Source organism: Stegodyphus dumicola, chromosome 3 (genome assembly GCF_044657685.1).
Source record: "Stegodyphus dumicola isolate Sdum_Otavi_A_Nest chromosome 3, ASM4465768v1".
Taxonomy (NCBI): Eukaryota; Metazoa; Arthropoda; class Arachnida; order Araneae; family Eresidae; genus Stegodyphus; species Stegodyphus dumicola.
Genome location: NC_140770.1, coordinates 42368497 through 42577912, shown reverse-complemented (window position 1 = coordinate 42577912; position 209416 = coordinate 42368497). Strand labels below are relative to the sequence as shown.

Below are 209416 nucleotides of genomic sequence, written 5' to 3'. Positions count from 1 at the left end.
TCTCTCAGACGAAATTTCGGAATGCCTTTACATTAGTTTAACGCCTGTCCTCGTAAAGCGGTCGCTATCATAATCTTCTGGACTTCGGGAACGGGATAAAGAAAAAAAATGGTTACCCAAATTTTCTAGGAAGCTAGTGACCGACGTTCTTCCGTCGAATGTCACTGAAGGTTTCATGGAGGCTTGCATTGTTTCAACAAGATAACCAAAGCCTTCCATAATATTACCAGGAGCCGGTGGATTTTGCGATGTCGATAGAGCTAGCTCAATTGCAGCTTCGCTGTCACCCATTAGTTCGAAAAAATTCGGGCGCCACTTGTAGGGTCGTTCTCTATTTTTTCACATAAACTAAATTAGATCCTGCAATGAACCTAACGAATTTTCACACAGGCATTAATAATTACCATCACAGAAGAAGGATGAAAATAACCCTTTATTAGTTCAAAATAGTTAACAGAAAGGCACGAACTTCGTGCGTTACAAAGGCACCGTCAAACTTGTAATGAAACTAAAACGTAGAATATAATTCAAGTCAAAAGTCTAAAATAAGTACTGCTGGATAGCACGTAAGTTACGCCTAACAGGTGGACTCACAAAAGCCTAACAGGCATGATGATAAATCCGAAATTGGCCATGAGGCTTACTAGCGTAATAACGAAACAACAACGAAACGTGTGCTGGCTAGCGAAAACACGCTCTGAATAAACTCAGAGATTTACCTGTTTAAATATGCACTTCACTTAACTTTAAATTTACATCCCGGCGAGAGAATGTGAGGGGAAGTTGAGAAGTTCAGGTAAAGTTATCAACTTAAAATAAAGTTGTTATGCAAAATAAGGAAAACCCTACATTTTTCCTCACCAGGATTTAACTATCGTATAGCAAGGCTTTAATATCCGGGATAACATATTAAAACTCTAAATTTACATGTGAGTTCACATTCACAATCTTAACCTACAACTTAACTAAGTTTAAGGTTTTACAGATGGTCAAAGTGGTACATAATTATAATATCTTCTTTAGTATTTCTTGTCATGTGTCCTTCCAAGTATCTGGAAGGAAAATAGTTTAGTATGTGCTTGAACATAGATTACACTGCCTCACTTTCAACATTTTTTTAAAACAGAACAAACTTTCCTACATATGGGAGTACATTTACTCATCTCAGTCTTTCTATCCACATTAAGACTCCCCCTTGCTCTCCAGCATTCATTGTGTACTGTAAAATGCGAGGGTGCTTTATGGAAAATGATTACAACATTTACCGACTACCCCACACCTATTTGTTAGAATTAAACCAACTACACAGACACCCTACAATTAAATCTCAGCCTGAGGTGCTAACGCCAGTGAAAATTAACTCAGTGTTGGCTGGAGGGCCTAACATTTTACTTCACATTCATTCTAAATTAATCTTTACTTTAATTTAGCACAATTCACAAGTAACTTAGACTACTCTTTCATTCGAAGCACTGAAACTAGCTCGTGTACATGTTACGCATGAGGAGTTCACTCGTTTTACCTTAGATCGGAACGACTAGAGTTCAGCAGCAATCTTATGGTTATGGGTTAGGTAAGGTTAGGTTATTTAATTACGGCAAAGCCTCGAAGGCTATCTGCCTAAGGGGAGGGATGCCTTCGTGGAGGACTTTATAAGGGAAACTGGCTCGTATACACGTTACACATGAGGAAAACCACGAAAACACCCATGCAGCTAGCCCGTTCGCGGGATTCGAACCTCGGACCGAACTACCAGTGTTCAGCGACTTTGCCGCTCGGCCGCTGGTGGGCTTATGGCTATGGGAAGAACTACCTTGGGAATATTAGATCATAATAAACTCCCACGAGGAGTGTTTGGCAAATCTAGATGTTTTTTTGTTTTAAAAACAATATTTTTCGGATGGAATAGCAAAAATTTTTGCAGTATGTCTCTGATGAAGCTCCAGATTACACTTTATGTAGGAAAAATTTTGAAGGATGTCTGCGATAAAGATACCATTCCTATTTTCTTTTTAACTTTCTAAGTGAAACTCGCTCGTATACATTTTACACATGAGGAGACACTCGTTTCATTTTGATTGAAACGACTGGTGTTTTACCGCTCAGGTCACTAGTGAAAAAACATCTCATGTAGTCTAGCTTGTTGATGGACCTACGGAAATCTGCGTACGAGGTGGTGCTTTCTCACTGTATAAGTACAAACACGCTTTCTTTTTATTTAATTATAATGATATTTTAAGATAGCATAATTCCATACAACTTCAATAAGATAATGCTATAGTGAGACTTCAAAAAAGGGATACTTCAAAAGTTAAAAGAAACCAAAAGAGAGGGTTCTCTTTTAATTTCTCAGTTTTTAATTTTCTCGGAGGTCCGAGAGACTCATATTCAACTTTTCCAACTTCAGGTCATGCTCAGTTTTCCCAAGAACTTCTATGTGGTTTTCAGAAAATAGCTGAAGACGTTACAGCACTTTTAAATCAGTAAGGAAATCTGAGAATTTCTCAGAACCACTCAGCGCTTCTCATTTGACTGAGAATCTTACACTGAATGACTTGCAGTTTTTATCTATGGAACGTCACTGTTATCTGCCAAGTAGGTCGTTACAGGGCTTGTGATAATTAAATTCCGTTTTAATAAGTTTCCGTTAATAATAAGTTTCCGTTGGTAATAAGTTTCCATTTTAATAATAAGTTTCCGTTTAAATTTAACCGATGGTTTTGATTTTCTATTTTCAGAGCAGAAAATACTTATGCATGCTGAATTTGTCTTCTTAACAATTTCATCAACACCTGACTTGAAAATACGTGATTTCTTTATAACAAATCAGTCATTTTGGACAAATCCGGTGTGTATAACCAATACTTGTTTACAAGTCCTAGAATGACCACTTTCGTATGTAACATCGCATACGCTGTCAATGGGACATAGATAGGATATTTTTAGGATACAACGGGATGTGTTTAGGAGGTTAGTGGAATATCCCTGGATGTCCTGAGGATGTAGTAAGTAGGAGTTCATATCCTAATAACATCCCGCACGCTGTCGATGGGACTTAGTTAGGATGTCCTGAGGATATCCCAGGATGTGACATTAAGCACTCGGGAGGAGATGTTTAGGAGGTTCACGGGATGTCCTGAGGATGTGCACATATCCCGCGAGCAACATCCTCGGGATATCCCAAGGATATTTTTGTGCTATGTGGGAACTGCATTGTTCGAAAGACACTGAAAAGTCTAAAGGTAGATAATTTTGAATAGGAATATTAAGCCTTTAAGTTACAGTGAGAGCATGCTTTTCTTTATCATATCATTTACCGCAAAGGTACACCTTATTTACGGCAATATAATTCTAGGATAATGAAGGTAAAGAACTAAAACTTCCATAGTTTTAAATATTACGTTGTTAAATAAAAATACTTTCCTATGCACACCAGGTATTTAAATAATGTAAGAAGATTTTTTTAACATTTTTCTTATTAGATAGGATATTTTTAGGATATAACGGGATGTGTTTAGGAGGTTAGTGGGATATTCCGGGATGTCCTGAGGATGTAGTAAGTAGGATTTCATATCCTAATAACATCCCGCACGCTGTCGATGGGACTTAGTTAGGATGTCCTGAGGATATCCCAGGATGTGACATTAAGCACTCGGGAGGAGATGTTTAGGAGGTTCGCGGGATGTCCTGAGGATGTGCGCATATCCCGCGAGCAACATCCTCGGGATATCCCAAGGATATTTTTGTGCTATGTGGGAACTGTATTGTTCGAAAGACACTGAAAAGTCTAAAGGTAGATAATTTTGAATAGGAATATTAAGCCTTTAAGTTACAGTGAGAGTATGCTTTTCTTTATCATATCATTTACTACAAAGGTACACCTTATTTACGGCAATATAATTCTAGGATAATAAAGGTAAAGAACTAAAACTTCCATAGTTTTAAATATTACATTGTTAAATAAAAAATACTTTCCTACACCAGGCATTTAAATAATGTAAGAAGATTTTTTAAACATTTTTCTTATTTTGTAGCGAGTTTTACAGTTTCGTTTTTCCTGAATATACAAATGTTTCATATAACTGATACTTTTTTATGGTTCTTGTTTTAAACTGTGGTGAAGAATTTGTTTTATAACGTTTGAAAATTTCAAATCTTTAAAAGACATACATTTTTGGATGTTAGAAAATTAAAATCTTATAAAGAATATAATTTTATGTACCACAATAAAACAAGACAAATCGTCTTTTAAAATGAACTGGAGAGAAAAATGTATATGAATTTAGAACGAAATAGGGAAAAAAATTATAAATGATGCAACAGATTTTAAACAGATTTTATTTCAAATACACTCTATAGGGAAAAAAAAAAAAAAAAAAAAAAAAAAAAGACGATCCAAGAAGGAGTTGGCCGATGGAGACAAAAATTGGTGGATAGGAAGATTATGTATAGAATAAAAAATAATTAAAAATTCAGAACAATTGAATGATTTTATTTCGGAGTTACAAAGTAACGAGCTCAATAAGGTGTTGACCCACCTCTATTCTGGATGCAAGCTGCCACACGGCGTGGCATAGACTGTTAAAACTCCCGGATGGCTTCCTGCGGTATTTGTTGCCAAATTTGCTCCAATTGTCGGGTAGGTCATCAGCATTCCCTGATAGATGCAATCGCCTTCCCATCATATCTCAGACATGCTCGATGGGAGAGATATCTGGCGGGACAAGGAATGTTTGACAAGCTGTAAGATAGCTCATAGCAATACGTGGCGTATGTGATCTGGCAATATCTTGCTGAAAAATAAGGCCAGGGTACTGCAAAAGGAATGGTAGTAGTACCGCTGTGTTGTACGTATGCCTCTAATGACGGCCAAAGGGGCTCGGCTATCAATTTAAGTTATATTTTTGATTTATATAGTTTTATTTCTCTCTCTCTCTCTCACACACACATATATATAGAGAGACAGACAGAAAGAGGAAGAGGATTTGTTTCAGAATCCTTGAAAGTTTCTAAACATTGTAGTCGAAAAAGTTTTAATAACGGACGTCAAAAGGTCGAAAAAAACTGAACGGTTTTCGTAAATTCGCCAAAAAACCCGAAGTTATGTTTAGTCTATGTCATACAAATTTCATTTGAAAGACTCACGCTATTTGATAGTACAAACGATAAAATTCTAAGATTTTTAGTTATTTGTTAAACGAAAATCTGATCGGGGGGGGGACCTGAAGGATTTCCGATTTTAATCGTCGCTCATAAGGATTCGTCAAGGTTTCTTATGCTATTCCCTGCCTCACAGTCTACCAATCAGCTCTTGCCCTCTCTCTTGTTAACACACGCTGTTGTTTTTTAGCTTTACGTTAGATTAGCATCGTTTTCTTCGCACTTACGTCGCGTGGTCGCGTTCAGTTCAAAAGCAAAACTATAAAATTTTTAAAAGCAAGCATATGTTTAGCATTCACGATGAAATGTTAAGTGTTAGCATGTACGTATTTTTCTATTTTTTCCAGTCTTTTCTCAAATCATCATATCAACGCTCAGTTTTCTTATTGAGATGACGTTCAAAACATTTTTTGCCTTTGTATTATTAACTTTTTGTGCCTTAACTTTATTTATTAAATATCATGTTCTTCGCACTTACACCATATAAAACTGAACTCGTAGCAAATTCGCAAAATATTTAAAAACAGCACAACTTTAGAATCCCCTAAAGAATTTAGAGGTTGGCATACATATTTTAAAGTTTGCTGTATTATTTCTTTAAACTCTAGCCCCGTCATAAAAAAAAAGTGTATAAAGATTTCAAACACATTAAAAATTAGGGGGAAATGTATTAAAATTGTGTTAATTGCTTTTAAATCGCTTAATTACTCAAAGAGATACATTCCGTAAGAGAGTCGCTCAGCCGGTATAGTGGTTAGTGACCCTGATTGTCGTAGCGATGGGCCCAGGTTCGAATCGCCAAGAAGGCATGGTTGTAACTGTCCTTCCAAGGAGGTTAGAATAGACCTCCTTGGAACTTTCTAACCTCCTTGGTTCCTTCATAGGGAGCTAAGGCAAAGAATATGCATTGTTATAGACGTTCTTTGGCTAAGGCTCCTATACAGCAGGAGACCCACCAGCGGCCGAACGGTAAAGTCGCTGAACACTGGTAGTTCGGTCCGAGGTTCGAATCCCGCGAATGGGCTGGCTGCATGGGTGTTTTCGTGGTTTTCCCCATGTGTAACGTGTATACGAGCCAGTTTCCCTTAGAAAGTCCTCCACGAAAGGCATCCCTCCTCTTAGGCACATAGCCCTAGTTTGCCATAATTAAATACACCACACCACCTATACAGCAGGCTGAACCAAGGCCATCTGATGGGATGATCCCATCAAGAAGGCATTGGCTGAACCACCAACTTTTCCATCTTGGCGAGAAAGAGAAAGCGCTGCCAATTTTGGCACGTTTATCGCAGACACTCGCTGAATGTCTGCTGTTTATTAAAGATTGATTTTGAAGACGCGCGGGATTCCGCGCATATAAATTTTTCGGATAAGTTATTAGTTCTCGAATAGTATATAGACGTTTTCACTTAAATATAAATTTCACGTGTATTTTGTAAAACATATTCAAAATAACTTATGCTTTAGATGTTTTAGTTTAGTTAGCAGAGTAAAATAAATAAGATATGAATAAAAACGTTCAATAGTGTCAAATAGGGAAGTAGTTAAAGTGTAGAGTGTGCAAATAAGTTTATCTTAATGATGTTTTAACAAAAATTTCAATAAAAACATTGTAAATTCATACTCAAAAAATAACTTTAGAACATGTTGTTAATTTAGTATGAAGTAAAACAAGCGTACAATCACTTTCGTTTATGGAAATAATTGCACAAGACTCTGAAGAAACACTTTCTTTTAAATGTATGAAAATATTATTTATCATGTATAAAAATCTGTTTTGCAACACAGATCAGTAATAACTGTTTATCAGTGTAACGAGGATTTAATTTGATGAGATTAAATTCTTTCGAAGTATTGAATTCATGAAATGATTTTGACTTGGCCTTTGAAATTCGTCATTACAGGCAGATTTATTTGATTGTTCTGCATGCCTTAAAAACGCCGCAATTATTTTACGAAAAATACACATACATAGTTTTTACAAATTTAATGTGCTTATCTGAATGTTCTACATTCATTTGTAAATTTTTACTCTGTTGCCAAATTGAATAATACTGTGATTACAAATATAGAGTATTTGCAGAATCCTTGCAATTATTGAAAGCCAATTATATATATTTTACACCCCAGTTATCAATTTATTCGATTGACTTCAGACCTCATTGTCAAAATTCTGGAAATTATTTAAACCAGGATACGGTAATGAACAACTTATCTAACTTTTCAACAATAGTTTGACTATAAAATAAGCACAAAAATTAGAAGTAATGTCAACGATACTGAAACTCATTATGTTACATATATCTTTGGCAAATACTCAAGATTTTAAATTGCGTTTCTAAATTATTATTCTCAAATTATTATTTATTTTTTAATAAATTTCAATATACTAATGATTTCATATTACATTACTATAATCTCCACAATTAGCACAGGAAAACAAAATCTACATTGTAGAGTTCACTTGATTAACTCCTGTGTGAGAACTGAAATAGTAACTGCACAGAAGAAGGGTTAAAAGTACCCCTTCAAATTACTCTCTTTAAAATTTACAGTGAGTCAACTCGACGCTAACACGCTACGCCTCCTCTTGAGCGGTATTTGAAATTACAGAACTATACTAAAAATTCGAAGATATGCACAAGTCTTAGAACTAAACTACAGGGCTCAGCTAATTCCCGCTTCTTAAACCCGCATCGTAACTAGTGGCAGCAAGTAAATGCAGTTATGCTTCGAAAACCCGCAATAACTCCGGGCGCAGGACATTACGCAACAGAGGTGACGGCAATAGCCTAACTCTCTCTCCGTTTATAGTGAACCAACGCAAAATCCCATTTCGAGATTAATAGCCCCTTTTCGGCTAAAAATAGTAGTTTCATCATTAAATAAAATTTAAAAAAAAAAAAAAAAAACTAAAACTAAATAGAAATTTGGGGGGGGGGAACGCTTCATCATATTACATTGTCACGCACAAGCAAAAGCAAAATGTGTGCAAAATTTAAACTTCATTACTTATCCGGTAATAGTTTAAAAACTGATGAGAAACGTTTAATGCTAACAACAAACATCATGAATGACTAAATAAAAGCTTATAAATCCTCTTTCAGTTGATGATCAAAGGCCTATAAAATTTTTAAATATGAATTTAGAAAAAATATTTTAAATATACAAAATTTCCTTTCTCTGACTAATTTTTAGCTATTTTTCAATGACAATATTTACATATTTTAGGATATTTAGGAAAAAAGGTGTAACTAAAGTCAAACGCCGACTTAACAACAGAAAAGATTATTGAAAAACACCCTTATAATTGGGTTTATAATTAAATCAAAAAAGCATTTTTATTTAATTTATAGACACCATTACTATTATGATTATGGAACATGATTAAACATGATTATTGTAAAACTCTAAAACTTCTATTATACTTGCGAATTATTCAGCTTTTGTGCACATACGCAGCAAAAAGGTTACTAAAAATCTGATGTGCACACTTACATGACTTTCTTTTATGGCCGATTAAATTATACATACTTTTTGCTGCAACAATGAACTCATTAAATGGAATTAGATATTTACAACAATAAACATATTAAATATTGTTAGATATATAATGTTGGACAAACTATAGACATGAAGTGTTATTATAATTTTGCTATTTGCCGAAAATTGATTATTTTTTTTAATTTGACATTGCGGCACTATGAATTATTTCGTCATTTAAAATACTTCTGAACTGGATAGATAATTGGATAGAATAATTCAGTTCACCATTTGTTAAAACCGTAAACAACAAAATGTCGCATAGTTGTATTTCAAACATCTTCAATATTTTCAAAGATTTTTAAGCTTATTAAGGTATATACACAAATAAGAACATCCACGAATCAACTGTAGTGGACTCTTTCTCGATATCTCAAAGGCTTTAGAACGTCTTTGGCTAGAGGAAATCGCCTACAAACTTATCTACCTGGGTTTCCCAGCCTATATCATACACATGATTAAGTCCTATCTTACAGACAGGCATTTTGTCGTTCGCCTAAATCATGCATATTCCATAAGCCGGCTAATTAATGCTGGTATACCACAAGGATCATTAATTGGCTCAATAATTTCTTACTTTACCCCGCTTTACCAAAACTACACTCGCCATATACGCGAACGACACAGCGATTCTCACACGAAATGCATCTCTGTTTTCAGTTACACATACAGTACACAGCTACATACATACTGTTATGCTTTTCTTTTTTTCTGACACCAGTTGCTACGTTTTCTTCCTTCACGTTCGTACGGGGTTCGTAGATTTGGAATGAATAACGACGACACTTGATGAAGTATCGAAACACACTTTATTTAGCCAATATTAATCAGGACAGCTCCAAAGTCATGTTTTACAGTCGTCGAAGATCTATTATACACACGCTGACACGATCAGCGACACACCCTCTAGGTTATCATCTATCACGGTGGAGACAGCTTCACTGCAAAGCACCAGAGTACAGCTAAAGACTCTGTTTGGTTGTTCTGGGAACTCCACGTACTCTCGAGCCTCTCCACGCTACAACTTGCGATGCACTCGACGACACACAGAGCACAGTTCCCGACTCTTCGGTTCAGTCGTTCCCGGAGCTCAACACGCTCTCTCGATGATGCATCAACCGCGATACACTACGAGACTCTTTCGGTGCACTCGACGACCCACTCGATCGACTCCGCAGGGATTGACTCGCTAGACAAGACACCAACTCGATACTAACTATCTCGTACTCGACGAGGCACACTGTCGATACTAACTGACTGTGGACCAGCATGGTTTATACAGCTTTCGGCTTGTGTTCGAGAACATTCTGGCTACACCGGTAAGAATTCGTTCCAGAAGTTTTTCCATCAATCCATGGCATATCGCCAATCTTGTCGCCAAATGGGCGATTTCTCGCCAAATGTTGCAACCCTGTCTTTCCTTGTCATTTTATGGCAACCATAAAACTGCTTTGCGGGGAAGCCATCTTACCGCGCTTGGGCATTTCGTAACAATACGTAAGATTCATGGCTTAAAAATAGAAGATCAAAATTAATGTGAATAAAACTGTAGCATTGATATTCACATATCGACAGACCATCATTGTCAACATCAGTGTGTATAATACTGTTATCCCTTGGGGTATGGAAGTAACCTATCTTGGGCTCATTTTAGACTAACGATTAACATGGAAGTCCTGCATTACACACAATCTCCAAGTTTCTGAAGTGCAAAGCTACTCACTACCCCCTAATTCGCCGGAACTCCTGTTCTTTCTTCCGATAACAAATTACTTATCTATAAGACAATGTTCGCCCCATTGTTACTTCCTCCTGTCCCATCTGAAAATTTTTTTGTAAAATTACTTTAAACAAGCTTCAAGTTAATCAAAAACGCGTCTCTGAGACAGATTTCTCGAGCTCACTGGTTCTACAGAAATACTAAAATTAACGAGGAACTCTGTGTTAAACCAATTGCTCAATTCATTGCAAAAATTGCCAAAACATTTTTCAACAATATCGTACTTGTTTAGAATATTTCTATACCTGTATTGAATTATGACTCACTTAATGTGGATAATCGAAGATGGCCAGGAGCCGTACTTATGAATGTTTATTGCTGGCCTGCTTGTATTTTATTCCTCTTATTACTTGTATATATCTGCTCATTTTTATTATTTTTACTGCTGTTTTGACCACCCCTTTTTATTACTTATTTTACTAATAAAGCCAGTGAGTTTTTCTTTTGTTTGGTGCTAACCTCTTTTTCAGTCAATCACCAGTTTTCCAACTCTGACTCTCAAGTGAGCCACTACTGAGTATTTTGTTCCTCGATTCCACTTTTTCTCCCGATGGACATTATTCGCCTTACCACTCCCACGACTTTGGATTTAATTTATTATCTGAACTACTATTTACACCTACAGATATGATACCTATACATTAGGCTATTCATATTTATTAATCTGGGATAAGGCTTCGGTCCAGGAACCCATGGCTGGACATCCAACACAGTAAGAGTTTTAAGTGTAAACAAATGGCGACTTCATTAGGCTTAATACCACTTAAACAACTTTAAATTGTTGATGATTTTACATTAGAATAAAAATCTGAGCTTTTCTTGATAATGCACATCATCACACATTGTGGGTGCGTTATGCACCCCCCAATTTTGTATAGCTTACATTTTTTTAGCAATGGACGAATTTAGAAATGCAAACTCTGCGTAGCTAGAGGAAAAGTGACACAAGTGTCTACAAGCAGAAGGTAAGGGAAGTGCGAAGCAATTAATTTTTTATACCGAATTCCATTTCAAATCACATGACAGATTAATGTCCAGATGTTGGATTCATATTTCATCGATAAGTGCGTATAGAAAAATTACTGCTCTGTTATTTTTAGAATGGAGGCAGAAGTTAAATGGTTTATTAATGTATTATTTGAAAGATAGATATTTTATATTTTATATTTATATGTTTGGTGTGGCCGTTGCGATGAAAAAGAGAGATGCACAACTACGTGTTATATAGCACTCCCATATACAAAATTTCAACGTTCTACGGCTAATTGAGTTATGCGAGACACATACACACGTACGTACAAATGTCATGAAAAAACTAAATTCTGAATTCATTTTACAATCCGTTTCGGAAAAAAGAGTCCTTTATTCTGTCCGTACGTGAAGCTGTCATGCAAAAACATCTTCAAAATGGATTCGAGAGCGGGTAAAATGGATATTTTCGTTGAACTATGATACGCGAAATATTTGGCGATTACAGTATTTCCTTTACTTCGCACAAGGAAGTAAAAACGAGGTGCACAATTAGATGTTATATAGTTCTATATAAAAATTTCAACTGTCTACAGCTAATCATTTTTTTGAGGTGCAAACAGTCGTCACGAAAAAAATCCGTCTTGAATCCATTTTTTACAATCCGTCTTGGGGGGGAGAGTCCTTTATTCTATTCGTAAGTACAAAATTCACACAAAAAATCGTCCAAATGAATTCGGGAGTGGTCAAAATAGATATTTCAGTTGAACTATGACACCCGAAATTTTTCGCGATTACGATACTTCCTTTACTTCGTACAAGGGAATAAACATTGCAGCATAATTTTCTATTGATCATACACATTTCAGGCTGAGTGAATGAAAATAATCAATATCTTGAGAAATGAAATATTAGAAACGATAAATTAAGCTGGACAGCATTAAAAATCAGGAAAATTAATTTTCCATGAGGAATACATTTTACGCTGTTTCTCTCAGTCGGGTTACATTTAAAATGGATGCTTAGCAGTTAACATCAATGGTCTACACTTTAACTGTCAATTATGTTTATGCAATTATGTCAATTATGTTATTATGCCCATTCACTGCAATTTTTTTTTACTTTTTTTTTACATATGACGCTACCAGTTAAAATATTTGCCAGCGATATTTTATAAAGAGTTTTAAGGGATTAAAAAAAAAAAAAAAAAAAAAGCTTAATATTTATTTGTTTACTTTATTAAACATTTCTTTCAATGTAAGTCGTTTAAGTTGCTTCGTTTTATGTGATAATACTTTCTCTTTAATTCTATAAACAGACATAATTTCTTGTTCACTTACAAAGTTCCCCTGTTCAAGTCCCGTTAATTGCTGTGCCGAGAATACCGACTAACTTGTCAATCGAAATTTTTTCGTTTTCACTAACCTCTCTGTCACATTCTTCATGTCTTTATCCATTTTTTGCAGCAATTCCACTTTTTGTTTGTTGGACATCGAACCATACTTTCGTTTTCTAGATCCTTTGGAAGTTCCAGCATCGGAAATTCTATTTGACATAATCGAAAGTTTACTTTTATAAAATTGCTCTTACAGTCTGCAAAAAATAATAAGCGGGATCCAATTCGAAGATTAAGGAACAATGCAGTCATTAACATTAACTGAAATAGATAATTAGATAATTTTAGCATACACCGTCCGTTATACATTAAACGCGCAGGCGAAAACGTATTCTGCACTTGCGCACACGCGTATGCACAGTAGTCAAGGTATTACGCGCACGCGTAAAACGCCTGTGCGCACGTGCCAACGCGGCGCATGCGCAGAAAGTTTTTAGCTTTGAGGTCCGGATTATAGATCATTCCGGATTATGGGTGTCCGAATTAACGACTTTTGACTGTAGTTACTATGAAAGTTAAGCGGAAAAGGAAATACATATACATAATTGAAACACTGAAGCAAATGTTATAATTTATGAAAATATTTGTTCTACATATTTATTATTTCTACATATTTTGTTGTTCATCGGTTTTTGCGTTATTGAATATTTATTTATTTATTAATATGCTTTTAAGACAATTTTTTGTTTCCTTATCATGCACTTTATGTAATTTTTATTACTGGTCATTTAATGCATTCGTATGATTTTAACTGTTCACTGTTTTGTGGTACTAATAATTCTGAATCAATATTTTTCTTTGGTTATAAAGCTAAAATTGCGTGTAGTGTGACAATCCAAAAAGAGTGGAAAGGCGAAGACGCGTGTAGCATCTAAATTGTAAACGGATTGTTGAATTACAATGACGCCACTACTCTTCACGTCCTAATAGTAATTACGAAATTCCCTTCATAATCCTAGTGAAAAATTAATTCTCAAAAGAAATTTAAAACAAATCTTATTTTCTATCACACGTTTAATAAAATAACCCAATGTTCAGTTTTCGAGTAATTATTAATTTATATATAAGATGAACATTAAAGTTAGAATTAAAACAATTTAAGGGAATGAATCGAACAGCACAAAAACGAAAAATATGATTTAAAAATTTATGATATGTAAAATGTCACACTATTGAAATAAAATTTTCAAATGATTATGGTTAAAGTATGAAATTTCAAATCACATGAGCTACTTGATTAAGTAACAGTTTCAGTAACTGCAACTTTTTCTCGAGTAAAATTGTCTAAATTCTTCACCTAGACGTTCTAATTCTTCATCATTTTTAAAAACGCCTTTGGGAAGGTAACCTAGTAATTCCTTGGCATGGTCTTTAAGAAATCTTGCCCTTTCTTCTTCTACCATTTTTCTTCTTTCAAATTCTATTTCTTTGTGATATTCCAGATCAGCCATTTCTCTTGCCCGTTCCATGGCTTTTCTTTTATTCTTTTCTTCAATCATTTTCTGAAAGATAAGAATAAAAAACAAAGAATATTTTAAGAAAAAAGCAAAAAAGTTTTAGATATTTTAATGCTCAATTTATTAAAAATATAAGAATAAATTTATAATTCATATTACACAAATTAAAATAATTGCTTCATAAACACTAGCTAAATGACACAAATAGACAGTAACAAACCAAAGCATTAAAAGCCTCTTAATAAATATCACCTGTTTTTCGTTTCGAAGCTCTTTCAATTAAAACCAAAGATGCTCAATTAGATTCATATTACGTGACTGTGTTCATATGACAACATGCAAAGAAGTTCAATACCATGTTTCGGAAATCATTCCTTAACATGTAAGGATTTATTTTTTTTTTAATCAGTTATTTTATGTTAAATAAGGTTACTTTCATTCTCCTTTTCCGTTTTCCTGACAAAATGCAAATTTTAGTTTGCGCATATTCAAACAAGGTAGAAAGAGATAGCACTTAAGGTTTTAGATTATTGAATCAGAGCGTGTTCCGCCTGCTGAAGACCACGTTACTAGTTGAATCTCTTCGATTGCAGTCTGTCTGCGGCGTTGCTTTATTCTTGCCATCTGAGGTTGAGCCAACTTGCGCATTATTCATTCTGTGTAGCCTTTGCAGTTACGACTTAGCTTTAACTTGAATTTATTACTCTTGAGTTACACCATAAATGCTGGCTAGTTTTGTAAGCCTTCTGTTAAATTACGGAGTTATAATAAAATGATCTTTTACACCCTTCTAATGTTCTCTGTCAGATTACTGTTAACGTGCTCAATTAAAACCGCTCTCAGACTTGCTAGCTATCCTGAACTGCGCGTTGAAAGAAAAATTTCCTGGAACCTTCGCTTTGAGCAAATCTGATTAGTCGGCCTACTTTAAGAGCTCCCAGAAGTATATATTCTCTCCTTCCTGTCCCAAGCAAAACAGAGCTGTAGGCGATACTTTTTCTTCAGCCTCGTAAAATGTCCCGAATAAGTATGCGCAACAGTTTGAGGAGCGAACTGTGGCGCCTTGAAACTTTTCGTACAAAATTAGTATCGGAAATTTTGAAGAAAAGCTACTTAAAGCTCCTCTATACGTGATAATTCCAAAAGTACGTAATGATGGCTTACAGGTTGGAGAGTTTACAAATGTCATATGCAGTAAAATTTATGTTTCGAATGGAAGAGGCATTTGAGATGGTGCGGTATATGTGGAATATATAAATTTAAAATTATGATACTCGCTTCTTTGGCTCATTTTTTAAATGGCCATAGTACATTGCGAGTTCCCTGTTAACTGCCTTCTGGAATTAGATACAAGTATTGGGGAGGGGGAATTTGTGCAACTTTGTGTTCCGTCATACTACGAGTCTAGGAAGCCGTGACAATTTACTTCAATTCGTTACAAGGGTAAACAGCTTCACACAAAGCGTTGTCAATGTACCTTAGAACCGTGTCTTGTCTGTTGGGTATTCCCTAGTTAATAATATGTATATTAACGCAGGAGGACTGCAAGTTATTTGGCTAAATAGTACAATATATTTATACTTCACTACTTGCTAGCAGTTGGACATTGCAGTACCACATTATTCAAACAATATAGTCATTATCGTATGACGGACATACATGTCAGGAATGCGCTTTATTGCACCATGATCTCGTACCTACATTAATTCTCGTAAATAACCAAATACTACATTATGTTTGTCAGCCCGCAGCTGCAAATCGGGCCCACATGCCACTTTATTACGTCCGATTCTGTTTGTTGCAGGCGATTTTGAAATGGCATGAACTTATTGCGTTGTTCATATGCTTAATCTTCCCTTAAATTTTGCGGCGATTGTTGTCTGGTTAGCTTCGTTTATAGCTCTCACCTTTATTTTACAGGATTGACAGGCGATATCGCTCTTTAGGAAAATATTGATAGGTTCAGCATCTGTTCAAGACTCTACGTTTATACATAAGAATTTAACGATTCGCATTCAGATAATTCACTACATTCTTTCTTAAAAATCACTAACCCGTTTTGTCGAAATACTACTCTACCACTAATTTAAGTCTTTTTATCATTTAGACATGTTTCAGGTAATAAATGAAAAGACAACAGCGTCAAGTCGGCCTTTTAACATTCAAAAACTGGTACCGAATACTATAATTTATTTGCCAACAATTTTGCTACACTGTTTAACCACAAACCGTTGTCCCTTTTGTAAGCTTTATATCTAGCGAGCTAATCTACTGAATGGCTTGCAAATCATTTGCTTAATTTGTATGTGTACACTCCCACAGAAGTTTGCAGGGCAATGCATTTATATTTCATGATGTGACATTTTATCTGTCAGGCAGTGTATGTAGTTTTTACAAAAGGGACATGGGACATGCGACGGGGGACGTAGGCACCACCCCTTTACCGTCGGTTAATTGGTGTAGCGCCACGTCCACCAATATCTAGAGTTGAACCTTGAGTCTTTCAAAAGAGCAATTACATGGCCATACAAGGGCTGTTAATATTTAGTATTACATTCTTGTTTGCTGGTTAACATATTCTATGGATAACGTGATTTACAGAGTTACATACTGACTTTGTCTCTCATTTTGTATGCCGGAAATGAGAGACAAAGTCAGTATGTAACTCTGTAAATCACGTTATCCATAGAATATGTTAACCAGCAAACAAGAATGTAATACTAAATATTAACAGCCCTTGTATGGCCATGTAATTGCTCTTTTGAAAGACTCAAGGTTCAACTCTAGATATTGGTGGACGTGGCGCTACACCAATTAACCGACGGTAAAGGGGTGGTGCCCACGTCCCCCGTCGCATGTCCCTTTTGTAAAAACTACATACACTGCCTGACAGAGAAAATGTCACATCATGAAATATAAATGCATTGCCCTGCAAACTTCTGTGGGAGTGTACACATACAAATTAAGCAAATGATTTGCAAGCCATTCGGTAGATTAGCTCGCTAGATATAAGCTTCCAAACATTGCGCGAAATCATCAGTTTTGGTGGCGTTGCAAAGACTAAACACACATTTACCAGCCTTTTCCGAATGCGGTGAACAAGATGATGACGCAGTTTAAGACGTTGCTGCCATACTCAGTGTCAGCGAACGGACAGTCAGCCTAGCCATAAACATAAAGACACTAAAACACTTTTAGTTCAGCTAATAATATCAATTCAAAATTTGTGAATATTTTTTTAGCATTTTGTTTTATGGGATTATTTAAAATTCAATAATTTTATAAGACAGCTGTTTTAATATATTCTTTACAGAAACCTCTTCGCTCCAATTGAATTATTATCAGTCAAAGAGTAATCGCACTTCAAAATATCAAAATTTATAAGTCTTATACAAACCTGTGCCAAACGTCTATGCTCAAGTTGCTTCTGCCGTCTTTTCTGTTGGGACATAAACTCTAATTTTTCCTCTTCATACAGCCTTGCCATCAAATTCTCTCTGAATAATTCATCTTCCTTTTTCTGTTGTTCTATAAAAAAGCATACTTGTGAGCATTTAATACTAAAAATGGAATATTCAAATCCTTGAACCTCGTGAATTTTGAAAAAGATTCGAGATTCAAAACCTCGAATCTTTGAACTTTTCCATGACCCGAACCTTTCAAATCCGAACTCCCTCTCCTCTAAAAAATTAAGCGCATTAACTCAGAATGTTGGAAAAGTTAGTTTTGTTGACATCCAACAGAAGCTTTTGCAGTTTCAATGATTTTGGACCACCAGTATTACATGGCGGCTCTCAGTGCCACATTTTTAATTTTCATGAAGGAATTTATTGCTCCATGTTTAGTGTTTATTTGCGTTTACCCCAGTGGTTACTGGAAAATAAGAAAACTTCGATGTTTAAAAGGAGTCAAGAATTTACCTTTAACTTAGCATAAAAACAAGAATTAATAAATGAGAAGCTGTACTTTTACTGGCTTCTTTTTGAACTGAGACAGAGAATTGAAAAACGAAAAAATAGTTCTACTGTTGCTTCATAACCTCCTGATATCATGCTGGGGGATCAGCATCAGATTAACATTAGATTAGTATTTTTCACTGCATATACGACTTCTGTCATTCAGTCTTTAGACTGAGGTACAAAAACTTTCAAATGTCATTACAGAAAAGGGGTCATTCAAAAAAAGATAAAAAAAAATTGAAAAAAAAATTGAATTAAATGTGAAAGGTGCAAGCACTTCAAAAGAAATAACTAATTCGATATCTTTGCTAGAGGCATATTATAGTCCACATATGGCAAGCAGTCTCCCAAAACGCAGTTGAAAATTGCTTTAAAAATGTGCTTTTTATTTAGAGAAGCCATCAAGGAACTACAAGCTATTTCTAATATTTCGGATATCAGTGACGGGACTTTTTGTTTCAGCATATGATATAAAAAACTTCGGAATAATTGTAGTACAATTATGGTATAAAGTATCGATCTAGAAAAATACATCTTGTAAGTAAATATAATGCTTTTGAAACCAATAACTTTAATTTAACCGGCATTCTTTGAAATACAGTGTTGCGTGCGTAGGGGTTCGTAATAAATTGAACACACAATACCCGATGATAGCTTGATAAAATTTATTTTACCAAAAGAAACACTTAACAGTTCTGGCACTTTCCATAAAAATCGTACAGCTATTCAGAGTAATACAGAGTGTAATCAGTGGTTACACTTTAAACAACTAAGAACGTTAAACTCAAAACAATGCAAAGCGCATCTAAAGAGCGAAGCTAACACGGATATCTCAACACTCCGAATTCAGCTTTGAACTAGCAACAAATTAGAGCAGATTACTCTATCCGGTCTTATATAGTTTTCACCCGACTGCCGAGAAATCTCTAGTAAATTCCATTTCTCGAAATTACTGGAAGGCAGATACGGCTAAAGTTAAAACTAGGATGCCGAATACAGTTACACTTGCATATTATGATTAATAACATTTATTCAGTTATAATACCCATTATAGTTACACTGGGACCGGACCAAAAGATGGGCAAATGGTCGCCAAGGTTGGCGACTTTGCGCCAACCTTTGTCATCAAATTTGACTAGAAAGTCAAATTTGATGACAAAGATTAGTCGCCAATTGGCAATAAATATCTCCTCAATTTAGCAAGATAGCCATTTACTCAATGTTAAATAGACCTGCCCCTGTATTCTTACTTTTCGACACAGCTTCGCTTCTTGAGAATTTTTATGCTACATTACACAAATTAAACACTAAAATTTCATACATCATTTTATTAAAATTATTTACATACGTACAACATTCGTAAGAACAGAATAAAAATTTTTAGTATACCTATTGATGAGTTTAAGTGCTTTTTAATGAGTTACGTACTCATTAAAAAGCAAAAAATTCGTCGGGTACTTAAACAATTATTTTCACAAATGTTATTATATTACTGTGATAAGAAAAAAAAGTATGAGTTATTCCATGAGATACATTCAACAGAGCCGTGCCAAGATATTTTTTCATCTGAAGTAAAAAGATAAATGCGCGCCGCTTTACACACACACACACTCATATATATATAATTTAGAAGTAATAGGCATGTTTAAAAGCTTATGCTAAAAAATACATTTGATTCTATAGTTCCTTTGCAAAAATGTAAAATCATGCAACAACTAGAAATAACAATAAACTAGTAAAGCTATTTCATAAAAGCTAAATGTTAAGATTACAAATCGAGATGACTTCATAATCAAAATCAAAACGGGTGAGAAAAAAATTAATAAATTTTAACGCACAATTTTAAAAAAGACTCTTGTAAAAATTAAATATATTTCCAAAACACAGTAAATATGTACAAAAAATTGCAACAAATGGTAAAAAGCTCAACTCGAGGTTTGAGCCGGATTTGTCAAAGGGAAAGCAGTTCAAAACTCGAATCAAGTTAATACTTATAACGCGTTTCGTCAAACGACAATAATTGAGACTATAAACTTAATTTCACTAATAAAATATTCCAACTTAATTATCTAAAAATTTTTTGAATAAATTTTTGAATAAAATTTTTTTTAAAGAAATCACTATAAAAAATATTTTTAAAGTCTCAATTATATCGCTCTTTTCCCTACGCGCCATAACTTAAATTGAAAACGTAAACTTACTATTAAACAATAAAAACTTTACAAGAAAGTCAAGTTATGCAAAGGTACAATTAAAAATAAAATAGCTAAAAGGCTATTCACGAGTTGTAATTTAAATTGTAAATGTAATACAACTACACAAGAAAGCCTAGTTAGGCAAATGTACAATTAAAATAAATAGCTATTAGTCTAACCAAAATAGCTATATTTATATTAAACAAAAGTAACTGTATTAAATCAAAACATCATAATTCTTATTGCATAATTATACCATAATTCTTAAAGTATTTTTAATCGTAGCTTTATAAATTCAGCAAAATAAGTCAATTATTTACAACTTTCAAATGAAAATGTTAAAAACTCTTTTTGTGATAAATAAGAAATAACATCGAAATAGACATTGCATTTAGTTCCAGGTTTTCTTGCAATTCTTCCTATTGGTTTATTAATTTAAATCGGCCGAAGCTTATTACCCCTAATACTAACTGATAAATTTAAAAACTGGATTAAAGTAATTTTCAAATTCGTATAGCTTTTTTGGCAACAACTCTACTAGTGATTCACCTGAGGCAAGAGCCTCACTTGCCTCACCCTTGTCCCGACTCTGTTGGTGAATATTTATTATATCCTCTTTTAAAGTAATACCCTTTAATTGCAATGCACCTATGCCAACGGTTCTTCTAACCCTCGAAATCTGTTATAAATTCCTTTTCATAAAAACTGTCATGAATCCTAGCGAGTTTCTTTACTCCATTAATAGACTTAAAGCAAGAAGTGACAGTCTTTAAAAACTGTGGAAATGAGAAAAAAACTATATGGTCTCATATCAGATGAATCTAGAATTTGTGAAGCATATTTGTTGAGTTTTTAGCGAAAATTCATGAATGTGATCAATTTTAGCACTTCCATTATTCAGATTGTTTTCTATGAACCGCTTCACACAAACGCTGCAAAATACTAAAATAATTTTTTTTTTTTTTTTTTTAAAGTTTAAGCAGCTGGTAGAAGTTCATGATGCATACAATATAGCAGTCGAAGAAAATAGTATTACCTTTTGTTTTTAACCGATCTGATATTATTTTTTTCGTTTTGTTTTGCTTCACCTTTCAAGCGCTATTTTTGATTGTTATACTATTTTTATATCAAAAGCATAGACTCATGTGCCATAATCGTACTAATGTATTTAAGAATTCAGGCTTGAAAAAACTTTTCTCGGGCCATTTGAATGTATTGTTGTTTTTGAAACACCTCAAAAAGCGAAGCACCAGGAGCCCAATGATCTTCAAAATCGTATCCAGATAATTTAGCAACTTGTCCAATATTATCCATAACTATTAAATGACGTTTGTCTGACTTGATCGGCATGTTCCCCATTACAATCTATTATTTTAAAATCAGTGCTTCAAGGTCTTACTGATCTTCCCGTCATGTGCATTACTAATATGTGTCGTTATTAACACACTAAGGGGATTAGGGGATTTTAGCAAACTGGAGAATTCCACAATCTTTTGCAGCTGCCGTTACGCCGGTTATGAGGCAAGTCAGGGGAGAGAAAATGCCCTTGAAATATCTACTCTGAAATAGCAGACTATAGTTGAAACAGATTGCCTACCTCAACGCGATTCATCTGAGCCGCATTTTCTAACTTCCCTAAATATCCTATAATATTTAAAAAAAAAAAAAAAAAAAAAAAAAAAATGTGATACTGTCCTCAAAGGTGTTTCAATGTTCATTACTCAACTATATTGGCCAGTTTGAGAAATCACTATAACAAAAATATTTTTTTCATTAAAAACGAATTCATTTGCAAACGATAAAAGGAATCGAAATACGGACTGTTACAAGATGCCGATGAAAAATTGTAATAACTTCTGAAAAACTTTTCAAACGATTTCTTACGCACACGTATTCTGAATGAATCGTTTTCGATACTTTTATCATAGTAGCACACAACTTCACATTCTCCTTTTGATTTTCTGAAGGTAAAATTTGTTGAATATCGCAGAGGGGAGGGTGCATGAAGGTAATTTGTTATTCATTTACAATAATTATTACAGATGAATAACAAAATTATTGTAAGGGAGGAAATAGTAAAAATAAACACAACTAGGTAACCGAAATTGCTGTTCATTTCCTTACTCCCCATGCTCCAACAAGCATGGGCTAAGGACATACTAAGGACATGAAACATACTAAGGACATGAAAAATTATCGGGAATACCACAGAGGTCTGTTACTTTAGAATAGGCATTATTCTCCTTTTCGCCCTGTTTCCTCGTAATTATGGTACTGACAGCTATGGAAGACGGTCGAATCCTCTACTGGTTTTATTTATTTTTACGCTTCATCAAAAGATGAACTACAGTCTCATATTAAGGTAAGAAAATAAGCGTTGTGCGCTGATGACGATGTGTTACGTCTGCAAATGGGGAGGGTCGAAAAGACCTTGAAGTGCCCATTATAAAGTGAACAAAATTTTTAGAAGGTTAACTGTGTGGAATGGCATACCTTCCTTTTGTTTCTTTATATACAGCTGTATTTTATGTAATTGAGCAAACTGTTCTCTCAAATCAGCTTTCGCTCTTTCTGAATCTTCAGCTTTCTCTCTCTCATAAGCTTCTTTCTCTTCGATAGCAAGCTCGGTCCGAAGAAGTTCTTGGCGAGATTTCTCAGCATACATTTCCTCAAGATGTGAGAGTAGCTCTTCTTGCAACTGTAACCGCTGGTTGGTAGTTAACTGTTTCTTCTCTTCTATTTCTTTGGCTCTCAATTCTTGAGCTTTACGATATTCATCAATCTTCATATCTTCAGTGCCTTCTTTCAACTTTTCTAATCGTTGCATTTCTTTGCGGACATTTTGTAACTCCAACGCTTGCCGATGTAATTCCTTCTGTGCCTTAATTTAAAAAAAACTGAATGAAGCAATAGAATATGGTTAAATAATATATTTACATGTAACAAGAACTTCTCAGACATGACAGGCCTTAATGTTTCGAAAAGAGGACACAATAAATAACATAAACTATCCATTATCAGGCAACGTAAGTATTAATTTACATTTCAGTACCATAAATGCAACTATATACTTGATAACTAAAGCTTTTAATAATTAGTGGATACTTCTGTGTGGATTTTATACTATTATGTCTATGCTTTATAATTATGGATAACTATGCTTCATAATTATGAATTTCAAATTGGCGTTTCCTGAATTAAAAAAAGTGAAGTTTTAGCTGCAATATGATTATCTTAAATCATGTTAACTTGAAGAATGAATGAAAATCCTTATGTTTTAATCAAATCTCAATTTTTTCCCCAGTTAAATCAATGAGGGATTTAATCATGTGGAACTATTCTTCTTAGCCTCTTGTAAAGACTACGTTAATGCAAAGTGCATTGATTTAAGTTCAGAGAAAGAAAAACGAATAACATAAAATGATATTTGATTAGTTACAGTTATTCTTATTAAGGCATTTTAATTAAAAATGAGGAGGAAAAAGAAATGTGTGTGTACATATACAGAAAAATACTGACAAAGCCATTAAGCCTCTAACAGATGCATCAAATCATCTCAGATGCAAACCTACAGTAGGGATCTTTCATTCCCGACGATAACCTAAGTTTTTCAGGATTTTAACTTCTGCATGTATAGTTTTTGGATCAAAACTCCAAGTGTTTGGACTAACTAGAAACACTGCCTATCAGAATAATTGAAAAATCAGATCATAGGATTGCCTTTTTTCTATAAGACAAATGCATATTTATTACGAACCAAGAGAGGAATTTTATTTTTTTCGTTCATCATATTTTAATCGGAAGAGATTTAAATTAGAAGTATTTTTACTGCCGTAATTTTTAAATAATGTAAATATCGTACATAGCTTAATTTTCCCTTAGTTTGAACTTTCTTGTATTTTGCTTTAGCAATTCAAGAAGTATGCAAGACCCTATCAGATGACTTCTCCTCATCACGTGACAGTGCACATCGATCCGTAAAACAAAGAACAGTAAGCTCTTTTTTTTCGCGACAAAATTAAATTGTGAAATTTTCTTCTTTATTTACAAATGCTCACATCCCATTCTGGCTCAATGAATCAATGAACTTAATTTTTATTGACGTAGGCCCTAAAATTAACACAGTATCCTCTCTTTATTTTTATTGAACTCGAATTTAATAAAGAATTATTTTTTATTCCAGTATACAGAACATAAAAATACATTTTCCATTCATAAAAAATAATGTTTATATCAATGTAAAATAATAAAATTTGCTACAAAACGCATATTCAGATTTTCCTTTAATAGTTCAGTTAGCTATAAAAATTATAAATAATTATAAAAATAAAAATTAATCTATCAATATTGATAGATTAATTTTAAATTATTAATCCACAGATATATTAAATATTAATCCACAGATATATAAGTGATAATCACTGTTAATTTACCATCTAAAAATTACACAGATATTCTAAATTACTGTTGTTAAGATAGGAAATAATTTTTTAATGCCCTACCCAAAAGCTATATGCTTGTGAGAAGACATATACAAAGACTTTCTTGTCAAATATTTAAAACAACTTACGAAGTAATCTTTTGAAATATTTGCAACAATTATACACTTATACACACTCATATATGATAATTTTATTTTTTAGAATAGTCAGCTTTTCTTTTCGGTTTTGCTAGAAAATATATTTTTTTGAGTTATAGAGACATTCTCCCTTCATTAAAAAAAAAAAAAAAATAAATAAAAATCTGAAATTTTTCAGATTTTAAATTACGTCCAAAGGGGCGTTTTTCAACGTTTTGTGTGTTACCTTTACTTATTAAATGTCATGTTCTTTGCACTTAAACTATAAAATTCAGTTCAATAGCAATGTAACAAAATAATCTTAAAATGAGCATATCTTTAGAATTTCCGATACACAGTTCCGCGCGCTGGAGATAAAAAGTTTTTTCTCTCCCGTGGAGTGTTGCCGTTGCTCGCTTTTAAATCGTTGAGTTTGTTACTCAAATATTCGTTAAAGTTTTACAAAATATGAAATCGATAATAAAACAAATTCCAAATTTCAAATTTGGGCTTTCAGATGCCCATATTCGTAGAAGGATTACGTCAAAGTTCAAAGTTTGATAGCTCTAGGTACCGTTGCTTTATGACAATGCAAGAAATATACATACAATTAATGCAGTGTTTTTCATTATTTAATTTCTTCAAATATAATGCAGGACTCTAACATTTGGTGGCAACAGTTTGAAAAGTGATTTGCCGTTTATAGTGATTCAACGCAAAATTGCAAAACGAAAACAATAGTCCTTCAGGGACTAAGCCCCTTTGAACTAAAAATTAAAAAAAAAAAAAAAAAAAAAAAAAAAAAATCTGAAATTTTTCAGATTTTAAATTACGTCCAAAGGGGCGTTTTTTTTAACGTTTTGAGTGTTACCTTTATTTATTAAATATCATGTTCTTTGCACTTAAACCATAAAATTCAGTTCAAGAGCAATATCGCAAAATAATGTTAAATTAAGCATATCTTTAGAATTTCCGATATACACAGTCTCGCGAGCTGGAGATAAAAGTATTTTTTTTTTATATATAACGTTGCCATTTCTCGCTTTTAAAGCATTGAGTTTGTAAATCAAAAATTCGTTAAAGTTTTACAAAATATAAAATCTATAATAAAACAAATTCCAAATTTGGGATTTCAGATGCCCATATTCGCAGTAGGATTTCGTCATTCAAAATTCGATGGTTCTATGTACCATTGTTTTATCACAATGCGAGAAATAGACAATCATTTATGCAGATTTTTCATTATTTAATTTCTTCAAATATAATGCAGGACTCTAACATTTTGTGGCAACAGTTTGAAAAGTGAACCGACGTTTATAGGAGTCCGACGCAAAATCGCAAAACGAAAACAATAGTCCTTCAGGGACAAAGCCCCTTTGGACTAATAAATAAATAAAAATAAAAATTACCTCAATTTTCTTTTTAGCATTTATAAAATCCTCTTCCTCGATTTTCTTTTTTATTTCATCAATAGCAGATCTTTCTCTCCTTTGTTGTTCTTCGCCTACTGTCTCTTTTGCAGCTTTATAATTCTGCTGTTCTGCCAATTCTCTATGGTACTTCTGTCGAGCCCGAAATTCTAGTGCTTGCTGCTCCTTTAGTTCTTCTTCCATTTTCTTTTTCTCACGAGAAATAGCTTCAGCTTCCGCTTGTATTTCTTTCTGTTTCAATTCCAGTAAAGCTTGTTTTTCTGCTATCTGCATGGCCTGGTCTTTAGCTACATCAGCCATTAGAAACTTTAGACGAAGATCTCTGAGCTCAGGTGACGTCTCCCACAGTAATTGGCGCATTTTCTCCTGCCTTTCAGCGTTTTTCTTACTCTCACCTGAAAACAAATAAAATCACTTACATCTATAACTCTGAAACTGATATAATTTTTTTCTTTCTTTTTCGCGTCTTAAGCATTACTTTTAAGGACTATGAAATGAAACTTTGTCAAGTCATAATCAAGACATTTTAGGCAGAAAAGTGAATTTTCATTCCACGATCATGACAGGATGTTTTTCAAACACTGATAACTGGATTTCCGATAGTAAAATTGACAAATTAACATTCTTAACAGAACCTTTGTCGCTCCCTTCCGGGAGATTCCACATGCTTAATTGGCTTTTTATTCCCGGAAATTAAAATATTCCTTGGACGTATTAATATTAAAATGTTTGAAAATCACTTTTTACCACAAGGAAATGACGTAAATACTGGAAAAAGAGTATTAAATGATTGTTATCTATGTCAAAAGAAGTCATGAAATAATGCGTTTCACTTAATCAGCACATAATTGTCCTGATAAAAATTCTTAATTACAAATTAAGAAAGAAGGCAATTTTAAACACACAAAGCTTCATTTCTGATTTATCTGTGACGCAGAAAATTTATTTTCTAACATACAAGGTTAAATTTATCGAAAAGTAAGACTAAAATCTAATTTGAAAAATAAGTGTACTTTCTGGTCAGAGTTCTTGGCTGTTGTCTTGTCCGCATTACATGGAACAATGGTTGCCACAGCCTACTCCGAAGAGAGGTTGAACTTCTAATTTCTACCCCCAATTTTGAGGAAGAGCACTCCGGGGGGGGTAGGTCCGAGAGTTTTCCCACCCCTCTCTTCTCCCACCAATCCACAAGAGAGAACTTTCGGCTCAACGCATATTTAGAGTACCGCCATGCCGCACCGACAGACACCCATGTCTTCTCCGGAATTCGAAACCGGGCCCTTCAATACCGTAGTAGGCTCCCCTAACCACTATACCGTCTGGGCGACTCTGGACAGAGTGAATGCTTAAAATGATATTTAAAACAAATGCTCACGAGTGATTTCGTATTTCGCACCAAAAGTGTCCAAAGGGATTTCTGCGCATACAGCTTGAAACTCATCCCAAAGTGTGTTTAGCTTGCATGGTTTACGACGGTATCTGGACACCCAACTTTTACCCTGCCCTACAAGAAAAAAATCGAGCAGTGTAGTTTCACGGGCGTACTCGAAAATCGATTGGTCCCCTTCGTCCTATCCACTGGCCTGGTACACTTTAATCCAGGTATACTCGCACATCTCTCTGATAGTGCGCGCTACACAAATGGCAGGGAAAATAGAATCAGCAAGTATTGTAATTACTGTATTTCTTCAAACGGAACCTTCGAAACGGAAAGGTCCAGTGAATCCTCTAGGACAGCATTTCTGAACCTGTGGTACGTGTGCCTACAGAGGGTACGTGAAATAGTCTCAGTGAGTACGTGGAAAACCCTGATAACTGTATTTCCGATAGTAAAATTGACAAATTAACGTTCTTAATAGAAACTTAACCTTGATAAATAGACTGAATATAACAGAAAAGAAAAAAAAGCTGTTGTAAAAACTGGCATTTCAAACCAAAATTATATTTCATTATGAAAATAATTAAACTGAAATTTTAATTCACAAAGATATGAATGTTTTAAATTCAGTTTAGGTACATATTTTACAGGCAGGATCAGTATCTGTCGAGAGGTATAAGACTACTAGCTGACACTTGACAATAACAGATATATTAAATATTTTGCTTATACAAAGCAGGACAGCAGTTCGACATTGTGTTCTGCAATTACATTTATTTCTGCGAAGATCCCAGAGTTAGCCGTCGGTTAGTTGTAATTTGTCCATTTCTTTGTCTCAGTGTTGCCAACCATATTATAAATATACTATTTGTACGATATTTAAAACTTCATGTTCGATCAAATTTCGGAATGGATATAGCACATGCATTGCACTATAATTCTATATTATCAATATGCAAACTCAGAATATTTACAAATTATAATAACATATAGCCTACTCTAAAATATTTTCACAAAATTATAATTTGAGAAACTACTTGCACCACCATCTAGTACTCTATGGTCGAACTGATGTACAGTACATCTTAATAAGGTTGGCAACAATGCTTTGTCTGTCTCTCAAATTTTATCATCACAATATTAGTTTTAATCCATTCGTAGCATGCTTTCAAAATGAATAATACAATACTTTAGTAATTATTGCGAGTTGTATTTTTTCCAGCACGGATCAATGGTTAAAAATTTGGCGACATTAAGAAAAGAAAAATTACTGAATTAGTAATGATCCCATTCCATCATTGAGTACCAGTTCTTGCGAGGAGCAACCTAAGGAGAAGTCGCATATTAATGAAATGAAACTTTCAGTTCCAGTTTTGCAGTCGGGAAAAGTGATAAAATATTGTGAAGAATATATATGGATTTTTCACTCATAATGAAGAATCCTTGTCATATGGAATTTCATTCATAATCCTAGACCTGAATGTGTTGTTTGAAGAGAAGTACTTTCAAACAGCGGTATGAAGCTGTCAATACTTACTCGTCATCTGTAAACTAAACACTCAGATTTCAGAGACAAAAGTTTGACTTTTAATTAAATGTTTGCTCAAAAATAAAAGTAAAAACAATATCTTTAACGTACCAATCTTCTGCTTGTAGTAATGAAAATGTTGTTGACGCCTCTTATCGCATCAGATACTAGTATATCGCCATGGTAGAAATTTCGGAAAAGCTGATTTTGCCCAGCATTAATGATGAAGTTTTTTCTATGTGTCCCGTAATATGTTTACAAAATTATTGCTGTCCCCCTCTCCAATGATATAGTCTCTCGTAGAATCAAGGGAATTCTGATGATATAGAGGAGACGATGATAAAAGAAATCACTAACACCATTAAATATTTTCCATTCAAGTTATTGACAGTACTAATGTAGCACAATTTCTTGTTTTGATAGTTATTGTAAGGCATTAGAAAAAAAATTAATTTATAGAATAACTTTTGCTTTGTCAGCTTCGTTCTGAACTTACGACAGGTACTGATATATTTTATGACACTGATTCCTACTTTACTAAAAAGGTAATAAAGTGATCGGAATGCTGTGGATTAAGTACTGACGACAGGTTGTTACTTTGGTTTCCACGAATGTATCAAAGCAATAGCTCTCCTGGTAAAGCGGACACCTTGTTGCATCCATCGTCAAGCCGCATCGAAGTCCCTTCCTACTGCTCTGAAAGAGGTTTTGGATGATTCTATAAAAGTTGTCAATTTTATCAGATACCACCACACGAATTCAAGGCTATTCTCATCATGGTGACAAGAAAGGGGACATTTTCAAAACCCTATTCTTTCATACTGAGGTTTGATAGCTGTCTTGGGGTAAAGTTCTTACCAGTTTGAGCTTACACATGAAGTGTTTTTTGAGAATCACCCTTTTCGACTTACATTTAAATTAGATTGTCATGAATGCTTCAAAGCGTTGCATATATGTCCGATATCTTTCAAAAATTAAACCAGTTCTACGTGCTCCTTCAGAACTGCGCAGTAACTACTTTCCAAGTTACTGACAAAATAGAATTTTGGAAAAAAAAAAAAAAAAAAAAAAAAAAGAATAAAAAAATAGAATTTTGGAAGCTATGTATTGAGAACAATTAACCCAAAGGTTTTGAAACATTACACAATTTTCTCTCTGAAACGGATCTTCACGTATCTCAAGAAATTAAGAAGAAAATCATACAATACCTAAATGGACTGAAGGTAGCTTTCGAAAAATATATTTCCAAACATAAAAAAGATTACCATTGGATTGCGTTCCTTTTCAGTGAAAATTATTTCCAATGTACATCTTTATCACTCTAGGAAAAAGTTGGTTGAACTGAAAACGGATTTATCACTTAACGTGCAATTTGAAAAGAAACCCCTCATCTCATTCTGGACTGACTGGAAGAAAGAATATCCTGAACTATTCAACAAGAATATTACAATTCTGCTACCGTTCACAAGCATTGTTTGTGAAGAAGAGTTTCTCGTACAGCATTAGTGAAGAAGGTCGTCTACAAAAAAAATAAGTACAGGAACAGATGTAACATAAGTTCAGACTTGAGGCAGTATTTGTCCTTTTCTGATCGGGATTTTAAATTACTGAGTGCTGCCAAACAGCCTCAAGGTTCCCATTAATGCGCTCATATTTCAAAATTTAATAATGTGCACCCTTTCGCATTACTAGTAAAAATAAAAATGTCTATGAATTATAGCATTATTACTGTACGTATGCCTGTAGATGTTAGCAATTATACATAATGGGGTTGGCTTCGGTATATGGAGCAGGGATGATAGGTCAAGCGGTATGCAAGTAAAAAAAAAAAAAAAAAAGGTTGAGAAACGCTGCCCTGGGAGACAAATTCACAGTATTTTCAACAATAGTGTGGGATTATGTTCAAGTTGTGCTTACTGACAGTTCTTCCAAGTTTTAATTATGCTTCATCCACACACAATACAATCTACAAATCCTGGTTCTCGTGTACCGATCTCCTGAACCCTTTCACAAAGTTGTACCCTGCGATCTGAGTCGTCTTCATTTAGCTGTTGCACCACTCTTGAAAGTACACACGTAACCTGTCTTTCTTCAGAATGCGTAGCATGCTACTAGCACTTACATATCTCTCACATAACCCTGGCATTGAAGACTTTTGTGACGCACGCTGAAACAGTTCTGGCATAGTAACTGAGAATTCATCACTTGTATCCGTACAAGACGGCCCTGATTAGCCTTTCTGCACACAAGCAATGTTTCTTGAACCTCAAATTGTCTCGTAGACTCGTAAATGTAACCTCGAAGGTAGATCAGTCCCATACTCACATCTATAGTCTCTGAACCGCATCAATATTCTTAAACGTCCGTTACTACTTGATAACCTGCTTTCGCTTTTCAAAGCTAACGTGCGTCCGCCATGTTGATGTTACTCCCTTACCATTCACTGAGTTGCCCAGTCAGATCTCGACAATTCTGTTGCCATTTGTTGAAGAAACATAATATTACTTCTCCCCAGAAGTTTAACTTAATAGGTAGGAAAATAAATTTTCTCTGACAGTTAAATGTGTGTATACATTTTTGACGACCTGCTAATGAACTAATTTCCTTCTCGATAAGAGCTGACGAAAGTTGACTAATGACAATGCCAGTAAGTGATTTTCTTAGCTATCTCATTAAGTTCATCATACAGGAAGGGTTTTTCTCTAAACCGCGGATTATCCTCCGTATCTATCCAACGTGTATTTTACAGACTACATGTATTTATCCAGGGGCTTGTTGAACACTGCCCAAAAAGTGCTTACTAACCTCTGGATCTTTACTTTTCTTCCGTGGGCGTGTCTTGCATTCTTCTCATCTCATGGTGCACAGTCTCAGCATTAAACTAATCTGTTCCGGTATTAACTTAAAAAAATTACAAACCCAGTATCACATATGTCAGCGAATTATTGGTAACATAAAAATACGCGATACTTTTCATTCTTAACCTGCCCACTCACCGCCGCACTGACTATGTACTAACAATACTGAGTAGTATATTTTTTGCTCCAACAACTCTAAACAATGTATACCTCCTACAACATTTCCAAAAATGTTTTCTTGTAAGAAGTTGTAAGTTGTCCTGTAATTTTTCTTGTACTTCGGACCCATGTCTCCCACAATGCTATTGACTATGCTACATTAAAAACTACCTGCGATGGGCAAGTAGTTTTGATTCTTTCAACAACATTGGGTTCAGCTGTAAATGAGAGACTTTCTGCTTATCCCGGGATGAACGATCTTTCAGACAACAGTCTGAGTCACAGCTTCCTACTTAGCCTTTCTGATGGTTATCAACGAGCTCACCTTGCACCTCAGAACTCGCATTGTAAATTTTTAATTGGCAGATATCGCAGGTATTTGGGATGAAGGAATCCCTTAATCTCGCAACACCAAAATGTTAAACGACTTATCTTATTGTTTTCAACATCTACATTTTTCGTTCTGTTATTCTCACCTCTACTTGACGATTGTCACTTTGTTTCCTCGACAAGTTATATTGCTGATATCAATTTCTAGTTTTTTTTTTTTTTTCTTTTTCTTTTTTTGCTGAGTCCTCCGACACTTTTCCGCCCAAATCAATTATTGCAGCTACCAATGACCATATTCTCGAATATAGCTATTTTCGGCCTTCCTACTGCTTTCGTTCACAGCGAATCGGGATTCCTCTCTTCAACGAAATCCTTCACACTTGATAGCAACCAAGGCACTTTCATCTATATGACTTCAAAATCCAACTTCCGTACATATAATAACTTTACGATTACAACTTTCTGCAATATAACCTCAGTCACTTCTTTCCGTACTGCCTAATAATTTCCGAATAGCTCCGACTTCAAAAAAGCCCTAATTCTTCACCAAATACTACCTTGAAAACATGAAATTTATATATCTTGCTGCCAGGTGCACGTAACCCTTCGGCAGTTCCGAGATTAAGCAATTCTCTCTTCCCAGATAAGATTCCCAAATCTGTATACGAGCTGCATTCGTTTGCGCGTACTGCGGTGCGTAACTGAAATGGGAGCTAAGCTCCTTGATGACCATCAAAAGGTTAATAATCTTTTCCTAATGCATTTGAACCTTACCAGCAGGCGAGTATTTAAGACCGCTGAATGCTGGCAGTTCGATTTTGGCATTTTGCAACAGATCAAAAGAGCTAATTTTTTAGTATAATTTAACATAATTGTTTAATATGCTTAGTACAAATTACATCATCTCTTATTAAACGATTATAATTAAAAGAATACTTGTTCAAATCATTATGCACAATTTCCCTGTTTAAATCAAATAATGAGACATTACAGTCAAATTTTCTGCACTGAGTCTATATTTTAGAAATTTTAGCATGGGGGAGGGGAATTAAATCCATCTGACTACATCATTAAAAGATGGAATGAAAAATACGCTGTCATGCTACCACGAATAAATGTAACTATTAACTTTGTTAATATTTGAGTATTCTTGTAAATATTCATGAAATGCAGCAAATACCATGGTATGTAGAAAATTAAAATTACCAGACCTTTTCTAATACATACACTCATGTCCATAAATTAAGGATAATGCAAAATCAGGCAAAGGAAGGGTTAGAAGCAAAACAAATTTGACTTATTTGTTAAGCTTATTTATTAAATAAAAGGTAAAGAGCAAAAAAAGATGCTATATGTTTGATATTATTAAAAAAAATAGCAATTTTTTCTCCCTGGAGCAAATTAAAAAAAAAAAAAAAAAAAAAAAAAAAAACCTATTTACAAAAAACCAATATTACATGGTTGGTATGATTGTTAATATATTGTATGTCTCCCAGACGATGCAATGCAGTCCGTACAACGCCTAGGCATGCTGAGTATCAAATTATCGATCTGATCTTGGGGGATATTACACCACTCAAAAAGCAATGCTCTCCGAAGTTCCGGTAGACATGTAGGAGGAGGTTGACGGGCTGCAACTCGTCAGCCAAGCATGTCCCACACGTGCTCTACTGGATTCATGTCCAGTGAGAATGCTGGCCAGTCCATACGGGTGATATCCTCCGATTGAAGGCATTCGCTTAGGATGTTTGCACGGTGAGGACGGGCGTTGTCATCCATAAACACAAATAGTGCACCCATGGCGCCCCGAAACAAAAGTACATGTTGTTCTAGAATGACGTCTCAATAGATTTGGCTTGTCATGGTTCCAATTTGAATATGCAGGTCAGTTCTGGAACCCAGAATAATTCCACCCCAAACGAGCACTTCTGCACCACCGTAACGGTGTCGTTCAATGATGTTTTCTTGGTGGTAACGGGTACCTGGATTTCTCCATATGAAAGTCCGGCGAGAATCAAACTGCAAGCTAAACCTGGACTCGTCGGAAAACATCACGTAAGCCCACTGTTTCGGTGTCCACAATGCATACTCTCTACTCTAGGCTAACCGTGTGAGTTGCAGTTTTATTTATTTATTTTAGAGTTCGATTTCCGCGTGACTCCGAATTATCCTTAATTTATGGACATGAGTGTATTTCAAAGGATTTATGCTATTAATTCTCTGTCAGTTGCAGCATTTTCAACAAATTCACTTATTATGTATGTGCAATAGTAGCTTAAAAACAGATTTCAATAGCAGAGTTTTATTTTCTTTCTTTCTAAAGTTCAGCAACAGTATTTTAGCCATTTCCATAAAAAAATAATAATTGTTTAATAACCGAAATATGATACTATTATAAAAGTATTATTATTGGTTACAGATGGTAATAAACCACCTGTAACAACCTGCCTCTTTTTTTTTTTTTTTTTTTTTTTTTTTAATGCAAATTCCATGGTAAAACCGGAAATGGAAAAATTTTTGGTGCCTCCTTTTTTCTTGAATATATATGGACTAGATGTCCTATTAATCTAGCCTAGCAATAATACATTGCTTAATGGTTAATCCAGCCCTGAGTCCACATATTATTTCCCCAAGCACATTATTATAATGATGTATATAATAAATAATATGCATCATTATATTGTGTTAAAATGTTTATTTTGTGACCACATGGGATTAAAGTTTTAAAAAATGTATGGAATAAACATTATTAAAATTTAGTTTAAACAAAATAAATGTGAAGATTTTTGGTAAAATAGCTATTTGTGATCAAGAGCAAAAAGTAAAGATTTCAATACAAGAAAACAAATACAATCTTATTGAAACAATCAAATGGAAAAAAAAAAAAAAAAAAAAAATTGTTTTTATACTAAATACATTATTTTTTGTATGATATTGTATTTAATGATAAAAGATAAATAATTGAATAATCTGATTATGATAGCAACAGTATTCAATAATTTTTAACAAACAATTATAATCAAAAACATAAAAATACTTGACATATGTGAAAAAAATTATATCAGTAATAAAAATAGCTTTGGCATATCACCTGAAATAAAAATGCTACAACATTTAATATACGTTCCAAGAAATCAAGCATATTTATGGAGTAGCATTTAAAATACATGATTGAAGCTGATAAAAACAGATAGAGATAATATTCTATTTTTCTCGCATACTTCACATAATGTTATATTTATCTTTTCTGCTCATTTACTGCATATTGCCACAATATAAGAATTCAGTAACAAAGGTGTTTTCTTTACAATTGCATATTTAAGGTGGTATAACAAAAGTAATCAATATTTGTGGTAGCCTACTGCCCTAATTCAAGTATCAAATGGTAAAGCTCCCTATAATATAGGAGTAAATATAGGAGAAAAGAAAAAAGTGAAATGATTTGTGTTGAATCTTTGGACAAATTTACTTTAGTTCTCTTGTCCTTGGTAAAGAACAAAAGTAAAGAAAAGAACTAAAAGTTCTTTTCTTTACTTTTGTTTGTTTGCGAATAATGTACTTCATTAATTTAGGTTCATTATTTCATTTTTCAATTCACAACAGCATTAAGCACAGAACATTAATCATTGTAGAGTCATTAGGTTATACTGAAGCAGGAGACATGAAAAATGTGCAATGCTCTGACAGGGACTCGAACCTGGACATCTAGAATATGCACCAAGTGTGCTATCATTACACTGTGAAGGCATGCAAAAAGGAGTGAGAAAATACCTTATATACTTTCCCTTTAAAGGGCACCTATCGCCAAGCCCTGGTGGTGAAGAATCATCATCCACCAAGTTTTTTTTTTTTTTTTTTTTTTAACTTTGGATGCCACTGTAAAGACATTAGGATGTTTTTTTTATTGCGGAAGATGTGACAAATGAGCAGTACTGGGACTCTAAGCCTAGACCTCTTGAATATGTGCTGAGTGTGCTACCATTACACCATGAAGGCAGGCCAGAAAGGAGAAAGAAAATACCCTATATACTTCCTCTTTTAAAGGGCAATTGAGGATTAAGGGACCCAATCATCAAATCCTGGTGGTGATGAATTATCGTCCACCACCTTTTAGCTTGGGTGCCACTGCAGAGTCATTAAGTTTTTTTTGAAGTTAAGAGTACATGAAAAACGAGCAATGCCCTCTCCGGGACTCAAACATGGAACTTCTTGAATACGAGCCAAATATGCTACCGTTACATCACAGAGGCATGCAGAAAGGAACAAAAAAATACCTTATAACATGAAAAATCTATTTTCCTCCTTCTACGGTAATTTTAACTAAGTTATTTTATTTTTTTCAATGCATATTAGCAACACTGATATTAATGATTCAAATATATATTTTCATTGAATAAATCAGTGACAAGAAACATAATAATCTTTTGATAAGAATTGTTTTCCTGTTGTAAGTTCCCTTTTGTTTTCAATAAAGGAATGAAATCTACTGAATCCTTCTTCAAGAATACTGAGAACGGTGTTTTTATAATTTTTTAGGAGCTTAATGATAATATCGTAATACATAATTTAACAAATGAAGGGCTTCTGTACAAGTTATTTGCATATTATCTTAAATTACTATCATCTAGTTCCATATAACATAATAGTAACACACTATTTTATGCCATCTTAATGTATGATCTTGAACTCTGTTAGCAAAAAATTTTATATCAGAAACAGGAAATGCAATTCAATCAAAAATAACATTGAAATTAATAAATAATTTTCATATACTTTCTCATATGCTTTGTGACAGCAATGTAATCAAAATGTGCATTTAGGGCTAAAGCTAGACTTTTTGTTGCTCAGTGCATATTCTGTACTTTCTAAATTCTAATCAATTTTCTCCTTAAATTCCGCTGCCTCATTTAAGTACATCAGAAGTCTCAGCCCTGTGTGCATTTCAAATGTTCAATATTAAAATTTGGTACTGAATATAAAATGTACTTTGAGTTTTAGAACTGCTATAAACTTAATATTTTAGTGCAGTTTATAACCTGAATGTGCAAAATGCAGTATTAAGCAATCTAATAAGGATGCAATGATCAAAATTATATAGTAAACGATGGATGTATAAGTGGCAAAATGTATTAAAATAGCAAAGTGTGATCTGAATAATCCATCACAAATACCTAACTCTTTTCCAAGCGATTCTTCACACAACTGTAGATTTTCTTTGCATTTTTTACCATGAAAAGCTCGAATGGAATTTTTTAAATCATCTTTTATAGAATCATGTTGATAAGGAATGTCAACAGATGCATCTTTTCTTGCCTGCAACTGAAGTTGATTTCGCAAAGCAAAATCTTGTTTCCTTTGCTTAGCCTCTTCGTGAAGTTTCATACGATGTTCTTGATCTTGAAATAATTTAATCATTTTACCTAACACATAAAAGAAATAAGTATATATATATTCTTTTTTTCAAATAGTCGAAAAGAATTAACAGCGATACAGATTAGTTAAATTTAAAAAAAAATTCAAATTAAAGTATTAATAATTTCTCTCACTTAGCGAAAGAAGATTAGTTCAAGAGCATAAGTGATGATTTCCTGGATTTTATATTTTAAATGCTATTTTTACGCTCCAATTTACGTCAACAACAATTTAAAATTTGTGCTTAACATAAACATAAATTTGTTTACTCTATGGTTGCGGTTAATAGACCTTGAAGAAGGCTTGTCATCAAACAAAATTTTCATGAAAATATAACAGGTCATTATTGAAAGAATTCCTATCTTTCTAAGTTTATTTAAATAAAATGGCTTTCTGGATACATATTTTACAGATTATGCGAAAATTTTACTCTGTGCGCCATTATTGTGTTAAATTAGTTCTAAGTCTGAAAATCTGTGCGTAGATTGCAGACTGATTTTCCCGATAACTTAAAATCATTCTCATTCACGCTAATGACAACATGTGATCAATATTGGCGGTAAACGTGGTTATAAGCATTTAATACTTTTTTTATTTAGAATGTGAGCAAAGGGTTTTTAACTTGTAAATAACTTTATTTTGAGTTGGAGCATAAGGTTGCCAAAGGGAAGCCAAGCTTCAAGAAGAAGAAGCAAAGGATTTTGTAGAAAGTAGTGAAATGAACACTATTTCCAGCTTTTAATTTCAGGAACTATTTTGCGAGTACTTTTATTCTGTTCGAAAATATTTGTGTGTATGAGTAAATTGCAAATAATATTTGTTTTATAAAGCATGGCGAAAAGCAATTATGAATATGTTAAAAACTTTGAAAGTACCGATCAAATATTGCCAAATACGTGGATTGTTGTGCGCATTGATGGAAAAAATTTCCATAAGTTTGCTGATAGCCATCAATTTGAGAAACCAAATGATCAAAGATGTTTAGATTTAATGAATAAATCTGCTTGTCATGTGATGAAAGAAATCGATGATATAAAATTTGCTTACGGTCAGAGTGACGAATACAGTTTTATTTTCGAGCGAACTACAAAACTTTATAAAAGAAGATCAAGTAAAATATTAACAAATGTGTGTAGTCTATTCACAGCATCATTTGTATTTTATTGGAAGGATGTATTTAGTGATAAAAACTTGGTATACCCGCCGTCGTTCGATGGACGAGTTGTAATATATCCCACAAATAAGAATTTGCGTGATTATTTAAGCTGGCGGCAAGCTGATTGTCACATAAATAATTTATATAACACTACTTTTTGGGCATTGGTGCAGCAGGGAGGTTTGTCCCGTAAAGAAGCCGAAGAAAAAATAAGGTTTACAGTTTCCGCAGAAAAGAATGAAATTTTGTTCACGCAGTTCGGTGTAAATTATAATAAGGAAAAAGAACAGTTCAGAAAAGGGTCATTTATTATTAGAGAGAAACTGCATAAAAAACCGATTGTATTCGAGAATCATAATAATGAAGTGTTACATGGTCTGATTATTTCACATACAGATATCATCGGAAATGTACTGTGGAAAGATAATCCTCATATATTAGGAGATGAGTAACTACCTTAAAATTAGAGAATTATTAATGTTAATATTTATTGACCAAATTGTAGAAATTTTATTGTATATGCCTTGATTATAAATTAAATATTTTTTATGTATAAATGGTATGGAATATAAATATATTTAATGGCTTAGTTAATAAAACATAAGAAATATATATATATAAAATCATATGAACGAAAGTGAAGTTCTTTCTATTTTATTTCTGATAATGAAATTTCTGGGGGTAAAGAAATTAACTTGCCTGTCTTAGTAAATATGTGAAATGTTTTCTATATAACCTTATGTTTGTGTCAATTAGAAAATAAAATGCAAGAATAATTGTAATAATAATCACAATTCCAATTTAGTATAAATAATATACATTTGTTATCACTAAATAGGTCATATTCAGTATGACCGTTAATATCATAAATTTCTTCATAAAGTATTACTAGGTTTGCTGTGCATATCTTTTAACTTTCTTAAACCCACAGTACAAGTGTTGTACCAGAACAATTATTTCTTTTAAAGCTGGCTGTGGTACAACTGTTGTACCAGCATTTTCCTTTCCCTTGCTCGAGAAACTTCCATCTTTCAATGCTTTTTAAAGCTGACAAAGAAATCTGCAGGTGGTCCGCAGTTTACAATAAGTGCTGGCTAGGCATTGTTCTCTCATCTTAATAGTTTGGCTCTCTTTTGGTGAGGACTATTTTATCTTGTGCCAGTATAATGAAAAAATCAAATATATTGCATTACTGAAACATTAGAACTCTATAGTGTTTTCACATGACTTTTTTTTTGTTACTTCTCTTATTTTTACTACTTTAAAAAATCTCAGGATAAAATGCGCTTGCGATGCAAACAATACAGCAAATGTAAACACAATACTAATTTAAATTTCTTTTCTTCACACTTTTAAAAATCTTATTTATTTAAAATTAGATCACATTTTAAATATGAAGTTTCATAATTAACTAATTAATGTTAAACTTTCGATAGACTATTCCGAACGGTTGGTTTCATTGTATATTTCACGTTGCATATGTAAATTACATTGGTTCATTCATATTTTGGTGGTTTTCTACTATGGTAAATTGCATTCAAATCAGTTTTTCCTAAAGCGCTTTTGTTAAAGGTACACCTTCTTTCGGCCGACAGTCCAACATAGTTCATTAGACTTGAATAACCATATGCAAGCATTTCTTATGATTTTTATGTCACATAATAAATCGCAAAATGAAATAAAAATCAGAATTAAATTTTTGCAGTTCTTCTTCTATTTCAACTTGTGATAATTAAATTATCGTATTTGACGGCATATAAGACGTACCCTTATTTAGGCGGCCACACACAAGGAAAAAAGTTTCAATAGCGTGGTTTCTTTTAGTTCTCACGTTTCGTAAAAGCCAAATAAACAATTATTAAATGCAATTACCAACACGTATAAGACGCAGGTAACTTTTTTTTAGACCAAATTTAGGAAAAAAGTGCATCTTATATGCCGACAAATACAGTACCGATGAAAATAATTATCACTTGATGTATTCCAGTAATATGCAGAGCTGCTAATTAAGCTTTATATTTTGTAAAGCACTGCTCTCATTTCCCAATTTTTAATAATGCCATTATGAGCATGAAAATAAAAATGCATGTGTATTGGTAATTGATTATAACGATTTGTCTTGAAATTGTCTTTCAAACAAATACTGTGCTACAAAATTAAATAGCTTATCATATTTTAAGTCAGGCCTTCTTCAAACTTGAAAAACACTACTGCCATTGACTTCATGTGAAATTTTCTAATTATGGCAAGCTGTTCCTCCTCTTCTCTTTGTTGTTGTTCAAGATGCATCGGATCTTCGTTAGTCAATTCTTCTCTGGGTTAGTCTAGCAGTTCTTCGAAATCCTCCTCCTGCAGGTTTAAATTAAGTAACCTACTAATATTAATGAGATATGAACTCATTATCATGGAAGAACTTCTGCTGAGAATCCGGTAAATGTAAACATCACCAACTTTGGCGATAATAGTTCAAACCTGGTAACTCAGCAGATTTATCCTATTCGCTTGTTCGAAGTTTGCAACCATTCCTCTTGCGTTCATTTTGTTGAATTATCACTGTTGTTGTTCGCATTTGCAGATTTATACTATTCTTCTCTTATTTGTTATTATTTTTAACAACGAATAGATAGAAATATTTTCGTAGATAGATGCCGGTTCCATGTTCGGGATGAAAGGAAGAAAATACGGCGGGAGGGGTGAATGCTAATTTGTAACATGGCTGTTAACATTGTGTTCTTAATTATTAACAGCTCTAAGATCCATGAGGTTTTTAACCTCTAAAATAATTTATTTCTGTAGGCCGCAAAAATGTGCATGTGCATTTTAAATAATTAAGTAATGCTTTTATTTTTATTATTGGTTATTGTCATCTAAAATTATAAGAATAAATCAATTTTTATGGCGTAAAATTTTAACAAGATAATATATTGTTAATGCTTTTCTAACAATAACCTTTCAGAGGATGGCAGGTGTGACATAAATAAATGATTAAATTGATAAGTTGAAATAATATTATTGATTATCTAAGATGACAGAATATTTTGATGCATTCCCATGGTCATCAAAATTATCAAACCACTGCTGGTGTAAGGAATGTATTGTTTTCTGTGCTAATTGGAATTTAAGACAATTTTTTTTTTTTTTTTTGTATATCACATTTAACCGATTAATTTTAGTATGTTAATACTAATTTTTATTTCTGTTATAAATGCTTATGCTTAATACATTCTTTTCTGCGCTAACTTGAATTTAATACAAATTAATTTTTGTATATCACGTTAAACCGGTTAGTTTTACATCTACATGCTTATTATCTGTGAAATTTTTCTACCATAAGCTTAATATATTGTTTTGTCTGCTAACTTGAATTTACATGCACTAAAAATCATGTTTACAAAATATCACGTTTACGGCTCGGCTCATCGAGCTTGGCGAGTAAAAATGCAACGCCGCCAACAGGTTCTCTGCGGATGAAAACCCAAAATCATGATAAAGATAGGTACACATACTTTTTATAAGGCCATTCATATTATTTCAGAAAATTTCCAATTTTGTGTTAAAATACCGTTGTTAGAACAATATATAAATCTAATACATATCCAAGTCGCGCTTTCGAGATATGAAAAACACAATTTGAATTTCATTAATCAACCCAGTAGAACCAGATATCCTTTTTTTTTTTTTTTTTTTTTTTTTTTTTTCCTGCAGTGTACGTCTTTTTTCTGCCTAGGGGCCACAGGCTTTCTCTTTAAAATAAAAAGAATAATCCCACTTCATGAAGCGCAATGTACCTTTATCCATTTTTTGCAGCAGTTCCACATTTCGTTTAATGGACATTGAAACATGCTTTCGCTTTGTAGATCTTGTTGCAGCTCGCTCCAGAATTAGAATCTCTTTTCGACATAATTGAAAGTTCAAACTGTAATTTTGATAAAATTGCTATAATAACAGTGCAAGAAACAATAAGCTGAATCAAATCAGAAAGTTAAGAAACAGTACAATCTGCTATATTAACTGAAATTCCATGCTTATTCCTTGCACATGCTTATTTGTCCCAGTTCTGAATAAATAAATTCCCACACATACAGCGTGTTTCAAAAAGAATATTATTTGAATTATTTTGAATGCATATATTTATTAAACTGTATGACATACGAATATGAAACTTTACACACATATGTACAAACCTCTCAAGTTCAGATTACAGATGTTCGATATGGCCTCCATCAGCGACACAAATAATATCACATCAATTCCTCCCATACTCGGGCAAGCATGTCCGCCGTCACTGATGTTACGAAGTACGGATCTGGTTTTCTGTGGGAGTGGTGGTACATAAACCTTGTTTTTAATGAAACCCCTTCCTGAGGGTTTTCAGTGACCGTGGAGGCCAGTTGATACCTGTGAAGTTGGCAGTTCCTTGATGACTAATCCAACAGTTCGGTAGAGTTTCATTCAGATAATCACGCACTTGGCAACAGCAAAGAGGGGGTGCCCCGTCTTGTTGAAAAATGAAGTTGTCTTCGTGCAGCCTCGGAAACGACCAGTTTTGTAACATTGCGAGATACTGCTGACTGTTAACCGTGTTTACATCAAAGAAGAATGGGCCGTAAACAGATTATCAGGATATTGCACAAAACACATAGATTTTGGGCGAATCTCGTACATGTTCAATGGCTGCATGTGGGTTCTGTAGGCTCCAAATTCGAATATTGTGTTTGTTTACATGTACACTAACATGAAAGTCACTTCATCACTGAACACGATGCATTGTGTGAAAGTGTTATCTTTGTCAATAGCATCAATAATCTCGTTACAAAATGCCACACATTTGCGTTTGTCATCAGAACGCAGAGCTTGTAACAAATGTAACTTGGACAGCTTCATAACCAACCGACGTCTCAAATTACGCTGAATTGTTGTTTTAGGCAGTTGTAATTCCGGACTGGCACAACAAGTTGATTTTGGAGGACTATGTTGGAAAGCAGTTTGAATTCGTGCAACATTTTCGTCGGGAACACAAGGGTGGCCAGGACTCTTTCCTTTACATACACATCCTGTATTTACAAACTGTCGATACCATCTGCGAATGTTCCACCATTTGGAGGATCACTTTGGTACCTCAACTTGAAATGTCTTAGCACTGTAATGACGGAATTGTACTTTGAAAACTCAAACATAAAATGATTTCTGCTATGGAGTAGCCATTTTAAAAATATGACGATTACCATGCAAAACAGAAGACAACTGACATCTAGTGGCTATTAATATAAACTAGACTATGTATTCGTTTTACGAGTAGCCGAGCCGAGGCTCAGTGATTGATAGTTTGAAAAAAATGAACACTTTGTAATACGTATATTCTTTTTGAAACACGGTATACTTATTGAGGGCTGGCATTAGATATCATACCTCCTGATGCAGTCTTCAATAACGAGGTATTTTATTAAATGCCAAAGTAAAATTAAGAATCGAGACTCTTCATATGTTTTATTATTAGGTGGGGAGGAATCAGATGTGCATGCGTAAACAATACAAAAAAATTCCCTAGAAAAAGGGGGGGCTGTTGGTGGCTTTGAGCAGGACTTAGAAGAGAAGGGCTAGCTCATAGAGCTTTTCCCCCTGAAGCAGAAAGTGAGAAGTGATGACGTAGTCATGATGACACTGAGCGTGCAGATGCAATTCACAGCTTGAAAATTAGCGATTTTGAACCAACGTTTGAAATGAGCCGTGTGTGAAAGATAGCTATAATTTGGAAGAGACAATGTTACTGCTTTATGCATTTTAGACTGAACCATTAAAAAATTTAATAATACTTACTCAATTTTAAAATAATAGATAAAATGTGCTACTCTTTTAACATAAAGTTCCGTGGGTTTCTTTCAATTTTTATTTGCAGGTTTTTTATTTAATGAACGTTTATTTCTAATCATTTCTCAGTTCACATGCAGATAAGCATGTGAACTGAGACAATTTTTATACTGCTTCTAAGATAACTATAATAGCAGCTATTTAAATTTACTCAAAAAACAATTTTACATTGACATAGTTTTAAACATATATGACATATATGGCAACATTTTGCTAACCTATGTTTGATTTTTTGCCTAATTGTTAATTTTACATTGTTATAATTCTCTTCCGATTCAATATAATAATTTTTTTAAATAATTTTGTAATTTATACTTATATCTATATTACAATTAAATAAATGTATGTAAGATTGTTACCTTAATTTTGACAAAATAGCTTTACTCAGAGTACCTAATACAGTTATTTAATTTTTCAAAAGTGTGAGTAAAGGAAGCAAGTCTTTTTATGCCAATTACTTTAATGTTTTATACTATTATATTTTATCTAGAATGCTAATTTAGCACAAAATCTAATCAATAATTAGTTACAAAGGATACAATAAGAATAACTTTAACAAGTACTTAACAAAATTAGTTTGTTAAATACTTGTTATTCTTGTTGGTGCTATTCATAATACCGAAGATATTATCGATTAACTCATAGAAGTCAGATGCTTTTTGATTTCCTGTGGGGTGGAGTATACCTTTTGCGGCACTTTTTGAAAATAATGTTTTCTCTGGAGCGACGTTTTGTCTCTCGTTTCCCTTGACCATTAAATAATTTGGTTTTAGTTTGTGACATAATTTGATTTCTTCTCAATCTCTATTTAAAACCTCTTTAATAATAACAAAATTTAAAACAGTTCCATCTTCTAAAACATCCTTTATCTAAAATGTGGTTTCTCAGTAATTTGAGGCAGAGCGCTAAATGAGACCTCTGATTAAAACAAACTGCACATTTTGAAAAGAACCGAGAACTATTAATGCCAGTTTAGACTTTAGAGTTAACTACCAGTTTAGAGTCATAGCAGAGTTTTCAATCTATATGCATTTTGTCGAAACTGAGAACGCATATTTTTTCTACAGAATACAAATATTCGCCTCTTTCCTTCTTTAGAGTAAGAACATCACTTTGAATTCTTGGACTACACTAAAATTTAGCGCACCATTTCTTTAATTTGCTAATACTAGGTAAAGATATTCCAGTTTTTTAATTTTCCAAAAATCATACCTTTAAGATGACAGAGCTCTTATGACAATGCAACGTGAAATATCTTCACTAGTCCACCTGATTTTTTCCTTCTTTTTCAGTAATACATTAATCTGCGTCTTTATAAAAATAGGCTTTAGACATTTTTTCAAATTCTCTGATTTGTGCTTCTCCCCCCCCCAAAAAAAAATTTCGCTATTTGAGATTTTAATTTCTGATACCAATTTCTGTCTAGATGTCGTCCACCTTCGTTGCCGCTGAACAAACATTCTAAAATTTTTCTTTTCTCTATTTTTCAATACTTTAATACAATTTTCTAAGGATATTATTTTGTTCTTCAAATTATCAATACATTCTTGTTTATCCTTAAACTTAGGGCATTCAAGAATATCTATATTTTCATTTGTGAGTTTTATTTCAAAATCATTAAAATTTGATTTACTATTATCATCATCAATTTCGATTTATTATTGTCATCATAATTTACTTTCGGCACAGCATTCCATTTCAACAGTTTCTTTTTGTGGCTATCCAAACAAGCAATTTTTCATATCATCTTCATAAACACTGCATAGAAAATGTTCCCTGCAGATTTTTCCGCTCTTCGCATTAATAGAATCTTGTCTTTAACATTTGTGTATCCATTCTTTCGTCAAAAGCAAAACCTTATTTGGATCCTTTGGTCCCATGAAATAAAATATCTCATCCTTTCATACTTCTGTAAGTGCTACGGCAAGTTACTACAGCGCAAAAAGCCATATTACGTAAATGGTACTTTACAATATAGAATTTAAAATAAAAACTGACTAAAATTACATATATATAAATTATTTTAAATATATACATTATTAGAAAACATATATATATATGATTAAAATTAATTTGGGATATGTAACCTCTAGAAAATCGTCTCGCAGCTGAATGAAACTACAGTTTTAAACGCGGGAAATCAGAGCAGTTGGCATCACAGTGATGTCAGATTACTGCCTGTTAATTTTCCCCATTAGGCTCGCGTCGGTGAGGAGTCGAACAAAGAAATGAGCTAGCTCTTTCTATTTATCCCTGGGATTTGAGGTCCAAATTTTAGATCATTCCGGATTGGACGTCCAGATCTTGAGCTTTGTACTGGAGTAAATTAAATGTTAGTGGTCATTTGTAGCTATCAACTGTAAAATAATTCTAAAGAACTGAAATATAAATCTAAGAGCTTTCTTTTTAAGTATTAGTCAATTGCTAACTAAAATTAAACATGTATTTCTATAATGGGAAACAATTATTATTTGCTTTTATTAATTTTTATTTTATTTGTAGATGTAAATTGATTTTAATTTATCTTTAGTGTATTTGTTGATGCCTCTAGCAGTTATTTCAATAAGATGACTTATAATTTGTGGTATTTTTTATAGATTTAGAGTTCTGATGTTTCATTGAAAGCATGATTTTGCATTGAAACTTTTTTTTTGTTGTTGTTCATTCTTCTATCTGATGCTTCATTCAGACCGATTGTATACAATTTGTATAATACCATTTCATTTATTTTTAGTACATTTGTTGATGCCTTAGCTAATTATTTCATAATTTGTGATATTTTTTACACAATAAAAGTTCCTATATTTTTAAGTGTCCTGTTTTTTATTACAGTCAAAGCCATTATATATTTCAATAGTTAGTCCCTATTTCATACATAACATAATTATGCTATACATTTTGCTTTTTATGAAATGCAATGGAGGGAAACTTTTTAGATGTAAATAATCTGATTTAATTTTTAGAGTATTAATCCAGAGTTGCATAACTGGTTTTATCTGGTCACGAGATTTTTTTTTTTTAACTTGGTATATATAATTGTTTGTAATTTTAAATATTTTGCTTTCCTTCTTGTTTTAATGACGTAGATATAATCTTAGTGAATGGAAGTTTATGAAAGCAGAGACTAAAATAAGTAACTGTATAAATTTAGTAAATAAATGCTGTTTAAATACAAGTCTTCATGAGCAGATCCCAAAACCCATATCACTTAGAGGGTAAAATATAAAATCAAAATTATAAATAACTCAAATTATTATGCAGCTCACATAAATGTGTTTTTCTTTTGCCCATTTTGTACTGTTTCAGTACATTTTGCTTACTTCTGAAATAATGATAAAAGTTACTTAATGGATGTAAGTTGGCAGTTTTGGAAACTTTTATAAAAATGTTTATTAAAATATCAATATTTATTGCAAGTTAGTACACATTATCCAGCATATAAAAAGAAAGCAAACTTATTTAATAATTGTTTTTAAATTGGTTAAGTATTATGCGATGCATTAAAAAATGAAACACTTTGTTATTCTTCCCATGTGCACAGCGATCTGTTGATACTAAAAAGGAAATCAGAGAACTGCGCAACCTCAGCATTTAACACTTACCTTTTTTGAGAAACTCTTTAGTCATTTTTCTGTGCTTTTGGTCTTTCCATGTGCACAGTGATCTGTTTTTGCTAAATAAAGAACTTTGAAGAATTGTATGGACTCGGCATTGTGTGCTCGCTATGATTGCAAAGGATGAAAGTAAGGTTACCAGAACAAAATCATTATCTAATGATGAAATCACCAAATTTAGCGTGTACTCGGTACTTCACTTTAGCTGAAATAACTTATAGGGATATATTTTATAAATCAACTTATAGGGATCTTTAAAAGTATTTAATAAATATATATATTTTTAATCTAATGGCATTCACTTGCCTGTCCAGCATTGGCCACTCCTAAGGCCAGAAGTGGTGCCTATTTTATAGTGGAGGCACGTAATAGGCAGCCACCGTTGCCTCCTATTAAGGACGGACAGTTACAACCATGCCTTCTCCGAGATTTGAACCCGGGCTCTTTGATACTGCAGCATCCTCCCCTAACCACTATACTGTCTGGATGTCTAAATAAAGTAATGAAACACTTTTAGCTTATCAGTTTTCATGTTTTTAACATTGTTAAAAGCTTCCCCTCCCCACTTGTATTTTAATGGAAATATTTTATTGTATGCAATAATTCAGTATAAATGGATTTGACTTTATATATTTTATACTTATCTGCAATAATTGGCACACTATATATACCTGTATTCCAAAAGCTGTAAATAAAGTTTTAAATTATGAATCCATATCTTTATGGGAAAATGATTGTTATATGCCTATAATTCTATTTCAGATATAAACAGATGATTTTTGTAATTTATAGAGCCATTATACTCAGGTCAAAGTGAACTCAAAAGTACTTTGAGAGATACAAAGCGATATATTTTAAGTTTTAGTAAAATGCTTCATTCATTAAAAAACATTTAAAAAATTGTCATTCGATGAAAGCAACATATAAATTAAACACTACATTTTATATTTGTTCAGTTTTACACAATTTCTTTATTAACTCATATTTTGACATCAAAGTTCATCAATGAATTTAATTTTACCTCAGCTGACTTTTACAATGCCAATTCATTACAGTAAAATTTCTTTTTTAGTGCATATATTAAAACTTTAATCCTAATCAATATTGTATTTTATTAAAAACCAATATTAAGTGTCAATATATTTGAGCAAACTGTAACCACAAAAGTACCTTGCAGGTACTTTAGATTTCACATAAAAATTAAATATAAGTTTAACTCCCCCCTTTTTTGATACTTTTATGACTGTTTATGTATGTTTTGAAAAATACTTAGTAAGCAAAATTTATTTGAAATATTTTTCAAATTTTGTTAGAAAAAAGTCGCCTGTCAGCTGCTTTCAGATCACACATGCAATCCAGTGAGCAGTCCAAGTTTGAGACCACTGTAATATTTAATTTAAAAATGTGATATATTAAATGTTAAAATGAGTATAAATAAAAAAATAATATTTATTGCATAATAAAGCATACAAAAATATATATCTATAAAATTCCTGGTTTATAATTTTCCTAACATTCCTTTTATGTAACACCAAGCTCTCTGCACCTGCAATGGAAAATACATGCTCAGAAAAGATCTCTTATAAAATTGAGCTAAAATTTAATTAATGATGTAAAATTATTCAACTTGCAATAAAATACAATGGATTCTAGAATACTTTTATTGTGATACTCATCATTATATTAACACATTCATGTTAAGCATTTCTAAATTTATTTATATTTAAGGAAGCAGATTTTAGAAAGATAGATTTATCAAATTTCAAAGAGTAGTTTTTATACCAACCTTAGTTATTGTTGTTTCGTAAACGTAAAGTGGTGGCATAAAAGCTAAACGGCAAATTTTCCAGTAAAAGAGTCACTTGAGCACTATTTAGTGTTTTATACACATCTTGTTGATTGTTACCTATAACTTAACTATAAAGATCTACATTTCGTATTTTAATGTTTATTAAAAAATGGAAGAAGGAAGATTTTTTTTAAATTAAAAAATAAAAAAAATAAAAAAAAAAAAAGAGGGGGGGGGGCTCATATACACATTACACATGGGGAAAATCACAAAAGTGCCCATTCACTCAGCCCGTTCGAGGGATTCGAACCTTGGACTAAACTACCAGTGTTCAGTGACTTTTACCGTTCGGCCGCAGGTAGCCCAAAGAACATGAGAGTTAAGCTTAAGGGGGAGGACATCTTTGTGAAGGATTTTCTAAGAAAAAATGGCTTTATTCATGTTACACATGACAAAAACTATGAAAACCAACCCTGTAGCCGACCTGTTCACCTAGTTTGAACCTGTTTTTTTGTCAAATGACCATTATTCAACAATCTTAACCACTTCGCCACTTCTCATAGTGTCGTCAACAATCTATGAAGTGTGTTTCTCATCGAGACTACAGTTTCAAGAAGAGCAGTTCAGTTATATTCTTTTGGTGATTGTTTTTTTTTTTTTTTTTTTTTTTTTTTTTTTAGCCCTTTCTGCCAGAACAAACTTATTTGCATCTCCGTTTGCTGTACCTTATTTTGTAGCACCAAAAAGACAAATATCCGTTTCAAGAGAATAAGGCCTTAGGTACAATATTTATTTGCCAAAACACCTTCTGGATTGGCCTCACTGACTTTGCAAAGCAGTTTTATTACTTCAGATATCACATATAACAGAAAACATGATATAACAAATCAACATTCTTGAAAATGATTCCTTTTTCTCATTTAATGGAGAAAATACATGCTGTAATTATTATTTTGTGTGTCAAAATCATCTGTATTTTTTTCCTGTGTAAAGAGGCATATGTCCGCATTCCTAGACGATGTTCGTTAAATGTTAGTGGCTATTGTTCTACTGCCCACCTCTTACCAGAGCTTAACAGACAAAATTTCCTGACCTAACCTGTTTCTTTGGATTCGTTCAGAACCCTTTATGTAGAGGTCAGGGTAGGAGGAGAATCTTTTGTTTATTTGTTATAAATTTTCTTAGAAAGACAGGTTTTCCAAACAGAAAAACCAGTCTTTACTACAGATTCCAGAGAGCTGTGTCAGTTATGCCTGCCGTGTAGACAAGTTAATGTGCTCTAGTTTTTCTTCCTCAGTGTGTAGTGTGAATGTGTAGAAATTAAGAATGTCTACACATGAAAAGTACAAAACTCTTAACTCTGGAGCCAAAGGTAGAAATTTTAAAGAAAGTAGAGAATGACAAATGAAAAAGAAGTTAGCAGCTGACTATGAAATAAAAAAAAAAAATACCTTGTCAACTTATTTGAAAAGAACGCATAAATTTAGATTCTTGAAAAAAATCTAAATGCTCAAATGAAAAGCTCAAATTATTACTAATTTGAAAGTACCTAAAATTGTACTATACAGTACAAAGTCTGTAATCCGGACATCCACATCTATTACCCGGAATGATCTATAATCTGGACTTCAAAGCCACAAACTTTACGCATGCGCGTAGAGAATGTGCATACATTACACATGCGCGTAATGTATGTTTTACGCATGTGCGCATTGAAAGAAATGTTTAATAAAGTAAACAAATGAATATTAAGCTTTTTTTTCGGTAAAATTTTATACCCTTTAGATCACAATTGCTCTTTATTTCATAAATTATGATTTCATATTTTTAATTGTACAATTTCTGAATGCCATCTTACCAGATTTAAACTGATGATGTATAATACGGAAAAACCCCTAATCCAGAATCGCCAAAGTCCCGACGAGTCTGGATTACGAACTTTATACTGTATTCCCTTTTTAGTGTTTCAAAAAAACTTCTTGATCTTTCTTTTATTAAACAAATTTCTAAATAGTAGTAGTTATATTTTAAATGTAAGTTTATCTAAATGCAGAAAATTAAATCTTTACCTGTTGTTGTGTATAATCAGTGGACCAAAGGTTACAAAATATAATATTTGATTCTTGTATAAGTTCTTCATTGGATGGCACAGATTTCAAAATATTTGTAGCAACATCTTCACTTATGTTATAAAATTCTTTTAATCTTTTAACTGTCTAAAATAAAAGAAAATTAATTTAATAACTATAAACTGTTTTTAATCTGAAAACAAAAGTAAAACTGACTAAAATTTTTTTCAAATCTATTTCAGAAAAAATATACATATGCATCACATATACATATAAATGAGATATATGCATACACATATACATATAAATATACATCACATCAAAAATCACATAAAATTAAAAATTATATTTCAATTTTTTTCACTTATTCTTAAATACAACCGTATAACCTTGGTACAGTAGTGTAAATATAAGAGTTTAAAATAAAATGTTGAGAACTGTGATATATATAAAAAAATAAAATAAAAACCCTTGAAAAGTTTAATTTTAATGGTTGGCCAAATGGGTTTGCCAAGTTTTTTAGGCTCTTGGTGAGCTTGGAATCTACTAATCTGCAGTAGAACTCACACCTGCTAACCCACTTTTTTTTTTTCTGTCTCCTTGAGCTTTATTATTAAGTACCATTTTCTTCACACTTATACCACATACAATTCAACACCAAAATCACAAATATTCAGAATCCATGATGTAATGTTAAGTCTTTGTATACATTTTTTTTTTTTTTTTTTGTCTTTTCTCAGTTTGTTATATCAATATTCAGTTTTCTTAGTAAGATGGCTTACAAAACAATTTTTTTTTGTCTTTTTAGTATTAATGTTTTGTGTGTTAACTTTATTTATCAAATATCTCATTCTTTGCACTTAATACTATATAAAATTCAGTTCAACAACAAAATCATAAAATATTTAAACGCAGCACAGCTTTAGAATTTCCTATAGACAAGCTTTTGTGCTGAAAATAAAAATGTTTTATTTTGAACAATAAATATTCAATATTCAGTTTTCTTAGTAAGTTCTTAGTAGTTCTTCTCTTTCATTATTTGTTTGCCATAGTTCACTTTCAAATCCCTCAGGTGTTAATAAAAAATTTATTATAATTTTACAAAACATGAGACAGATAATAAAACAGATTCGAAATGAAAAATTCGGGCTTCCATGGCATATGTTTGGGCGGAGAACTACGTTATTCAAAATTTGATGGCTCTGGGTAACATCTTTTTTTCACAGTGCGAGGAAAGTGCATAAATTTATGCAGATTCTTCATTATATAATTTCTTTAAAAATAATACAGGGCAATAACATTTGGTGGCATCAATTTGAAAAGTGAATCGCTGTTTATAGTGAACAGGACTAAAAGCCCCTTTATGCTTTATGCTAAAAAAAGGCTTTGAATTTCTTTGAACCTTCTTATCGATTCATTGGAAATTGCGCATGAGGTCCATTAGATAGCTTTGTTGTCATATTGCAGTAAAATAGAAGGCAAACTGATTTTATCATGAATTAGAGATGCATAACAGAATTCCTTCACAAAAATATATCTATATGTTGAAATTCATTAAACATGATGAGATCAAATCATCTCCTTATGTCTGATAAGCATAGCAAATCAGCTGATTCTTCAGGTATAACATATTCTGATTACATAATTCTGTAGAAAGAATATGCTTTTTCATGTGTTAGAGGACACAATTAAGAAACTGTGTAGCAGGTGGGCACCAAACACTGCTGACAAATAACCAAAAGTTGTGTGAAGAATTTTATATAAAGTTGAAAAAGCATATTTTCACTTTACACATTTTAACATATTTAAACATAACAAAGTATTTGTAAACCTCATCATTTTTAAAAAGCAGAGTGGTGCCATTCAAAAGTATTATGTTAACTTGACTTGAGCTACTGGAAACTTTGGTGGTGGTTGGTTTGAGTTGCAAAGTAAAATAACTTATAAAGAAGGGAATTTACCATGTTTCATTCGATAGATTGACACAGAGTTCTGTTTTGGACAAAGGTTCTTCTAAAACATGGAAGCAATTTGTTGCAAATTGAGTTCAGAAACTGCAAGGTAGACAAATTCTGATACTTGTTTTGTTGTTCTGGAAAGGTCAATCCTTCAGATCTTTGCTTACAGGTCTTAGTGTTGAATCCTTCCTACATAATTAAAAATGGTAACTGCAAATGGTTTGCCAGTCTGACAAATTGGCAAACTTGCAGAAACTGTTCGTGACTGTCCAATATACCAAATGAAGAAGAGTACCTACCAGAACTGAAATCTATGAACTATAAACAAAATATCATCTAAATTTTAATTTCTAACATTTTTGGATCTACTTAATTGTAGTAATAGGTTTTTAACTGTATTGAAAATTCTAAGTTTTCGTTTAGGATTTATATATAATTCTAGAAACCCATTCAGCAAGCAATGAGGTCCCTTGAAATCTGATGAACTATCAAAAGCTGAAGAATAATTGATACATCAGTTTCAAGGCAGTTAATTTTCTGCAGAAATGGCAGCAATAATTTTTCCAGTAAAAAAAGATTTTAAATTGATCTCCCTTTTAAAGTCAAGGTTAAGTGGTAATATTTCCAGTAAAAGCAAGATTTTAAATTTATCTCCCTTTTTGAGGAATAAGGTTTAATAAGGCAGGTGGTAGGCTAGCAAATTCCCAGCTGTCTTATTCAAGCAAACATCCCTATTTGTTACTTTCAAAGGGTAAGTTAACTACAATGACCTTTTAGGTATTACTACTATGAAAGGTATTTTTATCTCAGACCTCAAGATTTGCTTTTCATGCTAGGAAGAAATACTGGCCAATCCATAAACAAATAGTGCATGAACTATGTCATTTGTTTAAGGCCAATTTTTAGGTGTGGTTTCATAGAATGGGCAATTTTTCAAAGCAAAGAATAATTCCTGATAAAGTTTTTAATTCAATAGAAGTCCTGAAATTATTACGTTTGTATATTTATTTACCTTCTTACTAAGGCCACTTTGAGACAATCAGTGATTTAACTTCCCAAGTTCTAATATCTACTTATTAATTAATTAATAGAAATAATGAAAATTATAGAAAATAATAACAACAAAATTTGTTAGACTATTCTAGTTACTGAGGTGTGAACCACATTTTCATTTTAAAAGTTTGATGTTTCAGAAAACTAATTTTTATGCAACCATAACACATATAAAAAGGCTAGAATTTTAACAAGAAATTTTTGAGTTTCTGTTTAATAATTATTTTATATGATTGATTACTTTTAATTATATTTACTTATGTTAGTTACTGGTATTAATTTTTGTCTGTATAAAACTTTCATTCACGTTTGAAAATTGCAAGTTCTTGCATGTGAACATAGCAAGACTGGACAGAAAGTTGATGCATGTCTCTTCCGACATGGTTAGTGCACACATGAGCCAGCATCATCTGAAGCTACAAAGTAGTTGCAGTGCTAAAGAAAATAGAGTTTGTTTGGACAGTCTAGTGTGTGCCAATAATACATTGGTTTTGATGGCTAACTTGTGATACTTTATGCTCCAAATGTCCTTGGATATTTTAAAAAATGTCACTTTTAGGACTAATTTGTAGTTCTATGTCGTTTGTTCCAAATGAGTTTGATAATTTAAATAAAAGTACACTTAAAAAAAAAAAAAAAAAAAAAAAAAAAAAAAAAAAAAAAGCTTAATACAGGTCACATCCTTCATCGCATGAAGAATGAACTTCAATGGATTACAGTTCTTCTACATTGATGCTTTGACAAAGTGATCCAGTCAAACTGATAGTGACTTTTACATAACATGAATACACAGATTTGTTGTCAACTGGAGAATGTACATAAAATTTAACGGGAATTTTACAGCAAAATTAATTTCAAGTTAATGAAGATGATTGAAATTACGTACATTAATTATATTCTTTTACCAATAGTACAGTTCTGTTACTTTAGAATAGGCACTTCATGGGTCATTTTCCCTCTTTTGGCGTGTCTTGTAAGCACGGAAAGAATTGCTGGAAAAGATGGTCGAGTCCTCTAATTTTCTAAAATCTTAAAATTCCCTCTGTAGCATCAAAGTAAGGTCGGTACAACAAAGTACTTATTTAATAACAGAGTATAACATCTGAAACTTGAAAGGGGGCTGGGCTTTGGATTGTCTTTTAAAATTAAATATATGCATTTATTTTTACCTAAAAGAAGCAAATTTCATTCGCAGTATGATATACATTCATTGAGTGGATAGACAGGATGGATTATTACCAGATGCTGTTCAGCATGCAGCCAACTAAAAGTTGTAAAATACTTTTTGGTATTGTATTGTGGTTTTATAAGGTATTGTTATATTTCTAAAATGATATATAAAAGAACAAGATGGCAATTAAAATACAAGTGTACTTTTCAAAAGATAACAGTATTCCCAGGAGAATGACTGATTTATAAATAATACCAAACATATGAAATAACAGATGAAATAATACCAAAAATAATGATCACACAAAATTTTTAACAAACATAGGGTTGAAACACAGTCCAATAAGAAATTGTCAGGTATAATATCAAATTCAATAATGCATTAAAATTAATTCAATAATACATAGTGCAAATTCAATAATATGCTATGCTAAAAATATGGTATTACGTTTAAGCATTTAAATAATAAGCAGGATTGAGGTTAATTAAATTTACTGTACAAAAATAAAATTAATATAACAGTTTATATAAGAGGGAAAAGTGGTCAGTAACAAAGGACATGAATGCGAGGAGATAGAAATTATGAAACAAACTTACTTCAGGAACAGGCAATATTGTAGTCCATATTTCATCAACAGCAGTTTTTAATTTTAGTTCTAATAATGTTGATTGTTTCAGAAGAACAATACACCTACCTGAAAGTTAGAATCTAAATTATTTTTAAATGGAACTAGGAGATATAATTTGCTTTATAACATCGATTAAAGTACCATAAAAAATGAGTGAATTATAAGCATAGTCAACCTGTTCTGAGATGAACTTGTAATTTTTGTTCAATAATGTAATTCACTTTGTTTGATATTGTATGAGCAATCCACTCTCTTTTTTCCTGGGAAAAACATTTCAAGTTAAATAAAAAAGCAATTCATCACACAAAAAAGAATACATTTCACACATTTTCTTATTTCGATTTGAATAATGAAGCAGATATCATTCATTCATTATAAAATGGTTACACAAAATTCATATATATATATATATATTGTAACATATATATATCTTTGCATTGCTAAGCTACCAACATTATACCCAATGAGAAATGTAAAGAAACCTCACTATAAAATATCCTCACTTGAAGATGCATGCGTTTGAAATGTTTCAGTTTTTCTGTAAGTTTGAGTAATTTTGCTGTTTGATGAAAATGGTGAAATTTCTTTAAAAACATACATTACAATATATTCACTATATAATTAATATATGCATACATTATTATAAAATATTCATTATTATTATAAAATAGTCATGCATTGTTTTCTTCATATGCTAGGCTAAATGAACTCATTTGGAAGCTTTTCATAATTGTTACTCTAATAATGGATAATTTCTATCTCAATAATACATTTAAAGAGATACTTTGGTGTATTGTGGTTTTATAAGTTATTGTCATATTTCTAAAATGATATATAAATGAACAAGATGCCAATTAAAATACAAGTGTACTTTTCAAACGATAAGAGTTTTCCCAGGAGACAGTATTTTGGAAATAATTTATTTTGATTACAAATGCTTTTTCTTTGAAGAATGCTAATAATAATCCTTATTAAAAATAAAAGTAATTAGTCATCAAAGTCAAAATAAAGAAATAAAAGCTAAACATAACACAAATAAACACTTAGCATTTACATTCAAATTCATAACTTTAACTTTTAATAAATTAACGTTATAAATATATGTATACAAGTATAATATAGTTATCTTACTTTACTGTATTATAATATAGTTACCTTACTGTATCACAATATACTATTAAGTTATATGCACCATGATGATTTCACAATTAATATATGAAATACAAAAACTAAAGTTAAACTGAGATTAAGAATGTAATGCTCTTACTGAAGCAACATGTTAAATTTTTTTCATTCAAAATTCAAATAATCTGAACACACTAAAGCTTTCATTTATATGTTATATTAACTGCTGTTTATGCATCAGAAAATAAACTTTTATTGAAGCATCTATTTTTTAATACTTTCACTAAGACAACATGAAATCACTCATTTAAAGATTTTAACGATTTGAAAAGATTCTTGGCAGGAAGGACATAGCTTTTTCAACAATGAACTATAAAAAGTTTAGCAAAAGGTTTGCATTTTATTTTATAAAAACAAATATCAGATTCTAATTAAATGTTTTACATTTTACAAAAACTAGAAATGCATATAACTGCACATGAAACAAAAATATTTTAAAAATAAAAAGTCTTTAAAATTTTAATAAAATTTTAAAAAATGCACAGAAAATATTAAATAACAAGAAAATTTAATTATACTGCACAATATATGATACACACAACCCACATTATTTTCTTCTTTAACATCAGTTGTTCTAGGAGATTCCAAGGTAAATTGATTTTCAAAACAGTTTACAGTTTTTAAAGATTTATGATTAAATTCCCATACTATTGTCTCATTTTAAGAAAATTAAATTAAACGTTAATGGAAAATACCAGAAGAACATTTAATAAACAATTTGCTAACCCAAAATATATTTATTAAAAATAGATGCCATTTTCCGAGATTTGCTTAACCTTTTAACTGTCAAGTTATTTTGATGATTTGGGTGCATAATATGTTAATTTTTTTTTTATTCCAAAAATAAAAGTTTGCCTCGCAATAAAATAATAATAATAATAATAAAAAAAAAAAAAAGAAAAAAAAAAAGAAAACTGCACATTTTTAACTTTAACTTCTATTCTTTGAAACCTTCAGCAAAGTTTTGCCATCTGTTGAATTGAAACTGAAATAAACTTCTCACGATATATATTCGGGTATAACAATACGATGCACTCAAAAAAAATTAGCCCGAGTAATGTTTGGGCTTGACATTTTGGAATACAAGTGCTGTGCCCGAGGTTATTTCGGGCATGACAGTTAAAAGGTTAAATGTTAAGTTATCTACAATGTATTTGATTGAACTTTAAGTAAATTAAATCAATTGTCAGTTGCAAAAAGCCTAACATAAGTCAAAATATGATTAGGAAGGGAAGAGATTTTTCTTGGAGAAAGTAAACAAGCAAATAAAAAGAACAAAGGGCTTGTATAAGCCTCTTACAGCTCACCATTGAGCTTATTAGACACACATACACACACACACATATACATATATATATATACAGTGGAGTGTCATTTATACGTATTCAAGGGACCATTCACAAAATGATGTATAAATGAGAAAGACTTACAAATAAAACTTAAATTTATGATGTGAAATATATATATATTAGCTGTCCAATTTTGATACTACTAACATATTACTGCTCTACACATTTTTATTGTCATGCTTTTAATTTGTTTAATATATTTACTATGTACAAACAAATTTAAAATTAATATTTTAAAAATATAATTAATATTAACAGAGTTGCCACTCAATCAGGAGAATGAAATTCTCTGACTTTTCCAGGTGTGTTTTAAGAAAATTCCAGTCTATTTGCATAATGCCCATTGATTGTGCTAACAGGTAAATTAATTATGGAACCACTTGACAACACAAAAATTTGTCAATTACATATGACTTATATATATATAATCCCGAAAGAATTACTATTATAACTATAATAGGAGTTGTTTTCTCCACTGAAGTTTGAGATTAGAATCTGCCCAATCTGAATTAAAAATTGTCTTTTTTTTCAGACATTTTGCAGCTAAATGAAAGAAAGAAATCTATTTAAAGATATTTTAAAATAAATTCAGGTATTTTATATTTATATAGCAGCATACATACGCAAAAAGTATGTGCATTAAATTTTGTGATGCTGCTAGAATCAGGATTATGCCAGAGAAAATTTTCTGAAATTTGAAAGTATTATTCACTAATAATAAATTAATTCAGAGGAAAGAAGCAAAATTTAATGATACGAATAAAATTAAAGTAAAGATAATTACTTAAAAATTGAATTAGAATAATCAATGATATTTTGGCGATTATATTAAATGGTTAGCCTAGGTGACTGATTACTTTTTTTTTAATTTTACTGCAAAATGACAACTAAGGCACTTATTAAAAAAGAGTTTAAAAGATTTTGTGGTAAAATCCTAGTCTACACTACGGCCTTGGCACGATTTTCAAAATTGTCGCCAACACCAAAATGACCCGTTTACTGCTCATCATAATGTCGTCAAATGCCGTGTACCATATATGGAGGTTAGAATAACCTCCTTAGTACCATGCGCTAGGTTTAAACCAATTTTATTTTTTACGAGAATACATATTTTTTTTAGTTCAACATGCGCTGATCATGCCCATGCAGGTCTTTTGATTCTCGAGGCTACTGGAAACCAAAGTTGCTAGAAACTTTCTTTGTCTTTCTAAAAGACAATCTAATTAGAGCTGCAAAAACTGGCTCTATGCCAGCTGCCTGAATGACACTCACACAGTACATAATTCGCCAAGAAAGTGATTGCTTCCAATATCAGCGCAAAACTCGTTTTTTTGGGGGTATCGCCGTATGAAATTTCTTGACTTTTCCAGATTTTGACTAAAATATTTAAATTCCCTGACTTTTCCCGTTAGTGTGGTAACTCTGTATTAATAGTTTAAGCAATTAAACAATTTTTTATAATTAATATTTAAAAAAATATTGCTGATAAATAAATTTAACATATTTTAAAAAATATTAATACAAACTAATCTGTTTAAAAGCATAAGAATTCAAATTTCTGTACGTAGTTATGTAAAATTTGAAAAGAAAAAAAAAAAAAAAAAAAAGAAAAGAAAAGAAAAGAGTCATACTTTTATTTGAATTACTATCTTGAATAAGTAATATTTTTTCAACGATATTTTAAATTTAACATATTTTTAAAGAAAAGTCTTTTAATTATCCTCTGATGTGTCTTTTGATAATGAATAAGCAAAGCGCTATGAATTGAATTCAGCTCTTGAGTACAACCAAAGAAATTTCTGAGTGTGTCAATGCAGTAAGTAGCATTTTGAAATGAAGATGGGATTATTTCTACATCCCCAATACTTAAATGTTTTCAACCAGTTCTTCAACTGTGCATATGGCAGCATTACATGGGCATCAACAGTGCATGCATTCCTCAATTGCAGTGTCTAATCCCACTCATTTTCAGTCTTCTTCATGCATAATCAGAGTTTTATTATCATTTTTATTGCAAGCACTTTCAATTCACTCTGGGTTCAGAAATCCCCTTTAATGAATCAAATTTTGAATTAATTGTGGTTTTACCTGATCTCAGACAAGTAAAATCATATTCATAGTCTCAATACTTCAATTTTCCCGTGCATTTCCTGTAGTTATATTTTGAAGAGCTATTTGAATCAACCTTTGGCTGTAGAATATTTTCAAATTTAAAATTACACCCAGATCTAAAGGTTGTAGTACACTAATGCAATTTGCTGGGAAGAAAACAATTTTGCAATAAATCTGTCATTTCAGAATGGATAGTGCAAATGAACCATAAAAAGTAAAATTTTGTAGTTTAGTCACCTCATAGTTTTATTTTCTTGAGCCATTCTGCAAAAATGTCCATAGTAGTTTCTTATTTGCTTTATATTATAACAACAGAGTTTTAACATGTTTGAAGAACCTTGGCTTTTGTGACTTTCACAGACATCCATTTTTTCCATAGCATCAGTATCTGCACAAAGTAACATTGTGAGATGTTCTTTACTTTGCTTAGCTACATAACACTGGTTGGCTTTGAAAGCTAGGGTTCTTCCAGCCATAAGTTTAAAGAAAAGAACAAAACATCAACATCAAAATTAGCCATTTACTGAGGTGAATACATTCTTGAACTACTCTTCAGTTGCCTCAGCAGTAACACATTTTGATTCTCTATTTATTACGACATCATAGTTTTTGCTTCTTTTATTCTGGTAGGTATTTCATGGCATTTGCTTTAACATTCTATTTAATGATTTGATGGCAAATTGCTGTATTCCTACAGAAATTTTACTGCACTTTCTTCCACTGCACGTAAATTTTTTAAGCACATATTTTAAAATTGAGTTAAGGCAAAAAATATCACAGTTTGTTTTATAAAAGTCTTTGAACTTGGTATATCACAAAAATAATGCATATAAAAATGGTGACATTACTTGTTGAAATTAAAAAATTGTTATGCGCATGTTTGCCAGGATTTGGCACATTCTGAAAAATTGTCAACTTCTACTAAGGTGATTGTGCTTACACATAAAGACAGCAAAAGCTCAGAAAATGCTGAATGCCAGATACGTGAAAATTATGGAAAGTTGAGCATATAAAAAAGTAATTCACAGCAGAAAAACTAAATGAATAAAAGAAGAAATTTCTGTTTTAAAACTACAGAAGCAGTCATCAACAAGCTTAAATTAATATTATGCAACATTTAAAAAACAATGAATTTCAAACATAAAAGCCAATATAGTATTTTGATACGCATTATACATATGAAAATAAAACATTTTAACTGATTATTAAAGCCTGTCAAATATAACATACAGATAAGATCCCACCAAATTTATACCAATCATTCTGATGGAAGTTTGAAACAAATGATCCTCTTCATTAATTTGAAAATCATGAAAAACAAGATTAAATGCCTGTCATGAATTTTAGAATATCTTATACGTTCCTATGCTGCACTGACTCCTACGAGGAGTGCCCAGTTCCAAGGATGAATGAATTCTTGGAATAATATGAGAACAACAATGGCTAGAGAGGGGTGTAACCAACAGCTAAATGAAAGCCATGTAATTGCAGTCACATTTGAGATGTTACAAGTAGGATTCTGTACTGAAGCCTTATATGTGCTTCATAATGACTTTATAAGTCTGTCATTTGCTTAATTTAAGGTAAAAAGAACTAAAATTTAAAAAATATTTAGGTTAGTTGAATGCTGGATAGTTAAACTTTTCAAATACCTTTTATTTCAATGAGACAGTTACTTAAATGAGATAGTTATTTAAATAAGACAGTTTTACTATGCAAAATGCTTTTATACTACAGTGGATTTGCTTTACAAAGTTTTGAATTTTTTCGCAAACTGGAAATGTTCAAAACATACAAAGTCCACAGTAGTAGATAATATATTAGCTAATTATACATATACATTTAAGATTTAATCAAATTTTAAAGTACAATAAACAAAATATTTCATAGATCAGTACCTTATTTTCTAGACATTCAAGGGTCAATTTTTCATAATCAAAAGAACCATCATCCCTGGTTAATTTATCATCAAAATGTTTAGTTATTTTCTCTTTCAAATCCTTATCTTCATTCAGTACTGAATGAATTACATCATTGCAACATACTAAGAACACACCAAATTGTTGAAAACACTTAGCTATATAAGATTTTCCACTCATAAGTTGTCCTTTTAAAAGAATGATATAACTTGTGTTAGAATTTGGAATGATCTGTAATATACAAAATTGAGAATAATTAATCAAATCATTTAAAAACACAGAACAATAAAAAATTCTTAAATGAGTAATATAATTTGAAATATTTTAAGACTAAACTAACAGAATAATGAAATGTGCATTCATATGCATTGTCTTACATTCCATATGATAAATGATCTTGCTTATTGTCCGATAATCCCCCCCCCCAAAAAAAAAGAAAAAAATCTGAAAGAATTCAGATTTTAATGTTGCACCAGAGAATTTGGTAAGGTTTTTTATGCTCTTCTTGAGTTTGTAGTTTATCTATCTGCTCTTGAACTCCCTCCTGCTGACAAAATTTTTTTTCTGTTTTTACCTTTATTATTAACTCACTTTATTCAGACTTATGCCACATAAAATTCAATGGCAAAATCACAGAACTTAAAAATAGCACATTTTAAGAATTCTCCAAACAGATTAAGTGTGGCCCTACATTTTTAGGGCTATCACTTTTTATCCTCACTTTTATTGTGCGTTTCACTTTTCGAATAACTAGCTACTGGCACAGCCAGCTGCCTAAAATATTATTATAAAAAAAGATAAAATAAAAATCTGAAAGCTTTCAGATTTTATATTACACTCATTTCCCCCCCCCCATTTACACATGCATATACGTTTCAAGAGCATTTGGGTTAAAAATATTTAAAAACAGCATATGTTTAGAATTTCTGATAGACAGTTGAGCATGCTGAAGATAAAAATATTTCATCCCATACAATGCATTGCCACTGCTCACATTGAAATCATTGAATTTCTTAATAAAAAATTCAATTGCAAAATATGAAACAGATAATAAAGCAAATTCAAAATTCGGGCTTCCAAGTGCCTATATTCGGGTAGAGAACTACATTATTCAAAATTTGATGTCTCTAGGTTTCTTTGTTTTTTTCACAATGCAAGAAACAAACATACATTCAAGCAGATTGTTCATTATTTAATTTCTTTAAATATAATGCAGGGCAATAATGTTTGGTGGCAACAGTTTGAAAAGTGATATCGCCATTTATAGTGATTTGATTTGATGCAAAATGACATTTCAAGACTTCTGGGCTAACACCTCTTTTGGGCTAAAAAGGAAAAAAAATATATAAAATGCTTTTAAGAATTCCAGCTAGTGTCATTTCATTTATCCAGTACGTAATTAATAAGAGAGAAAAAGAACTGCATTTATTACTTTTAAACTATTTAGTTTGTTAATCAGTAACAGGAAGATTAAATTTTAAGGAAAAATTAAATATCTTATGCTTTGCCAAATAGCAACAAACTGACACCTCGAAGTTACAAATATTTTATATCTAAATCTTTAGAATTTCCTGTAAAGTGTTAAATGTTGCCATATATTTTTTTATATTCAATACATGTTTTCTTTAAAAATAATATACAGAGATAACATTTGGTGGCAACATTAAAATTTTTTTTATCTTATCTCCATCCATGCCACTTTTGCCATTAAGTGACAAGCAGCCCAGTAAAATTAATAAGAATGAAAACTTTTGAAAATGAAACATTTGAAAAGTGATATGAATAAAAAAGTGAGGCTCAAAACAAAAAAAGCATCACTAATGCTAATAATAATAATAATCAGTACTTTTCCGTTTTGCCGGCACAAACGATAAAGTCGCCAATAATGGTAACTGATGCCAAACGGAATATCTTTGAGTGTAACCTTTTACGCCTCATTTTCAAAACACACAACCATTTCTTATCATATTGATTTTCTTTCAATACTGGCATACAATTACATAGAATTTTTACAAGATAGCTAAATTTTATGCCCTAAGACCATTCACGATAATTAAGTCAATTAGGATGCAATCAAACCGCTCACCTGAAGGCGAAAATAAAGAAAAGGCAAAATCAAGGGTTAAATTCATCAATTCTAATAAGAACACACTAGCGAAGTAAAGCACTGTGGTTTTGCATAATTTGTGAGTAAGCTATTCGTACGAATTGAAATAATTCCTGCATTTAAACTTGTATTCCAAATTAAGATTTAACTTGAAATTAATGTAGATAATTACTGAGAGAATTAGATTTTTGTAGTGTAGTTTATGTGAGATGAGATCATTTGGGATCACATGATATGAACCGGCAAATCAGGATGTTGAACCATGAAAGCATAGTAAATTCTTAAATTAATGTCTTTTTACAAATATATTGTCTTTATTTATTGTCTTTTTACAAAATTTTAAACATATTAAAATGTTTATGCCTTCAGAATAAAAAATTCTCAGATCTAACATTTGTTAACACTTTTTATGTGTATACTGTATGTTATCGCCAACAAAGTCTGCTTGGCAAGATTTGTGCCAGCAAAACGGAAAAGTACCCAATAATCATTGTTCAGCTATGCGTAAATTTATTAATTTATAATTTAGTACTTTTACAAAACTGATTCTTAGGAAGAAAATCGATAAAATGAACTGTATATTACACATTAATAAAAAAAAAAAAAAAAAGAAAAAAAAGAAAAAGAAAAATTATGGGAAACACTGAAAGATCACTTCCTAAAGAGCAACAATCAGAAAGAATTACTCTATAATAACAATAATAATGAACCAATAGAGATTACCTAAACCTAATTTGACAAAATTAAGTAAAAACAAACTAAAAAAAATTATCGACTTCTGGATATGCAATGTGTATAAATGCAATAATAAATGTGTCAATAAAACCTACACATGAAAAATGTAAGGGAGGAGGGGAATATATTCACTAGCAAATCCTGAACCATGTCAGACAGTACCTAAACTTCAGTGTACAGCAATATGCATCATTAAAGTTTTTATTAATAAATGAACAAAATATAATAAATGTCTTATCAGCAATAGGATGAATTAATTTACAATAAAAATTTAAGTGAACAGCATTTTGAATGAATACATATTCTAAAAATGTGCATCTTCTCACTAATTGCACAGTGGGAAGGTGCACATTCTTATGCCTTGATTACAAGCTATTTAAAATACAGTCTATATGTATGTTTAATATTTTTCATCTTAGAATGAGTGCTTAGGTCAAAATGCTGATAATTTAATTTTGGTATTGTCAAATAATTGATCCCACTGCTAATGAGACTATTCTTGAATGTATTACTTCTTGTTCATAATGTTTTTCTCATAAATACAAAAAAGAAAATAATACAAATCCCTGTATATTACAACTTAGGAATTTAAAAGTCTAACCTACTTTGGGTTTTGTTAGTGAAGATTAGTTCATTTTACTTTTTCTTCCACAGATTTTATCAGTACACATATTGCTAATCATTGTACACATTATATATTCAAAAGCCCCTTTGTTATTTTGACTTTATTTTGTCGGAATGGATTTTGGTGATCACTTGATGAATTATATATATATATGTAAGATAAAAATATATAAATCTCTTATAATTTAAACTAGCGATAGCACTTCTCTATTCCAAAAATAATAACTTTTCTGTCCTGCATCATTTCTCGATCAATTGATATTATATGACTTGTGTAATGTTGATCATGTAGCTAATTCAGAACTTGAACTCAAAATTTTGAAAACTGAAATTTTTTCTTAATAAGCAACTTACACCGAAACCTTCTCTTAATAGACTGCCATATTGGATAACTGCACATACTTTGCTTTGATCTCTGTTCTTGCTAAGATGCCGTGTGGCTGTTCTTTTCCTATCGCAACAACATCAAAAATGCAAATGCTCTCAAATAGGCATGATTACAGTTCTAAGTGAATTATGGCTGCAAATGTCAACTGAAAGTAAAGATGAATTTTTAATACACCTCGACTGCCGAGTTTGCCTTTCATTATGGATTCAACATTCTATATCATCAATGTTGCTACATCTTTTTCATTATACACACACACATATATAGATATACAGAGTAACAGAGTGATTATGTAAAAAGCTTAGGAAATGCTGAAGGTTGGATATGTTAAAATTATGGATAGTTGAGCATATCAAAAAATTTAATTTACAGTAGAAAAGCCACATAAATGGATGAAGTAATTTCTGGTCTAAAATTATAAAAATAGTCATTTTATTGATCAACTTATCTATATTTAAATTATGTGAATTGAAAAAAAGTGTATTTCAGGCATAAAAACTGATGTATTTATAAGAAAGTAAAACATCTTATCTGAATATGAAATCCTACTGACCATGAAAGCTGGCTGAGATCCCACCTAACTTGTGCCAATCAATCTGGCAGAAGTCTGAAGGAAGAGATAACTCTTTATTTAGTTGGATAATCAAGAGATACATTTTACAAATATAACCTAAGAAAAACTTAAATAGCCTATCCTTATTTTTACTATTGCATTGCCACTGTTTATCCATTTTCAAATAAAGTTCCTTATCATACCCGTTAATGCAAATTTTTCTTGATGTCAAGATCCTTAACTTTTAAAATACGGGATAAAGTACCTGTTAATGCAAATTTTCTCAATGCCAAGATCCTGTAACTTTCAAAATACACTATAAAGTCTGAGAAATAGAACTATTGAGATTTCAATGATTCCAAATTGTTAGATCATCAATTTGAATCAGGTAAGTTTACACATAGAAATTAAAAAATTAAAAATGTTTTTGAAATAATGAAATCAACATTTACAGAGAGAAAAAAAAAAAAAAAAAAAAAAAAAAACATTTGCAATGTTTCCTTAAAATTTTTTTGACACAAGTTTTTTAAAGGCTTTCATTTTATGTATAAATACCTTCTCTTTAATTTTACAGAGAAACACAATTTTTTACATAACTTTAGCTACAAAATTCAACTGTTCAAGCCCTAGTATTGCCATTTCAAGAAATCCCATTAAATAGTCAATGTAAATATTTTCATTTTAAGCAATCTTTTTATTACATTCTTCACAATTTTTGGCAATGTTTTCTGAATTTTAAACAACAGTACAGGTTTTGGTATAGTTGTTTAAAATGCTCCAATTTCTTTTTCTATGAGGAGCATTCAGCTTGTAGGACAAATTTCTCAAACTATATGATGGATATAAGGGAGCTAATGACAGATGTAAGTGCATTCATATTTTAAACATTACAAGGGGGTTCCGAGTAGTAGTCCTGCACATGCTTTGCGATAGCTCTACGAGTCTGTCATTTGCTTAATTTTTCATTACAAAAAATTTGAAAATATTCTAGTTAGTTGAATGCCAGATAGTTAGGCTTTTACTGTATATAGACATCTATGCGTATGTACAAGAATTTTTATTTTTTAAGCAAGAAATCTGCATGAAGCAAAAATTCTATTCCAATATCACAAAAATTTCATTTTTCATGTAAACTTTACATTTGTGTTTGAAAATAAAGCAAAATCATTTGATTTCCTAGGCTTAGAGTGGGAGTAGGGTCTTTTTATATTCGCCCTTTTGTTCATTTGATTAAGATAAAGATAACTTTCCTTTTTCCATTTTATGAAACAGAATTTATTTAGTTTTTCTAGTCATTTTAATTAATTAATACTTGTTATATTATTTAATTTGTTATTGTTACAACTTGATGATGGCAAGTAGAACTTAAAGTGAATTTTACAATGAAATTGTATGTGAATTCTTTTCTATAACTTTCATAATAACATATGAAAAGATAATATTACCATACATTATATTGATTAAACATTTCTCCGAAACTAATTTTAACTTAAATTTCATTTCAAAAAATGGCTACAAAAAATAAAAAATATAGGTTTAAAGATTACTAGTATTTTCCTGTATGGATTCAATTTTTGCTTACACTTTTACTTCTATGCTACATAATTAACCTACTATTCATAATCTAAAATCAGTGCTTTATTACAGAATTGCATAATAATAATATGAAACCCAGCTGATCTGTGTTAATGTGACCCATGATATAATAACTCATAAAAAATCACAAAATATTTTCCGCAAACCTATTTTCTATCTGATACAACTATTTAATATAATATCTTGTTTTATTGATAACCTGAAAGGTATTGTAACACAAATGAACTTTAGTACAGTCAAAAGTCGTTAATTTGGACTCGTTGGGACTTTAACGATTCCGGATTATCGATTTTTTCGGATTATAGATCATCAGTTTAAATCTGGTAAGATGGCATGCAGAAATCATAAAATTAAAAATATGAAATAAAGAACAATTATGATCTAAAGGGTATCAAAATTTACAAAAAAAAGCTTAATATTTATTTGTTTACTTTATTAAATATTTCTTTCAATGTAAGTTGTTTAAGTTGCTTCGTTTTATGTAATAACACTTTCTCTTTAATTCTATAAACAGACATAATTTCTTGTTCAGTTACAAAGTTCCACTGTTCAAGTCCTGTAATTGCTGTGTCGAGAATACCGACTAATTTGTCAATCGAAATTTTTTCGTTTTCAATAACCTCTGTGTCACTTTCTTCACTATCAGAAGCAAATTATAATGACGAGGAATTTGATTTAAATCATATCAAAGACGGAATACATCGAGATGAAATACTACATTTAGTAAGGAATTATAAGCCAAATAAAATGAAAACATCTGCCCTGAAGATAAGGATAGTGCTGACAGATCAACTTCCAATTCATTGCACGTCCCCCCCCCCCCCGCAGAGCAGCGTGAAATTGATAAACAGATTTCGGAATGGTTAGGTAATTTTTTTGCAGCAATTCCTTTTTTGTTTAATGGACTTCAAAACATACTTTTGCTTTGTAGATCCTTTACATATTAGTAAATATATATCGGAAATTCTATTTGACATAATCGAAAGTTCAAGCTTACTTTTATAAAATTGCTCTAACAGTCTGCAAAAAATAATAAGCCAGATCCAATTCGAAGATTAAGGAACAATGCAATCTGCAACATTAACTGAATTAAATAATTTTAACTTAGCTTATACTGTCCGTTATATATTAAATGCGCATGCGTAAACGTATTTTGTGCATGCGCACACACATATTCGCAGCAGTAAAGATCTTACGCACATGCATCAACGTGATGCATGCGCAGAAAGTTTGTAGCTTTGAGGTCTGGATTATAGATCATTCCGGATTATGGGTGTCCGAATTAACGACTTTTGACTGTATTAGTATAGTACATTATATTACAGTACTTTGGTGTACTTGTTGATTTTTAATTATCCTGATCTGAACCTACAGACGAACTAAGTCCATAAATTCTATTCTGTTCAAGAGGCAAAGGATATTCAGATCTCATACTTTCCTAATTGTACTTTCCTCTCTCAAATCTACTAATTAACAGTCACTTTTGTCCTAAACTATATATTTGAGTCTCAAACTACACTAAGTTTAAACAACATATTATTTATTTATTATTATTATTACATATTTGTTCGGCATGCTATTGTATCTTTACATATATGAATTCCAGCATGCATCCACAGTGCAATACATTATCAGTTGCCTAATTCGCATATATACACTGCTAGCCATTAAAATTACAACATTATGAAAGAAAGCAAATAGAAAAAAGATATTTATTACACATAAACGGTATGGCATGAAGACAAAATGATTAAATTTGTAAGCATTTTGGAGAGTCACAGGGGTGCGAAATTATTAGAAACGGCTGCCACCCCTGGCAACTAAAGCAGCCCTTACCCCATTAGGCATGAAGTCAAACTGGGCTTGGAAGCTGATGACACAGGCCTAAATGACAGGCCTAAATTTGGCGAGATCACTACCAATTTTCATGACTGAAGGCATTTCAGAATTGAATGTGATGATTTACTTTGGCATTTATATCTGGAATGCCCTATTTCATTCGTTGTCTCATGTTATTTAAATGCAGACATTTGAAATTCAAGTTAACCCATAAAATCACTTATTTTATAATTTTAGACAGGAAATTTTTTTCCATTCACTTGGCTTTTCTACCATGAACTGTATTTTTTATATGTTGAATTATCTAGAATTTGCTAGAATTTGGAATTTCCGGAGCAAATAGTCAAGACTTTACTGTATAATATTGGGCATGAGTATATATTTTGTTACAACAGCAAGGAGCCACAAATATCAAAAATAAAAGCAGTAGAAGACTGAAAGATTGAAAATTGTTGATTTACTTCTTTATTTTAGTCATATAATAGCAATAAAAGGTTATTCATAAAAATGATTTGTTATTTTAAGTCATATAGAAGTAAAAAAAAACTAATTACATTTTAAATACAGTTTTAAATTAGATAAAATTTACTTGAGATTTCAGGAGAGGTTTTCCTAGGAGATGCATACGATTTGTTGAAGAACTCATTTTTTCTTCTTCTTCTGGATTTCTGTTAGCATTTTGCACTAAATCTACAATGTACATACTCAGTTCACTCATGCCCTAGAGAAATATAAATTCATAATATTAAATTAATTTCAATTTAAGATTTTGCAAGGACAGAAAATATAACAAAGTCTCTTATACCCTTTTTCTACGTTCTTGATTTACTTTTTCACCCCCAGTCTTAGTTTCAGCACTGACAACTATGCAGTCTATGTCAGGTGTAGTAATAGTAGGCCCATAAGGATCCACAATAGGTACTATTTCATAGGAGAGTGAACAGTCTACATCACATAAGAATTTTGAAACTTCTTCAATTCGCTTTTCCACGGGTTCAATTAATTCCCATAATATTTTTCCTGAAAAATGATATAAGGATACAAAAAATTTTTTAAATAATTTCAAGTAAACACATCATCTACACACTGAAGAAAAATATCTAATGCATTCCTCTGTTAAAAAATTTAGTGGAAAAGTTATGTCATGTACATTAAACTCGCAGTACTACTTGAATTTGGCTCTTAAGTCTTGTTCACATAAATAGATTCTTCATATAGCATTTAGTTAAGACAGATGAAAAAAATGGTCCTGAAGGAGGTTCTTTGGTACTATTCTGTTATCAGGATACATTGTTCGTATATATACATCCATACATATATGCATGCATACACACATTTCTGAATGCAGTCCTGATAACAGAAAACGTATGGGTTCTTCTTTATGATGCATTCATAAACACATTGTCTTCAGTTCCCTTCCTCACTCATTTTAAGCTGTAGAATCGATGCTCTTTGCCATTTCTTTAGATATTTAATGAAGTTTTTAAAATTATTGCTGCTACTTTAGTTGAAAATTTGTTACATAAAAAGCAAAACAGTGGCATGATTCAAACAATTTACTGCTTGTTTGCTGCTAGGAACTATTTTAAGTAAATAAAGGAATATTTATTTATAACTTATGTACATGACTTATTAATTGACTGGTGTGTAATTGAAGGTTTACTTAGTAGCTATTATAAGTGCCCTGTATGCAGGAAGGATATGCATCCAGTCAAATGTAAAAACCGTTTAGATCGATTTGAAGGAAGAAAGGTTCAGATGGTCACTGTGTGAAGCGATCGATCAGAAAGAGTACCTGGTTTGAAAAAAGTCATTTGAGTATGACTGATATTTTGATTTTTATGTGGCTCTGGGTGTACGAAGCGAACTCGAAAATCATGGTAAGTGAATACAGTCAAAAGTCGTTAATCCGGACTCATCGGGACTTCGGCGATTCCGGATTATCGATCATCAGTTTAAATCTGGTAAGATGGCATGCAGAAATTATAAAATTAAAAATATGAAACCGTAATTTATGAAATAAAGAACAATTATGATCTAAAGGGTATCAAAATTTACGAAAAAAAAAAAGCTTAATATTTATTTATTTACTTTATTAAACATTTCTTTCAATGTAAGTTGCTTAACTTGCTTCGTTTTTTATGTGATAATACATTCTCTTTAATTCTACAAACAGACATAATTTCTTGTTCAGTTACAAAGTTCCGCTGTTCAAGTCCTATAACTGCTGTGTCTACCGACTAATTTGTCAATCGAAATTTTTTCATTTTCAATAACCTCTGTCACTTTCTTCGCTATCGGAAGCGAATTATAATGATGAGGAATTTGATTTAAATCATATCAAAGACGGAGTACATCGAGATGAAATACTACATTTAGTAAGGAATTATAAGCCAAATAAAATAAAAACATCTGCCCCGAAGATAAGGATAGTGCTGACAGATCAACTTCCAATTCATTGCGTGCCACGGTGTTAAAGATAAACAAAGGATATGCCTTTATCCATTTTTTGTAGCAATTCCACTTTTTGTTTAATGAACTTCGAAACACACTTTTGCTTTGTAGATTCTTTACATATTAATAAATATATATCAGAAATTCTATTTGACATAATCGAAAGTTCAAGCTTACTTTTATAAAATTGCTCTAACAGTCTGCAAAAAATAATAAGATAATTTTAGCTTAGCTTATACCATCCGTTATACATTAAACACGCACTCGTAAACATATTTTGTGCACGCGCACAAGCATATTCGCAGCCGTAGAGGTCTTATGCGCATGTGTCAACGCGACATATGTGCAGAAAGTTTGTAGCTTTGAGGTCCGGTTTATAGATCATTCCGGATTATGGGTGTCCGAATTAACGACTTTTGACTGTATTTACTTTTGGTAGTGCTTAAATGTATTACATACTTTTCCTTTTTTATGTTATTTTATTGTTTGGTTCAAAATGTATTTTATTTAGATTAAGTATTTTTTGTTTGCCTATATTGTAGAATTCGGTGCTCCTTTCACTTTTTAAGTGAAAATATATCGATGTGTACATGGACAAAGTAAAGGGAGTGCGCAATGCAAGTTTGTGCAATTCGGGGATTTTTTTTTTTTAAGTGAAAATAGGTTAACGTGAACATGGATAAAGTCAAAGGAGTGCGCAATGCCATTTTTGTGCAATTCGGGGATTTTTTTTAACTGAAAATAAATCGATGTGTACATGGATACCGAGTTTGTGTAATTGCTTGTCTTGTTATTTTGGCTTTGTGCAAAAATCGCCACTTTGCAAGCCAAAATAACGAGTCAAATAATTGAACAAAATCGGTATCCACGTACCACCAAAAATCGCCAAGGGGTACCCTAAACTATACTTTTACCCTTAGGCAGTAGTCAGGCTCTGCCCACACCCATGGTCTATTATTTTATATGCAAAAGTTCTTATATTGCTAAGACTATCCTCAGCTTAAAAGACAGTAAAATGTGGAATAAAAAGAAGGCTCAGAAGAACCAAATTCTGAAACAGAAATAAACTAAAATGCAATTCACCTGCTTTCAAAAATCATATTCTGATACTGGTTTAGAAAGAACTTACAAAATGGAATTGTTGTTTGCATATCCACTAAAATAATAAAATTCAGCAATAATTAATATATTTCTCAAAAATACTTGAACATTTTGTTCACTTGTTTTTTTTAAAACAGATTCGTTCACATAGTGATTGTTTTTGTCTTATTAATAAAGAAAAACCATCGCAAACTACCTGTGAAGATCCTACCCAGCCTTTTCTTCTAACTGTTAAACTTTATGCTAGTAGCTTAAAATAAGAACTGATAAATCACAGCAAAGCAAACATGAACTGACATTCGATCTACAATTTTGCTCAGTTATGCATTCATCTTCTGCAATTATTAAGGATGATTTTGAAGCTTCTGTAGCAAAGGCAATAATAAAAATGGGTGAGATTAAGTTACAGGGTAGCAAAAACAGAAATATCTTATTAGATATTGTAATGCTAATATTACTATGCATTCTTATTGGAATAAAGGTTTCTTTTAAAGAAATTATATTGTGATAATTTCCTGTAGTTTATTCATGACTATTTTTCATTTGTTAGTTTCTCAGATTAAATAAGTTTATATGTTTAACAATTTCAAAATATAAATACACTTTTTTTTCAAATGAAGTTACTTTCTAAATTACCCAAATTGCCCAAATAGGTAAAAAGAAATTACTAATCACCAGTTTGCTGAACTAATTCTGTAAGAATACATTATATAAAATTAATTGTTTATTGCACATGATTTGTTAATTTAATTAACAATAATATATTTAAATGAATATCTTTTCCCTACAAAGCAGAATCAAACATTTTGAGGATATTTGTAACTCAATATATACAGCAAAAATAAGAATTAAAGTTAAAAAGTGTAAATTTTAGTATTTTTGCCAAAAAGTATTACAAGACTAAAACTGCTGTAACACAAAGTTCTGTTTTACTTGATTCATTTCTTAAATTTAATTGATGGGTTTGTAATCAGCCATTCAAGTGATTATGCATTTTTCTTTAAACACCCTGTGTCTCTTAACCATCTGACCGGAATTGAGTTTTTCTAACATAGTCCATATTTCCCAAAACTGCCATGAGATTTCTTGATTTTAAAGCAAAAATGCCCAGGTTCTTAATATCTGGATTTATGTAAAAATAATATATTATCTTAATTTTTTGAACATATTTAAAGATGCATATATATATATTTTCTCACAGACATCACAAAAAATATTATATATGGCCTTGCCGATCAAAGGGGTTAACTAAAAATTTCATCAAGTATGTACAATTTTTCTTCGGTCTCTGCAATATATAACCTTACATAATCAAATTAAGAATTTATGATTTCTTTCCTGAGATTGCAATGCATTCTTAAAAAAATAAATGATTTACCATGTAAATTTAAATTTTAGTAAGTTTCTAAAGCTATCAATTTACTACTTTCTTTCTCTTACATTTGAAATAATTTAAAAGGCATTTTTATAATCTTAACAGTTTTTATTATACCTATATATTTATTTGAAGCACATTTAAAAGAAAAGAAATTTTATCTTGAATAGTCATATCACATTTTCATTGAACAATTTCTGCTCTTTCAGACATTAAGAAAAGCTTTCACTAACATTCCACAGAACAGATAATTTAAACCAGTCATGATGTTAACACCTAGCATAAAGTGATTTGATGGGTTAAAATTCCTTATTCATCCTGCTCTTGATACAGCAAAGAAACACATCCTTGATTTGAAAAACTGTAAATAGTACTTTGTCATCTATATGGGACAGTTTGAAAGAACTAGCTTCCAAGGCTCTATGAATGGGATTTTACAATGCTAGCGTACTTTCTATATAAGAAATGTAGGAAACAATATTATCTGTTACGGTGTAATCTGTGTTGCAGTATATCTTTCAACTATTTGACAATAAAGCACACTCTTTGATCAGAAACAGATCCTTTATACTAAAACCACCTTATTTATTAGAAATCTTATCCTTTCAATACTACTGTTTTCTCTAATAAGGATGCTTCTATGAGATCACAGTTTTCAGATAACTGAAATTATTCTTAATAATGCGATGTCCTGTTCAACGAAAAACGTTTAGTTTCTACTGAAACACATATTCTGTCAATGCTTTAAGAAATGTCAGAAGTACACATTTTCCTTCTTTTTTTATTTTATCCTATGTCAAGGAAGAGTCCAAGGACCATAACTTCCCACGAGTGACCAAGTAGAGTTGAGCAACAGAGAAGTTTTTATTTTAAGATGAGGCCACAATAAGTTAAAACCGAAATTAATAGTACCGAAATTAAAGCTTATATTCTAATGCATGGCACTTCAAACAAAATTATTCTACAAGCATTTTGCTAGAGGTTTTTTTTTTTTTTTTTTTTTTAAATATATATGCATTCAATGAGAAAGAAAGAAAATAATTTTTTAAACCCAGATTTTTAAATTTTTACCTCTAGAAATCACAGATGTGGCAAATAAAGAGAAGTATATAAAATAAGTTGTCTTTTTCTTTTAGAAGCAGTATTTTAGCATGAGTAAAGAGGATTGTGAAAGAATAATCATTTATCTAAAAATATTTGTCTTTTTACACAGTAAGATGAGACAAATGCCTGGAGTCACAGCAGCCTAATATAATATAATGTATCATAATGCATAAAACAGGAAACAAGAGTTAGCTTCACTTAGTAAAAGAATTAAAGAGACTGGTTACCAGACAAACCATTATGGGATCTTTTAAATAGAGTTGGTAATTAGCAAATAACAGAAAAACTTTGTTATCTTTTTATAAGACCTTAATTATTTGTTAAGAATTTTTATAAGTCTGTGTTTTGTTAATTTTTCATAACTGTGAAGTTTTAAGCTGCTTGAAAAATAAGATTAAGATATTTGGATTATGAAATAGCAAATGAGGGTTATCTGCTTAAGGGATGAATTATTAGGCTGGGAGTGATTGGGAGGGGGAAAAATATAAGATAAAAGAACAAGGATGAAGACTTGAATGACATAGTTTAAATTTCTGCATTAATATTAAAATCAGTTCAAAGCTTTTGGTTTAATCCTAGTATCCGGTGCACACGGGATTTGGCGACTTTATGATGAGCAGTAAAAACGAGACATATACGATGAGTAGTTAACAGGTCATTCAAAGAACATATGTAGCTAAACATACTATATAGTATGTATATAGTATATATACTATGTGTGTATATATACTATATATGTATATATACTATATATGTATATAGTATATATACTATGTGTGTATATACATATACTATGTGTGTATAGTATATATATAGACATTCTTTGGATCATTTTTAGTGTTGGCGATAATTTAAGTCGCGCCAAGGCTGCAACGTATACTAGGATTTTACCAAGCTTTTTAAGAAAATAATCCTTATTTTACCATAAACAAATACTAATTAGAGAAAGCGTTTCTCACGGATGAATGAAGCATTATTTCTTGAAATGCACTCAGGATCTTCATTACGTAAAACAATGCTTAAAAAGAAGATAAGAGTAATTTTTCACTTAATTAAAATTGCACTATCTCTTGTGTTTGCTGAGAATAAAAACATATTAAAATTAATTTATATGTTAACATTTTTTTATCAATGAAAAGAGTTAATCTCAAAATTAAGAAAGATATTTTTCGACTCCTAAGTAAATTTTTGAAGAACTTATGCAGATACTTTCAACATTTTCCTGCTTTAAAATAAGGGCTAAAGTGCAGAATCACCCACTTATTTGTTTGGTGCTTTTTACAAGAGCAAGAAGAATGGGATTTTTGTCAATTATCTTTGACTTTTTAAGTGAAAATAGGTCAATGTGTACACGGATAAAGTCAAGGGAATGCACAAAGCCATTTTTGTGAAATTCTGGGGAGTATGTGCAATTCTTAAAAACGCGCCAAGCAGTGGGCGATTCTGCACTTTCCACATAAGGAAGTTAGCGCACTGAAAATAAAATCGGTTAAAATGATAATTGGAGCAAGGATAATGTATATACCTAAATATCTTACTTTTAAGCATAGGTCTGTCAGTAACACCTACAATTAATTTATCAGTAGCTCTTAATGCTGCCTCACTTAGCAAAACTTTATGACCATTATGCAAACGATCAAATGTACCTCCTAAACAAACCGTTTTATAAGTTTGAAATTTTGGTAAAGAATTCTGACATTCCACATTCAGGGCTGTAAACTGTTTATCATCTAATTTCACTATTTTGCAGCAGTTCTGCTCAAAGCAGATATCAATGTATCGGGTAATACTACAGTCGTCTTCGTCACTATTTGTCAAGATAAGATCGAATTTTGAAAATTTGTCATTAGAATTTATCTGTTTTTTCCCATTAAGTAAGACACGAACGTCTAAATTTTCACAAACACTAGATGCTTTGCTATAAATTATAGGAATGAATGAAGATAAGCCCAACAAATTTCTTGGATCTGATTTTGAAACTGGTTGATTAAATTCTGGTTCCAACTTGACGTATAAAAATTTCACATTTGTTTTGTTGGCACATTTTAAATATTGGGTTATCGATTCAATTACATAACGTAAAGGCCCCGTTAAAAGTAATAATGCTGTTTGATACATGGAGATTGAAAATATTGACTATTTTCCTACTGTAATTTACTACTCTTCCCAGGACGTTTAAAGACAGACAGACAAAGTAGTCAGAAGTCTTGTTTTGCACCCGGTACGTCTTTCTGCACTGATGGGCGAAAAATCAAGCTTAGGTTCGAAGGAAAGGTAGATAGAAAAACGGGCAATTTCGTATTTCAGAGAAGAGAAAAAAACGAACTTCGTACACTTTATACGAGTTCAAAAGGCCAGGAAGAATAAAATAAAATTGACACTGTGACAAAGCATATGGTTCCAGTTAAGCAATGTAGAATTACATTTATTTCCTGAAATCTTGATTTGTTGATGTTGTTTTTTAAAATAAAGCAATGCATAACGTTAATATTATTTTAAAGAATTTAAATGTAAATTTAGTAATTTATATACTAAAGTCCAATATAATCTAAAATTGCATATTAATAATATTTAAATTTCGACATCGAGCTAACCATCGGCTTACATAACCGGTCTGCAAGCTTTCACGTTTTGCGTTTGTGGTTTTGATTTGGATTGTGAATATTCGTGGGAAGTGGGATAATTTCGGAGTAATTAATACATGTTGTAGTGTGTTGGGCAAACGTAAACAGCTGTTTCAATTAAACATGAAAACTATAGTGCGACATTTGTGTGGATGCAGATTTCTGAATTTCATTCGCAGCAGTAAATCAGTTAAGTATATAGCAACTGCGGATATCATTTTGACCTTTTGAGGGACAATAATAGAAATTTATGATATCATAGATAGGATTTATGATATCATATAGAAATTATGTTATAGATTAGAAACATTTTAATGACTTGTTATTCACTGATAAAACTTCTAAAATGTAATTATTTTTTAACCGTTGTTGAATAATTAAACTTTGTTCACTCTGTATTGCTGGAAAATTTTGTTATTCAATTTCATAAATAAGTGTTTGAAAACTAGAATTTATTCTCTGTTCATTCTCCCCTTTCTTTTTATTCCTAGTGTGAATAACAAAAAAGTAATAATAGATTTAATTTATTTGACAAAAATGTAGTAATCTAGTAAAAGTGTATAAATATATTATTGATTCAGTTTCCTTAGTTCGTTATACATGATCAGATATGATTGACTCGCAGGTTTTCTGATTTGACCCTTTGTTTAATAGGAATTCAGATTTCTAATTGTATCGGCGAATTTCTTTTCATCAAAATTTGGAAATGTAAAATTTAAGCATTCTTCCCCCCTTTATTTAAACTTTTGAATATGAGAAATTGCTATTCAAGGTGTTACTAATTTCGTTTACAAAAGCAAATTTGATATTGTGATTGCTTAAAACAAAGTTTAAATTCTCTAAATATTTTTTAAAGGTTAAGTTGTTTATATAAATCTTATAATTTCCAGAAAGGCATTTTAGGGTTAAACATATATTATGGCCAGTAATGTATTTTATTAAAAAGAAGACGCTGACTTTTTTTTCCTGACTGGTATGTAAACTACTCTTGACAAAATGAACAAAACTCCTTTTAAACATCCACTTTTTCTACTTATTCCATTAACAAATGACATCTTCTTAATTGTTACACCCATATTGCACATTAATGACAAAGTGACTCATTCTTTTAATTTCTTAAAACCAGTTACTGTTTCACTTTTAAACATTATTGTGTGCAATGTAAAACAGACCAGTTTCGTCTGTGATATAAATTTCAAATTTTGCTTGTATTGTTTTAGAAGCTAGGGTAAAGTATCTTTAATCCAATTCTTAGCCAAATGATTATCTGCCCCTTGCTTCTCATTATGTAATTTCTGATAAACAATGTTATCTGTCACTTTTCATCTTGTGAGCCAGCCATCAAAATTTTTTTTTTTCCTCCGCAGAGAACCCATTGGCGCCGTTGCATTTTTACTCGCCAAGCTGAGCCGAGCCGTAAACATGGTTTTTAGTGTATGTAAATTCAAGTTAGCAGACAATGGTAGTAAAAATTCACAGATAATAAGTATGTAGATGAAAAACTAACAGGTTAAACGTGATATACGAAAAAAAAATTTGTATTAAATTCAAGTTAGCACAGAAAACAATGTATTAAGCATAACGGAAGTAGAAATTCATTTAAAAAATAAAAATTAGTATTGTTATACTTACGTTTACATTATACTTCTATGTATTTTCTCTAATTCATATAGAATACTAATATTTCTATTACAAGTGTCATTTTTCATTATTAAGTACTTGGCCTGTTGATTGATGTATATCGGTAAGAGCCATGCCCATGTAATAAGTTAATGAATGCATGACCTTTAATACATCCATTTTACAAAGTTTTCAGTATTTTTTTTTTTTTTTTTTTTCAAGTTACTTGCATACAGCTTAAAGCATTTTACGTTGCAACAAATACCTGTCCTTTTTCATAATATATTTCACAATACAAATAACCTTCAACAGTAATGAAATTTTCTTCAGTAGCATTGTTAAGTTAATAAAACTAGAACTTTATACATTTAAAAATTATTTTAGGATTTGGAAACCTCATGGTTCTGCGTGCTTACAGCTGTTAATAATTAAGAACATAACGTGAACAGCATGTTACAAATTAGCATTCACCCTTCCCGCCATATTTTCCTCCCTTGATCCCGAACTGATGAGCCGAGAACCGGCATCTTTCGACGAAAACTTCTTTAATTATGCGAAAATATTTCTATCTATTCGTTGTTAAAAAATTCAGAAAAAATAAAAAGAAATAAGAGAAGAATAATATAAATCTCCAAATGCGAACAACGACAACCTTCGCACAAGCGAATAGGATGAATCAGCTAGGTTACCACGTTTGAACTATTATCGCCAAAGTTGGCGATGTTTACATTTACCGGGTTCTCTGCGGAAGTGCTTCCAAAATTTTCTCTTAGTATTTTTGGTATCTTATTAACTGCTAGACATCCATTTAGAAAAATAAACTCTTTTGATAAATCAAAATATATATATAGTGTTAGGATAACATAAATCTCAGCAATGAATACAGTGTGTGCACGAACACATAAAAACAGAAGGCAAAATTTTTCTTTTTCCAGTCACGCAGGGATAAGATTCTTATCGCATGCGTGAGGAGAACTCGAGGCACTGAAGAAATATGGGGGAAGGTAGCCCCCACATATTTTACTGAATTCTATTGCTTTTGATTAAAAGAGCTCAAGATATTGGACTTTTTTTTTTTTTTTTTTTTGAGTTTCAATTCCATTCAAAAAAGCATGATTTCGTTTTTTTTTTTTTTTTTTTTAAATTTTTTTATCTGTTTTGCACTTCCTTAAGACATAGCATTTTTACTAGTCCATTTTCAGATTTATTTCTGTGTTTAAGTAAATTGCACAGTGCTGTTTGGGAAATTCCCATTTTAAATACTGCTTTTCTTTGGCTGGATTTACAAAACATATTGTAATCTTTCAGCAATTTATCCTTTTCTTTCAGGCTAGAATCATTTTGTTTAGTTATTTTCGACATATTAGAAGTCACGCACATAGCAAGCAAAAAATGTTCTTCCAGTGATTTTTTGTTCAAATCCAAAATTCTCATTTCTAGCAAGCAGGAAGATTGTACTTTATCTGTCAAGTCATCATCACTTCATGGTTATTATAGGCATAATCAATGTTTTCTTTTATCAACTGGTGTTAGAGAAAGGGGAACAGTTACCCATTAATCCTGGAAAATACTCATTTAGGTACTTTTCCGTTTTGACGGCGCAAACGATAAAGTCGCCAATAATGGTTTAACTGATGCCAGACGGAATATCTTTGTTGGTAACCTTTTACGCCTCAGTTTCAAAACAAGTTGAAGCCATTTCTTATCAGATTGTTTCTTTCAATACTGGCATACAATAATATAGAATTTTTACACGATATTTAAATTTTATTCCCTAAGACAATTCACGGTAATAAGTCAATTAGTTCTAAGTCAATTAGGTTCTAAGTCAATTAGAACGCAATTACACCGCTCATCCGAAGGCGAAATCAAGTGTTAAATTCATCAATTCTAATGAGAATGCACTAGCGAAGTAAAGCACTGCGGTTTTACATAATTTCTGAGTAAGCTATTCGTACGAATTGAAATAATTCTTGCATTTAAACTTGTATTACAAATTAAGATTTAACTTGAAATTAATGTAGATAATTACTGAGAGAATTAGATTTTAGTAGCGTAGTTTACGTGAGATGAGATCACTTGGGGTCACGTGATACGAACCGGCGAATCAGGATATTGAACCATGAAATCATAGTAAATTCTTAAATTAATGTCTTTTTACAAATTTATTGTCTTTATTTATTGGCTTGTTACAAAATTTTAAACCATATTAAAATGTTTATGCCTTCAAAATAAAAAAAAATTCTTAGAATTAACATTTTTTATGTGTATACTGTATGTTGTCGCCAACAAAGTCTGCTTGGCGAGATTTGCGCCGGCGAAACGGAAAAGTACCCTCATTTATAATCAAGAACTTGTTACCAATGCCTCTACAGGACTGCTTTAGTTACTTATAAGATAAAGGGTATTCTGCCTATTTCAACTGTAGTGTGGAAAAAGATTTGCAAACAGTGTCTGACAGGAACAAGGAAAGAGTTTTATACTTTGTATTAGTGAATCCACAAAATGGTTTGAGACCTCCAGAGGTGCTGATACCCAGCGCCTCAGGAGGTCTGAAGCTATTTAACGAATTTACTAATGCAGGGTGTAATCCCATTTTTCAATCCCATCAGTATCAAAAGCTTTGAAATTCCACTTTAATTTACACATTTACATTTCTTTTCCTGGTAACTGAAAACGTTTTGTGATGTTAAATATGAGGCATGTTTTAGTAAGTATTGCTTTGATATAATAAACACAAGGAATTTTTTTTAACAATTTTGTTTTACATGAAAACCTTAATCTACTTTTCAGCGTAATTTCTATCTACATTAAGGCACCTATCGTATAGCCAGCTTTTGAATTTTATCATCACATTAATCTGCGGCATGATTTGATAATTATTTTTGGTTCCCAGCATGAGCTCCACTTCTGAAAATTTAAGCATTCTGTTACAATTTTATACAGAACATTTCCTGAAACTTGAGGAAACTTTGTAGATAATGGAAAAAATAGTAAAATATCTTTTTTTTTTTAAATATTTTCATCAACTTTTCTGCATCAGGTCATCATTAATAATGGATGGTTGTCCATCTTGTCCTCTCATCCTCCTGTTTTATAATTCTCAAACCTCTTTAGTCATTCCTCAGTGCATCAGTTTGAAGAAAAAAGAGTTGTGATATGGAAGAATTTACAAGAGTGCTATGTATTCGCATAGTTAGCATAATCAAATTCCGTTGTGAACAAAGAGAACTTATTTCTTGAATCTGTATGCGTGAAAAAGTATTTGTTAGCAAAACTCAAGTGAGAAATAATTAGGAGGCACAGATGTCAATGAAAAATGGCTTGAAGTATTTTTTTCATGTTACAAGGCAGGATATGTGCAGATTAGAGCTATTTCAAAAGCAATATTTATATCTGCTTTTGAGGATAGTTCTTTTCAGTGTTGTTTTTAAAACAATGAAAGATTCAGCCATAGTAAATGTCCAATTTAAAGATTTCTCATATGCTGATTCCTCAGTTTAAATACCAAAAGGAATTCTTTAACTGTTCATTGCTTTACTGAATATTTAGTGAATATAAAAACCAATTTGACTAATACTATATTTTTTGAAGGTAGATATAATTCTTTTGTAAAATGGAATTTATGTTACTTAATATGTATATCAGTACCTTATTGAACCTTCTGATGGTCAACAAACTCAGGTTGCGTTCCAGTTACTCACTGCAGTGGGCACATACAAACGCAGATCGCATTACAAATGACGTATATTACACGTATTTGAGAAGTTTAATATTTCAACTGATGAAGGGTTAAAATGTATTATGTATCAGTTTTTTTCCCCTTAATTGTTGGCATGATACCTCCAAAGAAACCTTAGATTTTTTAAAGTAAAATTTTGGAAATGGCTCGTTTAAAACTGTAAAAGCAAATCTTTATGAGAATCTTTTAATATTCTGATTTATTTTTTCTTTTGTGAAGTTTTTGAACATGTAGTCTTATTTAAAATATTTAAATTTTTACCTTTTTATAATACAGTAGCTTTTCACGTTTAAGTGAGACTTTAGAAGTAAAAATTATCAGTGCTTTTTATTCTAAAAGTTAACCCATCTGTATGAAAAAAGTTTTTATTAATATAGGTTTATTTAACCATATATTTTATTTCAGATAAGGCAATTTCATTTTTCAATAAAAGGAAGACAAACAGCTGGAGTCGCAAAAGGCCAGGTAATTAAAATTAATAATAATTATAGAATTCGCTTAATAGATCTAGATAAATTTAAAGTATGTGTATTTAAAAACAAGCTTTAAATTTATGGTTTTTATTGATCTGATATTAAAAGACAGAACGTGAACACAAATGAAAATATTTTTAAGATTTTGGTTTGTCAGAATATCATATATTTTAATTCACTGATTAAAATCCAGATGTGAAGTTTAAATGCCAGATATGAAGAAGAAAAACATGAGAAATATTTGAAAATAAGGAGTACCGTTAGTCCCTTGTCGAGTATGAAACCTTCATATAACTGGAGATTCTGGTTGTTATGCTTTGAGAGTAACTGGAGAAAATGTCTTAATTCTTTGCAGTATTATCAAGAATCTGCTTTCTTGATAACATATTTTTTGATATTGTGAGGGCTTATATAGATCAGGAATAACTTCATATTTCTTTTCTTTTGGTAGTAATATAAGAATTTTTAAGTATTCATTCTTAATGTGTACATTTAATAAATATTGTCTGTTCTTTTCTCATGGATTCAAAACTAATCCTAGGAGTAGTAGGCTGATTTCATTCACTGTCAAAATGCTGGGAAATGCAATGTATCATATTGATGCACAAATCCTTTCATTTTTCCGTTTTAATACATTATATTTAAAGTTGCTTTTAGTAAGTAGGTGGGTAGACATTAAAATGTGACATTTTACCTCTTACATAAGGTTGAATGAGTTCAGAGGAGTTTTGGAGCCAGGGCAATGTGACATATTCATTATATTCCTTCAACCACTCAGTTATTGAATAATCCACATGACAGACTATATTGTCTATTAACAGGTAGAAGTATGAGCTAAGTAAGCTTTTGTGGTACAAATAAAAATGGTTACATTGTTTTTTTTTTTTATGATACTGGGGATTTGATGAATAAGCGAAATCGAAACTGATCAGCCAGAGCATTTCATAAGTGAAATAAATGCTTATTTTGCTCTTAAAAGATACAGCATATTTATTTTTACAATTTCCATTCTTGTTTGAAACATGTTACTTATTTTTTACATAAAAATATAACAAACTTTTAAGAAATAAAGCTTATACAATGATTATCATGGAACACTTCAAGTAAAGATGTTTTTAGCTCGACTCGTTGTTGCCACATGGCGAATCTTAATAACCATTCAAAACATTACATCATGTTGCCACTTAGGACGTCTTAATAATTATTAAGAAACCTTAAATTATGTTTCACTACATTACTCCCCCTCCAGTAACTGTGTTACGATTTAAGAGATTCTGGTAGTGGAGTAATGTAGCATAAGCTAACATTAGAATTAAAAATACTAAATACATTAAATAAATACAATTAAACATATTCAATAATAGAGGTCAACACTGTTACTGAAACATAAATGACGTTTTATTAGTCATGCAGTTTGTGAGATTCGAGGTCGGTCATTATTGGTTTCAGATTTTAACAGAGTCCAAGTCTTGGTCTGGGTATCAGAAGTTTCGGGTTCCAGCCTTTGCTCACCTGATGTTAAACAATAGGCTGGCTTCAGCCTGCCAATTAAAATGTTTACTTCCTTTGATTTGTAACAAGAAGTATTTTTCCATTCTTTTAAGTACTTTGAAGGTTTCTTCATAACTAGGTTCTAATGGTTTCTTGACTCTTTTCAGTTCTTAGGAAAACATGAGTACACAAATTTAGATCGTTATGGACAAAAACGTTAGGAATCATTTTTCACTGTACCTCAGAGGGCTTGAACAATTCCATTTGTTTTTGCAATTTATGCAAAAATGTTTGAGATGTTGTAGAAACTGTCGGTTTATCAAAAAATTCTCCAGGAAGTTTGATTGTTTTCCCGTAAACCATTTGTGCAATGGAATATCCAGAGTCTTCCTTTAAGGCTGCCCTAAGACCTAGAAGAATTGTTGTAATGGATTTGAACCACTTAATGGAATTATGACATTTGATAGCAGCTTTCAAATTTCGATGAAATCTTTCAATTTTGCCATTACACTGTGGATGATAGGAAGTTGTGTGTTGAATTTTGACTCCACATATAATTGCCAAGGTTCGAAATAGTTCAGTGCTCCATAATCTGTAATAACTTGATAAGGAACTCCAAAACGAGTGATTCAATTTTCATAAAACGCTCTGGCAACGGTTTCTGCTGTTATGTCACGCAAAGGAATGTCTTCCATCCAACCAGTATAGCAATCAATGCAAGTCAAGCAATACACAAAATTATCAGATGGTGAATAAGGACCTATTAAGTCAATGTGAACTATAGTAAAACGTTCGGCTAATCTTTGGAATATGGTAACAGGTAGTTTGGCGACATTTTGGTAGGCGATAAAGGTTACTACCTAGGACTTTGGGAATAATGTGAGAAGTAGTCAGTTCCGATTACGCATTATTTTGTGTGAGGGAAATGAGAGATCATGAGATATGTCATGTGACATTTATGGATGAATCACAGTTCTTTAATTGGAAAAGGAGGTAAATTTGTAAAAATATCTGCCATACTTTATAACATTAGGCTCATTCTATGTTCTGTGAAAGTATTGCTTAATATTTGGATCCCATGGCCCTATGTAAAGTAAATCCGACATTTTTATTGGGTTTATGTGTAATTGAAAAGAATTGCTTGAATGGTGTATGAGTGTACGATTAATTGCGGATAAGTATGAATGTCCAACATGTGGGAATGAAATGAGATTGTGTGAAGGGAAGGATATTGCAAATAAGTTTGAATGGCGATGCAAGAAATCTGGTGAAAATGGACATTTTGTGAAGAGTGTAAGGAAGGGTATGTGGTTTGCTGAAGTCGTTTGAGTATGGGGGGAAATTTTATTAATTTCTTATTAGTGGGTGAATAGACTGCCAGTTGACTACTGGATTATTTAATCTATAAGCAAAGTTTATCCGCCATGTAATCAAGATTGTGAAGAAGATTAGGTAAGTTAGTATTTTTAATCATTTGAGGATATTATTTTTATGCATGTAAGGAATAAATAAATGTAAGGAATAAATAAATTAATATGGTATTATTGGGAAATTGTTATTAGCAATGAATTAGTTTAAAGTAATTAGGATTGTAAGCTAATTTTTATTAATTTAATGTATGTGCTTATTTATATTTTAAGTAGTGTTAATCAGGTAATTTCATATATGTTCTTTTTACCGGGTTTAAAGATTGAGAAAATTGTCATGCATTTTCGTGAAATTTTTCTAATTTATGAGAAAAAAGCAGTATACATGGATATAGTGAAGAGTGTGCACAATGCCATTTTTGTGCAATTCTGGGATGTTTTTTTAAGTAAAAATAAGTCGACGTGTACATGGTTTAGTGATATTTTAATTTAATGATCGGGATTTTGTGAGTTATATGTTTGTAGTATTTTGGAATACGTTTGAGTAGAAGTAAATGTGCATGGAAAGAATTTAAATATTTGACACTAAGTATCTAGAACCATTTTTAATGTTTGCATTATAAATTTGCAGGTGACGTTTATAATAGATAATTTAGAGGGAAAAGTTTTTGGATATTTTATTTATTTTATACGTGCAAATGTTCATCCTTGGAAAGGGCATATACTTTTTTGTGATCAGGTAATTTCATATATGCCCTTTTTACCTAATTTAAAGATTCACAAAATTTTCCTGCATTTTCATGAAATTTTTCTAATTTATGAAAAAAAAAGCAGTATACATGGATATAGTGAAGAGTGTGCGCAATGCCATTTTTGTGCAATTCTGGGATGTTTTTTTGGTTGATCTTTGGATTATGGTAACTTGGCGATTTTTTGGCGAAAATTTGGCGACCAACTCTGCTACAGCAACCCTCTATTTTTTTTTCCGCCGCCATTTTGTCTTCACGAAGTAAAGGCATGTTTCTTTTCTTTTTAATTACTGAACACTTTTTCCAACAATCTACTAGCCAAATTACACTTATACTAGAAATTTTATGTAACAAAACTGCTTAATCATGACAAATATTCACTGCAAAATTGGGAAAAAGTGCACAATAGCAAACTCCTTGCACGTTTTTCACAATAACACATACACATAAACCATGTACACGTCGACTTATTTTTACTTAAAAAAAACATCCCAGAATTGCACAAAAATGGCATTGCGCACATTCTTCACTATATCCATGTACACTGCTTTTTTTCTCATAAATTAGAAAAATTTCACGAAAATGCATGACAATTTTCTGAATCTTTGAACCCGGTAAAAAGAACATACATTACACTTTATAAAAATAATGAATAATAATTTGTTCGCAGAGATAAGTAATTTTGTGTATTAAATAAAATAACTAACTGAATATTAATGAATTAATTATAATTAAATGTAGTAAACAATAAGCAATTTTTGTCTGTTATGACAAAAAATATTTTAAAAATAATTGTTCATGCCAAATTAAATGATTATTAAAAATTAACAGCAGTCAACAAGCAGTCATTCCTTAAACTATTTAGTACAAATTGTGCAGAACAGCTTTCATCTATACATTGTAAATTTATTGAGCAGTTTGAATGAACTTTCTAAGGAAACATAATTAAAAGTAAACCTTTTCGTACTTAAATTTAAAATTTCAAAATGTTCAATAATTTAGGGCTTCTTACTCGAGTATTAATGCAGATTTTTAAATAAATTGGTTTTGTATAAATTTTCTGCTTTGTCTCTTTTGAGTTAAAATTGGTGATTAGTTTAATGTCAATAGAAAATGGATATCTGTAGTATCTTATGCATTATTTATACATATATCATTAATCATAAATATATTTTTAAATTCCGGCACTCAATGTTTTGCATTTACTATGTTAGTTGTTTTAATCAGTTTACCAAAAGATAATTATTGGCCATTTCTTGCACACAGGGAAAAAAAAGAAAAAAAAGATACACAATACCATAAGTGTGTGTGTGGGGGGGAGGGAATTTGCAATTGTATCAGAAATTAACAAAATTAAGGCTGTGTCAAAATAAAGTGAGAATAAATAAAGGTTGTTGTTTGAATGCACATAACTCAAATGTTAGGCTGATAAAATTTATTTTGTGAAAAGAAACACTTCAGAGATCTGGAGCTTTCCATAGTCGTACAACTCTTCACAATATCACAGAGTACAATCAGTGATTATGCTTCAAACTACTGTGAGCATTAAACACAGTGCAATGCAGAGCACATCTAAAGAGTGAAGCAAACTCGGAGATATCTGAATGCTTTGACGCACACTGAACTAACAGCTCACAACAGCAACAACTGAGGGCAGATGCTGTCTTTGTCTTTCTATAGTTTTCACTCGGCCGGAGATATTTCTAGTACTTTTTGCTTCTCAAAATTACTGGAAGGCATATGAGGGCCAAATACTATTACACATAAAATCAGTTACAATTATTTAATTACAATACATATTACGGTGATACAGGGACCAGACCGAAATGTCGCCGAATGGTCGCCAAGTTTGGGAAAGAAAAGAAATTAGTTTCCAAAACCGTTACCAGTTTGGTGATATCTTGCGAAATTAGCAAGATAGCCATTTAAATGTTAAATAATTGCTTTTGTATTCTTACAACAGTTTCAAATATAATTTTACTAAGATTATCCATATATGCTCAAAATTCATATTGCTGAATATTATATCTATTTGTCTTTGTAAATCTGTTTGTCTTAGAACTATTATCATCTTTTCATCAAGTGCTTGCAACTATCTGTTTATTACTAAGTTTTCCATTAATTTACATAAAGTATTTCTAAGGAAAAAGAGATGGCCAGCAGCAATGGCAGAATTTACATTGAAGTTCAAGTATGTTATTTACATGGCCACAGTGATAGAATTAAGCAAAAGTTTAAGGGGGAAAAAATGGCCAAAATCCATAAAGTTCAATGACTTGGACTATATGGTTTGTATACGAAGTTCATTGAATATTTTCAAAATAAAATTTTGAGCTGTTTTTCAAAAGCTAAATGCCTTTTCCCATAATTTGTGTTTTAGGCATAGAATCAGTCTATGAGAAAATAAATGGTAAGCCATTTTAAACTCCTGATTTTCTATCAAGATGCAAGTCAGAACTGACCTGCATAGTTAGAACTCCTTTTCTATAAAAACTCTAGCTCAACTTTTTTGAAAAATTAAGTTTTGTCAATATACCATTTATTGGAATGATAACTGCAGGACTGCTTTTCTCTGTCCTTCCCCCCCCCCCACACCATCTTGCAGGTTTGAGTTCAAATTTCAATGAAAACAACTTGCTTAAAGTGTGCAATATAATGTAATAGATCAAATCTGAATTTTTTATCGAGTTGTAAATCTGTAACAAATATAATTCCTTAATTTGAAGTAATTGAAATAGTCTGAAAAAAGTTACTATATTTTTATGGAAAAGTTTAATTTTACTAGAAAGAAAGTGCATAAGCATTACTAATTTTATACAAAAGTACTTTTTTTCTCCCATAAAACCTGGGTAAATGGGGTTTGTGGCTGAGTTGTTAAAGATCATTGAGTACTGGTAGTTCAGTTCAAGTTTGAAGCCTGGTGAAAGAGCATAATTAGTTATATGGTTTTTATCGATGTGTAAATGAATATGAGCCAATATCTCTTAGAAAGTCCTTCATAAAGTCCTCCCTGCCCTTATGCAGATAGCTCGTATGGGCTTTGCCATATCCAAATAATGTAAGCCAACCTTGATAAATGTTGTGGTTTAATATTTTTATAATTCAAGAATGATTTTTTTTCCTCCCAGATTTCACATGATTATCCTGTAGTTGACCATACTTATGATGCAATTGTTGTTGGTGCTGGAGGTGCAGGCCTTCGAGCTGCCTTTGGCTTGGTTCAAGAAGGTTTCAAAACAGCTTGCATTACTAAATTATTCCCTACAAGGTCACACACTGTTGCTGCACAGGTATATATTTTTTATTATGTTGTTTCTATTTTATTTTAAAAAGAAATTTTGTAATTTTAAAATTATTAGATTAAAATAAAGCTGTATGAATAATTAAAACTCTTAACTGATGAAGAAGACATACTATTTTTGGGGATATATGTGTATTAAGTTGTGTGAATATTGGTCGATATACCAAATAAAACAGTATATTTTTGTATTGTAAACCTCATCAACTGAACATGAAGATTTCTTTGAACTGTCTCATTACTGTTTCATAGTATTAATGTGATTTTGAAAGGTTAAAAGCTTACATTTTATGCTATCCAATGTTTTCTCTATTAGTTTCTGCTAAGACATTTCAGTCATAATGGTAGAAAATGTCTTTCGTTCACAAAAATAGCCACATTAATAACGAAGACATTTAATAGCTTACACAAGAATTTTTTTAACACATTGATAGGGGTAAGTTAAAAAAGTACTGCAAGGTCAATTTGACAAATGTATACAAAAATTTATTAAGAACGGTGTAAATGCTAACAGTCTGAAAAAAATCAAGAAATCTGAGTTCTTTGGGTTTTACTTTTGGTTGTTTATCACCCACCCTTATGATTAAATATAGCATAAATTTGAATAAAAATGATGGATAAGTTAAAAGAAATTGCTACTTTTCCATTATGCATCTGCAGTGCTTTTTAGGTCCTCAGAAAGCCATATGGAGGTTCAATCATAGGGCCATCTGGGAACCAAATCATTCATTTGTGTGTGTTTAATTTAGCACATTTAACTGTACGTGTACAGTTGAAAATCCCACCAAAATGCAAGGCAGTTGCATAACAGAAAAGTACCAAAAATTTTATCAAATGTAAAATATCCACTCTTTGATTGAAATTTGAAAACAAAAGGCTTTAATTTTAATTATAAAATGTATTACTCTGTAACTAAATGTACACACTTATGTTTACATTATTAGTGTACATCAGCAGATGATGTATTTTCTTTATTTATTTCATTAGAAATATCTAACGAATCTGCATCAATGTCTGGTGAACTCTTGTCTGAACAGTTTTTAGAAACCTCCATTTCAGCTGTTTTGTTTTTAATTAGTATTTAAAATCCTTATCTTAGGCATTAAATTATGACATATTTTCTTTTTACCATCATACTGTGTGAATTTCAAGCTGAAAATGCTAAAGTATTCTTATTTTTATTGTTCATTGTCTAAACTATTATGATTTATAAAATGGACATGAAAATGTATATGCAATCTGTATATGATAATGCATAATGGTCTGTAGAATTTACTGTTTCTCTCTTTTTATGCATAATTGTGAATGAATATTAATGAAATAATAAATTCAAAATAAATTTTGATACATTTGTTATATTAGGGTGGAATAAATGCAGCTTTAGGGAACATGGAACCAGACGACTGGAAGTGGCATATGTGAGTGATTTTATTTAAATTTTTTTTAGTTAGTATATGTTATTTAACTGTGTAGATGAAAGAAATTCTTTTTTTAAAAATTATTATTATTTTCAAGCAGAATTGAGCATTAATTAGTTTCAATGTAATTTCATTGATAATTAAGTTATAGTGTAATTTCTGTTTCCATTAATTCATTTAATTAATTTAGTTGCAATGTAATTACATTTGCTGCACTTGAGTGTAATTAATTATTAGTGCATACTTGAAAGAGTATTGCAACTGAATTACATCTGGCCTGCAAATACACTACAGCAGGTTATTTGCATAAGGAAATGCCTCTGTGGTGTACCAAAGAGAACTGGCATATCCAGTTACATGCACTGTAAACCATAAAAACACTGACATGCTCAGCAAAAACTTTGGTGAAAAACATCAAAATTAAAGTAGCAGTGTCAAATTAATACAGTACAAAGTCCGTAATCCGGACTCGTCGGGACTTCGGCGATTCCGGATTAGGGGTTTTTCCGGGTTATAGATCATCAATTTAAATCTGGTAAGATGGCATTCAGAAATTATACAATTAAAAATATGAAATGGTAATTTATGAAATAAAAAACAATTATGATCTAAAGGGTATCAAAATTTACAAAAAAAAAAAAAAAAAATTTATATTTATTTGTTTACTTGATTAAACATTTCTTTCAATGTAAGTTGTTTAAGATGCTTCCACAAAAAATTCAAAAAGTTCCTTTTTCTTGTGTCATATGTAGTGGACTTTCCAATGCCATACTTCTCGCATAATTTTGGGACGGATAGGCCTTTATCCATTTTTTGCAGATATTCAACTTTTTGTTTAATGGACATCAAAACATGCTTCGCTTTGTAGATCCTTTGGCAGCTTGAGAATTGGAAACTCTTTGACATAATTGAAAGTTCAAGTTTAATTTTTATAAAATTGTTCTAACAGTCTGCAAAAAATAATAAGCCAGATCCAATTAGAAGGTTAAGGAACAGCGCAATCTGCAACATCAACTGAAATAGATAATTAGATAATTTGAGCCTAGCTTATACTGTCCGTTATACATTAAGCATGCGTGCGTAAACGCATTATGCGTTTACTAGCTTTGAGGTCCGGATTATGGACTTTGTACTGTACATGAAAAATAAACATCTAAAAAAAGTAATTGCTCCTATTTAATGTTTCAAACAGAATTTGTCAAGGGGTGAGTATTTAAAAACATTAAACTGGGTTTATATTAATGAGTGATGATTGTTTATAAATGGGTTTATTAATGAGTAATTTTGTATGTTTCATTCCTCTTGACGCTGTAAGACTCTAAATTGTAGTAAATTAATTTGCTTTTTAAAAAATTATTTTTCAGGTAGTCTTAGATTGTTGAAGAGCTTCCCCGACATGTTATTCAACCTCTTCAAATTAAAATAAAGAAAGAACAAAAACATTATTAAAGTAAAAAAGTGCTAATAAACAAACTAAGATTAAAACACACAAAATATAAAAACTCATGATATATAAAATTAAAATGTTTAAAATTATAACTAGTTTCTCTTGCAGTTTACTGCATTTTTATACGTTATGAGTTATAAAATTTAAAGTTTTATAATTATAACTAGTTTTTCTTGCAATTACCTGTATTTTTATATGTAATGTGTTTTTATATTTTGTGTGTTTTAGTTTGCTTATTTAGCATTTTTTAAACTTTAATAAGGTTTTTAATCTTATTTTAATTTTAATTTGAAGAGTTTGAATAACATGTCAAAGAAGCTCTTCAGCAGTGCAAGACCACCTGAAAAATAATTTTTCAAAAAACAGTCTAATTTACAATGATTTAGAGTCTTACAGTATTAAAAGGAATAAAACATGTTATTCATCACTCAGTAATTAACCTGGTTTAATGTTTTAAATACTTACCCCCTGACAAGTTCTGTTTGATTAATTTATTTTTGATATGGTTATTTACTTTTTATGTAATAACTTTTCATCATTACTTTAATTTTGATGTTTTCACCAAAGTTTTTACCAATATTTGTATCTCGTACAATTGGCCTTTTAACCCCATCTAAATTTTCATTTTTACTTTTAACATCCCTTAAATATACCCCAACCTATACCTTTTTCCTTAGATAGGATAATCTTAATTTTTGCACCTCTTGAACTTAATATTATATACATACATTTTCCTTCTTGTAAAGCTTCAAACAAAGCTAAAACTCATTTTTTTAACTCAGAAAAGGGGTGGAAGGCTGTTTATTTTTAATATTAAAATTTCTATCTTTAAAATCCTCTACCTGCTTTTTTGCATTAAAAGTGGTCTATCATTTAATCTAAAAACTGTAGGTTTTCATTTTGTGATCTACACATTTTTAAATTCATTTTTTTATTTTGAAACTTATAGAACATACATGTATGATTTCAACATGCAGTAACAAGATTGCTCTGAAAGAAGGTTTAGGGTGTTATTTTGTACCATAATTAAATATGTTAGCTATTTCTTCTTCTCGTTTTAATAATATGATTTTGTGTATCACTTTTCAATGTAGAAGAAGTCCTCAGCATTAAAAAGTGAGGGTTTTTTTGTCCTGGTTGAGTTTTCCTTGAGAATATGGTTCAAATCTGATATGGCTGAAAGCTTTTGTGCTAATTCAGTCCATTGTCAAGCTTTCTTGCAGACTTAGTTAATTCATCAGCTAGTTTACATAACTGAATAACGTAATAATGAAGTTTCTCCATTTTAGGTATGATACAGTGAAAGGCTCTGATTGGTTAGGAGACCAAGATGCTATTCACTATATGACTCGAGAAGCTCCTCAAGCTGTTATTGAAGTATATATATAATTTTGTATTTTTTATTTCTATATATTTATTTTTATACTTTTTGTCTGGAGTAACATTTATTGAAATTCTTACTAATCTAATTCTAACTTTTGTAATAAAATGTAATATGGAACAAATTTTGCAGATGCTAGAATTGAATATATTACACTTGTTAAAAAAAGGATGTACACAGAAGGAATCATTTAAATGATGAAATTTGCTATTTTCTCTGAGCATGAGGGAGGAAAGCAAATCATTGAATGAAATTTTATCATGATGTAGATGATGAATATAAATATCATTTAATCCCAAACATGTATATGCTGCTCTAGAAAAAGCCACCCTGATTGGTATAGTGGTTATTCATACTGCTTGCTATACTAATGGGCTTAGGTTTTGAAACCTGTAGAAGGCATGGATGTGTGTAAGTGTATAGTGTTTGTATGGCATGGGAGCACTTAAAATGCTGGCGAGATAGAAGTACTCTTGAGTCGCTTGGTGATAGGAAAAGAGGGTAGACCCTTAGATAGTTTTCTAGAGTACTCTACCTCAAAACTGGGGCAGAGCTGACAGTTAATATTTCCCACTAGTACTAACTCTAAAAGAACAGTGTTATGTCTGGTTAGACATTAACTATTGAGAAATAACTTTGGCATGTTGTAATACAACCGAAATAAAATATACATATTTTATATCTACTATGAAACAAAGGAAAGATTTGAGTGAAGTACTGTGCTGCTTTCAATGCTGTAAAGAGAAATCCAAAGGCGTTAAGCTGTTACGAGAAATAGGCTCCAGTTAGGTAAAACTTTATATATGTGTGTGTGTATATATATATATATATATATTTTCTCTTTACCTACTGACGTATGTATGTATATAAATATACATACATGTATGTGTGCATTTATATATATATAATTGAAATCGAAAAAAATTTCCTAATACGTGCACAATAGCTGCAAAGTAATGTAATAATAATTTATTTACTAAAGTAATATTGAGTATTTTATCTCCTAATATAAAGTTAGTAGAATGTATTTGAGTGAAAGTAACCCAGAAGCATTGAAATTGAATCCTGAAAATAATATTTTTAAAAGGAACTTGAATTTTAATCATGAAAAATAGAAATGGAAACTTTTAGAAATGAAAATTAATAAACTAAGTAATTATCGTCATTGATCAGAAATTGGTTGACTTTTCAACGGGAACAAACCAACTCCCATTCAATTAACAATAATTAATAAATGCGAAGGTGTTTAATCTTTTACTTAAGGAAGAAGTATTATGGCAAACTGGCAATTTGAGTTTAAGCCAAACTTGTAAGTTAATTCAATTAATGAGATAAATTAAAGTGAAGTATTATAAAGAATTCATGTAGCAGTTCCATTAAGTTAATGAGTTTTTTAGATATCTTGAGATATTATTGCCAAATTGAGTAGTAGTAAAAAAATTTCTTTGCTAGATTAAGTAATAATAATAATAATAAAAAAAGGTCCAAAGGGACAATTTGCCCTGAAGAACTATTAATTTCATTCCGGCATTTTGCGTTGAAAACTTTAAAAGGCTGTATCACTTTTCAGATCGTTGCCACCATACATTATCGCCCTGTCTTATATTTAAATAAATTAAATAATGAGGAATCTGCATAAATGTATGCATGTTTCTCACATTGTGATAAAACAATGGTACCTAGAGCCATCAAAACTTGAATAACGTAATCTTCCATAGAATATGGGCATGTGGAAGCCCTAATTTGAATTTGAAATTTGTTTTATTATCGATTTCAGATTTTGTAACACTTCAACGAAGTTTTGATTAAAAAAACTAAGCGATTTCAAAGCAAGCAATGACAACACTGTACGAAAAAAAAATTATCTCCAGTGCGTGAGACTGTATAGAAAATTCTAAAGATATGCTCATTTTAAAATTAATTTGCAATATTGCTGTTGAACTGAATTTTATGGTTTGAGTACGAAGAACATGATATTTAATAAATAAGGGTAACACACAAAACATTAAAAAAATGCCCCTTTATATGTAATTTAAAATCTGAAACTTTTTTTTTTTTTTTTTTGTTTATTTATTCATTTACTCTCACCGGCAAGATTCAAGAATGTGGACTGCATAATCTCGCTTATCTATAACTATGCCACTGATTCCAAGGCATTTCAAGTCACTTCCCATATGGAGTTTGTGACTTCCATAGTGAAGGCAGGATCAGTACACTGTTTTATATTTTCCCTGATGCCTGTATGCAGTTCATCATTGCTGAGTACAGACCATGACTCATTTTCAAAGATAACATAATTGCACTGAACACTATATCTTGTTGACTGAATTTGACATCATTGCAACTGTCAGCTAGCAATTTTCACTGGTCTGTGGTACACTATAGAATGTACTCTGAGTGCAGTTTTCCTTTTTGTACATTCTCTGGTAGCAGTGAGATTAGCATTTTTGTACCTGTAAGTAGTAGAAAGAGATGTAGTTGATGCTGTTTGTGTAGTTCATATAAGTATTCCTTTTCTAATATTTGTTAGTTTTCCTAATTGTACAGTGCATTCTATCTCTAGATTATGTCTTTCATGCATCATCACTGAATAGTAAACTTACTGTCATCCAGTCCTTAAGACTGGCTTCTTTCAACTCACTGATAAGACTTATCTTCACCCAGTAGCCCACATTATACTCTTTTTCTTACTTTTAGATTTATTCTTGATAGTTCTTCATTTCCTTATTGTTGCACAATTTAATTGCAGTGCCACAGGCACTATAATCATGATTCTCTGAGTAATTTCCATATTCACTTCTTGAGGTATTTATGTTCATAATTACATCAACATTGAACACTTGTCTAGGAATGTGTATGTATATATTTGTTAAAGAGCGTAAGTGAAAACGTTTGTTATTTGCTCCAGTAAGTATTTTAATTAGCTTTTCTCCATTTCTAGCTTGAAAATTATGGTATGCCTTTTAGCCGAACATCAGATGGTAAAATATATCAACGAGCATTTGGTGGGCAGTCATATAATTTTGGTAAAGGAGGGCAAGCACATCGTTGTTGCTGTGTTGCTGATAGAACAGGCCATTCACTTCTGCATACTCTTTATGGACAGGTATTGCAATAATAATAATAACAATTTTTTTTACTGTTTTTATGATTTGTTCTTGTGAGATGAAAATGTTTTCTATGTTTTAGTCACTGCGATATGACTGCAACTTTTTTGTTGAGTATTTTGCTTTAGACCTGCTTATGGAGAAAGGTATTTGTAAAGGAGTGATTGCTTTGTGTCTTGAAGATGGATCTTTACATAGATTCAGAGCAAAAAATACTGTATTAGCAACAGGGTATGTTTAATTTTTGAAAAGTAATTTTAAGTGTAGTTTTAAGAGTTGTTTTCTAACATAAATTTGTTTTTCTGAATATATTTTTTCAGATATTTATTTCTAAATATTTTCAAGATTGTTTTTTTTACTAGGGTTTACAATAGTTTAAAAAAATACTCTCATGTAATGTAAATTTTGTATTCTTGAGTAGATAACTTATGGTAAGTTTTAGAAAACATTTTTATTTTTAATTATTTATTTTGCTGACTTTTTACTTCTACAGAACAATTTGCAAATTATTGCTGTCATTGCGAATTATCATTAGGCAATACAAAAATAGGCAGACTGATTATTTATTAAACTATGACCTGTAGTTTACAAAACAAAATGAGAATAAAATTGTTTCGGATAGTGTATAAAGTACTGAAATTTTTGCATTAAGCAAAATGAAATGGTGTATAAAGCTGCATTTACACATGCATGCTGATGTCAGTCTTGATGACAAATTGTGTAGCAGAGCATGAGATTAAAAGTTTTCAACTTCTGAAGTACTAATATATTCAGCTTTGTAATTGCCTGCAGAGGTGAATTTAAACAATGCACATGCAAGAATGCTTTTATGTAAATGGGGGCCTAACTGCAAAAAGTTAGAAACACTACCTGGTTAATTTTATTACCAGATACATGCTACAAAATGTAATTAAGCTATTAATCATTTCTTGATCATATTGCAGCCTATTGACATGTCTAATTACGAAGTGAAACAGGCACTCTAAGCTGGATCTGATCTCAATATGTATGCTAAGCTGTTATCTTCACAACTAAACTTTTACATAAGCTAGGCATTTATATATGTACTAGCCTACATTGTCTCTTTTCCTGTTTGAACTTAACTGTATGCATTCAAAAACAAATTGTGTCTGAGCATATAATATATATGCAAGCCACCTGATTATTTTCTCAATGATTGTCATGAAATGTTAAAATATGCTTAATCAATTCTAAACCGAGTTAAAGAAAAGTATTTTAACATGAAATAATTTTATTGTTAAATATTATTTTTACTGGAGTTAGAAACCAGATGGACCAAGTTTGCTTCAGTTTGCAAATGAATTTCATGCCATTAAAAAAATTATCGGCTATTAGAATAGTTATGCCCACACTTGTTAAGACTCCTCGAGACAAGAAAGAATCTTATATATTGATCCCCCAAGTTAAATATGTAATGCATTCTGTAAATCATTACTTAAGTTGAATTTTTAAATTGCTTAAGTGTAAAAGGTTGCAATATTTATCATCATATGCATGTATGAATGTAGATTTTTTTTTAATGAAACATCATGCAGCACTATTTATCTTGGATATAAAATATAAAAGTATCCAAAAGAATGTAAAAATGAGTGAAAATAACTGTTTGGGTCTTGTGACAGGTAATTTGCTCTGTAGTGGGAGAATCAGTGCTGGAGATTAATGATAGTGAATAGAAATTTCAAGCATTTCTACTGTTCTCATTGTTGAAGTTGAGATCATTTGCGTTGTCCTTTTGATTTTAGTATATGAGCAGCATCTTACAAATATATCTAGAATTGATTGTATATGCACATGCTTTTTGGCATTTTAGCTAGACATATCAGAATGGAAATGGCTACTAGCATTTTCAAACTGCTTGGTGTCTGGATGCTAGCCCAGTTTTATAAATCTGTATGCGAAGATGTAGCCTTCTCCTGTGGATTATCAGGCGTCAACTTCTACATCAGATTCTTGATCCAGTCACACAACTATTTCTCTTCATGTTTGTGAAATCGGGCATAAATTTTCTTTTTAAAGGTTATGGCCCTTCATTATTAGGATACTGTTCATGCTTTCAATAGGTTCAAATTCCGCGAACAGGTTGGCTGCATGGGCGTTTTCGTGGTTTTCCCCATGTGTAACTTGTATACGAGCCAGTTTTCTTAGAAAGTCCTCCACAAAGGCATTCCTTCCCTTAGGCAGAAAGCTGTCGAGGCTTTGCCATAATCACATACACACACACACGCTTTCAATGATTCAAACTTTTCCTGTCACTATCATATTCAGTGTCAAAATAGTCAATTTATATTTATAGCTGTTGTGAATATAATTTTCTCATTTTTATATACATGAATTATTTAAAATTTTTCTTCTGAAGTAAATGGGTTTTTTTTTTTTTTTTTTTTTTTTTTTCAAATTTATTATTAATGCATGTGGTTTTGTGCTTTAAATTTATTTCAAGAGTAAATAAACAGTGAGCACTAATATTGGTAAACAAGTGACTAAACTAACTGCATGAATATTATTTGAATGCAAGGATTACGATTTGGAGAAATTGTTTACAGAATCCTTTTTCTGATTAGTAGGTTTCAGTTTTAATTCTAGGGCTTTAGTGCCCTTACATAATTGTGAATTTACATAAATCACATGTTATGCAAATCGGTGGATTCTTGAGGAGTACAAAGAAACCAGCTGCTTAATTACAGTAGCAGCAACTTAAATCAGGAATAGGTCCTTGAACAGATATATTAGTCTCCAGAGTTTGTATCTTAGTTCATTTTGAAAAATTATTCTTAGTCAGACCCTGAGATGAAGTAAATTGGAGCTTTCTTATGCAAGTTCCAGATCACCGTTTCTTAATCTGGTTTTTGTAAAGTGGGGTTTGGGGTTGCAAAATGAAATGTTGGAATCTTGAAAATGTAATTCATGTACATGAATTTAAAGAAGCATTAGTTGCAGTCCCTTCATTATCTTTAATTTAATATATTACATTTTCTCTGCAGTGCAAGTATAAAAACCTAATACTGACCAAGTTGAGCTGTAAATATTGTAATTTTCGTGGCATTTTGGAAAATTCCACTAACCCCATTATGATAGCAGTATTAATTGTAATTTCAGCATATAAGTTATTTGAGAATTAAAATATGCCACAAATGTACAATAGGTGTACTGAGAAAATGGTCAATGCCTCTGGTATAGTTTGGTTACTTTTGTCTTCATCGTAACAAATATGATATCACAAGAAAATATTGGGTTCTAATGAAAGTTTCCCGCCACTGCAAATATTGGCTGCACAAACAGTTTGTATTGCCGTATTTAATCATACTTTGTCAAATGATGTTTGGTATTTGAAAGAAAGAAACTTGCTTTAGAAAACTGTTATGAATTTTGTAAAAAAATATCATTATCATCAAGTGCAAGGTGTCTGAAATGGAACTGTCACACTACCAGATTAAAACCATCATTTACTTCCAGTTCTGTTATAAAAAGTCAGCTACAGAATATTACAAAATCATGTGTACAGCTTTAGGTACTAATGTTGTGTTATATGACTCTGTGATATGTTTCTATTTGTGCACTTTGTGTGCTGAAGTTTTTACTTTTCTTAACTTTATGGTATATACATAAACACTTTGTAAAATTTTTATTGTTTCCAAAAAAAGAAAGAATTAGGCTATATACCAATAAGTCAATAACTGTCATTTTGACAACATTACTGAAAACAAGCAAAAATGTTTAAAGCAGTCTTGTAAAAAATATGTAAATAAGTGCTTCTGCATTGTGCTACTGTGTAAATAAAAAGAGGGCTAAAGCTGGCATCTCTTGCAATTTCTTTAAAATATGAAGTTGTTAAATGTGTCAGGATATGGATATATATCTACTTAATAGCCATTTAAAGCTTCAAAATATATTATCAAAATGTGGTAGGATAATATCAAATAAAAAGAGTAATGCAAAAAATCCAAGTGATAATGAGAAAAAAATAAATGAATAGCACTGAACAGAAGCTTATGAAAATTTTAAAGGGCCATATGGTCAGGACATTAGATCAGTTCGATGCCTTTTAACTCTTTTGTACATTTAAAAAATATGCTTCTTCAAATTATTTATGTTACAGATAATAACAAGAAACCTCTCAAAAATATATAATTTTATAATTCTCTAAAGTAACTGATAAATCAAAATTAAATGATATACACTGGTAATCAGAATTAAAGGATGATTACAGAACTAGAACGTCACTGTTACTTAATGAGAAATTATTAGTAGAAATTTGTACAGAAGCATTAGTTAACATAAATTATAGTGTTTGGCAGTTGATTGTTCGCAAAATATTGAAATTAAAACAAAATTTAAGGAAATTAAAAAATGATTGAAAGAAATCAAGTCACCTCTTGTTAAATTTTATTTTTCTTTAATATGGTGTATGGTCATCTATCTTATCATATGTATGGCAAATATGCATATCTCACTTCTTGATTTCATAGACTTTACTAAAGTGTTGTTCAAGTCTTGTGGAATTGCATACCACTGTTCTAAAAGTGCTCAGCTCCTGGGGGTCTGGGGAGGAATTTGGCTAGCTGAAGTTTGGCACCATAAAGGCATTCCACACATGCTGAATCGGGCTCAAGTTGGGTGAATAAGGTGGATAGTCCATTCGAATGATATCTTCTGTTTACAATTATTCTGACACCACATATGCTTCATGAGGCCAAGCATTGTCATCCATTACCGAAAACTCGGCCAGCAGCACCCCTAAACAGTCTAATTTGGGGTTCCAATACTTATTCCAAATATCTCTTGAGTGCTTACAGAACCTTCTTGAAAGACATGCAGCTCGGTGTGGCCATTTGTTATACTTGTCTAAAATCAAATCTCTGCGGTGTCTACGAGCCGACTATGGCAGAAATTGGTCTTCTGTTGCAGATGTTGTTTGTGGTCACCCTTAACCAGGCTGTTTATCAACTGATCTAGTGCTTAAAAAGCAGCTCCAAATTCTTGATATGACACTTTGAGTGATATTCAAATCTTGGTTGACCATCATTTGTGTTTTAACACCCTCAATTCTACCAATTTTTCACCACTTTTGACCTTTACTTAAATGATGCCTTTGAGCCATAACTACTGAATAGTGATTACTCTCAGAAACCACATTCACTTTAAACAACACTACAAACTGGAACTTCAGCATGCGTCCATTACTCACTACATTGGCAATTACCAAATTAGCATTGCAGCTCTATCATATGCACGGAAGTGCAATTTTGTGTTCAATTGTATTTAGTTAGCATAAATAATTACATCATTGGTCATTGGTTTCAACATTAACATTATGAATGAGTTCACAAATCTCATTCATTTCTGAAGGCTGTTTGTGAACCTAAATATTTGAAACTGAAGCTCTTTTCCCCATAGGAATTAATGTAAAATGATTTTTTTTAGAGGGGAGGAGTTAAGAAATCATTATGGCACTGTGCAATTTGCTGACTGATGGGGGAAAAAGAATGTGTTGTATATCTTCAGAAATATGACATTTTTCCTGCTGTAGAGAATGTGGCAATTAACATTCCATGAAGTTGTCTTTGGGAAAACAAGAGTGTGCAATGCCAGTTTTATGCAATTCTCTCTCTCTTTTTTAAAATTAAAAACAATTTGCTGTGAACATGAGGAGAACAGCACACAAAAAAGGGGAGAATTAAATGCTTTAATGTGGATGTTTTTTTAATTTTTATTTTCGTTATTTATTAGTTGCTGTTTTTTGTACTTTATACAACACTGCCATTTATAATGTTATTTTTTACATCTTAATGTGGCAAAAAATTAGCTGCCAATAGTCAGAAAGTACCCATTTTTTAAAAGAAATGTTTCCTCCCTCCCTTTTTTATTTGTGGTGCTTATGTTCTAGTTAAATTACTTTAAGAGTGAATTGCTAAGAAAGCACTTTGTCATAGTTTCATCGTCACCTAAAACACTATATATAAATATGAATATGATAATGGTAGTCCATTAAAGCTGTTTTCTGTCTCTTATTGTTGTTTTTTTTTTTTTTTAAATTTTTTTTAAAGATTTATATAAGCAAATCATTTCCACCATTAATTTTGAATTCATTCCTTTGTAGAGGATATGGACGTGCATATTTTTCATGTACTTCAGCGCATACCTCTACAGGTGATGGAATGGCCTTAGTAGCTCGAGCCGGTCTTCCTAATCAAGACTTGGAATTTGTACAGTTTCATCCCACTGGTATTTATGGTGCTGGATGCCTTATAACAGAAGGTACATTTTAGCTAAAATTAATTGTAATTGATATATACTTGTACTATGTTTCTCTAGTTCTAAACTAAATGAGTGGACTGTATAAAGAGAGGACTAACCATTTTATTAATGGTAATTACTGCATTCAGTACTACCACATGTTGCCGTAGCCGGAACCTGTGACCAAGTGACAGTTTCTTTCTCTGTACTGTATTCTAACTTAACAATAATATTTCATAAAATGTTTAGTCTCATCGAATTGAAAAGATTTTTATGTTTATATATTTTTGTGAAGACTGTTAAATTTTTGCTGAATTTAGTTTATCTGCCCTCTTATATGTTATTATGTGAAATAAAAATTCTGCCCTCATCCTGAATAAATTTTGAGTTTGCATAAAATCGGTTGTTTCTTGATTTATAACTTTCACAATTCCAATGAAGTCAAAAATACATTAATATTGATAGATCAATGATTTAATTTTGACTGTGTTTCAACACACATTTTTATTTGTTTTAATGAATAGCATATTTTAAATCATTTTCTTATGTGACACATTTTGTTTTTGCATAAAAAATTAATTTCATTAATACGATAAAATGTAAAAAATTTGAGCCTATCTAAATGAATATCCATATGGTTTTTCCTTTGATTTTTATTGAAATAAAAATGCATTCAGAAAGGTATTTAGGCTGGTAAAGAATAATTTCATTGTTAGTGTTGTAGATAAAAGTTTTTTATATTATGTTTCACTAAAATAAAAATATTTTTAATGCATATTTTCCAAAATGGGATTAATAAAAAGTTAAAATTCTCTCTCTTGCATTTCGTAAATAATTTTCCTAGAGAAGACAGAGAACCTAATAATCTGTAAACTGAGATGAATTACTGTTCAAATTAGTTCAGGTATTTGGAGTTTTATTTTAATTTAATAGTTCAATATTTGCTCAGTCTTCATGGTGTAGTTACATTTTTGAAAGGGACTTTTCATTATGTATGAGGTACTAGAAAAATTTTGTTTTAAGTTTTAATTATATGAGTATTTTATCTTTAAGTAAGAAATTTCTAAATACATAATTGTAATACTACTAGCATATTTGAATTTAATTGAATATATTTTAATAGACTTCATGGAATGCATTCATTGCATTAATGATGTGTTTTAATTTTCAAATGATGCTGATTTATTTATTGAATTGCATCTTCTTTTTTAGCAGAGTTGAGAGTTGCTAATGTACAAATATCGTCTAAGATGTTCAATGTAAATGTTGTTAGTTTCAGTATATATTGTTTGAGTTCTGTGTATTTTACATGTTGGTATATAATGTTACTCATTATTATTATTATTAATATTATTATAATTTTTCATTTTTTTAGGGTGTCGAGGTGAGGGTGGTTTCTTAATTAATAGTGAAGGTGAAAGGTTTATGGAGAGATATGCTCCTGTTGCTAAAGATCTTGCTTCCAGAGATGTTGTATCACGTTCTATGACAATTGAGATCAGAGAAGGAAGGTAATTCATGGTCATATAACTACGTTATTTTTTTGTATTTTGTTTTCATCAGTTATTTTATTATATTCTAGTTGACATAAATTTCTTCCTTTTATACATTAAGCACAACTAAAATTATATAAGTTATTAATTGTTATAATCTAATGTATTCATATTGTGTGTTGAGTGCTACTTTATTACTTGCTCTTCTACTTACCTTGAAGGGTGATAGATTTAAAGTGAAGATAATATGGATTAAAAAATTAAAGCTTTATTAAATAAATTTAAATAGAATTTAATAATTCTCCCAAATTTTTATGCTTTTGATGATCTAACATTCAAATTATTAGTCCTATTAAGAGGTAAGTTTTTTTAAAGCATTTTAAAAATGGTAACTAAATGCATAATAGTAATAATAATAATCTGTCTAGAATAGGAGTTATGTTAAGTAATGTTACAAATGACTACACACTGTATTTTTATGAATAAATATTTATTGCACATTTTTGATAGAAGTGGCATTATTTTTTTTTTATGCACAACAGAGGCTGTGGACCTGAGAAAGATCATGTTTATCTTCAGCTGCACCATTTACCTCCAGAACAGTTAGCTACACGTTTACCTGGTATATCTGAGACTGCTATGATTTTTGCTGGTGTGGATGTTACACGAGAACCTATTCCTGTCCTTCCAACTGTCCATTATAATATGGGAGGCATTCCTACAAATTACAGAGGCCAAGTATGTAGCATAACGAACTGCAGACATTTTCATGATATTATTTTGCTTAGCCAGAGTTAGAATAATGTATATATATATTTCTTCAGGTTATAACACATGATGCTGAAAAAGGTGATGTAGTTGTTCCTGGACTTTATGCTTGTGGAGAAGCTGCTTGTGCTTCTGTTCATGGAGCTAATAGACTTGGAGCAAATTCTCTCCTGGATCTTGTTGTTTTTGGACGAGCGTGTGCACATACTATTGCTGAAGTTGATAAGCCTGGAGATCCAGTCCTTGAACTTTCCCCAGTAAGAAAAAGTAATTTTTTGTGTGACAATATTTGAAATTTATTCATCATTTATCCATTAAGAAGTTTTTTTCATTCAAATCAAATTCTTTACAAGTTCAGAATCTTCAACATTTTCAAATTATGCCCTCCTTTTTTTTAAATCTCTAAAGCTTTATTAAATATTTAAAGACGATCCACAATGTTATTTCACCAATCATCCAAACTATTTTAAATAATCTGTGATGGAATTTATTAACTGTCATGTATAAAACATTGAAGTGTGTATCTGTTTTTCAGCAGTAAATAAAATTTTTCATTTATCAGCAGTCAGTTCTATGGTTTTCTTTGCACATTTTTGGAGTTAGGCGATAGCTATTTCATAGAAAGATTGTTATTATTAGTTTAAAAGAAAGTTTTTCTCCTCTTAAAATTTCGAAACCCGCTTTTGTATGTAAATATTATTAAATGCATATAGTTAGTTTCATTGTAATTTCTAATTTTGGGAGTAATGGTTAAGTCCTGTATGAAAAACTTCTTGAGAGAAGAAGCTACTATATTATTTGATATAATAATAATATTATAATAATATAATTATTAAAAATACCAAATTGAAATTGGAATGTGAACAATATAGACGTTAGCTTTTCTAAACTTTTGCTGTTTGTACAAGTTCATAAAACTAGAAGTATGTAAATGGGAAAAGTTTTTTTTTTGGGGGGGGGAGCATCCATAAAACTTAGAGAACCAATCCAGTGGTGCATAAAAACACATTATTCTTAGATTGGAGATGGGTAAAAATGCTTGTCCTTTGTACCTAATATAATAAGTAATACCTCGAGTAAAATTTTTAATACTGTCAGTTCAAGCGAAAGTCCAAAAGCACATAAATTACGGTGTTAATTAATTTTGTTATGAAGACAGTATTAAATATTTTTTCAGTTATTGTAATTTATTTACACTTCTTACTTTTACATTGATTTATATGTTTTGCACATTTTAGACTGATGGTGAAGAATCTGTTGCCAATTTAGACAAGACGAGACATGCTAATGGTACTACCCTTACATCACAGCTTAGGTTACAAATGCAGAAGGTTAGTTAATGTAATTATTATTTTTTTTAATGAAAAACACTTTGTTTTATGAAATAGTTTTTGCTAAGTATTTTGGTTGTAATTTGTCATTTTTACTTTTCAGACTATGCAGACACATGCAGCTGTTTTCAGAACTGGTGACAGTTTGAAAGAAGGAGTTAAAAAAATGTCAGAAATATTTCAAGGACAGGAAGACCTCAAAGTATGTTAATAGTAATGTAGTTTTTTATTGCAGGATTGTCTGTAATTAGATTGTTCTAAAAACTGGTATTTCATGTTTGAATTAGGTGTGTGATCGAGGTATGATATGGAATACAGATCTTGTAGAAACTCTGGAATTGCAAAACCTATTATTGAATGCTGTACAGACAGTATGCAGTGCTGAAGCTAGGAAAGAAAGCCGAGGCGCTCATGCACGTGAAGATTACAAGGTAAAGTGTGCTTATAATATATAGTTTTAATTAACTTTAAATTATTTATTACTCCTAATACATTAATTTTATTATTACTGTATTTATTACTTCAAATACATAAATTTGAGAGAATTCGCTCATAGAATGCATATAAATACTTTCATGTCAAGTTTTTCCATACATTGTAATATAATTTATATACTTTGTAATTTATAAAATTTCTGTAACCTTTTTAAATTATTTACAGATCATTTAATTGATCATAGAAATTCTGTATTAATTTATCAGTGATGGAAATATGTCTGATTGGTTTTTACTGATTATCAAAACCAAATATTTTATTAAATTTTTTATATATACTTAATGTTGTTCAAAAAGTGTTTTGATGTATTGACAAGTATACTTGTTCATGGCATGGAAAAACATAAGTTTTACAGTGGGTATATTCTCTTTGATAGTCAACAGCTTAAATATGCATTCTATTGACAAACAAGCTTTTAGATATAATGCATTAATTTACATTAAAAAATACATGGAGAAGTAATGTTGGAATCTCTGATTTCAAGCTCTCGAATCTTCAAAACATTCACCTCAAGGAAAATACCGGGTGGACATAATTAAACTAACAGTGCTCATAGTGTTCTGTAGCGTGATCTAATTGCGAGAACGACGCCACATTTTGTAGGAAGATTAAACAAGACCGGGGGGGTGAAGGATTCCACCCCCCCAAAAAAGGACTAGTTCCAAAAGTTACCGCTAGGGGAATATTTGGCGCTGTGTAATAGAAAATAGAGTGTTAACAAATGCAAATTAATACAGAATAAGATTACCTTTTATTATGCACATTTTCTGATTTAGTTCAAGTGCAATATGGCAACACTTAAAAAAAAAAGCGTAAAATCTACATAAACACCGATAAAGTCTCAAGATCTGCAATATCACATCCGCTGAGCAGAAGAAGAAGTTCTTTATTCAAATTTCATGTTACATCCATTCGCATAGTGCCAGCTGCTTGGGTTTTAAAAGGCAATGTGTTACGTTTCGAATCAATCGGATTGAAAGTTTATGTGCAATGTCTTCTTCTTTAGTCGAGCGTGCGTTACTGGTCAAATTCTTTTACCTCAACCAGTGCAACGCGTCAGCCGCTCTTCGCGATGTTAGAACGCACAAAGAAATGCTTAAAGGTAACGGTCCTGTGTCAGTTAATGGGCTAAAAGCAATGGTTGCGACGTTTGAGAAAACAGGTTCTCTGAAGGTTCAGTCAGGCAGAGGACGAAAACCTGTACCAGGATACAATCGAAGCAGTTGCCACGGCGATTGTTATTCCCCTAGCGGTGACTTTTGTAACTAATTTGTTTTTTCGCGGAATCCTTCGTTCCCTGTCTTGTTTAATCTTCCTACAAAATGTGGCGTCATTCTCGCAAATAGATTGCGCTACAGAACACTTTGAGCACAGTTTAATTATGGCCATCCGGTACTTTTAAATGTTATGATACTATTGATCTTTAAGAAAATCAAATTATCCTTATACAGTAATTTCCATATGATCATCTCATAGTGCACTCATTTCTTTCTTTCATGATAAAAAATTGTTGGAAAATAGGAAAAAAGGAAGATTGTGCTTTTAATTAACAACTGATAATATAAATGAGCAAAGCCTGATATAAAAGAGCAAAGCTCAAGCATTTTAAATTATATATGTATTTAAGAAAAAGAGCAATAAATAAATATGCTAAAACAATCTAAACATCTTGTAAAAATAAGTCATGAAATTTATTGATATTATACTAGCATCCTAAATTATATATGTATTTAAGAAAAAGAGCGATAAATAAATATGCTGAAACAATCTAACCGTCTTATAAAAATAAGTCATAAAATTTATTGATATTAATCTAATAAAATTGATACAAAATCACTAAATCCGCTTATTAAAAGGTCAGCCCTCTTTTTTTTTTTTTTTTTTTTTTTTTGTGATGATCAGTTCTGTCCAGTAGATAATTTACATTAAGAAAAGAATCTGATGTAATTTAGCTTATCTCATTATTTTTTTATCAATAAGTACAGTCACTATAATAAAATATTGGCATGCTGAAGATTAAGAATGGTTCTTAAATTGTAAGAAAATGTATCTAAGGAATATATTATACTACACACACACACACACATATGTAGTAATGAAATTATATTAAGTATTAAAATTTATAACCTTCCAAAGTTTTACAAATGCAATAGAAAAGGATGAGAACTAGTAAGAACAATTTTTAGAACTAAAGCAAAAGTGGAGAAGTCGGGGCCAATCATTAGAACAGTCAGATTGAATCATTTTTTGCTCTTTTCAGGGGAATGGACAAAAATAGTTAAATGTGTATATATATATATATACATATAATTGTATGTATTCAGAATGTAATATATTCTTTGGAGCAGTGGATCATGAAAGTGGTGAGCCATGGAAATTTTTAACTAAGGGCTTGTGTTCTGTTTTACAAAAACAAAATATCAAGTTATAATTAAATATTTAAATTTTTGCTAAAGCAGAAAATATAAATAATCAATCATGAACAAGAAAACATTTAAAAATAAAACTTTGCAATTTAAGAAAGAAAATCACAAAATATCAGAAATCACATAGGATAACTAGTACATTTAATTATGCAGTGCAATTTATGCCAGGAATTGCCACAAGCTACTTTCTTCTTCTTTCATTCCAGCTGGCTTTTAATGTTCGAGGCTAAGCAATGATTTTTGAAAAATGTTTATGTAAAGTTTAGATTAAATTCTCTTTAAAGGTTTCCCAATTAATGAGATCACTGAAACAGTGTAGTACTCAACAGTCAATTTATTGATAATTGATAGAATTTTAACTAATTTTAGGTTGCTTATGGTGTGTTTAACTGAAACAAAACCAGACAAGACCCTAAGTCTCAGGAAAAGAATGTATTTTGCTTGCGACGAATAAATACTCAAACAAAACAAATAAGGAATTTACAAATTAGAGATAAATTCAACAAAGGGATACCAGATGCCTTGCATGCCCCCTAAAGGTCACTGCTCTGTACACTCTGCACACGGAAACACGGTCACTGCTCTAGTCTATGGGTCAAATTGATGAAATTTAACTTGCGTTTTTCATGTCTCAAATTTTTCTGAAATGATGTGCTGATTTTTCCTCATAATTCAATTCTACGATTCAAATTCCCATATATTAAATTTTACGCCCAAATATTAAAATTCCCATATATTTATCTACGCCCAAATATTAAATTTTATAAAATTTTGTGAGAAATTTAAAAATTTACCTTGGCACACTTTTTTCAGTTTGCAACAAAAATAATTCACTTGGCGAAATTCTTAATAACTTATTTTCCTTTCCCTAATTTCATTTTTAAGTGGAAAAAAAAAGGTGCATCTTTCATTCTTTAAAATAATTTTAACCAAGTGCATAAAGCAGATTTGATGTTAACATTGCTTATAACAAATATGCCAAATTTCAAAATGTGCCAATATATAAAACCACGTGTATTTATGGAAATTTTGAATAAAAAGTTCTAATTTTTTTTTACATATATGCCTTGAAATACATCTACTTTAAGGTGATGGTAAAAATGTTATAGGTTATAATCCGAAACACTTTTTGAAAAATTTATAAAAATTCCTAAAGAATACAAATTTTAAAAATAAGTTAGAAAATAATTGCGGAATTCATTTGACTTGAACCTAAATTTCGAATTACAAAAGAAGGAATCAACTAAGTTTTTTTAAAAAAATGTATTAATAAATGTATACCAAATTCAATTAACATTGAGGAGCTAAAATTTTCAAAGCTTAATTTTTAAAAACTACTTGTGTGGTTTTCACAAAACTTGGCACTTTGCATAATTTGAATTGCAAAATCAAAGTATGGCAAAAAAAACATCAGTATCAGAAAATATCCAATTCTGTGTTAGAACAATGTTATATATAAATCCAATATACAGTTGAATCCGGTTAATTGGACCACCGGATAATCGGGCCAGCCACTTTTTTGGACCAAATCCTAAAGAACCAAAACAAATCCTATGTACATAAGCCTAATATTATTCGCTTATTTGGGCCAACATTCCATTTAATCAGACCAAAAAACGTGAGAGCAAATAAGAAACAGAAGCCACAAGTCGGCCATGTACAGCGGATGTACGGGTGGTCTGCGACGTATGGGAGGATCTGTAGTTGCGGCTCCCCAGGAAAATGCTTTATCAAACATCAGGAGTGCATGACAAAAGCAAAACCGGTGTGAGGTGAACATGCGCACCATTTTTTTTTTTTTACCTGCTCCTCCGAGTTTCGAGGAAATGAACAATAGAGTGTCCGGCTCCACCTGAAAGGAATTCCCGCCTGTCAATCATGATTAAAGTTTACACGAGAAAGCTATAATTTCCTCACCTTTTTGGGATGAATTTAGTGCCAAAGCCTTGAATGGCGAGCATTTTATCTCCCTCTTGACCTCAACATCGTGAACCCGAAACACCAAGGTTTCTTCAGACCACTTTAGTCAGTGAACTGTGTGAATGTCTTGTCTTCCCTGCCCAAATGCCACGACGGGACTTGACATTAGCTGAAAAAATTGGTTTTCTGGATGAGATCAAGCAACAACCACAAAACACTAGTCAGCGTCGGTTGGTGGAAATAACTGGATTGGCAAAAGACTATAATTTCGCGCTTGATAAAGCAAGAGAATGAGCTGCGTGAAGAATGGGCACAATATGAAGAACGAGGAGGAACTTCCAAAAAACGGAAGCGTGAAGGCAAGGATCCAGATGTCGTTAAAGCCCTTAATGAATGATTTGCCATTGTTACTGGATGATCTGTGTGAGTAAGCAGCCCAATGTTAAAATGCAAAGTAGAAGAACTCGCTAAAAAGCTGGGCCATGATGACTTAAAAGCTACGGAAAGATGGTTATCTCGATGGAAATCTAGACATGACATAAAATTCAAGAAAGTTCTGGTAGTGCAAATGCTGAAGAATGGAAATCAACAAAACTGCCCAAGCTTCTTGAAAATTGTTCAGCAGATGACATCTACTTGCTGCAGTTTCTCTTTTTAATTTGGGTACTTCCCCTCTCTATGTTAAAAATAGTTATAACTTTTTCTGGACTGCATCATTTTTAGAATAATCCATATCATATGATTTTTACATAATAATGATGCCATAGCTTATTTGAAACTGAAACCTTTTCTCTTAATAAGCTTCCATACTGAAATAACTATGCACTTTGCTTTTGCTTCCGATACTGCCAAGACACTGCCACACTTCTATCTTCCTACTGCACAGAAATGTAAATATTATACTGCACAGAAATGTAAATATTATACTGCACAGAAATGTAAATATTCTGAATTGGGTATGGTTAGAAGGCCAAGTGAATTGTGGGCACAAGTACCAACTGAAATAAAAATGAATATTTAATCTGCCTTGGCTGCCAGTTTTGCTGTTCATTACCGATCAACATTTATGAAATACAATATTTCTACATCTATGCTATCAACTTTCCTACATTATTACATCCTATATACTGCTTATTCTATATTTAAAATTTACATTTGGATTTGGATTTTTGTGTTTAAAGACTTTTCTTAGCCAATTTATAAACAAGAAGTTGAAATTACTATTTATAATGCTGTTTACTTCTAAAAAAATAATAAAAAGAATTCTTTCATGGTTTTAAATTCAATTTGTGTTCCTTGGAGATGGTATATGGAAAGATTTCTTATTATAACTTATATATATACACACTCTTTTGCAAAAAATTCGAAGCACCAAGAAGGACTTTTGCGATTGTGACAAAATTTGGTATGCAAAAACATTTTGATTGAACATGCAAATGATCAAGGTTTCAAGGCAAATGAACAAGAATTGCGATCATAGCGCGCATTTTTAATGTGCAATTCGCAAACTATAAAACCGGTAACAGGGGCGGAAAATTTATCTTTATATGTTGCTGCCATTGTTATTCCGTAAAGAAGCAACTAAAGATGGCATTACGATGATATCCAAGACCTTACAGACAACTAAACGACTTTTAACGTGGTCGCATTGTAGGGCGGTCAAAACGAGCAATAGGCCGCTACCTGCAACGTACATACTCTGCTGTGCAAAGATGTTGGCAGCAATGATTGCTACAAGGAAATTGCCGACGAAATGAAGGCTCTGGAAGGCCAAGGAGCACAAATGCAAGGCAAGATAGGATGATTGTTCGCCATGCCTGAACTGCCCCAGCGATATCATTTTCGACTATTCAACACACTACAGCTATGTCTATACATCCCTGGTACCGTCCACCATCTCATGGCGCTTGTCTGAGGCGGGGTTATGCTCACAGAGACTTTTGTCTTTGACCCCACAACATCGGCGTAATCGTCTGGAGTGGTGTCGCAGCCGATCATCATGGCTGCCATCAGACTGGCACCGTATATTGTTCAGTGATGAATCCCACTTCACTCTTGAAGCAGATGACCACTGTGTTTATGTCTGAAAAGGACGGGGGCAGTGGTCCCAGTCAGCCTTATTTTGACAAAGGCATATAGCCATAACCCTTGGTGTGATGATGTGGGGCACTGTTTCTTATGACAGCAGGTCATCTTTAGTCATCCTCCATACATTTTTAACAGCTCAGTGATATGTTGATATCATTCTGTGGCCAGTTGCATTACCCTTCATGACACGTCATCCTGGGGCCATTTTCCAACAAGATAATGCCAGGCCACATACCACTCGCATATCTCTGGACTGTCTCTGTGCAGTTGATACTCTTCCTTGGCCAGCAAGTTCACCAGACCTTTCACAATGAAGCATATCTGGGGCATTGTGGGCTGCCAGATTTGAGCACCACAAACTATCGCAGATCTGGAATGACAACTGATGAATGTCTGGCAGAATGTGTCGCAGGATGACATTAGGAACCTCTACCACTCCTTGCCTTGACGAATTCAAACATGCATTGCTGCCAGGGGCGGTTCGACCAATTTGAACACTCAATTGGTGATTGTAAGCCATGAACAGGTACTATGACCTTGCTTTTTTAACCATTTTATTATATGTGAATGAGCTATACACATATTTCATTTCATCAAAAACAACCACTTTCTTCATGGTGCTTTGATTTTTTTTTTAAAGAGTGTATATTATATTATCAACTTATATTTAAATCATGTAAATCATGTATTTTGTGAAAGTTTTTGTACATATCATTAAATGCTGAACCCCATTCAATTTAGTCTCGTGTCGATGAATATGATTATTCCAAACCCTTGGAAGGACAGACCAAAAAACCTTTGAGTGAACACTGGAGGAAGCATACTTTGTCGTGGATTGATAAAAATGGAAAGGTATTTCTTTCATTTTATTTCAATAATTTTTTTAAGTTATTCTATTTATATTTTTCAGAAATTTTCACAAAACTGTTTTATTGCAGCATGCTATAGTTTACTGCTGTTTAATCCTATCCCATCCATATTTGAACATTTCTCGCACATTTATGTCTTTATCAAATCTGATCTGAAGATTTCTTGATGTACTTGGCTGCCATTAAGAAATTTTGACTGCATGCTTTCAATCTTCAGAATTTCCAAATTTTCTGATTTCATCAAACTTATAGCAAAAGTTAAGATTGTTCAGAACAGAACTTGTATTTATAGGGTATGTGATTAAAGGCCAACTCTCAGATATAGCTATAATCGTGAAGGTGATCAAGAAGAAGCACAGATGTTATCAAAAATAATTTGATGCTACCAAGTTTGTTTGCTGTATTTATATCAGCACCTTGCAGCATTCTTGTGTATTGAATTTGATAAATTCTTACATGAAGTCATCTGAAAGATAGTATATTTCTTTTGTTCTTAGAAATTGGTTGTTGTTTTGCATTTTTGCACTTTTCTTCAGGTTGGGTAGGATGACGTTACTCAGAATTTGTGCCTTTCCTATAAGATAACAGTTGAAAATTTTCAACAGTAACTACCAAGCCAAGTGAACTTTCTCTAGTTGTGTAATGTCTCACCAACATTTTCTTTGTTTTATTGGTCACTTGTGTTTGTGACAGAACTCATCACGTAAAAATTTATTACATGCTGTGATCTGGTTTCATGTTTCACAAAACAAATGAACAGATATGCTTAGAAAAAAGTGTATCATACTGAAAGCTATGTAGTGATCTTCCAAATTTTTGTTATTTTATGCTTCACGCTGACTGAAAACAACATCTCTAGCAGTTTTTATAAATGTTTATGTTATTATGTGTTTCATAATTGTTTATTTCTTTTTGAGTATTTCATGTTTCCTATCTTAACTCCTTTCTTTCTCAGTACTTGAACATGATTTCATTAAAAATATAAAAGAAATATAGTTAAAGTGGAATGTATTTATAGGAACTAATTTTAAACTAAATCTGCATAACTTTGTTATACAAATATGTGTGTTTATTTATGTTTGTTGACAGATATGTAGATTTGAATTATTTGATTAACAGAAAGAAAGCAAAGACTGTGGAAAAGGATTCCTTTGGAGAAGATTTGTTAAGGCGAATTTTTTAAAAAAAGTTCATTAAAAATTTTTTTCAGCATTTTAACGCATTTCTGTTATGGTATCATTAACAGGGCTAAACTAATCTTCGAATCTTATCCAACTGAACTGTTTGCTTTTTAGGTGGTAGAAAAATGACTTTCATCCGTAATCACCTTGCTTAATTGCTGTATGTACTAACATTTTCAGTGGCAGTATTTGATTATAGTTTATTATTAAGTACAACAGGTATTTTCAATAAATGGTTAAAATACATTATTTACGTAGCTGTGCGATCTATTTTCCAGAGATTCAGGTAGAAATAAACAAGCATAATTGCTTAGATTATATGGATTATGGCAAAGCATACAAAAGCTATCTGGTTAATGAGATAAATGCTTTTGTGGAGGATTTTTTAAGGGAAACTAGCTTGCATTCATATTACAGTGGGGAAAACAATTAAAAGCCAGCCAGCCAGCCTGTTTGCCGAGATTTAAACCAGGGTCGAACTAATATTGTTAATGGTCTTACCACTCAGCCACTGCTGGACATTGAATGTAGGAAAATGGTTCTTATATTCCATTTGAGGTCATTCTACATAATTATTGAATGAACTCCAAATTTCAGTAATGATAATATAACTGTGAAATAGGCCCTTAATAAATATAGCCAATATTTTCAATCAATTGTTAAAACATATTATTTTTTTACAAGTGGATGCACTTGAATGTACTGTTTTCTGCAGCTTCAGACAGAGAAATAAACAAGTATAATATTTTCAAGAAGTGTCGAAAGATGTGGGAAATGGTATGAATGCCATTATTTTCTATCCGAGACCATCCTGCTTAATTAATCTGTGAACTTCAAAATTTGGTCTTTATTAAACACAAATCATATTTGCAATAAATAGTAAAGTAAATTTTGCTGTAAGAGAATTATTTACGGAGAATATATTTTGGTTAAAAAATACATGTAGTTTTTTTTAAGTACGAGGGCTATCCAGAAAGTAGATTACGTTTTGGAATAAAAAAATAAACAAAGTATAGGAAACAAATTTTATTATATACAGATGAAAGCCACACTCAAATACTACTTTTCTACATAGTCACCATACAAATTAAGGCATTTATCGTAGCGATGTACGAGCTTGGAAATTCCTTCGTCGAAAAATTCGGCCGCCTGCGCCTTCAACCACTTCGTTACCTCTTCTTGCCTTCCATCTTGCACAAAACTTGTGGTAACCAAGCTTTTCGCTGATGATTTCGTGCAACAAACTTCGCGAAATTTGTGGAAAACTCAAAGAAAGTTCCATTATTGTGAAATTTCGATTTTCACGGACTTTAGCATCGACTTTTTCGAGAAGTTCGGCGGTCACTATGCTGGGTCTCCCACTTCGATCTTCGTCGTGAACATTGGTTCGGCCATTTTGAAATCTTATGACCCACTGACGCACTCCACCTTCAGTGATAATGTTGTCCCCATACACTTCACGAAGCCGCCGATAAATTTCTATCGGTTTACAGTTTTTTGCAGTCAGAAACCTTATTACTGAGCGCACCTCGCAGCTCGCGGGATTTTCAATTAACGCAGACATTTCAAACTGTCACAGTATCTGAACGGAGCACAGCACGAACCTCTCACTAGCATGGCTAGATGCAGACTGAGCTGCGCAACGCTCTGACCCCAAGATGGCCGCGCTAGCCCCGCCCCTAGCGGACACAGACGGAAACGTAATCTACTTCCTGGATGGCCCTCGTATGAGGTGATTGTTTGATTTAACGTAGCAATATCTAAGGGTTAGGAGGACTTTGTAAGGGAAACTGATTTGTGTTCATGGAAAGAAAACCACAAAGATACCCAGACTTCTAAATTGTTCGCCAGAACTTAAACCCAACTCTACCTACCACTATTAAAAAAAAAGTCTTAACTACTTGCTTTCTGTTAAGCCAAAAATGTAATTGCTTATTGTAATTCTGAATGCCATTATGTTATGAGTGCAATTATAGTTGTGTTAGTTATAATTTTAATTATAAGGTAACTACAGTGCATTGCCAACTTCGTTCAGTTAATAAAAATTTTAAATTAAATTTGAAAGATAAAGATTTTATGCTTTGGTAAATGATAATATTCTGAGAAACTACTACATGCAAGGGCACATGAATGTTTAATTAAGATCGTGCATTTCACGCAATGCAGTACTTCCTTGAAAGCTGCTTCTAGATTATTTCTGTTTATCTTATCTGTCAATTTTCGAGTCATGAATGTGTCTACAAATTTTGTTTCCAAGAGCGGTATTTTATATTATAAGTTAAAAATGCTCCTCCTTCAAAGTGCAATAAACCTCTAATATTACACATACAGTTTAATTTTAATGTAGTTGTAATTATAAAACCTGCTATTACAATTGCATGTGTTTTAATTTTACAATGTATAATACAATTACATTGTCGAATTAACTTTCATTGCACATACATTGTAACTGAGTTATAGTAACAGTTACAATTATATTGTAATTGTATGATTTATAACAAAACTACATTGTAATTGCCCAAATTTTTAATCACAATTAAATTGTAATTAAATAGTTTCAAATAATAATTACATTGAAATTGTAACCAAAATTACATTGTAATTGCATTTAATTCAGTTGCTAATCAACTTCATTGTAATTGAATTGTGACTAGTTATTTTGGTTTTCTACATTTAGTACTCCTCAAACTAGCAGTTCTTATTCTATCCAGTCAGTATTTTGTTGTAGATTTCATTGTAGATAATTTTAACTTTCTTTTTGCTGAGATTCTGTAAAATTTATTATTTAGACAATGTTATTCTTTAAATAGTATAATAATTTATCTACAACAAAGAAGGAAGAAAAGAAAAATTTCTTATTACAGCAATATTCAATGCAGTAATTACGAAAGATTACATCTTTCGATAAAAAGTTATGTTTTCTATTGTAACATGTGCATCTTTAAATAAGAATAAGTTAAAATAAGAATTTTTAAAAAATTCTAGGTTTATAACATCTGTTAAATTCCTTTGTGTCAGATCAGTATCTTTCTTATGGCAAGCTCTAAAAATAACATTTTATAATTTACATTCAATTTTTATTATACTTAATCTGACAGTTGTAGAGATAACTATTTATTATTATTATTATTATTTTAAGAATTTTTTAAGTTTTGACACAATAGCCAGCCATCTTAAATTATTAAGGCCCGATTTAACATCTAGCATGTGTATCATGTTGATGTTAAGTATGGTTTCTATGCATTTTAAAATAATCCCATTCTTCATTTATATGCCAGTCTTAATGTTTACATTTTCATTGGAAAACTTCTTAGAAGTCTTGTAATTTAAATGTATGTAGCATCTTATGTATGTAGCATTTAAATGTATGTAGCCTCAGAAGCAGCAATGTCTTTAGAGTTTTAATTCTTCAAGACTATAAATGTCACATCAAATTAAAATTACAACAATGATCAGATTGAAAATTATTTGTCTTTAAAGAAGGAGTTCACATCAAATGTTGATTGAGGTGAGATATCGTGTTATTTTGAAGCAGTTGGTTGTTTCACTACAGCAAGCTAAAATGCAAAGCTATAATTTTTATTAAAAAGCTTATTGTTTTTCATCTCTCTTTTCTTCAAATTTGACAACCTGAAACTTTATTTAGTGCTAAATTTTAAGGTGGGTCATTCTTTTAGAAATTCCCTAATTGGTTAAAATCAATCATATTAGCACTTAATACTAATAGAATATTTAACAAATAAATAATCACAAAATAGGGATTTGATTGACTGTATTAGAGGGAATCATAGGCCCACGAATAATGACATTTTCTGAAACTTTATATATATATGACAAATAAGCATTACTGTATACATAGCCTGATTATATGGCATTTAAATAACCAGAATATCATAAGAAGTTTGTTTTGGTTTAATGTAAATTCAGTTAATTCTTGATCAGCCGCTTTAATTTTTGTAAGGGAGTATATAAGTTTTAATTTTTTCCTTGCATTTAAAAAAAGTAATTAATGTTTGGGATTGCATGAAGTGGAGTATTTTCAAAGTTAACAGGATCCGGCCATCAACAAAAGCCATGACTTATTATTTTAAGACTATATTTCTGAATAAATATAGCCTGAAATAAATATAGTTTCTATGCCTTTTAAAATAATCTCATTCTTCCTTTATGTACCCGTCTTAGTGCTTGCATTTTTATTGGAAAACTTCCTAGAAGTCTTTTAATTTAAATGTATGTATCATCTTTAGTGCCTCAGTCTGTATGCTTTGTGCAGATTCAGTTTTCATAGCTGTAAATTTGATTAATAGCTACAGCTATGAGAAGAACCGTGGCGATGTAACATGAAAAATTATAAGTGATTTAAGATTTTAAAATTCTATATCTATAATCTGTCTCTCTTGTAAGGCATCTCTGTTAAATTTCATATTTGGCAGGATTTCTTATGTAATTTTAAATGTAGACTTTTAAAGTTCAAGTTGGTAACAAATAAGATGATTGATTTTGTAATTCAAGAGCAGAAACTTTCCCAATTAATTTGGATTTTTTAACTTGAATTTTGTTTTTATACGCTCAACTATATGGAATTTTCATGTATCTAGAATTTGACATTTCCAAAATTTTCGGGATAATCGAGCTTTTACTGTATTTAAAATGTTTATGTTTTTTCAGATTTTATTTTTTTAGTTTGTTTTAAAAATTGTTGTTTTATAGTGAATTAATTTGATTGCTTCTTAAATCTTCCTGATTTAATTTCTTTTGTTATAAGTGAATTCTTAAAATTTGTTGTATATTTTAAAGAAAACATTAATGCATTATTTGATTTATACTTATGCTCCAAATGTTCTCAATTTTTTAGGTTACTCTTAATTACAGACCTGTTATTGATGAAACTCTAGATGAAAAGGAGTGCAAACAAGTTCCACCTGCCCTCCGTGTTTATTAAGGAGTAGTCGGTACATTCTTCTCTCCGCACAGTTTGCACTGAAGAATTAAATATGTGCTTTGTGATACAAAGTTGAACTTTGAGGTTTAATTCATTTTTAGATCTGAAGATACTAAGTCAGTACCTAGGCTTTTACATTTTGGAACTAATTCTGCTGTGGACTAGTTGCACCTTGTGCCCATTTTGCTTTTAGGAGGAGGAGAAAAAATAAAAATTATACACTTGTTAAATTTATAATTTTATATCTTTTTCTTTTTTAACCGTGTCATATTTCACACACAAAATAGTTTACATTTTTACTATAAGATCCAGTAGTGATTGCTGTCATGTCTTGTATATAGATAATGAGACTCAAATTAACTTTTCATTTATTTACAACACACAGGCAGTGTAGGTTATATACACTTTATACAAATAAAAAATATATTAATTAGAGCAGAATTGCTGATTATATAATTACAACATTGAACATTCAGTCTATCCTGCCAAAAGTCAGTCTCCAAGTAACTCTTTTCCTCCACCTAGAGGGTGCTACTTACTTTTAGGATTAAAGTTTAGGAGGACCAGGCACTTCACTTTCCTTCTAAGATATTGGTTAGGCAGGATTCAAACTCCATACAGTAGCATATGCTTCTCACTCAATAGCAGACTATGCTTTCTGAACTTGAGTTAACTTCTGGCTTACATACACGTAGGCTATCAAGTAAATGTGTTCATTGAAATTTTGACATAAACATGCTGCAACTCCTAAGAGGCATCACAATGTATAATGAATGGTTGCCCCAAAACTGGTGTTTATAATGATGAAGCTTTCATCAGAGGATTCTCGTTCTGAGTCTGCCCCTCTCAGAATTTCATTACATCATTATAATGACATTTTCAAAAATCTGTATTGGAATTGCACTTAATACATGTTGATATATGAATCTTCTTTTGTATGAGAGAGGAATATTTATATCAGGCCAATTTCACCATATGTAGTCTAAACACTTTTCTATTTCACCTGGCTTAAATCCAGGGAAATGATGGGATGCAAGAATGCTTTTTTGTTTTTGTTCATGTGTAATGAAAATACAAACCGGTTTCCCTTAGAAAGTCATTCACGAATACCTTCACCTGTCTTACTTTAATGAATTAACTAAATCAAATCTAAAATTTGTGCAAATATTAACTTAAATTATTCTGTATTTAAAATGGGATAGGAAAATCAAGAGTATCATATTTTGCATAATTTTCAGTTGGTTATTATTATTGTCACCTGATTTACTATAATGCTTCACATTTATGTAAGCCATAAAGCAATGTGTAATTACGATGGCTTGAAAATAATGACAGCAAGTCAATTTAAAATTTTTATACATACCTTGTTTACATAAAATTTAAAATAACAAAGAACAGAAAAGGTAAATAGGGTGCTGTAGTCAAGTACTGTAACTGTATGTAAGGGTGTACTCTTACTACAGTGGTTAACATATATTCAAATTAAGATACAATAACACGCTGAACAAATATTAATTTAGAAGTCAAACAACAAAAATCAGTGTTATATTTTCAAATTTTCACAGGACTAGTTTCGATGGTTTTACCAAACCATCATCCTCAGTTGCAAAAGCGCAAAATTTTGTTTGACTTCTAAATATATTCAAATCCCAAATGTACGGGTTTTACCATGGTTTTCCATATTCGTGATGTAAATACAAATCAGTTCCACTTCAGAGTACTTCATAAAGACATCTTTTCCTAAAGCAAATAGCCTGCATATACTTTGAATGCCATCATATGAATTGGGCAAACAAACAAACATAACAGAGGAATTATCACTTTCTGCACTAATGTGCAAAACTTAGCAAAAAATTCATTTTTCAACATGCAACCATGAAATTGTTGAAAAGGGCTTTTTGCTATTAGTACAATGAAAATTCAACTCCGTAGAAAGGTGATACACATGCAAATATCATTGTGGTATCAGATTGTAGGTTAGGGTACGCAAAACGTGAGGAAACGGCACGCTGAGTGCAAGTCAACTTAAAAGAAAATGGTGAATTTACAGGCACTTCTCTACAAGTGATAGTCAGATTGTATGTGCAGTATGTGCTACGAGAAAACACCTTTGCTCGTCATTTATTAGCAGGTTTGAGTTTGATGTCTGTCACGTAAGTTTGGTATTGATCAGAGTGCTGTTTGACGAGCTTATAAAGTGCAGGTATATCAATTTATGACATTACTAACATTTCATACGAGAGATAGACAGGATTAAAGATCACTTTTAAAGACACAGACTTGTTTCAGCTCAAACAGCGTATTTTCAGACTTTATGCCTACAGAATTCATCAAAATACCAGAGAAGAAATAGGTAATCACATGCAGCAGGTCACAGGAAACCTACAAATCTCTACTGCACAACAATGAACCCTTTGCACTCAAGAGGTGACTCACAGTCTCCACTTGATTTGATGCGTTAACGCGAGAGGTGATTCTCGATCACCATTCGAGTTAATGCAGTAATGATATTTATTTAGGTTTGGTTTGGGCAATATCGCTTCATAACTATATCCGACAGTACATGCATATAAAATAACTGCCAGTCTTTACTCTTAAATAGGCCTTTTTAAGTTTATTGTTATGCATGCGCCTTCAACATTAGTTCGAACTCTACAGGCGTGGCAATAAGAATATTATTTTCAAAGTTAGAGAACCCAATAGGCATGGAATAGGATGAAGAAATCACTTTAAGTGATTATGAATTCGATTTTTTTGTTGATAAAGAATGAAATTACGTGTATGCGTAGACCACATGACGATAGAGAGAAGCAGTGCTGAAGTAAGAAGTGTAAGAAGGTGAAAATTCGATGTAATAGAATAGTGAAAATGAAAGCGGTAGAAAAGAGAGAAAATTCAGAATGGATAATATGCACAGAAACCGAAGAAATACCACAAAGAATACCGTTTGTATCCCGTGAAATAACCACAAGATCACAAGTATATTCAGACATAAAAGAACCATTCTATTTCTTTCAATTGTGTGTGAAATAACTTTAAATTATGTGTAAGAAATTAACAAAGCATGTGGAAAACCGTCTCGAGTTGCTGATTCGTCCCAGCGAAAAAGGCCTCGAGTGCAAATGGTCGAAGAAAAGAGAAGCACAAACCACAAAGACACCACTCGGCCCCGGTGGACAGGAGATCTAACAGTCTGTGCATTTCCAGAGGCAATCAGAGAAGAAGGAAGCAGTCCAGGGTCAGGTATAAAATCAAAACCGCCAAATAGAGGAAATAAATCTTAAAAGAGAAAGGACGTTCATGGGAAGCAATATGGGATAGTGTCACAATAAATTTTACCTTAAACACATACTTTGGCTTAGTTAAATATGGAGTATGATCTTCCCTAGTAGCGATGCTGTCAATTATGCAGTCTATCAATTCCGTAGGAAGTGAGAGCTATTGCTCTTGCAAAACAGGTGCAAGTGTGGCAAGAGTCTAAAGAGGAGGACTGAGAGCAGTTATATGTCTTTCCTAAAACATCCCAACTCGATAGGATTCAGGTCCGGTGATCGAACTGACCACTCCATACGCTGAAATATTTTTGCTGAAGATAATCATCCATGATACGAGCCCTGTGCGGTTGTCATGTACCAGGAAATTATCACCTATTGCCCCACCATAAGGGCACACATAAGCATCAATGATGTCTTCTCTACAGCCCTGAGCATTCATGGTTCCACGTGGAAAGAAGTAGAAGTCTGTGCATCCAACCAAAGAGGATACCACCCGAAATGCAGACACTGTCTCCTCCGTATGTATCTCTTTTACGTATGTTTGATAGATAACAGGTTCCAAGTTCTCTCCAAATTAAATAACGCCTACTATCGCTTTAGAGGCTAAACCTGGACTCATCCGTAAAAAGAGCAGTCCTCCATTGACAGCTATCCAGTGGACATTTTGACCTCATATGTTCCCTTCTATGACGTGGCGTGAGCGGCAAGCAAATGTCTGATCGCCTTGCGCACAGACCACCTTCATGAAGTCTTCTACGCACGGTTAACATTGACTGCAACTTTCCAGTGGCTGCATCAAGGAATGATCCGAGTCGAGTCGGAATTTCGGCATCTTGGCCGGGGCAGTAGGTGATAATTTCCTGCTACATGTCAACCGCACAGGGCTCGTATCGTGGATGATCATCTTCAGCAAAAATATTTCAGCGCATGGAGTGGTCAGTTCAATCACCGGACCTGAATCCTATCGAGCACGTTTGGGATGTTTTAGGAAGTGGGATGTTTTTGTTGCACATAACAACAAATATCGTTCATCAGCGGTTGGATGTTCTTGGCTGAGCCTTCTGGATGCTGAATTTGTCATTCGAAATTGTTGTCAAAGTCTATGAACCACAGAAGGTCTCATTATTTAACCATCTGGTCACTTCTGTCTGACTCATAATAGCTCTCCATCGCAGCTGTTTGGGCAAATAATGCCTGGAGATCATTGTTACAAATTGGCTATTCGAGATTTTTTATCTGAGTATCACAGGGAAATTTGCAGGCTTGCTCTAAAAACATGCAATTTTAAGACCCTCGCAGATGATGTATTTCGATTGTAGCGCAACTAATGTGCATACTGCAGTTGTACTCAATAATTCTTATTTGGCAGTATATTCAAATTTTATATTATCTTGGCTTATTTTGGAACGAGTTATCGCTATTTTTGTATTTTTTTCTTAATTTTTGGTAGCCAGTGTAATTATTGTACACTATTGTGCATCAATCAATTAATCAACTAAAATTCTGTTAAATTTATCTTATTATTAGCGTGTTGCCAAATTATTAAACGTGTATCGCACCGAGAAAAGGTTGAGATTCACTGCTTTAAGCATTGCATTGCGCCTCTGTGCTATGCATTTCATGGCTCCCAGATGATTTTTTGCAGAATTATGGCTAAAATCAGGAAATTGCTTAAGTTTTGCACATTACAGAGTTTAATTTTTTAAGTCACTATATTTCTGTACGCTAAACGACTTTTAGTTTAAATCTTTTAAAGATAAATCACGAATTAAGTTTAGTGCAAGCATACTGAAATTTGAAAGCTGATGTTAGGACAATTTTAATATTGGCAGTTATTATTGGCAGTACAAGAAAAAATTCAACGAAAAAAAATGTACTTTAAAAATGTACTTAATGTAACTTATTCAATTGGTTAAAAAAACTGCGAAACTGGTTACTCTCTTTATAAAATATTAATTCAGTAATAAAGTAGAATTCGGAAAGTCTCCCCTTTCCCTAATGAATTTACCGCTTGAAAATACGGAGGGGAAAAATACACTGTGTGTGTTATTTATAAAGAGACAGCTTAAAAGATAAACATAGCACATTAAAAATACCCATAAAGACACACAGTTATTATATAATACATATTACAAATGACTTAAAGTCTTAATACTATTCTTTTTCTAACAAATAACTAACAACAATAAATATAAAAATAATAACAACTAATAAATATAAAAATAATTTGATATTTGTGCATACATCTTACCTTGTTATCAGAAATTAGAAATTTCTAAAGTATATGCTGAGAAATATGCGAGTAAATACAGTATATAATATTGATAATTTTGCTTCCTTAAAGTCAAGAAACATTAAATCATAAAAGAGTGAACTAATTACGTGATAACTTCTTACTTTTAATTATTAACACAAAGGAGCTTTTAGCCCAGAAGGGCTATTAGTCTCGAAACGGCATTTTGCATCGATTCACTATAAACGGCTTATCACTTTTTAAATTCTTGCCATCAAATTTTATCGCTTTGTATGATATTTAAAGAAATAAATTAATGAAGAATCTGCATAGTATGTATGTTTCTCGCATTATGAAAAGATGATGGTACCTAGAGCCATCAAATTTTGAATAATGTAATCCTACACCCGAACACGGGTACGTGGAAGCCCGGATTTTGAATTTTGAATTTGTTTTATTATCTATTTCATATTTAGCAAAACTTTAACGAATTTTTTGATTACAAACTCAACGAATTCAAAGCGAACAGTGGCAACATTGTACGAAAAAAATAAATTTTTAGCTTCAGCGCGCGAGACTGTGTATCAGAAATTTTAAAGATGTGCTGTTTTTAAATATTTCTTATACTGCTGTTGAATTTTATGCTGTTTAAGTGCGAAGAACATGATATTTAATAAAAGGTTGCAAAACATTAAAAAAAAAAAAAAAAAAACACCACTTTTGTGTGTAATATAATATCTGGAAGTTTCCGGTTTTTTTCCCTATTATTTATGCTATTGCAGTGTTAATTCTTTATTTATCAAAAAGGTATTTTTTAACTTCTTTTTATTTAAGAACTAGCTGTAAACCATTGCACCATTTTTCTGAATACGTAGAGCTTCGATTAAAACTATTTTAAAATAGTTTTAATCGAAGCTGAAGAATTTTTTAAAAATGGTCGGGCGCTTTTATTTAACAGCCATTAGCCTTCCACCATTGCAAGGGCCGCAAGTGGTGGCCATTTTATTATGGAAGAAGCACCTAACAGGGGGCCACCGTTGTCTCCTGTGAAGGGACAGCCATACCTTCTTCGGGATTCGAGGTCGGCCCCATCACTACGGCAATCAGAGTCACTAACAACTATATCGGCTGGGCGGCTCATTAAAGAATATAAAAGCGTCAAGGTATAGTTAATGTGCCTTTATACTTAGGCGCAAATTTACTTCTTTGCCTCGGGTGAAAATATAGCTAGGCTTGGCTCTGGGCAGTGTATATTGTAATGGTTTCTTTGTATGAATTCGTATTATGAGCTTTAATTATTCTTTCCGCAATGAATTTAGCCTTGCTGTACAAAATACGAAAAGATAAATACGAAAGATATTACATTTGTCTTCTCTTCTTACTATTAATTATTAATACTTAAATATGCAGATTTTTACAAAAAAATTGTTGAAAACATTTTTTCTTTAAATGTTGATCTTGCCATTTTTTTTTTTTTTTTTTTTAATTCAATTTTCTCTTAATAAGGCAAAGAATTTTACAAAAACACTTTCAGCACTGGAAATAGGAGGTTTTGCAAATTCAGAATTCAGTTTTTTACATGATCCTTGTAAATCAGAAATTTCAGTCAGAAAATTTTTCATTATCCTTTCGTAAATTAAATATAAAATATTCCATACATATACATGTAAAATTTGTGGAGGTAATATATCGAAAAATTTCGAGGTCTGCTGCATAGCAAACGATTGTTATTTTATTCAATGCTGATTATTAATCGCCAAAACGAACATTTTTTTTTTTTTTTTTTTTTCTTTTCCCTTCAATCTTGTCAACTTCTGAAAATAGATTAGTAATAGGCATTAAAAAGTGAGACAGTAAGAACGTTCTGATATGCCCCGCGATTTCTGCACGTGAAAGTATGCATCTTTTCCCATCTTTCGATAACACTGGGCAGTAAGTAATCCTTTTACTTTACTTTCTGTCATTTTACTTCTTTTTTAAATAGCTGCTATCTTTATGAGGTATATGAATTCAGTTTTATTAAGAATCAGTATCTTTTAAGTTATGATCTTGGTTGAATGAGCACATACTTTGAAGACGCTAAGTAAGATACTCAGTATTCCAAGTAGGTTCATGGTACCCTTCAGAGATGTGCTTGGGTGATTTTTAAGCAAAGAATTTTGGTTCCAGTCAAGTTTATTTATTTTCCTTTCATTCGGAAATTTTGATAAAATCATATCATTATGTTTTGTTATGATTACCGTGTATGAAACCGTGTGTGAAGCTACCATAATTAAATGTTAATGTACCATAATGTAATGTTGTACCATAATTAAATGTTATAGTTTATATAGAGTTTGACTCACAAGGAAAAACAAAATCCAGAGAAATGGTCTACCTTCTCACACCGATACCAGTTGTTCTTATTGAAATAAAAATTAACGTTTAAATACTTGTACTCTAATTTCATTCCCTTTCAATCTAAAAAAAAGGTGGTGAGGGAATTTAAAGGAAATGGCAAATATTATTGACATTCGGTATGATGTACGAGGGCCATCCAGGAAGTAGATTACGTTTCCGTCTGTGTCCGCTAGGGGCGGGGCTAGCGCGGCCATCTTGGGGTCAGAGCGTTGCGCAGCTCAGTCTGCATCTAGCCGTGCTAGTGAGAGGTTCGTGCTGTGCTCCGTTCGGATACTGTGACGGTTTGAAATGTCTGCGTTAATTGAAAATCCCGCGAGCTGCGAGGTGCGCTCAGTAATAAGGTTTCTGACTGCAAAAAACTGTAAACCGATAGAAATCTATCGGCAGCTTCGTGAAGTGTATGGGGACAACATTATCACTGAAGGTGGAGTGCGTCAGTGGGTCATAAGATTTCAAAATGGCCGAACCAATGTTCACGACGAAGATCGAAGTGGGAGACCCAGCATAGTGACCGCCGAACTTCTCGAAAAAGTCGATGCTAAAGTCCGTGAAAATCGAAATTTCACAATAACGGAACTTTCTTTGAGTTTTCCACAAATTTCGCGAAGTTTGTTGCACGAAATCATCAGCGAAAAGCTTGGTTACCACAAGTTTTGTGCAAGATGGATTCCAAAAATCTTGACAGAGGACCACAAAAATCAGCGAATGGCTGCAGCGTTGAACTTTTTGGAAGCTTACCATAAGGATGGTGACTCTTTACTCGATCGCATCGTTACTGGTGACGAAACATGGGTGAAACATGTGAACTGTGAAACGAAATTGCAATCAATGCAGTGGGGGCACACAAGTTCTCCCCAAAAACCCAAGAAATGCATGCAAACAATGTCGGCAAGGAAGATGATGGCGACTGTTTTTTGGGACAGAAAAGGTGTAATTTTGGTGGACTTCCTGGAAAGAGGCACTACAATAAACTCTCAAAGGTATTGCCAAACTCTCCAAAAACTCAGAAGAGCAATTCAAAACAAGCGCAGAGAATGTTGAGCTCTAAGATCTTGTTGATTCACGACAACGCCCGGCCCCACACGGCAAATGTCACTCGTAAAGTTCTTGAATCTTTTAAGTGGGAGTTGTTTCCTCATCCGCCGTACAGTCCCGACCTGGCACCGAGCGACTTCCACCTATTCCCAGCAATGAAGAAGTGGCTGGCTATGCAGCGTTTTGATGACGACGCACAGCTGCAAGAAGAGGTAACGAAGTGGTTGAAGGCGCAGGCGGCCGAATTTTTCGACGAAGGAATTTCCAAGCTCGTACATCGCTACGATAAATGCCTTAATTTGTATGGTGACTATGTAGAAAAGTAGTATTTGAGTGTGGCTTTCATCTGTATATAATAAAATTTGTTTCCTATACTTTGTTTATTTTTTTATTCCAAAACGTAATCTACTTTCTGGATAGCCCTCGTATTTTCCTTTCTGTGTGACGCATATATTAGATGAATGTAAGAATGACATTGTTGACAGAAGAATAAGGAATTCTTTTATTCATTTATTTGTGAGCTGTGTTATGTATGGGGAAAAATTGGATCTTTCCAGATTGTTGCAGTTAAATATAATATGAAATCATTGGATTTTTCCAGTTTATAGCAGTTTAATATAAAATCATGAGATTTTCCCTTGTATATACAAATCCAATATTTTAAAAACTGTTTTGAATCGTTCTTCATTGAATAATTTTGTTACGTTGTCATGATTTCTTCATACCTGATTGCCTGAATAAACACTCCGCTTATTGAAAATCTTGATCTTTATTGAGGATTCAAAATGATTACACTGAAACCTGAAAATAAGGTTAAATTTAAGTAATGAGCGCAAACAATATTTAGGAGGTGTGGACTGACAATGCCAAGTGATTCAACAATATCTGACTCGCACTTTTGTCTGAGTAAAAAACTACGTAGATTCCCATGAATGGTCACTTGCATCTATTCATAACTGTCGAGTATCCAGCAGGCGATGGTGACAATATTTTATTTCTCTTGATTTTAACCTTTTAGGCATAGTTCAAAGAACACTCATCTCAGCTATAGAATCTGTAGTCACTTGCGATGGCTTGTATTTAAGTTCCACAGAAGTTCGTGGAACGTCATGGAACATTATAGGTTCATTTTTGGTACTTATATCTTTTTGAAGTTGTCATCAATGGTGCAACAAGTAATGTCTACTGGAACTCTACTTGAAATAAATGCTACACCATGTTAGCGTTATTCTTTGATCTTAAGGTGGACCTACCTAAACGATATTAGATAGGAGTAAAAGAATTAGAATATAAATGAATAAAAGAATTCCTTATTCTTCTGTCAACAATGTCATTCTTACATTCATCTAATATATGCGTCACACAGAAAGGAAAATACATCATACCGAATGTCAATAATATTTGCCATTTCCTTTAAATTCCCTCACCACCTTTTTTTTAGATTGAAAGGGAATGAAATTAGAGTACAAGTATTTAAACGTTAATTTTTATTTCAATAAGAACAACTGGTATCGGTGTGAGAAGGTAGACCATTTCTCTGGATTTTGTTTTTCCTTGTGAGTCAAACTCTATATAAACTATAACATTTAATTATGGTACAACATTACATTATGGTACATTAACATTTAATTATGGTAGCTTCACACACGGTTTCATACACGGTAATCATAACAAAACATAATGATATGATTTTATCAAAATTTCCGAATGAAAGGAAAATAAATAAACTTGACTGGAACCAAAATTCTTTGCTTAAAAATCACCCAAGCACATCTCTGAAGGGTACCATGAACCTACTTGGAATACTGAGTATCTTACTTAGCGTCTTCAAAGTATGTGCTCATTCAACCAAGATCATAACTTAAAAGATACTGATTCTTAATAAAACTGAATTCATATACCTCATAAAGATAGCATCTAATGTTTTATCTAGGGGATATATTAATTAAGTATGAGATACGCACAACTGACATACTTTAAGGAGCCCTACAGCACCTAATGGAATGCATGCCATGGCATATTGTTACTGTTTTTTTGCGATAGAGGACAACTTATACGTATCAGATAAGGGTACCTAAGGCTTTGTCTAAATTGTAGGGTTTTTAAGTTCCCGTTTTCTTATTATTTTTCCTATATTATCACTTGCCCGCTTCCACGAGAACGCAAATAAGAGAGAGTTTTGGAAGCTATCATTGACCTGTTACTCTTGCTCCTCCCTGAGACCGAATTGAATTATCGGTTTTAGTTTCGCTAGCTGCATTTTCTTTATAAAATGTTTTAGGGTCGAGCCAAAAACTCCAATTGCTTTGTATTTAATATTTTAATTTCATTGGAAAATTTGTTCCGCATTTTCCTGCAAGAAAAAAATTTAATTTCTATTTAGTATAACTTGGGTAGTTATCAAGCTGATAGGTTAATATGCAGATTTATTTTAAACCTTGATCCAAGTTCGAGTTTAATACGCTTAGAAGGCGGATGAGGTGGTAAGTTGTCTGTCTATCTGTACGATTCAGGGAACTGGCAGTTGAAGTATGGTAGAACCATACATAATGTGTATACTTATCAATTATGTGAACGATGTACTTGATTAGGTAATTTAGTCAAAGTCAGATCGCGCAATTCTATTGATTTAGTGGACTCTATCTGGAGCTGGTAAAGGTCTTTATATCCGAGCTGGATTAAGAGGTACGGTAAAAGGACAGAGCACAAGAAACTAGACTTAATTGGACTCTAAATTTATCAAAAATTAGTTTAAATAATCTTAAATAAGCTTTATCCTTGATGTTAGTATTATATTAAACAGCACAATTAATATTCTATTAAGAGTGAAGCTTTTCCTCGAGATGGGAAAATGTCTTCATCTGAAATTGCTTCAAGTAGGTTAATTCATTTGATAAGAAGCCCTGTTGCTAGAAAAGAGACCCCAACTTCGAATCCCATTCGGGAGCACGAACCCTTTTATTGACGCGCGATTAAGATAACCGTTGGATGTTATTAAATAGTTAGAGAGTCGAAGGCGCTTTTTCCGTGAATGCACAAGTTTTACTTCGAAATGGGGTAAATAAAAGATGCACCCGGTGAGTTCAGATGTCAAATATTAGTTTATAATTTAGAAGAAGTTTCTCAAGGCTTTGAATAGCTTAGTTACTGTTACTCGAATGACTATCTACGGATTCTTGACCTTAGTTTTGAATCCCAACTCGAATCCAGTTGTTTACAGCTATAATTATAATAGGTTTTATTACCACCTGGATTTTGGGGAGTCTGCAAGTTAAATTCCTTAATTTTTTAATCAAATAGATGATTAGTGACTGGTTTCCTTTCCTTGTTCTAGTTTTTTTATCAAAATTTCTGATAAAAAATATGCAAACAATGCTTGAATTTCTTTAAAATGATTAGATTTAGAACACATTAATTAATAATTTCTTCTTATATTGTTGAAATCAGCTATTCTCATGCTATTCTTGAAACTGGTAACTTAATGCAGTGAATTCCTACCGTACTTCTTTCATAAATTAATGATAACAGTTATTATTTAATTATATCTACAAATCATTAATCGGGAAATAGTGTTATGGATAATCAGAGTTTCAGGCATATCTTAAGCCTAAAATTTATTTTCCGCTCTGATACTTGCACATTTGTTCTAATTTAATTCATTTACTAATACGCCTGTATTAACTATAATAATTTCTTTTAAAATTAAAAAGCTTTTTTTTTTTTTAACCAAAATAATGTGAAAGCATAAAAATAGATTTCATCCACCTAAGCTGTTGCCTTGAAAAAAAAAAAAAAAAAAAAAATAGTGTATTTGGTCAACAAGTATTTCATGGAAAACATAATATACGGAACAATAGATCGTAAAGAACTTTTAAAGCACACTGTATGTATGTCATTGTCTTCCTTATAAAATTGTCTTCTGTCGTATGTACTCTAAAAAGAAAAATAAGGATTTCGTTTTAAATTTAAAATGCTTGATTTGTGGTTATTTTGAAAAGAGCAGCTAATTGTTATGCAAGAGATACTACGATTTACGTATAATTTCACTAAAATTATTTACATATACAGAAAATTCGTAACATTATAATAAACTTACTATGTATTAAATTATTATATATAAAAATTATTATACTACACATTAATATTATGTATATGAATAGAAATAAAATAAATATTAATTAGAAAAGTAAAAAATACAACATGCAAAGTGTCATAAATTGCGCATAAATAACTTAAGGATAACATTAGATTAAAAATATGAGTAAATGCTTTAAAAAAATGGTTTATTATATTTATGTCCCATTATTTTCTGTACTATTATTTTTTTAATTTTACAAGTATAAGAAAGTTTTCAGAAATAAAATCATAGATTTTAATTGCACAAAATTTCAATTTTAATGAAAGTTATGGCCGCTCTTGATATAAAGGTACAATTTGTTTTTAAATATTTGGCATAAAATTGCTTAGTTTAACCCTTAAATAAGCTTCTTTCAAAAATATTCAACCTGTTTCTCTCTTTCGATTGTAAATTATTGAACTAAAGCTTGATTCCACTAGGTAAAAAAAGTCAATGTTGTCCGGTAACAATTTTTATTTTGGGATTTTTCTCTTGGATGTATTTTAAATTCCAAAAATTAGAATACGCATATTATTTGAAATAAGACACGTGCTGGAACATCTTCCTTCATTGTGATCAATAATTCCTGCACCATCATAATAATATCAAATGTATCGCAGCTCAGCGTTTCAGTTAGCCATATTGGCACATTCAAATTTTCAGTGTCTTAGATGTTACAATCTTCATTTAAACTTTGCAAGCGACATGGGCATAGCAATACATCTTCTGAGAAAGTTTTGCGTTCTTCGTAATTTTTTTCTTTTCACTGTGCTTTCATGTGTTATTGCAATTTACTTTTTAATGTGCCACTTTTGCATCAAATTTCATATATTTTAAAAAAATGTTACTGATTTTAAAATATATTAAAAAGTTTTACTGTATTTTCTCTTATAGTTAATGCAATTTATTTTTTACTAGATGATATAGTTTTAAATCAATATTAAATTAATTATCATTTTTATTAAAGCATTTTTGTTTTTGCATTTTTCTTACATAGATTAATCGCCGGTGCATACTTGACTGTCGAACCCCAGTGGACCCATTGATCATCATAGACCTCTTTTAAAATTTTACCTAGCCCCGGGAGTCTATGAAATTTTGAAGAGGGTCTATGATGATCAAGGTTTTGACAGCTGAATATACACGGAAAATTGATCGGCATAAGAAAAATCCCAATGACTACAAAAAAAAAAAAAAAAAAAAAAAAATTATTGATATTGTTACGAATTTTATACATAGATAAATAATTTCATTGAAATTATATGCGAAATTGTTCTATTTTTTCTGTCTAATACAACATGAAACTAAAGACACGATACTATGCCGAAAAAATAAGAATACAGGGACAAGTCTATTTAACATTGAGTAAATGGCTATTGTGCTAAATGGGTGACAGATAGCTAAGCTGACTATGGTTTTGGCGACTAATTTTTGTTACACAATTTGGCGAAAAATCTCCAAAAGTCGTCAATCTGGCGACCTTTTGGTGACATTTTGGTCCGGTCCCGTACAATCGTAGCTCCCCCCCCCCCCGGAGATCGACAGACCATTTATTCGCGACACTGACGCGAGCAATGAAAGTGTCGGTGATGTCTTGTCCCAAGAAATAAACGGCCAAAAACGTGTAGTGGCTTACTGGAGCAAGTGCCTGTCTAAACCGGAGAGGAATTACTGTGTCACCAGGAAAGAGTTACTCGCCATAGCCAAAGCCGTAGAACATTTACATCGTTATCTATATGGCAGAAAATTCTCGCTCCGCACGGATCATGCATCATTGGCCCGACTTTTAAATTTCAAGAATCCTGAGGGTTAGATTGCCAGGTGGATACAGAGACTCCTGGAATATGACATCGCTATTCGTCATCGGAAGGGTTCATGTTCATCACATGGAAACGCCGACGCCCTGTCTAGAAGACTTTGCCCAGAAGACTGCCGATATTGTTCCAGGATCAAAGCTAATTACCATCTGCTTAATCCAGTCGCACGGCAAATTACATCAACAGCGGCTGATCAAGACCGATAGAGTGACAAAGAAGTCAGGAAAATCCAGGCGAAAGATGGCGACATTAAGCCCATAATTGATTTAATGAAGACCTCAAAAAAAAAAAAAAAAAAAAAAAAAAAAAAAAAACCTTCCTGGCAGAACATTTCGTGCTATTGTCCCACGACAAAACAATATTGGGCTCTCTGAGACTCATTCCTTATTCGAAACGGCGTCTTGTACCGGAAAATCGAATCGGATGATGGGAAGACTTTCCGATGGCAAATGATACTTCCAAGATCCTGGATTCCAGGTGTACTTAAAGAACTAAATGGCAGCCCTACAGGAGGTCACTTCGGAATAATGAAGACCTTGCAGAGAGTTCGTGAGCGCTTCTACTGGAATAATGCAAAGGCTAACGTGCAAAGGTGGTGCTGATCTGGCGATGCCTGTGCAGGTCGGAAAGGACCGAAGAAACACAGCCGCGACAAGCTACAACGTTACAATGTAGAAGGACCACCTTTGACATCTGGGGACATCTGCCACGAACTGTTGATGGCAGCAAATACATACTCATTGTCATTGATTACTTCACCAAGTGGCCTGAAGCGTATCCTATTCCTGATCAAGGGGCTGTCATTTTAGCAGAGGTAATGATATAGACTTGGATTTCCAGGATTTAAATGTCATTTTAGTTATATTCCGTTCAAGGAAGGCTGCTGCCATTATCTCGGCTGTAGATAAAGAATTCTGCAAGCTACTCCGCATCAACAAAATCCAAAACAACACCTTAACATCCGCAGTCAAACGGCATAGTAGAGAGGATTAATCGAACTAACCTCTTGCTGATATTTCTAGAAATCAATAGGACTGGAACCAGAAGTTACCACTGTTCTTACTGGCCTATCATAGTGCTATCCACGAGACTACCGATTATTCCCCATTTTAGATGCTCTTAGGTCCTGACCTTTGTGTCTCTTGTGACATTTTGTTTCGTTGTCCTCCGGATGCGCCTTCATCGCCTGAGGAGTATGTCCAAGGTCTCCAGGCACAGTCTGAAGTGATGCACAACTTTGCACGAGAGCGAGACAACTTGGCGACGGAAAAGATGAAGACCCGACACGAGAGCTAGATGACTTCTATTCAAAGAAGATGAAGGACTTTCTCTTAAACTACAATTACTACAATTACCTTGGAACGGTCTTTGCACAGTCCTACACAGGCTGAAAGACATCGTAGTTCGGATTCGTAAGTCATCGAAATCTAAACCTAAAACCGTTCATTACGGCAGCCCTTTTGATTGCCATACATAGTACGTAGTGTATATAATGGAAATAAAATATTAAATTAATTAAATGAAATTTTGGTAAAATGAATTTTATCAAGCTCATCGGTTCTATGTGCATTCAGTCTTTATGAATCCATACGCTCCCAACAATTAATTTCATCCCAATCAACACCTTTCAGCCATAAATCCTGAAACAGAACTTTTGCTTGAATAACATATGGAGCAAGAAACCCAACAGGATCGACGATTTTTGAAGCAGCTTTTAAAACACAAACGTTTTGTTTGGTCATTTGACTGGATGAAATCAATAACGTCTTGTGCATTAAAACAGAAGATATCCTTAATTGTATCCCATTGAAGTCCAAGAATCTTTGAGGGGGAATCACAGTCAGGCAGTTTAAAGCTAACGAAGTTCTCACTTGATTTATACTGGTTTTTTACAGTATCCGAATTAGAATTCCATTTGGTCAAAGTCATTGATGCCTTTTTCATTATATCATTGGCTTCATGATATATCTGTATAGCTTCTCTAAGGCTAAGATTTAATTATTTATTGAAGCTATATCACATGGTAAGAAAGAAATCATATTAAATAAATATGAGGGGAAACGCATAATAATTATTTAGCAGATTTTAAAAATAAATAATGTTTTTTAAAATATATAGTTTTTTATGCACAAGTGTAATATAAAAATTAAAATGCAGGAATAGAAGAAAACAATGAAAAATACGAAGAGTGCAAAGCTTCTTCAGAAGATATGTTGCTATATACAATCCACTTGTAAAATTATATAGTAATAACAAAAATAATAATAAAGGTAACATTAATGCTCGCTTCAAAGACATATAAAATTTGAATACGCCAGCATAGCTCATAGAACTGTAATATACTTGATCTTCATATATGATACAAGATACTTGCATACTCGAATTGGACTTTCGAAGGATATACAATTCCTGATCAAGAGGCTGTCACGATAGCAGAGATAATGATACAGCATTGGATTTCTAGGTTCGGAGTGCCTTTTAAATAACATTCCGATCAAGGAAGAAATTTTGCATTGTCTGTAGTTAAAGAATTCTGCAAGCTACTCAGCATCGACAAAACCCAAACGACACCTTTACATCCGCAGTCAGACGGATGGTAGAGAGGTTTAATCGAACTATCCTTAATAATAGGTGGTTTCCAGAAACCAACAGGATTGGGACAAGAAGTTACCTCTGTTTTTACTGGCTTACCGCAGCACTGTCCATGAGCCTACCGGCTGTTCCTCGTCTCAGATGCCCTTCGGTCGTGACCCTCGTCTGCCTTGTGATCTCTTGTTTGGACGCCCTCCGGATGCGCCTTCATCGCTTGAGGAGTACATCCAAGATCTCCAGGCCTGGTTTGAAAAGATTGCGTTAGAGCGAGTCAGCTTGGCGACAGAGAAGATGAAGACCTGATACGACACGAGAGCTATAGGACATCGATTAACGAAGGAGACAAGGTGTTGTTGTGGAATCCGATTCGACGGAAAGGACTCTGTCTTAAACTACACGACCTTGGGATGCGCCTTACACAGTCCTCAACAGGCTACGTTCAGCAGGCTCAACGTCATAGTTCGGATCCGTAAGTCATCGAATTCTAAGTCTAAAACCGTTCATTGCGACAGGCTAGCTCCTTTCGATGGCCATACTTAGTACGTAGTGTATTGTTACGTTATTTTCTTTCTTCACGTTTTTACGTTACGGATTCGTACGGATTTGGAGTGAACAACGACGACAGCACTTCATAGAACATAGAAACACACTTTATTTAGCCAATATTAATCGGACAGCTCTAAAGTCACGTTTTACAGTCGTCGAAGATCTATTATACATTCGGTGGAACAATCAGCGACACAGCCTTCAGGTTATCAGGCTATAACGTTGGAGACAGCTTCACTGCAAAGCATCAAAGTACAGCTCCCGACACTGCTTCGTCGTTCTCGGAACTCCAAGAACTCTCGAGACTCTCCACTCTACAACTCGCGATGCACTCGACGACACACAGAGCACAGCTCCCGACTCTTCGGTTCAGTCTTTCCCGGAGCTCAACACACTCTCTCGACGATGCACTAACCGCGATACACTAAGAGACTCTTTCGATGCACTCGACGACCCACTCGGCACTCGCTGCCCACCTGTCAACTCGATTGACTCCGCACGGACTGACTAGCTCGAGACTAACTATCTCGCACTGACTCTACGTGTACCAGCAAGGTTTACATACTAGTTTTTAGCTTGTGTTCTCCGCGTACTAGAGTGTTCTTTGATTTCTCGTCTAGACCGGTAAGAATTCGTTCCAGAAGATTCTCATCCGTCCATGGCATATCGCCAATTTTGTTGCTAAATGGGCGATTTCTCGCCAAATGTGGCAACCCTAAACCTGCTTTGCGGGGAAGTTTTTTTACGCGCCTGGACATTTCGTAACAGTATATCTATTATCTTACATATTGTTACGAAATGTACAGGCGCGGTAAGATGGCTTCCCCGCAAAGCAGTTTTAGGGTTGCCATAAGATGACAAGAGTAGACAGGGTTGCCACATTTGGCAAGAACTCGCCCATCTGGCGATATGCCATGGACTGATGGAGAACCTTCTGGAACGAATTCTTACCGGTTTAGCCCAGAATGTCCTCGAACAAAAGCCGAAAGCTATATAAACCCTGCTGGTCCGCAGTCAGTTAGTGTGTGTCTCTCATCGAGAGTGAGTGTGTCTCGTCTAGCGAGTCAATCCCTGTGGAGTCGATCGAGTTGCCGAGTGAGTCGTCGAGTGCACCGAAGGAGTCTGTTAGTGTAGCGCGGTTAGTGCATCGTCGAGAGAGCGTGTTGAGCTCCGGGAACGACTGAACCGAAGAGTCGGGAGCTGTGCTCCTGTGTAGCCGAGTGCATCGCGAGTTGTAGCGTGGAGAGTCTCGAGAATACGTAGAGTTCCGAGAGCGACCAAGCAGAGTCTGGTGCTTTGCAGGAAGCTGTCTCCACCGTTATTGCCTGACGGTGTGAAGGCTGTGTCGCTGATTGTTCCAGCGTGTTTATTGTAGATCTTCGACGACTGTAAAAGTGTTTTGGAGCTGTCCTGATTAATATTGATAAATAAAGAGTGTTTCGATACTTCATCAAGTAGTGTCGTCGTTATTCACTCCAAATCCATACGAACCCCGTACGAACGTGAAGGAAAAGAAAATAACGTAACAACTAGTGTCAGAAAAATAAAAAAAAAAGTAACAATATAATAAAAGAAAGAGTCTGCCTGTGTGTGCGTCTTTCGTTCGCGCTGCGCGTAAGCTAATAGACCCACGGCTACGAAATTTGGTACATAGGTGCATCTAGACAACAGCCATTGCACCTCGAAGCAATTTTTTCGAAATTCGAATAAGAATTTTTTTATTTTATGTTTTGTGACGAAATCTCGTCATTTTGAGACACTATAGGAAAGCGAAATTTTACTCTACACGCTCCATTTACACATCGTCATGAAACGTAAGCACTTAAATATACTTAAAATAAATTTCGTGTTTCAATAAATCGGTTAAATACGAATTTATTTAACAAAGTGAGCTTAATACCTTTTCAACGGGATTTTTTTTAAAGAGTTTTTTATTAAAAATGTACAGTTTATTTTTCTATGATTTTTGGACACGTTAAACTTTCATCCTTGCGACTGCTTTTACCAAAAGAATTTTGGAAAAATGATAATATTTTGTATTTAAAAAAAAAAATAAATGAAGCTTCCGAGTACACTTCTCACATCTTTAAAAATGTGATTTTGGCAACAATTTTCCTTTCTTATTGTTGTTGATAGATTTTTGATGAAATCGCATCATTTTGAACAGTTTCATTCTTTTAGAAATATGGGTTTGGCAACAATTTTTCATCGTATTTTTTATGCCACTGTTTTCAAGAGATTCGCAAATTTGCGAATGATAATGAATATGACAATGAAATTTCATTGTCATATTTTTATATATATAATAATCTGCAGAGTAATATTCTGTGCAGTTTTTAAATTTAATGTTTGGTGTTCTCTTCAGGCATTTTTCCGGTACATTTAAAAGCCAGACGAAGGCTGGCCGCGTAGCGGCTGTTAATGGAAATAAAATATTAAATTTATAAAATGTATTTTATGAAGTCATCGGTTCTGTGTGCATTTAGTCTTATGCTCCCAATAATATTGTAAGCCTGAAATTTAATTGTTTATTGATGTAAAGATATCACATCATAAGAAAGAAATCATATTAAATAAATATGACGCATAAAAACTGTTTAGCATATTTTAAAAATCAAAAAAAGAAAAGGAAAATCTGAAATGCTTCAAATTTTAAATTACGTCTAAAGAGGAGGTTTTTTTTTTTTTTTTTTTTTTTTTTTTTTTAAGTTTTGCGTGTTACATTTATTTATTAAATAGCACGTTCTTGTTGAAACGTGCTGTTGAACTGAATGTTAAACCATAACATTCAGTTCAACAGCATTATCATTATCGCAAGTTTTAAAATGAGCATATCTTTAAAATTTCCGATACAGACACTCACACGCTGGAGATCAAAATGTTTTTTCTGTACAATGTTGCCATTGCTCGCTTTGAAATCCTTGAGTTTGTTAATCAAAAATTCGTTAAAGTTTTACAAAATAGGAAATCGATAACAAAACAAATTCCAAATTTCAAATCTGGTCTTCCACATGCCCATATTCATAGGAAGATTACGTCATTCAAAATTCGATGGCTCTCTGTACCGTTGTTTTATCACAATGCGAGAAATATATATATAATTATGCAGATTTTTCATTGTTTAATTTCTTTAAATATAACACAAGGCGATCATTCTTTGTGCCAACAGTTGAAAGTGATTCGCCGTTTGTAGTAAATCGACGCAAAATCGCAAAACGAAAACAATAGTCCGTCATGGACAAAGCTCCTTTGGACTAATAATATTTTTAAAAATATTTATAATGTAACACATGTAATATAAAAATTAAAATGCAGGAATAGAAGTAAACACAATGAAAAAAATAAAGAGTTCAAAACTTCTTAAGATATATTGTTATATACAAGCCACTTATAAATGATATAGTAATAACAATAATAATAATACTTGCTTCAAAGACATAAATTTTGAATACGCCAGCATAGCTGTGATATATTTGATCTCGATATTATGATGCAAGAACTGATCCCCTTGAAGGAGGACGTTCAAGCCCAAGTCTTATTCAAAACGCATGTGTACTTCGTTTTGGAATTCATAGGTTATCCGAAGAAATATCCCACAATAAAAACTGTTTCCAACCAACCTGATTGACTTTTTCCTCTTTTTACCTTCTGGAAGCAGGCTTTAGTCATGTTAATAATTTGCTAAGGAAAATAAGAAACAGTTTGAACGTTTTGAAACGCAGTGATTTAAGAATTAAGTTAAGTTTTATGTCAGATATTAAAAAATTTGCATCAATACATCGAAGGCGGCCATCCTGTTGTAAATTATTTTTCTCGCCTTCTTAGCATGCCTTCGTGTTGTAATGTCAGCATGCTCGGCTTGAATTTGAGAGGTACGAAGTTCGAATCCCGGCGAGGGCATTGCACATTTTTCATGTCTCCTGCTTCGAAATGAGTGTCCCTATAGTGGCTCACGAACTAAAAAAGGTGGTGGATGGTGATTCTCCACCACCAGGATTTGGCGACTGGGTTCCCTAATCCCCAGTCACCCTTTAAAATAGCAAGTATATAAGGTATTTCTCTCGCCTTCTTAGCATGTCTTCGTGGAGTAATGGGCAGCACGCTTGGCGCGAATTCGATAGGTGCGAAGTTCAAGTCCCGGCGAGGCCACTGCACATTTTCTTGTCTCTTGTTTTGAAATAACCTAATGCCTCTACACTACTAATTAAAATGGAATTTTTGTGCAATTAGAATCTGTGATTTTTGTTCTGAAACTTGTTTATATTTTTTTAATTAAAAAAATAATAAAACGTGAAAATAATAAGCCCTTTTTTTTCAAAACTTTTGTCAAAACTTTTTTCAAAACAAATAGTCTGAGCGTATTTGTCCTTAAGTTATTATGTGCAATTATTTGTATTATGATTATGTTGCATGTTGTATATTATGCAGAACAAATAAAGAGGGGGGGTCAATGAAGAAAACCTTTCTTTGTAAGAGGTAGATGCAAGGAAAACGTTGGGAATTTCTCGTTTAGACTCTCGTTCACGCTCCCCCTATCTGCCCACTCTTCATCTCTCTATCAAATACTCGCATGACTTCCTGGCCAAGGATAATCACAGTATTGTAACATATAAGTTGGTGAAATCTGTTAGGAATTTGAGTTTAGAATGCTGCAATTTTCTCTTTTATTCGAGGTTTCGTTTATTTGACGTATCATGAATTTAGCTTAATAAATAACCAGAGTTTTGTAGTATTTGAAACTGAAAAAAAATTATATTAAACTAGCTGCATCAATAAATAAAAATAACGTCTACCTCGGAAAAGCATAACAGAACTAAGAAACTCCTTTAATTACTCTGATATAAACTAGAAATATCATTGGAATGTGCGACATAACTTATTTTATCCCGAAAGACCTTAAAAGTATCAGACTTTAAAAAAGAATCGTAAAAGCGTAGGTATACAAATAAATTTTACTGCGAAGCGCACAAAAAGGGAATATTATGTCGCAGAAGGAAAAAATTGTTTATTGAGCCTTTTCTGCTCTCCTCTTTTCTGCTTTCAGTTTAGAATCTCATAACGCGGAAAGAAAACGTGTAAAATTGTCAGTAAATAAAGAAAAAGAAGTTAAGAAATTCCTTATTTTCATTGTGTGTCTGACCTTGCTTTCCATCAGCAAAATAATGCGAAGATAGCTTCTAGCATTACACTCAGCACAGCTGCACTGCAATCATATGAGCTCCTAACAACTTGTGCTTAGGCTACGTCACGACAAGAGCATGAGACAATGATATCTCTGTGAAACTTTATAAAACAAGATTCTTTTTCATTCATTCCAAACTCGTTCTAGCTGTTAACAGTATACTTTAAATTTAAAATGAGGAGAAGAAATTATATATACATTTAATAACGGTTTCTTGCGTAAAAAGTAGAGGTATTTAACAATAGGAATTAGTTTCGTTGACCATTTATGATTAATTTTAAGTTAGCTGGTAACTCATACTTTTGGGTACAATTTGTGTAAAGAATAACGGATTTCAGATAACTGCTTATTTACTTTGTGCTATTAAAGCGGAATATTGTAAACAGGATCATATTTAAATATGACCAAATAACAAATTTCAAAATAATTAATCGCATTTAGTGATAAAAAGGTGAATCTATCAGTCTATATTTACTTTGATAAATATAGATCATATTATGTACCGAAATAGTATAGCATATTTAGGTGTTCGTAAAGATAGTTATAAAGTTGATTTTACATCCCCTTCTTTGAAGAACACTGCGTGGGTAACAAGTTGTGTGGATGAATTGTAGCAAAGCACAGTAGGGCTATCAGTGTAAGGGAAAGGATATGTTCGTAGAAGGATTTCAAAGTAAAACTATCTCGCTTTCGTATTACACATAAGAAAAACGACGTAAATAACTATACCAGGTTTAGCCCGTTCTTTTCATTTTGACTTCCGGTCAAATAACAGTGTTCAACAGTCCTATCACTCGCCTGTGGTGGGTTCAAATAAACGAATAGTTGACATGTAGAATTCATTCTACAGATTAAGTAAAAGAGCATGAACAGAATTAAGTGTTTTTTCATAAAGGTCTGAGATAAAAATATGGGGAATATAAGTAGACTTGAAATAAAATTGTGTAGTCAGATTGTAAATGTAACACTGTTAAAAATATTGCTTATTTAAATTGTTAAGATTAGAATTTTACTCCTTTTAAGCATTATTTTTTTCTGATTAAGATAGAATATTACTATATGAATAGTAACATAATTTTAGACATGAAAATAGAAGATTTAATACTTAATGCAGGAACTTCATGTTTAAAGTAAATTTCAGATAAAAAATGTTTTGGTAAATATAATAACAATATCAGCAATTATAAAATAAATGTTTAAGAAATTCACTCACCTTAAGGTGTTCATAAAGATATCTGTTAAGTTTATTACCTTAAATTCAATTACACAGTTTTTAAACTACAGTACAGAACTTTACGGAGCAGATTAAGCGCTGTGGATGGGAATTTCCAATATTGCCTTCTCTACTCGCATTAAAATTACTGCAGGCCAAAAGCTTTGTTATTTACATAATTTATTCAGTCACATACATTCATAAATATCTCATTGTAACGAAAATTTCTCCCAAAAAACGTTCTCAATAAAGTTAGAGGAAAAAAAAAAAAAAAAAAAAATGAAACACAGTACCTGCGGATAGTAATCTCCACCAAATCTATGATTTTCTGCAACATTTTGGTAGTTTTTCAAAGCCTTCGGCCCAGAAACTTGGTGGCAGCGAGTCCAAAAACAGATCAACCTCATTTCGGACGTTCTGTGTAGAATTTCTGTGTAGAATGGAAGATAGCATCAGGAAGATGTAGCTGCTTGTGTAAAAAAAGGTAGAAGTCCTATGGGGCGATGTCGAGGTTATATGGAGGGTGTGGCAAAAGATCCTATTCGAGTCCGTACAGAGTCCAGCTGGTTAATTCAGACACATGTGGTCTCGCATTGTCTTGATGGAACATTAACTTTTAGCGCCGGAAATCGATTCGACGATTTTCCTTGATAGCAGCATCAGCAGAGACTAGCATCTCTGTCGAGGGTTTACCTTTTTTCGGATAGTCTTTGCGGATAATACCACGGCAGTCTCACCAGATATAAAGCATCTTCTTTTTGTCAGGTTAGATACGCTTTGCGACGTTGCCGACGTTGCTCACCGGGCGCAGACCAACCCCCTTTCCGGCCTGTGTTGTTGAAGTAAATCCACTTATCTAGAATTTTGTCCTTGTGTTGATATTCGAGCAGATTAGTGCAGGCCCGAACACGTCTGTCTTTATCTGCTTGAGTCAGCTCATGCGGCACCCAGCGATTGAACATGTTGTACGTCAAGTTAATGCGATATATAGCGCGACTAATGGACATGACACTAACGTCTAACTCCTTAGCAAGCTCTCGAGTTGTTGTATATTGATCATCTTCTACAAGTTCTCGCAGCGGGGCCTCATCATCAGTGGGCCGGTCAGAGCGCTCTGCTTCTTCAGTGTCATAGTCCCTGTTTTTGAACTTTCAGTACCAAACATTCACAGTATCCTATGATGCAGCATGAGTACCTAAAGCTGTACACATGGATTTGGTGACGTTCTATAGCTGACATTTTGCAACAGAACTGAAAGTAAACTAATGGTTCTAATCTGGTAATGTGATAGTTCCATTTCATACACCTTAATGATACTTTTTTAGAAATTTCACAATACGGTGTTCTAAAGCAAATCTTTCTTTCAAATGCCAAAAATCGTGCAACAAAGTATGATTAAGCACGCCAGCGCGAACTGTTTCCGCAAACGATATTTGTGGTGGCGGGAAACTTTTCTTAAAAGCCGATACTTTAAGATGCTAATGCAAAATATTCCATATCTTTAAATGTAAAATTTTCGAAGGTATTTCTGAGTGGATTAAATTACGTCTTATTTATTACCTCTTAGTTAAACTGAAGATTCTTTGAACAGATTTAGATGGTAACTACAAAAGAAAAATTGTGTTTGCACACTTGATTGTTCTGTGTTACAGGTTGTATTAACAATGTCTCACAAAAATGATCAGCCACTATAGTTTTTTTTTTTTTTTTTTTTTTTTTTTTTTAAGTAAGAGGAGAAAAGCTTTGAAATAAAATACTAAAGAATATTTTCCGTTTCAATACATATTTTCTTAAAAACATATTTTTCTTAAATACATATTTTTCCTTTTTATACTAAATAAATTTGAAAAACATAAGTATTAAATTTTAAAATAACGTTTTAGGCCGAAATAGGAAAAATAAAATCTGAAATGTTTCAGATTTTAAATTACGTCCAAAGGGGCGTTTTTTTAACGTTTTGTGTGTTACCTTTATTTAAATATCATGTTCTTTGCATTTAGATCATAAAATTCAGTTCAGTAGCAATGTCGCAAAATAATTTTAAAATGAGCATATCTTTAGAATTTCCGATACACAGTTCCGCGCCCCGCTAGGGATAAGAAGGTTTTTTTTACCTGCTAGTACCGCTTTCAAATGGTTGAGTTTCTTACTCAAATTCGTTAAGTTTTACAAAATATGAAATCTATAATAAAACAAATTCCAAATTTCAAATTTGGGCTACCACATGCCCATATTCGCAGTAGGATTACGTCATTCAAAATGCGATAGCTCTATGCACCGTTGTTTTATCACAATGCGAGAAATATACATACGTTTATGCAGATTTTTCACTACTTAATTTCTTCAAATACGAGTATAATGCAGGACTCTAACATTTGATGGCAACAGTTTGAAAAGTGAAACGGACATTAATAGTGATTTAACGCAAAATCGCAAAACGAAAGCAATAGTCCTTCAGAGACTAAAAAACATGGACTAAAAATACCCCTTTTAACTAACAAATACCAAAAAAGAAAAGGAAAATCTGAAAGGTTTCAGATTTTAAATTACGTGCAAAGGAGCGTTTTTTAACATTTTGTGTGTTACCTTTATTTATTAAATATCATATTTTTCTCACTTCAACCATAAAATTCAGTTCACGAGCAATACTGCAAAATAATTTTAAATTGATCATATCTTTAGAATTTCCGATACACAGCCTCACGCGCTAGAGAATAAATATGTTTTTTCTGAACAACGTTGCCATTGCTCGCTTTGAAATCCTTGAGTTTGTTAATCAAAAATGCATTAAAGTTGTACAAAATATAAAATCGATAATAAAACAAATTCTAAACTTCAAATTCTGGTTTCCAGATGCTCATATTCGCAGTAGGATTACGTCATTCAAAATTGGATGGCTGTAGGTACCTTTCTTTTATCATAATGCGAAAAACATACATGCATTTATGCAAATTCTTCATTATATTTAATTTTATTAAGTATAATACAGGGCGATAATATTTGGTTGCAACAGTTTGAAAAGTGAAATGGACAATCAGAGTGATTCGACGCAAAACGAAATGTCCCTCAGGACAAAGCCTCCTTGGACTAAAATTTAATTGGACATTTTCATAATTTCTAATTAAAATCGTCTGAAATAAATAAAAAAACCCGAAATTTTATGGAATTAGTTTGGATAAAGAAGATAGGCAAAAATTTAAAATTCGTTTGCTTTTATAATTCGAATTTTCTTTTGAGAAAATATTCGTTATTTTAATGTTTCCTTGCAATGGCTCATTCACGAAAGGAAACATCGTTAGAAGCCGCAGATTAGTTATTGATTTGCATAAAAAGGAAGAGAAATCTATTATAAAAATTACGTATTTACTTATTTTAAGTAATTCTACTTTTCTGATAGAATGAAACGCCATCAGATACAGGATCAGAACGATTCTTTATTCTAAGGAATATTAAGAATACAAGACTGAATGCTCCTAAATTTGTTGCGGAAGTTACTGAATTATATGGAATATGTGTAAATCCATAAACTGTAAGATGAGTAATGCGAAATGCAGGATATCATGGGAGAGCAGCAAGAAGAACGTTTTATGTCAGTTAAAAAAAAAAAAAAAAAAAAAAAATTCGAGAACTCCGATTCGCTTTCGAAAAATCAAGGAAGCAAAAGACACCCGACTACTGAAAAATTGTTGTTTGCTGATGAAAGAAAGTTTAACTTCTTTGGCTCAGATGGATGAGTGCTGGTGTGGAGAAAATCCATAAAAGAATTTCGGAAGCAAAACTTAGTACAAAGTGTTAAACACTGTGGAGGAATAGTTATGGTATGGGGATTTATGGCATATTCCGGTGTTGGTAATATGGAGTTTATAGATGGTTATTATGGATTTACCTTGGTATCGTCAGTAGAAACACTTAATATACAAAATTAGTTTTAAATTCTACCAAGGCAATGATCCAAAGCATACTGCGCACAATGTTAGAGCCTGTTGTTATGTATGTGTCCAAAAATAATTAAGGCACCACTCCAATCACCAGATCTTAATCCTATTGAACATACTTAGCAAGAACTAGAATCGCAAATTCGAAAACAGAGCATATCTTCGCGGCAGCACCTGAAAGCAATGATTCAAAAGGAGTGTCCTAAAATAAGTCTAGAAATAGAAAACAAAAATTGTGTAGTCAGTGCCCTAAAGATTAAATGAAGTGATCAAGTGAAAGGTAATCTCACAAGATATTCAGAACCAAAAACAATGCAAGTTTTTGTCATTTTTGTCTCCAAAAGTGTCGGATTATTTTTGCGAGATACTGATTTTTGCGATACTGATTTTTGAATTTCATTTTCATCTTTTCGAAAATGTATTTACTATAAATAAATGTTGAATTTATATGTAATCTTTTTTGTTTTAATTTATTTTAGTTTTTATGTTCATTAAAGAATACAAAAATTCAAAGTATCCAGTTATTTTTGTGAACCGCTGTAGTTGACCGTTGTGTTTCTGCTTCCAGTACAGGGTCAGGTGAATTGGGAGTCATTGATGCAGGCCTTATCCTGTGTCAAGCTATTTGGCTTCTTTTACCCACATTCTCTACATCGGATTAAGGCTTTGTAGCCTTATCCTGTGTCAAGCTAATGTAGAAAAGTATAAATAACGTTTTCTGGTGAGCATAAGAAGAAAAATGTTATCTTGAAGAAATCCAGCGCAAAAGTTCGTAAATAAATAAACCGATGTAGAGAATGTGGGTAAAAGAAGTCGAGAGGTTAAGAGGGCTTAAAAAAAGCAACGTGGATAACAATAAAGCAATAAATAACATAGTGAAATTATAATAATGGGTTCGAATAGTGAAATGGCGAGGTGCATAGCATCGTCAGTGATTGAAACTCAAAATATCATTTTTAGAATTGGGAGCCGGGTAGAAGAAGAGTAGGCAGTGTGGCTACTGATCATGTGCACGTCAGGAGAATCATGAGAGATAGAAATTAGGCCGAAGGGTAAGTTTAACTAAATGTAATGCAAAATGGATTTTTTTCATGGCGTCCGTACGTATGTATCTCGTATAACTCAAAAAGGGTTAGCCGCAGAACGTTGAAACTTTGTATATGGGATTCAGGTAAGTTAAGCTATTCAGGTAATGGGAAAAGGGAGGAAGGAATTTTTTCAGGACCACACTTTTCGAAAGGGTTAGTCGAAAAATATGGGAAAGAGGGAAGATAATATAAAGAAAAATAACAGCAAAGAGATTATGCATAAATTGCTAGCAAAACTAAGGTAATTTGGGGGATAGTTACAGATAAAAAAACAAAGTGAGTTGAGTAGCTACACAGTACTAAGCTTAAACAGTCTATTTTTGACCTTGTTCAGCTATTTCGGAAATGATTAAGTTGAAAATATAAATTTTATCTATCGTTTCAGTAGCAGAGCTAAGTTGCTTTGCTGTTTTTATAGATAGAAATTTGTTTGGCTATAGTATTTTTCCGAAAATACGTTCACTTCCTTAACAAATTTAAAAGTATTAACAATTTTTAAAATCATTATGTTTTTATTACTGCTATGGCAAACATTTAAGTAGAACGTTTTCATCGATTAATTTTAGTATGTGCAGCCTTAGCCGAATGCGTAGAATCCTGTTCAATATTAGAATTTTGATTTATGCCCGAATTTGTTAATGCTTGAGCAAAATACACTCTAGGTTTGACTAAGTTTTCTCTTTTTTGATGTTGAGACTATTTTTGGAAATTTAGAATGACCTCTGTAATTGGCTGGGTGAGGGCCTACACAGTTGACACATTTAGGAGTTTTGAACCACCGCTGGTGCGAACAATTATGAGACAGAGAGCATGTCACGCATTTTGACTCGAAATAGCAGTTTTCCGAAAAAGGATGCCACTTCCGGCAGTTATGACACTGCGGCACCAGATTCTTCGAAATATAATTTTCGACCAAGATCGAGAAGTACACGAAAGTATCAGTCATGTCATTCCTTACGACGTGGGTCAAAATATAGAAGCATGGGAGCCTTTGTATGTCTTTTAATCAATTGAATGGCTTTACTGATGTTCAGTGAGGGCGTTTACTATCCTGGAAGTATTACTTTCCGTGTGCTATTCTAATTGTGACTAAATGGTCTTGCATTTATCACATAGTGCTCATTTCGGTTATCCTTCAAGAAAGTACTTAATATCCTATGGTCATTTTCATAGTGGGACAAGATCTTGACGTACTCTCCACTGTGTTTTTCTATAAATTTGACAGTCGTATTTTGGGCCAATTTTTTTTTTTTTTTTCCAGAAATTTCGAATGATTTAGAGGGAAGGAGTTCACCATTATGGGTGGAATATCCATGGCTGAGGCTGCACCACTTGTTTACATCTTAAGTAACATCACAATCATCGTTCGAAAAAACATTAAATTTGTTCTGGTAGGGAGGGAAACTTTCGGAATATCAATCTTAATTTGCTTCGTGGTTTTGATCGAAGATTGGGCTATTGTTTGCATAGAGATAACGCCTTACAGACTAGCTTCAGTCTTTTCTAACTGCCTGATTTGAGCCTTCAGTCTAGCAAATTCATCAGAACCCAAGAGAGTAGAAGATGTATTAGGAACAAGATCATGAACTGAAATATCCATATTCAATAAAGATGAATCGCCATGAACGTAAGAACTTCCGAATTCTCAGACATAATTCTGAGCAAGCCTCCACACACGACAGCGCCAGACGGAATGCCGTTCCTGTAGAAGCATGTACGCAGAAAATGTAAAATTAGGCATTCTAGCCTATCAGTTTTTTTTTAAACAATCAGAAATAAGAAATACACAGTGTATTATAGTACTCACGAAATAGCAGTTAAATATTTGTTTTCCTTTTAGTGTTTTGTATATGATGAGTAAGTACAAAATGTCGGCAAAAATAAAGAAGAAACATCTAAAACAAGATCTTTTTAAATTCTTACTATTAGTTCACACTCTCCCTATATCTTGTTCAAATTTTCAATCGTTAATAAAATACTTTTTATCCATCCACTCAAGTTCAAATACATTTTTTTTAAACTTGTAGTGGATGACACTTGATGTTAATATAGTTTTTTCCCATATTAAAATTTTAAAAAAAAATTTTGTATTTTTAAATTTATTATTATTATTATTGGTATTTTAAAAAATTATCTTTGTTGACCTATGTAGGAATTGACTTCAAAAATATTTTTTTTTATATTACTTGCTTTCAGTTAAGACATCATTACAAGTTATTCAACAGTCTCTGCAAACAAGGAAATGTAAAAAGGTTTTTCTTTCTTCTTAACAAAACTATAACAGAACCTGCATTTTTAAGCGGATTCAGACACTATTTCTCAACACTAATTGATTGATTCCAATACCATTGTTTGAAATCCCGGAGAATCTTTGAATGAATGTCTTCAAAAGGTAACAGCATTTCACATGTATATTTCAGGTTTGTTCGTAAAGAAAAGGGTACGCGTTGTACGGAGAATATGCATAAAAAATAAAAAAATACAGTTAGAAATTAGAGATGTGTGTTAATTGTCAGAGTGCACGGTATGTAAGCTGAAACAGCTTTTGATTTTTAAACTAGAACATGTTCATCAAGTTAATAACATCAAATACAATCAGTATTTGGTAATAGTCTTAAATACTTGGATATATAAACAAATAAATAAATTTGGCTAAGTACTTAACGTCAGTTACAAATAAATAATATTAAATATTTCATTAAAGTTATAAATATATGCAATGGCTTTCAAAAGTGCTGAGGCGAGTCAGATCATATCGTTAAAAGAAGTAAGAGGATTAAATTAGAATATTTTCTCGCTGTCGGTTTTAAATACTATCTTCATCTTGTTCTTTCAATAACTATGCATAATTTTGATTAAAAAATGATTTAAAAACTTTAAAAAAGTAAAAAAGTAATCATCAGTGCATGAAATAATTGACAAATATCTTTGAACCCTTATTATATTTAAGAAAAACAAAGCTTGAAAAAGATTCCTCGCACTCTTTTTGCTTTTAAATTATGGCCACAATTTGAAAATCATTTAATTTTTATGCTTCGCAATTTGTTCTGCAGATATATTCCAATTTAGAACATTCTGTGAAATCATGACACGGATCCTAGTAAAAAATTACCTGAAGTTAAAGGTGTAGCTATTTTTAATTCCAAAATAATAAATCTGTTAGAGAAATTGCTAAAATAGTGAAAATTTCACATTCTGCTGTTTTTAATATTACAAAGTGATTAAAAAGTTAAAACTGAGGCATAAATAAGAAAAGAAATGGTCTTCGTAGAAGCTTATCCGGAAAGAGTGGTTTTAAAAAATTTTTCAAGAAATCTACGATTAACGCTACTGAATTATTTGCAGAAATTCATAAAATATGAGTTTCTTCTAAAACTGTGAGAAGATTATCTCAGTATATCCTGATCACTCCGCTAGTAAAAAAATTTAGGAGTTAAGAAAAACAAGGCCAATTAAAAAAAAAAAAATTAGACTCTTATTAGAAAAATCAATGACAAATAAACCTTTGTCGCATTCAGATTAAGTCATTTTTGTAGACAAGAGCAAATTTAATATTTTTGCTTCAGATAGTTGCATTTTATTGCAACGAAGAAAAAATGAAGTATTAAATGCAAAAGACTGACTATAAAGCATGGTAGTAAAAGCGTATTTCTATGAAAATGCATTTCTTAAGCAGGATTAGATACAGTAGACTGTACTGAAATTCTAAAACGGGTTCCTTAAAATGTTTTAATATTTCAAACGAGAACATCAGTCAACATATGATTTTTGGAAATAATTTTAAATTGTACGTGTACGAAACTCCTAAACATACCGCTTTAAATGAGCTCCTGTTATCTGCTTTGCAATTCCACTGAAGTAATCAACAGCCTTTCTCTTCTCTCGATATTAATCTCATTGAACATGTTTGGCAAGAACGAAGAATACAAATAAGAAGACAACAGTACACGAAAAATTGAAATTTAATTTAGTGATGGAACAAAATAATATTAGTGAGGAAGTTGTAAAACATATAAGTAAGTAAATTCACTTCAAACCGATTAAAATATGCAATAAAAGAAAGAGAATGGACCCACTAACTACAAAATGTTTTTTAAGTTTTCAGTGTTTTTCAAGTTCAATAATTTTCATACTTTTAGAAACATTTTCAGTGTCCCAAAACGTTTGTCGACAGCTATTTTGTCGACACTCTTGTGATTACATTTAAATTTTTGAAAAAAAAAATGCTAAATATTATTTTTAAAATGCTATGTATACTTTTGCAAAGTATAGGATAAAGATATTATTAAAATACCGTGAAATAAATATTTATTTATTTGAAAAAATTTAAATTTAACTCTCTTAAATTCTATTTTTTAACAGGAACTAACATGTCCAAATTTTAGAAGCTATTGTTTTTTATGCCTTATTGTATTTTTGTTTTACCTCTATACAAAATATAAATATAAGACATATTTAGAATTACTCAAGTCATATTTCTGACAAACGAAATTGAAGAGTACAGTAAAAATACTTTTCTTATGCTATCTGCTGAAACTCTTTTCTATATTTACTTTACTTGTACGAAGTAAAGGAAGTACTGTAATCTCAAAAAATTTCGGTAGTCAGATTTTAATGGAAATAATAATTTGGACAGTTCCCGAATTCATTTTGAGTTTTTTTTTTTTTTTTTTTTTTTTTTTTTGTTTTGTCTGTACATATGGATAGGATAAAGGTTTGCAGTCCGTTCCATTTGCTGTCCGTTTTAGAATAAAGGAACCTTAATTCTGCAAAATGGATTAAAAGTGGATTTATTTCGTGACGTCTGCACTTACGTATGTGCTTAGGTATCTCGCATAACTAAAAAACGATTAAGTGCAATTAATTTACATATTCTCTTATTTTTATTGCAATCAACAAATGTAGATAATAGCTTAACAACAAGTACCTCATAATATATATACGAAAGTACATACATTATAAAGTATTTCTCCCACTTTCCTAGCGTGCCTTCGTGGTGTAGTGGTTCTGCACACTGGGCCGGTATTCCAGAGATCCGTGGTTCGATTCCCGTTGAAGGCGTTGCTAATTTTTCATCTCTCTGGCCTCACCCCCCCCAAAAAAAAAGCCTAACGTCTCTACAATATATATATGTTACCGTGAAAGACCGAAATTGGAGAATGTCGTCTTTCAACGGAGAATGTCAACATTCACCAAATACGTCGGTGAAAGATCGAATATTTCTTTACATTCTTGTACATTCGGACCCTCACCTGTGTATGTCGACAATCACAGATATGCTCTGGTGTAGGTCGAAAAGAGAGGAGTATATGTACACTCTGCCATTCCAAAAGCGTTCCACAAATAAATGCAGTTGTAAGAGCAAGGGCCTCTTGTGCAATTCAAAGTGTCATAATAGTTTAAGTTGTTGCAATAAATAAGATTTGAATCACATAATTTGGTAAGTTTATAACTTCTATTATTTTCCTTTCTCATTTTGAATGTACTGTATGTTTTAAGTTCTTATATTCTTAAGTTCTTATTCTGAGTCTCAAGTGCGTTTTTTCGCGAATGAATTACGGAGAAGGAAATATAATATTCTTATATGTTCAACATTCACCATTAGTACATGGTGAACGTCGACATTGACCGGTGTAAGCCAGAAATAAGAGTATTTGGAAAATATTTCGGACATATACCAAGCGACTATGTGAATGTTGACATTCACCGGTGAAAGTCGACATTCTCCAGATTTCGGTGTTTCACCGCAACATATATATGTAATTTAACAAATATTCTCTCATTCGTATAAAGCTAATTGAAATTTTAAAATATATTATATTTCATAATTACAAAACGATTTTTTAAAAACAAAATATAAACACGCCTAGCATTTACGGTCATTAAGCGGCTGAAAAATTATCAGTAAAGACATAAAAGTAAGAAATTTACAACTAATTTTTCACAAAGACCTAAAATTGAAATTCATAAGTAATAAATTTCATGAAATATCTGTATATCTATATTTAATTTTTTGGAATAATATATTTTTTCATGGTTTTAGATAAGTGCAATTAATTTACATATTCTCTTAGAATTTAAATGATATTGTAAATTAGTTCGCAGTAATAATAATTATTTTTATTTTTATTTCTTTGCAATTAAAATTTCGTAATTAAATTTTAAATTTTAATTTTATATTTGCTTTATACGAATAGAAAATTTTATATTTGTGTATAGGAATAGAGATTCAGGGATAACTGAGAATAATTCAAGGAAATAAGTTTAAGAGAAAAAAATATATATATAATTTAATAGGCATACAAGGAAGTCATGGAGTGTTCACATTGGTTTTTTTACTAATATGAAACAAAATTTTGATGAAAAAGAAAATACTTTCGGCAAGTGAAATATTTTCATTAATGATATTTATTTTTCAAATAAGTAGTTAGATTATATCGGTTAATGATGATTAAGAAGGGGTAAATGAGTTTACTTCATTCTAATAAAAGTGACGCTCTCTCGAATAAAAATGTTACTTCCGTCGAGCCGGAGTCGAACCAGCGACCTATGGATTACTGTCTTTTAACTACTACAGTCCACCGCTCTGCCAACTGAGCTATCGACGGAACGTTAAAGAGTATCTAAATAATGAACTACGCACTGGATTTTTAATCCTGGAGGCAAGAATACTGGCTAACTTTCTAAGTCAAAAAAGGAGAGATCAATAGAGCAGCGAGCAATTTTGCGTTTGCTTCTGTTGCATTTGCTTTTATATTTAAAAATACCGAGAGTTGGAGGCGCTGAAAAGATTTGTTGTTTTATTTTATAATAATAAATTTTAAAAAATGCTAAAATTTACTTTTTAATGATTAAACAATGGACTGATCTTTGTGTATTTAAGCCTAATTGACTTGGATATGCGTTTGAAGCACTATCTTCTGTAAACTCTCAAAAACTTACTGAAAATGAAATCATTCTTTTAAAAAGAATATAGCTTTTCTTAAATCTAAAATTCAGTATTATTTTCTTCTAACTACACATTCCTTTCTAAAGCTAACATATTTCTGATTTTTCATACTTTTGTTATTTATGACAGTGCATCTATAATACCTCACTTTTTTCTCTTCTTTTCCTATACAATTAAGAAAATGTCCATTTGGTAAGAAGAATAAGTCCAAAATAACAATTTCCAAACATAACAATAAAGACCTGGGACTTTTAAAGGCTAAAGTATTCTGAATCATCCTTTATTCTGTACAACAATGTATGCTAATGGTCTGCTTGGCAGGAATCTTTGCTTTATTTGAAAAATATAGTGAGAATATAGTTTCAGAGAAGTCTAAATTTTTTGGACTCTTAAGTTTTAAAGTTAGACAAAAGCACAACCTCCTTGATGTAGAAAATAAAACTTTTTTAATTCAAGAGCGATGTGACATAGGTATAGATTATTCTTCAGGAGAAGAAAAGTAATTTACGCTCTTTTATATTATGTTACGTTACTCTGCCATGTTATTTATAATCCACATGGTCTAGTAAGAGTTGCCCTTACACGAGATATAAGATCATTAATTCGAGGCATTAATTGTTAATTTAGAAGGTTATCATCAAACTAAATAATTTATCAGTATTATCTGCATCGGAATAATAATAATAATAATAATAATAATAATAATTAAAGCCGGTGGATTTTTCAATTTAAGTCATTATCTTTGATTCGAAAAGACATAGCTGTGAAATAAAATAAATTTAAATATCTACATACATATAATTAATGATCTGTCAAACATATTGTTACGGATTTGGCATTTAAATAACTAATGTTGGTAGAATTATAAATTAAATTGTTTTTATTCCCCGTGCAGTGCAGCGCGTGGCGAATATTAGCAGAAAGCTAAGTCGGAAAATTAAAAATACACGAGCACGTGCATTTAACATTTAGTAAATAAATATTTCTTTTTGATTTCGAGAAAATACCAGAAATTTCTCCCGCATTTAAAAATGCTTATATAAGCAGCATGAAAACCTCTCAGTTCGTTATTTTGAACCATAGGCACTCCGCAACTTTTAATCATTGGCATTGGCTCAGTTCGTTAGTCAGTTAGTTTTTGTTTTAAGAGTTTGTTTAGAAAACTGTTGTTCACTGTAGTGAATTAGCTTTCTCTAGTTGTTTTGAATTAAGTTCTGTTGAACGTTTGTGTAGTTAAAAGATAACTACTATGAGATATTGTAATTCTGTACGAATATCTGTGGAAATTTAGGTATTTTTGTTTTATTTGTTGTGAGAATAATAAATTTTGTTCATTTTTCATCGGGCTTGTGCTTTCAATTCAAATGAACCCGTACGCACCCAACAATATATTTTCTAGCAGTGAGTTTTCTAAGCATTTTCTCTGGGTGTTTTTTATTATTCCGCCTGTTTCCCCTCTTAATGGGCACTACAGGTCAGTCATGTCATCCTGATCGTAGCACCAGCAACTTTTTTTTGGTTGTTTATCCTCTCAACCTTATTATTAATAAACAATTTAACATTAGTTTTGTTGGGTGCTCCAACTTACAATATTTTGAGTATGTAAGTATACAATTAGCAACAAGGGTTACTTAGTTTAGAGATATTTACGTTATATACATGAATGGAGGCTTGCTGCCTTTACATATCTTACATACATTTTCTCTGGGTATGGATTTCAGAGCGTTTTATGTATTTGCTCTGTTTGGAACACTTTGCAGACTAAAATAATTTCGCCCCTGTAGATTTTTTTCCCTTACATTTTAAGTTCTGTGATTCATTATGGTTGAAATAATATCAGTCGAGCTGTGGAACCTAAAACTGATAATTCTCCTGAAATCCAGTTGCTACGGGAATAGACATGTTCTATGGTATTGAGATCCTCTGACATTGGAAGTAAAGCTTTGTACTGTCAAATGGTAATTTTACTAGGGAAGTTACTGTGTGTGTTGCGTCAGAATATGTGGTCTCACTTTACCTCAATGGCTTTAAAGTTTGGCATTTAGGTTGCAATCTAGAAGACGAAGCATACATAGTAAACATTCTTATCTTCATGTGAAAGCCGCTTTATGTACCTCGAATCTGAATTATCAGCATTTTAAATAATTTTAGTCTGAAAAAATTAAACTGTTTTAAATACAGTAGCAAGAAATAACATTTTAATTTCTAATAAAAATTTTATTTACTGCTCATCTTCTTTTACCTGTAAGTAAAATTATAAAATTTAACTAGGTTTCACATGTATATCACACAGCCGTTAATCAAAGGCAAGACACACATATCTGTATCAAACAGCAATCAGGTTTGCGATATGAGCATAAAATCTTTATATATGCTTTAAATATTTTTAGCATCATAGTAATAAATTACTAGGCTTAATAACTAAGACTTTTTTAAGGCTTGACAAATTTCTGTTTCATTTCCATACAATATATACTGGTTATAAATCACTACTGAAATGCTCATATCGACTCTGACGTCACACCTTGCAATGTGACTAAAATGATCCTTTGTCAGAAGAAGAGTTTCTTTTCTTCCAAAATTTTGGATGATTTGCCATGTGAAGTACAATCTTATGTAATTTATATGCCTATCAAATCAGTTAACAACTGAAAATCAAGTCGACAAATAAAGGTGAGCTACCCATATCCCTTGGGAGAGAGGTGTGTGTGTTTTATAAATTTCATTATTAGTCTAAAGGGGCTTGGTCTCTGACGGACTATTGTTTTGCTATTTTGCGTCGATTCACTACAAACGGCGAATCACTTTTCAAACTGTTGCCACAAAATATAATCGCCTGTGTTATATTTAAGGAAATTAAATAATGGAAAATCTGTATAAATGTATGTATATTTCTCGCATTGTGATAAAACATAGAGCCATCGAATTTTGAATGACGTAATTCCTACGAATATGGGCATGTGGAAGACCACATTTGGAATTTGTTTTATTATCGATTTCCTATTTTGTAAAACTTTAATGAATTTTTGATTAACAAACTCAAGGATTTCAATGCGAGCCATGGCAACGTTATACAGAAAAAACATTTTTATCTCCAGCGCGTGAGTGTCTGTATCGGAAATTCTAATGATCTGATTTTAAAACTATTTTGCGATATTGCTCTTGAACTGAATTTTATGGTTTAAGTGCGAAGAACTTGATATTTAATAAATAAATTTAACACACAAACTATTAAAAAAACGCTCCTTTGGACGTAATTTAAAATCTGAAACATTTCAGATTTTTTTAAAAATCTTTTTTTTCTTTTTTTCTTTTCTTTTTTCTTTTTTTTTGTAACCCCTAAGTAAGGGATTGGTTCCTAAATAAGAGGAGAAATGTTTTCTAAAAGTTTAGTAGATAGTCTATTGATTACATGAAATGGGCTGAACATATTGCTGGTTGAGGAAAGAAACATTCACTGAGACTGAGCATTGGTTGTTTACTACTTTATTCTAGGCATGACCATGTAAATGGTGGCACTCTGACCAGTAAACATCTTCTCCGTTTCTTGAAACACAGTCCCAGAATTTAAGAAAACAGTTTTTAGCTAGTCTCAAAATATGTAGCAAATAAACTTCGTTTCTTTATGAAAATACACAATTCATAAAAATTCGTGGATATTAAAAAGTTAAATTTATTGAAAAATATGAAAAGTGTAAAACGTCCGAAGCAGCATTTACCAAGAAAACCTCTATTCTAAAAATATAGAGACAAAAGATAGCGAAAGGGAAAAGGCTTCAGAGGTCACACTCTCAAGAAATTGAAACTGCTGCTTAAGCGGTTCAGCAGTGTTAGAATAAAAAATATGTCTTCATCAGAAATCACACAAAGGGAAAAAAAATTAAAAAGCAAAAGAATTTGAAAAGGAAGCAAGTTTTAGTAAGTTGAATTGAATGACTCAAAGAAAGGACAGGTCTTGTAAGAATATCTACGGGAAATCGGTATCACTTCAATGAATAAGTGAAAAAAAATAGTTCTTCTGAAAGTTGTTTTTACATAGATATCAACCTTCAGATACTTATGATTTAGATCAGGGCTCTCCAAACTTTTCAGCCCGCGGGCCATATTGGGGCTTTAACGAAGCTTCGAGGACCAAGATCCAGTTAGTTTATCATCCATGGCAATGCAACTATGATGAACAGCATACAAGTTTTTAAACGAGGCAGTGAGATTTTTGTGATTGGATCTATACGCTATGATCTTACAAAGAGATCCTTGTTTTTTAAACTTTCATGCAGTTTCACCTAACATAAATTTCTTAAAGCTGTTTTTAAACATTTGCAAAAATATAATTTTGTCCAAGAATATTAGATTTCTTCGGTTTAGTATGTACTTTGCTTTTCAATCGATTTATCAGCGCATTTTGTTTAAATTTTGATCAGCTGCAAACATTCGCTCCATAAGCAAGTTTTTTGTAAAAAAAAAAAAAAAAAAAAAAAAAAAAAAAATTAAAATAAATTACAACATATATAGAAAAATTAAGATTTAAATAAAATCACTACTGAAAATTTCTATGAAGCAACTTAGAATGCTACTATGAAACTAGAAAAGATAACACACAAAACCTTTATTCTTGTAAAGAGTACAATGAGAGTTTCCTACTTCCTTGTACGAAGTAAGGGAAGTATTGTAATCGCGAAAAATTTCGGATATCATATTTCAACGAAAATATCTATTTTGACCTCTCTCTCTCTCTCGAATCCATTTGAACTTTTTTTTGGCGTGACATCTGTACGTACGGACAGAATAAATGAATCTTTTTCTCAAAATGGACTCAGAAGAGATTTTTTTCGTGATGTTTGTACGTACGTATGCAGGTATCTCGCATAACTCGCAAACGAGTGGCCTCAAAACGTTGAAATTTTGTATATGGGACATGTATAACATGTAGTTGTGCACCTCCCCCTTTTTTTTTTTTTTTGCAATCGGCTGCATCAGAACTCTATGTATCAGAACCCAGTCTGTTACCGGAGACGGGGAGTTTAGTTTTTTATTCTTATATGCTTGTAGATCGTGCGATTTTTGCTTTCGAAGTGACTCAGGGGGTTAAGGTTTTTATGACTTTATTTAATCTGCATACAATAGTTGAAGATTTATCAATATTTTAAAAGTTGTTTAAGTGCTACTAAGCCTACTAAAGTCGCTATTTGTTTACATTTTCAACTCCTGTTTTGTTTGAAGATGTTTTGAGTTTTTATGTATTTTTGCCTCGTCACGAAGTGAGAACTGAATTGATTGAATAAGAACTATATCTCTAATGAAATTCGAGGAAATAAGTTTAAATGAAGTGCGGCCAAAAATATGTATAATTTAAAGGACATATGAGGAATTCATGTGTGTCCACATCAGATTTTTTATGTTTTATATAGAGCGTATTTCCCTCATAGTAAATTTAGAAATGATTGTATAATGTCTATATTATGTTTTATATACAACGCGCATGATAGGCAACGCATTTCTAGATTGGCTGTTGTTATAAAATATTTAATGTGTATGTTGTTTGTTACTTTAAATTTTAAAAAATTATTTTAAAGAAACCCCTGGCGGGCCGGATTATTAGTGCTTGCGGGCCAGATTTGGCCCTTGGGCCGTAGTTTGGAGACCCATGGTTTAGATGAACGCCAGATTCTTCAGACATCCGCGATAGCTCCAGTTCATGGTATTTCAGATAACCAATTCTCAGTATTTTAAATTATATTTACAACAGATTTATAAATTCATTGTTACAGATTTATTCTTCATTGTTGCGAAAGTGAAAATGAAATATTTCAGATGGCACATTCTTCGAGGACTGTGAATTTTTATTAATGCACTATCAAAATTCATTAAATGGAGTTCTGACGTAGTAACAATGCAAATAACACTGATTCATATATAAAGTGAATAAAATATCAAGCGCATCGAGAAACACATTCGAATTCAAAATAGTCAACTTGGTCTATAGTCACTGCATTGTGACGATAACGTTAAAATATTTTCTATGATTTCAAGATACATAATATGAAATTTGCAATTGTGTAACTCAAAAAAGAAACTTAACACAGTGACTATTAAAGAAATACGTTTGGATGTTTTAATTGTTTTTACAACTTTAGCGGAAATTTTCCAAAATATTTTAGTTTTTACGGTATTATCGATGCATCATGCATTGCCTTAATAGCAAGTATAGCCTCTACGCGAAAAGCCAAAATCTTTATCTTCCGTGCATCCTCGAACATACCTAATTCTCAGAATACTGTCATTCAACAAAGTAAAAAGTTATTTAATTTATCTTTCAGATTTCAATAATCTGTAATTCCTTAACAAATTACTACAATCTACTTCGACCAATCTGAAATCCTCTTAAGGGTGTTCTGAGTCGCATTGTAAAGGGTAGCACTCCTATTGAAAATGAATCAGCATATCATCAGCAACAGGGATTGCTTTACAGGACGGGCCATTTGGGAATCTCGTGAGAAGATTATTCATTATTAAATTCCAGAGTAAGGGTCCAGAAACACAGCCTTGAGGGCAACTTCCTTCCAACGTTCAGGAAGAAGAAACTTGGCCAAGGGAGCGAAATACAGATCTGCCATGCAGAAGATCTTTAATAAAGCTAAAAGTATTATATGGAACACCTACTCTTATTGAAAAAGCAAGTAGCCCAGGCCACTAAAATTAGTTAAAAGCACCTTTAACGCTAAGGAAATCGCTCTTCTTATATTCTACTATATCCTTCAGGTACAAGAGATTGCTTTGACAGCTCTTACGAGGAGTAAAACTAAACTGTGTTTGTTTTTCATTATGTATAGACCGCTCTTCCCTTCACTGAGACACGATATATAGACACGATGATGACTGCATTTTAGGCGGTTGGCCGTGCCAGGGCCAAAAGTGATTCGACTCAAAAGAGAGGTTTGAGAGTAATAGCCCTACTGAACTAAAAAAAAAAATTAAAAACTGTACGGTTTTTTAGTTTTTTAGTTAACTAAAAAACTAAAAAAATGTATGAATACACTTAACTCTGTAAGGAATTCTTAAAATAAGCTGTTTTTAAAAAGTTTGTGATTTTGCTATTGAATTTTACGCGGTGTAAGTGCGAAGAAAGTGACGTTTAATAATAAATTGAAGAAGGCAAAAAAGCAAGAGTGAGTCCAAGAGCAAAATGATAAACTGCAAGCTCAGCGAGTGCATGAAAAATTTAGAGTATAAACAAGCCCTTTGGTGCAATTTTGAAATCTGGATTCTTTCAGATTTTCTTTTTCTCCGCCTTCCCCCTGAATTTATGTTGATTGATGGATGAATTATATTTATTCCTTCTGACTATAGTACTTAGACCTTATTAACTAATACAGTTTTAGCTTTAGCTGTCGAAAATACACACGTGAATTAGCTCTGTCACAATTAGTTCAGAAAATGTGGATGTCTGCTATATCTGCCGCACAGACAAGATATAAGTATAGGAAAACTATAACTGCGAAAAGTTAATTCATAACTTTCAACAGTTATGAAATGTTTGTGATATGACTGATTGTAACGAAAGAAAAAGATTCGGAAAATCTTCAACATTTATTCAGAAGTTTCAATAAATTGATCTTATTCATTTTCCGTGCATCTTTATTATCAAATTTATTTGTAATTTTAGTATTGATTCTTTATAAATTATTAAGCTTTTAAAAACCTATCAAAAGTTCACTGATATTTAAAAATTATTTGAAAAAAATTAAAGCTACTTATTTAATATTCTTCACGATGTATCAAACTGATTTATCTTGTACAGCTTCACGTGTTTTAGTAACATACACTAAGTCTGGTATTTAGACTTAAACGAGTTATGTCTATGTCTAGATAAGCAACCAGAAACGTATAAGGGCGTAATACACACTTTTATTCACTTTTATTTAAAAAATATTATGTAAGTTGACCAGAAGACACACCCGATGCTTACAAATTAGCCAGCATTTATAGCTTAAAAGTAGAATTTTAAATTGAACGAAATCGAAGTATGTATTAGTCAAAGGCTACGCAGAACTATTTAAACTCGGAAGTTGGCTCTTAACCTACACCGGCGTGACAGCACTATTCACAAGAACAGAAAAACGCCGTAGACAATAATGCTTATCATAGAATAACAACTAGTAATATGGCCTTCAGCAGGCAGAACACGCTCTGATTAAAATAATCTCAAGCTCTCATTCAAATACATGCGAGCTAATTTCCATTCTGACAGAAAAACAGAAAGAGAGAAGTAACAGTATAGATTCCCAACATAAAATAACTAGTTAGTTAACATAAATAAACCTTACAACCTAAACAAAATTTTTTTGAGAATTACTCTGAATTGTTGTTATTGGTGGCGGTGGTGTGACTAATCTCGCTTCTCTTACATGAAAGCAAGCCCACGAAATTCATCTTGGCAAGGAGACAAGATTGCGCTTTGTCTTTGGCAAAAGGCCTTTGGTACCATACAAGAGACAGTACGACTTTTTTCATTTCTGCCCCCAATTTTGAAGGACGCCTTGGGGACGGATCCGAGGTTCTCCCACCCCTCTTTCCCTACCGCCAACCTCTCGAGAGGACTCTCGGCTCGCCACATATTTTGAATGCCCCCATCCGCATAGACAAGATGTATTTACAAATATTCATGCCTTCTATGGGATTCCAACCCGGGCCGTCAGGTACCGCAGTCTGAGTCATAAACAGCATCTCGGTTTGGCGACACTTTGAAATGTATTTCCTACAAATACGCACGCGAAAGGAAGTTTATTGCGTTTATGCATTTGTGGTTTATAAACTTTTATATATACATTTAAAAGTTGAATTTTCCTTCTGTTTAACTGTCTCAAAATTCTTATTCCTGATATAACATTAATTATTCGTGCAAAAGAATGTATATCTACGTTATAAAAAGTTCTTGTATTCTGCAGGAGGTTTTTCCCGCATTCTGTAAATAGAAATTTAAGAATAAAATAATTTGTTAAAGGTATTGAAAATGTTGTTTCAAACTGAGTGAAAGATATAAGTCAAGCTACTGAGCTGTAAATATATCAGTCCTTTTCAGCATTTTCTTTCGCTCTGATAAAAATTATTCTAAAGAGAGAAACTTTAAATGTTTTAAGACAAAGCATTCTGAAAAGAGAAGGAGAAAATGAGTCAACAATACTCTTGGAAACAAATAGACAACCTCTTGTAATTATAAATGTACTTGTGGCAGATGTTTGAGGTCATTTCACAAAACTGAGCAGAGTTTGTCATCAACATTATTGATTGAGAAGGATGCAATACTATGATTATTTGCTATGAGTAATTCAATTGTGACATCCTGGTCTGTCTCAATCATTGTCAAGGAAGATATGGAAGATATGCCTCAATATCAAGTTTTGTATAACTGAAATTGATAACATACGTCCTTCATTTCAAAAGGATTTTGAAGTCAGCGAAGTGTTAAAATAGGTGCATGAGTAAGATCGAGAAAGAAATATCTTTTTTGAAATACTGATAGAACAATAAAACTTTTGGAAAAATTTACATGATGAATAACGTTAATAGAATTTGTAATACAGGTGTTATTCATCAGCTCTCGAATGCATTTGGAGAAGAAAAGGATATTAGAGCCTATTTCCAGAATTTTTTCAATTATTAGCTTTTTTCCGGTTAAGAATATGAATTTGTAGATTAAGATTTCCGAATTAAATTAAATAACATTTTTATTGCTAATTTTTAGAATGCATTTGCACAGAAAATTAAAAAAAAAATTACTCATCACTTTTGAAATTAAACTAATTCCGTAGAGGAGCAATTAATTTACGAAATAAAGTAAATTATATTCCTATGAAAGAACCCAAGCGTTTACATATCGAAATATACAATTCTCAAACGTAGTTTTAAAATTAATATAGATTTTTTAGCCACCATACACCTTCAATTATTACGCATAAGAAAAGAACAGAAATAGTAAATCTTACGAAAACGCACATGCACGAAATTAGAGCAAGTAAACAATGGATTTTTGTAGAAGATACGGAACCTAGTTATGCCACTCAAGTTAAATATATAAAATGAAAATGGAAAAAAAAGAAAGTTATCTTCGGGTCAGTTTATTGGGTCAAGAAACTAGCCCTTACAAATAAGATTCAGCATTTTGCGCTGACAGACGTAAATGAGTGAAAGTGGACTGTTTTTTTTTTTTTTTTTTCGGTAATGAAAGAAAGTATTTTAGTAAATCACTGTAGAACATAATTTTTTAAACAAAGCATTAGATAGAAACAAATGTTTTCACTTACCATATCACTTAATTAAATTATCCAAGACTTTTATATTTTGTTATTTACAGACGTCTTTTCACACTCCGTTTGTTTTCAGCACATATACAAATGGTATCTGCTTACGTCAATGATTTGGAATTAAATACATAATTTTATATGCATTTGCGTGACGTGAATTTTGCGCGATAACCGATATCTTTTGCATTTACTTGATTTATTTCTTTCTTTCCAAGCTCTTTATAAGTGGGAATTATAAGAAGGAAATCGTATAGAATAACAAAGTTTTTTCGAAAATAAGAGAAAATTTAAACTTTTGGTAACTTAAAAATGTTACATACTTTTTCTTTAAAGCATATAGCACATTGACAGCGATGTCATGGTAAAAAAAAATGGTGATATTGAGGATATTGATAAGTTTAGACGTTTAGTTCCTTATTTGGATGCATTTCATCAGTTTGCCCAATGGAACTGTATCGGCATACTTGCATCGGTATGCTTGTATACTTGGAATTGTATAGGCGAACACTGAACGACTGGTGTACTTCTATACCATGGAAAGTCTATAAATATAATAATTCAGAACATTCAAATAATGGTAAAAGAAGGAAATACATTAGCCAGTTAACCAGTGTTGCAGGATTAATAAACAGTGACGGTGAGAAGCATTCTAAAATAGAGTTGTAATACCTATCAAGGGAGTATCTTTGTTACTGTTCAATTACTTGGATATTACTGCAAGAGTCAACTACACTAATCTGCTGCTCCGGTAACTGCTAGTTGTCAGCTCAATGTACTCCACTTTTATAAGGCTTCTCCCCATCGCTTTGATTTGCTATAGAAATTATGCTGCGAAGATACAATTCTCAAGGGAGGGGGAGAATCTCTTAGTATCTTGCTGAGCATGCCTGATCACCTCTTCTATTTTAGTTTTTCGCCTGCTTGTTGCCGCAGGTATTCTCCGCCCATTGCAGCCAGTATTCACTGATTGGTATCTTTAAATGCAATTTATCGGTTTGTGGGCAGTTGAAGAGGTAGTGAGTGATCTGCATCACCTACCGCACACACATTCACATAATTCTGAGACTCGTTTGCTGAATCTCTTAAGATAATGTGGAAAGGGACCATGGCCAGAGTAGAATTGAGTTTGTGCTCCACTGTATGTATAACTGAGCACGTAACTTTCGGAAAGAACTTGTAGGTTCTCCTCCCTGTGCTTTCCCTTTTCCCATCTTTTCTGTTATTTCTGTATGAGGCTATTGAGCGTGATTTTTTTAAAATAGAACTGGGGAACACTACTGCTTTTTCCAGTCTACTAGAGTCATTGGCTGCAGATTTCGCAAGCAAGTCTATTTTCGCAAATTAAAATAGGTATTAGATTATCCATTATTTTCTTAAACTGCTAATTTCTGTTAACCACTATGCTTATTCTGATATGCAAAATGAATCTAATAAAATGCAAAGAATAAAAACGTAATTTTTTAATATCGTAATATTATTTAATATTAAAATTAGACCATATCGTAAAATAAAAACACAAATATAATGTCGTACTTAGATTAAAAGACTAAACAATAGTCACTTGTAAGGAATGCCTTAATGCACTGTTAAATGAAATTACACAGAAAAGTTTGGATTAAATATTGCCCCACAATTTAAGTAAGCAAAGGATATTATCCTTGAGTTAAAATAATGCGCCAAATAACGATTATTTAAAGAGATAAAGCAACAAGAATCAGCGTAATATTCATAAATTTGCAGGACTAGTTTCGAAGGTTTAAATATAGAACATGTTTCTTCAGCTATAGGAGTGCAAATGACAAAAGAGAAGCCAGTCATAAGATAAGGTGATAAGAATGAAAGGAAGGAAGTCAAGTTACTGACGCCATCTATTGATGAAAATGAAAACAATTATTAAATAATTTCTTTAAAAGTTGATGGCAAAGACGGATTGGAACTGAGATCATTAATTAGAAGTGAAAGATTTTTGTGAATGTAAAACGCCTCTAGAAAATCTAATTCGCCAACGCAAGATGTTGTTTGAGTAATTTTGGCTGTACGGAAATGGAAAATATGATTTTGTGACCAGCAGTGATGGGATACAGTGGATTTATGTGCTTCTGTTTTTAACATATACCTTATGCTCCATAACGGGAAATTTTACAGCTCTCTTAGTATGACCGTTGTAAACTAAACCACATCGGCAAGGCATACTGTATATACCCCAGGAGTTCATATTCGAAATGGGATCCTTAATAATGGAAATGCGAATTTTATTGACAGAAGAGACTTGAAAGTCGAATTTTTGTAAAATACATACAATTTTATACCTTGTAGAGACATTAGGATTTTTTTTTTTTTTTTTTTTTTTTTTTTTTTTGAAGCAGGCAAGATGAAAAATTAGAAATCGCCTTCATCGGAATCGAAACACGGACCTCTGAAATATGGGCCAGCGCGCAGAACCACTACACCACGAAGGCACGCTAGGAAAGCTGGAGAAATACCTTATAACCTAATGTTTATATAACAGTATGTTAGAAAGTTTATGTACCAGTATATGAAATATGGCAAGAAAATTATCTGTGTCTGCAATAACGAGGAATGAAACTGAGCTAAATCGGTGCTTGAGTTTATGGTGCACATATTTGACTTTTATATCTTACAGCACTGAGATAGAATTTTCTGATTTTTTTAAATATTATATTTTTACTATGAATAAAAGTGAGCAAACTGAGGAGGTATAATGGGACCATTTTTCAATTCTAATTTTGATTTTTATACCTCCTATACGATGCACTATGCTGAAAATCAATCTTCTTTATCGATAGTCTGTATCTTATAATGTTGGCGAAAGAAGATTCTATTATCCACCTTTAAAATCTCATCTGTCAAGGTGAAGTCTCAAGATTGACAGATAATCGAGTTTTCAATATATTATAAATAAATAATAAATAATAAATAAATAATAAGTAAATATTATAAATAATATATATAGGTAAGGTAATATAGGTATATATAGGTAAGGCAACAGGCAAGGAAAAAGGACCCAAAGGTGAATTTTGAATGGTTATGAATTCTAAAACTTCGGCGTTGTAGGCAAGACTGAATGGCAATTTAAACAAATTTCTCCATATTAGGTCAAAAATATCGTTTAATTATTAGTTTTGTTGAGGCTGGGCCGGCATGAGAAGGACAGTGAATCAGCTGAAAACTTTTAGAGCGAATAATTCAGGAATGAACCTACGAGGTCTACTGTGCCCATATTGCAGTAAAGAGGAAATTAATATTTTGCTAGTTTAAAAACTGGCGAAGACTGAGAAAGAGAATTTTGAATTTCGAAGTCCTGAAGTTATGCTTCAGATAACTTTTTATTATCAATATGTTTATTATCGGAAACTGCATCGATTTGTGTCTTGAATAAGGCGTCAGCAACAATGTTGTCACGACCTTTGATGTATCGTATATCAATGGAAAAGTAGTCAATAAAATCAAGATGACGAAGTTGTCGCAGGGAATATTTTTCGGGTTTTTGCTTAAAAACATATATTAGGGGCCTTTCTTCAATATAGATTGTAAAAGCCCTGCCTTTGAACATTTGCCGAAATTTCTTGATCGACAATATATAGCCAGTTGTTCTCGATTGTAGGTTGACTATTTCATTTGACTTTTGCTGAGTTTGGAAAACGCAGTGGATTTCCAAACTTAATTATTGCAACTGCATTAAGGAACTACCAATAGCTACCTACCGAATCAGTACACAGCTTCAAATTAGCGCCAAGAACTGGGTGTCTGAGGAGGGTAGCCTCCGCAATTGCCCCCCCCCTTTTGATTTTCATTGGTGAATGTTTTTTCAGCTTCTTCTTCCTATCCGAGAGGGCGGGTTTTTTTTATTCTACTTGGCTGCGAAAATTTCTTTTTATTAATGAGACCTTCCAATAACTTATTCAAGATACCTGAAAAATATGAAGCTCTTGACACAAAACGTCTCTAAAGGTTAAAAATAACGAGAAAATTTCTTAACTGAGTTAAAGAGTTTAGTTTAGGAAACTTTTCAACGGCTTCCATACTATGGGGTAAAATCATGTTTTCTAGCACTCATTTTCATCACACGAAGCAATTCGGAGGGTTTTCTGTTTAAACTCTGTTCAGATACTTGAAAGGCAAAAAATTCCAAAGATATTACTCCGAAAATGCATTTAGATGCACATTAATTGTTAATCCATAATTACTTAATCTTTCGAAAAGAACTTTCAGGTGTGCCAAAGGCTCAGTTTCGTCGTTTGACGCTAACAATATGTCATCACGAAAGCAAATACCCTTGCCAGCTGACGAGTTACTTCATCAATAAACGTTTGTAAGGCTGCAGCCGCTGCATAGCCCAAACTGCATTCTTATGCTCTTAAAAATTCCAAAAGGAGCGGCAATGGTCGTTTTACGAATATCAGAGCGATTACTTGGAATTTTATTATAGGCTTTTTCCAAGTTTATACAAGAAAATACTTTTGTTCCATGCAACTCCGTTGCAAAATTACAAATGTGGGGAATAAGATACTTATCCATCATTGTCTGATAATTCAACCTCCGAAAAATCTCCCTCAGGTTTCCATTCTTTTGTGCCTTTCTTTGACTTCATAGGTAGCGGAGAGAAGATTTAATTTTGGAGGGTCACATATGGCCTAAATTGATAATTTTTTGGATTTTATTTTTAGCAAGTTTCAATCTGTCTAGAGCTGATATCCTAAGCTTACATGACATAGGAGGAAATACAATTTCAATGAAATGCATAATATTATTCTTAATATTCTTAAAGTGGCCACCAGTTCCAGCCTTAGTAGTTACCAAGCCTAGTCGGGAAAAAGAAACACCTTAAGATTCTCATTAAGATTAGTGAAAGAATAGTTAGACCATAATTTATCGTATATACTATTTGCAATTACTGCTTTGATAGAATACAGATGTGTGTTATTGATACTAAAATTAGTTTTTAAATCAACAAGTTTTCTGTTCCTCAAAGCAGGAAATCAAACTTATGCAGAAAATCAGATCCAATAACATTCGTTGACGCTTTTCGTACATAAAAAGGAAATTTAAATTTGTGATCGAGGTCGCAATTTCACAACCGAGGTCACACACATAAAGTCCGAGGTCAAAACTTTTTTTTTTTTTTTGGTCCATAAACGGAATTGGAGTGACACTGGCAGCAGAAAACATTAGAATAGGTGTCTGACGCGTCCCGTCTTCGGTTGCTGAAAGCAGATTGACATCCGAGCCACCCGTCGCACAAAACAATTTTAATTTATTTTCTGTCTCTAATAAGAAAGGTGACGAGACTCAAGGGGTATAGCGCAAGTCGCCATTACAATTTTCTTGGTTCGTTTCTCTGGAAGGAATATGGAGAAACACATTTTTAGCTTTCTTATTAAATTTATGTTGTACCAGCAATAGGAAGAACTCTAAGCAGCTTTAGCTGAAGGGATTCGCTTCCTGCTAAGTCGGGTTTTAGAAACACTGTGCGATTGTCATAGAGACAATACTCACCATGTAATTTGCAGACCTCATCCAGCAGGGAATCTAGTTTAGAATTATCAGACACATTGAATGATACACGTAAAGAAACTGCTCTTACCTGAACGGGTGTGATTTCCAAAATCCGATACGCAATGCTGCTGGCAGCTTTCGAAGAATCGAATGGTTCAACAGGAGAATAGATTGAACATTTGGTGGCATTTGCAAAATAAACGACTCCAATCACAATGAGTCGCATGTATCATGTTTTCTAGCACTCATTTTCATACACGAAGCAATTCGGAGGGTTTTCTGTTTCCAAGCTGCTCTCCGGCGAGTACTTTACGAATTTCCTGAGTATCGCTTTTAGTACAACGCTCCTCAGTAACGACAGCTTTCAGTCTTAATAAGCAGCATTAGTGCGCTTCCAAAATATAAAATATGATGTACTTTGGTGTGCCTAGAGCAAAAGCTGATTCACACATAGCAAACCACAGTGCAGGATCAATAGGATTGTAGATCGGTATCTTTACCGCTGTCGTTTCCTCCATGGTAGTGATTAAAGCGAAGAAAACGAAGTCTTGAAACAACCAAGCTTTGGGTTTTGAATTTGAAACTTCATGCGTGTAGGCTGGTCGCCATTGTAAGAGTTTAGAATGTGGCTCGATAATTGTTCCTACATACACGTTGCTAAAACAACCAACTTTATTAACGCAACTTATGCCGCCCAGACGATATAGTAGTTAGGGAAGACTATTGTGGTAAAGAATCCCGCAGAAAGCATGAATGTTTGTAAATGTATAGTGTCTTTGCGGATTGGGGCATTCTAAATATATGGCGAGCCGAATGTCCTCTAGTGTGGTTTTATGATAAAGGAGAAGAGGTGAGACACCATTGGATGCACCTCCTCAGATGCTCTCCCTCAAAATTTGGGTGGAAGTAGAAGTTCAACCTCTTAGAGGTTCTGGCAACCATTCTTCCATGAAATATCTAGACAAGACAACAAAAGCAACACGATTTATTCATAAAAACACGGAAGCTACCACACGTTACTCGAACTTTACAAAACTGATGGTAAAGGCAATGTGGCGTCAGCGGTGCGCAGGCAGCTATTATGAAACAACGAGGTGTCAGCCAGCGCCACAAACAAAAGTTCATACAAAAGTTAAACTACAAGTTTTAATTAAATAATTTTAAATTAAATTGAATTATTGCGTCATGTTATAAAATAATTGATTCATAAATCTTTTGCCTTATTGGGCTATTTCATTAATTCGTTCACATAATTCACATCAATATTATCTATTATAAAAAAAGAAAATGATGTACAAGAATTAGGATTTAACATTTTTACAAGGCTTCTGCAGCAAGCATTTCGGATCATTTTTGTTTTTTAACAGAAACAGGCACATTCATTTTAAAACAAAATGAACTGAAAATAAAATTGAACAAACTGTACTATCAAATAGCAAATAAGGTAAACAAAAACCATTTTGAGTCTAACGTTTGGGATATGGAAATGACCCTTAGAGAATTTTGTTATTCATGGCAGTCTTCTTTTAATAGATAAAGATGAAAACCAGTTTGCGGTTTAAAATATGCAAATTTCAACTTAAATAGATGATGGTTTTTATTGCAAATGATAATAATAAGAAAAGAAGAAAATTTGAAAGGATTCAGATTTTAACATCCCATTAAAAGAGGATTTGATAAGGTTTTTTACGCTTTCATTGAGATAGTTTATCTCTCACTTCTGCTGACACAATTTTTTTTTTTTTAAATTTTTAACTTATTATAAAGAATCACTTTCTTTGCACTTACGCCACATGCAATTCAACAGCAAAATAACAAAAAATTTTAAAAGCAGCATATCTTTAGAATATCCGATACGGTATCAAGTGGTACAGTACATTTTTTAGCGCACAAGATTCTAGAACTTCACATTTAAATCGAATCACTTTTTTGTTCTCCGTTTCCCATTTTTAATAACTATCCACTGTCTCGGAAAGCCGCCTAAAATAGTTTCTATTTAAAAAAAAATTAAAGGGTTGAGATTTTAACGATCGCCCAAAAGGGCATTTTTAAAGTTTAATAAGGTTTATCAGTAGAGATTATCGATATGAGATATGGAAGAGCGAAACATTTTATAGGATATTAGATGAATATGCATTTAGACTAACATTTGAACGTTAAATATCTTCTGTACAGTTAAAAACTGAAAAATATGTAACGTAATTCTATAAAAGTATTTAATGTATTTCATTAGCTATATTATGAAGTAAATGCATTTTTATTTATATCAGTCAGATTAAAACGTTAACAAACAATATTTTTAAGATACGTTGCTTTTTTAGTTTTTTAATTAATAACGGAGAGATAAAATATGAAAGAATAATACCTTACTTTTTTCCGAATGGCAGCAGACTCGAATGAAAAGTGAAGCAGCTCAAATCGTATTTCGAGATTAATAGCTCTTTTTGTGCTATAATATAGTATATTACACTTTTACTAAAACAGCTAGTATACTTTGACGGGTCCAACTGATAACTGATAAAGACATAAAGAACTGAATCGTGTAGTTTGTTAATCAATAACAGATAGATTAAATTAAAAAAAAAATTACATATCTTACGCTTCCCCAAACGGCAGCAAACTGGCACGTGGAAGTTAAAAAAAATAAATATTTTGCATCAAATTTTAAGAGATTGGTGTAAAACCAGGGTATTCGTGCGTTATATACTACTAGCCCTATTGAAAATTTTTTATTTGCGAAACAAATTTTGGTAGTAACTTAGTGGCATCTAAATTATTAAAAAATCATACAGTTCGTAAGAAGTTACAGAAAATTTTCAGAAACACTTCTAAGCTGTTCTATCTGATATTACAATCACTGAATCATTTTGTGAAGGGAAATCAGCCGAGTTGAGAAAAACAGAATACAACAAGAAATCCAAACTAAGTTGGTGTCAGCTTTCAAAGTTAGAACTTAAATAATTATCATGTCTTAAGGTGTGAGATATGACAATTAATGAGATTTAGTAATATGAAAAGCAAAACATTTATAGTCATAAACATTACAAATTTACACAAAAATGATTAATTATTGTTACTTCCAAAGATGCCTTCAAAAATGCAGAAAAGAATAAACAATTCATCGATGAAGTTTTCGACTGTGCGGATCTCTTTCATTCTAGTGACATTTTCTGGATTATGTGTGATAATTGAAAACTTTTAAATATTTCACTAATTTCCTTAATTACCTAAAACATCTCATAAGTGGAACTTATATCATTAACATAGTAGACAGTGCTTCCCTAATTATTTTTGGATTTTTATATTTTGAACAGCTTAGGAATACAGCCTCCTTTACGCTATAGGGAGAACAATGAAATCCGAATAATCTTTATCAACAGTGGTGGTTTTGCTATTCTTAAATTTATTGCTAGGGTTAGATTTTCCTACGGATTTTTGCTGAACAATAGAGAGGAATTTTGAACAATCTCTAAAGTTTCCAGTATGTCCAGACTTGCAACACTTCACGTTTCCAATTTCAATCATTTTGGTATAACATTTAGACAATTCACGTGCTCCGGTACACTTCACGCATCTAGATTTTAACTTGCGCACTTTGGCCAGTAATTAGTAGTTATGACATTGAATAATACGTCTCTTTATCTGGCATGGTGTAATGGATATACAGTACAAAGTCCGAAATCCGGACGTCCATTATCCGGAATGATCTAAAATCCTGACCTCAAAACCACCAAAACGCTTTTTCTCGTAGGCTTTACGCATTGCGCGTTTGATTCCCCCTCCGCGCATAATAAAACATCTGAAGAGCCCTGATTATTAATTTCATTTCAACACTAAATAAAATTGTGCCGGCCCTCAATAAGACTTAAGTATATCCTTCAGAACTCTGATAAGAAATAGACATAATTATAATAAATAACTGAACTAATACAATTCAAGCTTAATTGTCTCTGCGCGATAGAAGCAAGATCAAATTTAACGGAACAACTTGCCGTTAATCGCCAAGCTCATGATGAATAGCCAAAATATATATGGTGAAGGACAGCTAAATTTGATGATAATAGCCGCTAATTTTAAAGGTTATTCGGATATCGAAAAACAAAGGTGGAATTTTTTAATTAACGGATTTTGTAAAGAAATGTGGAGAAGCGGTAATAAATGAAGATGATATAAAAGAAGCTTTTCATTGTGATGACAATGCTTCTCAATCATCAATCAATTAATGAAATGCGAAATCTGTAGTATGGTTCTAGATCCAGAAAATACCGCTACCGATAGAAAGTGACAGAGAAGTTACTGAAAACGAAAAAATTTCGATTGACAAGTTAGTCGGAATTTTCGACACAGAAATTTCAGGACTTGAACAGTGGAACTTTGAACAAGAGATTATGTCTCAGAATTTAAGAGAAAGTATTAGCACTAAAAACGAAGCAATTTAAACAATTTACTTTAAAAGAAATGTTTAATAAGGTAAACAAATAAATATTAAGCTTTTTTTTTTGTAAATTTGATAACATTTAGATCATAAATACCTCATTATTTCATAAATCACGATTTCATATTTTTAATTTTATAATTTCTACATGCCATCTTACTAGATTTCAACTGATGATCTAATACCCGGATAAATCCCAAATCCGGAATCGCCGAAGTCCCGACGAGCCCGGATTTCGGACTTTGTACCGTATTAAGGTGTAACGGTAAAGTGACGACATTTTCATTGAGACAAAGCGGAACAAATGGAATGAAATGACAATTTAGTTATGAAAGCAGACCAATAATTCAAAAAAATATATTTTATTGTATGCATACTTGTATACTTGTCTATAATGTATACTTGTCTATAAATATACAAAAATATATTTATTATTAACTATTGGCAACTATAAAAATATTTGTAAAAAACAATAATTTGAATATTATGTTTTTTTAATTAATTTAAAATTTTATTAAAAAAATTATGATTTTCTTTCACGATTATACTTTTTATGCGAGTGAGTACTTTTCAATAGATTCGGATCATTTATTAAAATGTCCTGAAATTTTTCACATGAATTGGTCAAATTATATTATAGGCTTAATATAGATTTTAAGGTTTTAATGTTCAACTGCGTTTTTTTCAATTGTCCATATTTTATTGATACTAGAAAAAACACGTCCTGTTGCTGCATTTGTTTCTGGAAGGGAGAGCACGTGTTCTACAATTTTCATAATATTTTCATAAGGAATATTATTCTGTTTAAAATGAAGGAATAACTCGGTTGATTTTTTGTCTGTTTCCACATTTGCAGACAACCAACATTTAATTTTTTCTTCAGTAACGTATCTTTTTACCAATGACGCCTCATATAAAAGATCATTTTCGCAAATATTATTTTTCGGAAAATATTTAATATACGTATTAAAAAGATTTTTTTACATATTCCCATAAAATCTCCTTTTTTAATGCCACCCAAAGAAAATTTTTAATATTCTGGAATTGAACTGTCTGTTCTTCAAGATAATCCAAGCAGTTATTATAAAAATTTCTGACTTCTTTCAGAAAATCCGGTCGTTTAATGGCACCTTGTTGTTCCAACCTAGTGATGTCGTTTTGAATAACTAAAGTAACGTAATCATTATCAATTATTTCTCGAAATTTTGTCTCTAAATTATTGATTTCATTTGACACTTTCGTAATTGAAATTTTGTCCCTTCAATAATTTTCACAGCACTGTGAAATAATGTAGCTTGGTTGTGGATGAACTGAAGCCAAATTTGTAATGTGTCATTTTCAAAAAAGAGCTGCAATATTCTTGGACATTAATCTTGTGATAAAAAGTATGATTTTAATGGTTCGTATATTTTAAAAATATTTTCTACGGCTGGTAAAAGAGCTAGCCATCGTGTTTTGCTGTAACCAATAATTCTTTTATATTCGATTTCTGCGCTTTCACAAAAATCCTCCAAACTTTCAACCCGCACAGTATATATATAAAAATGCGAATAAATTTGTACAATAATATTTTCAAGATCCACTGGAAACTGTTTGAATTGCACTGTGTAGAATGTGCGCTGCACAACCTACTCCAATAATTTTTTGGTTCAAATGTTCGTTAAGTTTCGTAAAAACGTTATTGATGCCTCTTCTACCTTTTCCACCAAAATTTCCGTTAGTGTTATCCTCACAATAGGCAATGATTCTATTGTGCAAATGGTTCTATTTTAAAATAGTACTTATTTATTATAATTTTAAAATAGTACTTATTTATTATATTGAATCAAAAATTATTTATGAAGTTTCACCCGGCAATGAAACAAAATCTAATATTCTAATTTTAACTTCTATTTCTGGATCAAAAAGTCTAATAATTGTGGGAAATAATTTTAAATCTTTGTGGCTGGAAGCATCATAATATATGGATATAAATGTGCATTTATCTAATTCTTTCTGCAATTGTGAAAACGAATATAGTGAAAAAACATTACAAATAATTGCTTCTGTTTTTGTCTTTGCACATGCAAATTTTTTGTCGTACAATGTTTTGATCATTTGCGACATACAATCAATTGATCTGAAACTTTGATTATGGTTTATGGTGTGCAAAGCTAATAGCCCTTTAGCTAATGCTAGCTGTTCCTCCGTTAACAATGCATATTCCTTGACGAGACGTAACAACAATGATCGAACACCACCGAGTAAATCTAACTCGTTACATCGCCTAATTTAGTTTACTCTGCATGCATTTTATGTGTTTTTTTTTTTATTTATGTATTTTTTATTTCTTTATATATACTATAATAATTAATAAATAATAGGTAATATATTTTTACAGTACATTTAAAATAAGAAATGCAGATGTTTTCTAAAAAGCGGGACAATTTTAAAAATCAGCGGGACGCCGAACAGTCCTCCAAAAAGCGGGACTGTCCCGCCAAAATCGGGACGTGTGGTCACTTTATGTAACGGATACCTTAATACGGTGTAGCAGATAAGTACACGAATGTAGAAATATCACAAATGTTTTCCACTCCTGGTTCGTTTAACGAGTTGGACCTGATATAGGTGCAATAAGACTTTGGTTTTAAAACGGTGCATTCTAGCAAGTTTTTTTTTTTTTTTTTTTTTTTTTTTTTTTTTTTTTTTTAAGTTAAGAGTTTAAAGTTCCTCTATAGTTTCATCAATTGGACAATCTGTAGGTAGATCCTGTAGAATCATTAGGTTATATCGATGCTGGAACGTAAAAAATGTGCACTGCCCTCGAACGGGATTTGAGTTACTCACCCCCCCCCCCGAATACGCATCGAATGTGCTTCCAGTAACATGACGAAGGCATGCGGAAAGGAGGAAGAAAATACCTTATATACTCCCCGTTTTAAAAGGCGACTGGGGATAAGGGGACATAATTGCCAAATCTGGAGGTGACGAAATATCGTCCGCCAACTTTTAGCTCGGGCGCCACTGCAGCGTCATTAGGTTTTTTTGAAACGGGAGACATGAAAATGCTTTTTTTTCATCTGGCGTAGTTATTGAAGAGCTCTGAATGTAAATTTAGCTGGAAACTCTACGTTAAATTTCGTCACTCAATATAAATAAATAAATAAATAAATAAATTAGGCATACTAATGGTATTTTATTAATAACAGAAAAAGAACTTGGGTCAATAAAATAAATCAGGTAACAGAGAATCTGTTATTGCATGCACAGCCATATTTTAACAGCAGCGGAAAAACACTCGGATACCAGATATCTGATTTTCATATTATTATAATAACGCAAGTCTACCTGGTACGAAAAGCGAAGAGTTTGTAATATAATGCTTGGAATATCGCTTGTCTTACATAGAAATTTATAATTTTACGGTAAAATTACTTTTATATTCTTAAAGAGGATGAAAGTTTACGTATTTTGTAGGTGATAACATTACGAACACTAATCCCGTTCCCATAGTTTTGAAATTGTAGATTTGTACAGGTATATTTTAGAATCAGTGATTTTAATAATTATCGATTTTTAAAGTATTTATGTAAAACTCATAATGTAGCAACAGATTTACCTTTTCTGTAATTTATTTTTATTTTTGTTGATCCAAATATATGTATCTTCCATTATTAAAAAATACAATTGTTATAAAAGGTTTTATTTTAATAATAAGAGATGCGATTTAGTTATAAGCTAATATATATACATATACATACATAATTAAAATGAATTTACAAAAAAATTAAATTATTAAAGATGCATTAGAACAGATTATACTATATTAAAATTTTGTTTTGTGAATCATTTGCATTTGGGTTTTATTATTTTAATTCTTATTATTACAAAGCTTTAAAAATTTTCATTAAACGTTACTGCTTTGATATTTTTCCTAGGACATTGGTATTACACATTATGAAATATCAACCACATTTATCTTTGGATTTAATAATGCTGATTCGACGCTTGTCTAGTGATACTGAAGCAGACACAGAAACGAAAATGGATTGAGCGTCTTCACATGAAACTCATAAAAAGAAGTAAATATAATGCAATTCGTTCATCAACGAGAAGAGAGCCTAGAAGACAAAAATAAAATAGAAAGGAGAAAAAATTTAATTCAAATTTGTAACTGTTCTCGACCTCGTATGGGGCTATAAAACATGCCCAATGCTAACATTATTTTCTGCTTTATTATGTCCCTTTGCTCATAAATATAACCTAAAGAAATTAATGGACCACGTGCTTTGATATATGCAACCATAATCATAATTCAAAACAAAATGACGAAATTTTGTCATCGCTTTATCGCAGTTGTTTGCAATATAAGGGAAGTTTCTTTGTTTGATTGTAACAAATGTCGCAGATGAATTTTAGATTGCCAAAAGGGTATTTTGGGAAAAAAAAATCGAAACTGCATATTTAACTTCGGTATATGCTATAGATCTTTAAAAACAATGCAACTGATAATTCCAAAGTCAGAAGTGTGCATAATCATTCCATACTTCCTGCAACATTACGTTGCGTTGCAACATATATATTACAAATATACTACAGCATTTGCCATTCACGCTACTTCGAAATCGATAACTTTAAAAGTTGTTCCCGTTTCTGGATCTATTTTTCTTTCAAATGATTGCAGTGAATTGCTTATCGGTAAAAAAATCCCTCCTTTTAAATGTAACGCATGTATTTATTAACAATTTTTAGTCCAAAGGGGCTTTGTCCCTGAAGGACTATTGTATTCGTTTTGCGATTTGCGTTGAATCACTATAAATGTCCATTTCAGTTTCCAAACTGTTGCCACTAAATATTAGAGTCCTGCATTATATTTGAAAAAATTAAATAAAGAAAAATCTGCATAAATGTATGTCTATTTCTCGCATTGTGATAAAACAACGGTACATAGAGCCATCGAATTTTGAATGACGTAATCCTACCGCGAATATGGGCATGTGGAAGCCCAAATTTGAAATTTGGAATTTGTTTTATTATCGATTTCATATTTTGTAAAACGAATTTTTGAGTAACAAACTCAACGATTTGAAAGTGACACTTTACGGCAGGGGGTGGGGACTTTTTTATCTCCAGCGGGCGCGGAACTGTGTATCGGAAATTCTAAAGATAGGCTTATTTTAAAATTATTTTGCGACATTACTATTGAATGGTCCTTTGGCCATAATTTAAATTCAGATTTTTTTTAATGTTTTTATCTCTCAAAGTATAGCAGTGTATTGCTTAACCTACCGGAGAGGAAAAAAAATTAAGAAATCTCAAGTTCTTAAGAATTTATTTAAATACTTATAAACATATTTATAAATATTACAGTATTACATAAAGAATTTAAATGAAAAGTTTAGGAAACATTTACTCATAATAACATCTATATAAATGTTTACATTTTATATTATGTAGAATCTCAACTATACAATAATCATTTTGTTTATATAAATAGTGAAAATATTGAGACAATCACTGGTATCAATAAAGTACGTGCTATAATACAGGGGCAGATGATCAATGATCAAGATGTCCTTCAGGACATTAACTACTTCTTTACCTTCAACAGTTCATAAAAATTTTTGTTTGGCTTCTGTTAGACAAAGCCCTTGCAATTTTAGAAAATCCTTTGACAAATCTCTGTTAATTAATGCGCAGTCCGAAGAATCCTCCTAACTGATGAATGTCTTCATGGCAGCAATATTCATAAATAGCCTTGGTGTTTTGAAGATGTTCGTAGACTTCTGCTGGAATAAGACGACAAAAGTAATTGCTTTCCAAAAAAGGTGAACAAGTTTCATACGATAGTCCATTGATAACTGTGTCTTTTGGCATTCAAATGTAGCTGAAGAGTTATTCATTCTGAAAAGCGTTCACTTTAAACCACCTGAATCTTTAACCTATAAAGGCAACCTTCTTGCTATCTTTGGGATTTATGTCCACTTGCCAGCAATCACTCTTCAGATCCATAGTTGAAAACCATTTGTTTTCTGCCAGCGTATTTAATGTTTATAGGAGTATTTCAGGTATTCCAGAAAAAGGATAATTGCCTTTGTGACTTCGTTTAACCGTTTGTAATCAATTTAAAGTTCTACGGAATTAATAGTCTTGCGACATAAGACGATACGAGATGTCCAGAGACTAGAAGAAGATGCCAATACTTTGCAAAGTTTTCAAAAACTTCCTTCTAAAAAAAGATATCGATGGGTTGCTTAATAAATGTTTGGTTTCCATTGTCGATTCAGCATTGTGTAACATTCCTGCGATCATTGTCACTTAATAAATTTGAAAATACATCTTTAAATTTCATTTTTAACTCATTTGCATATACTATTTGATCAGCAGTAAATTTTGAGTTGGTAATTAAATACTTTAATTTGTCGGAAATCCGATTATGATAGATGGAATCTCAGTACATGGCGCAGAAAAATACGAGTACGAAGCAATTTTTATTTCTTTAGGAAAAGTACACAGCTTATCACTTATGTTTGAAACATTCATTGCACATTTCCTTTTGATAAGTCCACAAATGCAGTAGGGACTAAACGTCCTTTCGAACAATTAGTTTACGTAGAGAAATCAATAATCCCTGAAAGTAGTTTTATTCAGCCCGCTGTATCTCTAATTACACATTATATTCCAGAAACAATACTGATATTATTGTAAGCTATTAACTTACAAAATACATTTCATTGTCTTACAACAAGGATATCAAACTCGCGGCCCACAACAACTATTTCTGCGGCCCGGCCAATATATCGGCAAATAATAATATATAATAATAAAATAACATATCGACGAAGAAAAAAAGGAAATTTTTACTGCTAAGTAATTAACGATAATTTATTCAGTGTTGTTAGATTACTCACAGCGAGCTGACACACACACTACTTAAATTACAAATGCGTGTGAGTAGCTTGCGTTCAGCTACCTTCGGCTTTTGGGGGACACGTGCACACAGAACTTGTACGCATCCCCCGATAGCAGAATGTGGCCGAACTCATGGTCTCAGTTTTCCAATCATAGTTTTGTACGATATATTGCTTTATTATTAATTATTACTTAATTCATATTGTTACGGATTTCATAGTTATTTATTTAGTTAGTTTTTTTTATTTAGAATTGTAATTAGATTTGCTTCATGTTGCCTTAGCAACGCAGACGATTTTTGAAAAGACAGCTGCGTTGGAAGGTTAAAAATAGAACATCGCGTGCATTCAATACCTAATAAATAAATATCTCGTAATTGCTGTTGCCATCCACAAAAATCCAGATATTTATAGATGTTTCCAGTATATTCGAGAAATTAATTATAAAGCTTATAAAAGCCGAGAACAAACAACTCATCTCAGTAGTAGCTGTAGTTCTAGCGAACTGTTTATTTACTTAATGCTGTGATTGATTTGTAGCGATTTCGCTGTGAGATAGAATTAGGTTTTCTGTTTTGAATTGATTTTTGCTAAACGTTTGACATTTTGTGATATTGTCAGAATATTTTTGAAGAAATATTTCAGCATTTTGATTTATCTCTTGTGGAAAGAATAAATTTTTGTTAACTTTTTAACGTTAACCGTTTTTATTCCAGCCCTTTGTATTCAGTATGTCTATATCAAAACCAAGTGGTAGTAAAATTAAACGAAAAATCGCTGACGAACATAGAATATTCCAAGTAAAATGGGAATTAGAATATTTTTGCTGTGAAATAAAAGATAAAATAATCTGCTTGATATGTAATAATACTATTAATGTACCAAAGTTATATAGTATTAAACATCATTACGAACAACACAAATCGAAATATAACAATTACGAAGGATTAATGAGAGAAGAAAAGTTGAAAGAGCTCAAGTTAGGAGTGAAAAAGCAACAGTCCATGTTTAGTAAAGTATTGCAAGAAAGTGAAGCGGCGGTACATGCAAGCTACGTCTTGTCCGAGTTGATAGCTAAACATTCGAAGTCTTTTACTGACGGTGATTTCATCAAGGAATGCCTAATGAAAGCTGGAGAAATTGTTTGTCCTGGAAATGTGAAGGCTTTTCAATTAATTTCATTGTCTCGAAATACAGTTACGGAAAGAGTTACTGATTTAGCTGCGAATTTAAGTGATCATCTAGTTTCGAAAGTTTTTCCATTGCCTGTGACGAGAGCACGGACATTAGTGGCAAAGCTCAATTAGCAGTGTTTCTTCGTTCTTGTGACAAGAATTTTAACATTTTTGAGGAATTACTGGAACTAATACAGATGCCTGGTACTACCACAGGAGAAGATATATTTACTTGTGTTTTTGGACTTCTGCAGAAATACAATCTACCTTTGGCAAAATTAAATTCTGTGGCTACAGATGGCGCTCCATCAATGACCGGGAAAAACAAGGGCTTCGTAGCATTACTAAGAAAAAAACTTAGTGAAATTCACGGTTCAAACATTCATCATATGCGTTGTATTATACATCAAGAAGTTCTATGCACGAAAGTAATAAATATGGAGAATGTTTTGTCATATATAAAAAAAGTTATAAATTTTATAAGATCTCGAGGTTTAAATCAGCGTCAAATCACTGCTTTCTTAAGTGAGTTAGATAGTGAATATTCGGGTTTGTCCTACTATACCGAGGTACGTTGGTTATCTTGCTCCAAGATTCTCAAACAATTCTGGGATTTGAAAGAAGAAATATGTCATTTTTTAAAAACGAAAAATCAAGACGTAAGGTTGTTTTACGATCCAATATGGATACAAGATTTATCTTTCATGGTTGATATAACCAAACACTTAACCGATTTAAATTTATCGTTACAAGGAAAAGATCATATCATTACGAACATGTTTGACATAATTAAAGCATTCAAATGTCAACTAGTTCTTTGGGAAAAGCAACTTAAAAATGAAGATTTGACGCACTTCCCGACGTGCAGCATGAGTAAATCAAGTTTAGATGATACTTGTTCGTATTAAAAATACGCAGAAAAATTGCAAATTTAACAACTGAATTTGAAACGAGGTTTAATGATTTTAGTTTCCTCGAAGACAAATTTTTTTTTTTGTTTTTTGTTTTTTTTGTTTTTTTTTTTTTTTTTTTTTTTGTTTTCTTCAATTTTCTCAATAAGTATTGACTCAGTACCCAGCCATATGCAAATGGAGGCGATCGAGATTCAATGCAACTCAAATTTGAAAGCAAAATTCATTGAAGTGGGAGTGCCTGAATTTTACAATTATTTACCAGCCAGGTTTGAAAATACTCGAAAATTCGCATATGAAATTATTTCCATGTATGGTAGCACTTATCGGTGCGAGCAGTTATTTTCAGTCATGAAAGTAATAAGTCTCCTATTAAAAACCGTATTAATGATGCTCACCTTGGGTCAGCGTTGAAAGTTATCACTGCAAACAAAAGTTCTCCCGAAATAGGAAAGATAATAGCAGAGAAGAGATGTCAAGTATCAGGATGTAAACATTAAATTTTTCTTGTTCTTTTATATATATATATATATATATATATATGTTTATTATTGTATTATTCGAAATAAATCCACGTTTCTATAAATATTGATTTTTTTTTTTTTTTTTTTTTTTTTTTTTTTTGCGGCCCGCCTAAAGTTAAACCTTGTTTGTTTGGCCCAAGTGTACCTATGAGTTTGACATCCCTGTCTTACAGTCTTAACATAGACATTTATACGGTAGAAATTCGAAGGCTATTTTTTTTCCAAATCTAGGTGATAATTATTAATTCTTCTTTCCTTAACAGATCTATTTTGTAAACCGTATAGCTCATATACCCAGCATGCGCTAGTGATGTAATTTTTTATTTTCCCCTTCACTTGGTATTTTCTGTGTTATTAACAGATTGTAGAATTTCCATTCATTTGGCATTTTCTGTACATTTATAGAAAGTAGAGTTAAACATGACTAATAGATTGTAGCATGAAGCCTTCATTGAGCAGAAGTTGCCCGTCGACATTCAAATATACGGCTACATTAGATCACAAAATATTAAGATTTTCTGCATTTTTGCCTCTCACGCAGGTTACAAAACTATTGACTTTTCGTTAGCTCTCACACCACGCATATCTAAAACTACTGTGCCGAATTAGATCATTTTTCGGCTATAAGCTTCTCTAAACATGTGGAAAGTTTCTTCTGTTACTATTGCGGTTAGATGTAAGCGTAAGGCTTCCCACTGGGAATCCCACTGGGCTGATTAAATCAATTTATACTGGATTTCACACTTCATTTCCTATTGTATATTGAGTTCATTTTATCATTTCACGCTACAGTTCATTTTCCATAACGATTTCTTATCATACAGCTAGAGACAGGTAGCTGGACGAGATGACTGAACCGGCCTGTTATTCACAAAAGGCCTGTTTTAGGCTGCTGGGGTAGTCAATTTGGGTTAGTATTGGACTTTACAGTAAGAGGCAGCTCAAGAATTTTGTTCTCTAATTTTTGTAACTCTATTTCTAGTCTTCCGTTAACTGCAGAAATATTTTCATACTTAGATGTGGCTTTTTGAGTACCATTCTCTAACATCCTTTCTTTTAGACTTTTGGTATAACACTTATATCTTTTTTTAATTTATTGTTTCCTCTTTAGGGGTTATTTCCTCGTTCACTTTCGTAGAATTATTCAGCATGCGGACAGACAACGCAAATATTTTCTTTCATTTCCGTAGCATTAGCTTCCATAGCGTTTTTTTATCTGGGATAGAACAGACGTAGTGCTTTCTTTCATTTCCATGGCATTCGCTTCTGCTGAGTTCTATATTTCTGCCTTCATTGAGCAGCATTCAAAGATGCCTTCTTCATCATTTCAGCAGTTTCTTACCTGCTGACAGCAATCATGTCCGCAATGGTGTTTAGTTGCTTCATTCTTCTTGAGATAAATAACGGCATTTATAGGAAACTTAATCAGCTGTATATGGTTCAAGAAGGCTACAGAAATCAACCGAAATTCTCCTGAAATGAGAGGAATATTGCAAATTACTAAAATCCTCACAGGGGCAAAAATTACCAAGTAACAAACTCCAAGTGTAGAACTGTTTGCAGCAGACCAAGTCCTAACTTAAATGGGACACACTTGGTCAGTGGCTTCTATTTATACATGCTGTTCCATCAAGATCACCTACACACCACACAGCCAGATCCTTCGCTTAAAATAATTAAAAATGCCCAAAGAACTGTATCTGTGCGACTCATAGATTTCGAAATAAGTGCGAAAGAAAAGTATGATAGCATTTCCAGTGCAAGAAAAAAAAAAAAAAAAAAAAAAAAAAAACTTTATTGGAAACATGAACATTGGTATTTGCATACGTTTACACAGAAAGGTGTTCAAAATGTACACTGAGCATATCGAGGCATGCACGCGTGCGCTTTGGAATTGTCAAGCCGTCGTTTGAATCGCATTTGAACACCTGCATTCTAGTAGCTACTGATAATCTTCCCATGGCGATAATGTATGTCGTCTTGAATACTGCGACGTGTACCTTATTTTCGGTCAATGCAATGGTATTGCCTTACGAACTGCTAGTGAATGTACCCATCGTCATCCATCACACCGTCTTCCCGATGCCGAAGTCATTCGCTAGTAAGAAGACAGACTGAGAAATACTGAAGGCATTTACCGAGCACACAATCTCTACGATGCATGTGCAAAAACGCACATGCATCGTAGAGATTGTGTGCTCGGTAAATATACTGGTGTGCTGGTTTGTACCAGCACAAGAAGATGCAGTACTTCTACGAGTGGAAGAAACTTCTGAGTTGAGCATAAACGCATTAGCCAGGGAGTTGAATGCGAATAACAGTACTCTGCACAGGCTGTTATGATCAGAGGGGCAGCTCAAGAATTTTGTTCCATCCATTTCGCTACACAACCATGCAAGATCTACATACAGGTGATTTTCAACGACGCATTGAATTTTGTGAATGGTTTTTATAACAACATGAGGCCTATAATAATTTCATTGCACATACCTTGTGGTCGGATGAAGCATGCTTCACACATGATGGATTTTAAACAATAACAATAGCCATATGTGGTCATATAAGTCAATCCTCATGCAATCCGCTCGCAGAGACATCAGGTCTGCTGGTCTGTAAGTGTGTGGGTTGGCATGCTAGGCAGTCGCATGATTGGACAATATCTGCTTTCTGAAAGGTTCACGAAACATTCATACTCTGGTCATTTTTCCGTGATGTGTTAACCGAATTCCTAAATTCAGTTGGATTTCGCATATAAAACACCTGAAAGATAAAATGCATCTGCAGTAAAACAGTCTACTCTGGATATAGGGAAAACCTGCGGAATCACCTTAGCACTTCTAAAACTGGGTATCACATGGTGACAGTGCCAACAGTCTGCTGTGGAGCATTAACTTGGTTACCACGTAAAATGCACACAAAATCTGAAAAATTCTCAGCTTTCGAAGGTGTATAGCCTTCTTACTCATCACAGCATACAGGACTGCGCCGACAAATGCAATTTCAGATCTCAAACCACTATATATGGTAGTGGAAGAACAGGGCATAGTGGCAAAGTCTTGAGATTAAGAAGAGACGGCATAACACACGATGTCACCAATCAGAACACTGATTATGAGAAGACACTAGCATCGGCAAAAATCCATCCTGCAAGATATAACTAAGAGGCCTTTAGCAGCATTATAAGGAACAGCAGAACTTGGAATACGTATACGCCGGTGGATCAAAGACTGAAGACGATACAGTCAGTGCTTTCTTTACGAAAATATGAAATATCTGTACTTTTCAATGTCAACTGGACTGTGAAACCTTCATTTTGTCTTTCAGGCAGAATTATTTGCAATTTCCAAAGCAGTGAACTGGGCTCTAGGTAAAAGATTTATAACAGTTGTTTTCTATTAAACTTAATATGTTTCACAAACTGTAATCAATCAACAAATGGACTGTATTCCTACACTTTTATTAAATTACACTTGTCAGCGATGCAAAATAATTGATACAAAATAAGCGAGCCATTCTACATGGCTGTCACAAACACAATTCTATCAATCAATAATCTTGTTGCCACACATAAAGTTCAAAACTAAAAGAAGAAAAGCAAAAGGAATTTACGCTGTTTGCAACAATAAAATGAAGCAAACGATACTCACATAAACATCCTGGCCCTCGATGAAATCCCAGGGGATTTCAACAGTTGGAGCATTTTGAAACTTCTTAGTCTGTAATAAAGATAAACATAAGAAAAAATAATACAAAATATTATATGCGAAGCAGTTCATAGTTTTTTAGTCTGAATAGGAAGAGGACACAATTTCACGACTGGTCGTTTTATGACACCATGACCAGTTTTAATACTAGCAACTCTGACTCTTTGATCTGAGCCCGGATGAACAGCAATTATTCTCCCTAACCTCCATTTAAGAGCGGAAGGTTGTCTTCTTTGATGAGGACTAAGTCATTGACTTCTAATTTGTTTTGACTTTTTTGCCATTTAGGTCTTTGTTGAAGCTGAGACAGGTATTCTCGACTCCATCTTTTCCAGAAGTGCTGAAAAATAAACTGTCTCACATGCCATCTGTCAATGTGATTGAAGGAACTATAATTTAGGTCTGGTTCAGGTATGGCAGTTAAAGACGTTCCTATTAGGAAATGACCAGGTGTTAATGCAGTTAAATCATTTGGATCAGCCGATGTTGGACACAATGGCCTAGAGTTGAGACAAGCCTCAACCTGCGCTATCAAGGTCTGAAATTCCGGATAGGTCAGCACAGTATCACCAACAGTCCTTTTTAGATGTAATTTCATTGACTTTACTGCCGATTCCCATAGTCCACCAAAATGGGGAGATGATGGCGGGTTGAATATCCATTTTATTTCCTCTAAAGACAAAAATTTGTGAATTTCTTGATTTTGCTTACATTGCAAAAAACATTTTCTGATTTCTTTGTCTGCACCTTTAAAGTTAGTACCGCAGTCACTATAAATCTCAAATGGTTTCCCTCTTCTTGCAATAAATCGTTTCAATGCACTTAAAAATGCCTTTGTTGACAAATCTTCTACCACTTCAAGATGTACTGCCTTGATTACAAAACACACAAATAAGCATACGTAATATTTAAATGATTTTTGTCCACGTCCTGCACGATGTTTAATCATGAACGGTCCAGAAAAATCTATTCCAGTTCGATGAAATGGTCGTGATTGTGTTACTCTAGATTCCGGTAGATCAGCCATTATTTGACTTGCAGTTTTAGCTCTAAGTTTACAACACGTAATACAGGTGACAGGTGACGGAGGACGGGGACGCCTGACGTATAACATAGGTAAACAGGCATATGTCCCACGTCCTCCACTATCTCGAAGAAGCAACTCGCTGGAGCCCCGTGAGGCTGCACCAGGAGTTTACATGGCCATACAGGGGCTAGATGTCGGGTAGTTTTTACATAGGACGTTGTTAATAACACAAAGTAACTTAGAAAGAATATAAAGGATAGCATTAAAACACTAAAACACTCATATAAGCTGAAACACATAGATATACAAAATTAAACGTAAAAGCATAAAAACACACTCGTAATTACGTAACATAAAGACATAGAAACACACACGAAAATACATATCATGACACATAGAATACATATGGAAACACGTAGAGCACATAAATGCAAATATTACACTCAGAGGAAACATATAAGACATAGTGAGGTGTGCGTAAAGCAGTAGTGCTGTGCGGAAATATGCTCAGTTCCCATAATACATAATGTACATACTTTCATTAGGGGCTTCTGTTGCATGAATTACATATTTCGTTGCATACACTACATTCGTGCATTGTACGGATATTATATATTTCGATTTACGATAACACATCATTCCATTGGGTGCCCAGTGCTTCACACTGATAAACATGTTAGTAACATTATATCTGCAAGTTGGTGGCTATTGAAAGCAGATGTTAACACGAGGCTCGAAATTGAATGTGGAATGTGTATTACAGAATGTGTACATACTGCGAATATCTTTCACTACTTTTCGGATAGCAGATCTAGCAGCTATGATCCAAAATTGCTGTCTAATTAAAGATAGAAGAAGTTCCGGTGCTGCATGCAGATATTTGACATGAAAGTGTCTAATTATGATTTCTGTCAGATTGTGTTTTGAAGGTAATAAGATTGGATGTTTTTCATTTTCTGACAGTTGCGCATTTTTCAGTCTTCCTCCTACACGTAACACTTTGTTGTCATCTAAAATTGGACACAAGCTAAGGAGGTTGCTGTTTGTAGGTAAGTCCTTTCCCAACTCCAAACATTGAATTTCTTTAAAAAAGTGAAATCGCTGTATTATTCGGACAATACAGAAAGTTGCAGCTCGAATTTCATTACTAGATAAAAAAGACGTATTTCTTTCTAGATATGCTACTTTAGAATTCGATATGAATCTTAATATCCAAGAAATATGCGTTGTAACTTTGGAAATGAAGATATATTTGATATAATAGCAAGTTCCTGTACAGGTTCAGAAACAACAAATGAGACTGTTTTATGTGCATCTGGTAATGCCTCTTCATCTATAAGAATATTTTTAGATAAGGCATTCTCACTGCACTTTAACCAAGAAGGACCATTCCACCACAATTGATGAGATAATAGTTCTGCAGGAAATAATCCACGTGAAGCACAATCAGCTGGATTTTCTTTCCATCAACATAACTCCAGTTCTCAGGTGGTAAGATGGATTGTATTTCAGAAACTCTATTGGATACGAATACTTGCCATTTTTTAGGATCTGACCTTAGCCATGACAACACGATTTGTGAATCACTCCAAGCTTGCACTAAATCAAAATTTATAACTAATGCAGCTTTTACAGACTGAATCAAGCGTGCCAATAACACTGCTGCACATAATTCCAGTCTTGGAATCGTAATAGATTTTAATGGTGCTACACGAGTTTTAGCTGTTACGAGTTTAACATTAATGTCAGAGTAATTGCAAGTTTTGATATAAATAACTGCTGCATAACCTCTTTCAGACGCATCACAAAATCCGGGAAGTTCACATCGAAAATAATCAGGTAGCATAATTTTCCTAGGTATATTTATAGAATTCAAAAGTTTAACTTCTCTACATAGATTTCTCCAATTTCGATCAATCTCTTCTGTTACAGGATCATCCCATGATAACTGTAATTTCCACAATTGCTGAAGGATCATTTTAGCGAGAATTACAAACGGAGCTATCCACCCCAATGGATCGAATAGTTTTGCTACGAATGACAAAATAATTCTTTTAGTTGGAACACTTTGATACTCTATTACACCGACATTACATTTGAATTCATCATTGTCCGGATGCCATTCCAATCCCAGAACTTTCAATGGTTTGTCTTCTATTACACGATGAATATTGTCACTATCTGTGTTTGTTAAGCCAGAGGTTTTTAACAATGACGGTTCACTTGTCGACCATTTGTGAAGCTCAAAGCCACCACTTTTTAGCAGATGTTGCAATTCGTCTATCAATGCAATACCTTCCGAACTATCTTTTACACCAGTTAACATATCATCAACATAAAAATCTCTTAAAATTATATTCTTTGCCTTTGGAAAGTTCAATCCTTCATCAATCGCTAACTGACTCAACACTTTGGTTGCAAGATATGGAGCAGCTGCAGTTCCATATATAACTGTTTTCAAACGACAAACTTGTATTTGCTTATATGGGCTATCTCTCCATAATATTCTCTGAAAATCTCTATCTTTTTCATGAACCTTTATCTGTCTGTACATCATTTTAATATCAGGGGTTATTGCAATGTTATGAAGTCTAAATCTTAGTAAAATACAAATTAAGTCATCTTGTATTTTTGGGCCTATCATTAGTGTATCATTTAATGAAACACCTGTGGTTGTTTTAGCGCTCGCATCGAAAACAACTCTCAATTTTGTTGTTAAGCTAGAGTCCTTCAACACAAAGTGATGTGGGATATAAAAGTGTTTATTCTCTAATTCATAATCTGTGTCTGGCACTAATTCTACGTGTTCTAGTGAAAAGTACTCTTTCATAAACTGAATATACTGGTTGTAAATTTCTTTCATAGATAACAGCCTCTTCTCCAAGTATTGAAATCTTCTGTACGCCACTTCACGGGAGTCACCTAGAATATCTCTATTATGTTTGAATGGTAATGCAACTGAATAACGACCTGATGTGTCTCTAAAATGCGAGTTTTTAAAATGTTCTTCACAAAGTTTTTCTTCATTTGTTAAAGGTTGTACATTTGGAAACTTTTCTAACTCCCAGAAAGAATTTACTAACTCATCTGTGTTTGTATTCAAATGATTTACATATACTGGCTCAAAATTTGTAGATTCAAAATTTGTAGTACCCGAAATTATCCATCCCAACCTCGAATTTAGAGCAAATGGTAGATCAGGACCACGTTTGACAATTTCTCCCGTCATTAAATGCAGAAATACATTTACTCCAAATAAAATGTCAACTGGTTGTGACTTGTAAAATAATGGATCAGCTAATTGTAAATCACTGAAGTTATCGAAGATGATTGATGGCAAAGATACATAGGGAATGTTATCTGTCACCTTGTCCAGTACAAACGCTGATGTTGATACACGAATATCACTTTTAAAATGAGAAGTGAATATTAAATCGACTTCTCCATTACTTATAGTATTAAATTCTCCTAAACATGATACAGAAATGGAATTATCTTTCACTCGTAATCCTAATTTCTTCACACAATCCCTTGAAATAAATGATCTCTGAGATCCAGTGTCACATAAACATCTACACTTCACAAATTGTTGCTTAGAATTTTGAACCTTTATTAAAGCAGTACACAATAAAATGTGACTGGTTTGATTACCTTTTGCATTCGAATCATAATGAGAGGCACAAACTGTGGCTGAAACGTCCTTAGGACTCGTTAATTCATCTCTTTTAATGATAGATTGTGTAGGCGGAGATATACTGTTTAACTGAGTTTTATTCTTTGAATTATTTACAATGTGCAAAATACTGTGATGCTTCTTAAAGCAATGTTGACATGTATTTAAACTCTTGCATTTTTTGAGCAAGTGCATATTAGATAAACAATTAAAACAGTAACGATTAGATTTTACAAAATCTATCCTTTGCTGAACCGATAAATTTAGAAATTTCGAACATTTGGCTAAACTATGATCTTCTTTACAATAACCACAACCCAAAGTAGCAACCAGAACATTATTCTTATTTTGAAACACAGATTTAGGTACCTTATTACTTGTTGATTTGCTATTTTGAAGTGTTCTTGCATAGTTTTTTAGGAATTCAATTAAAGTCGTAAGTTTTGGAATTTCATTAGATTTTAACTGACGTTCCCACCATAATTTTGTAGCAGGGTCTAATTTTTGCAAAATTAAATAAGTCATTAAAGTGTCACCAAAATTATCAATGGTTTGATTCAATACTTCTAAAGAAGGAATTATTTCATTAATATTGTCAACTAAATTTAAAATAGCAAATGCTGATTCATTTTGAATAGTTGATAAACTTAAAAAACGTTTAATATATGCAAAAATTTGTTCTCTCTTATTTGAATATCTTTCGTCTAACAGATTCCATGCTATTTCAAAATTACAATCCGAAATTTGAATGGTTTGAATAATGCGATATGCTTCACCTTTCAACGAAGCCTTCAAATACTGCAATTTTTGAGCATTAGATAAATTTGTATTATTTCTTACACAAGCACTGAAAAGATCTTTAAAAGCTATCCATTTTGTAATATTACCACCAAAAGTCGGTAATGTTAACTTGGGTAATTTAATATTGTCAAGAACCTGTTCTGAAATTACACTATTAGAATTATTTTTATTATTTTGATTTTTTAATATTTTTTCACCTTTAAATTTCCACAAATAAATTTTATCTGTGTACTCCTGAACATTATCTATTTCGTTTTCTAATTCTTTAGTATCTGTAATTAAACTTTCGATTTCAGAATCAAGCTTCCTTAACTCAGTTTCTTTTTGTTTCAATGATTCGACACATTCCTCTAGTTCTATTAAATTAATTTCATCTGCAGTTAAAATAGTTTCAATTTTCTTTACATAATTAGTAACACTCCTGCGTAAGACCGCTCTTTTTGTTTTAAAAGTTATAAGTTCACTCATAATTGATCAATTCAAAAACAGAAATTGTTCTTAAATCACTTAACACTATTATTAAAATGAAATCGAATTCTATGTTGTATTACAACATTGTTCTTAAAATTTAACAACAAATTAAACGAACTTTTGTTCAAAATCCACTTACCTCACAAAGTGGATAATTTTCACAAACCATATACATATTTGCGTTGTTAGAATACACTTAGAACAGTCACTATCTTCACTAGCTCTCCGGCTAGACTTTTGACCAACAATATGTATTCTATTAAACTTAATATGTTTCACAAACTATAATCAATCAACAAATGGACTGTATTCCTACACTTTTATTAAATTACACTTGTCAGCGATGCAAAATAATTGATACAAAATAAGCGAGCCATTCTACATGGCTGTCACAAACACAATTCTATCAATCAATAATCTTGTTGCCACACATAAAGTTCAAAACTAAAAGAAGAAAAGCAAAAGGAATTTACGCTGTTTGCAACAATAAAATGAAGCAAACGATACTCGCATAAACAACAGTTATAAGCACGGACAGCTTGTCTAGCTCTGAAGCTATTAGTAGTGGCGTCTCTAAAATAAGCTGGTATATACTGTTGGGGAATTGGCATATAATGTTGAGAAACTTCCCCCAGTAGCTCTCCATCACCTTGCAATGAATGAAAGCCCACGTAGGGCACAAGAGAAATGAAAGAACGAACATGTTGGTAAAGATAGTAATAATACATGCGCTCCTGGTTACAGGACAGATTCCCAACCCAGAGTCAATGTACTGAAAAGAAAACTTAAAATAAATGCGAACAATGGCTAGCAAAGACCGTGAGACAAAGAAACAATGAAGGTATCACTCATGAGTATTCTCCACTAGCCTCGTTAGCCCTAAAATCAGAAAGCTTCAGCTGTATATTGAACTCTTCCCTATATAGGCCTACCTACATTGGTTCGGCCTTACGGATTCGGACTAGTGTTCCTGTGATAAAACAGACAATTTGAGATATTACTTTCATGAATTAACCCTAACACAGAACATGCATCTCTCAGAGACCTGTAAAATAATCATCAGAATTTGAAAGCTCGACTAGTGGAAAAGGAAAAACTTCGAAAGAAAGCTCTCAAGGTAACAGCATATATTAACTCTAATGTTGATAATATTTAGGGCTTTTGCAGTGCACATTACTTCTAACTCAGAAGTGTCTACTGCCAAGTACATTGCTCAGTGTTACATAAAGCTTAATTTGTAGAGCACATATTTTCTTCGCGCTGTTTAAACCATTATCTTGTAAATAGTATAACAATGTTTCTGTCAATTATTATTTTGATGCTTGTATATGTTCTGTTAAAAGTTCCTGTAATATCTGGCACAGTATGTATTTTTATGAGATTGATGGGAATAATCCTATAACTTACACAGTGTAACTTTAAAAATTATGACATTACTTGTAGCAGCAAAGGATTCTAACGTACTATTTCCTTCCTTATTCCTTATATAGACATGTAACTTAACAGCATTTGTTTAAATCATGTTGTTCGTCCAGTCCTTCCGAGGCTTCGCAGTGATGCGATGCACAAATAATTTCTCTTCCAGAGGACACGCAATAAGAGCTTAAGCATAATAACAAGCCTGTTATTCTCATGGGGGTACAGAATGCCTAAGAAATGTGTGAAATATTAGTCGTTTCATGCTCTGATGTCCTATTTTTGGCATTCCATATATTGCCTGGACATTGTATACAGTGCCATCTTTCATACATTGCTGTAACATACTGTTACGGATTTTGTATTTAGTTGGCTATTTTTAGTAGAATTGTAATTAAAATTGTTTTATTTCTCCGCCCAATGCAGCGCGTGACGAATTTTAAGAGAAAGCTTCGCCGGAAAAGTAAAAATACAAGAGCACGTGCATGTAACATTTAATAAAAGTTTATCTCCGCAATTGACATTTAATTTGAATAAATGTAATTGTCTACAACGTTAACTGGAACCGTAATTTTACTCTTTTGCTTTCCAGAAATTGCTAGATCTATCTCGCGTGGTCGATTTAAAAAGCCATAAATGCCGGAGAGAAACATCTGAGTTCAGTAGTTGTAGTTATTTATTTAGTTGTTGATTGTAGTGAATTCACGCTGAGATCGGATTAGCTTTCTTTGTGCTTTGGATTGCATTCTATTTAACGTCTTATTAGTTTAAAATATAGCTACGGTTTATATTGCGTGATATTGTAATACCATACGAATATCTTTGAGTAAAGATTCAGCGTTTTGTTATCTTTCTTGTGATAAGAATAAATTTTATTAACCTTTTTATCAAACTTGTGCATTGAATCTATTACAAACCCGCACGTACGCTACAATACATATATCGGGAAAGTGCTGTAGAGACATTAAGTTATTTCGGAATCAGGAGAGATGAAAAATGAGCAATGCCCTCGCCGGGACTCGAACCACGGACCTCTCGAATACGCGCCGATTGTGCTTACCATTACACCACGAAGGCATGCTACGACAACCGGAGAAATACCTTATATCGTAATTAAAGTAAATTCATTTTCTTAAAGGTGAACTAAATTATAGTAAATCATAATTAAAGAGGAATTCGTTTTTCATTCAAAAGTGAATTTTATTTGTATAAATGTGATTTAATATAATAAGGTAATAATACGTTTATTTGAAAATTTGCAATGTTTAATTCAGATAAATTAATAATTTAATATATTAAGGGTTTTCACTCGAAAAAAACAAATTCAAAGATATATATATATATATATATTTGTTATTATTTCTATTAGTTTAAATATCTCCGGGCTGGCACTCATTGAGAAGTATGAACCTTAGTCGCAACTTGGTGTGTCGAATGTCGAGTGCTATTTTTGTTGGAAGGAAAAGATTCAGTATTAAATTAGTATCTATGGAGTACATCTAAAATGTGATTAAATATGTGAATCAGTAATTTACATTTTATTGTCACGAAGGGACATTTTGAAATAAATACTAATTATTTAATCCATAATATTCTCTGTGTAATCTTTTATGAAATAATACTAGGTGTGTGTATTTTATAATTTTAATTTAATATATTGTAGAAATGATATGTTTAAAATTTTATTAATTTTCCTCACATGTCACATGTCTTTCAGAAACAAAGACGATGCAGTTTATAATGTTCCCGTGCATTGTGCAGTCTGTACCAAGACAGAGAAATCTTCATAAACGGAATATCCTGCTATATAATTGCTTTAAAAACTTAGTTTAAAATTATCTGTATATATCACACTAAAAATTTTAAATTTGTTTACATTTGTTTTTAAGGAATATAATAAATCATTGGCGTAGAAATTCCTTACAAACATTGTTCAGTGATGGATATAAAATAAAATGTGTCAAAAGGAAACTAGTGCTCGTTAAAGTAAACGGAAGTGGCATAAAAGAAAGCCACAAATAATTTTCCAACGGAAGAATTAAAAATAACGTGACGCAAAAGAAGACTCGTAAAACCATAAAATATAAACAAGACATTGAAATCTCATGTACTTATTGGTATACAGGTGTTATCACTTAATTAAAGTGCTCTTTTTTGTTATTGTAGCTGATTTATTCACTTTTAATCTAAAATAATATAACAGGTGGGCATTGGGATTAATATTGTTAACACTAGTTCAGTTACAAGCATCCAAAAGAATTTTGGACAGTCAGCTGCCGAGTTGCAAAGATACCGCTAATGCTTCCTTCTCTTGAAAACTTGGAAAACATTACATACCAAAAAGGGGCATTACTCAACTAGTGCTCGTTATTTGAGATCCTGAAAAGGTGATTGAAATTTGGATTGAAAGGATAGAGATGATCAAGAGTTCGTATTTTATAAAACTGACATTTTTTTAAAAATTTTACTTAAGCTTAAAAAATGCACTTGTTAATGAAATGATTAATCTGGCGTTTCCTACATTATTAAATAATTTCTTTATTTAAATATTTCGATGAAAACTCAGAATAAAGCCAACATGAACTCGTTTGTTAAAACGTAAATTCTACACATTTTTGCAAAGTTATCGTAGGCATTCAGTACATTATGTAATAACATTTATATTTAAGAATCATTATATAATTTGCACACACGGAAAAAAAGTTTCTTTAATAAGCTTAGAACAGATAAAGGAAAATGACATTGTTTATTTTATTACAATTGATTACGGAATAATCAATTCAGATTAGATGGAACAAACTGGCAACTTAATAATAATGATCTTACAAAGGTAAATAGCTGCAATTAGCTTAAGAAGGACGCGAATATTAAACAGTTCGTTCTTAATGCACGAAAAATATTGCTAACTCTCTACTTCATTCACAGAGCAAAAAATAAAACGTAATTTATATACTCTCTTTGAAAAGCAAACTAACTCTCAGATCTGCTTAACAACTGACTCATCCTGACTATCGGAGCCATATTTACATGATGTTATAGCGGCTTCTTGAACCACCGGGAAAAATCGATCCTAGAGCTTTGAAAATGCATTTGCTCTAATCTTCCAAAACGTTGTCGAGAAATCGCCAACCTGGTGACAGAAATTGTAACTGAGATCCGTCAGAAACATTTTTACACATCCCTTGCATTCTAATTGAGCTATGCTTATGATTTGAAAGTTGTTAATTTCAGAATTCATAGATCAGCAATGTCTCAAATTTAACTACATACAAAATAAACCCTAAAACTATTAACCCAAATGCCAAAATTAAGCAAATAAATAATTGAAACAACACAAAATATCACGACAACGCACAAAAACAAAAATGCGATGAAAGGGATTAAAATAGTTTCAGAAATTTACAACAATATATAGTTGTATGCAAAATAAAAAATCCGACTTACTGCAAAGAGCGTCATCATTTTGGATTGCGCCAGGGCCAATTGAAAAATTTAGTATCTTTTTTATCAAGCCAACTATTTTAGTGTTGTAATGAGCCCATAAATTCTTAGGCTAATTATAAAATGCGTTACTCAGAAAGCATGATTCCGTCCTGCGTAAAAAAAAAAAAAAAAAAAAAAAAAGAGAGAGAGAGAGAGAGAGAGATTATTCTTACCGTTATTACCTTAGTTAACTTTTGAGTTATTTACTGTTGACATAAAGAAGTTACAAAAATGAAAATAAGGATTAAGTAACAGAATAACAGTTGTAAACCAAATTATACTAAATTATACTTTTAGACTTCGGATACGTGGTTCTTACATTTATCAGTAATATTCAACTTTTTTTTTTTTTCATTTTGTCCTTACATGATGAACTCTTGTGACACTTCGACGAAAGCAGTTGGTTTACTTTCCTACGTACAGGAAAATGGTGCACGGCACGTGAGCAGCCAAATTTAAGGCCGGCAAAATGATTATCAACATAGTATATTTCTGTAAAAAAGGGAGGTCAATTTTAATTTGCATGTGGGAAGCCGACTGTCTAGGATCGGTACTGTCTACATGCATTCATTTTTGTTTGACGCTGAGCATCTACAGTCGCTTTACTTCTGGCCTCACACATCGATTAATTTGCTGCAGTTTCATGAACAAGTATATATTTTTCTAGAATGCCTTGAAAGATGTGTGAGCTGGAAGTCTGGAAGTCACATTTAGTAAACCATGTTTCAATAATGCCGTTTTTTGTTCCTGCCCTTTTAATTTTTCCATTAAATATGGTCAGTCTCAAATGCGACGGCGTATATTACAGATGTTTAGCAAAATAAAGTCTTCAGTTGTAACCGGTTTCACTCTCTTCCGGGAAGCTTCAATCATTTTTTCTGCTATTCTATTCTGGCCTTTGTCTGCTTGTTGATGCAATTTTTTTTTTCACCTTGTCTATTGAAAATGTTACCATAAAAACGGCATTATTCTTCTCAGAGTGAGGCAAAGTTTTGTCAGTAAAGTGCTTGATTCTTTTCTTGAAACATAAGCGCATGATGCAGATGATGTGTCATTGAAACTGCATGAACAAATAGAACTCGTCTCTTTTTCAAAGTCAGCGACTTATTTTTTTTTATTTTTTATTTTATTTTTCCTCTGTCACCTTATCTAAATCGTTCAAAATCTTCTTTGCTTTTACTCGTTTCCTAATATCTTTGGGCTAATGTTTGGCTTATTTCAAAATCTGTTGTGTACGAACTTCATCTTACGATTCTGTATTTTGGAGAGTTTTTTTATCATCTTCTTTTATTTTGAACAGAAAGGAACTCTGTTATCTAATCGACATTTTCATTATTGTCCATTCAAGTACATATCATATTTTTAATATCCTGGTTTCAGAATTTTGGATTTGATTTTAGATGCTGTGGTCTTCCAAGTGATGTTTCAACGTCGAGTTGACGCACTGTAAATTTTTCAAAGATTTAATAAAGGGTACTTTAACCCTTCTCATGTATTCAGACAGAAGTTCATTCACAGGACTCTACAAAGTTATAAAGTTTATGCCTAAAAACAAATAGCATTTTATATCTTTCCCTATCTACAGTGGCACGATGTACTTAAGAAGCTTGTCAAAGTATTCTTCAATCGGAATTATTGAAGAAAAACTACAAGATCCAGTAGGTTTTCCCTCTTCTCTTCTGCATGTCTTAATCTTTCTTCTTTGGAGTTTATGAAGAATCACTCATGACATGAGCCTTAACAGGCAGTAGCTGGAAAGAGCCGTATACAACACGTTTATTGAAATGCTTAGCAAACAAATTTATTCTATTCATTTCATGAACAAATTTATTCTATGCATTTCATGAACAAATATCTTCTATGCATTTCATGAATTTCGTCTACGGTTGTTTTAGTCCATCCGCATTGTCATTCTTATTACCCTAATCTTGGGTTACGTTTACTGTTGCATTAAAAAATATACCTTAGGTATGCCATTGTTACTGCCCTGAGCTTAATTAAAAATATTCTTCAAACAGCACGCTACACAAAACAAAAAATACATGCACGTTCAGAGAATTTTATTTCTAATCAGCAGTAAAAACGATGATGGAGGACTCTTTGCCATGTATCGCTGTGGACGTTTCGACAGGCTACTGATGACTCAGCTACAGTGCTGCGTTCAATACACCAGCATGAAATAATGTTTATCGCAATGGTACATAATAAAACTCAGCTATCTGAGCAAGCGCCTGCAAATTCTTTAATCAGTTTAAAGGTGTATGAACTCATTACGATAAGCTTGACATGTATCAGATTGGTTGTAAAAAGCCAGCTTTGTGAATTAGCCTACGGCACATACAAACACTTACATACACAAGTTCCAAATTCCTCTGTTATGCTGGAATATCGTACGGGAGAGCATTCAGAGGCAGAATGCCGTTCCTTATTTTTAAAGTCCAAAGAAAAATTGTATTTCCTTAGAAAGTCCGATTCGAGTACGCAATGATCTGTAATATCTGCCACTTATGCCGTGTGATGATAAGCGGCACTTCCAAACGTGATATTAACGTTTACTTTTCCGTCGATGTCGATCCTCTCGCCGGACACAGTGTGGAGGGCAAAGCAGGGCGGCGTCCAGATAAGTATACCTTCCAGTTGTGGAACCAAATCTTTTCGGATGATGGTAACGTTGTCTCCTGTATCTACCGTCAAATTGCAGGGAACTCCATTGATATGTCCCATGATGAAGAGTCCATTACTGCCGCCACTCATTCCAGAAATCTGAGGTGCTTTAAAATGGGGCTTCTCATTATCTGACAATCTCCGCCCCGCGAGATGGCCACTAATTAGTTTCATTGCTTTTTGATGGGAGTGGTAATAACATCCGTGCCCTAGAGTGTTCTGCAGTTTTTTCGTATGTGGCCTTCAGCACCGCAGTTCTAGCCCTTTAGGGTCGGTTTCTTGTCACTAATATTCCTTCTCAATCGTCTAGACGAACAATGACTTGATCCTCTGGTTTTTGTACTAGAGCAGCTCTGATTGCATGGCAGTCTCTAAGAGTTGGTTGAGTTGGTTGCTGGGCTGCCTTAAATTTCATGGCGTACACTAGAGCGTTTTTTAATTCCTTGACATCCGCCTTCTGAATTTCCGAATCTCGAATACCATCGATGAAGTACTGGAGGGAATATATTTCCTTTGTTTTATCTCGGTCACTCCGAAAAGGCGAGGTGGGATAGCCTTTCTATATCCGTAGCAAGTTCCTGGAGTGTTTCCGTGGGCTTCTGTTGACGGGATTTTAATTGAAGCCTGCTGTCATCTTAAACACTTCTCGCCAAAACTCAGCTCCAACGCGACGGATAGAGCTTCGAAGACTAGCCTTTTGTTTTCGGGAACGTCTGAAGGATACCCGGTGCGTCTGCTCTCAGAGAAGCGGCGAGATGACAAGCCTTAGCTTGGGGATCCCATCCATTCGCTTCCGCCACTATAGAAAATTTTGTCTTATATACTTTGCAGGAGGTCTTCCCATCGTACTTGGACATTCAGAGAGGGATAAGCTTCCCATTTCAGAGAGGGACGAGCAGGCATTGGTAAAAATTTAAAACCATCACTATTGCTCCCTGCCGTCGCTACGAATTTTTCCAAGGTATCAATTTCTTTGGCAAAAGCAGTAATCCTGTCATCAATTTGTTGTTCCACGGCAGAAAATCTCTCTTCTATTTGTTCTTTTACAGAAGAAAATCTTTCTTTTATTTGTTCTTTTACAGAAGAAAATTTTTCTTCTATTTGTTCTGTTTATGAAGAAACTCTTTCTTTAATGTGTCCAACTTTATTTTCAACAGCGTCAATTCTGCCTTCCATAGTCTCAAATTTGTTTTCTATTATGCAAGTAATTTCTCTTTTCATTTCCTCTTGACCTGCCTCAATCTTTCCTTGAATAGATTTCATATCCTTTTTAACAGATTCTGGAGCAGCTTCTATCTTTTCTTTAACGGATTCTTGCCCCGCTTTAATGTCCTCTTTAAAGGATGCAACTTTATTTTCAACAGCGTTAATTCTGCCTTCCATAGCCTCTGTTAAAAATAAAATGATCATGTGATTAAACGACGTGATTTACGGTCTCTTGAATTCTTTCCCTGAGGGTCTTGCAGTAAATGTCTATTAAAACAAATCTTTAGAATTCTATGTATCGGATATTTTGTTTACTAGTCTAGCTTTTTATTTCCTGTTTTTCGGATTAATTACGCATGCATTTTTCAGTTTAATATGTTTTTGTATGTGATGTGAATATAAATAAGAATAAAACTGAGCAACATGTTCTTTATGCAAGAATCTCGTTTAATTTTCTAATGATATGATTATTTTTTCAGCCTCAAATTT

The 209416-nt window shown here is 32.4% G+C and overlaps 4 protein-coding genes and 1 non-coding gene across 5 annotated transcripts; 2 read left to right on the top strand and 3 right to left on the bottom strand.

Annotated features, from left to right (window-relative positions):
• Nucleotides 1–13486: 13486 nt before the first annotated feature.
• Nucleotides 13487–38524, bottom strand: LOC118184225 (meiosis-specific nuclear structural protein 1-like). Its single transcript, XM_035353861.2, has 6 exons — nt 38247–38524; nt 37872–38120; nt 26427–26842; nt 22953–23340; nt 17703–17833; nt 13487–14350 (listed from the first exon to the last, which is right to left on the bottom strand). Exons 2-6 carry the CDS (start codon nt 38113–38115, stop codon nt 14099–14101), a joined length of 1431 nt encoding a protein of 476 aa, XP_035209752.1. The 5' UTR covers nt 38116–38120; nt 38247–38524; the 3' UTR covers nt 13487–14098.
• A 99-nt stretch (nt 38525–38623) lies between these two features.
• THG (tRNA-histidine guanylyltransferase) lies at nt 38624–42012 on the top strand. The gene has a single exon (XM_035353862.2). It carries the CDS (start codon nt 38944–38946, stop codon nt 39718–39720), a length of 777 nt encoding a protein of 258 aa, XP_035209753.1. The 5' UTR covers nt 38624–38943; the 3' UTR covers nt 39721–42012.
• An 8167-nt stretch (nt 42013–50179) lies between these two features.
• Ppat-Dpck (Bifunctional Phosphopantetheine adenylyltransferase - Dephospho-CoA kinase) lies at nt 50180–80101 on the bottom strand. The gene is made up of 8 exons (XM_035353863.2): nt 79398–80101; nt 72631–72845; nt 72415–72546; nt 63963–64214; nt 57594–57678; nt 57387–57484; nt 52609–52755; nt 50180–50296 (listed from the first exon to the last, which is right to left on the bottom strand). Exons 1-8 carry the CDS (start codon nt 79975–79977, stop codon nt 50249–50251), a joined length of 1557 nt encoding a protein of 518 aa, XP_035209754.1. The 5' UTR covers nt 79978–80101; the 3' UTR covers nt 50180–50248.
• Nucleotides 80102–80461: 360 nt separating this feature from the next.
• On the top strand, nt 80462–124581 carry SdhA (succinate dehydrogenase, subunit A (flavoprotein)). Its single transcript, XM_035353864.2, has 16 exons — nt 80462–80672; nt 86251–86310; nt 93054–93215; nt 94586–94641; nt 97378–97465; nt 100411–100575; nt 100659–100807; nt 106695–106852; nt 108207–108342; nt 108867–109062; nt 109149–109349; nt 110331–110423; nt 110527–110625; nt 110711–110854; nt 118094–118204; nt 124258–124581. Exons 1-16 carry the CDS (start codon nt 80607–80609, stop codon nt 124342–124344), a joined length of 1971 nt encoding a protein of 656 aa, XP_035209755.1. The 5' UTR covers nt 80462–80606; the 3' UTR covers nt 124345–124581.
• A 35715-nt stretch (nt 124582–160296) lies between these two features.
• Nucleotides 160297–160385, bottom strand: TRNAY-GUA (transfer RNA tyrosine (anticodon GUA)). The gene is given in 2 exon segments: nt 160297–160332; nt 160349–160385. It is a non-coding gene; the product is annotated as a tRNA-Tyr (tRNA).
• Nucleotides 160386–209416: the final 49031 nt, after the last annotated feature.

Coding starts and splice junctions, on each gene's coding strand:
- LOC118184225 (XM_035353861.2), bottom strand. CDS start 38,115: ATGATTAAATTATTTCAAGATCAAGAACATCGTATGAAACTTCACGAA. Junction 26,843..37,871: donor ATCGCTTGGAAAAGAGTTAG/GTATTTGTGATG, acceptor ATTTGTTTTCAG/GTGAGAGTAAGAAAAACGCT. Junction 23,341..26,426: donor ATGCTAAAAAGAAAATTGAG/GTAATTTTTATT, acceptor TTTTAAATTAAG/GCACAGAAGGAATTACATCG.
- THG (XM_035353862.2), top strand. CDS start 38,944: ATGGCGAAAAGCAATTATGAATATGTTAAAAACTTTGAAAGTACCGAT.
- Ppat-Dpck (XM_035353863.2), bottom strand. CDS start 79,977: ATGTATCAAACAGCATTATTACTTTTAACGGGGCCTTTACGTTATGTA. Junction 72,846..79,397: donor TGACAGACCTATGCTTAAAA/GTAAGATATTTA, acceptor ATCATTTTTCAG/GAAAAATATTATGGGAATTA. Junction 64,215..72,414: donor AACCTCTCCTGAAATCTCAA/GTAAATTTTATC, acceptor TGTATATTACAG/ATCATTCCAAATTCTAACAC.
- SdhA (XM_035353864.2), top strand. CDS start 80,607: ATGAAAACTATAGTGCGACATTTGTGTGGATGCAGATTTCTGAATTTC. Junction 80,673..86,250: donor TCATTCGCAGCAGTAAATCA/GTTAAGTATATA, acceptor ATTTTATTTCAG/ATAAGGCAATTTCATTTTTC. Junction 109,350..110,330: donor CAGTCCTTGAACTTTCCCCA/GTAAGAAAAAGT, acceptor TGCACATTTTAG/ACTGATGGTGAAGAATCTGT.